Consider the following 241,652-nt stretch of genomic DNA (forward strand, 5'->3'; position numbering starts at 1 on the left):
TTTTAATTATTTAAAACTGCTCTCAAGAATATTTTTATTATTTAAAGCTGCTCTCAAGTATATTTTAATTATTTAAAGCTGCTCTCTCAAGAATATTTTTATTATTTAAAGCTGCTCTCTCAAGTATATTTTTATTATTTAAAGCTGCTCTCTCAAGTATATTTTAATTATTTAAAGCTGCTCTCAAGTATATTTTTATTATTTAAAGCTGCTCTCTCAAGTATATTTTTATTATTTAAAACTGCTTTCTCAAGTATATTTTAATTATTTAAAACTGCTCTCTCAAGTATATTTTAATTATTTAAAGCTGCTCTCAAGTATATTTTAATTATTTAAAGCTGCTTTCTCAAGTATATTTTTATTATTTAAAACTGCATTCTCGAGTATATTTTAATTATTTAAAGCTGCTCTCAAGTATATTTTAATTATTTAAAGCTGCTCTCTCAAGAATATTTTTATTATTTAAATCTGCTCTCTCAAGTATATTTTAATTATTTAAAACTGTTCTCTCAAGTATATTTTTATTATTTAAAGTTGCTCTCAAGTATATTTTTATTATTTAAAGCTGCTCTCTCAAGTATATTTTTATTATTTAAAGCTGCTCTCTCAAGAATATTTTAATTATTTAAAATTGCTCTATCAAGTATATTTTAATTATTTAAAACTGCTTTCTCAAGTATATTTTTATTATTTAAAGTTGCTCTCTCAAGTATATTTTAATTATTTAAAACTGCTCTCTCAAGTATATTTTTATTATTTAAAGCTGCTCTCTCAAGTATATTTTTATTATTTAAAGCTGCTCTCTCAAGTATATTTTTATTATTTAAAGCTGCTCTCAATTATATTTTAATTATTTAAAACTGCTGTCAATTATATTTTAATTATTTAAAACTGCTCTCTTCAAGTATATTATAATTATTTAAAGTTGCTCTCTCAAGTATATTTTAATTATTTAAAACTGCTCTCTCAAGTATATTTTAATTATTTAAAACTGCTCTCTCAAGAATATTTTAATTATTTAAAACTGCTCTGTCAAATATATTTTTATTATTTAAAGCTGCTCTCAAGTATATTTTAATTATTTAAAGCTGCTCTCTCAAGAATATTTTTATTATTTAAAGCTGCTCTCTCAAGTATATTTTAATTATTTAAAGCTGCTCTCTCAAGTATATTTTTATTATTTAAAGCTGCTCTCTCAAGAATATTTTTATTATTTAAAACTGCTCTGTCAAATATATTTTTATTATTTAAAACTGCTTTCTCAAGTATATTTTAATTATTTAAAGCTTCTGTCAAGTATATTTTTCATTATTTAAAAGTGCACTCTCAAAAGTCATTAGATCCTCAGATATGTGTGTGTGTGTGTGTGTGTGTGTGTGTGTGTGTGTGTGTGTGTGTGCACCCACATGTAAAACTACCGGGTTTATTGTTTTTAATTTAGTATCAAACTTCAGTAGTTTAAATCTTAATTATCAGTCTACAAACTCCCATTATGCATTGTATGTGAGTCGAAAATAGAAATACATTTGATATAGTCATTAATTTCTCAAATTCTTTTTTCCTACATTACAAAAAGAAACTAATGATCATCTTACTTTGACTAGAACTACCCAAACAATATTTATGAGTTCTTTGCATGTTTTATTCCAATTTCGATGAATAAAGGAAAAACTTCAATCTCAGGTGAACAAAGAAGAGAAAATGAAAATTGACTATTTTGAGTGAAGGTCATTTCTTGCCTGTGTGTTTCAAATAACAAGATATTGATGACTGTAAACAAATCTCAGATAGTCTAGTAGATGCACAGCTTAATTAGCTTTCTGCAGTCATTAGTAATAAGAGTTAGGATTGTGTGAAATGGAAGGTGGGTGATGGTGATGGGGGTGGGGGGAGTGGAGGTGCTAATGAAATGTCAGCCTTATAATTATGTTAATTAATAATTCATACCATTATAATGCCAGAAATACTGAATCAATTTTGTTTTTTATTAAAATAGGTGGGGTTTTTGTCTTCCCTCTGGTGATTTTCTTTATGTTTCATATGGTAATATAGTCTATAGTGAGAGGAAAACCTGATGTCAAATATAGCTATGGGTAATTTTTGGCATGCTTCCATCAGAAAACAGTACAAGCATGCCTGTCATGGACACCACCTCAGACCTCGTCAGAAAAGTATTCTCCTCTACGACTTGCCTACATCTCACCTCATTATGAAGTTAGGTTCCAGTAATAAAATCATTATTTTGATCAAAACACCCCACATACACTCATACTTCTAAAGTAAAAACAACACAAGTAATATCCAGCCGGACAACAATATTTTATGTAGGTCTACACCTACCAAGACAAACAATACATTATACATGTATAGATTTGTGAAACAGAATATTTGGATCATGATGGGGGTGGAGGTGCCTCTCTCCAAAACCTACCCCTGGATATATTCCTACCAAAATATTAGTTTATATATATATATATACATACATACATACATACATACACACATACACACACATACACACACACACACACACATATATATATATATATATACATACATACATACATACATACATACATACACACACACACACATATATATATATATATATATATATATATATATATAAATACATACATACATACATACACACACATACACACACACAGATATATATCAGGGCTCACGCGACCGGGCAAAGTGAGCCCAAACTTTGCTCTGACCAGCCTGACTTCGTTGTGCCAGTCACTGTAAGGGGACATCTGTGTCACCTTTTTAAAAATGGTCATCACTTGCAAGGTACACATCACGGATGAATGGTGAAGAACTTGAGGAACACCTATTCATAGATAATAATTAAGTGTGAAGTGTCTGAGTGTTTGAAGAGAAATTGGCGCCACAAAATTGGCGACAGGCTCACAGACAGACAGTCTAGCTTAGACAACACCCGTGTCTGGCACTAATAGTTGGCCCACACATACTACTAACTGTTGAAGCATATTGTCAGGCGAATGTGCAGGAAATTGTACAAGGGTTTGGGATCTAGACTATGTTGAGTGAATTTTTTAGGGAGTTTGGGTAATACATTGACAAAACATATTCGTTTGGAGCACCAGATCTCGACGTGAAAAAAATGTGGGGAGTAATTAACTAGTTTTACGTAGACTTTGTCATAATGAAAAATTTCAAACTACAAAACAAATGTCCTAGCAGATTTTTAATAATAATAAGCGGTGACCTGTCCTACATACCCAGCGGCCACTTAAACTGACCTGTCATACACACCCAGAGGCCACTTAAACTGACCTGTCCTACATACCCAGCGGCTACTTAAACTGACCTGTCATACACACCCAGCGGCCACTTAAACTGACCTGTCCTACATACACAGCGGCTACTTAAACTGACCTGTCATACACACCCAGCAGCTACTTAAACTGACCTGTCCTACACACCCAGCGGCCACTTAAACTGACCTGACCTACACACCCAGCGGCCACTTAAACTGGATCCAAAGTCGCTAAAGTGCCCGTGTTAAGTGGCCACTGTAAATTCTATATAAAATTTTTTTAAACAACAGTGACAAGGTGCAGCAGAGAAGTAATGTTCACATCTTCACTGATACTAGTACCTATTCAGTCTGACAACTACACAGTCACTGTGGAACGCATTTATAATTGCCTTTGGGTAATCTAAGCTTGACCATGGTAGATTAATCTACTAGGACAATACTCTGCATGGACTAGTTATTAAATGAAATGAGAAGACAAACCTGTGAGATAATGAATTCTAAACGGTTAAATTAGTGATTTTCAATTACATTTCATTATTTCTAAAGGACAGAAAGAAATGTTTTATTTAACAACGCACTCAACACATTTTATTTACGGTTATATGGTGTCAGACATATGGTTATGGACCACACAGATTTTGAGAGGAAACCCGCTGTCGCCACTACATGGGCTACTCTTTCTGATTAGCAGCAAGCGATCTTTTATTTGCGCTTCCTACAGGCAGGATAACACAAACCATGGCCTTTGTTGAACCAGTTATGGATCACTGGTCAGTGCAAGTGGTTTACACCTACCCATTGAGCCTTGCGGAGCACTCACTCGGGGTTTGGAGTCAGTATCTGGATTAAAAATCCATTGCCTTGACTGAGATCCGAACCCAGTACCAACCAGTCTGTAGACCGATGGCCTAACCACAATGTCACCGAGGCCAGTTTCTAAAGAAGGCGACATGTGGAAAGGTGATTTAAAAAAAAATTATAGAGCACAATCTCATATACATCAATTAGCAGTACAGACGGTAAATTTAAAAAATAATAATTAAAATACAGATTGTAAAAGTTAAGATAACTTCTTTTTTTAGTTTTTTTAAATTAAAAATTGAAGTCTCCCTGCTGTTAAAAACTTCACCCTCACTAAAGTCTGAGAGAGAAGTGACTTTGCTCTATGATTTGGACCTCGCGTGAGGCCTGATATATGTGTACTATTTTTCATGATTAACCAAATTAAGAATCTCAGTCAATAATGAAATATAAAAAATAACAAAAGAAAGCCTGTGTATTAATTAATATGCCGTGTTTATTGCTCACTCAGTACATTAGTGTTTGGTGACATAGCTGAGGCCACACCGATATCGTCAAATACAGGACATAATTGGTTACAATGAGTAACTGGTTACAGCAAATACCTGATACAGCAAATAGACTGGTTACAGAGACAGATGCAGTGGCGTAGCGTGGATTGCCAGCGCCCAGGGCAAGGCAAGTATTGCACCCCCTAACCAGTGGACCGTTAGCACTCTGCAAGTCCCTTCCACCAGTCCAGAATTTTCTGCCCACGGCAACCGCCCCGGTGGCCCCGCCCACGCTACGCCACTGGACAGATGTATGACAGTGGTAGAGTTAATAAAGCAATAACCATACACGTTATAATAAGCTCACAGAAGATGATTAATCTTTAAAAATCTAACTACTTCAGGTCCATAGCAAGCCAAGATAAAAAGGTGGGTTGCTTTTATCTTAAAGTGTGGACACTTTGTATTACATTTTTAGGTTGCTGAATTTTTAGGTATGATATTTAGCCCTATTAAAATATCAGTCGGGGAAATAAATTACTCAGTTATGTAACAGCACAAATAACTTTTTATCCGTTATTAAATGTAATCATCACAAATAAATTATATATATATTATTATTAATTTAACCCACATACATGGCACTGAGTTTACAGATTATTTTTTGTCATATTTGTCATACTGGCTATGGATCTGATTGTATTTACAATTGGCACTTAACATTTATAACATATTAACAAGTTAAATGGCACTAGTTTTCTTTCTAACAGAGAGTGGACAACAAATAAAGGGGTAATTAGGAGGGAGACAGGGATAAAAGATCAAAAAAAAAAAAAAAAAGGATGTGAATATTAAAAATTATGTTAATTTGACAATAATATATTTAAATGTTTTAAGCTTGTTTTTAATTTTTCATACATAAAAAAAGAAGAAAAAAAGGATGAGTAAATTTACTACTTATTCTTATATTCACATTTAACAATTCAAAATCACACATGTATGGTCAAAGTACTCGTTGAGAATCATACACAATGATTTTTTTTTTTTTAAAGCATAAAACAAATAAATTATTTGAATTTTCAAATAGCCACACCTGAGACTAAACAAATGCTTCCTAGCAATGCTGGCATCAAGAAACACATAGTTGGTATGTGGACAATTTCAAAATGACTCAAAGGAGTTTAATCATTATTGTCACATTAACTGGTAATACAATCCTGGCAATTAAAAAATGGAAAATTAGTCTCCATGGCATTTTCCTTGGCAGTTTTGTGATTAATGTATAAGACAAGTTTAATTTGTCAGTATTATGAAAAAGAAAAAGAAAAAAAAGAAAAGTGATTTAGAAAACTGAAAGTTCCATAACAAAATAAATGTCACAGAAATTTGAAAACATGGCAATCTACATGGAATTCCTGTGGTTAATTGCCAGGGTTGGTAATGTATTCTAAATAAATAATAATAATAATAATAATAAATTATTTATTTAATGAGGGTAATTCAGTTAGCAAAATGTAAGAATATGTTTTAACACTAATTGTTTGGTACTATTTTTTATATCTATAATTTGTTTTACAAATATTAAAAATTATCTAAAAAAAACAACTTATTGAGTGAACAGTTTTCTACTGTGAGATTGCTGTTCAAGACAGGGCACATAACCAACACTGTGAAGAAAATATGTTTAGTTAAAAATAAAACAACAGTAGCACCAAGATGAAAGTAAACAAAAAAGATCTAAAAACAGTTATATACTAATATATATAATACACACTACATAAGTATATACAAATGAATAACATATTTACAATATACATTAACCTAAATGCTTTGTAAGTGTTAGCAAAACGTGTTACTGACAAACAATATTTACATCAATCAAAAACATCATGAAGATTATGATGTGATTAAAAAATACAAGGGTATTAAAAGTAAATAAATAAATAATCATAAAGAATAATTGTTCGGTTTTGCTCAAATCCCTCTAAGGATTAATATTTCTTGAAAATAGATATGATTAAATGATTAAACAAAAAAAAATACAGGTCTTAAATTTAGTTTTGCTTCTTTGAATAATTTATGTCTTAAACATGGAAATAAAAATCTTATTTAAAATGTTTGACATTTTAGTAATTCAAATCCATTATATAATTTCTAAAAAAACCTAATAAGACATATTTCAAATAAGAAGGAAACAGGGTTTACTTTACCGATTACATTATTTACAAGTAAACCTGGATTTTCGTTGTCATTGATTGAAAAAAAAACAATTGAAGTAATAAATAGATTAAGATGGCATGATGAATTTAAAATACATATTAAAAGAAAACATGATCTACTAACAATAAAAAATGCATGTAAGCAGTTACAAACAGACAATCACCAAATTACATGTTAATAAATTACATGTTAATTAATACATATTTTATACATGATTTAACCCATTGGACCGAGCTACTATTCAACTACATAGACCCTGCTATTCCTAAACTACATTACTGTGTTATAAGTTAATAAAAAGCTAATCATAACGAACAGGTATCTGTGCTATATACTAAATGCAGTACAACACTATATATATATATATATATTTTACAAGCAGTAATCAATATAAAAAATCTCACAAATAGGAGTAAATTCAGGCATGTAGGCACTGGGAGACTAAAATGGCTCAGCCATATTTTGTTTCAATAACTCTTAGAAAAAGTGATCTTCTTTCAATTTAACAGAACATCCTTAATAATATTAAAAGAAGAAACAAAACAAAAAACAACTTCATATTACTATCTGGATAAGTTGTATTGAGTAAATGCAAAACACAAGATGGGTCAAAGAGTTGTTTGCAATAAGACTTTGGTTGATTGGATATAGAATATTTCAATATGAAAAACATTCCAAAGCATTTTAATTTTATTTTTTGAGACAGATAGGAAACTAATAAAATAATATATTATTACAAAAGACCACTGAGATTCAGACTCTTAAACACTTATCTATGATCTATCAATCAAAGTAGAAAACAACAGTAAACTTATCGTAACAAATCACAAAAAAGAGATTATTTTACAAACACAACCTACATGATTTAACACTACACACAAACTGTTAAATACCATTATAGCACTAACATAGAAACACAGGTAAAAAGCAACTATTCTGGATACTGAAATGGCTTCAAGGAATAATATAAACATGAAAAGCAAATAATATATATGTACTTCTTATTATATGTTTGATGTTCCCATGTTTACAAGACATATTGTATATGTTCAATACAGATTGTATATGTTCAATACAGATTGTATATGTTCAATACATATGTTTGTACATACATGTATAAGTCTATATTTACATCAGAATATACGCATAAAGCAGACTGAGTATTATGGTCTGATGTGGGCAACTCAAAAGATTGCCCAAACATAATTATGCACGTCATATAATTTAATGCCATTATAATATGCAGGTATATATATATATATATATATATATATATATATATATATATATATATATATATATATATATATATGGGTATGTACATAAACAAAAAACTAAATTTTGGTTTTGTAGTATTCTTTTAAGGTTTTTTCTTTTTTCTCCTGTTATTATGTAAAAATAAAATGATAAAACAACTAATTACCTTAAAAGGCATTGCAATTATGCTTCTTAATATAAATGCCAGTCTTGACTGTGTACTGATCTATGAAGTGGTATGGCAGAAATGTCATTGCACATATCCAACAATGTTTTTCATTGCACACATACAACCACATATATACAGATGTAGAGAGCAAAGGTTTTTTTATTGTTGTAATCACTGCATACAGAAATGTTTTATTTGAGCACCAATAATTTCACAGCTGTTGTAATCAATTTTGTATCTTTTTATTTTATGACTGCATAAATTTTAAAAAAACAATTGTCATTGGTTGAGAAGAAAAAGGTGCCATCTGCAATACTTCTTGTTCTCAACCTATGTAATACATCTCCAATTGTATTTAATTTTTAGTGTTGTCCACCTAAACACAGGATGAGATCTTTCATCAATAGAAACAAAAATCACAAAGCATATTCATAACTGTGAGTAAAACACTATATCACTGATAACACAATGTTATAATATATATATATATAATTATATGATCTGACAGAAGGAATACACAGACCCATAGGAATTATGTGGGGCTCTCCCTACCTGCACACTTCAGGATATATATCTTTGAAGGTTTTTATTAATACTAAATAAAAAAAACCAATAACCTTGTGAACAGCCAAAATGTGTCATCAAAACATTGCTAGGTGGTTGCAGATAGTTGAAACTGGAGTGTTTTCTCTTTTATAGATATATTACCTGTCCTCAACCACACAAGTGGTCTGGTCCAAATATCCCAACAGGTTGAGGACAGGTAATGTTGAAAAGAAATTGCATTTGAGACCATTTAGTGACACAAATTTCATAAATCTCAGGGACGGATCCAGGATTTTGTAAAAGGGGGCATCACAAAATGTTAAAAAGGGCAAGTATGAGTTTGCCGCACAGCATGCTGCTAGAACGCTTTGAAATAAAGATGCTCAGACACATTGTAATTTAGTGGTGTACCTTGTAGATATAAAAAGGGCACTTTCAACAGGTGTGGGAGGGGGGGGGGGGGTCCATAAGTCCCCTGTGAATGCCCTGAATCCGCCAATGACTCTAAAATTGGTCTCTTCACTCTCACATTAACATTTAATTCCTACGGGCCTGATACACAATTGTTAAAACCAACTCGGCAGATTCCTGCAAAAGACCACAGTGTTCAGTATTCCTGCAAGCAGTAGTGAGTAGTAAGTGTGCTAGGTGCTGGTCGTCTGTTACTAGGTTACGAGACTGCGATGATGATCACCATGATGAGGGTGATCACGGACGTCACGACAACGTGCAGGAACAGCATGAACCGCTTGAATCGCCGACCCTGCAGCAGAACAAACATTCAGTACATTAAAACAGCAGTCTCAAGCATATCTGTTATTATTTAATCATATCTGTCATTTAATCATATCTATCATTATTAAATCATATCTGTCATTATTAAATCATATCTATCACTATTAAATCATATCTGTTATTCAATCATATCTGTCATTATTAAATCATATCTGTCATTATTAAATCATATCTATCATTATTAAATCATATCTGTTGTTATTTAATCATATATGTCATTATTTAATCATATTTGTTGTTATTAAATCATATCTGTTGTTATTAAATCATATCTGTCATTATTAAATCATATCTATCACTATTAAATCATATCTGTTATTCAATCATATCTGTCATTATTAAATCATATCTGTCATTATTAAATCATATCTATCATTATTAAATCATATCTGTTGTTATTTAATCATATATGTCATTATTTAATCATATTTGTTGTTATTAAATCATATCTGTTGTTATTAAATCATATCTGTCATTATTAAATCATATCTATCATTATTAAATCATATCTGTTACTCAATCATATCTGTCATTATTAAATCATATCTGTCATTATTAAATCATATCTATCATTATTAAATCATATCTGTTGTTATTTAATCATATATGTCATTATTTAATCATATTTGTTGTTATTAAATCATATCTGTTGTTATTAAATCATATCTGTCATTATTAAATCATATCTATCACTATTAAATCATATCTGTTATTCAATCATATCTGTCATTATTAAATCATATCTGTCATTATTAAATCATATCTATCATTATTAAATCATATCTGTTGTTATTTAATCATATATGTCATTATTTAATCATATTTGTTGTTATTAAATCATATCTGTTATTAAATCATATCTGTCATTATTAAATCATATATATCACTATTAAATCATATCTGTTATTCAATCATATCTGTCATTATTAAATCATATCTGTCATTATTAAATCATATCTATCATTATTAAATCATATCTGTTGTTATTTAATCATATATGTCATTATTTAATAATATTTGTTGTTATTAAATCATATCTGTTGTTATTAAATCATACCTGTCACTATTAAATCATATCTGTTATTCAATCATATCTGTCATTATTAAATCATATCTGTCATTATTAAATCATATCTATCATTATTAAATCATATCTGTTGTTATTTAATCATATATGTCATTATTTAATCATATTTGTTGTTATTAAATCATATCTGTTGTTATTAAATCATATCTGTCATTATTAAATCATATCTATCACTATTAAATCATATCTGTTATTCAATCATATCTGTCATTATTAAATCATATCTGTCATTATTAAATCATATCTATCATTATTAAATCATATCTGTTGTTATTTAATCATATATGTCATTATTTAATCATATTTGTTGTTATTAAATCATATCTGTTGTTATTAAATCATATCTGTCATTATTAAATCATATCTATCACTATTAAATCATATCTGTTATTCAATCATATCTGTCATTATTAAATCATATCTGTCATTATTAAATCATATCTATCATTATTAAATCATATCTGTTGTTATTTAATCATATGTCATTATTTAATCATATTTGTTGTTATTAAATCATATCTGTTGTTATTAAATCATATCTGTCATTATTAAATCATATCTATCATTATTAAATCATATCTGTTGTTATTTAATCATATCTATCATTATTTAATCATATTTGTTGTTATTAAATCATATCTGTTGTTATTAAATCATATCTGTTGTTATTTAATCATATCTGTTGTTATTAAATCATATCTGTTGTTATTAAATCATATCTGTTGTTATTAAATCATATCTGTTGTTATTTAATCATTTATGTTGTTATTAAATCATATCTGTTGTTACTCAATCATGTTGTTATTTAATCATGTTATTCAATCATATATTTTGTTATATATCATATCTGTTGCTATAAATCATATATTTTGTTCTATATCATATCTGTTGCTATAAATCATATATGTTGTTATTCAATCATATCTGTTTTTGTTTTATCATATCTGTTGTCATTTAATCATATCTTTATTTAATTATAGCTTTTGTTATTAAATCATATATGTTGTTATTTAATCATAGCTTTTGTTAATTATTCATATCTACTGTATCAAATCATATTAGTTGTTATTGTATCATAGCTATTGTGTTCTAAGTACCTGTTGTTATTACATCATAGCTGTTATTATGTAGTCACTTAGAACAGATCATCCATATTAATTTTCTTTTACCATCACATGTCATTCTTTAATATCCTATTGCCATAGTTACTAATGTATACCACATAAAAATGGCTAATTATACACAACAATTCATAAATTACTTTTTAAGCAAATTTATTATGCAATATATTTCTTAACTTCAATCGTAATTTTAATTTGGTAACCAGCTATTTAAAATCTAATTAGCATATATATATACTACTCAAAAGAATTTAAGGGTCAGACGATATTTTCGACATTATTTTCTGAATGTCAATTATATTAGCTAGACCATAATGTCACGCATGGTATTGTTCCATTTTGACGAAAGTGGGTCTAAGCAACCCATAAATGAATTAAAATCCACTGTCATTGACACTGTCGACTAGTTCTAATGGCGAAAACATGCTTACATTTGCACGTAAATTAGGGCGAAAGCGAAAGGTCTAAGTGCCCATAACTTGCTTTTTCACAAAGCGCTTCATTTGCACGCTTTACTCGTGTATTCCATGTTCCCAATGCTGAATTTCCATATAATTGGAGCTTGCGTTCGTGTACGGTGCACACTCCAAATTCGACAATGGTACGACTTCAACTGACTATCGAAGATCGAGGAAGGGCTATTGCTTGGCTTCAGGATGGCAATACACAAAGAAATGTTGCTCTGAGACTTGGTGTCAGTCAGAGTGTCGTTGGCCGACTGTGGCAACGGTACCAAGCAACGAATTCTGTTCGAAATCGTCCACGTTCGGGAAGACCCCGAAGCACTACAAATAGAGAGGACCGCTACATCACCAATATGGCTCTACGTCAACGCACAACCACTGCACGCCGATTACGTGACAATCTGCGGACTGCGACTGGAACTCGAGTGTCTGATCAAACCATACGCAATCATCTGAGAGCCAATAATCTACGCTGCCGTTGCCAGGCTGTTCGACCACCACTCCTACCACGTCACAGAATGGCCAGACGTCACTGGTGCACGCTTCATCTGCGGTGGCAACGTGTTCAGTGGGGTCGAGTGATGTTCACTGATGAGTCCAGGTTTAGTCTCCAGTTCAACGACGGTCGGGTTCATGTCTACAGATGTCCTGGGGAGCGCTTCGCTGACGTTAACGTTAGACAACGTCACCGGTTCGGTGGTGGCAGCGTCATGGTGTGGGGCGGCATCTCTATCCACCACAGGACCCCCCTCTATGTGGTGGATGGCAATCTGAATGGAATCTGCTATCTGAATGAGATTATCCGGCCGTTGGTTCTCCCAGGCCTTTAGCAGATTGGCGGTGGGGCAGTTCTGCAGGATGATAATGCCAGACCCCACCGTGCCAGGGTGGTAACGGACTTTCTCAGACAACAAGGTATCGCCAGGATGGATTGGCCAGCATATTCACCTGACTTGGCCCCAATAGAGCACGCCTGGGACGAATTAGGCAGGAGAGTTCGGGATAACCATGCCCCTCCGGCCATCCTTCATGATCTGGGTCAACTTCTTATGGCAGAGTGGCAGGCCATTCCCCAACAGCATGAGGCAACGATGTGTCAAGTGTATTCGCGCCAGGGGTGGATTCACACACTATTAAACGAATGTTCTAATGTATAAAATCCATGTTTGACAACCTTCAACTTTGACAGCATGTCATGTGACTTTCTTGTATACAGTGACGTTTATTTGTGGTTTTTTGTAAATATGGAACAATAAATTAAATTTTTGGTGTAGTTTACATCATCAATCTAATACACTCTGAAACTTATTTGGTTATAAATTTTTGACCCTTAAATTCTTTTGAGTAGTATATATATTGAAATGTTATATTTTGAAGATTAATACTTTTAGTTGTCAAATATTCAACATACTATAGGGATGTGACACCCCTTGGAGAAAACCCCCAGAAATTATCTTTAAAAGCTGAAAAGCCTATACCAAATTTAAATAAGGTAATTTCACAGCACATCTGAAGCCTAATTCACAAAAATATTCTCAAGCTAAATCGCATTATCATTGCAATACTTTTTTCACTGTACTGTAAGATTGCAAAGTTGTCGAGTTTGGTGAATTAGACCCCAAATCAATTGAATCTTAGGGTTAAGCATCATACATTTACAAGTTGTTGGTATCTATTTCAGGCAACACATCATGCACAAAGATAACTCATTATTAACTGCTGAACTGTGTTGTACTAAACAACTTAAACGAAAGTGATTTCCTTACAGCTGGTTCCGGTTCTGGGATATGAAGCTTGGGGTTCTCTCGTCTCTGCATTTCGTACTTCTTCCTCCTCTCTGTAAAAACCAGTCAATACATTAGAGTCAAAGACTGTGATACTCAATGACACATCATCCACAGTATTTTATAGACCATAAACAAGATAACTGGAATTTGTTTAGTAATAAGCCAGACGTATGCAAAAAAACAAGCACACTGGGATAGTGTATATTGTAGATATTGTATATTTAAAAACTGGAGAAAACCGAAAAAGACTCCAAATAAATCAGAGCCAAATAAAAAGACGTCTGAACCAAACAGCGAAGGAAAAAAGAAGGAAGTTACAGTCACATGACCAGAACTAGAGAGAGCATACAGTAGAATAATTTAGGCCATCCCATTGGCTTTTGGTTTGTTTGGACCAGATTACTAGTCATAGGGGGTGAGGGAGTGTACTTGTTTGAGGACAGGTAATGTTGAAAAGAAAATATTATAGTGGGGATTTTTACTTTTATAGTACTGTTATGCTATAAAAACTGAACCCTCAGTGTTTATTTTATTTATTGTCGTATGAGAGAAATCAATCCCCAACTGTTTTCTTATCTCACACTGTGGTTCATTCATATATTATAGAAAGCAATTAACCCACCTAAAGCAATTAAAAACAAAGAAATCTGCCCTAAAACAATTCTGTGATTTATCCTGATAAATGGTTGGTTCTCTAGTCTCATATATGTGAACTGAACCCATAAATATGAATTGAAATAAAGTTAAAGTTTGTTTTGTTTTGTTTAATGACACCACTAGAGCACACTGATTAATTAATCATCAGTTACTGGATGTCAAACATTTGGTAATTTTAACACATAGTGTTCACAGAAAAACACAACATTTTTCCATTAGCAGCAAGGGATCTTTTATATGGACCATCCCACAGACAGCCATGGTGCACTGGTTGGGACTTGAAAAAACCCCAAATAGAGAATGAGTTCTCCAAGGTGAAGGGATTTTATCCTTCGACCCTTCTATACTAACTCTGCTAGATAATGTTAGTCAATTAAAAGGCTCCATTTGTTGGAAGCATGATACAATAGCAGCATTTTCACGGGCATAGGAAGGTGCCAAACAGTGTGGGGAGGGTCACACACACACATAAATATATGTAAAAATTGATTAAAACCATCGCTGCTGCTACAAAGAGGGGGGCCACATGCTCACTTCATACACCAGTGCACTTAGGACAAAGTCTTTAATACAAATGTCAGTAGATCCACCTACCCTTGTTCTTCTTGTGAGTGCAGCACTGGTGTACCTCCAGTGAGATCTCGATGACTAGATGGAAGATGAACCAGATCACCAAAATCCAAGTAGCCCACCATGGGACATTCGGTTTTCCAAAATCCATACCAATAAAAATTGTTGGAACTGAAAAAACAACAACATAAGAAATATTTGTAGTTCTGGTTAAAACATTATAAAGACAATTTTAAAACCATTTGATTAGACCGTGTTATTAACTGACTGTTTTATTGTAAACTAGGTGTCAAACAAAGTACTAAAAGTAGTAGGCATACCTTTTGTGTAAATGTGTATTTACTAAAGTTGAAAAAAAGGTTTGTTTTGATTAACAACACCATTAAAGCACACTGATTTTATTAATCATCAGCTATTGGATGTCAAACATTTGATAATTCTGACAAACAGTCTTAGAGAGGAAACCCATTACATTTTTCCTTTTAGTAACAAGTGAAATTTTATAAGCACCATCCCACAGACAAGATAATACATGACTGGAGCAGAAATAGCCCAATGGGCCACCAGTGGGGATTGATCCCAGATGTGTACTTTTTGCAAACACTTATTAGTATCTGCAGTGCATGTCTGCAATGAAAATAATGCATGCATATCAATTTTGCGACTTGAGGTTGGTTGCAAATGATGTGAAATTTATATGCACATGTTTGATTCTCAGTTTACAGTAATGAATGTTTTAATTCATTAAAATAAAACAAAGTCTGTTCATCTGTCCATAGACAAATGATTTGCACATATTACAGTCCCACATGTCTAATTTCAACCAATAACTGGCTAAATTGCTGTCTACTATTTCTCTGTGGTTTTCATTAGTAAATGCAATAGGGCAGGATGTAGCCCAGTGGTAAAGCACATACCTGATGTGCAGTCATTCAGGAACATGTACTATGGTACATATTTGCGAGAAAAAAAACCCTCATGTTACAATATTAAGCTGGATTAATCCATTAAAATCAAAATTTATGAATACATATTTGATGGCTGTCCCGATTGACTTACTGGCTAGAACGTTGGCAATGGTTCCAAACGCCCAGTGGAACCAGTTGAACACCGGCCTGCACTTGTGGTCTTCAGACGGCCGTATTAAAGCTATAATTGGCTGCAACGAAGAACGTACAATTTACTAACATATACATCAGTTATATAATACATTATGTAGAAGCTAAAACCCCTGAAAATATACATAAAAGTAGTTTTTGTTAAAAGTTTTTTTTTTTTTAATAAACAAGACTAAGCTGAACCAAACTGAATTTAAGATCTTAAACAGACTGGATTTTGAGTCTTTAATCATACGTTTTAATGTTTGATATCAGTTTTGTTAGGATTTTCTACTGATTAAAATTTTCTCCACACCTCCTGTCATAAACATTTTATGAATATGCTAATTATAGAAAAGCGAAAATATGTAATTAACACATTTATACAATCTGTAACATAGATGATACTCACATTAATTAGAATGCAGACAAAGATGATGATTCCCAGAATTGGATGAGCCTTTTGTGGAAGATCAGGAGCCTGGAAAATATACACAAGATTAGTTTTATAGAAAGTATTAGCAGATTTTTAGGATGTGATGGAACAACATCAGCGAAGTTTTTTCCCTTGAAATAAGATTAACAACCAAATGATCCAATGAAAATGATTTGAAATGTAAAGTCCAAAGCATGTTGTGATGCTGTCTTAAAGGAATGTTTCATTCTCAACCCCGCAGAGTTTTTAATTCTTTACTGCTCTTTTTTTGCCTTAAACTATATTCAATTTTTGTTTCAACGCCATGTTTTTTGCCGTGGACGTTTGCTTAATTGCAGGAGTTGCATTGGTGTTAGCTGCCTGCTAAAATGATAAAGCCACTGATGGCCCACCAGCAAAATCATGTATGTGTACTAGACATTTACATTAATAGTTTAAATTTTAGAAAATGGTTATAGAACAGTTAAGTGTACATACATTACTGTATCCTCCTGCCTCAATGAAGATGAGGATGAATGCAATAACAACCAGCAGGAAGCAGAACGCCATTAGGTTGAAATGACCCTGAAAATACACAATCACCAATACAATAAACACACCAAACAAACAAACAAACAAATAGATGATGTTTATTTTTTTATATAATGATGACAAAAATAAGAAGAGAATAGTTGAAAACTTTTTATTAAAAAATTTCAATGAGTATTAATGTCACCTTTTTATATACATAAATTAGCATTAAAAAGAATCTAAACAATAATATAGGGTTTACTCCAAATAATTAAAAAAAAAAATTAATTCTTAGACACAGAAAACATCAGGGCTGAGTTCAGATAGACTGAGCAGAAAAACGTCTACTAGACTGGTTTATGAGCTTCACGCTAAATAAAATGGCCACGTCGGGAACCAATCAAATAGTTTGTGAATGTTAGCGAAACGTATGCTGGCTGAACTTGGGGCTGATCTCCCTGCCAGGTGTGCCCCATCACAGTAAGGTGCCCTGTAAGACCACAAGCCAGATGTATGCAAGACCACAAGCCAGGTGTATGCAAGACCACAAGCTAGATGTATGCAAGACCACAAGCCAGATGTGCATAAGACCACAAGCTAGGTGTATGTAAGACCACAAGCCAGATGTATGTAAGACCACAAGCCAGGTGTATGTAAGACCACAAGCCAGATGTAGTAAGACCACAAGCCAGATGTGCATAAGACCACAAGCCAGGTGTATGTAAGACCACAAGCCAGGTGTATTAAGACCACAAGCCAGGTGTATGTAAGATAACAAGCCAGGTGTATGTAAGACCACAAGCCAGGTGTATGTAAGACCACAAGCCAGGTGTATTAAGACCACAAGCCAGGTGTATGTAAGACCACAAGCCAGGTGTATGTAAGACCACAAGCCAGGTGTATTAAGACCACAAGCCAGGTGTATTAAGACCACAAGCCAGGTGTACATAAGACCACAAGCCAGGTGTATTAAGACCACAAGCCAGGTGTACATAAGACCACAAGCCAGGTGTACATAAGACCACAAGCCAGGTGTACATAAGACCACAAGCCAGGTGTACGTAAGACCACAAGCTAGGTGTATGTAAAACCACAAGCCAGGTGTATGTAAGACCACAAGCCAGGTGTATGTAAGACCACAAGCCAGGCATATGTAAGACCACAAGCCAGGTGTATGTAAGACCACAAGCCAGGCATATGTAAGACCACAAGCCAGGCATATGTAAGACCACAAGCCAGGTGTATTAAGACCACAAGCCAGGTGTATGTAAGATAACAAGCCAGGTGTATGTAAGACCACAAGCCAGGTGTATGTAAGACCACAAGCCAGGTGTATTAAGACCACAAGCCAGGTGTATGTAAGACCACAAGCCAGGTGTATGTAAGACCACAAGCCAGGTGTATGTAAGACCACAAGCCAAGACAACAAGCCAGGTGTATGTGGTGAACTCACCAGGAACCAGTATCTGGTGTCGTAGAACCTCTTGTTGGGCCACATGGGTTTGTAGTACTTGGTCAGCAGCAGACCAATGGAGGCACAGAAGATCCACGCCATGATCATCAAGCAGGCTGAAAACATACACACACACACAGATTGTGTAGAATACAACATACAAAGTACAAAGAAAAAACTCAATGTTTGTACGTGTATACCCAAACACATTCTTCAGTTAGTAATTAGCACATGCTTCAGTTAGCATTACTAGATATCTAACACAGTATACACATGTAATGAATTTATTTATTTTTACTATGATAGTTGTAATTATTGTGGTCAGCTCTGTATTTCTGAGGAAGATGACCAATTATTGTGCATCTGCTGTTGGAGTACAGAGTATTTGAAAAGTAACCTGAAGGAATTGTTTTATATTCACTTTCCAAAATATAAATAAAGAGGACTTTAATAAGGCAGCTGTGGAGCACTGGACAGAACTGGAATAACACAGTAACATAACACTTGTAATGTGGTCCAGGTTACTGCTGACTCAATATATAATGCAGGTTGTGCATGTTTAAAAAAATATCAATTAGCTTTTTAAAACTAACTGTCTTACTTTGTCTAATCAGTTTTCAGAGTGACAGACAAAGTAATAAGGATGCACAATCCTCTTATGTTGAAGCACTCTAGAGTCTCTCATGGGAGCAGTCATGTCGTTGTAAAAACATCTTTTGACACTGTTTTGTGCAGAGATATGATTACAAAAATGTTAACTGTTTTGTCATTGAGATTTACTCACCATGTGCCTTGACGAGAGGGTATGACGCACGGCCACTGACGTCTGCATTCCGCTGGAGGCTGATTTTACCAGGAGACACTAGAGGGAAGTCTCGCACCTCCAGGCCATGACGATGGATTCTGCCTAAAAACACAAACTTTTTATTTTAATCTCATATCACATTTAACAAATGTGTGCATCTATATCAGTGTATAAAAGTACAATATGACTCAAAATGTAATGCAAAAGTAAAGAAATGTATTGTATGAATATTTTAAAATCAAAACTATTAAAGGCAATGGCTAAAGTTATTAGTGTAAAATATTTTCAGCTATTACAGCTTATTTTACTGTTATATTACATTTTATACTGAACTTCACTGAAAATGCACCACTCAGATTTGTAGCTGTAAAAAAGATATGAGAATAATATAAAAAAAACATTTATATTAACTGATTTTGTGTAAGTGGAAGTATTCTGGTAGGCAAAAAATAGCTAGAAAAAAATTGTATTCAAGGGTTTGGGTTATTGTATGTTTTATAGGAATTTAACATATGCAATCACAATTGAAAATTGGGAAGGAAGGAAATGTTTTATTTAATGACACACTCAACACATTTCATTTACGGTTTTATGGCATGAGACATATGGTTAAGCACCACACAGATATTGAGGGAAGAAACCCGCTGTCGCCACTTCATGGAATCTTTTATATGCATCATCCCATAGACAGAATAGCACATACCATGGTCTTTGATGTAGCAGTTGTGGTGCAGTGGCCGTAGCGAGAAAGAGCCCAATGCAGGGCTCGTGCTGTCAGTAGCCAAATTAGCCATTGGCTAATTTTTACAAACAAAATTATGAAATTGTTGTGGGTGGGGAATTGTTGGGTTACTTTAAAAAAAAAAAGAGTAAAAAAAAAAAAAACAAGCAATTCAAACTAACATAAAGATTGCTATTTAAAGAAATAATGAGATCTATATTAAAAAAAAGCTCTCAAATGTTTATTTGGGGAAAAAAGGAAGAAAGAAAAACACAACACCCTCTATAAACATCCACCCACCCCCATATTTCTGTATGTCTGTTAATTTAATGTCATAGGCCTTAGAAGTGGGGGTGGGTGTATGGGGTACTGGCTTCCAGCTCTGAAGATAATGCATTACCACCACCTCCCCTGCTGAAAAATCGAAGTCATATATTAACTGCCCCTACCTCCATTGCTGTCTTTGATTCTGATCAGATAATATGGTTTTGTTATTCAGATTTATTCCAGTTTGTACACAATTAGCTGAAAAAGATGCATTTTCATATTCATATATAAATACTCTATACATTACTGCGTAAAACAATTTTGGCTAAGGCATTTTCAATATGGCTAATAAAAATTCCATTTGGCTAATATTATGGCTACAGGTATTTTTGATCCAGGCTGAGCCCTGCAATGGGCTCACTGACGGGGATCGATCCCAAACCGACCGTGCATCAAGCGAGTGCTTTACCACTGGGCTACATCTCGCCCCTGAAAATTGGGTGTCACACTTCCAATGGAATTCAGTATACTGAAAATTGGGTGCCACACTTCCAATGGAATTCAGTATACTGAAAATTGGGTGCCACACTTCCAATGGAATTCAGTCTACTGATAACAGTTTGTCTGAATGATCAAACCTAGTGAGAGTTGTCTCACCTTGCTCAGCGTGTCCTCTAGCCATCAGCAGGTGCCAGACGTTGCCGGACAGCGTGGACAGTCTCCGGTATCGGTCCTTGGGGTACTTGTCCATCAGGAAGCGACACCGCAGCCGTCCACTGTAGTACGAACCCTCCTGGTCCACGATGGCCTTCTGGATCAGACTCTGAAAGACAACAATAAAATCACTTAACAGATTTTATTATCCATATGGTTCAACATAACCGAGTTAATAACAATCATACAAAGCACATGTGTAATAACAAGTGTAATGACGTAATTATGGGGAGTGACGTCATAACATGAAGTTGCTTCTCCAGTCCTAGATCAGACTGATCATTTGAAATATGACGTCATTTCGTCGTCTCCTTCTAGTTGTGGATGAAACATTTTGAGTTGGGTCTTGTTATTCATAAAGAAAACAACAATAATAATATGGATAATAAAGAAATTATTACATTCGTGTGCGAGTCGTACTGATTTTACAAAACTTGTGTCAGGATTCATGTATTATCCTCGCTCTCACTCGGGCAATATAAAAATCCTGACTCATTTCATAAAATCAGTACAACACACAAGCTTGTATAATAATATCTATATACTACATGCCAATCCTAGCTGGTCAAAACCTTTTAGTTAGTGGCATGGTATGATGAATTTTTAACGACACCCCAGCATGAAAAATGTATTGGCTATAGTTTTGCCAAGTTGTAGTCAAATATTAGATGACATGTATGTTTTTATTTCCCCAAAAGGCTAATTCAGTTTTCTAACAATTATTCAAAATCCTGTATTAAAATTTCTTTTTTGACTAAAAGGAAAAATTACCCTAGAAATAGTGACATAATTTGTGCGGATTTTTCCTGACTGCAGCTGTACTAAAAATATTCTCGAATGTGTTTGTATAAGAATTACGATGACATCTTTGTTTTCAAATAAAGTTTGGAACATTTAGTCAAGGTGTTTTGTAAGATGATTTGCAATGTTTTCATGAAAGCGACATTAAAAAAACACTTTTTACTTGTTATTAGGAACACAAAGTAAAAGAGATTTAAACCATGTAGCTCATAATTAATAATTTTATTATAAAGTTAATGTTTAACAGTTGGAGAACAATGAAAATTGGTCTTAAAGACTATATTACTTGTGTATTTTTACCTCATGCAGCCTGTGGTTAGACAAACCAATGTTTCGAGAGAGGTAGACTCTTGTCTGGTCAAACTCTGAGCTGTGTACACACTCCATAACCATGTCATCTCCCTGAAACAGAAATATACTTCTACAACATCGCGATACAAGTACATGTAACTATAACAATGATTAATCTCTTTGTACATCAGCCAGTAAATAATACAGAGTTATCTCCCTGCAATACCTCTATATAAAACATCATCCATTAAAGGCTTTTGTAGGAGATATTGTGATAATTTGCGATATCTCCGCGATATTCTCTTAGGAGATATCGCTTCTTCTACTCTTGATTGGTAAAAATGTAATCACAAGACATTATTTTGTTATGTCACTGTGTATGTTTCAGTGCTAAACCTATCATTAGTGATGTCACACACCACTACGAGTCTACCGCTACCAAATATAGTGACATTCAACCCTCATTACTGACATTGTTTACAATTGTTGCAAATGAAAAGAATGATAATGGATGATAAAAAGAATACCCCCCTCATGTCTTGTGATATCATAATTTATCAGCACTCGTTATGGCAAGCCTCAAATTTCATACTTTTATCAACTCGTGCTGATAAATTATGATATCACTTGACACTCGGAGAGTATATCCTCTATTTAACAAATATAGAAACTATAATGTTCTCTTTACATGAACATTGGCCTCACTGCTAAACTACTTAATGTCACAGACTCTTGTTTAACCCATGAAAATGGAAACTAAATATGGTTAATCTACAAACCTGTAACACATTTGAATAAAGAGGGTGAAACAAGACTGTGATGTTGAAACAGGGAAATGCCCTTAAAAAATAAACTAGAGCTCGTCTCCATAACAAAGATATTTAAGTTTTTAAAAATTAAAAAAAATGCATTTGGTGGTATCAAAAACACAAGGATGACCATAAACACTTTGGATACACAGATATGGATATTCTAAACAAATAAAATCTATGTAATTTCAATTATTAAAAATGTATCTAATAGTAAAAAATATGCCAGTGTGTTTAAAAACTAGCATCTGTCACTTTAAATGCTCTCACTGAGGTGGAAGATCCTTTCTTAGAATAAATGAATATGTCCAGTGTGTATGATAACTCCTGAAATTGCTTCACAGCAATGAGCAATGCCATGGAGGTTGCCATGGAGGTTTTAATTCTCCACAGCAATTACAGTCAATGTTTTTTCCACAGCATGTTTTTAGCCATAGACATTTTCTTAATTACAGGGGTTGTATGACCAATGCAAGCACAACAAAAGGCTATTTCATTCTTCCTGCACTGCCTACAGGAGGACTGCCACTTTCCTAGGACTTGGCTTGTCAAAATGAAGCTTGTTCGCAACTGCACCATTCCAATTATCTTGCTAAGTTGACAACATATATTGATTAATATTGGTAAAGCACACCAACCCTGAAAATGAGGCAAATCCTAAGTAGACTTGGCAGCAAAATCTTTTCGTTAGCAATGGAAGGAAATGAAAGGAAAATGTTTATTTAATAACACACTTAACACATTTTATTTATGGCTATATGGTATCGGACATATGGTTAAGCCCCACGCAGATATTGAGGGAGAAAACCCACTGTCGCCACTTCATGGCTACTCTTTTCGATTAGCAGCAAGGGATCTTTTATATGCACCATCCCATAGACAGGATAGCACATACCATAGCTCAATGGACCCACTGATGGGGATCGATCCCACACCGACCGCGCATCGAGCGAGCGCTGTACCATTGGGCTACATCCTGCCCCAACCCTGAACATGAGGCAAATGCAAAGCAGACTTGGCAGCAGAATCTCTTTGTTGGCAGTGGATAAAAAGACACACTTTCGTACCACCATCCCAGGTAAGGGATGTTCCAGCTGTTGATCTAGTGAGAAACGTACCATGTAGGTGTCATTGGAGAGGCCGACCGCGATGTATCTGTCGTCCGCTCCGTCGGTCATCCCGCCGATCTCCCAGCGGATCTGTGTGCCGAGGTCCTGCCATGTGACGATGTACTCGCAGTGTAACTCCCAGCAACCCTCCGGCTCACGGTAGCAGCCCTTCGTCTTACCACACGACGCCGTGTTGATGGGATCAATCACCTGAAAATGGTTTAGGTACAATAAAATATGATATATTTTATTGCATGTATACCTTCCATATTTGGAAGTCTGCACAAAATAATATCAAAGAGGTTTGTAACAATCAGTAAAAAAAAACCCAGTGTATGTGAACATTAAAGAGAATCACTGAAAATACACTTTTTGTAATGTATTTTACATATCTGTCATTATGCCCAAGTATATTAAAAAGTGTAAGAATCCATCTTATGCAGCCATGTGGGATAGAAAAAATACACCCGAGGTGGTGATTACGGTAATTAATTGTCAGCTATTGGATGTCAAATTCTTCAGAGAGGAAACATGCTACATTTTTCCAATCAGTCACAACAGATATTTTATATGCACTTTGCTACAGACTGGCCAACACATACCACAGCCTTTGATAAACCAGCAGTGGGGCTCTGGTTGGGATGGTAAAGTATAATTAAACAAACATTCTTTTCCTTTCACCCAGATAAGTGATGACTGGTGGTTATTTTTTCTCAATAGTAAATGTGTTTTTAATTAACAAAAAAAGTATTTTAAAAATGTCTGAACTGTATTTTAGAAAGGATGACAAAATGTTAACAAACCTTTGGCATGGGCATAGGAGTAACAAGTGGCTTTGCTTGAGGATCAATGATGTTGATGGATTTTTCTCGTGCCCAAAACGTGTCATCATCCACAATGAACGTAGCTCTGCAAAAAAAAAAAAGTTCACAGATTAATAAACAAGCAAATCTAAATTTATTTAAATGTAAATACTTTGTTTAGCAAAGTAATTTGACTGTGGCACAGAGAAATGGGATAGGGCAACTGGATTACAATATAACAAGAACAGATCAATGATACTAGATCCTATTCAGGCTGAAAGCTAAGCTCATAACTAACTATAGAGTTAATCCCTTTTAAATAAAGTTCTTTTTTTCTCTCTCTAATTCCTGCAAAAGGCCAAATCAAATGAACTCATGTGAGTGATCCCTGTGACAGATGTATGCCATGTGGTTAGGCTTCACAGAAGGGAGATAACTCTGTTGTTATGTTCATGAGCTCACTGTTTGGTATGAACAGAATTAAGCTGATAGCATTTTGCCACTCTCCAGTCATTGTTTTCTATAAGACTAGAAAATTTATACTATTATTTAATCCTTAGTTTTGATGTTACCATACAAACACTAACAAAGCCTGACATTGCTTCATGTTGATGCCAGCTCGGGCAGGGTCTGGGGCTGTGGTTGTCGCTTTGATCCGGTGATACGATCACAGCCGTTGTGAGACGTGCTGTGTGAATGGAACACTGCGTTGGCGTTAACTGGAACGATAATCTGATGTAGCCCTGTGCATTCAAGTTGCCCTGCACTGTGCCTGACACTACCCCCGCCGAATTGTCCACTTCCTAGTGCCGCATAATGTTCACCACGGTATAGCGACACATTAGTAGTGGCACCACTGCAGTTAGGTTAAACTGGACGTCTGGCACGAATTCCTACCTCACGTAGGCGGTTCCGTAGTATCCTCTGCTGTTGAGTAGTTTTAGGTGGCGTAATGTAGCGGTCCTTAGTTTAAAAGGTCACGGGCCCTAGAGGTGTCTTGGTTTTAATGCCCTCAACGGCCTATGCTGACATTCTGTATGCTGGCATGTCCTGGATTTATCACATGTATACCATAGTATGCTTAGTAATATAAATAAATTTCAAATAATTCTTGCAATAAACATTTTTAAAACAGCTAAATTTATTAAATAAATGAAAAACAAAATGAATGGTGTTGTACAACCTGTAGTGTACAGTAATAACTTCTTGACATCAGGTGTTTCAACTTGGTTTATAGAATTAACTACACACTAATGTCTTACCTGAACTGCACATGTCCCAGGAATCGTGGAGAAGTCCAGACCAGTTTTACTAGTCTCTTGGGTGACTGGTCGACACTACGTAAAGCATGCTACAAAAACAAACACACTTATTAAAACAAGGATCCTTGTGTTACAAATGGCAAAAACAGAATAAATTAACAAAAAAATATTCTGAATCTATTAAAGGTTTGGAAACTGTTGATACAGTCATCAAATATTAAAAACAATGGGAGAAATATGACCAGTGGTTCAAGCAGTGCAAAACTGATTCCAATAACATTATTACATATAAATCAATAGAACTCGGTCAAAAACGCAAATATGCTGAATATCACATTATTTAGGACTGTTGGAATAAAATTAGTTAATTCATTGATATACATTTTTAAAATTATGCTCATATTGTATATCTTTCTTTTTTTACTAGTTGAAGTAATACTGCCTGTTTTTCTATCAGAATAAACTTCAACATACACATCTGAAAATTGGTTGATGGTGTTCAGTACTATGGAAGATAAATTACAAAATGTTTACTTACATATTTTTCACATCAATAATTTTTAGACAAGAAAATTTTGGAAAATGTCATATGAACCAGGGGTTGATCTATGATTTGGTAAAGGGACGGCCCACAAAATTCTAAAACGAACAATTTACGTTTGTTGAAGGCAAATGAGGCAAGCTCCCAAATATCTGTGGATGAGTTTGGGGGCATGCTTCCTAGAAAATCTTAAAAAATTAGTTTTCTTTAACAACACCACTAGAGAACATTAATTTTTTAGATGCCCAGAGACATGTTTTCAGGACAGTTTAGTGTTGTATATTGTGCATGATGAATTTAATTAATTTTTTTAAAGTCATTGAAAACGACACTTCAAACAGGTGGGGGTGGGGTCACGTGACTCCCTATCTTTGGATCCACCAATGTGAACAGAATTTTAATGTTTCAGACATCAGTAAAAGAAAAAGAAGAAGACACAAGTAATAGATCTGCGCATCAACAATCCATTACAACAACAGAACCTGCTGAGATATTTTTAAAGCGTTTGCTCCTCGACACAAATGTTACTTACTCCATTTTCACTGAGACAGTCCTTAGCAACAGGAGTTCCATCGACAGCTGTGAAGTGGCCCACGGCAACCGGCTTGAGTTTCTGCGAGTTTGTGTCGTAGCTCCATGCTATGATCATGAACGAGCGGAAAGCCTGGTCATCGACAGTTGTCAAATTAACTGAAACGCAAAATAGTTACATTTGGAATGTCTTACATACAACAAGACAGGAATACAGTGTAACTTGTGTTAATCAGTGCGATTAATGGCAGCATCAAAATGTGGTCTGTTAAGACAGATGTCTGCTTAATAGAGGAGGCAGACTGAGCAGGTTCGACTGTAGTTGATTAGTGACATCTCAGTGGAATGTTTATGCAGCGTGTTAAATATGTACATGTGTATCTCCGGGGAAGGGATTTAGCTCAGTTGGTAAAACATTAGTTTGAGGTGTTTGAGTCATAGGATCAAACCTCCTCAGTGAACCCTTTCTCTGACTGGTTCCCCACCCATCCAACCAGTGTCCCACAACTGGTATATCAAAGGTTGTGGTATACATGTGCTTTTCTATCTGACAAATTGCAGGGTTTCTAGATTATGGTAGCCCCACTCCCATGACTACTGATATTCAATGTTAGGCTAATAAATAACTACTGTTGCCATGCCCGATGGCTAATGAATTTTTTTTTGTCAAATGTTGCAGTTAAAGTCTACTGGGGTAATATGTAAATATGAATATCCTGTCCCCCATCCCCATCCCCCCCAATGTGAGTGTTTTTAAGCTATATCTCTCTCTTTAGGTGGCATATCCGATTTTGACTATTATTTAGTAAAATTGTATTAACTTAAAGTAAAGTTAGGGTTAGTGAATTTTTAATCCTGGCTAGCTAATTTTAAAAATAACTGATCCCATGGCTAGTTGATTTTATAAATATTCTAGAAACCCTGCAAATTGCAAACAAAACATTCCTTGATCAATACTAATGGGGAAATGTAGCAAGTTTAGTCTGAAGACTGTGTTAGAGTTACCAAATGTTTGACATCCAGTAGCCATTGATTAACAAATCAATGTGCTCTAGTGGTGTCATTAAACAAAAGAAAACATCTCCAGTTGTGACACAAGGGGAAGGCTGTAGCTCAGTGATAGGACTGATCTCAGTGGACCGGGGGGGGGGGGGGGGGGGGGGGTGTCCCAGTGCCACACGCATGTACGTGATGCCATGTCTGAGATAATACCAGTTACAAATAAAACAAATGGAATTTGCTTGATGTTACAAATGATGATGCCATCTGATGTGAGTCTGATGATACCCACTGATAGCAAAAATGTTCTACTTTAACAGAAGTGTACTTATATTTGTACAATATATTTTATAATAATAAAATGTATTATAGTTACCTGATCACAACAGTGAAACCTGTTTAAACCAGATCACACTGGGGACATAACATTCATTTGATTTAGACAGGAGCCAGTGTTTAGAGCGTCTTGATTCAGAATATTAAAAATTCAGGATCATGATACTAATCCTGTTTTGACAGGATTCTGGTTTGTTCAGGGTCCAGTTTAGACAGGTTTTACTCTAATAATAATATGTACCTATTAAAAAACAAAACAGTTAACAGTTACATACTTTTAACCTCTTCATTGGGCACATAGTCCTGCCTGGAGACGACAATTTTGAATGGTGACGGGATGACCTGAGGCTTGACGTTGTCAGGGACGTTGTCGGGCAGGAGGTCGAGACACTTACAGCAGCTGGTTGTGTCCTCCACCGGGTTGTACGACACTGCCAGCTGCACCACAGACAGCAGCACAGACACCAAGATCTGTGCCGGGATCATCGTCGACGTCTACTGGTTTTCTAAACAAGTCTGTAAAGTAAAGAATATCCATGTTAGATATATAGAGGATCTGTGCCGGGATCATCGTCGGTGTCTACTGGCTTTCTAAACAATTCTGTAAAGTAAAGAAATATCCATGTTAGATATATAGAGGATCTGTGCCAGGATCATCGTCGACGTAACAAGTCTGTAAAGTAAAGAAATATCCATGTTAGATAGATAGAGGATCTGTGCCAGGATCATCGTCGATGTCTACTGGCTTTCTAAACAAGTCTGTAAAGTAAAGAAATATCCATGTTAGATATATAGAGGATCCGTGCCAGGATCATCGTCGACGTCTACTGGCTTTCTAAACAAGTCTGTAAAGTAAAGAAATATCCATGTTAGAGGGATAGAGGATTCATCACTAGTGTTTTTAATAAGGAAAATATCTTGTGTAAATTGGTATTTGTTGGGGTGGGATATAGCCCAGTGGTAAAGTGCTCGTCTGATGTGCCATCAGTTGGCCCATTGGGCTATTTCTTGTTTCAGCCAGTGCACCACGACTGGTATATCAAAGGACATGGGATCTGCTATCCTGTCTGTGGAATGGTGAATATAAAAGATCCCTTGCTACTAATGGCAAAATGTAGCGGCATTCCTCTCTAAGATTATGTTTGACACCATTAATAAATCAATGTGCTCTAGTGTTGTTAAACAAAAGAAAATTGACCTTTTGGGGGGGTATTTGTCGAGGCTCTGCCCAGACAAATACTGATTAACTAGACACTGTTGATAATTTACATATTATAAAACATGAGTCGCAAATTCTATTTATCCTACAACACTTCTAAATTAACATATACTCTTCAAAAGAAGAAACGCAAAACCACATTGTAGTAACATTTGGAGAATTGATTTAATTATTGAATGGTGAGTCCGATAATTACCAAATGTTGCAGGATTGTTCACAATTCACTCTAGTCCATTGTGAGTAAGTGATAGGACACACCACCAAGGTCAAGGTCATTTGGAGTCAATACCGGGTGTGGCCTCCGTGTGTGTTGACAACTGCCTGGCACCGCCTGCCCATTAAAGCAACCAGAGTACGGATGACGTCCCGGGGGATGGTGGCCCACTCGGCCTGCAAGGCTGCTGCCAGCTCGGGCAGGGTCTGGGGCTGTGGTTGTCGCTGTCGGAGGCGTCGGTCCAACTCGTCCCATAGATGCTCAATTGGGTTCAAATCCGGTGATATCGATGGCCAAGGAAGGACATTAATGTTGTTGTTCTGTAGGAAAGCCGTTGTGAGACGTGCTGTGTGAGGCCTGGCGTTGTCATGTTGGAACATTGCGTTGGCGTTGGCCATAACTGGAACGATGTGTGGCCGGAGGATCTGGTCAATGTAGCCCTGTGCATTCAGGTTGCCCTGCATGTGGACCAGGTCAGTTCAGTTAATCGGTAGTGTGTGAGATGGCTGCCCACACCATGACACTACCCCCGCCGAATCTGTCCACTTCCTGCACGCAGTTTGCCGCATAACGTTCACCACGACGCCTATACACGCGACATCTTCCATCATGACGTCGGAGCAGAAATCGGGACTCGTCACTGAACCACACCTGTCTCCATCGCAGTTGAGGCCATTGTCGATGAATCTGGCACCACTACAGTCGGAGTCGACAGTGTTGTGGTGTTAAGATGACACCTCGAACTGGACGTCTGGCACGAATTCCTACCTCACGTAGGCGGTTCCGTACGGTCTGGTCGGATATCCTGCGCAAACCTGGTATTGCTGCGGCTGTGGAGGTGGCAGTAGTCAATCGTTCCCGAAGGTGGCGTACCCGGATGTAGCGGTCCTGCCCGGGGGTAGTGACCCGTGGTCGACCGGATCTAGGGAGGTCACGTGTTGATCCATGTTGCTGGTAACGGTCCCACAGTCTGGAGATGGTGCTTGGGGACACATGGAATGCCGTTCTGGATTCGCCTGCGTCTAGTCGGCCGATGGCATTGTTTCTCTGCGGTTCACTGAGATGTGGCATGTCCTGGATTGTCAACTGTCGGCCAGATACAGAGTCCAGGCAAGCGAACACCCTGCACTTTTATACTGTTGGTGTTCATGTTGCACGTGCAGACAACGCACGTGCAGTGATGACATGGTTTGCACGTGGCTGCGTTTTTGCGAATATTCACATTTTGGAACTTTATTGTACAGTAGCTGCGTTTTATCGAATGTAACCGTGGGAATGTTGTTGGGACATGCAATGACCTTATATTCACAAAGCATGAACCGGTAGGAAACATAAAATCGGAGTTATAACCCATTTGTACCCTTTTGCGTTTCTTTTTTTGAAGAGTATATGTATCCTACAACACTACTAAAATAACATTTTATTGGTAATATGATGTTATCACTATTAGCACAAATGTAGTTTGATGCCATGCACTTTAACTAAATCACATCAAAACATTGTGCTCAGGTACGGTACATGTTTTGGCTTGTAAACAAATGACCCATTGACAGCAAAAAAAATATTAACCAGGTTAAAAATGCTAAATATCAATGGGTTTATGACACAAATATTATGGGTAAGTTATAGCACAAATACAAAGTACAAAACTGAAAAGAAAGTAACATTTGCACACTGTTGCTGATTTTTGTAAGGACATGGCTAATTCACTTATCTATTGTAATGTGTTTCTATTTATTTTATTAGTTCCTTTCTTGATTTCCGTGCTTCTATCAAAGACATTGACCTGGACACACACAACTCTCTGTTAGGGTTGGATGTCCAGGACAGTGGTTAGTGGTTAATTATTAGTTGTTAGTTGTTAGTGAAGTCAGTTTTATGGCCTTACACCTTTCCATTAATATACTTTTAGGTAATTTCCATATTTATCTCAGATTAAGATACAAAGCATGCTGTCCTGAGCACACCATATTGAACAGATTGTGCAATGTCTCAAAAAGCAGTTAATCGGTAAGTACTCGGTAAACTGGTTTGATCCCAAAATTAGCTTTCTGAGAGGCAACTACATCACAAGTAATACACTATGTCAGTATATATCTATAATCAATGTACATGTAACTACCTGTAGATAGGTAAATGTTAATTTACAAGGTGATTGTAATATAATCTTAATGTAATGATGTTATTTCTTGTATTTAGAAATATTTTAAAATATTTTCATCATGAATTGTTTGTTTAACCTCAGCTGGCTGACGTCTGACAAGAAACATGTGTCTGTTATTGTTAACCAGATGGCAAATGTACACATGCAGAAGTATCCCCTCTCTCCTTTCTTCCACAGATTGTTCTTTGAACCATATAAACAGGAAACAAGAATCTTTCCACTGGCAAACCTTCAAATAGGCATGGCAGTTAACCCTTTGTTACAACTAACATCTCTCCACTGGCACACAAATAGGCATGGCAGTTAACCCTTTGTTACAACTATACAATTTAAAATACCATGATTCATACGTTAACATTTTTTTTTTTTTTTTTTTTTTTTACTCAGTTACAACTTACTATCTTTTGCCTTAGTATGGCAGCAGTGTGCTTAATATGGGGTGGGTCCCACATAAATTAACATTAGAATACACATACATGTAGGTAAATACATATGCAGAGATAGGATAGTCAAATTTTTCCTGTTATATATGAAATGAGCAACATACACTCCCACTTTCTTTGATTTATTTTATCAATGAGGTGCTGTACTATTTAGATGTTTGATGTACACCTTGAACAAAAGGTTGCATATAGCCCCATATTACCATTGTTGTCTATGAGATCCAGTTTGCTGGTTCATGCTTATACTAAACAAAGATCTCATTTTTGCCATAGTACAAAACAAATATTGTCATTTTGTATATTATTTCACACCTCTATCACGTTAAAAATGTACAGAACAAAGGATTTCATTCTGCCATTAACAAATAAAGGAATCAAAATTGTTTCTGCCTTTGTCTAATAATAACATTCATATGTGAAAAGGGTCAAGTCTGCAACTGTCGTTATATTAAAGGTAGACTAAACTCCAACAAGAGCCTTATGTGTTGGAAAGATGCATACCCGGACCACCAAGACATACTGACACTTTAACAAATGAAAAACGCGTAATTTTAGAATTAATAAAAAACTGTGATTATTCCTGCTAACTGGGGGCAGCCATTTTGTTTTGTTTTTGTGACGTCCGGTGGTATAGCTTGGGGCGAAGTGACGTCAGCTCAGGTCCAACTTCTCTATTATGCACAGTGTAAACAAATGCTCTAATTTACGACAAGGCGCTTCACTTTCATCAACCTGACTTGTAAAACAACATAAATGACTTGATAGTATAATAAACTATTTAACTAAATATATTTCAATTTGCATCAATATAACGAAATGCAGTTATATATATATCTTCTTTTTTTTTAATCCATAAAAAAAGAGCATATTATTAGGCCTATTGGTAAAATACGTTCGAGCAAAAACGACCACTCACGATACCCAAGTGATACTTTTCTTTTCTCTGGGACTACGTAATTGGTCAGCTTTGTGATTTTAGATGGGAAAGTCTACTTAATCACGGGTTTTACAGAATTACTTACAGTAATAAAGCTGGTAATTAAAGTCCATTACGATTTGAGGTTATCACATAATACCCTGTGATCTTCATAAAAGAGGCACGTCTTTTTAGTTTGTCTAGACACAGTGTCTAGGGACCGTCTAAGTATACACCTGCCAATCAAGAACCACAGGTACAGGCCACGGAAAGAAAAACCAATTAAGCAAGAAAACACTCCGACTATTATTTCAGTACGTGGGTTAATTTATATACAAAATATAATAGTTATTTCAACACTTTGACAATGGTGTTTATTTTGTATTGAAAAATAAACCACATATTGTCATATACACGTTGCTGTGCTTCTGGGATGAATATTATTACAGAACATTGCGATGCATCTGCAAAAATCAGGTATGTTTTGTTTCTTCAGTTCGAAGACTAATTCCTGACGTGACACGTTATGTATTACGTAACCACCAGCTCGCCAGAGGGCGTATTCACTGGGATGGTACAAAATGGCTGCACCCGTTATATATAATAGCCATCACATTTAACCGTTTTATTAATTAACTATATGAGTATACTTGTTGATACTAAGCAATAATGTGCATTATGTATCGTTGAATATGCACACCAGTCCAAAAGCCTTGCTTTAGCATTCCTTTCATATTGGCGGGATGTAGCCCAGTGGTAAAATGACTGCGGTCGGTTTGAGATCGATCCCTATTGGTGAGCCCTTTAGGCTATTTTCCATTCCAACCAGTGCACCACAATTGGTATAGCAAAGGCTATGGTATGTGCTATCCTGTCTGTAGGCAAGTACATATAAAAGATCTCTTTTTAGTGGAAAAATGTTGCAGATTTCCTTTAAGACTACTTTTCAAAAATAACATCCAATAACCGATGATTAATAAATCAATGTGCTCCAGTGGTGTTGTTAAGCAACCCCCCACCCCTCAAAAGCTATGTAGCTGATCCTAGATGATACATGTAGGTTTGGCAGAAAAAGAAACATATGTCTGTACCTTGTTACAGATGCCACTTCCACAGAGCTAAAGAAGGATGCTATTTTGGGACTAGATACATACAGAACAGTTTTCTCTGGTTAATCATGTTAATAGGTGATGCACACCTACAGCTGACTCAGGTACAGGTAATTTACATACACTCACAATCAATAGACATGTAACATGTATGTGTTACAGTGTATATATATGTAGTGAGTACAAATGTACATTATCGGTACATAGAGATCGATCCCAAACTGATTGTGCACCAGGCGAGGGCTTTACCACTGGGCTACGACATGCCCAGATACAAGATTTAAATGAACTTGTAAACTTATGGTGAATATGATTTGTAATATGATTGGTTAATTACATTTTTTATCCTGATAAAATAGACAGTAACATCCACAAAGCTAATGATGATTAGACGTAATATCAAAGTGACATCATTACAAAGTGACGTAATTACAAAGTGACGTCATTACAAAGTGACGTAATTACAAATTACAAAGTGACGTCATTACAAAGTGACGTCATTACAAAGTGACGTCATGACAAATTTCTTTTTTAAAATATGAATCATTCAGCTGCTTGCATGAAAAAACAACATTTCAGTTTACAATGACGATAACCGTATGGAGTTTTAGATGAGTTATTGCCTATTTGATGTTTCATTTTCTACCTCAGGCTAACCATTTTGGTCAAAAATTACATTTGTGGGCATCAGATAGACAATATGACCCACAAATGTTAAAACTCTGTAGAGTTATTTCCTAATGCTACCGTAAGTCCTAAATAAAACCAGTTCTGATTTGAAAACGTGTATAATTTTATCATCTTTTAATACAATAACTTTATTCCAGGTATAAAATTGGAATTTAGAAATTTAAGGGGAAAATAAAAAGAAAGGAATTGTTTTTAATGATACTTCTGTTCGTTTTAAAACATGACTATTTGGTGTCAATATTTTGTTGTTTTTTGGGTGTGTTTTTTTACTGTAGCCAACTGTTTGAGTACATATTAATAATATTTGCTTAACATAGCCAATTGTAAGTTTCTTTCATACTTTGTCAAATTATTTTTATTTCAAGTTTCAGACCATTTAACAACAGAAATGATTAGCAGTTTGCACAATGAACAAACAGAATGACAGTTCACATCAAACATTTTACCCTGTGGCATGTTTAGAATGACGGAGGACTTGAAAACAATTTGACTGGTACTAGCTGGTGTCTTCTGTCATAACAAATTCCATCTAAAATTAGGTGTAAAAAACCCAGCCAGCCCTGCTAAACATGCCTAGAGAGTTTAGAACACAAGAAAACCTGCTACTCCTAATAAATAGCTGAAAGAGATCCTTCATAATATATACTCCATAGAACAGTGTACATAATATACAGTGAAAACTCTCAAAATCGGACACTGTAAACAGGAATTCCTTCAAAATAAGATGTTTTTCACAAACCCTTTTTAAATATTAGTATAGAGCAGAACCTATTTAAACTGGATACCTCTTAAAATCAGACTTTGTACTTCTTCCCGTGGGTGTCCAGTTTAGAAAGGTTTCACTGTATATACCAAAACTAGACAAAATGTCACGTCATGGCTCATACTGAAGTTTTTAAAACTAATTACAGGTATTACAAAGAACAATTTCTGAGTAAACTGATAATGTGTGATATGTGGCATTTTAAAATAGACTGGATATTCTACTAAACCTGCTACTCCTAACAAATAGTTGAAAGGGATCTTTCATAATATACTAGTACACTACACAAGACAGTATAATATACTATGGCCTTTGATGTACCAGTTGTCAGGCACTGGTTGGGATGGGAAGGAAGGAATGTTTTACTTAATGGTGCACACAACACGTTAATTACGGTTATATGGTGTCAGATATATGGTTAAAGGGGCAAACCTTAGTTTTTAAACACTAAGGCATTTTTCACATAGTCCCTAGTTTCAACCCGTAAAAATGGACACTAAGTTTATTTAATTTACAAACCTTAAACAAATTTGGATACAACAGAGTGAAACAAGAGTCTGTGACATTGAAATGCCCTTACAAATAGACAAAAACGCGACTCCATAATCATTACTTCTCAGACACATGTGCATTTTTAAAAAAATATGAAAACTGCATTTTGTGGTATTAGAAACACCAGGGTGAGCAGCAACACTTCCGTTGTACAGAAATGGACAATCTAAACAATAAAATACAAGTAATGTTTGATTTCAGTGATCATAAACGGCTCTAATAGTGAAAAATATGCCTTAGTGTTTAAACACTAGGGTCTGTCCCTTTAAGGACCACAAAAATAATGAGAGGAAGCCACACAATGAACTCTATCCAATTATCAGTAAGTGATCTTTTATAAGCTGCATCCCACAGACAGGATAGTACATACCACAGCCTTTGTTATACCAGTTGTGGAGCAGTGACTGGAACTAGAAATAGCTCAATGGGTCTATTGACAGGGATCAATCCTAGACCAACTGTGAATCAGGCAAGTGCTTTACTACTGAGCTACATCCTGCATCCACCCACCCACCCACCCCCAATCCCGGGTTTGGATGTGGAAAACCTGTATTACATTGAGTTAAGTCAATCCTACAACTCAACTCATCACACCTCAAGCAAGCCCATTATCATTGAATTCCATCCCATCCCATCTTAAATAGACCACTCATCATTCTTCTAAGTAAAAAACCCATCAACTTATATTAAACTGTTTGTTTTGTCAAGCTCTTTTCTCTCAAATAGACACTGGCAAGGATATTCGGCTAAAAGTTACATGTCTGGGAGCTTGTAACTTTTTTGTTGTTTAAGATACATAGCTCAAACTTTACAATATCAAACAGGCAGATTGATACACATAATGTCACCAGTTAACCAGTGGCGTAGCGTGGGCGGGGCCACCGGGGCAGTTGCCCTGGGAGCAAAATTCTGGACTGGTGGAAGGGACTTGGGAGTGCCAATGGTCCACTGGTTAGGGGGCGCAATACTTGCCTTGCCCCAGGCGCTGGCAAACCATGCTACGCCACCGATTAACAATTTAACATGCGAGATGAACATTGGCTGTTTTGTATTGTGGACAACAGGGTGTGACAAGAAGAAATTGGTTTTGTTTAACGACACATTGATTAATTCACCATGGGCTGTTGGATGTCAAACATTTGGTAATTCTAACATGTAGTCACCAGAGGAAACCCACTACATTTTACCTAATGTAGCAAAGGATCTTTTATATGCATTTTCCCACAGACAGAAAGCACATACCATAGCAATTTATTGTGCACTGAGTGGAACAGGAAAAAAAACAATCAGTTGAATGGATCTGCCAAGGTGGTTCGATCCTGCAACACAAGCACCTCTTGAGCTAAATATTGCCCCTTATATTAAAGATGCTATATCATAGAACGTATTACAAGTGCCATATTTTACTATTTTTATATTTTATTGTTATAAATAAGTACATATTAATTGGTCCCACAAATAATTTTTGCATACATAACTCAGGCATGTCAAACTTGTAATGTGCTTGGAATACAGTGTAAAAAGAGCTGTGTTCAGCATGACTAGATTCTTATGAAAATCAAGTCACAAAATCTGGCAAGTTGACTGTTGGAAACCAAATAGGATGATCAGAAACAGTTGTTTTCTACAAACATTTTGTTTTATTTAACAACACCACTAGAGCACATTGATTTATTATTCATCGGCTATTGGATGTCAAACATTTGGTAATTTTAACATATAGTCTTAGAGATGAAACCTGCCACATTTTTTCCATTCGCAGCAAGGTATCCTTTATATGTACCATCCCACAGACAGGATAGAACATACCACAGCCTTTGATATACCAGTCATAGTGCACTGGCTGGAACGCGAAATAGACCAATGGACCAATGACTTGTTTTCTACAAAGGCAGTGAACGTGCTGGCAACATTGCCTGCATAATGTTATGGAGTTTTCACCTCAAATGAACACACCCAATTCCATTTGTCATCAACTAAACATTTACTGATAAAAAAATGTGTTTTCTACTAGTAAATTAGTTTAATCGGTTGTAATTTTTATGGGCATGTAGTTGATGGTATAATGTTTACATTTCAAAGCATATAACGCCTTTAAGAATGAAGGAATATTTTATTTAAGTACACATTCAACACATTTTAATTACACTTATATTGCATTAGAAATATAGTTAAGGACCACACAGATAATGAGAGATGTAACCCGCTGCCACTACACAATGGGTCACTCTTTCGGATTAGCAGCAATGTGTCTTTTATATCCAACCTCCCACACAGACAGGACAGTACATACCACAACTTTTGTTACACCAGTTGTATAGTAGCACCTGTAAGTAGCCACTTGCCATAAGAGGCCAAGTACTTTTTAGTTAGCAGCTTAGTATACCATGTACAAGTTTGACTGCTCACACATTTTACAAGCTTATGCATGTACACATCTGGCTTTTCTTGAGGTTTAACAGATTTGACAACTTGGAAGCAGCTCTGTTTTTAATTACAAGTATTCACTTTGCACTAAGAATAGAGTTAATATATAGAGACGAGGTGAGATTGTACATGTGGTGGGAGGCGGCCAGAAACCTGCCAAGCACTGCAGATTGTATCTATTAGATGATTCATGCTTACAGAGTAAAACAGTAATGCAGGGGAAACGAGTATAATGTAATTAAAGCACTTAAATAAACACTTGTTCAGTGACAGCTCACAGTAGCAGGGCCTCACTCCACCACATAGTGATCATAATCGGGGTGGGTGTAGTTTCAAATAAAGGGGTTGTGTGTTAAAAAAGAAAAGAAAAAAAAAGATAATAATAAAAATGTTGGGAAGAGATATCAATGGTTATCTAATGACATTACAGGTATTTAATAAACTACTATTAGATCTGTGTGTATACATGTATGTATTTTACGAATACATACATGTTTATTTTTTAATACTATGTAAATGTTGAGAAGAGAAAAACGGCTGATATCAATGGTTATCTAATGACATTACAGGTATTTAATAAACTACTATTAGATCTGTGTGTATACATGTATGTATTTTACGAATACATACATGTTTATTTTTTAATACTATGTAAATGTTGAGAAGAGAAAAACGGCTGATATCAATGGTTATCTAATGACATTACAGGTATTTAATAAACTACTATTAGATCTGTGTGTATACATGTATGTATTTTACGAATACATACATGTTTATTTTTTAATACTATGTAAATGTTGAGAAGAGAAAAACGGCTGATATCAATGGTTATCTAATGACATTACAGGTATTTAATAAACTACTATTAGATCTGTGTGTATACATGTATGTATTTTACGAATACATACATGCATATTTTTTAATACTATGTAAATGGATGATTAAAAGATTTACATGTACTGGTTAGTTATAGAATGGATTTCAAGTAATATTTGTTTAATGACACTTCAGCACATTGTAAACTACAGTTATATGTTATCCATCATATTTCAATTCTTGGTTGAAAGAATTTTACAGAGGAAACCCCACTGCTGCCACAGACTAAGCAGCAAGGGATCTTTTATATGCACTTTGTCATAGATAGGACTGTACATACTTACATGTGTACTACAGCCTTTGTTGTACCAGTTGTGGGGTACTGGTTCATGAGTCATGGCTATACAAACATAATGGCGTATATAGAGATTAATTTACAAGTACTTGTAAGTGAATTGTATAAAATGTATAAACCATTAAAACTGTAAAATGATTATGGTGCAAGATCTTGAACAATAATACAAGTCTTCAATGCTTTTCTTAACTCCGTACAGCAAACATGTGAACATGTGAATGACTCTTCATGACTAGAAAATGGAATTGGTAGAATTTGAAATTCTATCAGCATATTAGAATTCCCATTTCTACCAGCAGAGAAATTAGAATTTGTAATTATTAAAAAACAACTTTTTGATACCACTTTTGATGGTTGCTTAAACCATCTTGCTCACACCATGTTCATTCTGAATACCACTTTAACATCCCTATTTGGCAGCAACTGTACCCTATCAACCATTCCTGTTGGTCATCACTTAAATATTTAGTATCAATATTCCAGTCAACACATCTTATCCTATACTTTCACAAAATCTGGTATCGCCCCTTCTGCTTACCTTGATACTGACTACGATAAATAAATTAATCAACATGAAAATCAGATTCACCAAACGTTAGTAATTTCCAAAGTAATTCCTGTAAAATTCCTCAAGCAGAATGTGAAACAACCACTGGTAGCACCTGCTACATCATGGTAACACAATATTGAATATTTAAACTTAGATCTATTTACTGTTAGAAAAATTCAATCACTTTACCGACAAACAAAAATGATTTCAGATGCCACACCAATTCAGTCCGACTTCTCGATACATGTATCCAGGTATAGCCAGTCCAACTCATAGACAAGTTTGAAAAGTAGACACTCACCAAACAAGTTCCCATCCCTGATTCATAGGAAATTCCTCTGTGATAAACAAGTACAGCGGCAAAATGTCAGAACCCCACTACCAACAAACAGCAAGGATTAGTCAAACAGAACACTAGAGAGTCTACACATGTCAGACTTGACCTACCTTGTGACAAGAGCATGTAACGGGAGAGAAAAGTAATCCACAGTTTAAACCAAACTTCATGCAACTCTCACCCCCCTTGTTCATCACACACTTTCAGCCTCCATGCTTATAGCAGTGGCCAGATAGGGTTTCACAGCCAAATATGGCCCAATGACCCCAAGCTGTGACCTTTCTGAATCAAGTTGGGAGAAGCAGTGAAGATATAAATAGTTTACCAACCGGCTTCTCCCATACACATGCTTGAGGCCTCCTAAAGGATGTATATGTACTAGTATGTAAAGTGGCAGCTGATAGTAAAAGAGAAATATTTACAAACAAAAGATATCAAGATATTGCTATACACTTACAAAGTGTGTACATTTAAAAACAAAGGAAACCCACATTAAATTATCAGAATGCTTTTTTGTAGATGTAATTTCTGTACATACATACATATGAATACAGTATGATGTACAAGTGAACATCTACATACATGCATATGAGTAGATATACAAATATACTTTGGCACCTGGCTAATCCATAAATCTGCTATAACCAGATTAACCCAATCTGATCCAACACCTTTCCAAAATGTATTACCTGGGGGTTTTGGGATGTGTGGAGGAGGCTGGAATGTTACTTCCAGTTTTGAATGAAACTGGGTCATTTGCAAACTGCGTCTGTTCAACTCAGTTTTGTTTTTAAAAAGTCTATGACAATGCACATTAGGCAAGTACATTAAAAACAAACAAAAAATTGCAATCCCTATATTATTTGTCTTAAAAAACATAAGTTAATTTTTTTTTAAAGAATTTAAGATATATACTTTTGTCTGGGCCACGACAACAGCATCAACCTATTATTTAGCTCAGTGTTAAGTTTTCATTTCTGGGGTGGGATCTATAGCTTAGTTTGTAGAGCATTTGCCTGAAGAAGGAAATGTTTTATTTAATGATGGATCTCAACACTTTTTATTTTACGGTTATATGGCATCAGACAAGTCTTCTACCACACTCTTCACTCTATCACCAAAGAAAAAAGCAGGAACAATCAAAATTGGGAACACTCCACTGAGACATGCAGATGAAGTAACATACCTTGGGGTCACCTTCGACAAGAAACAAACTTGGAAACCACATATTCAAAAGGCAGAGACAAAAGCCAGATGCAAATTAGCCATCATGCGGAAACTAGCAGGAACTAGCTGGGGAGCAAATGAGACAATTCTCAAGAGAGTATATCAAGGAACTGTACGGCCGCATCTTGAATACGGTTCATCAGCCTGGTCAACCACTGCAAAGACCAACCAGCAAGCTTTAGACAAGGTTCAAAACCAAGCTCTGCGAATCATAACGGGATCCATGAAGTCTACACCCATTAAAGACATGGAAAAAACTGCAGCAATACAACCCCTTGGTGAGAGGAGAGATGCCAAGATCATGATCCAGGCAGAGAAATTCAGGTACCTGCCCAATCATCCAATGAAACAAAGAATGGATGGTCTGACAAAGAATCGTCTCAAATGTAGCAGTTTCATCCACCAAAGCAGAAGACTTACTAGAGAACACCAAGCTAACCCGTTACCAAAGACACTTCCATTTTGCCCAACAGATCTTCCACAACCATGGAATGATGAACAAGCCAATCTACAGATCAGCATGTCTGTCCCACAATTAGCTTCAGCAGACTCCCAAAACGACCTGGTCAAACGGTCACTGGCAATGGCTATGATCAGTGACCGGTACCCAGAAGAATCTTGGATCCATGCATACACTGATGGATCGTCAACAAATGCTGTGGCCAATGGAGGGGCAGGCATATTTATCAAGCTCCCTTCAAGAAATACCCTAACTGCAAAAGTACCAACCGGCACCCACAGTTCCAACTACAATGCAGAAACCCATGCACTTATTCAGGCTGCTACAATGATCAAGGATGCAAAAGAAGACTGTCAACAAGTTGTCTTCCTCACAGATGCTCTCTCAGTCCTACAAGCCTTGCAAGGCCATTTCGTATCATGTTTATTTCACTCGGGACATAAACATGATACGAAATGGAAGCTCGTTTAATATCCTATAAATATCACAAGACACTCTGGGAGTATCCTCTATTTATTTAAGTGAAGTTGTATGTATCTGATATTAATGATAGTGGAAATAAAATAAAATAAAATAATAAATAAAATAAGATAAATAAATAAGTAAATAAATAAATAAATACAAAAATAAATAATTTGTGGATAGACATTTAACATTGATTAGTAGTTGTACGACTGTCTGTTTTTTAATGAAACGATAAGGGGAAAATAGAGCTGTGATAAAGGTCTATGTGAGTTAGGGGTTTTGTTTTTGTATGAGGAAGGGGAGGCATATTTTATTAAATTTTAAATACTGATACATCATTGGTAAATCTGCGTGAATATTTAACTATAATTCTAATTGTTAAAAGTAGCAAACACATTCCACTAAAGTTAATTTTATTGTATTAATCTTTTAATTTTGCATTCTTATAATACCCTTGACAGGTGACTCCAGAGACTTTGTCTAAGTTAAGGTTTCACTGCTTTTGGTCTTAAACCATTCCGATGTAAACTTTAGTAGACCATTTTTTGCAGCCATTTTAACATGTTATACGAAATATGTACGTTAGTCACTAGAGATTCACAGCTCCTACGAAGCTACTAATGATGCTCATGACAACTGTCAATCATGCCCCCAATTTGTATATAGCCTCGATACTGTCCAATTCAGCAAGGGACGGTACTCTTCGCGCACATGTGCAATGGGAATATGAAAGAGGTCTATTACCAAATGTTTGACATCCAGTACTGATGATAAATACATAAATGTGCTCTACAGGTGTCGTTAAACACAAACAACTTTTCAGACTGAGTCCTGATATGGCTGACTGAACAATGTCAAACCAGGTCATCTGCCTACACACATGGGATCACTCCTTGAAATTCAGTCTGTCACCAGGCAATGGAATGATCCAACAAAAGAATGACAGCCCCCAGTGTTCCTACTCTTAACAGTCTCTCCAGTGAAAATATTTCTAATGACAAACCCATCTGTGTTACACCGAACTTGAATAATGACCCAAATATACTCCAAACAGCAAGCACTCACAGCTCCCAGTGGGTGCAGCATGTTGTTAAAATGTAATATACAACAGAGAAGCAATTATAATAACTTGTAGCATTTTCAAATACACTCAGCAGGCCCTGTCACATTTTCCAGTTTGAACAAATTGAAATGTCCTAGATAAATGCATACTGAAAATGTATAGCAAAATTTACAAGTAAACTGCCTGTGTGCCATAACTATAATTCATAAAGGCAAAACACATTTATCATAAATAAGAATGACAATTCATGGGTGTCACAGTGTAAAAAATAGTGGTACTACTTGAAGTTGCCAGACTCTCATTTCAAATTCACCTGTGATGGAGATTTTCACACATACAACAAATATAACACACACCCCAAAAACAAAGTGGTACGGCCACCACTGCAGTTAATATGAATGAGCTAAAGAACAGAAAACCACACACACACCCATAGAGTGGGTGAAATTATCTGCTTTGATACTAATAATATTGACATATATTATCCACTCCCACCCACACCTCAAAACGGCAAGCAAGTCAGGGAAACAGGGAAACTCTTTTTACGTGCCCCTATCCACAAGGGTTCAGGCACGCCCACCCCGGATTCAGCCTCTGACTATGCCAGTGACCGACTCCGGGGCAAGCAAGTCACACAAAGTAACTGTGGATCTAACTTTAAGTAAGAGAAATGTGCCATTTTTATACCCTCTGTCCCCCTCCCCCCTTGTACTGTTATATGTGTCATTGTCATTGTGATGTCATTTGACCAATATTATTGGATTATTTTTGTCAGTATTTATGTCTGTTTGATTTTGTAATAACTACTAAATAATATTTTAGGTTTTGTTTTTGCAATAAATACTAGATAAAAATATAATTTGAACAGCAATGACTGACTGCACTTTACTTTATAAATACAAAAACGTTTTAAAATTTTCTTTTGGTTTAACGACATCACTAGATCAAACTGATTTATAAATACCAGAGAGACCATTCTTTTGAAAATGTTATGTAACCCCTGACAAACACCCTGATCCCTCTCCCACTGCATTTTGTAATTCATCCCATTATATCTCCTGCCAGATAGAGCATTACATAATTGTTAATGGAAGCGAATACAAACAGATATGTGATACCATTTCAAAGGGTGGGCTGGTGTTATGAATGCAGATGTGTGGGTGAGGGACAATTTAGTGTTGGTAAGTGGATGGAGCATGGATGTATGGACAGACGGACAGGCGAATGGAAGGAAGATGATGGATTAATGTAAAGATGGATAGATGGATTGATGGTTGGATGGATGGATGGATGGATGGATTGATGGTTGGTTGAATGGATGGATGGATGGATTGATTGATGGTTGGATGGTTGGTTGGTTGGTTGAATGGATGGATGGACGGATGGATGGATGGATGGATGGATATCTGACTTTGATGGGTTCGGATCCCAGTCGAGGCATGGGATTTTTAATCCAGATACAGACTCCAAACCCTGAGTGAGTGTTCCGCAAGGCTCAATGGGTAGGTGTAAACCACTTGCACCAACCAGTGATCCATAACTGGTTCAACAAAGGCCATGGTTTGTGCTATCCTGCCTGTTGGAAGAGCAAATAAAAGATCCCTTGCTGCTAATTGGAAAGAGTATCCCATGTAGTGGCGACAGCGGGTTTCCTTTCCAAATCTGTGTGGTCCTTAACCATGTCTGACGCCATATAACCGTAAATAAAATGTGCTGAGTGCATCGTTAAATAAAACATTTCTTTCTTTCCCCAGCTACAAATACTGATCCGTGTATTATTTTCAAAAATAACAAAATCGGTGTTGTACAAGATTGAATCTATATATAATGCATAAATAATGGTGTAATTCAATCCAGTCCTACAACATATTTACAAGACAAGTTTTAATAATACCTACCACACCACCAGTTATGATTATTTTTTTCAGTATGCACTTTCCACGTCAAAGCATTAGAAATAAACTTTTAATTGATGCTATATAGTACCATTAGCAGGCCTTACAAATGGCAGCTTGGGAACATCCCTTCATTTTGGATACAGATATTTCTAGTACCTGTTAGTGTTAAAGCACCAGGTACTTCAAGGCTTGTAAAGATAAACATGTTCAAAATTACTTTACATCTTATGACATTGTGATGGCCATTAATTGTTAGTGTATAATACTATAAGTGTCAAAATGTTGATTTTGCTACAAGCATTTTAATTATAAGCATTTTACTGCCAACTATATGTTTTGTTGATCACAACCTTCCATGTTGCATGTACATATTCTTTGATGATGTTGCCCAGCCTGAAATACAGGAAGTTCTACTTTCCACACAGGATATTGGATAAAACAACACTGTGATGTTTGTGCCATGCTTCAGATGACAATTTGGGACATTAACACCTGCTTGTTGTTAATACAGTATGTAAAGCGTAAATGTAATTCTAATATACATGTACATTATGTATGTGTACCTAATGTACAGAGATGTGATACCATTTTAAAACAAAAAGCTAATAAAATACTTTAAAAACAAAAAGAAAAAAAAAGAAAGAAATGTTTTATTTAAGGATGCACTCAAAACATTTTATTTACGGTTTACAGATATTGAGAGGAAACCCGCAGTCGTCACTTCATGGGCTACTCTTTTCGATTAGCAGCAAGGGATCTTTTATATGCACCATCCCACAGACAGGGTAGTACATACCACGGCTTTTGATATACCAGTCGTGGTGCACTGGCTGAAACGAGAAATAACCCAATGGGCCCACCGACGGGGATCGATCCCAGACCAACTGCGCATCGAGCGAGCGCTTTACCACTGGGTTACGTCCTGCCCCACAAAAAACCACTACACCATACAGTGTTTTAAACTTTGTTTTGTTTAACGACACCACAAGAGCAGATTGATTTATTAATCATTGGCTATTAGATGTCAAACATTTGGTAATTCTGACATGTAGCCTTAGAGATGAAACCATTATATGCACCATTCCATAGACAGGATAGCACATACCAGAATCTTTGACATTCCAAATCCTACCTACTTGTGAAAATATACTTTTTTTGTACCAAAAAAATTGTAAAAAGTCACAACCTTGTACATTCTAGCTTGCATCTCTTCCTAACAACTGTTAGTGATATTTTTGACATTTTAAGTTAAGTTTAAAAACAAAACTGTTCAGTCCTAAAAAAAAAGAGCCAAGTATGAATAATATATGAGCCTTGATAAAGAGCATTTTTAATTTTTACAGAATTTGAACTCTTTTTGCTTATGTCATATTACAACAATATATACATTTAGAGAAGACCAATTATAGGTATAAATTCGATAGCAAATGACAGCCTAATCGAAAAGACATTTGTAAACAACACATAGCCCTGTATGACCTGTTAGAAACTGCAAAGATGCAGTCAAGCAGAAACATACATGTATAGTTGTTTCCTCGACCCAGATACGTCACTCACAGCTGCAGACTAGACTCCCAAATAGCCTCTAAGACTAATGTTATGTCACACTGAACAAACAAAACCCACAAGCAGCCATTATAATGCCTAATTAATGAATAATCTGATTATGGAGCATTAACAAGTACATTGAAAACCATTTACCTTTGACTACTGGTTTGCTAGCTACATCATCACCAAAACACTGTGTAACTTATGTTGTTAAAAATCTTTGTTCGGTGGGAAGGGCAGACAACTCACCAGAGGTTCTGTTGAGGATCAATAATTAAAAGAAAAGGGCTCTGAAATACTGCTGATAAAAGCAAACAAGATCTATATAATTCCATATTGTATTGCAATAAGTTATGTATATTATTTATATATATTGTCAACTTAATTCTTACAGTGAAATGGTTTTGGATATAAATAACAATGCCGTAGCAGAGAGTACCTTTTAACATTCTGCCTTAGCAGAACACATTTTAAAGTTTATAATAGGCTAGCTTTACATGTAATGTATTATTATAATATAAAATTGTTTTAAAAATAAAAATATTTCAAATGGACATTTAAAAGATACTGTGTTAAAATAAATAAAATTAACAACACATTGCTAATTACTTGTTTTTTCATTAACTAACAATCCAAAAATATACAATAAAAACGTTTTGGAGATAAAAAGTGTTCTAGACAATCCATGTCAGACTGGTTTGTGTGATATCACTATTAGTACAAAATTTCCAGTGTTCTTTCCAATGGTTGTGTATAATAATAATATAAAAAAAAAATCTATGCACTTGCCCTCCTAAATACGTTTTTTATTTTTTATAAATGATCTTTACCTTGGTTAGTTTCTTTTGTTTGATGACACTACTAGAGCACATTGATTTATTGATCATTCACCGTAGACTTATTAAGACCCATTCCATGAATGTTCTTTGCATGAGACTTCTGTAATACATATTGGAGTTGAATAAAAGGAAGATTATTTTTTTCCTTAACTATGCACTCAACACATTTTAATTTCTAGTTATGGCTCCAGACATAAATGGTTAAGAAGCACACAAAGAGAGAGGAAACCTACTGCTGTCAATGCAAGGGCTATTCTTTTCAGTTAGCAGCAAGGAACCGTTTGTATGCACCATCCCAAATTTAATTCACTACTAGCATAGTAATTAATGTATGTATATAATACAGATGCATTGTGGGATTGGAAAAAAGTTTTTTTTAACGACAATACTAAAGGCTGTTTAAAGCACATGATTTATTAATCCTTGGTTATTGGATGTCAAACATTTGGTAATTTTAACATATCGTCTTAGAGGAAACCCACTTCATTTTTCCATTAGTAGCAAGGTATGTTTATATACATCATCCCACAGACAGGATAGTACATACCCAAGGCTTCTAGAATTTTTATAAAATCCACTAACCATGGGATCAGTGATTTAAAAAATTTACTAGCCACGATTACAAATTCACTAGCCCTACTTTACTTTAAGTTAATACAATTTTACTAAATGACAGTAATAATCACATAGGACTCCTAAAGAGGGAGATAGAGCTTAAAACCACTAACAATGGAGGGTTGGGGTGGGGTCAGGATATTCATATTTACAAATAGACGTAACTCTTAACATTTGTCAAACAAAAATCACTAGCTGTCGGGCATGGCAATAGTAGTTATTTATAGCCCAACACTGAATATCACTAGCCATGGGAGTGGAGCTACCATAATCTAGAAGCCCTGTCTGGCATGGCAATAGTAGTTATTTATAGCCCAACACTGAATATCACTAGCCATGGGAGTGGAGCTACCATAATCTAGAAGCCCTGTCTGGCATGGCAATAGTAGTTATTTATAGCCCAACACTGAATATCACTAGCCATGGGAGTGGAGCTACCATAATCTAGAAGCCCTGTCGGGCATGGCAATAGTAGTTATTTATAGCCCAACACTGAATATCACTAGCCATGGGAGTGGAGCTACCATAATCTAGAAGCCCTGTCGGGCATGGCAATAGTAGTTATTTATAGCCCAACACTGAATATCACTAGCCATGGGAGTGGAGCTACCATAATCTAGAAGCCCTGTCGGGCATGGCAATAGTAGTTATTTATAGCCCAACACTGAATATCACTAGCCATGGGAGTGGAGCTACCATAATCTAGAAGCCCTGACATACCACAGCTTTTGATATACCAGTCGTGTTGCACTAGCTAGAACGAGATATAGCTCAATGGGCCCACCGACTGGGATCAATCCCAAACCGACCACTCATCAAGAAAGTTCTTTATCACTGGGCTACATCCCACTCCTGTGGGAATGAATGCCATTAATTGTGAGCAACTTCCCGACCCCCATCTCTGCTGTCAGTGTTTTTGAGATCTTTTTTTGTTCATCAATATATTATTATAATGCAATATAATATATAATATAATGTAATAAAATTATATGATTGATTGTTACAGTAGATACTGAACATTTCTTCTAATATTAATTACACTATGGTTGAAGTTTAAGTTTGTTTTGTTGAATGACACCACTAGAGTATATTGATTTATTAATCATTGGCTATTACATGAGAAACATTTGGTAATTTTGACATAGTTTTACGGGAAATCACTACTTTTTCATTAGTAGCACTGTGTGATAACAATTGCCTGAAAAGATAAACACAGCAGAAGGAAGACAGTCAGAATGGGACTGAAACTACAAAATGCATATTTATGCACCTCTTTTTCCAGATTTTATATGGTTGCCGTTATGAATAAATTAACTCAAAATCAAGTATATTAATTAAACAACTAAACCAATAGTATAATAATTCAGCATTTTCATTTATAAACTAATTCTGCACAATGTGCACTAATCATAATGCAGAAAACGTTATTTCAAAATAAAATAAAATAATCAATTCCTGTTTCACTGGTAATGTAATACCTGCCACAAACTTGTAGTTAATGCAGCCTTCAAAATATTTGTGGTTTTTTTAAATCACAAGACAGTGACACCGATGCAGTGCCTGCCCATTTCACACAGCATATAGGCAATGAAAAAAACTTTTTTTTTAAACTTAGATTCTTTCAGTAAAAACAATTACAAAAAAAGTTACAACTAAGGTCATTGCTTAAAATGTTAATACATGTATGATGATTTATCAAAAAGAAAACAAATGTCAAAGAAGAAATATTTCAAACTTTATTTCAATGGTACCCTGAAACAGAAGTATTTTACTTGTTGACACAAGTCGTACCACGTGGCAATCATAATTATATTTACAATGTTACATCTCAGACAGATCTGTGTATGCACCATACTGCCTCAATTCATTACAATTCATAATTAAATACATGAAGGCTGGTTTTGATGTAGACTGGTTTTAATGTCTTTGAATGACCACCTTAGGTACAAGCATCTGATCACTTCCAATTAAATACAAATAGTAGCAAAACAGATTTAGGCCTAGGGTCATATCTTTTAATATTTTAAAAGCACTGCCTTCATTTACTATATGATATGTAAAGCTCACAATGAACTGAGATAATTTAGCATTATATCAAGAAAAGGAATGTCTGTCGAACTCCTCAGCACATTTTAAACCCTAGTTAGTTGGTGGTTAACATGGTTATTTTGAAATGCAATCAAGTGAGACGAAACCCTCTGCTACAAATAGCAGCAAAGGATTTTGGGTTAATCATATACTTCCCCATAAAGAGGAACACTTACGTAACAGGATGCATATGATGTTGTACGTGTAGGTTGTAAAGACCCATTTAAAAATAAAAGCTGAAATCATTGTTAAAAAGTTTAAAACTATGTTAAAAAATACCAATCAGTAAGCACTCTTTTTATATGAATGCTTGGACTGGTCCAAATGATATCGTGTGACTTAGAAAACCGAAGTTCATAGCTGCATAAACATCACTTTTGCATGACTTTCAGCAATGCTTAAAAAAGTAAATAGATTATTTCAGCAGTTTTCTTTATGTTTAAAATTAATGAAATGACGTAATGCTGAATGAGCAAATGTTAATGTTTATTGAAGAAAAAACCATGTAGACATAAACTGCTATAGTGGCAGCTTTTGGGTTATATCTCAGTCAGGATTTTATATGGGAGGGGGGAGGAGGGGGAGGGGTGGGGAGAGCTATATTGTCTATAAGCTATGTTACATGGCGACAAGAAAATATATAACATAGTGAAACAAAATGAGGCTATACCAAATATCTCAACTATTTTTGTATGTTAATATATTAATCTACTACTGTTGATCCCACAGTCATCTTAGCTGCAGACAAGTCAGCAGCACTGTAAACCCAGTAAAACTGTGGAGATCAATTGATCATTCACTAGCCATTTTTAATAGGCAAAACTGTATTTTTATTGCATTAGTGGACCAACCAAGAATGTGAAATAAAAAGTTGATTTACCATATCAATAGTGTAATTCTTACTACCATCTTTATTTTACATCGTTTTTTTTTTTTTTTAAAGTTTGTTTTGTTTAACGACACCTCCAGAGCACATTGATTTGTTAATCATCGGCTTTTGGATGTCAAACATTTGGTAATTTTTACATATAGTAGCAAGGGATCTTTTATATGCACCATCCCAGGGACAGGATAGCACATACCAGGTTTTTCAAACCAAACATTTTGTTCATGACTTTGTACCGGCCTCGGTGGCGTCGTGGTAGGCCATCGGTCTACAGGCTGGTAGGTACTGGGTTCTGATCCCAGTCGAGGCATGGCTCAATGGGTAGGTGTAAACCACTTGCACCGACCAATGATCCTAACTGGTTCAACAAAGGCCATGGTTTGTGCTATCCTACCTGTGGGAAGCGCAAATAAAAGATCCCTTGCTGCTAATCGGAAGAGTAGCCCATGTAGTGGCGACAGTGGGTTTCTCTCCAAATCTGTGTGGTCCTTAACCATATGTCTGATGCCATATAACCGTAAATAAAATGTGTTGAGTGCGTCGTTAAATAAAACATTTCTTTCTTTCTTTCTTTCATGACTTTGTTTGGATGGTATGGACTTCTATGTATCAATCCAGTGTTTTGGTTGTTATGACAACACAACAGCACCACCTCTGCTTTTGATGATAGACGTTTCATACTTCTTAATAAATTGAATGATGCTAGAAGACGGTTTCACTATTGTATTAGGAGTCTTTGCAAGGCATAAAGGAACATTTAAATTATTTTTTAACCTTTCAAAAACCCCAACAATGTCACTATGTAGCTTTTAGAGTACAAGTCGATACCCTCAAAAACAGACGAAGGTACACATTTTTACACATTCCACCATCTGCAAAACACCCATGTCAGACTACATTGTGAATTTTGTTTTGGAAGACTTCAAATGGATCAAGTTTTTACTCTTAGGGTGAACAAAACAGTTGTCAACATTTTATATGTGTTGATTTTTTTTTCCAAGCCAAATTCACCACTTAGGAATGATAACTTCACTTGCCTCAACTAAAATCCAGGTAAACATTCAAATACCCTCCTCCCTTCATATTATTCCACAAGTGCCCTGTTTATTAACAAAACAGTAAAACAAATTCAGTTAAAAAAATACATCTGTTTCTGGATGTTTTCTGAGTGAAGTGTATCAAGTTGGAACTATTTTTCAGATTTTGAAATGAAGATGTCTTGTTTCCAGAGAAACTCATCTTGATACCTGGTTCCAATATCACAACTCTGCCGACATGTGTAGACACAAAGAGTTCCCCAGTCAATACTATCACCGAGACTGTCCACTCCAAGGTGACAGAGAAGCTGTGGAAGAACCTGGAACACGAAAACACAAAATCAACAAAGAAAGAAAGACATGTTTTATTTATGGTTATATTGCGTCAGACATTGGTTAAGGACCACACAGATATTGAGAGAGGAAACCCGCTGTCGTCACTTTATGGGCTACTCTTTCCGATTAGCAGCAAGGGTGTAACCGGTCTTGGTGGCATCGTTGTGTATAAGGCCATCGGTCTACAGGCTGGTAGGTACTGGGTTCAGATCCCAGTCGAGGCATGGGATTTTTAATCCAGATACCGACTCCAAACCCTGAGCGAGTGCTCCGCAAGACTTAATGGGTAGGTGTAAACCACTTGCACCGACCAGTGATCCATAACTGGTTCAACAAAGGCCATGGTTTGTGCTATCCTGCCTGTGGCAAGCACAAATAAAAGATCCCTTGCTGCCTGTCGTAAAAGAGTAGCCTATGTAGTGACAGTGGGTTTGCTAAAAAAAAATAGTGTCAGAATGACCATATGTTTGACGTCCAATAGCCGATGATAAGATAAAAAATCAATGTGCTCTAGTGGCGTCGTTAAATAAAAACAAAGTTTACTTTTACTTTAGCAGCAAGGGATCTTTTATATGCACCATCCCACAGACAGGGTAGTAGATACCACGGCCTTTGATATACCAGTCGTGGTGCACTGGCTGGAACGAGAAATAGCCCAATGGGCCCACCGACGGGGATTAATCTCAGACCGACCGCTGTACCACTGGGCTACGTCCCGCCCCACAAAATTAGCAGGACACAGCAAATACCTAACTGAACATACAGGACTTTAGAATCCACCAAAGCTAAGGCGATAAAAAATGTTTTGTTTAACGACACCATTAGAATACATTAATTTATTAATCACCAACTATTGGATGTGAAACATTTGGTAATTTCGACAGTCTTAAAGAGGAAACCCACTACACTCATCCATTAGCAGCAAGGGATCCCACAGACAGGAAAGCACATACCACGCCCTTGGACAAGTTATTGTGCACTGGTTGTAATGACAGAAAAAAACCCAATTAGTTGAATGGATCCACTGAGGTGGTTTGATCCTGCGACACAAGCACCTCAGGCGAGTATTCAACAGATTGAGCTATATCCTGCCTAAATCACCATAAAAGAAACTTTTGGTCTGCTGTCTTGCTTTTAAAAAAACCCCAGAGGGCACAAAAAATAAATAAATCCATATTTCCTACGTTCAAGGGCCATACTGTCAAACATGGATAAATTGCCATGAAAGTCACTTGTTCTGTAACAATACATGATAAAGTTATACACAAAATGTTCAGCCTGGTTTCTTGAGGTATTGCAAAACAAATGTTTCATATCTCCTAAGTTAAAGGGCCATAACTCTGTAAAAATGGGTAAATAACCATGAAAATCAAACAAGGTCTGAACCAGAACATGATAAAACTATATACAAATTTCAGCTCAATATCGTGAGGCATTGTTAAAAAAATAAAAAAGCAGAGTCCAGAAAACTATATCTATGACAGATGGACAGATGGACCTAGACAAAACCTAGTCACCTGTCGTTTGACCGGTAGAGGACTAATAAACATGCCCAAATTAAGTACAAACATAAAGACCTCAAAACTACTAAAATGTTATACTACAATTAGATTAAAATAACTTGAAATGCATTTCTAAATATCTACTAATCTTTAGCAGTTGTTAATTACATTATTGTTGAAAAAGATATCTGTTATAACCGGGGGAAAAATCTGTGTTGACCAAATTAGTGAGATCTAAAACCCTGTTTTATATGCTTGTATAAACTAAATAAATGGTAAATATATCCATAATCCATGGTTCACATAAAGAAAAATATATGCTTAATCAGGATTTAGTCATACTGTGGGTATCATAGCTAAAAATGGAAGAACTCTTTGTTACTTTGCCTCACCTGGAATTCAAATTCTCTTTCAGCTCCACACTGACATTTGGGAATACTCGTTGGTTTGTTGTGTGCCGACACCCACAACGGCTCTCCTCCTCGGTCGTAGCGCAAAACCTAAAAACATTAAAACTAATTAAACATGTATAAAACTGTAAGTAAGTACAACTGAGTGGACGATCGTTTTGTTTGTGTGTTGTTCATGCATGTCTAGTTTTGTGAACTTTTCAAACTGCACATTAAATTTAGGAAAGAAAGAAATGTTTTATTTAACGACGCACTCAACACATTTTATTTACTGTTATATGGCATCAGACATATGGTTGCAGATATTGAGAGAGGAAAGCGGCTGTCGCCACTTCATGGGCTACTCTTTTCGATTAGCAGCAAGGGATCTTTTATATACACCATCCCACAGACAGGGTAGTACATACCATGGCATTTGATATAACAGTCGTGGTGCACTGGCCGGAACGAGAAATAGCCCAATGGGCCCACTGACGGAGATCGATCAGACACTGACCGCGCATCAAGCGAGCGCTGTACCACTGGGCTACGTTCTGCCCATTAAATTTAGGATAAAGCTAAGTACACATTAACCCATCAAATACATCAATTAAATGGATCCATGATATATACATCATACTTTTACGAGTGTCTGTCAAGTGCATGTCAAACCTAGTAGCTGGGGTTCAAGAATATGGTAGCCTGATGTCCGAGACCAGTGGTTCTAAGTTTGTTTGTCACTTTATTACCCTTCTGTAGGCGATTGTGTCTGAGTGAACTGTAATTATTAAAATAAAATCTAGAACAGGCCATGGGCTATATAGGGTCCTTGTGCACCCCCTCCCCAAACCCAACTCTATTACATTATGTTTTTGTTTTAAAAAAACCCAATGTCCTAAAAATGTAACAGACTGGTAACAGTAACAGTAAAAAAAAATGGGATCCACTACTCATTTGTCAATATCGATTGCCAAAATTCCCTTTCGACTCTACATTGTGCTGATCTACTCTTTGGACCTAACATCATGATACTGTCGTCCATATTGATAATAACAATTTTTGGCCTCACATTACTTATGTACACATAGTAAATATACCTGTTGGCTATCTGTAGATATTCTGGCTTTAAACTTGGTAAATTGCTTGGTGTCTTCCGAATCCGCAGCTGCCATCATGTCTAGATCAGTTTCATCTTTACCATCAAGCATTTTCTCTGCCTGGGAAGTTTTCAAAAAGTCTTTGTATTCTTTCAGTCTTTCTTCTTCACTCTTCTCGTCACCACCTTGTTCCCATTCTTCTGGCTCTGTGACAAGTTCAGCTTCGCAGAATAGAAATGTTGAATGTCGTACGTCTTTGTCTAGTCAAATACATAAAGAAAAAAAGAAATCTTTAAAACATCTACATTCTCATTCATAACTTCATTTTGCCAAATATTACAAACAAATATTTTTTAATGTTTAGAGGAACAAGATACTATATACATGTATGTAAATGAAACAAATACTGGCTATAAATAACATCAGGCTTCCACTAAATGTACAACCAATTGTTTCGCTCAAGAATCAATTATGTAATTTTATTTCTCATTTTAGGAATAAGGGGACACATCAAAATGTAGACCAAATTTAATTCACAACTAGCATAGTAATGTATGTATTTCATACCAAGTTGTAATGTGGGATTGAATGTCTGAAGTTTTGAATGTGCTGCCTATATGTTCCCAGTCAGCTTCTGACAATATGAATTGATTTTTGATGCAGGTGATTATTTCTTGTTGCTATCTCTGTCATCCTTTATTTCTTTCCATCAGTATCTATAGATATATTCATAACTAATTTACCGTTCATGATTGTAAAATCTACTCAATGATCAGTCACAGCAATGCATCTTTTATTTAAGTTGGGGGTTTTATGGGGGAGAGGGTACCTAGATAAAAAAATTATCATGCAAATTATCATGCAAAACACCTTTTCAGTTTAAGTAAACAAAATAATGTCGAGTCTTTCTGAACAGCACAGCAAAAATCTGCCTTGTACATGTGATGATCTTCATATGCAAATGAAGGGTCATTTCCAAAATTATGTGATATATCCATTTATGTCATTTTGTTAGGCATGATTTTTGTTCAACATGACATAGATCACATTTGTTGTGGACAGTAAATAATTATCAATTATTGCCGTCATTGAGGGCAATATCCATAAAACATGATATTGCCCGAAATGCGGTCAATAATTGTTTGATTACATGTCATCCATAAGACTCGTACATTCCGGCTTTGCTTATCAGAATCGAAATACGCCAACTCTTATAATATCCCGCAATGCCTTAAAACGATGGGATTTAGTGACGTCACGTAATCCTATGACGTTGTATGACACGAAGAGGAATGCGGAAATAAACAGTTGAAACATTACTAAGACAAAAATCAAATTCGAGACATTATAACCAGAGTGTCAAAATCATATTAAAAGCAAAATAAAACACAAAATGTGATCAATCTGAACATATATTTATACTGAACAGTTACCAATTACCTACAAATGCATTTTTTTTATTTGCAACATAAAATTCTGAGTGTTGAGTTGCACTAATATTAGTTCAATCATCAAAATAAACATTGGGTGCTTAATTTGACGAACTATAGTCCATCCCATCATTCTAGAAAAATGTTTTTTGGTAAATAATTTCAGTTTGGTTTGATGTTAAAGAAAACATAAAACAAAGTGTTTTGGAAATAAAAAATATATATATATATTTTTGTGTGCAATTTACAAATCAATCAGCTCAGATATAAATAACTTGTAAATTCCATAGCATGAAAAAAGGTGTTCCTTGTGGGACGGACTATCGGTTTGTTGTTAGTGCAGGGCGCACATTAAAGGGACATTCCTTAGTTTGCTACAATTTTTTCCAGATATTATCGACTAACAGAGACTTTTTAATGATTGTAATTACATATCATGTATTATTTTCTGCATAAAATATTAGTGGCTGTATATTAAACGTGTTTCTGATCATTCTAATATTTGTACTAGATTAAATTTCATTTTATTTCCTTTTCTTTCTTTTTTCGTACGTACAAAATTATTTGAAGACAAAATAGTTTGGGCTTCTTACAAATATTGAGACGACCAGCAAGACATTGAATCAGTTCATAAAAATAAACTCGAATGTAAATGCACATTACTGAGTTTATAGCGCCAATGAAATTTTCCATTAGCCATTCCGAGCAATTTTGCAAAAAACAAAAACCAGAAAAGTAAAAATTAATTAAAGTTAATAAAATAACTTAAAAATTAATTAAAGTTAATAAAATAACTTAAAAGTAAAAATAAATTAAAGTTAATAAATAAAATAAAAGAAATGAAATTTAAGTTAATAAAGTTTTATTCATTATGGAACAAGAAATGACTTCACCGATCCTTTTCCACATACAAGTTTGTTCCGAGTTTCATTTTCCTCCCATAATGCACTGCTCGTTTTAAACACAAGTCGGTAGTTTTTCCTTTAATTCAAAGTGAAGATCGTTTCAAAGTAAGTATTTCTTAGTCTGCATATGCTTGAAAAAGATCACACTACACGATTAGGGTGGGAAAAGGTGGCGGTAGTCGCTATTTCGACCGTAATTCCATTCCGAGCAAAATTGCTCAGAACATCTGTGCGTTTGCTAATGGAAAATTTCATTGACTCTATAAACTGAAGTAATGTGCATTTACATTCGAGTTTAATTTTTATGAACTACACATTGAATATACAGACACTGATATTCTAAACAAGAAAATATAGTTTATATGCTAGTTTAATCGTAGAAATATTTTATTAGTCGGAAACACTTTACAATGCAACAAACTCAGGCATGTCCCTTTAACTTTTAAGTCAATACTCTCTATGTCCCTTCAGACTAGATCGTTGTATATACCTTTCGTATTTTTTGAATGTGGCTGTTCATCAATACTGCACATTTTCTTGTGAATTTTCCAATCAAGAGTCTGGTGATCTTTACTGCAGTAGTCAGCTTTATGGCAACGAGCACATCTCTTTAGAGCCAGTACCCCACAGATTCGACAGAGAGGTGGCACCTGATACGAGGACAACTTCATCGCTTCGTCTTCCGGAACATTTTCATCAGGTGGCTCAGAACTATAAAATTCATTTACCCGTGGAAGCTGTGATCGATAAACTTTAAAGTTACGGTTAGAATTCTCTTGAGAACACGAAGGATTGCGACAGATAAAAATAAATATAGTCCTATGAAATGCATGCGATGATTTTCTCGCCGAATAGATTTGCAGAAGAAATGTTAATGATGCGCCACAAACTGAGCAGGACAAGTCCGACGGATCAGGCAATGGTGCCAATGAGAGCCAGGCTGGTTTTCCACCAACTTTGCTTGGAAAATATTTACTTTTTAATAATCTAGAATCGGTTTTCTCGATAAAACCGAGATCAACATTCGTGGTCAACACGTGGTCCGCCATAGCGATCTGTTGTTGTGTCAATTTCCTCCATGTTCAAAAGCGCACCATGAATTCTATCCAAAGATAAAAATAATTTTAAAGTTCAAAACAATGTGATTATAAAATCATTATTTATAAATAAATATAATGTAAATCAACTATTTTTGTATTAGGTGCAATTGCAGTGGGGTGGTTTAACTTTTGGTAGGTTGACCCCTTTTGCTCAAATTCTTCTCCAGATTACATAAAGTGTCAACAGTCTGAAATACAGCTTATGGATCAAATATAAAAGTAATCATTTTAACACAATCAGTTTGTGTATTGTTCTCAAACATTTCTTTTTACTGTGATCTCATCCTATATCAGTGGTCTAAACTCCCTAAATTAAAGCTGTCCTGTCCTTTGATTTAAATTAAAATCTGTAGGAAGGGAAGTCGAGTAGGTGGCAGCAAATTATCTGGACTGAAAGCGTTTCACCATGTATTTCCATTATTCTACTGGCACATTCACTTAATTTAGGCAATAATTAGCCTACACACTATGCTTAATCAAGTGACTGCCTATCAACAACTTAGAAATAGTAAAATGTAGCCCACAGCATAGTTCATGGGAGAAAGACAGATATATATCGTACTCATGATCACACAAAACAAAGACATTTTGAAATAGGAGATAATGTCAAGCGGATCTGGTTGCTTAACTTGAAAAAATATACTGTAGGTCTCATTAAAGAAAATATGAATCTCGAATAGAGATAAACAAGAATTCTGTGGAATTTAATGTCTCACCTACAACAAACGTATTCAATGGCACTTATACATGTAGCTACATGCTTTAACTGACCAGGAATTATGAATTGAAAGTAAACGTTTTAATACTGTTTTAAGTGCATGCACAGAGAACAGATTTGAAAGAGTTGATCCCCCATGCTCAGATTTTCCCTCTTCAGACCATGTAGTGTTGAAAGTGGGGGTGAATAAACAACAAAAGTTTCATGAGTATTAACAACAAGATTAAAACCAGTTTTATTTATTCCATTCACAATCAAATCCTTCAAAGCATAGTGACAATGTTTTCTGGGAAACTGTCTCTGAGTATGATTCCTTTAGCTTGGTGAACGTCCAGCTCCTCAATGAAGCCAAACCAGTAGATCACCATCCCCGGCCCAAACCGGTTCCAGTACGACCAGAACTGGTCCTTCAGATAGCCCTTATGGCTGTACTCATCCCCAAAAGATGCTTTACTCTCTATCCAGTTCACAACATGTCCATCCACAGCAATGGGCACCTCAAGTTTGCAGTCTGGAGTCTTATCGTACCCACGATCTCTCATCTGGTCCTCATCAATGTAGGTCAAGCCAAGGTCATCCAGCGTCTGCTTCAGCTTGCACTCATACTCGTGCCCTATCGAATGTTTAATGCAATCCACAAAGGAACCGTAATGATCATCACAAATGATGCACTCGTGGACTTCTTTGGCAAGAAGAGGATCCTCAATCAAGCATGGTTCCTTCATCAGTCTGGTGACCAGAGGTCGTCGAGGACTTTCAGAATCGTGCTCCGAACCCGACAGGTGTTTTTCCAGGATGATCCTCGCAAGCTGGGCTGGAGAGAGGTCCACCTCGCCTGCCAAACTCAAGATGATGTGATCCTTGCCTTGCTTGACTCCCTGCAAATACACCTGGTGGTAATAGTCTTGAACATGACCTTGGTAATGATGATAGTGACTTTTCCTCATTTTTTTCTGGTACTCCTGAGAGAAGATGCTACCTAATGTTTTCAAAGAAACTCCTGGAAAATGTTTTCCTATTTCAGGCAGTAGGTCTCTAGCACTACTAAACTGATCCTTTGCTGAACACTGTCCATCTGATTTTTGGGACTTATCATCACAGCTGTATTTTTGTATCATAGCAATAATTCCGTTGTACGTTTCCAGCTTCATGGCTACAACTGTTCAAAATCAACACATTACTTTTTTTTTTTTTTTACTATTATTGTCCAAGATAAAACTTATTTTTTGTTAAGTTTCACTCAGTACATACATACAAACACCAGGGCAAAAAGCAAGTATTCTGTTCTCTAAATGTTAGAATTATCAATACTGCCTGAGCAAAATCACTTATTTCTCATAAATGTTTCATCCATCAAAAAAAGAAGAAATTGGTGTCTTGTCCTATTAAGTGTTAGAATTACCAATAGCATCTTAGTTAAGTCTTTTATTCCTTAATGTTCCATCAATATATGTATTCCAGACAATACAACAAAAATTGGTATCTTGTTCTGTTGAAGTTAGAATATTCAGCACTTAATACTAGAACAGAAGATGTTATCAAACACACACACAGAGATTACAGATTTAAAATATATGACTATTTCTTCTTCCAGAGATGACTGTATCTGTCAACATCAAAGTCATCTTCAATGTCCTCCTCTATTACGATCTTTGTTTTCGGTTTACGCTTTCTGAGTCGATCTTCTCTTTCAGCGGCTGTCAATGTGGACAAGTCAAGTGGAAGCTGTTAGAATAAAACAAACTTCACTGTACAGTCAACAAACATACCAGTCACAGATGACTCATCAGAACTAAAATTAATATTCTACCTCGAGTAATTCTCTGCTCCTTTTGAATCATTTACTAAATATATTTGAAAATATTTGAACCCATACACACATAAAAATGTAATGAAAGCTTCTGAATTCTTCCAGTCTATTGTTTATCTTCCACCATCATACTCTGGAGGACACTTATATTAAGCAGCCATCAGTCTTATGAGGTTAGCAATAACTTCCAACCTCAAAATCCAGATCATCTTGTGATGACAATTTAGCATAAAAAATAACAAAGTGAAAAATGCTGTTGCTGATAAAATACAGTATGCTGATTGTTAATGTAAATTTCAAAGTTGAATGTCTCAATTCTAATACAGTATAAATCGACCTGCATTACATTCTCAATCTTAAGTACAGTGCATTTTTTATATTTATTAAAATTGATAAATATTTTCTTCCTGTGATATGCTATGCTTCAACATGCACTGTCTGTTATGTGTAACCTCGGTAAACATACCATTTGTCATATTATAGGGTTAAGAGCTGGAATATGAACCTAGTACCTATTACTACCAGCTATATGGTTGATTGCACTGTAATTGTAATCTTTTTATACAGTACTACCACATATTTAGCATATGTGTAACACCACATGGATGTATCTAAAATGTGTTTGAAATATTCATTTGACTTAAAATTAAATCTACACATATATTTTAAAGTTTGTTTTGTTTAACAACACTACCAGAGCACATTGATTAATTAATCATCAGCTACTGGATGTCAAACATTTGGTAATTCTGACTCTAGTCAAGGTTACATTTTACCATTAGCAGCAAGGAATCTTTTACATGCACTTTCCCACAGACAGAAATGCACATACCACGGCCTTTGACCAGTTGTGGTGTACTGGTTGGAATGAGAAAACATACAATCAGTTGAATCCTGCAACCAAGCTAAACCCTGCTCCCACCTGTATTTTAAATTAATATTGTCACCTTGATGATTTTTCTTGGTTCCCTGTACCGTACACTGATGGTTGACCCATTGGGCAGTACTACCGTGGTCGGATATACTCTGACATACGTTATTCGATTCACTCGACACACTGCAGCTTTATTAGAGTTGTATCGTACCGATGCAAAACCTTCCCAGTATCTACTATTTTGGAAAACTGCAGTCTGCAATACTCTGAAATAAATCAAAATTAAAATGAGCTGATGTATTGGTATCAGAAGATAGGTCACACACACACACACACACACACACACACACACACACACACACACACACACACACACACACACACACACACACACACACACACAGTAAAGTACTCTTACAATGAACTGCAAGGGACCAGACACATCAGTTTGCTATAGCAGTAGTTCGTAATATTTGTGGAAGTTAGCCGTTTTCGTTCAGGAAGTTGGTCATTTTGGATTTTTCACATTTAAACACAATACTTAGTGGGTTTTTGGTTTTAATATTTCATTTATTATCATCAATATCAGTGCAGTCATGTTTGATGCATTGCCGTTAATGTTACTGACTGATAAGATACAAATACAATGAAGAAATTATGATCATTTCACTGTGTATACACTAATTTACACTGACATTCATAATTTCGACAAACAAATTGGTTCATTTTAACAGTTAAAGGGACATTCCTGAGTTTGCTGCACTTTTTAAGATGTTATCGACTAAAAGAGACTTTTTAACGATTGTAATTACATATAAAACATATTTTTCTGCATATAATATTAGTGGCTATATATTAAACATGTTTCTGATCATTCTAATATTTGTACTAGGTTAACTTTCATTTTAGTTCCTAAAATAAAAATGTTTCATACATACACAATTATTTGAAGACGAAATCCAGTTTGAGCTTCTTACAAATATTAAGACGACCAAAAACACCTTGAATATACAGATACTGATATTCTAAACAAGAAAATATATTTAATATGTAAGTTTAATCATATAAATATTTTATTAGTGGAAAACATCCTACAATGCAGCAAAATCAGGAATGTCCCTTTAATTCGCTATACATAATTCATTCTATACATTAAAATTTATTAATACTATATAGGTGAAAACAAAACGGGCTTTTACAATCAGTTTATTCGAACCGGTAGTTTGTTGTAAGCGTGTTGGTTCTAAAATTACTTTACTGTATATATATTCTGGAAATGATGAACATGGCAATTATTTTTCAATCCAATTGATGATAAATCATAAATTAAAAAAATTGTCAACAGACAGAAAGTGAATCTGACTGGTCAATTGTAAAATAGAATTAAATAAATGTAAATTATAGTTAGATGCATTATATTTATTCTGTATGAAAAAAACAACTTCATGTATGGTGCAGTACTTTCCTGTCATTGACCTTCAGTAATAACAAAAGGCTCAAAGGCATGTGTCAAGAAGGCACAAAAATTAAATCTTGCCAATAGATAGAAACCTCTAAACTACACAAGTGTCAATGGATGAATAATTAAATCTCAAAATGTTTATATAGTGTAAATTGTACTCCTGAAAACAGGATGATCAGACCATTATGAATCATTGTGGCACAACAAATTGCTCCATATATATATAATCACTTTGCAGTCTTCAGACAGATTTTCTGACTACGAACTCAGCTAGTGCAATATATGCCCATTAGAAGTGTCATCACCATTACATGTGGGGCAGGACTTAGCCCCAGTGATAAAAGGCTCGCTTGATGCGCAGTCAGTCTAGGATTGATTCCTGTCGGTGGGCCCATTGGGCTATTTCTCATTCCAGCCAGTGCACCACGACTGGTATATCAAAGGCTGTGGTATGTGCCATTCTGTCTATGGGATGGTGCAAATAAAAGATCCCTTACTGCTAATTCAAAAAGAGTAGCCCATAGTGGAGACAGTGGGTTTCCTCTGTCAATATCTGTGTGGTCCTTAACCATATGTCCGATGCCACATAACCGTAAATGAAATCTGTTGAGTGTGTCGTTAAATAAAACATTTCCTTCCTTCCATTACATTTAACTGGATATGTAGCTGCTGACAAGTTTCTTCCTGTAGTGTGTGTATTAATGATTACCGGTAATATGTCATATATTTGTTATCAACGAACTCGAAAATGTTCAATGTAATGATATCTAATATCAAATATTGTATTATTGTTGTATTAGAGCATGTGTTAGGCAGGCATTAAGTTATCATAATTATCCAAATGTCCGTCTAACTCTCGAATGGTAGAATATTCGAGCTAGGGTTATTTAAAGTTAGTTTGCTTTGTTGAATGAGACCACTAGAGCACACTAATTTATTAATTATTAAACATTTGGTAATTTTGATATGATTCCGGGTTCTTTCACCCTGAAACCATTTCAAATCCTGTGTTATTTCTCCCTTAGTCCCATTCATCCAGGGTTGGTTCGCCCTAAATCTCATTCATACCAAATCATTTTGCCCTTCAAAATAAATATATTAAATAGTATGTTTTTTCTGTTTATTCATTATTAATCACCATATATTATTATTAGGTAATTTTCTGTCAATGAATAAATATTTGTTATTAACAAAATAAAAATTATGGCAAAACCAAACATGGGGTTAAACGAATCGACCCTGGTCAAAACGACTCGGGCAAAGTAGTAATAAGAGTGAAACGACCTGTTAATCTTAGAGAGGAAACCCGCTACATTTTTCCATTAGTAACTAGGGATCTTTTATATGCAGCACCCCATAGACAGGACAGCACATACCACAGCCATTGATATACCAGCTGGAATGAAAAATAGCCCAATGGACCCACCGACAGCGTTCGATCACAGTCAAATGTGGACGTCACATGTTATTCCCATGAACCCATCATATATTTGTGTGTGTATTAGGTGTCTCTCCACACACCCTCCGTGAAAAAAAAGAAGATATTCAACCTACTCAGTGTTCGAGATTAACGGTATTCCGATATCCCGGGGATACCAGAATTTAATTTTGGATACCAGACTTCAAGAACCCAGTATCCCACCGGGATACCATATAATGGGTTTGTTTTTGTGTTGTTGTTGTTGGTGTTGGGTTTTTTTTTTTTGGGGGGGGGGGGGGGGTTTGTTGTTTTTTTTGTGGTTTTTTAATCCTGCGTTTTTATTTTTCGCTGAAACAATGAAAGTCGTCATTTACTAGTGAAGTTAAGTAACAGTGTCGTCCACGTTTGTTACAATGTTATTTATGAATTTCATTTAAGTGGGATACTAAATTATCAGGTGGGATACCAGATTTTGAAATGTTAGTATCCAACTGGGATACTGCCCAAAATTTTTAATCTCGAACTCTGCTACTAATTTGGAATTTTTATCTCAAATGAATACAGTATGCCGAGTATTTGGTCCTGGTGGAAAATATTATTCTGGTGTAAATACTTTCCAAATTATTAATCACTGTAAAGTGGGATATAGTTTGTTTGTTTTGTTAGGGGGTTTTTTAATTTGGAAAGGATTCAAACGTGACAAAACTACAGTAACTGTGGTATGAGACTAAACTAAACTACAGTACAGCCATTGCCAAAGACGTTCGCGGGAAAAATCGTAATTAATCATTTTAAATGCAGATAGCATTAATGAATCGACCCAAATTATAGATTGAAAATAATGGGAAGAAATCACCATAAAAATTGCAATAGAATGTATATACATATCTAAATAAAAAAGTTAGTTTTAAAAAGTAACCTTCTCAAACAAGTCTGCATGATTTGAGAGTTGTCTGCCCCAAATCTCGTTAATCGCCATATCTCTTTCGGTTTCTAGACGTTTCGTACCCAAACCTGTTCGTACCATACCGTTTCGTAACCACTAGCATACCAGTTCATAACCAATTAAATAATGTCATACATTACACCTAACATTAATATTTTTTTTAAATACACAATTATAATGTTATATTACAAACATGTTGTAACATTTAGCAAAACATTTGTTGTAATAATCACTCAGTATCTTTTATAAGTATTAAATGAGCAATTATGTGCTGTGCATCACTGAAGCATGCCGTTTCGTAACCAAAAAGCATACCTTTTCGTAACCAAAAAACATACTTTTTCGTAGCCAAAGAGCAATTCTTTTGTCATGTAATTTGGTGTCGATTCCACAGTGCAGCGATGGTGTTTATTGTTATGCATAACCGTTCCGAGATATCGTGTAATAACGGTATGCAAATTTCATGTCATATGCAAATTTAAAAGTTCATAATGCTACTTTCACATGTCAATAATTGAAGGACTCGGTGCTAAATAGGGAATAAGTCACATTTTGAAAGTTTTGAGAAATATACCAATATAAGTTTTTATTAATTTCACATTTACCTTTACCATAAATACAATTGTATGAATGTACTGGGTTTCAATATCTCTATATATTACTATGTTTGTAAATATTATTATGTTTGTACATAAAATGTTTTTTGTCATGTAAAAAGAAAAATGTTATGTGTTTGAAATATATCAAAAAATAAGCTGACTTCGCTTGACATGATTCTTCGTGACAATTTCTCATCGCTAATTATTAAAATGCAGTTGGCTTGGATTTTTTGTTGTTTTGTTTTTCATTAAATAACATGTACAAATGTGGGTACGAACTCGTATGCCGATGTTCCTCTGGTTACGAACTGGTATGCCTTTGGGTACGAACTGATATGCTTTTGGGTACGAACCGGTATGGTACGAAACGGTATGGTTACGAAACGACCTGATACCATCTCTTTCGGCTATTTCCGTAATCACAAAAATTGTAATTACGGATTGCTGAAAGTTACCAAAACATATTATTATAGTCAGCTGCAGTAGATGGCACTAAAGAAAACTGAAGCATTTGTATTATTTTATATATGTATACGCATAAACACAATACTGTATATTATTTCATTGATATGAAATACAAATCCGAGAATCTGCGAATGCAACTAATACTCCCGAAGGTTTCCGAATAACAGTAAGTCATGTGACTGTATGCGATTGCATGTGACACACTGACGGTGTTGTTTTTGTGTCAGATGACTTACGATTTTTGTCAGATGAATTGTGATTTAAGTCACATTGTTTTGCTTAGTTCTGTAAACCAGAATGGCGTTATTTGTTGTAAAACATTTATTTATTCAAGGCATTTGCCAAATATTATTATTAGGATTTGTACTTGGTAAGTTACTAAGTAAAACTGATGATGACTAGCCTGTCTAGTGTCTGTATTAAATGTGCAGAATCAGTTACAAGTGACACTGTCATACTTCACTATTTTTACATTTATTTGTTATAAATACATTTTACAAATTAATTAATCGATTCCACAAATCAGATTTGCAAAATTTAAATAACTTGTGTAAAATCAACATTGTATTATGGTTGCACATGTATAGTTCATCAAAATTAACCTCAAATGAAAGTGCTTGCATTCAAGGTTAATCTTGATAAACTGGGTTGCACACAGTGTTTATAGGCACATCCATTATGACTAGAGTGCATGACCCATGTTTTTGAAGCAATCTTAGCATTTTAAAATCGTAAGTACATCGTAGACTTGTGATGTCACTACAAAACATACCATAGTGACATCATAGCTTATGATGGTTTTACAGTTTCGTACTCCATTGATAGCTTCAAAAATCTATGGTTTATAACTTGTCACATCGCAACAATTTTTTATGAAATCTGTGAATTTACACAATCTGTCAAGTTGACTGTAAATAGCAAGATAGGGCTGTCAGAGACAGAAAGAAAGAAAGAAATGTTTTATTTAACGACGCACTCAACACATTTTATTTACGGTTATATGGTTAAGGACCACACAGATTTTGAGAGGAAAGGCGCTGTCACCACTACATGGGCTACTCTTCCGATTAGCAGCAAGGGATCTTTTATTTGCTCTTCCCACAGGCAGGATAGCACAAACCATGGCCTTTGTTGAACCATTATGGATCACTGGTTGGTGCATGTGGTTTACACCTACCCATTGAGCCTTGCGGAGCACTCACTCAGGGTTTGGAGTCGGTATCTGGATTTAAAATCCCATGCCTCGACTGGGATCCGAACCCAGTACCTACCAGCCTGTAGACCGATGGCCTGCCACTGAGGCCGGTCTCTCGTCAGAGACAGATGAGTTGCACAAAGACAACAAACTTATTGGCAACAACCACCTGGCATAACCTTACAGAGTGTTCACCTCAAATGAATCGGTCATCAAAAGATTCTCCAATTACTATTATTATTTTTTTACTAGTAAATGCAGGGAACATTTTATTCAGTATCGCAATGCAATTTTCAGAGATCGCTAATCAATTTTACAATTGACTAGAAATATCGCTAATTAAGAGTTTGAAAACAAAATGTTCCCTGAAATTATATTTTTTCGTAGTAATATTTTATGTGCATATAGTTTAAGGTTAAGGTTTCTATTTCAAAGCTAATGTTAATAAATAATTTTGGTGGGAAGGTGCCATTATAAGTACAACTTTAAGAATGGGAATGGGAACTGTATTTATGTGCCCATATCCAACTTAGCTTCAGGCACGCCTACCCCGGACTTAGCCTCTGACTTCACCAGTGACCAATTCCGGGGCAGGAGGGGGAGGGTAAGTTTGAGGTGGGCGGAATTTGGAAAAAGTTAGCAGAGTTGAGATAAAACGATGTCCGGTTAAAATTAAGGCCAAACAAAAAATTTGACTGCTCATCCAAAGTTGAAAGTGATTGGAGCAATTTAGACTGACTACCAAAAATAAAGGGTGTCAGACTGTTTACCAAAAAAAATAAACAAAGTTTTTGAAATGGCGGTCAAAAAAAGTTTAAAGTCTAACTAAGTCCTACTCACGAAGTCAAAGGAGGTTGGTGGTGAGGATGTCGTCACAGAGACCCGATGAAGTTCGTGGCCTCCAGTTGCGGGATGAACTGCCGGTATGTGGAGGTTGCTAACAGCTTGGCTATTGGACGGTAATCCTTCCCGGTAATGGTCATGACACGATGGAGGGTCGGGTTGTCCAATTCGTGGATTAGCAGACCTTGATGGTATAGGCCCTTCCGGCAGATGGTGAGGCAGAGTCCATGTCCCTCCCGCAACGTGACCATGTGAATGGCGTAGTCTCCTTCCGCAGGGCTTGCTGGCAATGGTTGGTAGGCCTCGTGCTTTGGTTGCGTAATGAGTTGCCGAACATCCTCGAGGTTGACCTTCACTATCTGAGCGTATTGCTGATGTAGTTTCCCGGCCTGAAGTGACCACTGCTCCGATAATTCCATGTCTGGTTTCGGTGGCTGCGTGGACGGTTGGCTTGGCTTTATTGGTTGGCCGCTCGGGGGAGCGGTCGCCTTCCGTTTGGGAACAGCAGCTTTCCGGGCCTGTGTCTCGACGGGTGTCGCCTGTAAGATCGGTGACACAACCAGAAACGTTGAAGAGTGGAGTGGGTCGCTGATATGAGGTGTCACATATTGCAATGTTCAACTCGTTCGGTCCCATCGTGGTCGTTGAGGTGAGATCCGATGGGGCAAGGTGCCTACTCGTTCTTCAGCTTCTTCGGCCTTGAATGGGCGGCGAAGCAGAAGGGGCCGCTGCCGGCGGTTTAGCTGCCGGTTTTGGCTCCCCCTGGACCGCCCCTGGTGCACGTCTCCTCTTCCTCCACCTTCCTTTCTTCTGGATCCTGTCTCCGTACACCAAGGTCACAGTTGCCCGTAACCCGGTGTACAAGACTCGGTATTCAAGCAGCGAGCCGTATGTAGCAATTAGTCCCCCCAGGTGGGGAGGTAATTGAACAGAGCAGTCGACAATGTCTGTCTCGTTTGGCGTCATAGCTGAGAGTCGTTTATTGTAATGCAACTTAGAGACTGTACCTTTAAATAGTTGTCAAATATTTATATTGTTCTGCTTATGTGTAAGGACAGTGTCATTGTAATAGAAATTATTTTGTGTGTTCATTTATAATCTATAATATTACTATGTACTTTCATTATTTCTTTTAGATACACATGTGGATGCAGTCAGCATTAAGTTTTCATCATCATCCAAAGATATTGAACTTGGAGAGACATCTAAATTAGGTCTCATATTCAAGTAAGATTTATAAAACAGAGATTAATACATCACAGTGACAGAAATAAGCAGAATGTTTCACTAGTCCAACCGACAAGTACATCTACAGATCTTCTTGTCCATCAATATTTTTACTTGTCGAGATACGTTATTAGTTTTATTCAAGAGCAAGGACAATGTTTTTGATTGCTCAAAATGAAACAGCATTATAAATGTTTACTTAAGTCCTGTTGGGTGACATGTATTGGCGTCTGAACCTTGTTGGGCCCTGTTGGGTGACATGTATTGGCCCGTGAACCTTGTTGGGCCCTGTGGGGTGACATGTATTGGCCCGTGAACCTTGTTGGGCCCTGTGGGGTGACATGTATTGGCCCGTGAACCTTGTTGGGCCCTGTGGGGTGACATGTATTGGCCCGTGAACCTTGTTGGGCCCTGTTGGGTGACATGTATTGGCCCGTGAATCTTGTTGGGCCCTGTTGGGTGACATGTATTGGCCCATGAACCTTGTTGGGCCCTGTTGGGTGACATGTATTGCTTAAGTAGAACTCTCAGAATACTTGTTTATTGTAAATTCAGATTAAATAATTAAATACATAATATTTATTTACATAATTAACTTTAAAATATAAATATTTTATTGTGTAGGCACTCTAAGCAAGATTTCTTAGCAAAACCTAGAAAGCAGGGAACATTTTGTTCAGTATTGCATTGCGATTTGCTACGGAAGTTTCAGAGATCACTACACAATTTTAAAGCATTAAACAGTAGTTGCTAATCAATTTTCAAATGACTAGAAATATCTCCAATCAAGATTTTGAAAACAAAATGTTCCCTGGAAAGAGAAAACTACCATTTCTTTTCAGATCTGATTAAATCAGTGATTCTGGGAATGCTGAAAAGTGAACTGACATTTTGTTAAGACCACGAGAGACAGATATGTTGAATATTGTATATTCTCTTTTCACCTACAGGTATTTGCATTATGATTTGTAATAATTCTGATGTTTTTAACATTACAGTGGAACGCTATCCAAACCTGCTGTTTTGATCTTCACATATGAGATTGGTAATGACATAAAGTATACAGAGGATGCGAATCTCATCCATCCAGTTCACAATGTCACAGTTCCAGCCAATGACAATTCTGAGATCTTCGTCAACATTACTGGGACAGGACCGGGTCACCTAATTCTTGGAGTAAATTCCTCCTCACCAGAATTTGAGAAGTAAGTCAGCATGCATCTAGTAGCAGAGGTGGATCTAGGGAGGGCTTCAGGACTGTGGGACAAGGGATGTCAAGAAAAACAAATTTATATATATTATGGACCACACTATTTTATTTAATGAAGATGCTATATATGTAATTGCAATAATAATGGTGTTAATGGAAATAATATAGTGGACACTGTTTTGTTTCAGTCTTACCGACCAGTTTGTGCGGATAAAAATAGTGAGGAATTCTATTCTTGTAATCATCAATGCTGTGATTGGTTGGGTCTACTTTGTGGCATGGTCTGTGTCGTTTTACCCACAGGTTGTCACAAACTGGCAGAGGAAAAGGTAATTGATCTTTTATAGTTTGGCTCTAGATGTCAGTGATGGTTCAGTTATTAGTCCCCTACCGGTCCAACCAGGGGGGACTATATGTTTCATCTCCATCCGTCTGTCTGTCTGTCTGTCCATCTGTCTGTCCCACATATAGTGTTTCAGATGTTTTCCCCATAATGCCGTAAGATATTGAGGTGACATTTGTGTATAGCTTTAGCAAGTACCGTACTGTTTGAGAGCCACAGAGTTATGCCCTTGATCTAAGGAGATAAATTGTTTTGTTAGGCCCGGTAGGGGACATGTATTTGCTTTAGCAGTACTCCCCGAATGCTTGTGTCCTTTAATTAATATTAGCTACGCATACATAGTGGTGGGGGAAGAATGGACTCTGGTTGGGGGGGGGGGGGGGGGGGAGTTTCCATCTTTCCAAAATATGAAAAAGAATCCTTTTTAGTTTAAAAGTGCCTTTTTTGTCTTGTTGGAGAAGCTTCTATAATATTGTGCCATCATTTCTTTTGTTTAATGCCTGTCTACTAGTTATTTTAGACTGGATACAGCCTGACACAGGTGCACATGCATATATACACGCACTTACACTGTCACACATCCACTTACCCACATGCACATGTATACACTGTAATATAGACCCATTTAGAAGTTGGTATTAAATGCAAGTACCTAAAGTGAATTAATGAAAAGTTATGCTCAAAACAGGATTAAAAATTAATTTTTGTAAATACATTTTCAGCGTTACTGGATTAAATTTCGACTACTTGGGATACAACATCACAGGATTTCTGGCATATGGATTTTTTAATATAGGAATGTATTGGATACCATTAGTGAAAGTAAGTAACATTTAAAAAAAACCCAGTCTTTCTCTTACTTTGACTGTAGTGTTAGTGGGTTTATGAAGTTGAAGAATTTCTTAATTATCTTATCTTAGACTGTACAATTAAGAAATAAAATTCCATTATCTTACAACTTTAAAAACAATTATTGTGTGGTAAATGATGTGCAACCAAATTAAAAATTCATTAGTTTAAAAAAAAAAAAAGAGTGAACCAAAAAGGTTTTCCGGAACGTTTATATTGCAAATAAAATCCCTTCTTTCTGTTTTTTCTCTAAAGTTTTGGTGTATCTTAATAGTTTCTCATTTTTTCTTACAAAATAATTGTACTATTTGGTGGAATATTTGATTTGCAGAATGAATATGCAGCAGACCATCCTCGAGGCATCAACCCAGTTCAGTTGAATGACGTCATCTTCACTCTCCACGCAGTACTAGTAACAGCTGTTACCATTTTCCAGTGCATTATTTACGAGGTAAATCAGACAACATTTTAATCAGATCTTTTCTGAAGCACCAATATGTACATAAATTATTTTTAAAACTGTTTCGTGGAATTAACTTTATACTGCTGGTGAATATGCAGATAAAAATCAGAAAGGATTGACTTTGTGATGCTGAACATGTTAAACTATGGAATTAATTAAGCATGACTTAGTGCATTGCATAGTATCAGTTCCAGTTAATATATTAGTGTCATTAGCTAGAGAATTATATGTAAAGGTCATTTGATGGTTTATCAATTTGTGAATGTTATTAATGTTGAGTCCCCATTTGTCTCTGGAGAGGGGTGAAGTTTACTAGAGTTGTATAGAGAAATGCATTTAAACTGTTTATTTTTTTTTACAACTACATATACCAGACCATTTCAACTAAATTTGGTGGGAAGTGTCCTTGACTCATGGAGAAAATGTTTTTTTAATTCGATCATTACTGGCCCCCCTCCCCAAGGCCTGGGAGAACAAAAGGTGGAAATTAAACCAATGTTTTTTTAATTCGATCATTACAGGCCCCCCTCCCCAGGCCTGGGAGAACAAAAGGTGGAAATTAAACCAATGTTTTTAAAATCTTGTCTTATTCTAGAAATGCTATAATCAAATAGTCTAATGTGTAAAATCATAAGATGGTTAATCAAATTTCCAGCTAGCAGTCTTTCCTAAGGTGTGGGGCACTCACTTGATGATGCAGTTGGTCTGGGATCGATCCCCATCGGTGGGCCCATTGGGCTAATTCTTATTCCAGCCAGTGCACCATGACTGGTATATTAAAGGTTGTGATATGTGCTATCCTGTCTGTGGGATGGTGCATATAAACGATCCCTTGCTACTAATGAAAAAATGTACTGGGTTTCCTCTCTAAGACTATATGACAAAATTACCAAATGTTTGACATCCAATAGCTAATGATTAATAATCAATGTGCTCTAGTGGTGTCGCTAAACAAAAAAAACTCTTTCCAAAGGTCCACTAATCTATTTTATCTCAAAATGTGTGTCCTGCACTTCATGAGTCTGGTGGATGGGGTCAGGTGACCCTATAGGGTGTATACTACCAAATCAAATCCCATAGACGACAATAGTAACATATGTGGCTAAAACTCCTACCTGCAACGTATCAACCGACATAAACGCCACGGATATAAATACTACCACCCCTTACACTTAAAGTGAATCAGAAAAAAATGGGGGTCAAGCTGCTCGTTTCTGAGATAACGGGTAGCGTCTATGACTACCCTAGTTTCGCACAAAATTCGAGTACTTTTTTTTACAGGTACCCCATACATGTTTCAAGCACAAGGCTACTTGACACATTGGTACTAGATGAAATAAAATTGCACATTTTTTTTACCCAAATGAAACTATTATTTTTTACAACCAACACACTCACATTTATAACCAATCACAGGACTTGTGGTGTTCACTTCTCTATCAAAAGTTCGGTGCACCTCGAACTTTGACCCAGCCGGAAGTTATTTGGTTTAGTACTACCTATACTGATAACATACATTTTTCAAAAAGTGTCCAGCTATGTGTCTTTATTGGTACTAGATGAAATAAAATTGCACATTTTTTTTACCCAAATGAAACTATTATTTTTTACAACCAACACACTCACATTTATAACCAATCACAGGACTTGTGGTGTTCACTTCTCTATCAAAAGTTCGGTGCACCTCGAACTTTGACCCAGCCGGAAGTTATTTGGTTTAGTACTACCTATACTGATAACATACATTTTTCAAAAAGTGTCCAGCTATGTGTCTTTATGACAACCAGGATCTGGTGTATTCTGACATAAACTGACAACCTCACTGAAACCGTTGTTTCTACAGTGCAACCTAATATAATGTACAACTCAAAAAGCATATATATTGCATATAGTTTTATACAAATGCAATATGTCATATTAAACAACAAAATGTTTTAAAATAAAACTCCTGAAGATATTTACTTTCAGTTGGGTGTGTGTACTCAGGTATATATGTAGAGACAACAAAGATAGTCAAAGTACCTCTACCCCTTTAAAGAATTCCATTAAAACACATGCACTTGATTGACCCCTAGATTATGAAGACCGTAACAGGCACATCAAAGAAATATCAGTATTAAAAAAATACACTGTCTGAGGAAAGAAACACAAACATGACTGTACCTGTATGAAGTAATGACTTAATGTCCTGAACATTAGTGTTGGGAGGAAATCCTGTATGCTGGGTGTGGGTGTCTTCAAGTTACCAGGTGTGGGAATTTCAAATCCATCGGCCATGCTGATTTTCATAATGAACCATCAAAACTATTGGCAGCCACCAATATTCCTGACTGTATTTTATTTATAGCCTACTGTAGTTGGAGATTTTAATAGTTGTGATATCTGGAATAATCATGCAGCTTTAACACATTTATTTTTGATTAATTACTGAAAAAAACTATTTTTAAATGACAAAATTACCCGAACATCTATTTTCTTGCATTATTTTTTAATCCGGATGAATACAATATGCACATTAGATGTATTCCTACAATCTGTAATCCAGCATTTTATTTAGCTAGTAACATTAGGTAATACAGCTTTAACAATAAAATAAATTATCAACTTAATCCAAGGCAGATAATCAAATCTGAAAAAATTGGTTCTGAATCTAGTATAAACTCAAAATGCTTTTCACGAGAGCTAACTAAGTGATTATTAAGAAAGAAAAAAATGATCTGGAGATCTAAGTATATGTTTAACAACCTTATTGTTATGTACAAATAAGAACAGAAGGCACAATAGTGACAACAAATTTAATTATGTTTTTGGTAAAGTTTTTCTTCAAATTTACTTTAAATTTTGCATAAAACTACAAATTTGTCTAAAATATAACTTAGCACCCTGAATATGTGCTATAGGGTGTATACTACCAAATCAAATCCCATAGACGACAATAGTAACATATGTGGCTAAAACTCCTACCTGCAACGTATCAACCGACATAAACGCCACGAATATAAATACTACCATCCCTTACACTTAAAGTGAATCAGAAAAAAATGGGGGTCAAGCTGCTCATTTCTAGGATAACGGATAGCGTCTATGACTACCCTAGTTTCGCACAAAATTCGAGTACTTTTTTTTTACAGGTACCCCATACATGTTTCAAGCACAAGGCTACTTGACACATTGGTACTAGATGAAATAAAATTGCACATTTTTTTTACCCAGATGAAACTATTTTTTACAACCAACACACTCACATTTATAACCAATCACAGGACTTGTGGTGTTCACTTCTCTATCAAAAGTTCGGTGCACCTCGAACTTTGACCCAGCCGGAGGTTATTTGGTTTAGTACTACCTTTAGGCTCATGAGCATCTTCTTGTTTCAGTTTAATCCAGTACCTAATTACTGGTACAGCAAATATACTGTCCTGTCTATGGAAATTTGCATCTTAAAGATTTCTAACTGTCTTTTTGTCAGGAGTAGCCTACATGGCAGGAGTTGGTCGGTCGGTCTCTCTCTCTCTCTCTCTCACTCACTCTCACTCTCTCTCTCTCTCTCTCTCTCTCTCTCTCTCTCTCTCTCTCTCTCTCTCTCTCTCTCTCTCTCCCCCCCCCCTCAAAATAACCATATATTAATATATTAAACACAAACTTAGCCATAATTTTGAAATGTGCTGAAGTGTCATTGAAGAAATATTCCTTTTCATTCCATCTACATGAAAATATTAATATATATATATATATACATATTGATTGTTGTTTACAGCGAGGTGGTCAGAAGGTGTCGCGAGTCAGTCAGGTTATCCTCGTGTTGACATGGCTGTTTGCTGTAATCTCGCTGTTTGTAGCTGTGGGTCACAAGATAACGTGGCTCACCTACCTCTATTACTTCTCTTACATCAAGCTCGGAGTCACGCTCATCAAGTATGTTCCTCAGGTACGTTTAAATAGAAGCAAAAACGTCTAGTGATGGATGGATGGATGGATGGAAGTTTTTTGTTTAACAACTTCACTAGAGCACATTGATTAATTAATCATTGGCTATTGGATGTCAAACATTTGGTAATTCTGAATGTAGTTATCAGAGGAAACCCGCTACATTTTTCCTGAATACACTTTCCGAGACAGGAAACCACATACTACAGCCTTTGACCAGTTGTGGTGCACTGGTTGGAATGAGAAAAAAACAATCAGCTGAATGGATCCAACAAGGTGGTTCCATCCTGCAATGCAAGCAACTCGAGCGAGCACTGAACAGACTGAGCTAAATCCTGCCCCTGGATGGATGGATATGGCTGGCTGACTAACTTGGCTTGACCACTGGGCTAGATCCAGCTCCCTTTATCCAGTCAGTTACTATCACATAGTCATAAGCTGTTACTATACTATACTACTAATATAGTCAGTACATACTACACCAGTCTTCTTCCAGTACTCACAAAATATGTTGGTTTTTTTTGTTTTTTTTCTGGGGGGTTTTAATGACATCACTAGAGCACATTGATTTACTATCACACAGTAATTAAATTTTGTTTGTAGGCTTACATGAACTATACGCGGAAATCTACGTTAGGATGGAGTATTGGGAACGTTCTGCTGGACTTCACTGGAGGCAGTCTCAGTGTGTTGCAGATGGTTTTGTTGTCGTACAACAGTGGTAAGTGTTTTTAAAAATCCACATGGGATATCTCTAGCTAGTAGAGGGAAAACAGTTTTTTTAACAAGATTAGCCATTTCCAGAGCAGGGTTCATATGAACAATGTAGTTTTTGGTGTTATAATATATATATATATATATATATATATATATATATATTTAAACAAAAATAACCTTTTAAAATAGATGGAAATTGCTGTCCCAAACATTTCTATCTTGTTCTTAAGATTATAGGACATCAAAAGAAAGACATTTTGTGACACACAAACACACTACCCAACTACTGATATATCTGCCTGATGCTGGTAGGTTAACCGCAGTGAATAAGGTTTACAGTTTCAAAAACAAATGTAATGGGATGTGTATTCATATTACATTTCTGTTTTTGTAATGATTAAATAAGAAGAGAAATGTTAATTTAATCATTATCATTTAGGTGCCAAACACATCATAATTGTTATAATATTTTCTATATTCAAGTTTCTTTTCTTTTGTAGATGACTGGAACTCGATATTTGGTGATCCCACCAAGTTTGGTTTAGGCCTTTTTCTCGGTTTTGTTCGATATTCTTTTCATCACTCAGCATTACTGTTTATATCGCGGCAGAGACCCATATGAATCGATCCAGGACAAAGACATTGTTGTGAATAGTAAGCAAACCAAAAACACTGAAAAAGAACCTCTAGTTTACTAACCAATCGCAGGGGCCATGGAACCACAACAGACTCGGGCCCCGAGCCATTGGACTGTCAGTGCTCCCCTCCCCACCTTAAAATACACTCTGTGGGCCCTGCATCAGGGGCAGAAATGGGGCAATACAGTTACTTCATGACTCCAAATTTCAACTTTGTTTTGTAAACTGAGAAATCCATATAGCATTAGTTTTCATGGAATGAAAATCATGACATCTAGAATATGGCTCTTCCAATGACCATTAGCTGATGTACAAATATTAATAAATATCTCATGCAACAAAGGAATAATATATTTGCACCCATTTTGTGGAGAATATCTGTATAAAATGCTTTATGGCAAACGTTTGTTGTTCATGCATACCTTTAAAATATTCATTGTATATACATCATCATGTAATATAAATACTGAATATAATCAAAAATATGTGTATATAGGTCATTGTTTTACTTGCAAAAGTTTTTGGTGGGATTGTCATATAATATTGTTAAAGATGTTTCATGTTAGAATGACTCCTATTCTAAGTTAAATATTCAAACCAAAATATTTTTAGTCTTAGTTTGAAACTATATGAAAAGATGTACATGTATTGTTAAAGATTGTTTTCCAATGAATAATTTTGTATATGTGTATGTCGGTATTTATCCGTTTTATTCTGTATTAAGTCTACATGTATAGGCCTCACCACAATACTTTGGTTTTCAATTAACATTTTTACTACACTTACTACATCAGTATATTTAATTGTAAATGTTCGTCATTTAAATATAATTATCATATTATTTTTATTTTTAAATTATTATAATAATTTGTTTGTTTTTTTAATCCCACTGCCCCTTTTCCTATTGTCCGAACCAAATTGTTAACAACTACTAAAAATTACTCTCCTACCTTTAATTGCCGTTAGATTTCGTCCAAAGTTTGTCCAGACACAAATCGCAAAAAAACCACAACAAGATTCCACACACGAGACTGCAACGATGTCGCCAATATTGTCTTTGCTGAGATTGCATAGGGAAAAATACATGCAGTTTTCTGCCGTCTGCCATGTTGCTTGTTTATGGAATACTCTTCAAGAGGGGTGAAAGCCTCCAAAGTATGTGACACAATTAATATGAAATCGATGATCTCTAGTGGTATCATTAAAATAATAATAATAATAATAATAAAAAAAAATAAAAATATGACGTCATCATGTTTGCTTTTATATCATAACATGTTATGACGTTGTTAGATTAAGTCCTGTCCTTTCACCCCTCTTGAAGAATATTCCATAAAAAGTCAAAATGGCAGCCGATACAAAATTACATGCTTTTTTCCCTATGCGCTCTCAGCGAAGTTGATATAGGTGACATGGTTATCATCTGGTATGTGGAATCTGTGTCATTGTAATGGTTTTTTCAAGATTTGTGTCTGGACAAACTTTGGAGGAAATCTAACGGCAATTAAAGGCAGGAGAGTAATTTTTCATAGTTAACAATTTGGTTCGGACAATAGTGTTTCGGTCCATATTAAAGGTTTGTGGAAAATTTTATGATGAAATTTTCTATATTTTTTTTGTTTTCATATGCAATTAACCAATGTTTGTCTTTATAAAGCTTTTCAAATATGCAACATAATTTATATTGATTTAATGCTAAATGGTTCTATGCAGCTGAATAATATGCAAATAACCAATTTATGCTATAAACCGATATGCAATAAAGTGGATTAGACTGTATATATTTTGCTATTTTTACATAATTTTGTGACCAACAAATACAGATTAATGTTTTTGTTTGTCTGCTAATAAATTATATTATTTGCTTGTAATATATTGGGCATATCGTAAAGTATAATCTTTATATTTTAAATATACATAAGTAAATACTTTTGGTAGGAAATAATCATGTAATTTACACAGAGCACTTTTAATTGTGGTTTTGATTTTATTACATGGCCAGTATCAGTTGAATTTAGCCACCAAACTAGATTTCACGTCATTCCCCACTTAACAGCACATCTCACTATACTCTGCTGATAAAATCTATTAACCCATCTGAACCACTCTCATTAAAGCCATGGGTGCATTTTAAGCGATGGCTATTTGATGTTAGTAATATGTTTTTTCAAAACTTGGTCAAGTAAGAAAGTGACAGACATGAAACCTATAGACATCATGTAAACTACTAATGAATAGCAGTGGTATGTACCTTCCCATAAACAATACAGGACATACCACAACCTTTGATGCATATGGAAGAATAAACTACCTTTGAAAGTTCTTAACAGTATATGATGCTAATAAATAATATTTCAACTATTTTCCATGACTAGAGTGAATGCAATACATTGTCACTCTCCTGGAGTTGATCATGATGATGATCATCATCATAAAGCTTGGTGCATATACAGATATTTTCTTTTCGGTTTCCACGCTAATGCTGATGCATAGCTTCTGTACTCTGACTTCAGTGGACTTGGTTTGAGTTTGGAGTTTTCCTTCTACTAGGAGAGTTTCTTTACTAGGATTCAAAGAAAGAAAGAAAGAAGTGTTTTATTTAACGATGCACTCAACACATTATATTTACGGTTATATGGCATCAGACATGTGGTTAAGGACCACACAGATTTTGAGAGGAAACCCTGGCCTTTGTTGAACCAGTTATGGATCACTGGTCGGTGCAAGTGGTTTACACCTACCCATTGAGCCTTGCGGAGCACTCACTCAGGGTTTGGAGTGGGTATCTGGATTAAAAATCCCATTACTACTAGGATTCAAAGCCACTCCAGCCCAGTTTTGATTTTGGAGTTTGCTTCTAGACAGTTGTCTTTCTTGATTCACGTCCTCTGTCAGTCCGGTCCATATTAGTCTAGTCTCTAGCTTGGGTGACCCTACCAGGAGCATATGCTCCAGCTGGCATAGCTCTCCGAGTCATTGAGACATACAAGCTATCTCACCATGTCAAGGAATGGACCATGAGATAAGTCTTCTGGAGTTAACTTGTCAAACAAACCAGGGCCTATTTCTCTTGGGCAATATGGCATCATCTTTGCAAGTCTTTTTGCATTGCACTACGAGATCGCAAAATTGTGAGCGATTAGTGAATTAAAGACTAACACTAAAATATGATGTAACATTTATTGAAATAAAATGTGGATTAAAAAAAAAATGGCTGTCATCTCTTGTTTTTTCTCTTTTCTTTCTTTCCACTTTTCTCGTTTTGATCCACCACCTTACTAGCTACCTTGCTTGCTGGAAGCCTGGCTGCATGACCCTTTTCTTTAATGTGAGTGAACATCTTGTTCCTAGTTCCAAACTGCTGGCCGCACACCTGGCACAGGAAAATCTACAAATATCATGTGTGATGATAACAATAGGAAGAAGAGAAAGTTCTATCACAGTAATTTTCAATTATTTTCACCACAATCTAACATCTACACACGGAGAAGGCCTAGTAAGTTGTATAACTTTTGCCTAATCCATTTTTATATTTTTCAATCACTATGTTCAATAAAATATATTTCAATCACTTAATCTACACATGGTTAAAATGTTGCTGATGTCACCTTTTTTTTTTTTAAAGTTTGTTTTCTTTAGCACCACCAATAGAGCACATTGATTTGTTAATAATCGACTATTGGAAGTCGAAACATTTTGTGTCTGCTGAGAGAGGAAACCCACAACTTTTTCCGTTAGTAGCAATGGATCTTTTATATGCACCATCCCACAGACAGGATAGCACATACCATGACCTTTGATATACCAGTCGTGGTGCACTGACTGGAACAAGAAATAACCTAATGGGCCCACCAACGAGGATTGATCCCAGTCTGACTGTACATCAAGTGAGCACTTTACCCCTGGGCTACGTCCTGCCCCTGCTGCTGTCACATTAATAACTGCATTAATTGGCAAAGTTTTTAATCCTATTGTGTTTGCCACTGTACATTTTGGTGGTTGCATTGTCCAAGATTTAGTTTTATTAGAAACCTGTTAATGGTCAAACCACCCATTACATGTCAGGGAAGCTAGGTTATCCCATTTGTAATTGTAGTATTTTAAACAAATTATTTGGTTTTAGTAAAAATAAACATTGCCAACTGATAATGTTAACAACTGAAATAGGTGGATGGTCTAACTGCTAGTGACATGGTTTGTGTAACTGGCAGTGCTTTGTGTATAGATAAAGTCTATTTATAGAATATGTTTATTTCTGATTTTAAAATAAAACTTAAACTTTGTACTCACTAAGTATGTTTGTGAAAGTATCTTCATGATGTCATTACAAAACATCAATGGTTTTTTGCTTAGATTGTGATGTACTATGACTTTTTGCAATTTGCTACAGTGGCTTTACTATGCCCGAATTGGATTTGTTGATACAAATGTAGATTAAGACTTTCCCATTGAAGAACAGTGCTCATGAACCAGTTGGTAACATTTACTGCAGTACCCAGTGGAGGGGCCGGGGGATTTTATCCCCCCCCCCCCCAAAGTGACCTTTTCTTTTGCCCACCAACTAGGTTTAGCCGTAACATAAGAATGAGATAAAATAGGTAATTCCAGTAGCATAAGTCTAAGCATCATCCTTCTACACCATATTTTTATATCTAAAATAAATCTTTGTTTTTGTAACTCCACATTAAATGAAAATTAGAACAACAAATAACAGGAAGTAACGATTGATCAAAGGAAACTTTCTATTTTACTAACCTCATTTTTCTTCTGCCTAGCAGTTTGTGATGCACTGGGTTTCCCCGAACTTTGTGACACATCCTGTTCTGCGGTATCACCCATCTGATTAACCACATCATCCTGTAGGTTTGCTTCAAAATTCAATGTCTGAGATAACATAGACCCATCAGCAGCATCTGCATCTTCACACTGTTTTTGTGTATCCACAGCAATGTCTGCTTTTGTAACACATAATTCTTCAGGTAAATCACCACCATTCTGAAAGGCATCTTTTTCCTAAAACAAAGAAAAGTTTTGTTTTGGTGAGGTACATCATACACCCATCAGGAGTTTGATGGAAAACCATAGATATTATTGAATATGTCACAGGTATGATTCAATTCTAATTATGTGAAATTTATGCAGTGGGATGCAGTTTATTTTGGACCAATGATACTGTATCCATTGAGAAGGTGCTGTCTGATTAATTAAGTTATTGTTCTTTATTTGAAATGGAAATTTGTGTATGTAATGTTAACAATATACAACCGCCAAAAAATTAGCCGGACAAGGATTTACTGTTATGTTCAGTAGACCATGAAAAGTAGGTCATAGTGATCTAGTAATAGAATGGAACACACACCCCCATCCCAAGTTGTTCCTACATGTGAGATATGATGGTCCTGTATGCATCTGTATTCAAGATATGGTCCGGACAAGGATTTACTGTTATGTGCAGTAGACCATGAAAAATAGGTCATAGTGATCTAGTAATAGTACGCAACACACCCATCCCAAGTTGTTCCTACATGTGAGGTTTGATGGTCCTGTATGCATCTGTATGCAAGATATTGTCTGGACAAGGATTTACTGTTATGTGCAGTAGACCATGAAAAGTAGGTCACAGTGACCTAGTAATAGTATGCGACACACCGCCATCCCAAGTTATTCCTACATGTGAGGTCTGATGGTCCTGTATGCATCTGTATGCAAGATATGCAAGGATTTACTGTTATGTGCAGTAGACCGTGAAAAGTAGGTCACAGTGACCTAGTAATATTACATGACACACTGCCATCCCAAGTTGTTCCTACATGTGAGGTTTGATGGTTTTGTATGCAAGATATGGTCCGGACAAGAAAAGGTTAACAGACAGACGGATGGACGTACGATGCCATACCATAATACGACCCATCATAGACGGGCGTATAAAAAGAAACAAGTACCAGTAATATGCCTGTCATAAGTAGGTCATGATGACTGTGTGTGTAAGGTTTTAAATGATAAAAAAACTAAAGGACAGATGTATGGACGGACGGACAACACCATACCATAATACAACACGTCAAAGACTAGTGTATAAAAACTATTTGGAAATGGATAGCTGATATTTTGTAGTATGAATCATTGAAAAATCTATTATCTTGGATGTCATCCACTATAAATTTTTTGCCTACATGGGGAAAACTTTAAAAGCAAAAACAAGGAGTGTAGCCTGAAGATCAATCCCCTTTAGTAGAGCCAATTGTAAACATTTTTGAAAAATTCTGTTGCATCAAAGTTGTATATTGTCGGAGAAATGACAAAACCTTGTAACTACACTTTTCAAAATTTTACAGGAGAGCGAAAATTCGTTATTTTGTTATAGTCGTTATGCGAACATATTAACAGTTAATAGTGATAACTACTTAATAGTGGGTGTACCATATATGTCTACAAATGTACTTACGGCATTTTACACTTGAAATGTCGTTGAAAATGTCAGTTACGACATTTTGATCTAGAATTGAACACAGGTTGAAGGAATGAGGCAAGATCTATACATGGATTAAATACACATACAATCAGGTGTAATTAACTGGTTGTATTTACATGTAATCCATGTAATGTGTGAACATAATGCAATGCTGAGCATCATGTCCACACTCTAGCTTCCCGCTTTGTAGATACGACGTTTTGTCATTTTGTTTCTTGGACCAGTTTTAATACGACTATTTGTCATGTGACAGTCAACCACTATCAGTAAGAAGAGCTGTCACAGTTACCATGTTCGATGCCTAATAACTGTGCTTTAACAATGTGCTGGAATGTCGTCAAACAAACATTCCTTTTCTTTCAGGTAGTACTAAACCAAATAACTTATGGCTGGGTCAAAGTTTGAGGTGCACCCAACTTTTGATAGAGAAGTTAACACTGCAAGTCCTGTGATTGGTTATAAATGTGTGTTGGTTGTAAAAAAAAAAAAAAGATTCATCTGGGCAAAAAATGTATGCAATTTTATTTCACCTAGTACCACTGTGTCAAGTAACCTTGTCCTTGAAACATATATGAGGTACCTGTAAAAAAAAGTACTAAAATTTTGTGCGGAACTAGGGTAGTCATAGACACTACCCATTATCTCTGAAATGAGCAGCTTCACCCCCAATTTGTTTTTATTCACTTTAAAGATGAGGGGTGGTAGTATTTAATCTGTGGTGTTTATGTTGATTGCAGGTAGGAGTTTTAACCACATATGTTACTATTGTCGTCTATGGGATTTGATTTGGTAGTATACACCCTTCAATAGAACAAGAAATCTGACTCAGTCATGATAGACATTTTGACCAAGGGTGAGATTCAAACAGTCTAACCTGTTTTGCGAGGGAAATGACATATTACATCTTACATGTCTTTTTCCTTTAGTGGCCAACCCATATATGAAAATGTGACTTGTGCCTCACTAGAGGCTGGTCCCTCACTAGAGATCCCCCCACCCCCACCCCTCTCACTCCACACCTGATATCAGGCTGAAGTATTTTGTATTTTTGTACATGTCAACAAATTACCTCATTTTTATCCTTTGTTTTGTTAGCTTTTGCACTTTTCTTTGATTCTTCTCTTCTGAAATATTGAAGGAAAGAGATTATTATAAAATCAGTTTAATATTTGCAGGTATAAACAAACATAATTTTTTTTTAAATCAAGTGATGTAGTTTTTTAACAAGTGTCTGCAAATATGGCTAAGAAACATTTTTCAAGTGTACTTTTTAATGCTGTGCATACATACAAAAAATAATTTCTATGGTTATCAATAGTACTCATTTCATATGTGTCCATTATATCATGCCGCATAAAAACACTGCATACATGGTAAACAGCCTATAAGAAGTATTTAGTTACATACATGGTAAACAGCCTATAAGAAGTATTTAGTTACATACATTCTTTAAAATTAGGAGTGGGACGTAGCTCAGTAGTGGTAAAGCATTCACTTGATGCGCAGTCAGTCTAGGATTGATCCCCATCAATGGGCCCATTGGGCTATTTCTTGTTCCAGCCAGTGCACCCTGTCTGTGGGATGGTACATATAAAAATGTAGCAGGTTTCCTCTTAAACTTGGTCAAAATTACCAAATGTTTGACATCCAATAGCCAATGGTGGTGTTGTTAAACAAAACAAACTTTAAAATTATGCATAACCTATTATGACCATGTATATGATGTCGTAAATCCAATACAAAACTGACAAATGAAGAAGGCGATATGTGAAAATCTGTGAAAGCGATTGGCGAATGAAAATTATTTCATCATTCAGGGAAAACCTAGGATTTTTTTCATCAGACAGGACAGCACATACCAGTCGCGGGGCATTGGGTCCAACTGGAAAAATCCACTGGGTCCATGGAGGTGGTTCAATCCTACGACCTTAGCTTCTAGAAGAGCACTCTACCAACAGAGCTAGATCCTTTTTATTTTTTTAAAGCAGATTTTTTTATTTTTTTATTTTTTATTTAACCTTTTTTTTAAATTCATGATGATACAGTTAATACAATAACTTTACATAACAGAACCAATGTTTATAAATAAATAGAGCTGGATCCTGTCCCTGCCATCCTAGAGTTGAATGGATAGAAATTGCAATTCTGAATGACTTCTATGTGATCCCAACAGAAACTAACCTTTCCGACAATTCTTTCTCAGCAATATCAAGACCAGCTAAATTATTGACGATATCTTCACATTCATCACTATCTTCCTGAAAAAAATAAAAATAAATAAATATATAAATAATAAAATTGATACAAATTATAGAAAGACTACGGTAACTACAAAACACGATTTCTAAATTGATCCAACAATGCACACATGTACATGTACATGTGAGTATTATTCCCATTTAAGGCGATTATTAAAATGGAAGAGAAATATAATAACTCATCACAAAATGGTTTTTGTGAGTTTTTTTTTTTTAATAATGTAGACATGTTTACATGCATACTGTCCTACAAAAAGATGAAAACATTATTCACCTAAAAGTACCGTACTTACCTGCATCTGAAGCTTTTGTTTTCTTTTCTTCTTCTGTTTCTTAGATAATCTGAAAAATATGAAACAAACTAAATTGCAACAGTTGTCTTATACTACAGTGAAACCTGTGGTTTATAAAGCCAGCTTACTAGACCATCCATAGTTTGACACCCAATAGCCGATGTATTTTTTGTGCTGGGGTGTCGTTAAACATCTATTCTATTCTACATGGCACAATATTTCACATGAATCATTGTTGTGTTTGCATATCACTTAAATCACTTTATTATCCATATAGTTAGAAATATACAGAGAAATATAACCAGTATGACACATGTGTGTCATAACAAGTTCACATTACCAATGAATCATATAATTTTAGAAAACGACACCATAATACAAGGTAACTTCCCCAGTCTTAGCTCTGTGTAATCACTTACCAAAATTACATTATTTCTAAAAATGATGTCATTTTGTCGTCTCCTGAAATGTTTTGAAATGGTCCTTGTTATTCACATAATAATGGATAATGTGGATAATAAAGAAATTATTACACCCATGTGTGAATCACAGTGATTTTATGAAAGTCTTATTAGGATTCGTGTATTACCCTCGATCTCACTTGGGCAATACAAGAATTCTAACACTCGTTTTATAAAATCAATATGACACACAAGCTTGTTTAATAATCTCTATTTACATACCCATAAACTGCCAATCAGTTATGCGGTGAACTGTTCTGAAAGTCACATGTCCAAGTGTTTTCAATGATTTGTAATAAAATATTTTAATTTTATATTTTTAATTTTGCTTTAACTTATAATATCAGCTAAAAATACTCTCAGTACTGTTCCTTTTTTCCTCTATTACTTTCCAACATAGCTCAGTTATTTAGATATGTGTGTCAACATTCTTAGCACAAAATTATAATTTACCACACCCAGATATTTAAAACAAAAAACAAAAAATGGATGGACATACACTGTATGCACACAGATCAGTTTCATCTTTCTGTTGTGGTCAACAATATAATCTATGTCAGTCACAAGGAAGAAACAAGATCCCAACCATCAGAGTGACAGGAGTTCAAACACCAGAGTGACAGGAGTTCAAACAACAAGTCCACAATCACTGAAGACACCAACAAAACAAGGTAACTTGATACATCCACTGTTGGACAGGCTCACAAGTCATATCAGGTGTCCGTAATGAAGCTCAACACAAACAAGATAACTTGTACAGGACTCGGGGCTCGACCTGTATATTGCCAAATTAGCCAATTGATAATTTTTATACATAATGGCTACAAAATTGAGACTTTGGCTAATAAAATATTCCTCAAATTGACCACATCTACATTTTCGAAAATTGGCTAAACCACAAGTTGTTCCAACATGATCTCTGAGTACCACCATTTTTATGATACAATAATTAACTGTGTAACACTGTCGTACAAGGTTAGCATGCAAATAAGCATCATTTGTATTCTTAAACTTGTACTAAGCAGCTACCTTAAAAGTAATGACAAACACAGTTGTATATATAGGTGGTCTTTTAAAACAGGTGGTCTCTTAAAACAGGTGGTTTCTAAACAGAAGCCACTTGAGCTTGTATGAATGTATGTCTTGTTCATTAATCTAGTTTTTATCATATGTAAATACTGTTTTTTGCATGTAACTACTTTATTTGTTTTATTTAACGTAGTACTCAACACACTGTAATTAAAATGTTTTGAGTAACTATGTGTTATTAAATTAAAATATTTGTTCCTTCCTTCCTGTTTTTTCTACAATAAAACTGAATTGTAAAAAAAAAAAAAAATCATAATTAAAAATAATCAGTGTACCATAAATTAAATAATAGATAGAAGGAGTGGTAAATAAAAACAGGCTTATTAATTCAACTTTCAAAACTGAAAGCTGTACACCTAGCTACTGGAATAGGTATAACACACCAGCACATGTATCACTGTTGCCATATTACTAATAAGCATTAGCCCATGACATAAGAAATCTGCAACATTTCAGAGATAATCTTTCTTGCCCTTCTCCATATGTTTAAAACTGTTCAGACAGATGGATAATGGTTTCCACAATTACCGTAACAAGGGAAATGTAAAGGTTAGTCAAGCCAAACACAAGTCAAGTGGAGGACAGAAGATCTGAAACACTAATAATACGCTGCAGAGAATAGCCCAACAACATGGCAATAGACGGCGTCCATTGTCAAGTCCATCAGTAGAGATAATCCACGTCAAGTGGATACACGAATAATGCCAACATCAATACACTTCCTCAAACACCGCTTGACAACTTAACAACACCAACCCACACACAAATATTCTTTGATTCTGTCACCTGTCAAAACAACTGCCTACAAACTGCGCAGACAAAAAGAAAAAGTTTTTACTGCAACTCTCACACACAAGAAATTTTGTTCCCCAGATACACGTCGGTAAATTTTCTCAGAAAGCTATGGCTGGATTATACTTTGCTGTTCTGTTTGTGTGTGTTCACATCTTAACGTGTGCTCCTGTACATAACGGAGAAACTCAGAATGAAAAGCCAAATAAACTGCTTAACAATACACTCGCAGTAACTAATGAGACCGTGACGTCATGTCAGAGCAAGCTGAGGGAAGCCTTCATAGAGATGGCTAATTACAAGAGACAGAAAATGGATCTGCAGACCTGGATGTCTCGGATATCCCAGGCCATAGTCGATCAACAGCAGCTGATGACCAAACTACACATCGACATTGACAGTTTCTTGGGATGGGCCCACAGTGCAAACGGAACGTTACAGTTCTCTCTGATAAATGAATCGATTGTAAGCAACGAAACGGACGGGACTGAAGATATTGATCTGTGGGATGAAGATTTTTGGCCCCGCCGTAGAGCTGGGTGGTTAACACAGCAGAAGACAATGACTGAGGGTCAGATTATGCCGGAATCGCCATCAGAAGCGAAACCTGGTGTGGTCGAGCCCTTAGAAGTTGTAGATTATGAAGAAGAAGGAGGGCTGTCAGTACAAGAAAATGAGAATACTGCAAAAGAAGTCACGGACAATGAGCAGGATCCAGGCGAAACTGTAGTCAGCAAAGAAATAACAGAAGCTCCAAGAAAGACAGATGTTACTGAAACACCAAACACTGCAAAGGCACACACAGCGACAGAAACAATGCCAGGAACCCAACAGCCAAAACAAACTGTACCACACCATAAAACTGAGAAGGAGCCAAATGAATCCCCAGATCCTCTAGAACCACCAGAGCAAGAAGAGACGGAGCAGAAGAATCAAGCAGAAACTGAAAATGAACCACCTGAAACTGAAAATGAACAACTAGAAACTGAAAATGAACCTCAAGAGAAAGAAAATGAACCTCAAGAGAAAGAAAATGAACCACTAGAAACTGAAAATGAAGCACAAGAAAATGAAAAGAATCAACAGGAACAGGTGGAAAAGGAATCAGAAACTGAGCAACAGGGTGAAGAGCGACAGCAAGAAGCTCTTCACTTTGATGAAGGACCTCACAAAGACACAGGAAGGTACGCACACAGTAAACTGGGAAGAAAGTTGTTGGGACTAGAAACTGCAGAGACGAGTAACAGCAAGGCAGAAGGACATGATGCAGAAAGTAAATCTGAAAGCAGTCAGGTGGTGCATGATCTGAGGAAACGCGTGGATGCCTGTCTGAGTATTGTTACCCAGCAGGAAGGGTTTAACAAACTTCACGGAATGGAACGCTACACGGAACAAAACAGCGTCAGTCAGAGTCTCAAAGTGTTGGAGTGTGTTCTTGATGTTATCAAAGGGGTGCCCGTTGCTAGGCAGAATATTTTTATGTCACGATTGCAAAGATTCCTGGAAACAATGGAACACTGGGGACAATAAACATTACGTGTTCAGTAACAGACACGATTTAGGATGAAGTATATAAAGAACCCAAACATATCAGAGTAATAACTGTTTTCCTTTTAAAATTAACAATGCTAACCATAAACAGGTACTTGAAAATAGTGTTTAAACAAATTTCATGTACAAAAAGGTTTGACTGTTAATTACAACCTGTGAAAATTAAATTTTAAGCAAATATGAACCAGAATATCATTTATAATGCTTTAAATAAAATACAATGTTTATACAAAACATTTATGTAAAACAAAAGTTTCAGAATAGACATTCATGGCCAAATCATTTATGTAAGTTTTACTTTCTGTTGGATGAAAAAAACGTAAGTACACACCATTCCACATGGATTGTATGTCTTTAACAATTATATATGTACTGTATCTTATTATTAACCTGTATATTATATGTGCCCAGTGTATGAATAATTATAAAAACAGAAACTCGTCAAAGACTTGTTTCAACAACAAATTAGTAACAACGGATGTACATTGTATATCTTGCAAAATAAATATATCTTGCATATGCTGCATAATCCAAAGTTTATGTTTTGTTTGTAATTTACAGTTACAGAAAAACAATAAAAATAGCTAAGCTACAAGCATTTTACTACTTTATCCCTTCAAAAAAAGTGTTGTCCTGTAAAGATTAAAAAAGGGTACATTAGTATTTTTCAAAATGTCATGATATAACTTGTCACATCAACATATTTCCTTTCTGCATGTGAATCTACATTTAATCAGGGCTCGAATTTAATGACAGCACTGACCGCAATTGCCATTATTGAGATATAAATTGCTGTAGGTCAGTAAAGCTCCTCATTGATGGTAAAATGTTTACACCTGATGTACATCAGCTGCCAGTATATAACATTAGTACATTGAAATATGTCTACATACAGCAAAATAACCTTTCAGTCTGATTTATCTGCTGAAAAAGTCTTCTCTTTTTTTTCAATTGTTTTAATTGCTGTCGGTGGGCCGTTTCACCTACTGCACTTCTGTTTTAATGGTATATTGCTGTGAGAGACAAATTCTTAAGTTCAAGCACCTGTTTAATGATATGATGTGACTTCTGTGAATTCATAGTGGCGACATATAGCCAGTCATAATTATGCATTAATATATTGTTCAGAAGCAAAAACTAGCATGAAACATCAGCACATGTTAAACTATGGCTGTTTGGAGTTGAGAAAACCTGCTTCCACTATACTGACCACAATTACTGAACAATAATAAGGCATCTTTTGTAATGTCTTTTCCAAACATACACAAAAGACAATAATATACTGTAAATCATAAAGTTAATGTTTGTAGTAAAGTCAAAATGTAACAGATGCATCAGATCGATAATTACTTGCTGCTTTATCCATTTAACTGATAAAAACACTAAGTATAACTTTTTTTGTAATGGTACATGATAAAGCTATACACAAAACTTTAGCTCAAAATCTTGAGGCATTGTGAAAAAAGTATAGAAAACTAATTTTCTTATCTCCTAAGTTCAAGGGCGATATATATATCTCTGTCACAATTGGGTAAATCACCATGAAAGACGAACATGATCTGTAAAAGCTTGATATCTTGAGGCATTGTGAAAAAAAAAAACATTTGGAAAACTATATGTGGGACAGACAAATAGACAGATAAAAGGACGGAAACGAAACCTAAAGGGGACTAATAAAACTCTGTGAATGAATGGGATGAGTTTAAGGTCAGTCGGTACAGCACTTGCTTCATATGACTCGATCGAAGGATCCTATTTCCTCCATGGACCCTATAGATTTTTTCCTGTTCAAACCAATGCTGTCCTGTCTGTGGGAAAGTACATTCAATAAATCCTTTGCTTCCAGTGCAAAAAATTGGTTTTCTCTGAAGACTATGTATCAGATTACTACTAGTTGATCTTTAATTAATTAATGTGCTCTAATGGTGTCATTAAACAAATATTAACTTTTAAAATGAAAGCAATGTTTAATATTAATATAAATATATATAAACATGTAACAAGACAAAATTAATTTAAATGCATCACAACATTGTCAAAATATCCTGTCTCATGCAGACATATCAACCTAAAGGTCTTAATGGTTTTGTCATTCAGATTGAATTAAAGTTAATGATTTGGGAAGGACAACAAAACAAGTTAAAGTTTGGTTTGTTTAATGACACCACTAGAGCACACTGATTATTAATCATTGGTTATTGGACGTCAAATATTTTATTCTTCTGACATATAGACTTAGAGAGGAAACCCGCTACATTTTTCATTAGTTATATTCACCATCCCACAGACAGGATAGCACAGACCTGTGTTTAAACTCAATGAAAAGGGACACTAAATCTGGTTAATCTAAAATTATTTAACACATTTGGATAATTTTACAGTAGAGTAAAACAAGAGTCAGAGATGATGAATTGGGGAAATATTCGTAAAAAGTACACTACAACTCGTCTCCATAACCGTTACCTCTCAGAGGTACATGAATGTGTGTTTTAAAAATATAAAAAATGCATTCAGTGGTTTTAGAAACACTAGGATGACCAGAAACACTTCAAATGTAGGACATGGATAATCTAAACAATAATTGTTTTTATTTATTATCTCTAGATCAATGACAATGTCAGGGTTGAGGAGTCCTAAATCATTAAACAAATACCAATTTAGTTTACCCAGTCTATGAAACAAATAATCACAATCATTAAAAATTAAATTTTACTTTTGTTTGTTTTCTGTGAGATCAGTGGCAGATCCTACTGGTTCACCGAGTATATGATCAGGATCTATCCCACAATTCAGTTCCCCCAGTTCTTGTTCCTCTTCCTGGAGATGAGCCTTTAGCAAAGCAACATTTTCCTTGTGCTTTTTGGAGTTTCCGTGATTGGAGAACCTAAACACAAAAATATAAACAAGAAACATGATTCTCCATCCAATCTTCCAAAACAATTTCCTCCCTTCTATGCATTCCACCCCTACCCCAAAAAATTAAGAAGAAACTAACAAGAATTCAACAGAATTAAATTTCATAATTAATTTAGTTGTATTTATGTTTAGTTTTTTTTTAACCCATTAATCTAGGACTTACAGTTTGTGAGAAATGGAGCCAAACAAAACAGATGTCACTCGAAAAGTAACAGGAATTTTGTTTGTTTGTTTTGTTTAATGACACCTCTAGAGCACAATGATTTATTAATCATCGGCTATTGGATGTCAAACATACAGTCATTTTGACAGTCATTGAGAGGAAACTCGCTACATTTTTCCATTAGTAGCAATGGATCTTTTATATGCACCATCCCACAGACTGGATAGCACATACATGGCCTTTGAGCCATTCCAGTCGTGGTGCACTGACTGGAATGAGAAATAGTCCAATGGGCCCATCGACGGGGAGTAACAGGAAAGACAAAAATTAAATTAACATATTGGGTAACTGGAAATATATGTTCTTGTCAGTGGAAGAAAATTCATAGGCATGGTCTAAAATTTTAAAAATCTAGGATTGCAAATTTTATTACATTTTAAAGTCTAGAATCAACAACATGATGGAAATACATATCATACTGATAACAATTTTTCAATCTGTATGAGAGAAATAATATGAATAATCACTCACGCTTTTTCACTTTTAAAAGATTTGTTACATGCCACGCAGAACAGGTCATTGTAGTATTCCTCTTCCTCACACGCTTCTTCTTCTTCATCTAAGTGTCAGAATACACAAAACAGGCATTAGCATACCAAATAAAAAAAAACATTCTTAGATAATGAAAAATATATGCATACAACAAGTATCTATGCTAAGCTACCAGTACAACAGGATTAAAATTATCAGCTTCTTGACTCCATTGGCTAAAGGTGACTACAATATTTTTTAAAGACAGTCCATTAGGGGATCATCAATTTTAGAAAAATATGTATCTTTTCCTCATAACACATTAACACCAAAAAAGGCAGCTTGATCTGAAATTAATAATTTAAAGTTTTGTGAACAACAAAATAATGTTAGACAATAAAAAGATCAGTGACAGTTTTAAGTATCAATAGTAGATAACAGGTATTACAGCATACAAAACATGCAATAATTTCAGGGTTAGTTCAATCTGAACTGGGCCAGTAACAATTTATTATAACTCACCCAGCTGGCCACTCTGATTTTTAAGTTAAGTTTCAACCCCTGTATATTATTGAATAAGGATTTGTGATTTTGTTTAATGTATGTGGCAGTTCCGACAACCACTGTTCTGTTTAGGTTCAGGTCTGATTTACAAAAAACCATTCTGACATACAGGCCACTGTGTCAGTAACAAATACTATGATCTAAAAGGTACATTATGATCACCGTACTATTTCCGACACCTTCCTCTGCGCTGTCCTCACCGAACTGCTTGGCGAGATTTGCCTCCAACTGCTGTAGATCGTCCTCCAGACCAGACATGGCCGACCAGCTCGTTTCCTTGTAGTTCTCAAGTCGCCTGAAACAAACAAAATCAATAACCATTGAAAAAAACTTGAGGTGTTTTCTCTTTTAAGGATACTTCACCTGGCCCCTACTAAGGATAGTAATCTGGTCTGAACATGCCAACAGCCAATGGGATGGCCTACAAATCTTCCAGTGAGTCCTCCTCCTTCCTGTTTTGGTCACGTGACTGGGACTTCATTCTTTTCCCATTGGCTGTAGTGATGTTCGGACCAGACTACTATCCTTAGGAGTATATACATTTGTTTGAGGCCAGGTGAAGTAGAACAGAAATAACACTTATAACCTGATACATCAATCTTTCATACCATATTATTTATGCAGGTAAAGCAGACAGCACACTAAACAGATTTGCATGAGATAAGACCAACACTAATTCTTGATTATTTTGGGGTCATCTTTAGCCACCGAAAATTTGACGACAATGGTCCAAAACAAGTGCAGTCACACAGGAACACACAATAAACACTAGGATAGGATTAGTTAAAGATGATCAAGTCTCCTTGGTGTACAGTCTAAGAGAAAGAAAATGAACCTCAGGTTTTAAAAATCATCTTTCCCTAAAAATTATAATGTTTCATTCAGTTGATAACAAAGACAAAGTTAGTTAGTTTATATATTATAATAATATAATGTAATAAAGAACTTACTTCAGTTTCTCTTCTAATTCTTGTTTTCTTCTTTCATCAGTCTTTCTTGTGATTTCTGCAGCTCTCTCTTCTAGCCTTTTCTGAATGGATTAAAAGTATTACAACACCAACATTGTACTCAAATACTACAAATAGTATAGAGATCAAACACCATACCTATTTTTATCTTTAAAACATTGTTATTCAAAAATAATATTTGGAAAAAATGTCAAAAAGCTTGTTACAAAATTATTAGACCATAAAATATTATTTTAGTAATATATCAAAACCTCAAAATCTTTGTTGAAAAATATTTAGTAGTAGCAAGCCATGTATAATCACTCATCTGTTGCAACCTTCACTTACCCAACAAAAAAGGATGCATTTATTATTATGATGTACAAATACCTTTTTAAGCATATAAGTAAAAACCTGAATCTACATATACTGTACAGTTTGACTAAAGACAGATTCCAGAATAATATCTGTAAATAAGTAATAATTATTCCAGGTATAATATAAATGTTTGTACTTTACCCTTTGAGCCTGGACACGTTTGTCTCTCTTGCGAACAAATGCAACCAGTTCCTACAAATCCAATAACAAAACCAATCAACTTTACTGTCAACTAGGACTTCCTACATAATAACTATTACCTGCCTCATAATATCTAAGCAGAGGAATAAATAATTTCATTTTACTGTAATTATATAACCAAAATATTTTGAAGCTTTCAAATTTTATTCATATTTAATAAATGAAATTCATATATGAACTCCATATGTTTGGCAATGTAACGGTATTCCAAAGACTACAATAACTACTTTTCAGAAACTGTGACCCTTAGTTTATAAGTACATTAGAAATATTAGCAATACATTATTGTTAACAAAAATACCCATAACTGACTCTATCTGTTCATTATTTAATTTTTTTATCTATAACACTAAATTGAAAATTAAAAAAAAAGTCTTTATTACTCTGATTTGTTCATTGCGTTCTCTCTTTGCAGCGTCTCTTAGTTTTTTGTTTTCTGCCTCCATGAGACGGCGTGTCCTGCGATCAGGTGCTTCTCGGGTGTCATACTTTTCTACCCACACGTACGACTTGGTTGTACAGAATGCATGCCAGAAGTTGTAGAAGACCTGCACTACCTAATGGAGTCATTAAAGAAAGTTTCAAACATTAAACAGTAATGCTAGGACAACTTCAGGGCAAGCAACTTTAAAAACCTGTATGTGTCATTAAAGAAAGTATCAAACATTAAACAGTAATGCTAGGACAACTTCAGAACAAGCAACTTTAAAAACCTGTATGTGTCATTAAAGAAAGTTTGAAACATTAAACAGTAATGCCAGGACAACTTCAGAACAAGCAACTTTAAAAACCTGTATGTGTCATTAAAGAAAGTTTCAAACATTAAACAGTAATGCTAGGACAACTTCAGAACAAGCAACTTTAAAAACCTGTATGTGTCATTAAAGAAAGTTTCAAACATTAAACAGTAATGCTAGGACAACTTCAGGGCAAGCAACTTTAAAAACCTGTATGTGTCATTAAAGAAAGTTTGAAACATTAAACAGTAATGCCAGGACAACTTCAGAACAAGCAACTTTAAAAACCTGTATGTGTCATTAAAGAAAGTTTCAAACATTAAACAGTAATGCCAGGACAACTTCAGGGCAAGCAACTTTAAAAACCTGTATGTGTCATTAAAGAAAGTTTGAAACATTAAACAGTAATGCTAGGACAACTTCAGGGCAAGCAACTTTAAAAACCTGTATGTGTCATTAAAGAAAGTTTGAAACATTAAACAGTAATGCCAGGACAACTTCAGAACAAGCAACTTTAAAAACCTGTATGTGTCATTAAAGAAAGTTTGAAACATTAAACAGTAATGCTAGGACAACTTCAGAACAAGCAACTTTAAAAACCTGTATGTGTCATTAAAGAAAGTTTGAAACATTAAACAGTAATGCTAGGACAACTTCAGGGCAAGCAACTTTAAAAACCTGTATGTGTCATTAAAGAAAGTTTCAAACATTAAACAGTAATGCTAGGACAACTTCAGAACAAGCAACTTTAAAAACCTGTATGTGTCATTAAAGAAAGTTTGAAACATTAAACAGTAATGCCAGGACAACTTCAGAACAAGCAACTTTAAAAACCTGTATGTGTCATTAAACATTCATTCATATCCATGAGTCATTTAAATTAATTTCACTGTTGGTACTAGGATTTTAAAAACCAAATCAATAGTTTATTACATATCTGTCATTACATTAAAAATGAAAGAAATGTGTGCTTAACAACACCTCGGTACATTTTAACCCATGGTTATTAGGTACCTCGTGTTATTTAAACTGTGACATTTAGTCTAGAGCAGTGCTCGAACGTAAGAATTTGATATCTATGACAAGTTTGAAAGGTCTTTACCAGAGGCAGCTCACCTACATCAATTTTGAGTAACTTTTGCAACAAATGAAAATAAAATTAAAAACAAAAAAGGTTTCCCTTCAACCGCCAGCAATCATTTTAATCCAGTAGCAAAAACACACACACAGTTATCAGTAAAATCAGTGACCTTTGGCAATTCATGTCACAGCTATTGCAATTGCTGTCGGTGTCATCGTTAAGTTCGAGCCCTGCTACAGAGTGGGTAAAAATGTCCATTTCCATTAGACACAGATATTTTTTACTGATAAGTAGCAAAATATTGTCATATAATTTGTCAGACAGGATAACACATACTATAATTTTTTATTTACAAGTAATGGAACATCAGTAAAAAATATATATAAAGAATTAAAAACAAGTTGTGTTTCATCTCAGTTATAGTTGAGACTTAATATTTAATCTTATTACTTTGAAACATCAATACAAATAAAAAGGAGATGCTTTATATTACAAAGAAAATATCTATAGTAAATATTTCTTGCTCATATAACATTGTTACTAATCTTGATAAATGGCTGAACCTATAGGTTTTACACCAATACCACAGACTCTATCCAATTTCACCTAGAGAATCTACAAACCATTACTAATCTTGATAAATGGCTGAACCTATAGGTTTTACACCAATACTACTGACTGTATCCAATTTCACCTGGAGAATCTACAAACCATTACTAATCTTGATAAATGGCTGAACCTATAGGTTTTACACCAATACCACTGACTGTATCCAATTTCACCTGGAGAATCTATAAACCACTACTAATCTTGATAAATGGCTGAACCTATAGGTTTTACACCAATACCACTGACTGTATCCAATTTCACCTAGAGAATCTACAAACCATTACTAATCTTGATAAATGGCTGAACCTATAGGTTTTACACCAATACTACTGACTGTATCCAATTTCACCTGGAGAATCTACAAACCATTACTAATATTGATAAATGGCTGAACCTATAGGTTTTACACCAATACCACTGACTGTATCCAATTTCACCTGGAGAATCTACAAACCATTACTAATCTTGATAAATGGCTGAACCTATAGGTTTTACACCAATACCACTGACTGTATCCAATTTCACCTGGAGAATCTACAAACCATTACTAATCTTGATAAATGGCTGAACCTATAGGTTTTACACCAATACTACTGAGTGTATCCAATTTCACCTGGAGAATCTACAAACCATTACTAATCTTGATAAATGGCTGAACCTATAGGTTTTACACCAATACTACTGACTGTATCCAATTTCACCTGGAGAATCTACAAACCATTACTAATCTTGATAAATGGCTGAACCTATAGGTTTTACACCAATACTACTGACTGTATCCAATTTCACCTGGAGAATCTACAAACCATTACTAATCTTGATAAATGGCTGAACCTATAGGTTTTACACCAATACTACTGACTGTATCCAATTTCACCTGGAGAATCTACAAACCATTACTAATCTTGATAAATGGCTGAAGCTATAGGTTTTACACCAATACTACTGACTGTATCCAATTTCACCTGGAGAATCTACAAACCATTACTAATCTTGATAAATGGCTGAACCTATAGGTTTTACACCAATACTACTGACTGTATCCAATTTCACCTGGAGAATCTACAAACCATTACTAATCTTGATAAATGGCTGAACCTATAGGTTTTACACCAATACTACTGACTGTATCCAATTTCACCTGGAGAATCTACAAACCATTACTAATCTTGATAAATGGCTGAACCTATAGGTTTTACACCAATACCACTGACTGTATCCAATTTCACCTGGAAAATCTACAAACCATTACTAATCTTGATAAATGGCTGAACCTATAGGTTTTACACCAATACTACTGACTGTATCCAATTTCTCCTGGAGAATCTACAAACCATTACTAATCTTGATAAATGGCTGAACCTATAGGTTTTACACCAATACTACTGACTGTATCCAATTTCACCTGGAGAATCTACAAACCATTACTAATCTTGATAAATGGCTGAACCTATAGGTTTTACACCAATACCACTGACTGTATCCAATTTCACCTGGAAAATCTACAAACCATTACTAATCTTGATAAATGGCTGAACCTATAGGTTTTACACCAATACTACTGACTGTATCCAATTTCTCCTGGAGAATCTACAAACCATTACTAATCTTGATAAATGGCTGAACCTATAGGTTTTACACCAATACCACTGACTGTATCCAATTTCACCTGGAGAATCTACAAACCATTACTAATCTTGATAAATGGCTGAACCTATAGGTTTTACACCAATACCACTGACTGTATCCAATTTCACCTGGAGAATCTACAAACCATTACTATCTTGATAAATGGCTGAACCTATAGGTTTTACACCAATACTACTGACTGTATCCAATTTCACCTGGAGAATCTACAAACCATTTCAGTCTGCATCACTTACATCTTCATAAGAGCTCTGTGAATTTCCAAATTCTGGCATTTCATCATCAGTATCTTTGTCATCCATGAAGACATAATCCTCGTCGGCGAGAGTTTTGAACACTTTGCTGTACACAGCATAAAACCCCTGAAATATACACATCTTTGTTTAAACCATATCTAACATGGTTCATGTACTTTTTAAATAAAATTTCATGAGATTTGACTTTAAAAAACCCCAAATGTAATATTTTACAGATCTGCAACCTACACTTTATCTATCAGGGTTTTTACAGAGTATGTACTTATTCTGTTTACAAAGTACATAAAATTGTAAAATGACATCCCCAATCCTAACATTATGACATTTCGATTGCAATGTATTATTTGCTTTTCAAAGCATTCATGTCAAAAACAAAGTTTAATGCACCAAAGTACTTAAACTTTATCATGTATTTTCTATCCTGTTATGATTAATATAAATATTAATTATATTATTACTAATAGTGTATATTTCACGGTTTGAATTACTCACATTTTCATCATCCTCGTAACCAGAGTAGCAGGTCGATGTGAAATACTGGAACAAGTTCAGTGAATTGTCTTCATACTTGCCTCCTTGGCCTAAACCTAATAAACAATGAACAAATATTAAAACAAAATTTAGATGTAAATCATAAAAATTGCACTTAAAGCAGCCTTACATTTGATCCATTTACAATACCCAAGGTTATTACTGTGTTTATTTTATAGCTTTTGGTCAGAGAAGGCATCTATTAAAATGTAAAGTGACTGGACAGAAGCACTGTAGAGTACGACACTTTAATGTAGAGTGACACAAATTTAAGTATACACATTTCAATTACATGTAATCAGAATGACCACTGCACAACAATTTTAAAACACTTACTGATTCTGATAGCTTTATATGGTCAACTTTTGGCCACAAGAAGTGTTCATAATTATTAATTAAGACAGCATATTACAGTAATTGGTAATATTTTAAAATTAAAAGTATATTATTATCAGGCCTTTCCCTAGCCCGAGTACTCTGACTGTAAGAGAGCTAGACGGACATTTGGACATAAACACGCTCTCATTACAGTCAGAGACCAACCTATGTCTTTTTTTGGCAAGTCCTGACTACCAAACGGTAGGCAACGAGTCCCGCTCTAATACCACAACAATCCTATGTTTGACGTCAAATACCTTTACATCAATCATTTTCGAATTAAGTGATAAAAAAAAATCCACATATTAATCACTAATACACATACTACAGAAAGAAACCCAACAGCACCCACATTCAGCTAAGCTTCGTGACACTCCGTCGCAACAATTGCAAAGCTCGGCGATCTATTTCGAGACGTAGACCACGTGATCGCGCACTGGGCGATTCCGCCTTGTGCAGCAGTTACAGGGGCCGTCTCATATCAAGCGAAGTTACAACATGGAAGAGTTGGCTAATGCCGTTTTGGATGAATTTGGATTTCATTACATAATTAAACCAAAACAATTACACATTATTGATTCCATTTTGAATTTGAAGGATACATTTGGGGTGTTATCGACAGGATACGGCAAAAGTATGTGCTACGTACTGCCTCCTCTTATGAGACGACCCCTGTAACTGCAGCACAAGGCGGAATCGCCCAGTCTCGAAATAGATCGCCGAGCTTTGTAATTGTTGCGACGGAGTGTCACGAAGCGTAGCTGAATGTGGGTGCTGTCGGGTTTCTTTCTGTAGTATGTGTATTAGTGATTAATATGTGGATTTTTTTTTATCACTTAACTCGAAAATGATTGATGTAAAGGTATTTGATGTCAAACATAGGATTGTTGTGGTATTAGAGCGGGACTCGTTGCCTACCGTTTGGTAGTCAGGAATTGCCAAAAAAAGACATAGGTTGGTCTCTGACTGTAATGAGAGCGTGTTTATGTCCAAATGTCCGTCTAGCTCTCTTACAGTCAGAGTACTCGGGCTAGCCTTTCCCCAGGATTTTTTTAAGGCGCTTACATATTTAGCATCATTATAACACAAAAATCAAGCCAAAAGAAGTGGGGTAGTGAGTTGAAAACAGTTAAGTGTTTGCCTTCAATCCATCAAATCATGTTGGGGTTTGTTTTGTTGTTGGTTTTGTTTGGGGTTTATTTTTGGGGGGGGGGGACTGACTTCACAGTATATTCCATTTATAAAAAAAACTATCAAAAAAACCCCAAAACGTTAATAAAATTAAATTTTACTTTAAAAAAAAAATCCAGCTAACTTATTAAATGTCATCTCACAGTTTAACAAATATATATCTAGCATTATCTAACAAATATGATTATTGTAAACTAATTCAGTGTACGTTTAACTGCAATTTGTATAAATACTGCATGTACATTTCCCGCGATCGCGATCTCAGTGCGTGCTCTCGACCATAGGTACAAAATTAACAAAGACAAAGGATATAACGAAACTGCAGTTAGGTATTCATTGATGCAAACAACTATTGTTTTTCTACACATTTATATCAAGATTTACTCCTGTGTAATCGTATTGTTCATGTCCGCAACGATATCTCTTGACACGTGGGTGTCAGCTGACTGTGAAGCGTGACGTATATTACGCCGAGAGCTTTCCTCAGTTCAGCCAACGAACGTTCTTCCTAACGTTCGCGAACTACTTGACTGGTGTCTGTCGTGTCCATTTGGTTTAACGTGAAGCGCACAAAACAGTGTAGCGAACGTTTTGTTTCCGCTCGGTCTGGCTGAACTCAGCCCTTGGGATAGCCGACATATCATTTGGCCCTGAACTGGCATGTGTATTCAAATTGACATGCATTGTCGGTTTGTTTTTATTACTTTGGTTCAAAGACTTTACAAAATTAAAATAGCAAGTTACATATCTTCCAGACATTGAATCGCCGTCACATTGCTGTCATACATGTCGAATGCATGCCATTAAAATTAATAACCGTGATTATTAAAATTAGCAAACATCATAAGGCATACGCTGTATTCTGGATAACACCGTTTCTCGTTACCGGTCGCGAGATCGCTATTATGCTAATTGAATATTTGGTATTATTATGTTTGAGGTGTCGAATAGATTATGTAACCGTTTGTTCACATCAGAAGATAGAAAATGGTTCAGCCAAAATTTTAGCCACTTGCAAATTTTATTAGCCATTTTTTTGGTCGATCCGTGACCGTTCATTTTAGCAAATAACAACGTAGTTACGGTTTCGATATGGTAAATATATACCAGGATTAATGGTGACATGTTTTACTCAAGAATTTCACCTTCAAAGATGTTTATTCAATTAATAGGTATTTTCTTTGATTTGTCTTGATGCGTAATTCCCAAGCATACAGACATTATTACAACAAGCAGTTATCTGGCGGATTAGTAGCCCGAGTACTCTGACTGTAAGAGAGCTAGATGGACATTTGGACATAAACACGCTCTCATTACAGTCAGAGACCAACCTATGTCTTTTTTTGGCAATTCCTGACTACCAAACGGTAGGCAACGAGTCCCGCTCTAATACCACAACAATCCTATGTTTGACGTCAAATACCTTTACATCAATCATTTTCGAGTTAAGTGATAAAAAAAAATCCACATATTAATCACTAATACACATACTACAGAAAGAAACCCGACAGCACCCACATTCAGCTACGCTTCGTGACACTCCGTCGCAACAATTGCAAAGCTCGGCGATCTATTTCGAGACATAGACCACGTGATCGTGCACTGGGCGATTCCGCCTTGTGCAGCAGTTACAGGGGCCGTCTCATATCAAGCGAAGTTACAACATGGAAGAGTTGGCTAATGCCGTTTTGGATGAATTTGGATTTCATTACGTCATTAAACCAAAACAATTACACATTATTGATTCCATTTTGAATTTGAAGGATACATTTGAGGTGTTATCGACAGGATACGGCAAAAGTATGTGCTACGTACTGCCTCCTCTTATGAGATGACCCCCTGTAACTGCAGCACAAGGCGGAATCGCCCAGTCTCGAAATAGATCGCCGAGCTTTGCAATTGTTGCGACGGAGTGTCACGAAGCGTAGCTGAATGTGGGTGCTGTCGGGTTTCTTTCTGTAGTATGTGTATTAGTGATTAATATGTGGATTTTTTTGTATCACTTAACTCGAAAATGATTGATGTAAAGGTATTTGACGTCAAACATAGGATTGTTGTGGTATTAGAGCGGGACTCGTTGCCTACCGTTTGGTAGTCAGGAATTGCCAAAAAAAGACATAGGTTGGTCTCTGACTGTAATGAGAGTGTGTTTATGTCCAAATGTCCGTCTAGCTCTCTTACAGTCAGAGTACTCGGGCTAGCGGATTAGTAGTAGCTGATCACCTTACCACGTGACCAGCACAAGCCCGCCGACAATGAAAAACGGTGCGACCAATGGACCTCAAAGTGAACATCTAAAGAATTGCAGAGATACCAAATGGAAGTGTGATAATGTGTGGTGAATGACGTTACGGATCACAGCTCCATTGTTTTGTATACATGTTACAAATTAAGCCGACACGATCCTGCAGTTAAGGCGCTTACCAGACATGAAGGCGCTTACTTGGCTGGCTAAGGGAGCACGGGCCGTGTCGGCTTATCGCTCTAGGGAAACCCCTGATTATATAGCATGTGCCACTGAAAATCCCCCAATTAATTAGAAGACCATGTTATAAGGCCTGTTGAGGTGCAACTGGTGGATTAAAACTTGGCACAGTACTGGTAAATTAGGCATGATCAATAATTTTGATAATGGGAGAAGAGGGGCAGTTTGCTTTACATATTAATGATAAATCACAACAAAATATAATTTCATTTTTAAAAACCAACTGTGCATAGACAAAGTACAGCAGACCTACCAAGCATATTTTTAACAATAATTTCAGTTTTCGCCATGCCACTGTTCATGGTGGTATCGTGGTTAAGCCATCAGACTTAAAACTGGTACAGTGGTAGGTACAGGATTCGCATCCTGGAACTGTCTGTCCCGCTCCCATCGAAACAAAGTTTACAGAATTAGTGGGTAGATGTAAGGTCACTACTCTTAACATTTCTCCCACTAACCCACTGACTTGGACAGACAGACAGCTGAGGTGTGTGTCCAGGACAGCATGCTTCAATCTGAATTTGATAGAAGCCACAAATAATTATAAATGAAACTAAATTGCCCCTGCCTAACCTTCAAATGTGATCAATTCTGGGTCAGTCTTAAGTAATATGTTAAGCGCAGACTATGATAACAAACTTTAAGATATTTTGTACAGCCCAGTTGAATTACCTCCACGAAGGATAGCCTCTCGATGTTTGTCATACCAAGCTCTCTCCTGTGGGTCAGTCAGCACCTCATATGCCTGCTGTACTAGACGAAATTGTTGAGTCGCTTCTTCTGCTGTGTCAGGATTTTTGTCTGAAGTACAAAAATTAGGCATGTCCGATATAACAAATCAATCCTTAAAACGCTCAACAATTTTGTGCTGACACATTAGTTCCCTCATAGCCTAAAAATCTTTGTTGCAGATACCATAACCACATGTTAAGTGTTATCTCCCTTCAAACTATAATTTTATCTATTTAAAAAAATTTAAGTAAGGATTTTAGATGGTGTTTAAAGGTAATACACATTATTTTTGTAATAACTAATGTATTGATTCATTTTTTTAAATAATGGTCAAAATACAAAATACTAGTATATAATGCAACATTTAACAAATTCATTGGGACGAGTTTTGCTTGAAATTAAATAAATATTTGCTCCATTTAGAATTTTGTGTTAAAATAATAAAACTCAATTGTAAAGTTGAGATTTATTTTGAATCTTTGATCAACCAAATGTGGGGTTTTTATCAGTAAGGGGCGAGACGTAGTCCAGTGGTAAAGCGTTTGCTCGATGCGCGGTCGGTGTGGGATCAATCCCTGTCGGTGGGCCCATTGGGCTATTTCTCATTTCAGCCAGTGCACTACGACTGGTATATCAAAGGCCATGGTATGTACTAGCCTGTCTGTGGGATGGTGCATATAAAAGAACCCTTGCTGCTAATCGATACTAAACTGTAAAGTTAATGAGATTAGTATATTTAATACAGTGAACATTTGTATAGCACTGCGATCCACTCTGCAAGTTTCAAATATAGCTATACAATGCTAAAACATTAAATAGTAGTTGCTAATCAATTCTTAAATTGATAGCACTGTCACTAATCAAAATTTTAAAAACAAAATGTTCTCTGTAATAATTATTAAAAATTTGTTATAATTAATATTACAGTTGAGTATACTTCCACATCAGCTAAGGACTAACAGATGATCCCACAATGACACGTTCTGATCTAAGGAGTACACTTAATATTAGATTATGACAGTGTATGTTACTCTCACAGTTACCGTATCTAACATTAGCACCTTTACATTTATGTGCAAAATAGTTGTACACATTCCAATAAAATCCTCAATTGAAGTCTCAGTCTATTTATAAATAAGAAAAAAATTAATGTCTCACGATTTAATTCTATTAATGCTGGTAATCATTTTTTTTTTTAATGAAGAACTCTGCTGAACATTAAGTTTCTGCTTAAAATTGGCATATGTGAGGTGGCACTATTGGTAGCCTTTTGAACAGGTGAAAATAACTACAAATAAAAAAAACATTTGAAGGTGTTTCATCTAATGTAATGAATATTTCTATTTACAAATATTATGTCAACCTAATTACAATATTTGAAACAAAAAAATAAATAGTCATGGTCATAATGCTTATTTTTCTTTATTCCAGGAAATTTGTAGTCTCTGTGCGTCTATGGAAAAACCTGAAATGGAAACGGAGTGGGAGAGTACACTATGGTTATGAGACAACTTTCAGTAGATTTAATTATACTTCAAGCTTGATGCTGGTTATGTTTTCTGTTTCCAACTGTGACAGAACCTGGAACAGAAAGGAAGTGTGTGACAATAATTCATCGACAAATTTAGACTAATACTCTTTCATGGATGCTAAATTTGGTAGATCTATCTGGCCATAAAATGTTATTATAATTCAAAGTGGTATATAGTTATATTTATAATAATTCATTGTTTGAATTTGTCTTTATACAGCACTTTATTGAACTAAAATAATCATAGCTGCATTTAGTAAATTATTTAGCACACGTGTGACTGCTGTCTCATGCCGTCAGTGTTTCAGCTGCTAAAATATGTTTTGGGGATATTTTTCCTGGATAGAAATTTACCTTTTTGATATTTTATGAGTGTTTGGACATTCCTTTCAAAGGTGAAATATGGCTACTTACATTGCTTTGTTTCTAATAATGACATTGAAGGTGTAAAGTATGTAAATAGTTATGTAAGAAATTTATTAAACATATTGGCCAAGCATTGGCATTCGTCGTGTGATAGGTTTTTACTGGTTTGAGTTAAAAGACTAGTACAGATGATAAGTTCTATTGCATCTTTTATTGAAATCTTCAAGTATTCAATATTATTATGAGTCTAGGTAAATATATATCTTCTATTTTTTTTGAAACAAGAAGCTTATTTTTCATGTAACGTGTATCCACTTTCCATCTGTGATCTAAACCTTTAAGTTTTCCTTTTTATTACTGATCTGGATGTACATTATTGTATAAGCGTGAATAAATGTGAACTGAAAATGTTATTCTGATGTAACATTTGCATAAATTATTATGTCATTAAATTACGTATTCCAAGATGTCTGTGTTTTTTTGTAATTTTGGAGCAGTTTCGAACCTACCCCAAGAATACATATGTTATCAGAAATAATAGTAACCCTTTATATTTTGACTTGAAATTTTCAGAGATGCAACATTAATAACTGCTTGTAACATCTATAAGCTTACAATAGAAATTTCTCAGTTATTTTTTTATTTACAAAAATGGACGTAAACAACAATAAAAATCGTCATGTCGGGCATGTTTGGTCACAGAAGTACAAGGCTACTACGACCTTATTTTTCTTCATTTGGATAATATAGTCATGTTTTTTCAATAAGAGCAACAGTTTTAATGAAACTATGACCATAAAAGAAAAGAAATGTTTAAAATAGTTTTTTGGTCTGCGGTACCTAACTCTACAAATAGGTTTACTTGACGTTTGACAGCTGGAATATACTGTCATTGGAAGATAATTTGAAAAATCTGTGAAAAACCTAAATGTCTTGAAATGAATACCGTACAATTTCAATTATAAATATTAAAATTATTTTACCTGGATGCCATTTCAATGCAAGTTTTCGATATGCTTTCTTCAAATCATCATTATCGGCAGTACGAGAAACACCAAGTACTTCATAATAACATTTAATTGATGTAGACATGATGTACAGTTATTTTAATTTTAAAAAGTTCATAATAAGACACACTACATTAAAATAACAATAATAATAAAGAACTTGCACAACTCGTGTAATAAAATGGAAGTGGAATTCTTTTGTGTTAAGAGTGTAAAAAATACTGCCATTAAAGGGACATAACTCCAATAAGAGCGTTAGATTAGGTTACATACCACTATAATGATGTTGCAAGGCCATTATATAATGGAAAATGGAAAACTTCAAGAAAAAATAAAGCACATCTAGATTTAAAAAAAAAGAGTAATGTACTGAAAACATCCATAACTACTTACAATCTACACAAGGCTGGCAAAACAATAAATACTGTTACTATTAAAGGGACATACCATAATTTTTAAACACTAAGGCATATTTTTTACTCTTAGAGCCGTTTCTAATAACTGAAATCATACTTTACTTATATTTTATTGTTTAGATTATCTATTTCCGTACATTCGAGGTCTTTTTGGTCATCCTGGTGTTTTTAATGTCACAAAATGCATTTCTCATATTTGTAAAAACGCACGTGCGTCTGAGAGGTAAAAGTTATGGAGACGAGTTTTAGTCCATTTTAAGAGGGCATTTCACCATTTCAGAGTCACAGACTCATGTTTATCTCAATTGTAACTTTATCCAAATGTGATACAGGTTTGTAGATTAACTAAACTTAGTGTTAATTTTCATGGGCTGAAACTAGGGTTAGTCCCCTTAAAGGTGCATTATTATTATTATCAATGTTGCAAGTGTCACATATTTTAGATATGACATGTAATTGTGATATTTAACTATACTTTAATGATTAATCGATCCCACATATAATTTTTGCATAACTCTAGAATATCAAATTTGTTATGTGTTATTATTCGACGAGGACAGCAGTTTCCTCGAGAATCCTAGGTGAAAAAATAAATGTACATGTGTAGAAAATCTTCACTGGCTATCCTTTATTTTTTAAAACTTAAAATAGCAGTCAATCATTTATCGATTTGGTAATCCAATTCAAATTCAAACTGTGACGTCATATGTTTACTTGTACAAATAGTAGTGCCGGTAAAGGACATTATTTGGTTGTATATTTGTTGACTATATATTATTACCCATATAGTTAAAACATATCTTAGTACATATCAAAGTGATACGTCCCACTAGAACGCCAAGTGGGACGTAACACTTCGTGAAGTCACCGATCGGCGCACTACAACCTTACAAGAACGTCAACCACACGAGTTGAGTCATATATAAATTAAGATCGATTATGGGTAATAAATAGGATATTAAACTCGCTACCATTTTGTATCATGTTTATGTCACTCATGAAATAATTTTCATTGTCACTCGCTAAAGTTCGTGACAACTGAACATTATTTCCTTCGGGACATAAACTTGTTACGGAATGGAAGCTCGTGTAATATCCTATAAATCTTTCCCTTCAACAAGAGAAAAACTACATACATGTGTACATTGTTGGTCATTATGCAATTTTTAGACTGTCCCTTTACGGATCCAGCCTTGCAATCAGTTGATATAAAATAAGTTTTAGTTGAAAAAAACCCCATTTAAATTCATCTTACGTTAGATAAGTTTTAGAACAATGAGCTGTAAGATAAATGATATCTAACGACCTATCACGTAATGTTTTGTTTTTTAAATATAATATTGCTCACCGGATTCGGTGATATAGCCATCGGACTTGAGACTGGTAGGCTGTGTTCGTGTCCCACCTGAGGCAATGGGATATTTTTCATTCTAGTACCGGCTCCAACCCATAATGAGTGCACCGCTAGGCTCAGTGTGTGTGTGTGTGTGTGTGTGTGTGTGTGTGTGTGTGTGTGTACGTGTACGTGTATGTGTATGTGTGTGCGTGCGTGCGTGCGTGCGTGCGTATGTGCGTGTGTGTTTTTTGAGTGTATAACCCGAATCGGGGGGGGGGGGGGGGGGGGGCGGTAATTACCCCGCAGGTACTGCATGTTCCGTTTATCTCAGAATCGTTGACACCGTGCGCTTGTTCCCGCTCCTAATAGAGGACAAAAATGTATGGCGTTTGTTCTACTCTATATAAATAAAGGTAAAGATATGACCGCTCCTTCCCCCAACTAGAGATTATGCCTCACTCCAGACATCCTTCCTATGTGCCTGAATTGATTCATTGATGTTGAAACAGTAGGTTGAATACATACCAAGTATGGACAATACACAAACTAATTATATATGTATAGCTACTGAACATAGTCTAGATCTAGACGATTTGAAAGGGATAGCACATACATGTATATGGACAGTATACAAGCTAACTAACAGTTGCCGAGAATGTATATTTTAGAAATATGTCCTTGATGTTTATTCACTGAATGGTTGTAGGACACTATCTATCACGCCAAGCCCAATTAATGCATTACTGGCTGGTCGAAATACATTTAACGGGGAGCGGAATTTTATTGCTTCGCTCTTAGATTTTTAATTGAGGTTATTTTTATACTTTTAAAACTGAGGTGAGGAAAACGCATGGCATTGAGAAACCTTGTTAAATAATTGCATAATACGCACGGATGGATCTGTCTGACGGAGACGTAGATCAGGATATGGGTGCTGGAGATGCTAACTCCCCGAACATCGAATAGGTGCATCGAAATGTATACAATCTGAATGAGGTGTAATAAATGGGTTGGCTAGATGTTTGGGATTTTGTTTTAATTGTTCATCTATAATGCATGTTATTGTAGGCTACTTTAACCTCAGGCATGGATCTAACGGAGTGTGCTGGAGTAGCTAGGTTTTGCCCTCCCCGTTTTTAGGGGGCACCCAAACTGTCTATGAATCGTGTTAAGAGGTGAGATTTGTGGGGTATTTTGTGGCTATGCCAGTGTGCGGACCGCCCACCTTTAAGCTTCAAAGTGTCCAGTAAATCCAGTGTTTGACCTAGATATGCGATTACTTTCATAATTTTTTGTTATGGGGATTTATGTAATGAAAATGGTGTAATTTGAAATACTCTAGGTGCTCTTTTTTTTACGTTGCAGTCCGTCCTTAGAAAAAATCTGTGGAAATACTATAATAGGCCCAGTTGTTCATAACAGTTAAATTGACCCTGGGTTAGTCTAATATTATATTTTAAATTAACAAATAAACAATACATTTTAGATTTAATTATGTATGGATATTTTTGGTTGTTTTAAATCAAGTTTCAACATTATGTTTTCTTCAATTATTGTTTGTATTGGGTAACAGTAGGCCTAACTGGTTTTGGTAATTCTGTTAACCATTGGCTAAGCTAACTAACGTTTGAACAACCGACCGCTGAAGATATGTAAGTCCTATACGTAGGCTAGCTCACCAAGGTAAACATCTATGGTCCGTTTTTTTTTAACATTTTGACATTTATTGGACCTCCGACACAGCAATAAACATCACAATAATCACAATAATAAACATTGTGTCGGAGACGTTTATCTTGATGGACTAATACGTACGCCTACCTTTAGTTTTAATCCCCTTCCTAAAACATGCACCCGCCTTTGAAACGCAAGTCATATTAATTAATGGTTTAAACATTACTGTCTAAAGCTACCCTCGAAATCATTTTACACACTTTAGGCCTACCTAAAAGTCTATAGCGACTGCAGACAAAATGAATATCTGTAAGCTAAGGTTGTATGTGTGTGTGTGTGTATATATATATATACGTACGTACGTATGTATATGTATATGTATATGTATATGTATAATATGTATATGTGTATGCGTATACGTATGCGTATGCGTATGCGTATGTGTATGCGTATATAATATATATATATATATATATATATATATATATATATATATATATATATATATATATATATATATACATACATACATACATACATATACATATACATATACATATACATATACATATACATATACATATACATATACATATACATATACATATACATACACATACACATACACATACACATACACACACATATATATACAACCGTATATATATTATAGGACTGCAGCTTTTAAATATAAATTTGCTACCGCACAAGTGATTTCTCTTGTAACCAATCATCGTTCTCAAAACAAAACACTTTCGGTGTCATTTGCGAACTACTGACTAATGCGCACGAATACAGAATATGTATTATTAATTATTTATTAACATTTTACTTAAAACGGTTGTGCTAATAAAAGCTTTTGTTTCAAAGGACACATTTTATTTAGTTTGGTCATATAGAAAGTAAGTGTTAAAAGAGAAACGAATATATTTTCACATTTCCGAGGAACATATTTCTACGCGAATGTGGCAGAGACGTGTGTTGTTCGGCTATGTCTGAGATCATAATGAATTTTAATAATGTCGGTACAATTCTTTTCGGTTTTGACGTATTTACAAATATATTTGGTAATGTTTTCAGATGATCGACACCATATTCGATTTAGGAAAATGTCTGGATTTATATGAATGTCTGTACTTTACCGTTAAGATGGGAAATTGCTTCGGAAGCAATGGTAATCCATCCCCTACTCACAATGGTGGCGATTCCACACCCCTTCGAACGGTTAAAGCAGCCTCATCGGAGAATGGTGCGGTAAGCGTGTCCACACCTGGTAGTTCCACTGTCCTGAACGCCAATCAGTCTTCAGTCACACCCATTTCTCAGTCCCCTCAGCATCAATCCGAGCAGTCGCTACCTTTAGCAGGGGATACACAGTCGTCCAACTTAAAGATTTTTGTAGCTTTGTATGATTATGATGCCAGGACGGATGAGGATTTGAGTTTCAAGAAAGGACAGTATCTTGAAATTATAAATGACACTCAAGGTGATTGGTGGTATGCAAAATCACGAGCAACAAAAGCAGAAGGATATATACCATCGAATTACGTGGCAAAACTAAGAAGCCTAGAATCTGAACCGTAAGTAATTTCAGTACATCCCTGTTTACTTGAAAACTGTTCTGCTAACACTTAGTAACTGGAAAAGGCTGATGTCTCACTGTCGGGGCTCGAAATATGGTCTGGGCCGGAGTCTGTTACCACAGAAGTGTGCAATGTAGTCCGCTTGTAATGCATATAGTTGGTGAAATTGTTGGCCCAAGAATAGAACAAGTATGACTCAGTGGTTTTCCGTTGTTAAAAAAAAGCTATTTTCCATTTCATGTTTATGTAAATTCCGTTTCAGACTACAATATGTAATTAACAATTGAACTAACACAAGTTGTGACAAATTAAAGGGTCCGAAAATTTACTGGCATCGACATGCATCGCTATTTGTCATTAAATCAACCTAAGCCTACATATTAGTAGCGAAAAATCACATCGGGAGCAAAGGCTACAATTATAATAACTACATAAAGCATGATTGTTCAACAATTAAGTACACTGCTTTATTCAATGGGGCTTAGAGTTCACAAAACGTAAACATTTATTTTATCATCTCTTTGACAGTCTAAAGTCATCTGCAAATTGAAGTATGCGCATGACACAGCGGAAATAAAGTAACATTGCAACTTTCAGCCAGCTGTTTTTTGCTAAACGTTTGCAAACATATTTTGACTGGTGGTTCCCGAAATGGTCATTCGGTTTAATGTGTAGCGTAAACATTTGTCTTCCAAGACGTGCGTTAGCGACAAACCGCTGGCAAAACTTACTCCTGGAAAAAAATCTGTCCCAACTGCGCAGGCGCAACAGACTAAGCAGTAAACCAGCCCCAAGTTCAGCCAGCAAACGTTTTGCTAACGTTCGCGAAGTATTTGATTGGTTCCCAATGTGACCATTTGGTTTACCGTGAAGCGCATAATCCAGTCTAGCGTTTGTCAATAGTACTGCGCACGGGTCAATCGTCAGTTTTACAGCGTGTGCCAATAGTAAAATAGTATTAATTTTTTTTTAACTTTACAGAAAATCGTAATTCAGTTTCCAAATGTAAATTCCGTTTCACGATGGGAATTCCGGGAATTCCGTCCGTTTTTCGCGATCGCGGAAAATCACTGGGTCTAAGTGTGCTCATGAATCAAAATAAAATATATTTTAAAAACAAAGGCAATGAGCAGTAATGGACGCTGTATTCGTAGGAAATTCAAAGTTTTCCTGAAGATGTACCATCACAGGTTTTTTTTCGTCTTGAAACAAATTTTATATAAATTTTTATATTGCAATTAGTTTCTGGCATATTTCGTAATTCACCTGAATCATTTCGTATATCCTTGGCATAATCCCAAATGTTTTCAAATTCTTTTCAAATCACTGGCATAATTTTGCAAGTAAGGTTTTGATTGGTCAAATGAAAGGTCAACTGGACATGAGCTCCAACTGGCTGCTGTTAGATCCACATGTAATAGTGGAGCTAATTTTAATTAGATTGGTACAGTAGTTGAAGTGAATCACATGGTTTTAACTGAATTAATTGGACAAGACTGTTAGCAGCTTCGACTGGAATACATCATTAAAATCGTTTTGCAGTCATTTATTATATCGGTTACAAGTCTTATTTTTCACATATTGGGTTATGCATTGAAGTGGTATGCAGTAGGATTTGGATGCAGATGATTCGTCCTCTGGACGTTTTGTCCACAGACGATTTGTCCACTAAAAATTCATCCACTGTTGAACTCGAGACGATTCGTCCACAACCAAAAATTGTTCTTGGACAATTTGTCCACTGTAATTTTTATAGTTAATTTAGAACTTGGCTGGAACTTGGTAGCGAAATGGAGATAATATCGTTGTTTATTGGTTGGTTACTTCGAATGACATCACGTTATGGCATTTTTGACATAAATGACGAAATTTTAGTTTAGTTACTAGCTTTGTTTTCTAAGTAGTATGTCAAAATTTTAGGTGTAATTGAAGAGCAATTTGAATAACAACATATCAACAAAGTATTATAATGGACAATCATTAGTTGATAGTGCCACTAAAATTTAGTTTGTTTCATATACTATAGTAATTCACCACAAAACGAAAATAACTGACAATTTCAATGGCTAAGAAGTATCATTTTAGATTTATTGGTCTAAATGTTGTAATCGAGTGGACGAATTATCCGAGGTGGATGGAAGAATTGTACGTGGACGAATTGTACGGTGGATGAAACGTCCAGAGGACGAACTGTCTGGAAAGTGTAGGATTATAGAATGCAGCATAACTACCGTAATAATTCATTATAATGTACATAAATAATTCCTGTCATTCACACGTCATATCATGGTATGGTATTTTTTATTTGTCCATTTGTCTGTAAACGTTTACTTTCTGGAGCATTTATTTTCTATGAATTCATATATGATCATCGAACCATACATGGGCCATTCCGTGGTATTTGGTCCATGGGTGTGAAAATTTCTGAATTATCTGTTAAACTAAGTTTTTATTATAGCTTAAAGTTAACACCCTTAAGCTCATGACCTACTTTTCACACATTACTGCACATTAAAGGATATCCTTGTCCGGGCCATATCTTCCTTATCAATTCATATAATATCATCAGACCCTGCATGCAAGTACAACTTGGGATGGTGGTGTGTTGCATGCAGTAACTAGGTCACTGTGACCTACATTTCATACATTAGATACTGCACATTAAAGGAAACCCTTGTCTGGGCCATATCTTCCATATATACATGTTAATTCATATATATATATATATATATATTATCAATACTTGCCTGCAAGTACAACTTTGACTGGCAGTGTGTTGCATACCATAACTAGGTCACCATGACCTACTTTAAATGGGTGTATCATGTATCCTACCGGTACCAGTACCATCAGTGGTTTCATATTGAAAAAAGTATGGTTTTCGAATTGGGATGGTTTTCGAGAACTAGTGATATATGTCACAAATGTACATATTGAAAAGGCAAGACTTCCTTATTTCCCCCTCCTAGTCCTAACAAATTTACAAAATATATTTTTTTAAAGTTTAAACATGCACCTTAGATGTAATGCTTGATATAACATAGAGTTAATTATGTTGATTCAGTACCCTAATGGAGGGGAGAATATGGAATTATTTCCATTGAAAAAAAGTAAGGCTGAGTTAAAACTGCTTGTGAAACTAATTATGAAAAACCATATTGTGCATTTTGAATGGCATTTGCTGCCTACTAGTGATGTTCCATTGATCGAATACAGTAGAGCTGCAACGAATAAACCAAGTGGCGAATACGATACATATCACGAATATGGGGTCTCGAATACGAATAAATATTCACAAATACCAATAATTACAGTGAATCTACCAATACTGTAGTATTGACTTGCTGAATGAAGCACACCACCAGTGAACATAAGTCAAAAATAGTATTTAAATAGTAGAAGGCCAACGTTTCTGCCAGAAAGAATTTTTTGTGTATGGCGCATTGAAATTTAATATTTACAATGTGTGTGCTGACTGCAACTGCAATTTATTGGGTCTTCCACCAGAAAAAAAATGGGTTTGGTTTAGGGTTAGTGTTAAGAAAATTATACAGTAATGATAAGAGTCATTAATTTTGTCAAACGGTCAATTTAAACAAATAAAGTCTGCAAAACAAATTGGGCACGACACCATACCCATTTTATCCTCTGGTAGAAACTCTGGCAGAAAGTCTGGATGTGTTTAACATTAAACTTTGGAATGTCAATGTTATATATAAAAAAAACAAAAACTGAATAATGAATACATATTGCGGATAGCCTGTTTTTGGTGCATGCATCAAATATGTGAGTGAATCGTTGCAGATCTAGAATATAGCCCATGAGTCATGAGCATTAGGTCAGGCCAGGCCACGTATCCGTTATAAATCAAGGTTTCTGCCAGAGGGTAACATGGGTATGGCGCCATACGCAAATTTGTTTGCAGATTAAAATTTTTTTAAGTTAACCTTTTGACAAAATTAATTTATTCTTATCGCTAGTTATGTATGATTTTCTTAACCCTAACCCTAACCCTAACCCTAAACGTAACCCCCATTATCATTCTGGGGGAGGCCACCATATCCCGTTGACTGTAGTTGCATTCAGTTCCATAGCGCCATACCCCAAAAATTATTTCTGGCAGAAACACTGGTTATGACATCTAGTTTTCATGCAACCGATGCTTTATTCGGAACAAAATTGTAGTTCTCAATACTAGGTTTTCACTTGTTTCTCAAGTGGCAGTGTTCCTGTAATAAATGACTTTATAGTAACATGGGTGGGATTTAGCTTAGTTGGTTGAATGCTCGCCTGAGGTGCTTGCATCGCAGGATCAAACCACCTCAGTGGATCAGTTAAACTGATTGGGGTTTTTCTCGTTCCAACCAGTGTACCACAACTGGTCAACGGCCGTGGTATGTGCTTTCCTGTCTTGTAAAGTGCATATATATAAAAGATCCCTTGCTACTAATGGAAAAATGTAGTGGGTTTCGTCTCTAAGACATGTCAGAGTTACCAAATGTTTGACGTCCATTAGCCGATGATTAATTAATCAATGTGCACTAGCGATGTCGTTAAACAAAACAAACTTTCTAACTTTACAGTAACATCTAAGTGAAATAACAACTCTTTCTAATTACCGGGTACGTTTATTATACTGGTTATATGGTGCATGGAATGTTTTGTTTTTGAAATTGTATAGCGATCTCTGAAACTTGCGTAGCAAATCGTGATGCGATATTGCACAAAATGTTCCCTGTGGTGGTAAGAACATGTATTGAACGAAGCTATTTTAAAATGTCTCGCTGGAAATTAACATCACAGAATTGTATAGCGATCTTTGAAACTTGTGTAACAACTTGCGACGTGCCATTGAACAGTGTTTCCTGACATACATGTACATACATACATGTTCTAGTACTAGTAATGTGCAGCATTCTAGCACATCAATGCCTCATTCCAAATTCTGTGGGTCTAAATCTTTTGCAATAACCACCTTCTCTGGACCTATTTTGTTGCTTATGCCCTTTCAGGATAATCAAGCAATTCAGTGCTTGCTATATCCTTATGAACAGCAGTGTTCTCACTGGGTGAAAATTAAAGGAGGGCAGCCGCGCAGCACCACACCCTTCAAAAAAAAAAGCAAAAAGCAAAAAATTTATACGAAATACAAGCAGACTCGTCTTTACCGATCAAAGTTTTAATATTATTTTAATAAAGATTTCAAGATATACGAAAAACAAAAAAGACATTTGTGTGATCCCCTAATGTCGATTTTTTAATTTTTTATTCCCATCTTCATCGAATGAATCGATCGCTGTGATAAAATAATTATCGCCAGCTGATAAAAAGTAGTTTAGTTTTTGTAGTGGCGGTGTATATATTATTTGGTACCCAAGATGAATTATTCTAATGCCAAACACTACCACTTCCGTTGATTTTATAAGCGGTGATACCCCCCAAAATGAAACGTTTACAATATGTTACAAGAACTACAGAATAAACAGAATGACAGAAATGACAAAAAGTAAAAATTGTCAGTTACAATCAATTATATCTGTAACTGAGGACAAAATATCAGACGACAGTTAGTGGAAACAAAAGATAGAGTGACCGTTCTGATCACGTGACAAATGTGGCGCCAAATAAGTGGGTTTTTTTAGTCGGAGATTGCCGAATCAATAAAAAATAAAAATGTTTTCATTGCTCCAATAAAATATAACTTTTATTATTTGTATTAAACACACAAATGGATACAGGTATGGGACAAAATAGAGGCTGTTAAAAATACTATTAAATTATGTTACGATAACTGTCGTAAATGTTTCGTCAGGTGGTTTTTCGTACACAACACGGCTTGTTTCCTTTGATGTCCATTGTACAGACTGATCATTTTTGGGTTTTTACATGTGTGTAAGAAGAGTGTGCATTTGGAAATAGTGGAGATAGGTGCTGGAAAATATAGTAGGGTGCTGGAAAATAAAGAGGGGCACAGAAAAATAAAGGAGGGCGGAGAACGTGAAAGGAGGGCGGCCCGCTTAAATGGAGCAGCGAGAACACTGAACAGGAACTTGTGATCAGACACTAGTGTATCATGTACATGCTCATGTAAGACATTGATTTTGAAATCTCGAGTTTTCAACAACAGTGTTCGAGATTAAACATTTTGGCCAGTATCCCAGTTGGATACTAACATTTCAAAATCTGGTATCCCACCTGAGAATTTAGTATTATATGGTATCCAGGTGGGATACTAGGTACTTGAAGTCTGGCATCCAAAATTAAATTTTAGTATCCCCGGGATATCGGGATACCGTTAATCTCGAACACTGAACAAGTCTGTGCGACAGCTCAAACTGGTTTGTGAGTCATTCTGTCACTCACCTGTGGCATTGTCTGTAATGTACATTGATTTTTTTGTGTCTATTAATAGAAAGTGGAACTACAGAATAGATATATACTGTTGCATTACAATAGCTGAATACTTGTGTGTATGAAAGATGTGCAGAATGAGACATGCTTTGTATTATAATTTATATACATAGATTAGTATAAAATCTATAGGTAGGGCCTACCATTTGTACCTATTGAATAAAGAACACAGAGTTCAGTTAAAATTAGTGGATACCTGTACATATAAAAGTATAAATGAACTCTCATTCTTCAAAATTGTATATATACTAATCAACAAACCATGATTCATATATCTGTTATATGATGTACTTGTACATATATATATATATATATATATATATATATATATATATATATATATATATATATATATATATATAATAAATGCACCTGTAATGGTGTAATGTTACTGTTAGTGCATATGGCAGATGCAGTGTCTGACATAAATACATATCTTGGTCTGGTAACAGTAATACCTTAAATTGCTATTATATTTTCTTACAGTTATACATGTACACATTGACGTGGGTGGGACCACCGGGGCCAAATTCTGGACTGGTGGAAGTGACTCAGAAAGTGCTAATAGTCCACTGGTTAGGGGGCCCAATACTTGCCTTGCCCCGGGTGCTGGCAACCCATGCTGCACCACTGCATGTACATTAATTAAAACAGTATAATTTATTAGCTGGTATGTAGGTATATATATGTATATGAATATGAATAAATCCCTATAAATTCAAAATAGGCCATTTCCCCTTGTCAATTTCAGTTGACAAGTCAGTCTATTCAAAAGTAATTGCCATTGTTCATTGCTTCTGTTGTCCATGGTTTGAGCGTTTCTTTTCTTATTGTTAAGTGTCAAAATGATTCATTGTGGGTGTGCATAAACTGTATGTATATCAACATAAAAGCTAATAGACTGTGCAAACACAGATGTCCTAGTGATCTGGAAATGTGTTATTCCCCATGATAAATGTTTATAAACGTTTATATATATATTTATATAAAAAGTTTTTTATATATTTATATATATAAGAATTGTTTCTCATTTTTTAGGAATTTATCGATGTATAAAAGTCACAAATGGTATAAAATCGCGTAGCGTAGCGAAGCGATTTTATACTACATTTGTGACTTTTATACATCGATAAATTCCTAAAAAATGAGAAACAATTCTTATAATTACAAACAGTACAAGAAGTATACCTTAAAACACTCAAAAATAATTTCTTTCGTTCTTACCGTCAACCATGTTCTATAAATAAGCGTAGGAATACATGTATACATACTATTTGATGTTTTGGTTTTTTTTTTTTTAACAGAATAAAAACAAATAAAAAATATATTGTAATTTTATTTTATTTATAACATGAATATCTCATCCAGTTTCCCTTATTTTTTTAATCGAGAAAACAGGTCACTTCCTTGTTCTATTTTTAAAACGATCACCGAACTGGGTCATTGAGCTTCTCGCCCATCCAGCTAAAAATAGTTCCAATCGATCTTGGTCTTCCGTGAGTGCGAGTGCGAATAATTTTAACATGCTCATATACCACTAGAGTTTCGAGCATGTCCGTCCCGGGGCCTGTTTCTGGATAGCCAGTGACTTGCTCCGGGACAGAACAAAATTAAGGGGACAATTTTGAAATTTACATCCAAAAATTAAATAGTGGGCCTTTAAAATTTTGATGCACATCTATAATTAATATAATTAATAAAGAAAATACTACTCTTTAAATTTGGTTAAATCTGGGCCGCGTGACGGTCGGCGATGGAGGGTCGTCGGGGGGTGTCTTACACATTGCGGTGTTGAGTCGGTGGTCGACGGTTCCCGCAGGGCTGGGCTAGGGGCGGCGTCGCAGAAGGGACCACCGCTGGCGGTTCAGCCGCCAGCTTTGGTCCCCCCCCCCCCCCCCCCCCCGCCCCGTGCCGTTCCTGGCGAGCTTTTCCTCTTCCTCCATCTCCTCTTCTTCGTCGGTACGATCGCGTCACCGTACACCAAAGTCACGGAAGCCCGTGACCCAGTGTACGAGACGCGATACTCCAAAAGTTTTCCATAACTGCATAAGAGTCCCCCCAGGTGGGGGGGCAACTCGAGAGTACAAGGCGACACGTCTGTTCTCATCGTGAATCAGTTCGGAAGTCTTCCGTGATGACGTATTTTTATGAGGTTTATGGAAGGATAATGCTTGGTTTTTTAGTGACGTCAGCCAATCAGAATACAGTAAATCGTATAAATTCGGAAAGTTTGTAATATATATATATAACTATCTTAGCATAGCTAGCATAATAAATTAATAAGCATGAGTCCAATGCTGTGTACCTGTATGTTTTATATTTTAAAATATAATATTAATGAACAATATCCTTGGTTATACAGGTTGTACTATGCCAAATAAAATCCCATAGACAACCATGTTAATGTTTTGTATTTAAAAACACTATATGCAGTATATCAACCAAACTATGACCCATAAATATCAGTACTACAACCCCTACCTCAAAGTATTAACTGAAGAAAATGGTACCTTTCATGGCTCATTTTGGTTTTTACAACACTACTCGTTTTGCACAAAATTTGAGTACTTTTATTTTTACAGGTTTCAAGAAAAACCTTATTTGGCACAGTGGTACTAGATAAAATAACATTTTATACATTTTTTGCCAAGATGAAATATTTTTTTTTTACAACCAACACACACATTTATCATCAATCACAGGACTTGTGGTGTTAACTTCTCTATCAAAAGTTCGGTGTACCTCGAACTTTGACCCAGCCGGAAGTTATTTGGTTTAGTACTACCTACAGTAATACCTGTATAAACCGGATCATACCATGGAGTTAATATTTATCCGATTTAGACAGGATCTGGTGTTTGGAGGGTTTAGTTTTAGAATTTACAAAAATTTTGGACCATGAAAGTTGGCCATTTTAAAAATAGAATTCCAGTTTGTTCAGGGTTTGGTTTAGACAAGTTTCATTGTATTTAGTGAAAAATTGGTGTTGAAATCAGGAAATTGTTTAGGGTCCCGCCATAATCATTTAATGGTAAATAAATATCTTAGGATTCCATCTCATAATCGTACAGTTCCAACTCGACATTCGTGGAAGCATGGTATCCTGCTGAATTTCACAGCCTGATTGACTATTTTTTATCAGCACTGTTGTGCATAGTTTTTAGTATTGATATAATAGCTCTGTGTTACTTGTCACATCTCTTTGTTTAGTGGTCTCCCAGTGTAAATACTGAGCTTTACACCAGCAATATACTTGAGTATAATGTCTGCTATTTGGTCGTTTTCTGATAAATACTTAGTCCAAATTGGATGTAGACAGCTGATATTGACAAAAACAATGAACTTTTCTATTTATTATATACTTATAGCAATTTACCTTTATTTTTAAAATGCCAGCAGCAAAATAGTTCCGACTTTCTTACACTGAAGATAACACTTTATACAGTGACGATAAAACATTTTAGCATGAAATAGTGAAATTTTCACTCTAAAATGTGTTATCGTCACTGAGTGACTGATAACACTTTTATTTCACTGATATTTTAAGACATTTCACTAAATATTATATAATAAAGTAAGATTACCTCAGTGGACAACTTGGACTAGTAATTGCTTTCAGGGTTTTATTACCTACATGTAGATGTTTTGATCTAGACTCCAATAATTGGCACCATTCCCAAAGGCAGTGTTATTTTTTATTCCCAATTTTGGAGTAAATAGTTTCAATTTTGTATTATTATATAGATAGATTTTGAAAATAATATGAAACATTTGACAAACACTCTTTCTCGCCCCAATAACATTTCATAACGCAAAATAGATATTTTGAATAGATACGAGTATTTGTATGTATAATAAACTGACGATCAAAAGAAAGTATACAAATTATTTTTTCAAAGTATTAAAAACAACACAAAACACAAGTTGATGCAAATGTTATATTCTGAAAGTATAATAATTTGGCAATAAATAAACACGAGTATACTCAATAAAACCCATAAAATGATAATATCACAGTACACAACAGCACTAGGAGTGAAAACTGTGCGATTTCATAAAGGACCACTCATAACGAAGGTGAATAAATTTGACCACAAAGAACATGTTTCAATAGCGTGTATGTCCACCATGGGCAAGTATGCAAGCATGGACCCGGCATCGGACAGAATTTGTTAAGTGCTTAATGATGACATCAGGTATTGCCCTCCACTCCTGCCTCAGTGCCTGTACCAACTGATCCCTGTTCATTGGAGAGTTAGGATGACGTCGAATTCACTGGCCAAGATGATCCCACAGAATTCGCTGGCCAAGATGATCCCACAGAATTCGCTGGCCAAGATGATCCCACAAATGTTCTATCGGTGACAGGTCAGGTGAACGGGCTGGCCATGGCAAAACATTGACGTTGTTTGTGGTGAAGAACTGTTACACTACATGAGCTGTGTGAGGTCTGGCATTGTCCTGTTGAAACAAGAGTCTAGGATGGTGTTGCAAGAACGGTAACAGGACGGGACGTAAAATCTGGTTGATGTAACGGTGTGCGTTAAGATTTCCGTCATTGACAATCAGGTCTGTCCGCTGTTGGCCACAGATACCGCCCCAAACCATCACAGATCCACCACCAAATGGTTCAGTCTCCTGAACACAGCACGGAGCTGTTCTCTCTCCTGCACGTCGGTATATCCGAGTCCTGTCGTCAGCTCTGAATAACTGGAACCTGCTCTCATCAGAAAAGAGTACACATTGCTAGTTCGATGTTGCCAATGTTGAAACTAATGTGCCCAACGTAAAATTCGAAGTCGATGTTGCCTCGTCAATGTCATCCCTCTGAATGGTCGATAGGCCCTGATACCATGCTGTCGTAGTCGACGATGTACAATGTGACGACTGATGACATGTCCAAGGCCAGTCACTGCAGATGACATCACAGTGAGGAATCTGTTACGTAAGTGTAAGATGCGGAGATGGCGGTCCTCGTTGGCTGTTGTGACGCGGGGTCTTCCACTTCGTGGTCTGTCTGCAGTCCTGCCAGTCACCCTGTAATGCTGTATCAACCTGGTGATCGTCAGTTTTGTGCAATTCAGGATTCTTGCCACATGGGCATAACTCGCACCCACCTGCACCATACCAATAGCTGTCTCTCTCTTTCTTCAGCAGTTAGCCTTGCCATGTTCTCTGGTGTTTTACTGTTGACTGAGGCATGTTCTAAGCAATGGCACCCTTTTTTATACCCTTATGTGCACGAGTATCATGTTTCTCGTGCAGTATTTATTTGATGAATAAACTCATTTTGCACGTGCGGCATCACCCAAATGCAGCAATGTGCGACTATTTGTCATTGATTGCATTATAACAAACAATACTGGAACCTATCTAACCTTCCATGAATGTGTATTGTGTTTATTTATAATAAAAATAATTGGTATACTTTCTTTTGATCGTCAGTTTATTACCTTTTAAAATTTTAACTTGGCTTAACAAGATGTTTTTTAAATGAAACTAAAAATTCCTCTCTTTTTTTTTTTTGAAAGACCACAATACAGTTCCCAAAATCAAAGCCATGGGCATCAAGTCAAATTTTAGAAATAAAACCCTGGTTTTAAAGGAATGATGTTTTTAAAGTCACACTTTTATTAAACATTTGCATAATTATAATTTATAGACTTGTACATGTATATACAATTGTATATTACTATCACTGTATCACAGAGGTTAATTATTGCAGTGACTGTACAAAGCACTTTTATACATGTGCATAATTTTAAATGTAAGTGTTTGATCATGAATCTGTTTTTAAACCCTTCATGAATCTTCATGCAATTATATAAGTACATACATGTATATATATACACATAGATGTACAAATGTGTAGTTTGTATGTATATATTCAAGGTTAATGCAGGAGCCTCCTTTTACACAATATTTGTTCACCGAGTTCCTGTTAAACAAGTACAGGTCCATGTGTGTATTGTGTTGAGCTCTAAGTTTGGATTTGGCTTTGACATATTGATTAGCTGATGAGACCGAGTTTTAAATGGTTGTCCTTGTAAAATGGAAATAACATTTAATTGGGGTTTGGATTCTGAATCATATTCCTGAGTGCAAGCCTGTCATGCCTCAGCAATTTAAAACAAATATTTACAAGGAATGTCCATGCTTGTACATAAATGTTTTCCTTAAACAGACAACATTTAATGGGGCTACTACATTGTATGCAGATAATAAAGATAACATGAAGTCAGTACTGAAAAGTGTTCCTTTACTTTTTAAAATACATTACTTGATGTTTACAATTGTGTAATGCAAAGGTTTTGCTACATTATCTTTTTTTTTTTTTCAATATATATTTAGCAAGCATTGAATTTGATAATTTTGTTTTAACATTCTACTGGAGTTGTAAAATGATGTTATATCTATATTTTGTGATACTGTGACAGTTCTGACCCAAAATTTGGGATTCGTAAACCATGAGGAATCCTGCTAAATTCACAGCCTAGGTATTTATATATTATTTTTATTCATACATGATTGTGAATAAATTTCACCACAAAACATTTATAAATTCAAGTACCTTTGTCTAACACTCAATAACCAGTTTTCCTTTTTCATGAGGTCTCTTTTAAACTGTCATTCATTGTTCATACCCTGTCTTAACTACTAATATTTGTTTAAGAAACTTATTGGTTCCAGTACATGTTCTTGTAATTTGTTCTTACTGTGCATTTCATATCCACCTCATCATTTAACTGCATGATGCATTATGCCCATAATATGAGATTGCAGTATTAGATATATCATGGACTAATGAGCTGTCAATTTGTTTTCACTTTTCCTTCGTAATCGTCTTCACACCATGAAACCCAGTGTCAGGTTGCAGGAGATTGTTTTTTTTTTGTATGCGTTTCCTGTAACCCGACTGCATGTATTTTCTCAGTTTGTTTACAAGCGGTGTCCACACTGTCAGCTTCTTGTCTTCTGTTTGATTGAACTCCAGCTCTGTTGACCTTTCCTCCGTCAGCTTTTATTTTGGACTGATATCACTTTTACGCGGAAAGTTACAAATGTACAAGCAGTCCTGCTTGACTTATTAATGTGGTTCTTTACCTTGAAGGGTTTTCTGTTATGCCACGTAAATTAAGCTGTCTGCGACGACTTTCATTGCAATTCAAGAAAAGTGATTCACTGTGGTAATTATTAATCATTTGGTGTATGAAATTGATTTAAATTGTATAATTTATATTAAATGTGTAGGGTGTGAAACACATTTATTTATATTTTAAATTAATATATAAATGTAATTTTCTTGAAATAAGTTTAATATGCATTTATAAATATATGTACATACATGTATATATATAATAATATTTATGTGATAGACTTTACTGTTGAAAAATTGAGGGGAGTGATTAATTGTTCCCTAAACAGATTATGGGAAGTCATTTAAAATATTACTGTGCTTGATACTATATAAATTAATTTGCTAATGGGAGCTAAATATTACTCCCCTTGAACTAGTCTTGGTTGTGATGGGAAGTAATTGAGAGTGATAGCTCCCCCTTTAATGTTGAGGTTTTTGGTGATACATTTATAAGTACATGTAAGGGACCATCTCAAATTCATATGATGCCAAAAAAGACGAAATGGTTTCGTCTGGGGGGAGGGGGTTAATAATTTTGCACTTGCCATTTCGTCTTTGAAATTTAAGTTGGCATCAAGATTAAAAACCTTCAGAAATTATCGTTTTCCAAGAACAGCAGAAAAACTAAGCAGGCATTCCTCAGGAACAGGAACTCTGTTTTCTGTGTGTGTGTCAGGTACCATCCAGCCAATCAGACAATTACACCACCTCCCCTGACAGCCAATTAGAACTCGCGATTCATTCTTCATTGTACACAGCATTGTTATTTAAATTATAAATGCCGAGACAAGTGTCGCTTTTTGTGCGTAACATTTCTTCATCAAATTTTTGTTCGAATCTGCACGTCTTCATCCACCATTACAGCTATCTGTAGATACTAGTTTTGTAAAAACATGATAGAGGGTATGCCTGTTCCGTATCGAATATGACACATCAGGCCTTTGTGAATAATTTCATGCTAAATGAACAAACCTTGTTTTATATGTTACTTTTAATTAACCTAATTTATATATAGTTTTGCGTGTCATATTTGATACGGGCAGCGCTCTAGGGTTAAAATTGACAACTTTATGACAAATAAGGCAAACAAGAAACAAATACATGAAATAGAAACATTTTATTACTAGTATGCCCTACATGTATTCTGCATTTCTATATAAATACATAATGTACAAGTAGTGACGTTTTCATCTGAAATAAATGATGATGCCAAAACATAATCTTATTTAGTCTTTATTTTTTTTTGGGGGGGGGGGGGGGGGGTCTCAAGACAGACTAAACTGTTTCTTCTGTTTTGGCATCATATGAATTTTGAGATGGTCCCTAATCTGAAGGTATGATTATTTTTTCTCTTATGCAGCATACTACCATCGGAGGTTGTACTTGCATGTATATACTTTGTACATTATACAAAGGCAAGTTTTTGTTGTGTTTGTACTTGCAACCACCAAAAATATGTATCGGGTATCAGTACATAAAGTTTACATGTACATGTATGTAGTATATTTGTAACAGTTTATAATTTTTCAAATACATTTACAGTAAAGTACAGTTATAACGAACATGCTTAGAACGAACTACTACATAGAACAAACTCATTGTAAAGTCCCGTTTTATGTTCCTATACATTAATAACCAACTTGTGCAAATGTGTACAACAAACTACTGCTATAACAAATTAACTAGCATGGTCCCTTACGGTTCGTTATAAATACTTTACTGTAGTTGGTAAATAAATGGGGAGTTACAAAGTTACATGTAGTTAGTTAGTTAATTAGTTTTTTATTTGTTTATTTAGCGTGTTCTTTAGTTATACATATAGTTATGCTGTTACAAATAATATTTTCTTTATTTTTATATGTGTGTACTATAAAGATTTTTGTTTTTGTTTTCAGGTGGTATTTTGGGAAAATCAAGAGAGTAGAAGCTGAAAAGAAATTATTGTCTCCTGAAAATGAGCATGGAGCTTATCTAATACGTGACAGTGAAAGTCGAAGAAATGACTACTCACTATCAGGTACAGACTCATTAATATTCATAGAAATGACAACTCACTATCAGGTATAAACTCTCATTAATATTCATAGAAATGACAACTCACTATCAGGTATAAACTCTCATTAATATTCATAGAAATGACAACTCACTATCAGGTATAAACTCTCATTAATATTCATAGAAATGACTATTCACTATCAGGTACAAACTCTCATTAATATTCATAGAAATGACTACTCATTATCAGGTACAGACTCATTAATATTCATAGAAATGACTATTCACTATCAGGTACAAACTCTCATTAATATTCATAGAAATGACTACTCATTATCAGGTACAGACTCGTTAATATTCATAGAAATGACTACTCACTATCAGGTATAGACTCAGTATTATTCATATTGGTCAATAAAAAGAGAAGTTTTTAGAACTTGAACTTCGGGACTTATAGCTGAAATCCACATACAGGCAAAGATATATACGGTAACCATCTTTCATTCACCATAACAATAGAAATGTTGTCACTTAATGACCTATTTACAAATGTTTTAATTGTTTGTAATTACATACATGTACATTATTGTGAATTAAAAAAAAAAGTGCCCCTAAAATATCATACCCCCAAAATTGTTTTAAAATGTTTAATTGCTGCTGAGTTAATACAGTGCATATTTACAGTGTTTATTCCAAAATGAACAGAAATTATTGTTTAGTCATCTTGAACTTCATGATCTTGCTGTTGCCCCTGTTGAGCCACTGAGTGTAATCAGCTTTCCAGCTGGGATCTGTGTATAATGTGAGGCAAAAAACTGGTGAACAACCAGGCTGCACTCAACACATGTACCTGTACACTTTTAATTGGCTTTGGAAATCGTCTGTTTGTATTCACCTCCGTTTGTAGTGTGATGAATAGATTATGAAGAATGATGTCCATTGTTATACATCATTTTGTGTGGGTATATAATTTGTTCATTTTAATATACTGTGATCATATCGTAATATTACTATTAACTTTTTTACAAATTGCTATTTTAAAAATTCTGCCCATTTTCAACTCTATCCTCCTCCCACACCCATCCCGAGTCAGACCACCGATCTTATCGGAGGTCGGACTCTGGATGGGCTTGTTCGAAACCCTAGTGGTATATGGGCACGTTAAACCAGTTATCAATCAATCAATCAAAACGTGTATGCAAGATAAGGTTAAACAAAACCAAAACAAGTCTCGGACAAACCTAGAGCAATACTACATTGTCATATAAAGATAGTATGCATGCACAAAACCACTTGCATTTATGTTTTTAAAAGTACATTTACCTGTACGCAACTTTAGAAACATATTAATATTTGTATAACTGAATGTACCTTTATGCCTGGTATGTAGTTTACACATTTAAGAGAATTTCAGTCATGCAAGCTATTGCACACTTCTTGTTGACTGATTTATTATTATTAATAAGATATCAACATTGAGGTGTTATACATGTAGGCCACTTTTTAATTTTGGAGGTAGCCGTAAATGTATATTGATCTTAATACAACAGCAATACAGCAATACAGTAATAACTAGTGTTTCCATAAAAAATGTAATCTTTATCCATTAAACATAACCTTGAAATTGTGCTTCATGTGATATACATACATGCACACTATGTCATGTTGCAGCAAAATCAATTTTATCTCTCTTCAAAATGACGTAAATGGATATCTATTACACACCAGTGTAAGATATTGCTCATGTCATAACAATCACTCAATATCTAACTAGTGTAATATTGTCGTGACGTGAGCGTGATGTAGATCATTCACTGACCCAAATCATAGAAAAATAACATAGTAGGTCTCGACATCTGCTTACTTCTGCATTGCAGCTTGTTTGCAATAGGTTTATAATAAATAAAATACTAAACGAGCTTGCCTGTCGTACCATTTTTATGAAACCACTAACAGTGTTGGTATCTGACTCGTTTCGCTCATCATGAACATTTCAATTCTTCACTACCATATATTTATGAGTAGGTATTTACTTATGTACTTCTACTAAGCACATTTAAACATGGTTTTGATCCTGAAGCTCTTGCACGTGTACCTTTTATTGACTGGTGTGTAGCAACTTCAATATTTCACCTGGATCAATGAATGAACCTTTATCATGACAGCTGTTCACATCCTGGCCTTGATAATTATGTTGACAGCCTTCATTTATAGTAAACATGTATTAAAAGAGTTTGTATAGTAAAATTATAATTAAAAAACAAGTTATAGTAAGACTTTTTTTTGAAATTGAAAAGGTGTTTTTGTATTTATTATTATTATTATTATTTTTTTATAAATGTACATAAATTACATACATGTACATATATGTGTGTGTGTGTGTGTGTGTGTGTATAGCAGGTATAGTCAAAGCATACTAATAATTGCCATGTTATGGTGAGAAATGTTGGTGTCGCATTGTTACACAGTTTATAACAAATTGTCTTTGTCGAAAATATGCAATAAAGTATATATATCAATTATATAGAGATAGAAAATGGAAATGATAAAAATAGACACATCAGTCACTTGTGATTTGCATGCATGTGCCCATTTATGCAAGGATGGCATTGTGAACTTTGGCCCATGTTATGCAAGTTTATATGTAAATGTGTTTTGGTTTGAAAAAGTATTGGGTTACCGTCAAATGCATTTCAGTTTGTATGTTTAAAATTAGCTATACTATGACATACGGATTAATAGGAAAACAAACTTCCATTATGTTGCTTGGAGATTTAGATACATACATCTATCTAAAAGGTATGGTTATGTTTGGTGCCCTCTGATGGTACCAAATGGTCAGATGTGGGGTATCAGCTCACAGACTAATTATTTGAGTTATATCTATATGTGTGTGTGTGTGTGTGTGTGTGTGTATATATATATATATATATATATATATATATATAGACACACATATATGCATGTGTGTATGTACCGTATATATGTAATTATGGACCATTCATAGATATAATTATTTTTACAATCCTATAAAAAAATACATACAATGTAGTGGGTAAGGGACAGCCCATGAAATTCAGATGATCTTGCAACAGCAGTTTAGCATACATAATAACAAAGTACACGTAATAACCTGATAATTATAAAAATGCTGAACATTGCACATCAATTCTGCAACAGCTTGTTTGAGCAGGACAGCTGATTGCTGTCTGAAATTTCAAGGGGGCTGAGGGAGGTTTATGCCACACTACCAGTATCCTTTATAATAAATAAAAGGTGTTGATAAGAAAACAAAATTCTTACAAGAATTAATATTAAGAAAACAAAATTCTTACAAGAATTAATATTAATTAGTATCTTTTACAAGACTAAAATCTGAACCAAAATGTTAACAACTACGAAACATTGCTCTCCTACCTTTATTTTTCATTAGATTTTACCCACATTTTGTTCAGACAGAAATCTTCAAAAAACCATTACAGTGACACAGATTCCACATACTAGATGATAACCATGTCACCTATATTGACTTCGCTGAGATCGCATAGGGCAAAAAGAATGTAATTTTGTGCCGGCTGCCATTTTGACTTTTTATGAAATATTCTCCAAGAGGGGTGAAAGGATATGACTTACCGTAATCTGACAACGTCATAACATGTTATGATATAAAAGCAAATGTGATGACGTCATATTAATTTTATTATTATTATTATTTTAATGATACCACTAGAGATCATTGATTTTATATTAATTATGTCACATACAATATACTTTGTAGGCTTTCACCCCTCTTGAAGAGTATTGCATAAAAAAACAAAATGGCAGACGGAAGAAAACTGCATGTATTTTGCCCTATGCTATCTCAGCGAAGTTGATACAGGCGATATTGTTATAGTCTCATATGTGGAATCTGTGTCACTGTAATAGTTTTTTCACAACTTGTGTGTGGACAAAATTTGGGAGAAAAGTAACAGTAATTAAAGGTAGGAGAGTAATTTATTGTAGTTGTTAACAATTTGGTTCTGACTTTAGTTCTGGGTGAGCAAAAGATTTTGCCAAATTATCGAAAAACATGCAAAACCCACAGTTATTTTCCAACAAAGTACCAATTATTATTTGATTTTTGTTTGCTATATAAAAATAAAATTCGCCAATTTTCCCTGAAATTTGGTGAGTGACAGAGCTAGCCCTGCTTTTAGGAGGGTTGAAGGTATACAAAAAGAGTAGTGTTGTGAAAATATAGATAATTGAAAAGGCCCCCTAATACATCCATGTAGGTTCATACACTGCCAAAACTGTGCACTCGAGTGATGGCTAACTTGATGCTTGTTTCACAGTCAGGGATGGAGACACTGTCAAGCACTACAGAATTCGTCAGCTCGATGAAGGAGGATTCTTCATCGCTCGGCGAGTTACGTTCAGGACGCTGTCTGATCTGGTTGACCATTACGGTGGAGACGCTGATGGTCTGTGTGTGAACCTGAGGAAACCATGTTCACAGGTAGGTCGGCTTTTACTTGCATTTCATGGACATCCATATACTGATCAAGCACGCTGTCCTGGGCACACACTTCATCTGTCTGAACTGTTTGTCAAGGACGAGGGTTAATGGTTTGTTGTTAGTGAGAAAAAAGGTTGGTGTAATGGCTTATACCTCCCCAAAGAGTCATTAAAACTCCCTATGAGTGTACTACACTGAGGTACATGTAGATGGCACAAATTGCTCATAGAAATTATAAAAAAGAAAAATGTCTCAAATTCATCTTGATTAAATCATTTTTATATTACTTGGACTACTACAAGTTGAGGGTGTAATTCATCTGTTCATTCAGTCTCAGTTTACTAACTGTTTGTTTGTTATCTATTCATTTATTAATTTGTTTCTTCTTCTTCTTTTTTTTATGAACAAATCCTTTACTAACTGTAAAACCATATAGTGGAATATTTATTTTCATTATGCAAAGTATTCCTTTGCTTTATTTATAGATTATATTGAAGTTAAAACATATAAACATTAAGGTTTTAATACATCTGACAGACATGCAATGTATTAAGCGACAGTTAACAACTTAATTTAGTTACTGACAGTGGGCAGCATTATTTGTTTTTACATGCACATGGATGGAGTGATAAAATTATATGACTATGTCATGTTTACATGTAAAAGCACATTTCATTTAGTTGCATTTTGCAAGGTCATTGAATGAAACATCATGTACCTGCTATCTTTCACTGATTGATACACGTATACATATCAATCATCACTAAATGTCAGCCATCATAGCCTCTTGACTGTGCATATATTACTTTAATTACGCATATTACAGGTAGAGCTATATTTGAGAATATGTCCTTCATGTTAGAAAACCACACCTGTACATCTATTACATTGTATTTGTGTATAAACAACTGGGTTTTACTCATTGCTGCACTGTATAACCCATCACTGAGAATATTTTGTTTTCAAAATTTTGATTAGCGAAAGTTTTAAATAAATTAGCAAATAATATTTAACATTTAAGAATTGTGTAGCGATCTCTGAAATGTGTTTAACAAATTGCAATATGATACTGAACATATACGCTGTAGTCATTACACTTAATTATGCCTGCAGCTTTGTAATCAATATGTACGTTGTTTACTTTCTGTAGGCTGGGTATTTTCTGTACCAAGTGTAAGGTGTGGTATATGACTCATCTGTCTACATACTGAAAACTGAACACATTCTGCATATTGACACCACAGTTCAATGTAACATGCCTAAGGGTTGTGGGATTACTCAACCTTGCTTTGCTGTAGGGTTGATCAGCTGTGGTGGCTTGTAGGGTTCATCAACTTTAGTAGGTTGTACTTCACAAATTGAAAGGAATTGTGGGGAGTTTTGGAGGAATCAGGCTTATTTGGTTGATCAACTTAGTGGGTTGTACTTTACAGATTCAGAGAAATTGTGGGTGGGCTTGGAGGAATCATGGTTGTTGAGGTTTTCTGTTACTCTTATTTAGTGTATGGATTTACGGACTAGAGGTATGATGTTCATTGTGCAGTATAGCGCTACTCCTACAAAAACATGAACAAACCAATAAAATGTAATATATTAGAGGCCCATGCATTAGACATGAATAACATCATGAAATATAATGTGTACTGATAAATTTAATATACTAATACACATATTTATTTTAAAAAACAAACACAAAACCTTTATAAAACCAACTGTATCACATAGCATGATATATAAACAGTCCGGTGGCCACATGTTATAAGATGTCAGTGTTTCTGCCAGAAAGAAATTTTTGGGTATGGCGCTATGGAATTGAATGCAACCACAGTTAATGGGGGTATGGTGGGCATCCCCCAGAAAAAATGGTTTAAAATTAAGATTAGGGTTAAGAAAATCATACAATAATGATAAAAATAATTAATTTTGTCAAAAGGTTAACTTTTAAAAACAAATCTGCAAATTTTTTGTGGTATGGCACCATACCCGTTTTACCCTGTGGCAGAAATCCTGGATGTATATATGTAATGATAATGACCACATAAATTACAGAGTGAAATCACTGTTAATATTTTGAATTAGAATAAACCCTGCTTCTTCAATTTTGACCAGTAGTCTATAAACTGTTTCTAATATTGTGTACTATGTGTGTTGCAGGTTGAGAAACCACAGACAGCTGGCTTGTCGTACAACACCAACGACCAATGGGAGATTCCCAAAAGCTCACTGAAACTCATTCGTAAGATCGGCCATGGTCAGTTTGGAGAGGTGTGGGAGGGTCTGTGGAACAACACCACCCCAGTGGCCATAAAGACTCTCAAACCAGGTTTGTTTTTTTGTAGTAGTTTAATTCAGGATATTTCTGAATTCTGTTAAGTGTCGACCAGGTTACCATCAGTGAAATGCCTTGAACGTGATTCAGGATCCTTGATTCAAATTATGGTCGTGTATTTTGTTGGATGTTTTTGGGGTGGGGTTTTTTCAGATTGATTTTGTTTGTGGTACAAGCATTAAATAAGAGGTAGACTGCTAATTGCAACTCCTCCCTACAAGGGACAAAACCACATATATTGATGCTTGGATCAATTCACAATTCTATATGACTATAATAGCTTTTGGTGTCTTCTCTGAAAGCTGTTACTAATGTCATACACAATACACAGTCAATATAGCTTGCATAATTACGCTATCGAGAAAGATGGGGGTCTTCTTTCATGCATTTAAATACAGAAAGGTTTAATTTTTGATAGGTTATGAATACAAATTATGAAGCATCTTTTAATATGAAACCACAGAAAAGATGCTCAATATAATGACTAAGAAATGTTATTATAAACAGAAGCTTTAGATTGATTGCAAATGTACATGTACCTTTTTGCAAATACTTGACATAACCTGATTGATCAATGGAAATTGACCACACTCATACAACCCCCACCCCTCAGCCTATCACCTTTTTAAAAAAATTTCATGAATGTGATAATGTGAAATAATGCAAGTCTTAATACAAAAAGAAAAAAAAGAAGAAGAAGAAGAAAAAAAAGACTAGCTTAACAGGATAATTAAGTGGGTTTAACTATGTTGCAGGATGTACTGCCGGCTTTGTTCATTCATAAATTATCGTTACTGTAAGTCTACACATAATAGCAGGAAGTTGACACTACAAAAGGCAGTGTCAAATGACAAGTTTCCATCTCCTGTTTTACTCTAATTCAATTTAGCTGAAGTAGCCTGCCTACCGTACTGTACTTGATTACATTGGATTTCTTGATAGCGACTAGATCTACATGTGTTTTATAAGTAGTGATACAAAATTACCTTTTATTTTGTTGTATTTTATAATATTAATACGGTTCCATTCTGTTACTATCCATGCTATATATATATATATATATATATATATATATATATATATATATATATATATATATGTAAGAGCACCTATATCTCATACCAGCACAAATGTCGGGTTTTTTATGTCAATAATTCCTTTTTAGAAATTTAAAAATTTTAAAAGAAAAGGAAAAATATTTTGGAAACCAGGAAAAAAAATCTATTTTTAATGTGGAATTTGTAAAAGTATTGTCCAGTATATTGATAAAACTGCAATTATTGACCATAGTTTGATTATTCTTTTACTTTGTCTATTAACTGAAGAACCATTTTGTATATATGTATGATTAAAAAAACAACAAGAAGAGAACATATTATTTCTTGCTCACTATGCTGTTTTGTTTATATCTTTACCAATATTTTTACTTCCAAAATAGTGTTCCTTTTATTTTTAAGTCAAACAAAACTGAAATTATTAACAGCACCTTAAATTGCTGCTGATACAGGATACATGAAGTTAAATTCAGGATCTCTCCATATAAAATAAAATTTAGAGAGGTTTAGGCTGTCATTATCCATATTCAAATTAAAAGTTTTTCATGAATAGTAATAGTATGCTGTATTTTTGTTTACTAAGAAAACATGATTACACATTTTGGGGCAAAATCTGTTAAATTGTCAAAACAAAAACAAAAACAAAAACAAACAAAAAAACCCAAGACCCAGCTTTCAGAAAAAAACACTGTTGATCAGATATGTTACCAAATGTTATCAGATTGAAATGCAGTGGAAAAAATTAAACCTAATTTGTACATGTATATAATTGAATAATTTAACTACATTAATTAAATATAATTGATTTTGCAATATTTTTTATTTCTTCATTGTTACTAAGTAGTATGTACTTTGATATTCAATACACATTTCATTCCATTACTTTCTTGCCATTCCAGGCACTAATTACACTGAACATTCATACTTATTTACACATTTCATCTCACATCTTTCTTGCCACTCCAGGCACCATGGATCCAAAGGATTTCCTGGCTGAGGCTCAGATCATGAAGAAGCTTCGACACGCCAAACTGATCCAGCTGTATGCCGTGTGTACACAGGACGAACCCATCTACATCGTCACAGAGCTAATGAAACATGGCAGTCTTCTCGAATACTTACAAGGTGAGGCACAGTCACAATCTTCTTCTTCGTTGTTTTATTTTAAAAGCTGTCCCCCCCGCCCTTTGATAAAACTCTGGAACAACCCTAAAGTCTTAAATATATTATTGTTTACTATTATCAAAAGATTACACATAGATAGTAATGTGGGGTTTCTTTTTTATGGATGATGATGAACTTGGTTAAATAGTGGTAATTCTGTGCCAGAAGATCACAAAGATCTTTGTTTTCCATAATGCACATCCCCTCATGTTTGTTTATATATGTTTAAAAAAAAAAAATTATGTTATTTATGTTTTCTTCATTCTTCAAGCTAAAGACATGCAGCCAAATTTCAGTTTTCTTTTAGTTTTTTTTGTTTAACAACACCACTAGAGCACATTGATTTATTAATTATTAGCTATTGGATGTCAAACATTTGGTAATTTGACATATAGTCTTAAAGAGGAAACCTTCCCACTAGTAGCAAGGGATCTTTTATATGTACTATCCCACAGACAGGATAGCACATACCATGGCCTTTGATATACCAGTCGTGGTGCACTGATTGGAGCAAGAAATAGCCCATTGGGCCTACCGACAGGGATCAATCCCAAACCAACTGCGCATCAAGTGAACGCTTTACCACAGGGCTACATTGAACTCCTACAAATAAACCAATTTATTTTCTTAATATTTAACCATACATTTGTTGATAATATAAATTACTAAAATAATTTTTTTTTTTTTTAAATGCTGCCTCATCAAAGTAACCTTGAAAATGGAATAAAATTGTAACTTAAAATACCCAATTTGTGTTGGATTTCAGGTCATATATAGTGTAATCATGATATTTTTATACGCCCGTCTTTGACAGTTCGTATTATTGTATGATGTTGTCGGTCTGTAAACTTTTCATTTCTGTATATATTTGTTATCAGTTCATAAAAGATCACCAAACCTTGCATGCAAGGACTACTTGGGATGGCAGTGTAATTAAGTCTTCGCAACCTACTTTTGACATTTATATCATGTACCTCACCGATACTCTTTGTTTGTTCTAGGAAAGGGTCGAGTAATGAAGCTGCCCCAGCTGATTGACATCGCTGCCCAGATTGCTTGTGGAATGGCTTACTTGGAGTCTCAGAATTACATCCATCGAGATCTGGCTGCCAGAAATATCCTCGTTGGAGAAAACAACAGTGTTAAGATTGCTGACTTTGGATTAGCACGTGTCATTAAGGTAGGTGACTGGGTGTGTACTTAGGGCCCATCCATAAAGTATGTTCGCCCAGAGAAGGGGAGGGTCGGTTTGGGATTACTTACAAGGAGTACAGGGAGGGGTAATCAGTGATAAGAGTACATACGTCAGTATATTTAGTTGAAAAATGCGACAGTGTTACAAAGTATTGATTTACTGAATGTCAAACAACCTAAATATTTTTATTAAACAAATTTACTCCATTAAACGGCTGTTGTCACATGAATTTCTCAAAATTATTGGTGTAAAATGTGTTCAATCCATGCTCCTAATTGTATCAGATGTACTTTTCTGCAAGGAAGATCGATGTCCACCCATACTTTTTGGGAGGTGGAATAATGATGGGGGGAGGGGGGGGGGGCTAAAACAAAATCCAGACTGTGCATACTTATGGATGGCTGCTTAACACAAGAATATAATTAATGTTATAGGGATCCATAGCAGTTCAACTGGCTGTGGTTCACACCTCCTTGTGTAGCTTCATTTGAGTGGGGAGTATGTAGTAATGTTAGTATGAGATATTCCTACTTGAAATAGCTAGTAGGAATTTCCTAGTTAAAATTGATATTGGAGGTGAATAGAATAGTATTTTTTTAAATGAATTTATTATTGTTCAGTCTTTCAGTGTTTTCTGGTTAACACACTTTCTACAAAATGCAGAGGATCTTTCTCTAGTTTCTGAATGAACTGTCAATGAATTCTGTCCATTGTTTTTAAAAATCTATTTACCAGTGTATCATACATTTTGATGTGTGTGTTATGAGAAATGTCCTTGAGCAACAATGTTAAGTCATTGCTCTTTATCAGGCAGTAATCCATTCCCTCCATTCTCTATTCTGTTTGGACTTTAGAAACGTACATTAATTTATTTATCAACAAACTAACATCTACATACACCAAGTTCATGAAGCAGTTATTTTAGCAGACTGTACCATTATAGAAAAAGGGGTGTTAAAGCTTTTTGTTCAGCAGAATTTTGCAAACTATAAATCTAATGTATTAATCTTTTAAAGTGTTTTATAACTATAATATACCAATAATAATGCAGGCATATTCTTTCCAAATAATCACATACGTATGTTTGTATAACTTAAATAAAAATTCACTTTGGCATATAAGTGATATAGTGGGAGTCGTTAATACAAGCGGCACAATCTCAGCGGTGCAATGTAGATTGCCTCTCAACAGCTTGGCTCCTCTAATCCAATCAGCCAACCTGGTCGCATAAAAGTTGGAGAACACTGAAAGTTATTTGTGTATGTCATCATGGGTCAGTTTTATTATGTTGTAGAAAAGGGAGAGAGTTCAAACTTCATATTAATTTTATGCACGTCTTTTACACATGTTTCCCTAGCTGCACTCTGTGAGTTTTATGTAGTAATGACATGTTAAATAATTGAATTACGTTTGTATTCGTTGTTGACCATTCTCTGATCCATGCAGGCCTTGGATTTCACAAAAATAATATATATATGTAATTATTTAAAAAAAACAGTTTCTGATGTGTTTCCATGATCACAAGGCATGGAACTGAAAAAGTGTTTCCCATGAAATTTGAAATCCAATGTCCTGCCTTGGTGTATTGAGATGTTAGTTTGTTGATAAACTTCCTGTAACTTAAGCCTTCTGGATGTGACCTTTTACATCAGACTATGGCCTGTTAGTTACATGCTTTGGTTACCTTCCTACTTACTACCTGTATTGTAATTTGTATAGACTTTCTTACAGTGTATTTGGATTATGTTTTGTTTTATAATGTCTGATTTTTTATTTTTTTTATATTATTATGATTATTTTTTTTTGCCATTGACAACGAAATAGTTGACTTTTCTGTGTTTTTAATGTTTTGTGTCTATTTCTTTTAAAAGTTGATACTTTAATGTTAGTTGTTTGATTTTTAGGTTTTTGGGGTTTTCATGGCCTAGAATCTAATTCAGTATTTCTGTCTGGGTCATTTTAACTGTTGTCATTCCTGCAACTGCTTATTTGTTTTTAGAATATGTTTTTAATCATGATGGACTAATTTTGTGTCTTGTAGGAGGACGAGTATGAAGCCAGAGTTGGTGCACGGTTCCCCATCAAGTGGACCGCTCCCGAGGCAGCCAACTTCAACAGATTTACAATCAAGTCGGATATCTGGTCATTTGGAATCCTACTCACAGAAATAGTCACATACGGCAGAGTCCCCTATCCAGGTTTGTTGTGCACCCAGTGTAGCTCTTTATTTTACCTGATAATAACAAGTATTTGAGGTGTCCATTTATTGGTTTATACATTCCTTTTTATTTCCTCTCCTCACACACAAACCCCCAAACCCCCCCCCCCCCCCCCCCTCATCCCCCATCCCAGCCAGTGTTCCATGTATATCAAAGGCCGTGATATATGATGTCCTGCCAGTGGGAAAGTACATATAAAAGATCCCTAGCTGCTATTATAAAAAAGTAGCAGGTTTCCTTTTAGACTTTATGTAAAAAAACATTCAGCTATTTGAAATCCAATAAATGATTATTAATAAATTATGCTTTAGGGGTGTTGCTAAACAAAACCAACTAACTTTTTTAAACTAATGAATCTGTGTTGTACGTAAAAACATTTTTTTTAAAAATAAACATATGTACCACTAACTATTATTAATTTTGCAGGAATGACGAATGCTGAAGTACTGCATCAAGTTGAGCACGGTTACCGCATGCCCATACCACCTGGATGTCCGAAAACACTGTACGACATCATGCTTGAATGCTGGCGGAAAGACGAAATGGAAAGGCCGACCTTCGAGACTCTACAGTGGAAACTGGAGGAGTTCTATCCCTTGTCTGAGCAGCCATCGGAGTACAAGGAAGCCTCGTTTGTACGATGAGAGAGACTCTAGTGAAATGTTTTTATTGTCACCTCATTTCCAGACACCATCTTACAAAATACAAGATTCTTTTAGTATTAATGCTTGTTTTTGTGAATGTGCAACCTGTCTATGTTGTTAAAGAAAGATGACATTTTGTAATATGATGCTTCTTTCGTTGAAAGACTAAATAGTTTGTAGATTGTATTGTATTGTACAATACACTTTCTTGGCATGACGTTTTGCAGATTGGCATCAGGTTTGTACTATAAAATTTACTATTTTTCCACTAACGTTTTCTTAGTAGGTTGCTTTTTTAAAAGTCTGTAGTTCACATTTTAGTACAAAAGTGAAGAACGTCAATGGGGTTCTTTAGTATTGTAGAAGTTCATCACATATTTCCAGTGATAATATACTAAACAAAAGAAACACAAATATTTTAATGTATTATTTTTTCATGATACAAATTAATCGGTAAATAAACTTAAAATGGTTTAAAATGTTCTCTAGACATTCATCATTTTAATAGACACAAAAACGGGGATTTCAAAATGAATAATTTAAAGAAAAAATTAAATTAATATTTGCATTTCTTTTGTTGTCCAGTATATCTATCATGTTTACCAAATGGAAGAAATGGAATATTTGGCAGAAATCATGTTTTATCACGATTTGATGGTTCTGTGGAAATAGATAACTATTATTTTGTATCACTGCCAGCATTTCCTCATACAGTTCAGGACAAGTTAGGAGACATAAGTGATCAACAGTATTTTTCCTAGGCACCTTCTCAAAAATGTGAATGGCAACCATGTGACCGATTATTTCAACCTGAGGTTATAGTCTGATATTCCATTTCTGCATTAAAGTACTAAATACATCACTTGCAAGCCATTCTTTTTGGATATGCTGAAAATTTAACAAATAACCCAATTTATTGCTTTGTTAGGAAGCAAGAGAAATTACAAACATTTATTCAGCAGTCTGGATTCAAAACCTGCTTCTGTAGGAACATGAGTAGGCAAACTGTCCTGTAACTTGAAAGTGCTTCATACATTTTATATTATATATATGTACATACCATTGTAAGTTAAAGCACCATCAGTAGTAGTTTTCACCAGGCTTCTAGTTGTCCGTGTCGGCATCATGCACATTTAGATTGGATGTTTTATTGTTGTATGTATAGAAAGCTACGTACATATCTTTTAAAATGCATAAAAACAAGTCAATTATGTATCATATAAACTTTATATGACATTTGTTTTTTAGCATGCATGTATTAAAATGATGAGCTCTTTTGATAACGTTTTGTGAAATTACCGGTACTTCATATATGTGAATTGAGGAATCTTGTGTCTGATGTGTGTAAGGTAATTTCCTTGAGGTAATAATTTCTAACAAAGTGATTATTTGAAACTGTCTAGTGTATATTTCTACAATAAACCTTTCAAATAGAAATCAAAGTACAGTCTGGATTCAAACTTGTTTGAGTGTTGGTGGTTTTAAACTTGGTCAGTGAGAAAAGAAGAGAAAAAGCTGAACAATCAACTACATGCAATCTGTAAGACTGACCATTGAAAAGAATCCAGTTTTATTTAATATTAAGTATGTTAGTTACTTATTCAGACCAAGATTCAGCCACAACATTTTATGCATCATTACTTTTAAAATATAAATACATTTTAATTCTTCTTTGTGCAGTTCTGTACAAATTATTTGACATTGGATGCAGAAATAATATTTTGAGTGGGTATTTCATATGCTAGCAAGACGAGGTGATTTATTTGTCATTCACAGGGTTTCTGGCAGAATTTTTTTTTTTGGTATGGTACTATGAAATTGAATATTTACAAGGTGTGTGCTGAATTCTACTTCAGTCATAGGGCATGTGGGAGGCCTCCCCCAGAAAGAATATTGGGTTAGGGGTAAAGAAAATCATACATTAATGATGAGTCATTAATTTTGTCAAAAGGTCAACTTAAAAAAAAAAATTACCCTCTGGCAGAAACCCCCCAATTCATTTATAACTGGAGAGGTAGTTTCTTTGTCATTCGTTTGCCACTTTGGAGAGGTGATTTTTTGGCAAGCATACAATTGGAAGCAAACTTTAATGTGTATTTATGGCCATTGTACTTTCACTACTCGCAGTTAAATTTCATTTATGTTATGTATTATATGACCTATGGTTAAGTCAGTTTAATCATGCATGCCCATCCATGGCGACTATTCTTGTTATAAACAACTGTGTGCCATGATGATTATGTTGTCCTTCATTAGATGTAGTTGCATGTATTATCATTAGCAGTCTAGTGACACAGAGTGACTGATTGATTGTGCCATCATTGAGGTTGTGTTGTTAAAAACATGTATGGTGTATTAATGCATGTATGGACTTTTTTGTAACAAAAACAAATGCCAACAGAAATCAGCACCAGTTCTTTATTTCCCCCCCCACCCCCAACATATATGTGATGGAGAAATGAACGATGCTGTTGAACGATTTCATTTATATGCATGTGAAGATATCTTGTGCATCTTTTGAAATATTTGCTTCAAATTAAATCACCTATTACTATTACAAATCACATTCATTGCATTTTAAAAATATATTTTGTCTCATCTCCCCCCCCCCCCCCCCCCAATCTCCTATTCCAAATATTATTAGCTAGTCTGAAATTACACGTCCCCCACCATTGTTATTTATAACTAACCAGGGCTCACAAGGGGATGAATTTGGTTTTTAACAATTTTCAGACATGTAGAGCATTTCCTAAATGTGGCTACTTTAAATACATTTAGGTTAGCCAAATACTAAATGTAGCCACTTTGTATAAAAATTAGCAGTTAGCTAATTTGACTAAGAGCAGGGCGAGCCCTGACTAACGATAGATTACTACAGATGTGATCCACATTTCACAGTTCGGGCAAGTCGAGGTTATATACATAATTGGTGCTCATTAATTCAATAGATTGTATGTTTTGTAACATATGGATTGGAATTGTTAAATGAATGAAGGAATTGTATTTGTGGGAGGCTGAGTAATAGGGTTGCACTGGCGATTCAGTATTATATATGCCTGTTTGACAATCCCATTTCCAATAAAATAAAATTATTAAAAATATATTAAAGTAAATGTATTGGCGGACTTAACAGGAAGGATTCTATTGCCAAATTGAAGAATTTTAAGAGAAGAGATTGTTTTAGGGTGTAAAAGTGTTGGAATTGTATTGGCAAGAAGTTGGTTTCAAATGAAATCCAAATGCTTTATTGTCTCAGTGGTTATTGGGAACTTGAACCTGAAACTTGTTTTACATGCCTATATCCACTAGGGTTCAGGCATGTCTACCTTGAGTCTGGCCCCTGGCATGGTCAGCGGTTTGCCCCAAGGGAGAAGGTTATTGGTAAGACAATGATCACTTATATATAGTGTAATTCTAATTAATCTTTTCACAACAAGTGGTGTCTACGTTAGACCAAGTCTTGCTGTTGTGAGTTGGAAGTAAGACAATCTTGAAAACAATTGGTGAATTATTAAGTATTGGGCCATTAATGCTATATTAGCAAGGCATACAAAGAGGTCGTGATATTAATAGCATATTTGGTGCACCAGTCAAGATTAGAACTGAACATTGGGGTCATATTCAGAATTCTTCTTGGAAAAATATTTTGAAGGACAAACTAGTTGGTAATTTGTAAAAAAATAATTAAAAATTACTCGATAATGGTAAACAGTACACACACAAAAAGCAAGTTACTTACACAAATCTGCTTGTGTACATAAGCATGCTACATTTATACTCTGTATGGCACTTTATATATTGCATCCATCAGACCGCCATGTAAAAACAATTAAGTGAGTGATTGCTCACCTAACTTTATGGTGAGCCATTTTAGATATTACCATTTTGATACGATATCACTCCTAAATGGTGAGGTCTGTTGCATGGAAAAACATTATTGACATTATTGAAAGGTAAACACTTGCAGCCAAATGTCAAAACTTTTTTTCAAAAACTGAATACAAGCAAATATTTTCAGTGGTACACCCGGTTAAATTTATCCAACAGTTATACCGATGATATGCAGTATTTAATTTAACAAATTATAGAGTACCTGTGTGTAGTATTTAAGAAATTGTAACTAGGTGAGTGAAAGCACTTTATCGAAATACATTTATGGTGCTAAGCATGTAGCAGCTGAAAATGTAGTGGAATTAACAAATTATTTACAGGAAACTAGCTCAGATTCACGTGCCAACCCGAATGAATATTTTCATGTTTATATATTTATAGATGGTAGCTGCCTGCACCTAGCTATTTTATGTTTATTAATGTGAATCTCCTCATACCATTGTGTATTGTAAAATATACCGTCTCGGTGGAAATATGTTAACATTATTGGTGTAGTGCTTAAATGTTTACTCGTTGCTAATAAACAGAATCATGTGTGTTTGTTGTGGCAGAATGTGCAATCCCATATGTCATGCAAATCTTATTTGTACAGCTTGCAGCACTTGCAAGTTTTCTTATGTAATAAATTTCTTACAACTCTTTATCAGTTTTTGTTTTAAAGAAACAGAAGCCAAAAAGTAGAACTCTGTACAAGTTTATTTGGAAATGACATCATTGATGCATTGTAATTACATGAACTGATGTTGTCTCTATTTCAACTTGATGCTGCGTTTGATTCCGGCTCGAATACCAGACAATTCACCACCATAAGGTTTAATTTCTGTTCTTGCCTCTCGTACCTGAAATAAATGGTGATATACAATGGATAAGCTTAGTATTGAAGTGTTACATATGTAAATGTTAAAAATGTTCTAGCCATCAACACCTGAAGAGTGTTTTTACTAAATTTGTGAAGTCCACAAGATAATGGTTTGAAAAAAACCTGCTTTATTTCAAACCTTTGAACGTGTATATGTTACAGTCAATCTGTGAAACCTATCATTACTCGTAATGCCTAAACAATTCAGTAATTTCGCGAAGTGCCTGTGACCACCAGGCAATACGCGAAATTCCAGGCATTTCACGAAATGTCTGAAAATCATGGCCAGCCATTACGCAAAATGACTAAAGTGCTATCTATAATACCACACCACTCAAGTCCTAATGTAACGCTTTATTTAAACTCAAATCAAATCATTTCAGAAGTTGTACATTAAGTAGTCGGTGCCAAACATATTGGTATAGAAAGGTCACTTTGATAGCAGATAGTGGAACAAAGAGCAGACATGGATACTATCAGCTGCTGCTGTTTTAATATCTTCTAGCATTGTCAAATATTCATTTTTTGGAATTAACACTTTTCTAAAAACTTCATACTTTTTGTAAGGCTCAGTTTTAAATGTATCTTTATAGGACTCTGCCATCATGTACTGGTTGCAGCAGAAGAACTTATGAGTAAACACCATATATGTATGTATGTATGTATGCCCACAAATGACTGTCAGGTCAGATGTCGGGGAATTAACGTGCTTATATCAATTTAATGTTCAAGCACGCTCCTTTCGAGCACGATTTCTGACTAGAGCCAGAAACTGTACTCTGAAAAGTAGAATATTGACAATAACGTATGTCTGGTTAATGTGGTATGTATGTCGGAGGAGAGTAGAAGGGAAGGTCTGCCCCATTTTTAATTCATTTCCATAGGCCCTCCCAACCACCACCATAATGTAAATGTTAGAAATTGGAGATTGATTAATGATATAATTTCCATATTAACCATATCATTAGCCCGCGTAAAACCATGTGATTGGGGCTCTGACTAAACTTAAGTCAAAAGTAAACCCCAGAAACACGTTTAGTTTTATAGAGATGAAAGTCAGATGGTGCTGTAATCACAGATTTGTACTAAAGGATTAGAAGAAGCCACTGAAAGTAGCCATATCTTAATCCATTTGCTTATATAAACACAAAGCAATGATAGGTTTGAGAATAAACCAGCGAACCATTACAACTAATCTGGGATGAAAAGAAGCTCCTAGATAACAAGACATCAATAATATAGCAGATTCTGAGTTGTTTGTTTAAGAATAAACAAGATAAACATTAATTACCAGAACCGTTTGTTTGTAATATTCAAGTGGTATTAAGCATATTTTGTATACGATTCTTTAATCTGAAACTATAGCAAAAGTTGAATAAGAATTAATATTAAGTAGTATTTTAAATCGTATTTAATCAATATACTTATCCTTGTTCGTTCTTGAAATGTGATTTTATCAATATTTAAGACCAAAAGCCTCTATACAAGTGTCAACAATAAGACTTGAATCACATTAGTCATTTTGCGTAATGGCTGGCCATGATTTTCAGTCATTTCGTGAAATGCCTGGAATTTTCAGTCATTTCGCGTACTGCCTGGTGGTCACAGGCACTTCTCAAAATGACTGATTTGTTTAGGCATTACGCGTAATGACTGGTTTCACAGATTGACTGTAACATATATATCACTGGCATTTCAACCATATTGGGGATTAAATTCATTTTGGAATGACCATTTACCCAATATATCAAATAAAGGGGGATTCTCATTATGTGATTAATCACACTGACTTGTCACATGCAATCGAATCGTACTGTGAGGACACCTAAATAGAAATAACTTGTCTTATATGTTCCGATTTTTGAAGGGTCGACAAATCTCATGCGACAAGTCTGACTAATTTCATAGTGAGAACACCACTTAAGCAAGTTATGTTATCTCCATTTCCCAGGTTTAGTTTTTTTTATTTTGAAAAAAAAAGTTTTAAAAGCTTTTTTCATCTGTATAACTATATGACCGATAAATTGACCCCTACTGAGGGTATTCAAACAATAGACTCTCTGTGCGAGTCCAACTGAGCTGATAAGGAAATTCCCACTAGTTACTTTACTTAGAAAATATTCCAGATAGCAGTCGTTTGACCTCGGATACATGTGAAATGAAATTCCTCCGGTTGTAGCTTAGCAATGATTGTGCATGCTTAACATTATTAATAAATCTACTTGCACAAAGTTTGTTTTGTTTAACGACATCACCAGAGCACATTGATTAATTAATCATCGGCTATTGGATGTCAATCAGTTGCACAAGTACAACCATTTAAGTTAAAACAAGACGTGTAACAAAGCTGTCCATTACCTGTCCCTTTCTGCGGATCTTTGCCTTCCTAAACTTCATTCTATGCTTGACACGGGGATTTCGCAGTTCCTTCTTTCTGTGTGCCCTCAAGCCTTTGTTCTTCTCCATCTGAAATAGTAACATTAGAATACTCTTCGTTTTTCTGTTCTAGCTTACTGTCCTGGGCCCCGTTCCATGAAGTGATCTTAACGCTAAGATCACTTGGTGGAACGGGGCCCAGGTTTAAGAGGTATAAGCCCCACCTGGAGGGAGCATTTGTATGAAATAACATTCTACAACTGCAATTTCAAGGTAACAAAATATATATGTACAAGTTAAATTTGCTGTCAAAGTTAGCAAACACCTACTAAAAATACTAGATCACCTTTGTTACAAACTTTGATTTGATGGGATTTGTTGAAATGTATTTTTTTTTTACTGTAATTGTAAACAAGCTCCTACAATACCTGGTATGTGATTGCTCTTTTTCCATCTGTATCCAATTCCTCCTCCCCAACAGTCCCTTCTGTAGTTTCCAAACCATCCGCTTCAATGGCTTCATCATCATCTTCACTAAAATAAGCAGGAATATTTTATTTAACGACAAACTCAACACGTTAATTACGGTTATATGGCATCAGACATGGTAAAGGATGACAGAGATAATAGAAGAGAAAACCCACTGCCGTAATGCAATGAACTATTTCCGATTAGAAGCATGGGATCTTTTATATGCAGACAAGACAGTACATACCACAGCCTTTGTTACACCAGTTTTGGAGCACCATCTGGAGCGAAGAATGGCCCCACCAATGTGGATTGATCACCGACTGACCACACATTAGAAATCCACTGCTTCCCCTTTCTATAAATAACTGTAGTGAAGTATGATTGTTATGTCATAATAAACAATTAAAAGACTGACAAGGACAAGACAACTTCTCTGACCATGATTGTACCTGTGACCCATCGCACTATTGAGTTACATCCTGTACCTGTCTATCAGGAAGCACCCGACTTTCCCACTGATAAAACTGAAACCAAACAGATTAATTACTTTGACTCCACATCATCAGTAGTCTCTTTCATCATCTTGTAGTATTCTAAAGCCTGTTTCTCATCATTTGTTTCATATCTATCATCCTTCGACTTTTTCTGAAAAAAAAATAAGAAGAGAATTAAACCAATCTAGCAGAAACTAATACATTTTTATCCAACATACGCAGTTATACAATAATAAATCCAACCTACACAAACATAATCAGGCACTGCATCAATCAACAAGAGTTGAGTTATCCACCTTTAATAGTATGATTAGCACATCAATGTAAGATGTCATCTAAATAAACAAGCATTTTGAGAGTACTGCTAAAGCAATACATGTCCCCTACTAGGACCAACAAATTTATGTATCTCCTAACTACAACGCTGTGAAAGATGGATAATTCACCATAACAGTCGACCTTGATCTGTAACAGTACATGATAAAGTTATACATAGAATATCAGCTCAATATCTCAAGGTTTCGAAAATAAATTTGTGTACCTCCTATGTTCAAGCACCATAACTCTGTGAAGCACATGAAAGTCAAAACTGATCTGTAATAGTACTTAATGAAAGAAATGTTTTATTTAACGACACACTCAACAAATTTTATTGACGGTTATATGGTGTCAGACATATGGTTAAGGACCACACAGATATTGAGAGAGGAAACCCGCTGTCGCAGTACTTGATGAAGCTATACACAAGTCAGCTCAACATACTAATACATTGCTGAAACAATTCCAGGGACAGATGGACAGAAGACAGACAAACTGAGACAAAACTCAAAACTCCCTCCTGCTAGACCGAAAGGCAACAAATAATGATCACAACACATGACTTATAATAGACCTCCAGCTTAAATATGAATGTCAATGAAAATAACATCAGGGATGTTTAACTTTTTAAGCCACAACATAATTTAATTAGTTTTAAACATGCATTTACCTTTTTTTGACTAGTTACACACAATACAATTTAATCTGTTTCAAATACCTTGGGTACGTTGTTTGTTTCTGGATCAAACCTATCACTTTCAGAATAGTCTGCTGGATGTTTCTTTCTTTATACATATTACCTGAAATATACTTCACTAATTTATACAGATTACTTGAAACGTGCAGAATGGTATTGACAAGGTTGTTATTTGACTGAATGAATAACTATAAACAATAATATGCTGGCAATCTTTATTGGCTCAAAACACATACCATTTGCAACACACAACACACACACTACTGCAGAACAAACAACAAGATATTTTGATCAATGTAGTCCAAGTTTTCAGTTAAAAACAAGTCTATTGATCAATGTAGTCAAAGTTCTCAGTTCAAAACAAGTCTATTGATCAATGTAGTCAAAGTTCTCAGTTCAAAACAAGTCTATTGATCAATGTAGTCAAAGTTCTCATCAACAACAGTTCTTGTTTATGCATGGCAGGCTGGAATGGCAGCAGGAATTGCACACTAATCTGGCTTTGAAGCATTTACATCGATTTGTCCGACACCTCTTACTTCCAACACAGTTACATCTTGTGAAACCTTGTCCACCGCATCGTGACTCCAGTTGCACAGCTTGACGCAGGGAAATGTCCTTATCTGTACAGACATCATCGGGTGAATACAAGGTCGTAGCACACACATCGAATTGGTTTCTAGAGTACTTTCGATCCAATATTCCTCCTTTTACAGCAATTGTGTACAACTCGTTGTCACTGTACTCTGTCACAACTCCGATGATGTTCCTAGGATCTGCACGTCCTTTGTCAACTGAAGGAATGGGCACTGACACACTGCTTACGATTTGCACACTAGAAAACAAAATGCGACTTCGTTTGACCATTCTCTCTGCCTGCTGGAACTGGGCATCTCTGGCACTCTCTCTCTCTCTCTCTCTCTCTCTCTCTCTCTCTCTCTCTCTCTCTCTCTCTCTCTCTCTCTCTCTCTCTCTCTCTCTCTCTCTCTGCAGCCTAATTTCCTCCTGACGTACAGAGATGGGTGAGACTGGTACAGGTTCTGCTTCCTCCCTGGATTGCTCGACTGGGTTTTGGATGGGATACTGCAGACAGGAGGTTGTCTTCAGTTTGCAACCTTGCAATGACATCTTGGGGGAGGCTGGATGATATCAATCCTACCTTCGCATCGGCGCCAAACGTTTTCTCTGGCACTCGATGCACATGGACTTGAACAAGGTAATAGCATCCTGGGTGATGTTGGCGTACTTCTTATTTATTACCCTCCTGGTGAAGATATAGCGGTGTCGTACAAATTTCGTACGCACCACCAGGTGCGTATTACAAACTGTATTTTAATTTGTCAACAGGGAACAGAGTCAATTTCGATTGGTTGGACAGCGACCTTATTAGCATAACGGGACTATTTTTTTCATTCATAATTAATGTCAAGGTCAGTAACATCCACAACTTTTACTACAAATGTCATTCATTAAAAGTCGATGTAAACTGGACCGCGCGAGAAATATTTTTAAATAAAAAATAAAAATAAAAGAATGAATAGAACAATAATTAAACATATTCATTTTATTTATTATGTGGTCTACAAATTATTATTGTCAGTTGTGATTTGTGAATTCATCATTATTAAGATCTACGACAGTCACTTTTTGGACCCTTGTTTTGGCTTCGTACACAATAAATGAAACATATCCAACGTTAATTTTTTCATATGATATATTTGACAAAAGGTAGTTTTGGGTTTTTAAAACTTAAACTTAATATTTTTTGTAGAATTGTGAAAAAGTAAAATATACCGACCTGTAAACAGCGTTGTTTGCTTGTTCTAGAAATTTAACAGGGGTCAAGGTTAGTAGACCAGTTTTTATTTTAATGTGGCGATGCATTGTAATAATATAGCTAATTTTGAATTTGAATGACGTCAGAATTCCAATGACGTCACTTTGCACCTCCTTACAATAACCACAAACTGGGTACATGACGTTTCCGTTTTAAGAATGCTGGAAAAAATCCAATGCAAAATTCCTATTGATTTTTTTTGTTTTTCGAACATTACTGAAGCACCTGAATGTGTTTGAAGAAAATTCTGTGATTGAAAAATTGTACCTTGTACGAAATATGGATTTCAAGTGAATTTACGGTAAGATATGCTATATTTATTGTGTACAAAGAAAGCCAAAACAAGGGCGCGAAAAGTGACTGTCGTGGACCTTAAAGTGCTGTGCCAGACTATACACTAAAATTTCAAATTCCACAATTAAATGCTTTCTTAATTCATTGCAATAATATTTTACACCGATATGTAAATCAATAATTACGAAAATGCCCCATAAAAGTATTAAAACATCACTCCCGTAGAACACTGCCGGAAACGACCGAGTATTATTCTCGGTAAAAACATTTTGCCTGTAAATAGCCGTGACGTCACGAAGGGAACGCGCTTCACAGAAACCTACCACGAGATGACTTCCAGCGCAAGCGAAAGTGGGATCGACAACGATTGCCAAGCTCAGTGATCATGCGATTCTTCTTTCGATGATGAATAGTGTAGTAGTGACGACTGGACTAATATTTGTGCAACACAACAAAAATAATGCCTTATCAGTTTGAACCTGGAACATCTTCCGACGAACCACCGGCCTGACAAATGACGATGAAAATGGTCGTGGAGACAGCTTACCACTAATTTACAACTTTTATTATTGTTTTGTTCTTTAGCTTTTCGTGCGAATTATTTTGCTACACTGTATGTTCTAATACTTGTGATGTAGTAGAAAAGACGATAAATAACTCTTGAATTCTACGAGTCAAGTGGACCCGATATCGGTAATTTTAAGAAATAAACAAAAACGACTTTTAGTCCGTCCCATCCCTCTATGAAGATGGTTTTTTGTGTGAATAATTTCAGTTTAGTTTGACGTAAAAAAAAGAGTAAAAGTGTTTTGGAAATAACAAAACAATACTATTTTTTGTGTGCAGTTGTGAAAACAGTCTGCTCAGAAATACATAACTTATTTTAATTTTAAGAAATAAACAAAAACGACTTTTAGTCCGTCCCATCCATCTATGAAGATGTTTTTTTTGTGTGAATAATTTCGGTTTAGTTTGACGTAAAAACAAAAGAAAAGTGAAAACAGTCTGTGTTTTGGAAATAACAAAAAACAATACTATGAAGATGTGTTTTTTGTGTGAATAATTTGAGTTGCAGTTGTGAAATAACAAAAAAACAGTGAACACTGCTCAGAAATAAATAACTTATAGCACATTCCATAGTATGAAAAAAGGTTTTCTCTGTGGGAAGGTATAGTAAAATTAATTTAATGTATTTATAGTCTGTTTTACAGGGAATGCCTTTTTTCATACTATGGAATTTACAAGTCATTTATTTCTGATCCGATTGTTTTCTAAGATGCATACAAAATTAGCTTCTTTTTTTTTCTTCTTTTTTTTACACAAAAAACCCTACATTTTTGTAGGATGGGACGGACTAGGCTATAGATACTTACTTGTCTGTACTTTATTGTTTTAATGTTCTCGAACTGTAAAGAAAAATCTCACAAATGAACGAGATGCAAACGACAACAAATCGGATCTCGATGATTGCACGAACCGTACATGAAAAAAAAACTGACCGGAGTTGAAAGCATAACGCAATTTGGGACATTGACGATATGCACCCCAAGGTCGTTTTGGTGTGGATGGCGTCGGCTTGTTGTCATTTGTTTTGTGTCGCAGAAAAATTGTTGGTACGGCATCTTTTTTTAAAAGCCATAACACATGGTATTCCCATATCTCGCTTAAGCCGAGCCAACGAATCGAAACTAAAGTGTCTACTGTCGCAACGGTCTCCGGCATTTCCTTCCCGTCCAGTATTTCCACGTTGTTTTAATCAAATTCACACACAGCTTTCTCACAGCAACATTATTAGGAAATGCGTGAAGACTAAATTTATTGGCTTTTGTATTGCTACAGCCGCCAACAACACGCCGTTTAACCATAATAAACACAAAAGAAGCAATGAACAATGGCGCTGATTATCGAAAGGAGTTCCCTTCGTGACGTCACGGATCAAATCTTACGGAAATTCCCGAAACGAATTCAGCTGGTTCTGTTTTTCAGGGGAATATTTTTAAATGGAAAATATACCGGTATATAATATTTTTAATTTTTTTTTTTTTTAAATTTTAATCATATTAAATAATATCTTGATTGATATAGCTCAGTACATCATACATCTGGAACAGCACTTTAACTTTTGAGATGCAAATGTTCTACAATCAAAGTAAGCTAGTATTTGACAGTACATGTATGATGTCATTTCAAGATTCATGACTTCATCACATGATTCATGACTTCATCACATGATTCACCACATGATTCACGACTTCATCACATAACTCATGACTTCATAACATGATTCACGACTTCATCACATGATTCACGACTTCATCACATGATTCACGACTTCATCACATGATTCATCACGACTTCATTTTATGATCAATGACTTCATTATATGACACATGACTTCATCACATGATTAATGACTTCATCACATGATTCATGACTTCATCACATGATTCATGACTTCATTATATGATTCATGACTTCATCACATGACTTCATTTTATGATCAATGACTTCATTATATGACTCATGACTTCATTATATGATTCATAACTTCATTTTATGACTAATGACTTCATTTATATTAAATTTGTGAACAAAAAAAGCATCCATTTATGCCGTTACAGCTGTACCAAAACAAAAAGCTAATTCCCCTGAAATTATCAGTTTTATTGATTGTGATTACTATTGCAATTAAAATCAATAGCATACAATATCTCAGATCTTTCCTGTTGGCTATAACTGATGTACATCTAAAAAAAAAATGCATATAATAAAATAAATTACAGATTTTCATCCATGCCCACCCCAAGAATAAATATCCCCAAGGCACCCCAACCTTGACTTTGCCAAAATGATCTGGGGAAATAAATTTTCAAAAAAGAAGACCCCCCCCCTCATTTTTGGTTTTTTAATATTGGCATGACCCTCACCCCCCACAATTATCCCTTAAAGCCGCACACCCTAGTTCCATCCAGCGAAAATAAATTATAATTTGGTTAATCTACAAACCTGTAACACACTTAGATCACGTTTTTATCAAATGGAGTGAAAAAGCAGGTTTTATATCGATAAATACCATGGGAATCCCCATGTCCCAATTGCTTGAAATAATTTTGAAAGTTAGTATTCTGATGTCACCGGTATATGTCGCTCGAAGCACAACAATGCCTACATCACGACAAATTTCACAGACTTGGGGTGCGTTCGTTTCACCTCTCCAGGACATGTTCCAACTGTTCTGTCCTGGTTGTATCCCCTCTCCATATGTCGTAAGACTTAGCAAAATTATTGGTTTTAAGGGTTTGTAACGTTTTGTATTGAGACACTTACTTGTCTGAACTTTATTGTTACTGAAAATGTTCACGAACTGTGAAGGAAAATCTCACAAATGAACAACAACAAATCGGATGTTGATTGCGCGAACCGTGCACGAGAAAACAAACCGAACCAAAATGATAACGGTCACGTGATATACCAATGTCTGTGACATTGAAATGGAAATATGCCCTCTAAAAATAGATTGGACCTCGCTTGCTTAACAGTTTTTTCTCGACAACACGTCTTGTGAAAAAATGCAAAAAAATGCATTTCGTGGTTTTACAAACATCAGGATTACCAAAAAGCACTTCAGGTGAATGGAAATGTGTATTCTAAATAATAAAATGTAAGTAAAGTGCAATTTTATTTGTTGAAAAATGGGGTTTCATAGCGAAAAACAACGCCGTAATGGTTAACAAATAAACGTAACTAGGGTGTGTCCCTTTAAACATATGCTCAATATGTGGTATTTTCAAATGCCTAAAAATATATAATAAAATATAAAATTTCAGCCTCCACCTTTTTAAAAAATAATTGGATGAAAATGTAGTATTTAATTAATTATAGATCAATGGTAAAGAATTACTTGAGATGTAACTGGAACTTGACTTGGATGTACTTGGCCTCCTTCCCTTGGATCTTCCCATCATTCACCAGAGTCATCAGGGGTTGTAAGACGTCTCGCAGTTCAGTCATCTAGTTCACACACAAAGGAGTTTTGTAACGCTAACAGGAAATTAATACAGCTTTTTAATTACGACAGATAAATAGCATATTATATAAATTATAAAAAACAAAACTTTCTCCAAAAACAAAAAACCCATTTATAATCCAATTGATAAATTCCATTACTTTTAATCTGCTGCTGTTCTTCAGTTTGGATACTATCAATTGTGCTTATAAAGTATCAATCAAAGACATCTTTTATTTTTAATGCATTAAGGGAGGGTGATCTAAAGGTAGCACTATACCAATTAATTTCCAGCTGGGACGAAGTTCGAGGTGCACCGAACTTTTGATAGAGAAGTTAACACCACAAGTCCTGTGATTGGTTATAAATGTGAGTGTGTTGGTGGTAAAAAAAATTAGTTTCATCTGGGCTAAAAATGTATACAATTTTAATTCATTTAGTACCACTGTGTCAAGTAGCCTTGTGCTTGGAACATGTATGGGGTACATGTGAAAAAAAGTACTAAAATTTTGCGCGAAACTAGGGGTGTTGTAAAAACATCTGGTTATACCGAAAATGAGCCATGAAAGGTCCCATTTTCTGCAGTTAATACTTTGAGGTAGGGGTTGTAGTACTGATATTTATGGGTCATAGTTTGGTTGATATATTGCATATAGTGTTTTTAAACACAAACGTTAACATGGTCGCCTATGGGATTTGAATTAGTATAGTCCAACCGATAGGAAATAAACCAGACTCAGTCTTTTAATACATTTTATTTTGGCTAAAACAATGTTCATATGTAATTTTAAAATGTATCTTTTTCTGTAAAAATCGAAAACAGTGTGAACAGAAAAACTGTATTAGCTCCGTTTATTTTAACCATATCCGTAAAATCAAAAACATTTTGTGTTTTAACACTAAATAGCTCCATTTAAATGACTTCACCTTATCTGTAAAATCTTGAATCAACGTCAGTAGTTCTGGAGATTCTTTCTTAAGAAGCTGAATTTAAAAACACACAAAGTAGCATTAGAATAATCATTTTAAAATAATTCAACAAATGTCAAAAAAGTTATTAGGATGTTTTGAGACTGAAATGTTTGATGATATTACATTTTGTTCCTAGAATTCCACAAAGGTAACATTATAATATAGCCACCTTTATGGGCTACTAGTCCCCCACACTAGTGGAAAGTATTTCTTAAATTTTACTCCTAATACTGAGAAAATCATTATGATGTAATTATCTGTGTAAAGATTACTTACCAATAAAAATAAACCATTTAGCCTAAGACACTAGTATAAAAGTGACTTTTACAGCACATACCTCTAGTTTTTCTCTCCTGGGTAATTTTGAAAGATCTTTTACAATCTTTTCTTTATCTCCAGGCTTTTCCTCCATCATTCTTGTAGGCTAAAAAAATATTTGAAAAAATAAACAAAACATAAATGCAACAATACAGATCTTAAGCAAAACAAAAATGAATAAAATCGTAAATAATTAAATACTAGAATAATTATAGGTTTAACAATGAAAATATAATTATGTCAGCAAGGTTACCAGAATTACATTTATTATTATTATTATTATTAAAGGGTTATAAGAATGGAAGGACAAAAATGTTGTATACAGTAATGAAGAGAACTCTTCTCATAAATACTTAACCTGACCTATCACCACATGCATTCCACCCCTCCCAATACCCATGGACTAGTCCAAACATCTCAACAACCAATCTAATGGTTAATGTATGAAAAGCAAATATTATTTCCAATTTAAAAAAAACAAAAACATTATAACTTTGAAAGAAAAGGGATATAAATTACTCATTAGCACATTTTAAAATTATGGCTATCTGGTGTCTCACATATGGTTACTGGTTGAAAATAAGAGAAAGGAAATCTGCTGCTGCCACATAAGCTACTCTTTCCAATAAAGCAGCAAGGGATTATATATATGCATTTGACAACTGACAGTTCAATTCATAATACACCTGTAAAGTACCAGTCATGGCAACTGGCTGGGACAGAGAAATCCCCCCCCCCCCCCCCCCACACTAACCGTGAAGAATCTTACACTAACCTTGAAGAATCTCACACTAACCTTGAAGAATCTCACACTAACCGTGAAGAATCTTACACTAATCTCACACTAACCTTGAAGAATCTCACACTAACCGTGAAGAATCTCACACTAACCGTGAAGAATTTTACACTAACCGTGAAGAATCTCACACTAACCTTGAAGAATCTCACACTAACCGTGAAGAATTTTACACTAACCATGAAGAATCTTACACTAACCTTGAAGAATCTCACACTAACCTTGAAGAATCTCACACTAACCGTGAAGAATCTCACACTAACCTTGAAGAATCTCACACTAACCTTGAAGAATCTCACTAACCTTGAAGAATCTCACACTAACCGTGAAGAATCTCACACTAACCTTGAAGAATCTCACACTAACCGTGAAGAATTTTACACTAACCTTGAAGAATCTCACTAACCGTGAAGAATCTCACACTAACCGTGAAGAATTTTACACTAACCGTGAAGAATCTCACACTAACCTTGAAGAATCTCACACTAACCGTGAAGAATTTTACACTAACCTTGAAGAATTTTACACTAACCGTAAAGAATCTCACACTAACAGTGAAGAATCTCACACTAACCGTGAAGAATATCACACTAACCTTGAAGAATCTCACACTAACCTTGAAGAATCTTACACTAATCTCACACTAACTGTGAAGAATCTCACAATAACCTTGAAGAATCGCACAGTAACCTTGAAGAATCTCACACTAACCTTGAAGAATCTCACACTAACCTTGAAGAATCTTACACTAACCTTAAAGAATCTCTCACTAACCTTGAAGACATCCAGCGCAAAGTCTTGGTCGTCAAGTTCGTCAGCCATTCTCTTCTGTATGGCGAGAGCTTCCTTCTCTTCTAGAGCCGCTACGCCTTCCTCATCCTCCGACCCAGCTAGATCTATACACAACAGTCAATAATTATAATGTGACAATCTGGATATAGCAACCGATAAACCATTAGATACATATGTACATAACACCAGAAAAAACTAAATAGTTGTTTTACGCACCATGAAAAGATTGCTACAGAACCATACACTATTCTTGAGAATTGTGTTACATACTTTAATTTGTTTGTTTAAAGTGCAAGTATATCAAAAGAAGGCCAATCTCCGAGTTTTTCTAAAATATTTTGCAATATATTGTCATAAAAAGGAATACAGAGAAAACCCTCCAAACCAGATGTCCCTTTAAAATATCAGTATAGAACAGAACCTCTTTATACCAGATACCCCCAAAACCAGACTTTACACTTGGTTCCGTGGGTGTCCAGTTTAGATGTGTTTAACTGTACTACCACACTTACCAATTCTGTTGTCCATAACATCTGTTCCATAGAACTTTGATCGTCTGCTTCCCCATGCTTTACTATCAGGAAGACCTGAAATTAATAACAAAGAAATAAATAAACAATTATTATGCCAATATATTGATCACACATATAAAAAACCCACATGAATGACACCCATAAAATTTTGCCTATGCAATGACTATGGTCAAATTTACAAAGCTTGTTTACATTTATGTTTTATATGTGTGTAATTACATACATTTACAATGCTTAAACACCTAAGAAAAACAGGCTTCGTAAATTCGGCCCAATATCTTTTAAAGACTATATCTTCTAAATACTTATGACAAAAGACCATACTGTTGGTAGTACATTCTAAAACATATATAAAAAAACTTGTGTTTACCATCATCACTATCCTCCAGATCACTGCCCATCTTGTCTCGGATGTGGGCTTGTTTGATTCGCCGCATCTGATTCCGGTATTTATTAATCTCATCATCACTCAGTTCGTCGTCATCATCTGATACAACTGGCAACACTTCTTCCTAGAAACAACAACAATAACAAATTAATGAGTTTAGCACCCAACTTCAAAATGTATACACCAAAAAGAAAAATTAATGGCATTATGTTGGGAGATTTCACACAAACAAAATAGACAGTCATTTCGAAAATCTTTTTTAAAATTCTTCTTATTATATATGAAAGATCCATGAGAATAACATGTGAAGTCCATATAGACAGTCTATATTATAAAAGTTGGGTATGTCAACTTCACAAAATAAAGACGTACACTTATGGTAGGCCATTAAGGCTTGTTAGTAAATCATGCATGCTTAAGTATAAATATTTTAAAATTCAATTATATTAAAATGTGTGTGACATCACAGGTTATTCCCTTGGACCCTTTATGTATTAAATGCACTTTAACTGAAGAATGTACTTGATATAAAGTTATTTTCCATTTAAAAATTATTTAAAATGTTGTCTCTATTCATTCATTATTTCTCTCTCACCACTTTTCTGTTTACAACATTTACAAGTAACTATCATAAGTATTTACAAAAATAAATAGCAATTAATAACAAAAACAGACTACTGTTTTAAATAGTTAAAAAATACCCCCACAATAATAAAGTCGTACCTCACTGTCGGTATCCTCCATGTCATCTTTTCTGACACCTTTATCCAATAAAACCTGTAATATTAAAAGATTCTCAGTTAAAATTGAAAATATGGAATTACACAACGAGTGCTCACATACAATGTCTATGTAACGTAACTTGATATAAACACTGGTGCAAGTTCAGATAAACTCTTTAAGTTAATAATCATCTAACTGAGTAGAAGAAAGCAGTCTCTTAAGACATGTGGTTGCACTTTGGAGGTTGGAACTGTAGTAGATAATTTGATAGTTCAACAAAAATGGCCTTAAATTAGGTACAAATGTATGTCTGTAGTTTACATGTACCACTGTACATGTGATAAGTGTGTGAAACATTAGGACCTCTGAGATATATTTTAGGGCATTATGGAACTAAAATGCTACAGAATTATTAGCTACATAGCACACGTCTATATATTCTAAATACCAATAACAAAATATAATACTGCTGAGAGATCAATGTTTTATTTATTCACTATCATCACCAACTTCAAAATGACTGCCCATCTTGTCTCAGATATGGGCCTTTAATTCTGATATGTTTAATTTCATAATCACTCATTCATAGACACATACGATAAATCTGTCTCTTGAAAAATTACTGCCCATCTTGTCTCAGATATGGGCCTTTAATTCTGATATGTTTAATTTCATCATCACTCATTCATAGACACATACGATACATCTGTCTCTTGAAAAATTACTGCCCATCTTGTCTCAGATATGGGCCTTTAATTCTGATATGTTTAATTTCATCATCACTCATTCATAGACACATACGATACATCTGTCTCTTGAAAAATTACTGCCCATCTTGTCTCAGATATGGGCCTTTAATTCTGATATGTTTAATTTCATCATCACTCATTCATAGACACATACGATACATCTGTCTCTTGAAAAATTACTGCCCATCTTGTCTCAGATATGGGCCTTTAATTCTGATATGTTTAATTTCATCATCACTCATTCATAGACACATACGATACATCTGTCTCTTGAAAAATTACTGCCCATCTTGTCTCAGATATGGGCCTTTAATTCTGATATGTTTAATTTCATCATCACTCATTCATAGACACATACGATACATCTGTCTCTTGAAAAATTACTGCCCATCTTGTCTCAGATATGGGCCTTTAATTTTTGTTTTATTAAAGTAAAGTTGGGGGAAATATTAGGGAATGGTGTTATGGTAAATTTCTACTTCACCTGAAAGGTCTAAAACTTGGACTGATTTTCTCAGGCTGTTATTTTGAGACCTGAAACATACATTTCACTTGGCTTTAAAGTTTAAATTCAGTATGCTAATCAACCAGTCAGCTACAGTGTATGTGCAGACACGGATGGCTGGGTTGGAGGTCTGCAGTCTGTTTCACCAACTGACTGTGTATAATGTCAATGTAGATGCATGAATCAACAAGTGATGATCTTAGAAATTTACCCACTGCACTGCTGTGTTCAGCTGAGGAAATTACCAATTTTAAGAAACAAACCATGAACTGCTAATCAGTGTTCATGTACCTTCTCCCTCTGTGCATGGAATTCATCAATATCATCATGGAAGTAGTCGGACGAACTTGGATCAGGAACGGTTTCATTCTTGTCCTCATTTAGTCTGAAGTTTGGAGTACTTCGGGATGTTCTCGATGATTTTCTACCTCTAGATATGAAAAAGTAAACAAAATTCATGGGAAAATGTTTCTGTGTATCATTAAACCTTGTATTTGATATACATGTATTACTTATCAGTTAAAAATACAGTGGTCCAGTCCTCTAAATTCTGAGTCTAAAGTGTAGTCTACACCATGCTTGGTGCAGTTCACTGTTGGTGATATTGTATAGATTGTAACAGGACTACGTACATCACTACATGGTTTGCTAGATGGTTGTGGTTATATTTTATGATCATGTAACTAGTTCTTTACAGGTCTTATACTAATTGGCCTTAACTGAGGGATACTTCGGGATGTCAGACATGTCATTTTCAAATTATTCTGCAGACCGTACTAGCCTGATATAGATGTTTTTCTAACATGACATCACAAGTGGGCTCCCTAAACTTTATTGTTAATCAAAATGTATCTGAATTGTGAAAAACACCCTCACAAATGAATGACAACAAATTGGATTTTGACTGCACAAAATGATTGAAAACGTGCATGAGAAATTTTTTTTAAGAGAATAAAGCCTAACACAATTTGGGAGGTTAACAATATGTTACTAACTAAAGTGCACATGTGGCAATTATGGCTTATATTGGTATTCCTTATATTTACATACACAAACATAACTTCGTTTTGCCTTAGGGACCGATACTTCTCAGGCACTGAGGCAGAGGATGAATCTATGGTTTGGGGCCGAAACATCCTGTTTATGTTACCCCTGTAATTCGTCAGTTAACTTTCTAACAAATTTATTTAAGAATTGACTGCAATTATTTGGTAGGACTTTCCTTTGGCATTGCCACGTATAAAGAACATTATACCATCAACGTCCCAAACATTTACAGAAATACTATTCAACATCTTTCAGTTATGATTCAGTTATAATTGAAAACTCATTTTAACAATAGGGGACTTAAAAATCATCAAAATTAAATGATTTGGCTTTGTTGATCTAGCATGTGTGAGGTCATGTGATACACACCAAATGTTAATTTATATCTTCCTCCATTTTAAATAAATTTCTATGAGTCAAGTGATATTGGTCATTTTAAGGAATAAACAAAATCCACGTAGCAAAATTAATGGAAATAATCAAATAAACGGTATTAAACCTAGGGTTTGTAACGTTTTGTACTGAGATACTTACTTGTCTGATGTTTATTCAATTATTGTTAATGAAAATGTTCACTAACTGTGAAGAAAAACCTCACAAATGAATGACAAGCAGACGATAACAAATCGGATGTTCATTGCGCGAACCGTGCACGAAAAAACAAACCGAACGGATTTGGAAGCATAACGCAGTTACCGTGACGATAAATACTTATAATAAATAGAGTTAGAGTTATGGTTAGTGACATTGCCAAAGAAAAGTCCTTCCGATTTTATTTTTTTTATTCATGCAAGTATCGTCAATACTCACCTTTTCGACATATTGTATAAAAATGCAACTTGCAGTCTGTCAAATAATTTTCTCAACTCAACCACATGCTCATATTTTGTACCAGATTTTTGCTGTGATACGCTAAATAAGCAAACCTTAAACATTGATATGCTACAAAAACCAGTCTTGCAAGGGAACTAAATCTGTTGGATTACGGGTTATACACCAATATTCGTTTTGTTAAAATTGTTTATAATACATTCAAATGTCTCTAACGCGCTCGCCTGATGCGTAGAATCGATCCCCGTCGATGGCCCATTAGATTATTTCTCGCATCGCAACTGATATATCAAAGGTCGTGGTAGTCACCGTAGTGGTATATCATATGCTATCCTGCCTAAAGGATGATGCATGTAAATGATCCATTGCTACTAATGGAAAATTAAAGCAGATTTCCTCTCTAAGACTTAGTAAGAGTAAGACTATAATAATGTCAAAATTATCAAAACAACTTTTTGAGGGGACGGGACGTAGTCCAGTGGTAAAACGCTAGGCGGATGCGCGATCGGTCTAAGATCGATTTCCGTCGAACTGCAACTAAGCCCTTTTTGAATGTGAAATGTGGGTGTTTAACAGCTCATTTACCATAATTATAATGTTGTATATCGGTCATGGGACAAATGTTCGAACAACCGCTGCACATAGCAGCAACCTTGCTCAATGTTACGGGGAGGATGAAAGTGAAGAGGCTGAATACATGACATGTAGGCCTATGTCATTAAAATATACTGTGCGTTTTCAAAGTAAAGTACTTTTTTTATTGGATAGCATTCCTTTTGTCGTTATTGGAATCCTGTGAATATATGGCTACTAAGTTCATTTGGTGATGGTTGACCATTTGCAGGTATAGTCGAAGCATACTAATAATTGCCATGTTATGGTGAGAACTGTTGGCGTCGCATTGTTACACAGTTTGTGACAAATTGTCTTTGTCGAAAATATGCAATAAAGTATATATCAATTATATAGAGATAGAAAATGTAAATGATAAAACTAGAAACATCAGTCACTTGTGATTTGCGCGCATATGCCCATTTATGCAAGGATGGCATTGTGAACTTTGGCCCATGTTATGCAAGTTTATATTTAAATGGGTTTTGGTTTGAAAAAGTATTTGGTTACCATCAAGTGCATTTCAGTTTGTATGATTAAAATTAGCTATACTATGACATACGGATTATTACAAAACAAACTTCCATCATGTTGGTTTGAGATTCAGATACATACATCTATCAAAAAGGTATGGTTAAGTTTGGTGCCCCCTGATGGTACCAAATGGTCAGTTGTGGGGTCTTAGCTCACAGACTAATTATTTGAGTTATATTTATACATGTGTGTGTGTGTGTGTGTGTGTGTGTGTGTGTGTGTGTGTGTGTTTATATATATATATATATATATATATATATATATATATATATATATATATATATATATATATATATATATATACTACTCGAAAGAAGTTAAGGGTCAAAAATATTTGTGCAAATAAAAATAAGCTAATATGCTAAAATTGTGACGACTAATGAAAAATTATTTATTTGATGTCTCAAGAACAGAAAACACAAAACAAAAAACCTTTGCTTGTTTACTACCCAGATGGAGAAAGTCATGCACCCCCAAAAATGATGTTCACACATGTAGTAGAAGCGTCAGTAACTGGTGTAGCCACCATTAGCATTCACACATTCTTGACAACGTTGGCGCATGCTGTTAACCAGGCGTTGGAAATAACGTTGAGGAATCGCTTGCCATTCTGCAACTAATTGCTGAGCCAGTTGCTGGAGGTTGACGGCAGGGACGTGATGTAATCGAACTCGCCGCCCTAGTTCATCCCACCCCTCTCAATGGGTAACAAGTCTGGTGAATATGCAGGCCAATCCATGTGCTGAACGTTCTGCTGCTGCAGGAAGTCGATCACCACCCTGACACGATGAGGTCTTGCGTTATCGTCCTGGAACCAAGCTCCTGGTCCAATCCGCTGCAGAAGTGGAATTACAAAAGGTTGAACAATCTCGTTGAGATAACGCTAACCAGTCAAATTTCCATTAATGATGTACAGAGGGGTTCTGTGATTCATGGATATGCCCGCCCACACCATTACACTTCCACCTCCAAATAGTAGATGTTGAACAACGTTAACATCAGCAAATCTTTCTCCTTGACGACGGTAAACACGAGCCCGGCCATCATTGAACTGAAGCAAGTACCGTGACTCATCTGTGAATAATGTCTCTGCCCATTGCCCACGGTTCCACCGGATATGACGTCTGCACCAATCAAGGCGAGCCCTTCTGTGACGGGCAAGTAGCTGTGGTCGGACTACAGGACGCCGACATCGCAAACCTTGGTCTGGTCAAACACATTGTTGCCTGTAGCAGCTCTGACTTGATCACGAAGACGCTGTCGCAACGCCGTTATCATCAGGAAACGGTCTTCTCGTGCTGTTGTTGATCGTGGTCTTACAGAACGAGAGCGATTCTGAATAGAATTAGTCGTCCTGAACCTCTGCCAGAGTCTACCGATAACACTTTGGCTTACATTTAGACGGTGAGCCACATATCTTTGAGTGTGTCCATCTTGTAGCCAGCCAATGGCCCTTCCCCTGTCTTGCAAACTGAGTTGTCGTCGAACCATCTTCAAATTTAAAGTGATGATGAAATTGGCATGCATTGAATTACACTCATGCTAAGCACGTGCAAATGGTGCACGAGGTGTCACAGTGGGTGTATCGAGGCAGGTTGTCAGTTGAGTCTGACTATGTTTTTGCTTCAAATCCATGATAAGGAAATCTGGGTTAACTTAAAAAGTTTCTAAAGATAAGGGCAATAATTGCATGCCCCTTAATAATGTGATGTCTTTAGTCCAAATGACAACACAAAGGTTAATATTCTAACCATATCTGGCGTAAAAAAACATACTTCCAAAAATGATCAAAAAGTTCCTTTGACCCTTAACCTCTTTTGAGTAGTATCTGTGTGTGTGTGTGTGTGTGTGTGTGTGTATATATATATATATATATATATATATATATATATATATATATATATACACACACACATGTATATACACACAGGGTACCCTCGATTTATTGGCCCCAGTTTTATATTTAATAATTTCTAACCTGGTTATTATTTTTATTTTAGTTTAGTTTAGTTACTGCCTGTTAGTTTTATTTAAAATATGTCATTCTGTTGACATTTAGCAACTTCAAACAAAATTTTTTTGATAGTAAACCCAAGGAACCTTACCTTACGTATACCGCCAACTCGAAATAACTCCAAAATCGCATTGGTACATTAGTTGGTGGTAAATCGAGGTTATACTGTATATATATATTAAATTATTATATTTATTATTAATACCGACGATGTAACCAAACCATGGCTCCTGATTTTATGATACACAGTATCCCACAGCTGGACAAAAAGCCCCTTACATACTAAGAAATCGGAATGATATTTCTTTATAGTAGTGGTAGTACAAAACAACACCCCCCCCCCCCCCCACACACACACCTAAACCATTGATAATAAAGTAGTAAGTGTGACTACTGTTACTACTGCTACTGTAGTAGTAGTAGTAGTAGAAGTAGAAGTAGAAGTAGAAGTAGCAGTAGCAGTAGCAGTAGCAGTAGCAGTAGTAGTAGTAGTAGCAACAGCAGCAGTAGCAGTAGCAGTAGTAGTAGTAGTAGTAGGCCTAGTAGTAGTAGCAGTAGCAGTAGCAGTAGCAGCAGTAGCAGTAGCAGTAGCAGTAGCAGTAGCAGTAGTAGTAGCAGCAGCAGCAGCAGCAGTAGCAGTAGCAGTAGTAGCAGTAGCAGTAGCAATAGCAGTAGTAGTAGTAGTAGTAGTAGTAATTGAATAGTAGCATATGGTAATGGTAGTAATAGTGGTAGTAGTAGTAGTACTAGTAGCTAGTGGTAATATTATAGTAGTAGTAGTAGCTATTGGTAATGTTATAGTAGTAGTAGTAGTAGTAATTGAATAGTAGCATATAGTAGTGGTAGTAATAGTGATAGGACAGTAGTAGTACTAGTAGCTAGTGGTAATATTATAGTAGTAGCTAGTGGTAATATTATAATAGTAATAGTAGTAGTAGTATCAGCAGCAGCAAAAATAATGATGATAATAATAATAATATAATTTTAAGGTGCTTTACAAATAAACAATGAAGTCGAAAACAAAATACAGTCGTTTTGAAATGTAAGGATTGCAACTTCATCATTTAAATAAATAAATTTAATTTTTAAAATTATTATTTAAAAAAGGTTACTACATTCACCCCATGAGTCCAGATAAAATGTTATGTACGTACTCTTTTCACCTATATAACTACGTATTTTAATATATAAAATAATAATACAGTCATTAATTTTTTAGGGTCGACTCTTTATTTTTACTATGTAGGGTCGTGTTCCCTGTAACGGACCGTTTTTAAGGCCTTATAGACACACGCACACACATATATATATATATATATATATATATATATATATATATATATATATATATATATATATGTTTTGAATATGACATTGTATTTAAGCTAGTTGGCTGCTCTGTCGTCAAGGTTGAACTATAAACATAAATAATAGCAGTGACACGCTGCAGGGGGGATATTTAAAATACATCATATTATTGTAATGATACCCCTCACAAACGATTGGAGTTGCCGAGCACCGCGTCCGCGTGACTAATGTTCTTAAGTATACAAGTCCCGAGACCCGCAGGTTAATAATCCCTGTTTACCTTTTCAGTGTTAGCCAACATTGGGCGATAGCTTACATAAGTACACCGAATACTTAATCGTTTTCTGGTATTAACTGCCAATAAACAAATGCAAACGTCTTCCCATGCGATATTCAAAGAGGCATTGGAAGTTAATAAATACTTATAAAGGCCTATTCTCAGTTCATTATATTATAACACAAGGCAGTAGGCTAAGGCACGGAAGGTTGAGACAAATATACCAATAAAACAGTAATTACAGCTATGTCCTATGTTGATGTTACAAATGGCAAAATACAAAATCAAGACAAATAACAAAAACAGCGATGCAGTTGTAAACGTAAGTAAATATTTGAATATTCGGGTAATATCCAAAGATATATATACCAAAACTGATAGAAATATTTACTTTTTTTTAAAGAAAGGAGATGTAACTTTAAAAATGTCATGTATAATATTCCAATGTAAACATAGACATAAATGAATTCGTTAAACAGTGTATTTTTTAAGTAAGCTGCTTTGAATTCGGGAAGTGGGAATGTCCACTCTTGCATCTCTTTGTATCATCCAGCCATTATATCAAAGGCCATGGTATGTGCTATCCTGTCTGTAGGATGGTGCATATAAAAGATCCATTGCTACTAATGAACAGATATATCGGGTTTCATCTCTAAGACTGTTTGTAAAAATTACCAAATGTTTGACATCCAATTGCCGATGATTAATAAATCAATGTGCTCTAGTAGTGTTGTTAAACAAAACAAACTTTTAACTCTTTGTATCAGTGTCTAAGCTGTGCTTATCGCATTTCTACAAATTACATGTAACACTACCTATGTTAACCAGACAGGGGACCTAAAATGTGTAACAGTCTCACAAACAAACAACAATAACACAGTCTCCTATTTTTAAACCGGCCTCGGTGGCGTCGTGGTTAGGCCATCGGTCTACAGGCAGGCAGATAGGTACTGGGTTCGGATCCCAGTCGAGGCATGGGATTTTTAATCCAGATACCGACTCCAAACCCTGAGTGAGTGCTCCGCAAGGCTCAATGAAGGGTGTAAACCACTTGCACCGACCAGTGATCCATAACTGGTTCAACAAAGGCAATGGTTTGTGCTATCCTGCCTGTGGGAAATGCAAATAAAAGATCCCTTGCTGCTAATCGGAAAGAGTAGCCCATGTAGTGGCGACAGTGGGTTTCCTCTCAAAGTCTGTATGGTCCTTAACCATATGTCTGACGCCATATAACCGTAAATAAAATGTGTTGAGTGCGTCGTTAAATAAAACATTTCTTTCTTTTTTTTCTTTCCTATTTTTAAAAACTGATTTGTTGTACGGTAGACATGAACTAAACAGGAGTCAAGTCATTTCTCTTTTCATTAAGTAATTTATTTATTTATGCATTAATTAATTAATTAATTAATTAATTAATTAATTAGTTCGTTAGTTAGTTCGTTCGTTCGTACGTTCGTTCGTTCGTTCGGGGTTTCCTATTTTTTCCCGACCAAGTGTGAAACCAAACAGCCGTACTTTAAAAATATGCTGAGATATTGTTAAACAAACATTATTCATTCATTCATTCATTCATTCATTCATTCATTCTTCGTTTTTTCTCTCGTTTTCTTCCTTCATTTTGTTCTGTTCTTTATTTGTTCTTCTCTTGTTCTTGAATCTTCCACCCTTCATTATTTCCTTTTTTATTATTAATTTTTTCTTTTCATTCATTGTCTTTTTTCTTTTCTTCTTTCTATTTTTTTCTCTCTCTTCTTAAAACGTTTTTGCTTTTTCGGTTATTCGGTTAATCTATTAGGACGAAGTTGCATGAAAATCAGATATTAAAATAATAGTTTCTAGATATAGATTTCTCACCGGAGTCGTTCCTTTGGATACTTCCATTTCTAGGACTTCTTAATTGTTCCATAAATATGTGCCAATACACGTATTGACATACCCCGTCGTTAATTTGTCATTAGCGTCCGTTCATTCAATACCTGGTGCATGTTGAACAAATGACTGGCATGAATGTCCGCATCAACAAAGGATTATAGAATCAATCATGGTAATGTCGTCTTGAATGTCAACGAATGTCGCAAGTCAGGGTCAGTCTTTCTTCCAGCATACGTATGCAGGAGTTTGAATGCTGAACACGCATTGAAAGTCGTACTTTCGGTTATAATGGTCAGCGACTCGGCAATAATCGGTTTTAGGTTAATGCGAGTATAATTCGAAAACGCCTGACTACTGGCACAAATCCACGGTTCGCTGCTATTGCGGGCATAAATCCGTGTTCATTAAACATTTATACTTACATAATACCGTCTTTTAAACACGAATGGAGTCTTTTTAACCATTCTATTGTTGGCGCCGTAAAGCGCACACACAGCTCTATATATTGGAGTATAAATGATTATGTTATTCTATATGGGGGATATTCGAAGAAGTAAACCAGGGTAACGCGAACAAACTTACAATTAGGTATAGTGATGGGACTAAAATGACTCTTGAGCTGGTAAGTTATCTTTAAAAACAAGAACATTTTAATTACTAGAATTAGACGTTTAATAAAGCAAAACTATCTTTTATTTTTATAAAATACTTTAGAGATTTGTGCTGTCGTTTTATTTGTGCTATATTAATAGTACATTCTTTTTGTACTCTCTTCAGCTCTCTCTCTCTCTCTCTCTCTCTCTCTCTCTCTCTCTCTCTCTCTCTCTCTCTCTCTCTCTCTCTCTCTCTCTCTCTCTCTCTCCTACACTTCACTTCTCTCTCTGTGATTTTGGTACTGTTTCTTGCTTTCTTGCTTTCTGTCTCTATTTCTGTCCGTCTCTCTTTCTGTCCGGCCTTTTTTCTTTGTCTTTGTCCGCGCTCGTACGTGTGTGTATGTGTATGTGTATGTGTATGTGTATGTGTATGTGTATGTGTATGTGTGCACCGTCTCTATTTTACTCCCCTCCCCCCTCTTATTTTTAAAGGAGTTTTGGAGGTGGGGGGGGGGGGGCAGATTGATTCTTGGAACGAACGAGCATGGAAGGCACAAGACACTAGGGGATCCTGGGTGCCCCCCAGGAAATTATGAAATCTAAAGTTTCTGATATACCATTTTGAAGCCATTTCAGGGAGGTTACATACTTAAAACGTCAATATCAGTAAACTGTACATAAATACATACATACGCATGCACGCATACAAGAACGCCTTAAAGCATATACATCACAACACTGTATTGTATATTGATTTAACTACTAGTGTGCTGATTGAAGCCTCTACTTTTATTGCAGCCAACTGTCACGTGGGACGACTACATCTACGACGTCCTCATCAGCAGCGGTAACGGCGGGTATGTCTCAAAGGCGGGAATATACAACACGGACGGACAGAAATGGGCGGCCTCCGAGGATCTCGACATTCACTCGTCCGAAATAAGAGACATCGTTGCCGCTTTCGACGACTGTTCGAAAATTCGAAAGACCGGAATCCGCCTGGGCTGTCGAGTATTCACACTAACGAGGATAACTGATCGCAGAGTGCTGGTAGGGCGCGAATCCAAATCCGGGGCTGGGGTAGTGGCATTCCGCTGTGAGTCCTGCGTGGTGCTGGGAGTTTGCGAGGAGGGGGCGTCTCAAGCAGGCTGCTACACGATGGTCATGAAACTTGGAGATTATTTAACTGACATGGGATACTGAGACTGTTGTCATATTGCCTGTTCATAAACATGTATTTTGCTAGTCTCAGACTATCAGCTGTCACGACGGAGTTGGCTAACTCGACGGTTGCGTTGTAATTTTGTTTTCAACTCCCAAATTACGACGTGTGCGCTCAGATTAACAACTAATCGGTCGTAGGTGTGGTATTCGACCAGAATCGAGTTTAAGAGTGCTAACACAGGCAACTGGACAGTCGTAGATGTTGAAAGATCGGTGAGTTGGCCAACTTCGTCGTGACAGTTAAATTAAATTACTTTCATTGGGAAGTGAGAAACTGAATATAATATAAGCCTGCTTCTCACGGACAAAGTATGTTATTAACAAATGAAGTCTCCTCCGACCAACAACAACAATGGATTATCTTGAGAAATCTATGCGATGTCACGTCTGGAAAGTAACTATTGTGTGCAAAGTATTTTTTCCCAGATAAATAATAAGAAAACATGGATATTTGAAACAGGAATACTCCATTATATTTGATACTAGACATCTTATATAGCGATTTCTGATTGTAAAAAAACAAACCCAAATGTGTTTGGGTTTTACTAATGCAATATCGCCGTACAAACAGAACAGAATATAGTTGTACTGTATAGTCGGAGACAGAACAATCTTTATTAAATTCAGGGACAGAAGACAACAGAACAGAACGGAATTACACCGTTTTTTTTACAACAATTCCTATTCTTATACATTATCGCCCACGCTGTATGGATCTCAGGGCCGTAGGTAGGATATTTATTTTTTAGGGGGGGGGGGGGGAGGACCAACTGAATGGTTAATAGTCTAAAACTCTTTAAACGGTTAAGAAGATAATTTTCTTTAAGTTTCTATATTTTGTCCCGGTAGCTACGGCCCTGGAATTTATGAAACATGTTTGTGAAGTGTATTGTTCAGTAAAACAATTCACAAGTTAGTGTCATCATCTGCATTAACTAATGTTTTCATCGTTTCACCGTTGTCATATTTCGTTTGGTAAATACCTTTTTAACAGCATCCCATGATACAACCACTCATAGATATTCGTTACTGGTATCTGTATTTACTATCTAATATGTGTATTAATATCATGATTAATAAACTCATATTATCATTATTGATAACGGCTTTATAATTGATTTGATACACATACATAGTCCTTGCTTTTCCTTTATGATAACACATTAGTAGTAGTAGTACTAATCTTAGTTTAGGTTGTCGGATGGATTATGTAACCGTTCGTTCACATCGGAAGATAGAAAATGGTTTTTCCAAAATTTTAGGCACTTTCAAATTTTATTAGCAATTTTTTGTAAAAACTAGCCAACGACTAATTTGGCTACCGACAGCACGAGTCCTGACACTACAAGTTAAATGGGTGGTGTTGTGGTTCGGTATCCGCCATATGGTTGGTAGGTGCTTTCTTGTTCGCATTCCAATACTGGCTTCCGCCTGGAGTCCAGTGCCACAAGACTGATATCAAAGGCCATGACCCCCCTCCCTCAGTCACACCCCCCCCGTACTACATTTTATATTTGCCAGCCGCCCCATAGCACATGTAAAAGACCGTGTTCCCCGCACCCTCCAATGTATACTCCCCAGTATAAAACCTTAGTTACGCCAATGGCCATCATTAGGCAGTCCAGATTCTGGCAACATTTGAACCTGAAAAAAATCGGAGTATAAAACCATCTGGAATCACATGTGCACTGATTATGTACAGACTACGGTTAGTGCAGTATTCATAGGAACAATTCTTACGCGATATGTCGACGGTAAAACGCTCCCACGATGCGCGGTCGGTTTAGGATCGATAGCCGACTGGTATATGTATATCAAAGCCCATGGTATGTGCTGTCCTATCTGTGGGATGGTGCATATAAAAGATCCCATGCTACTAATGGAAAATATAGCGGGTTTCCTCTCTAAGACTATATGTCAAAATTCAGGCCCGTAAGACGGATTTTCAAAGGGGGGGGGGGGGGGGGGCTCAGTTTTATGGTTGTTCTATCGTCAGGTTTCCGTAATGGCATTATAAAGACATTTTAAAGTCCCGAAATAAAAAATGGGCCTGAAATTACCAAATGGTCGACACCCAATAGCCAATGATTAATAAATCAATATACTTTAGTGGTGTCGTTAAACAAAATCAAACTTTCATCTTTACACAATATACCGGCCTCGGTGGCGTCGTGGCAGGCCATCGGTCTACAGGCTGGTAGGTACTGGGTTCGGATCCCAGTCGAGGCATGGGATTTTTAATCCAGATACCGACTCCAAACCCTGAGTGAGTGCTCCGCAAGGCTCAATGGGTAGGTGTAAACCACTTGCACCGACCAGTGATCCCTAACTGGTTCAACAAAGGCCATGGTTTGTGCTATCTTGCCTGTGGGAAGCGCAAATAAAAGATCCCTTGCTGCTAATCGGAAGAGTAGCCCATGTAGTGGCGACAGCGGGTTTCCTCTCAAAATCTGTGTGGTCCTTAACCATATGTCTGACGCCATATAACCGTAAATAAAATGTGTTGAGTGCGTCGTTAAATAAAACATTTCTTTCTTTCTTTACACAATAAGCACATTATGTTCATAATACTTGAATTATTATAAAATGTGATGTTCTCATTAAACACGTGAGGCCTATATCTCATGTTTATATCATGTAATAGTCGCTCACAGAATATGCTAAATGTTAGCAGTGGTGTTGATAGTGGGGGTATCATGAACTTAGATAACGTATTCTCGTGACCCCTCCGTGTAAGAACAACAATGAACGAAGATGTACATGTTACACTGCATTACATTATTCTGTAAAGTAACTAAGAAAACAGGTCCAAAGGGCACACACGGAATATTCATTCGCAGTTATTAAATTTGCGTAATCGAGGCCTAAATAAGGATACTGTAGGCCACGATATATTGTAATTTGGTAATTTTAAGCACTAGCCTATTTTGATTATACCATTTTCTGTTAATTTGTATTATTTGCACAAGCGCGGGACGTAGCCCAGTGGTAAAGCGCTCGCTTGATGCGCGGTCGATTTAGGATTGATCCCTGTCGGTGACCCCATTGGGCTATATCTCGTTCCAGCCAGTGCTCCACAACTGGTGTAACAAAGGCCGTGGTTTGTACTATCCTGTCTGTGGGATGGTGCATATAAAATATTTCTTGCTGTTACTAAAAAAGAGTAGCCCTTGAAGTGTCGACAGCGGGTTTCCTCTCTATATATCTGTGTGGTCTTTAATCATATGTCTGACGCCATATAACCGTAAATAAAATGTGTTGAGTGCGTCGTTAAATTACTTTTATTTACTTTTCAGTGCATCTTACAATATTTGTGCAAATAGGAAGGAAGGAAGGAAGGAAATATTAATATTAATATTTCCTTTCTTCCTTCCTATTTGCACAAATATTGTAAGATGCACTGAAAAGTAAATAAAAGTAAAGTGGAACTAACCTTCTGACGATCAACACGAACACTTGACTACGATATGTAATACTAGTAACACTGAAATAGTAGTTTGACTTAATATTTACATACCCATATCTAAACAGAGTACAATCTATCGCTAGCTGGGGGGCACAAGTAAATGTTTTAATCTTAAAGGATTTCAAACGCGATTCACTGATATTTGGAGAACAAACCATCAATGTTTTGGATAGCATTTTAAAGGTTTGTTTTCATAGGTGTACGGACTCCCATTTTTTTGTAGAGGGTCAAGCTGGCTTTTGCCCGAATTATTACCAAACAATATAACGAATCACTAAGCATTTTCACATGGATTACAACTAATTTTGAGGGTAGAATGATGGAAATACATTGTAAAAGGGTATGAGATTAGCACATTTCGCCCGAATATCGATCTGTATTATTTTTGCCCGAATTTGAGGTTTTGCTCCAGCACTAGGGGGCAGTTGCACCCCCGCCCCTATCTCGTACGCTTATGTTTGTTTTGTTTATACCTATAGAAGCCTCCACCCAAACCCTACCCCCAATACCCCCCAACCTCCCCCCAAAAAAACCCAACAACAAGAAACATCAACAACAACAGCAGCATCATCAACAGCAAACCCATTTGGTCCATACGTGGAGAAGGGAGCAGTCACCCTCGACCCCTGTTCTTGTCTACGGGCCTGATAGGTAGGTGTTAATGACCACCGCTACATTACCCCCTGTGCCACCTTTCGTTCCCATTAACCCCACAACCCCCACCTGAATGTCCATTCAAGATTTGTAATCAGAGTCGGAGATAAGATTTGTCCGTGCTCTCTTGACCCGTGTCCACCCGAAGATGGTGACCCTTATATAAATATAGTGGACGATATGACAAGATACAAACACCAAATGTTAGAGTGGAGTGATGTGGACAAAGTGTGTTGTGCTTTTAGCACTTGTGGCTAGAACAGATGCTGGTAAGTACACATCTGTTAAAACTGTGTGAATAAAACTATAAAATTATAACGTTCTCTACATACCAGCATATTACATGCATTTGTTTGGAAGCTATATATTTAAATTCATTAAAACTCCTAGTTTATTACCATGATCATGCATGAGAAGAAGTTTGTTTGTTTTGTTTAACGACACAACTAGAGCACATTGATTAATCAATTATCGGCTATTGGATGTCAAACATTTGGTAATTCTGACTCGTAGTCCTTAGAGAAAACCCTTACATCTTTCCTAATGCAGCACAGGATCTTTTATATGCACTTTCCCTCAGACAGGATAGCACATACCACGGCCTTTGATATACTGGTCGTGGTGCACTGGCTGGAACGTGAAAACCCCCAATGGGCCCACCGACGGGGATTGATCCCAAACCGAGCGAGCGCTTTACCATTGGGCTACGTTGTGCATGAGCATCACCAGGGTTTTGAAAGGTGTTCGTTTTTGTAATTAACATTTAAATAATAAGAAGTCCAGGGAAAAAGGAAAACATTGTCGAAAAAGAGGTTCGTTCGCACTACCAAACCCTCCAATGATGACGCTTCAAATGTGTTGATATAATAATCAGTTACGTATGTTTATTAACCCATATTTAAAAGGTACTTGTAAGTAAATGCGTTAAAAAATAACAGAGTATATGGCTTTAAATTGATACACACTACATTTTTTCTTCCACAAAATTAATGCTACCATTGTTGCAACGTTATAAATATAACTTGTTGAAATACAATTTGATCACCTATTTTAAAACTCCATAAATAAAAGAACAGCAGAGACTTGAATCAGAATTGTTTCATGATACATAGCTAAATGTCACAAACATACACAAATAGCACTGTAAGATTTGTCAAACATCATGGCTACTAATATACACGCATTGTCTGTAAAATTCTACAAATATAACGTTATATACACATATACATATATTACTATGGTATGTATACTTATTTTATTTTCAGGTCCCATTAACATTCAACATGACGGGTTTGATAACGACATGTCCTGTGCGATATACTGTCCAGGTTGGTAATGACTAATTACTGCATTATCACATCTTTGTATTTTAGACTCTACATATGTTGTTTTGCCTGTATAAATTTTATCACTGCAGTACTATAATAAAACAAAATACCCCCCCCCCCCCCCCCCCCCCCCCCCCACACACACACAAAACCTGTCTACAGTATGCATGTAGTATGCTATTTAAGCCATATAAATGAACAAAAGTAAATCCCTTTAGATGGCTAAAACGTATTCGTCCCCATGAAGAAATTGTGGCGCAGTGCATTATTTATCCGAGCCAGTAGGATCTATGTCTGAGCATTCGATAAATAGAGAATAATACATGAGTGGCCGTTAGATACCATGTATCTCACAACGAGTCGTTTTAAAATGTATCTAACGAGCGAAAGCGAGTTTGACATGTTTTTAAATAACGAGTAGTGAGATAAATGGTATCTAACAGCCACTCATATATTATTCTCTATTTATAAAAAAGTGTTCTAATAGATGCACGCCAAACATTTCGCAAACCTGTACTCATGTTTAACTTGTTTCTCCAGAGAACGTCAAGTTCCAGTACACGCCGGGCACGACGTACCAGCACGACTACTCCGTGCAGGTGGAGACGACGATGGAAAACGCCTACGAAGATTCGGCGACGCTCGAGATAGCGGCCGTCGTCAACATCGAGGTCTTGTCCAAGTGTGACTTAGCCATGACGGTGAGACACAGCCGCCAACACAGTGGGTGGAATGTGTGAAGGCGGCTCCCGCCTCCCCCTCCCTATCGCTAATCTCTAGAAGTGTGTCTGACGCTCTCTCTCTCTCTGTCTGTCTCTCTGTCTGTCTGTCTCTGTCTGTCTGTCTGTCTGTCTCTCTCTCTCTCTCTCTCTCTCTCTCTCTCTCTCTCTCTCTCTCTCTCTCTCTCCAGCCAGTGCACCACAACTGGTACACCAAAGGCCGTGGTATGTGCTATCCTGTCTATGGGATGGTGCATATAAAAGATCCCTTGCTGCCAATCGAAAAGAGTAGCCCAGGAAGTGGCGACAGCGGGTTTCCTCCAATATCTGTGTGGTCCATAACCATATGTCTGACGCCATATAACCGTAAATAAAATGTGTTGAGTGCGTCGTTAAATAAAACATTTCCTCCCCCCCTCTCTCTCTCTCTCTCTCTCTCTCTCTCTCTCTCTCTCTCTCTCTCTCTCTCTCTCTCTCTCTCTCTGTGCGTGCACCTCTTCGCGTGCGCGCGTGCAATCTTTCCAAGCCACTGAAAATGTCCAACTATCCTTATCATTGAAGGCATTTATTAAAAATGTATAGAAAATTTACATTCTGGCAAATTCACACTTTTTTAATTGCACCTCACATTAATAACTCCTGTATTAAAAGGTATTAAAAGGCATTAAAGGTAACACTGATGCAATCTGAGCTAGATGTCCTATATATATTTACAGTATGACTTATATTTGTGCACACTACACATGTTCATGGCAACACTGCAATTACTGGGTCAAAAACGCTAATCAGTAGACCTGAACGAATTTAGTTTCATTCAAAAGATCGGGTGCCCAATTTTAATTTAATTTTATTGGCATTAGAATTGATTTCAGATTGTTAGATTATGCAGTGTTGACATGAGGGATGTGGGTAGAGTTACTCCCGTGATAGTGGTGTAAAACGAGGGTTTATTCCAGTATCATGAATTGAATACCATATGATGTAGTGTGTTACCTCTGTATACTGAAATTTAATGAGAGTTACTTCCCTTCTCGGACCCCTTGAAGTAAAGAGTGGCAATATTTCAAACTCGTATGCTTTTCTTCTTATTATTTAAAAAAATAAAAAATAAAAAAAATAAATACAGCTGACATACAATCCTGGTTTTTTATTGGTTATTTTTCGAATTAAATCTGGTGATTTATGTACGCCGTCATCGGTAGCCATAATTTAAAACAATAATTATTTCGAGGACTCATTCTGCTGTCGCTTAGCCTCATGCGTGGTGTTTTCGATTGTGTCTTAATTCCGCGTTTTACATTATGTTTATGGTCAACATTGATGTGTATAATTTGCATAATTTTTTTTTTTTTTTTGGAATGTACCATTTTAATTTTTGACATTTTGTTACCAGCAGGTACCAAATTTTTTTCTAGAACATAACTTTTGGGACTACAAATTGTACAATTATATTAAAGTTTATTTTGTTTAACGACAACACTAGAGCACATTGATTTATTAATCATCGGCTAAATTTTGACATATAGTCTTTGAGAGAAAACCCGCTACATTTTTCCAATAGTAGCAAGGGATCTTTTATATGCACCATCTCACACAGGATAGCACAAACCACGGCCTTTGTTATACCAATGTGCACAATGTGAATATGGAATGATGGAAATGGTCTTAAGTTACAATTTGTAAAAGCATTTCCATCGTGGTTTAAGAGTTGTGGCCCTAGTCCAAGTAACACACATTTGCTACTACTGAGGCCCTACATATTATTATGATTCAAACAAGACAGCTAACCTGAACACTGCTGTTCGAGAGCTAAATGAATATCGCTCTCTCAGTTGGAGATGTAGGTTTATAATGAAAACGGGATTTTTGCTTACCACTGAGTTGACCCGACAACACCCTCAGTAATGTTCTGCCTGGTTAAATAAATATTTGCTGATGGGTTTCTTCCTGTAGTGTGTGCATTAGTGATTAATATGTGATTTGTTTTTTATCAGGGAGCTAAAAAATTATCAGTGTAAAGGTATTTGACGTCAAACAAAGGATTGTTGTTGTATTAGAGCGTGAATCTTTGACTACCGTTTGGTAGGCAGTGATAGGGCAGAATTTATATACATTGGTCTCTGATGGTATGAGCGTTGATAACTGTCCAAATGTCTGTCCAGCTCTTTTACCATCAGAGTACTCGGGCTACCACAGTAATCTTATGTTTGACGTTAAATACCATTACATTGATAATTTCACATATTAACCACTATTACACATGGTACAAGAAGAAACCTGACAGCACCCCCTTTCAACAATGTTTCAGTTAAATATGTAGGGGTGGGGAGTGAATGTCTGTAGATAAAAATACATGTATTTGTGGGTCTGAACCTGTTGGGAGAGGGGTTCAGGACATGCTTTGAATGTTGCATCGGATCAGTAGCCTAATGTAATAATGGAAAGTGAAGCAAAACTATTTGATATTTAATTTTAGTTTTTTCTTTTGAAAAAAATTATTATTTTATTTTTACAGATTTATATTATAACTATTACTAATGTTAGTGAATGTGTTATGTGGGCTGGGCATAACTTTCTTCAGCCATTCAGTAATGCCAAAATGTTGGTTATACATGGGTAAGATCAAAAGAATTGGTCACCAATGTGTGGTACAAGTGTAGTATTAGAATAGAGATAATAACAATGTATTTTATTGTTAAATATAATGATTTTAACACAAAATATGTTGTATTTTGTATTAAATTGTTATAGTTAACAATGAAACACAGTAATAATATTCTTTATGTAGAATAAGATGCAGGACCTATTCTGTTCTTAGGTAGAAAATTAAACATTGTTTTTTTCAGATTTCATTTCTATATATAAGATAATGTTTGTTAATAATTCAAAGTACTACAAAAAATTAGACAAAGCTATTTGGCCTGAGAATTGTAAAAAGTTCAATGCAATTATTCAATGTCTAAAAGATCAGGGACATACTAATAAAAAACAAGTAAAATATTTAGAAGCCAGGTCACAATCACAAACCCGGAAATTTTATCTACTTCCAAAAATCCACAAGCCAGTCGATACATGGACCGATATTAACACACCACCCGGTCGTCCAATCATTTCAGACTGTGGATCAGAATCGTACAATATTTCAATATACATAGACTTTCACTTAAAACCAATTGCAAATAGACATGAAAGTTTTGTGAAAAACACTGAAGATCTTCTATCAAAATTATCAAAAACCAAAATCCCAAAAGATTCATTCTTGGTTACCCTTGATATTGACTCCATGTACACCAACATAGGTATTGATGCGGGCATTGATTCAGTTAAGAGAGCATTTGATAACTACCCAGATCCAAACAGACCAGATAACAACATTATTGAGCTGTTAGAATTAAGCCTAAAAGGAAATGATTTTGAGTTTGATGGAGAAATGTATCAGCAAGTGTGTGGTTGTGCTATGGGCAAACGTTTTAGTCCAAACTTTGCATCTATCTATGTCGCCGAATGGGAAGAGGCTGCTTTAAAGAAATCGAGTAAAACACCTCTTTTGTACCTCAGATATCTCGACGATATACTTATCATTTGGCCACATTCTAAACAAGAATTTTGGAACTTTTTTGAGCTATTAAATCAAGAGGATGACAATATCAAATTTAAGGCCACCATATCAGATAAATCAGTTGACTTTTTGGATGTAACAATTTATAAAGGTACACAGTTTGAAACATCAGGTTACCTAGACTACAAAGTGTTTTTCAAACCCACAGACACACACCAACTTCTCCACTGCAAGTCTTTTCACCCATGCCACACCTTTAAAGGCATTGTTAAATCTCAGATTATTAGATTTCACAGAAATTCGAGTAACAAACAGAATTTCAATGAGGCTTGTTCACTTTTATTTAGTGCTTTAAAACCTAGGGGATATTCAAAACAGTTTTTAAGAAAAATTAAATCTGAAACTGTTCGAGAATTAGAAAATCCCTTTAGGGCAACTGAAGACTATAAACCATACAAACTTCAGCATAACCAATTGCCTCAAATAAGCACTGGCTCGTCTACTACTTGTGCCAAAACCAGGTGTAGACTTCACAACTTACTTAAAACGCAGTCGACTTTTAAAAGTCAACAGACCAAAATTGAATATCAAATTCGAATAGACATGAACTGTGATTCGAAAAATGTAGTATATCTAATCACCTGTAATTTATGTAAAAAACAGTACATAGGACAAATGCAAAACCAACTGAGAATTAGAGCAGTTTGTCACAAGTATGATATTCGGCATGAAGTTGACACCCCTGTCGCCAATCACTTCAATCTACCTGACCATTCGTTAGATGAAAACTTTGAAACAATTCCAATTGAACAACCCCTGATACTTGGTTCAAAAGACGAAACAGACCTCTTGAGACTTGAACGAGAGGCCTTCTGGATTCGTACATTACAGACAAAACAGCCGTTTGGAATCAACGTTGAATCTGGTAAAGCTGTAAAAAGAGATAAAATAATTTTTCCAATAATTTACAGTCGACGTAACGTTGATATTGGTAAACTTATGAAGGAGGAGTTTTTAAATCTGCAAACTGTTATGAAAAACCCTATTACAGCACGTCCGGTTATTGCATATAGAAAAAATCCAAGTCTCAAGGATATCTTAGTCTCCACCCGACTACACGCCGCCTAAGCCTGCGTCTAAGCCTCTAAGCCGGTCCATTTTTCAGTGGTTGGTTTGTTGTCCCTTTCCTAACAATTTTTTTTAAAAACAAATACATCGTATCCGGCTGTAAACAAAACATAGTACTAGCCAAATAAATTTAAAACAAGACTGACCGAAAAACAGTTATATTTTGTATATCACAACGGTCAATTTAAAATCAATTTCGAATCCTTGGGGCAAAATTAGAAAATATTTTTTTTTTAGTTTTTAAAAAATTCCTGAATACATACATACATACATACATACATACATACATACATACATACATACATATATATATATATATGGCCAAATTTACAAAGCCTGTTTTAGACTACATACATTAACAATGCTTAAACACCTGCATTTAAGAAAAACAGACTTCGTAAATTTGGCCCATATTGTTTGATCAAATATATGGAGGCACAGGCCCCTTGGGGCCCCCACCTGAATCCGCGCCTGGCATGTAAATGTATTTACATATTTTATTTCTACAGCTCCACCATGTGAAGATCGTTCACTCGTCAGAAACAAAGATTCAGCTGTCACCTCACTTCAAGATGTCTTTAGAGAGAAATCCGCTTCGCTTCTCTTTCCATGACGGCGAAATTCCTAATCTGTGTCCAGTGAACGATGAAGAAAAGTGGGTTCTTAACTTTAAGAGAGGTGTGCTGTCTACCATACAGAACACAATGGACAACTTGGAACATGACCAGAAGACAAAAGAGGTATGTGAAGCAAGACTTCGTGTATTGAGTAGGGTCTACACAAATTCCAGACACAAATTCAGGATGTTTTGTACGATGGTTCAGAAAGTATACATATCTTAAAGAGTTAAATAAACCATATTAAATATTGATGACTTCCCTTTCAGCATTTTAGTTTTGCATTACCATAGTTTGACACCCAATAGCCGATGCATTTTTTGTGCTGGGGTGTTGTTAAACATTCATTCATGTATTCATTCCCTTTCGGTAGTAATTGTTCTTATGCTGTGCACAATTTTGAAGTGAATAAAAGTACTGTAATAACCGTGAAGGAAGAGATAGCAAGTCCAGCAAGCCATACCATATACCACCAAATAAAATGCCATAATAAGAAAATTAATTCTGTACATTGCATTTTGTTTTGTTGAGTTAACAGTGCATCATTTCAACATATTTAAACACATTTGTACAGTGAGAAACCAAAGGTACAATTCAGTGAAAACCTTTGAGCTTATTCTATAAGTCAAACACCAAAATGACACAACCTGGAAAAACAATAACTTTTACTGCCATTGCTTTTATATCTGTTTATTCATTGTCATTTATGAAAGTACAGGACTCTTGTTAACTTTATTAAAATAACATTTTACCATCAGACATATTAAAGACCATCAGTGTCGAATGTCATAAAAGTAAGAGCTTTGCGAGTCCAACATGATTTCCCCCAAGTACTGGATTTCTGATTTGACTAAAAATTGTGCATTGTTAAAGGTATTGTATGTTTACAAGAAAGATATACATCTTTGGATGATAAAAGAAATCACATCCATTTTTTTTTAGAATAATAAAAAGTGTTTTGCCCAAGAAGGTCCATTTTTTCCTTCCCCATCCTTTCATAAAATAAACTGACTTAAAAAAAATGAAATGAAACAAACATACATAGACAATGTACATATATATAAATATAATTAATAAATAAATATATGACTAACACCTTACAACGTTTACTCCAAACAATAATAATGAGCAATGACTGGACTAGAAATGACTGTCTATGTTGATATTTCTTAATGCATTAATACATGTATTGATTAGTTTTGAAATATCATTTCAGAGTGATGTCACTGGAGAATGCTTCACTGAATACAAGGTTACCAATCGTGGTTGGTATTCAACTACAGTAAAGAAGTCCAAAGATCTTATTGGCTGTAATGATCGTCATGGTTACCAGAGCAGCATCCATGCTATGCCTTACAGTGCTTCTTCGGTACGTCTGACAACTTCTTTTTTTTCATTGCGATATATAGGAGTACAGGTAGGAAGGAATGAATGTTTTTATTTAATGACACACTCAACACAATTTAATTATGGTGTCGGTCATATGGTTAAAGACCACACAGAAAATGAGAGAGGAAACCCTCTTCTGCCAAGCAGTTGGCTACTCTATTCAATTAGCAGTAAGGGATCTGTTATATGCAGCATCCCACAGACAGAAGAATACACACCATGGCCTTTATTATATCAGTTGTGGACATTAACATCAGACCTACATACACTGTCAGGCATGTATAATTTAAGGTATGCGTGCAAGGCATGAGGTTCTTGGTATGCCTTGTGTATGTGTGTATTGAGACTGTCTTCCAGTGGTTCACCTCATGTAATAACAAATTCAATTATTCAGTGCTGTGAATGCAACTAATCTCCTACTCCATCCCCACCCGAAATATTGGAGGAAGTTACTTAATTTATGATATAGTCTTTTACCAACTAACAAAGAGAGGAAAAAAAGATACAGATGATGAAATGTTACATGTATTTAGAACCTGATCAGAGTAGTTAAAATAGGGGACATTTTTATTAATATATGAGATGCCCTATATAAACAGGTGGTTATTACTGAAGGTGTGCTTCATACCAAATTTGATTTCAAGTATATTGGTAAAGATATGTAGCACTTAGGTTATAAATAATAATTTACATCTTCTGATCTTTTTAAGAAAATCCAGTCTCTTCCTCTGATGAAGAGCACCCATGAGTGCGAACAGGAACTGGATAAAAGTGGTTTCTTGAAGAGCGCCACCTGTAGGGAGGTTCATGTCTTTCGACCATTTTCTAAGGAGAACAGCGGGGCTGTCACCAAAGTTTCTCAGAAAATAACCAACACAGGACAGTTTGATGGCATTTCAGTAGCTCAAGGTAATGTATAATGTTTGGACTTTAGCTCTGTATATACAAATGAAGAGTTTAGGTGCAAAAACTGATAAATGCCATTTTATCCAAAAAACTACTTCTACTGTTATTACTTAGTTCAAGGCGTTCTGATTTTCATACTAGTTTTTTTTAATTCTGTCTTTTATTTATTTTACTTATTTCAAATGAAGATCGCCCATTGCGGACTTGATGTTTTACATATAAAGCATAAAAAACACACAATCTTTTGCCGAAAATTACTAAAATGGATTTATTGATTTTTGCATTTGAACTCTTCAGATGTTTACTAATATTCTAAATGTAGTAACATGAAGAAAAATATTACTGAAGTGTGAGCTTCCTATCAGCTAAATAAGCTATGAAAACTGTTGATTTTTGAATATAGTGGAAATAAATATACAAACCCCTCACAGTTACCTTTTCTCTTGGCTCTGACTAGTTGCCATACCTGGTAACAATATGTTATAAAAAAAGTTTTTTTATTTTGTTTAAAGACATTAGTAGAGCACATTGATAATATGTTATAAAACATATTTTTATATTTTGTATCATCATTTCAGACGTTGTCCTGAAGAGAGTGAACCTGCTGTTTGAGCACGAGCGTCTTATGACGAGTGATGACCACAGACACAGCCTCATCTCCAAACTGGACGAGATCTGTACCGCGACGGCGGAGGACATCCGTCCAGAGGTTCCCGGGATCTTCGCCCAGCTCGTCTCCATCATGAAGAACCTGGACAGTGAGACAATCCGAGACGTCTACTCACAGATCTTGGACAAATCCATCTGCAAGGAAAACAACAGACGGACAAAGTATGTGAAAGAGTTTACACATTTTATTCATAATTGTGTCTTGTTTGTTTTTTTAACAACATCCTATCATTTAGATAATCAGGTATAACAAATGATAGTTTGATATAAAGTATGAAAACTTGCCACAGCTGGTTACATCTTTTCCGTTAGGAATAAAAGATGTTTTATATGTACTTGCACAGCCACCACTCACAGAGCACCAAGGAAAATTGAATAAACCAAAAACATTTACCATTAAATCAACAGTCCAAGACAGCATTCTTGAACTGTAGTTGAATATAAGCATGAAAATAAGTTGCATGAATGAATGACTATTAAATACTGAGAATAATACGTCAGGCAGTTAAATACAGGAATGAAATACTTTCAAAATAGGATGTAACAAGTCTAGTCTCAGTTTTAGGATTATTTGAAAAACAATTTATTGTGTTCACAAAACCCTATCAAATTTAAAAACTATAAAAATAAGAAGGAAGGAAGGAAATGGTTTATTTAACGAAGCACTCAACACATTTTATTTACAGTTATATGGCATCAGACATATGGTTAAGGACCACACAGATATTGAGAGAGGAAACCATAAAAATAAGAGTGCAAACTTTTTCACAACTTTAATTTCCAAACAGTAACATAGACCTTCTCACTGTAAGCATTTTAGAAATGTGCATACATCTTCGTTTTGCTTGTGTTAAATTAATTTGATGAAATCTGTTTATCTTTGCCAGGCAGTTTTTTCTGGACGCGATTCCAATGGCTGGTACGGCGTCTGCTACTCGAGTCCTGAAGGAAATGATCATTGGTAAAGAGGTCTCTGACCACGTCACAAAGATGTGGCTCATGTCCCTCGCCTTTGTGCAGGATCCTTGCTACAAAGTATTGATGGAAGCTAAGGTAAATGGTTAGCAGTCTCATGTTATTGTGATATGCTTAATATGTAAAGCTTCAATTAACAAATCATCATATATGTATCTGTTGCTGATTTGTTTGAATTGCGGCAGAAAATATGTCCAGGCAGATTTAATCTATTATGACATTAAATATTAGCGATCTTAAAATTTAGCAAAATCCAGTTAAGTGACATATTGGCAATATCAAACTTTACCAATGATGGTGCATATAAAAGATCCCTTGCTATTATGGAAAAATGTTGCAGATTTCCTATCTAAGACTATATGTCAGAAACTACCAAATGTTTAAAATCCAATTACTGATGATTATTAAATCAGTATGCTCAGTTTTGTCGTTACACAAAACAAACTTCAACTTCAGACTTTACCAAGGTCTGCATATCAGACATTAAACAAAATTAAGCTCAAGTTGTAGGATCAGCTAAAAGAATACTTTTGATACATTGTGATGTTATGCAGCTTACAGACAATTAAATTTAGTAGAAAACTGCTAACTACCTATAGTGATTTGCTATACATACAGTTTAATCAATAGCATATAACCGTTGTTGTGTGTTAAATTAATCACCAACAAAACAATCTTACAAAAGTTTTTCAAAACATTCTGTTGATTATGTCTTTAAATGAAATATTAGCATTTTGTATGACCTCACTAAATTTGCTAATATTTTATGCTCACTAACATTTTGTGATTTACAGTAATTCTTGTTTCAGTGTTGTATTACTTCTTTTAGGTTTTACTTGACAATCCAGCAACCAGCCTACAGTTGATGCTGTTGGCATCTACACTGTAAACAACATCCAATGTGTCAGTTTTCATTACTTGTTTTAGAATTTACTTGACAACCCAGCAACCAGCCTACAGTCAGTAGTGCCAACTACTGTAAACAACATCCAATGTGTCAGTGTTTGTGACTTGTTTTAGAATTTACTCGACAACCCAGCAACCAGCCTACAGTCCATGGTGCCAACTACTGTAAACAACATCCAATGTGTCAGTGTTTGTTACTTGTTTTAGAATTTACTCGACAACCCAGCAACCAGCCTACAGTCAATGGTGCCAACTACTGTAAACAGCATCCAATGTTTCTGTATTTGTGACTTGTTTTAGATTTTACTCGACAAACCCAGCAACCAGCCTATAGTCCATGCTACCGGCATCCACACTGGTCAACAACTACTGTAAACAACATCCAATGTTTCTGTATTTGTGACTTGTTTTAGATTTTACTCGACAAACCCAGCAACCAGCCTATAGTCCATGCTACCGGCATCCACACTGGTCAACAACTACTGTAATTACATCCAATGTTTCAGTGTTTGTGACTTGTTTTAGGTTTTACTTGACAACCCAGCAACCAGCCTATAGTCCATGCTACCAGTATCCACACTGGTCAACAACTACTGTAATTACATCCAATGTTTCAGTGTTTGTGACTTGTTTTAGGTTTTACTTGACAACCCGGCAACCAGCCTACAGTCCATGCTACCAGTATCTACACTGGTCAACAACTATTGTAAACAACATGCATCGTGTGAGAATGACCAGCCTGTGATCGACATCGTCAACACTCTTCTCAAACACATCGAGCCAGGCTGCTTCATTCACAGCACCAATGTAGCCAGCGTTCTTCAGGCGCTGCGAGCTCTCGGCAACGTGGGCCACGTTGTTACGGTAACCAGGAGCATCAGCCAGTGTTTTCTGATGATGGTGAACCCGGATGAGGTGAAGATTTCTGCAGTACAAGCCTACCGCAGATTACCCTGCTCAGCAGATGTGAGTACTGAGTGGAGTTAATGTTAAATCATTGGGTTTAAAGACTGGTTTCCATAAAAGCCGTAACAAAGTAGCAGATCTCCAGACTGCTATAGATCATCATGGACCAACAGCATTTTTTATGAGTACATAGCCACATATGATTTGCAGTGAATTAGGGATGTTGATATAAATGGGAATACTCTTACCTGCATCTGGTCTGTATGCAAAGTGTTACAGATTTTATAGGAACAAATCTTAAGGATGATATGTATTGGCTTCATATCCCAACACTGGCTCCCAGTCAGAGTGGAGGTGTAATGCCACTATACCAACTTTTCGTAATCTAACATTTTTATTGCCATGTACATTAAAATCTGTAACAAGTCACCGATGACTGCCGATCACCACAGATCATCATGGACCAACAACACTTTTTATGGGAACATAGTTGCAGACAGTCTGCAATGAATCGGGAACTGTATGTGAACACTGTATCTATATCGGGTCTGCAGCTACATGTAGTGTGTTACATATCTTATAGGAACCATCGTTAAGGCTGATAGGTAGTGGGTTCAAATCCCAATATAGGCTCCCATCTAGAGTAGTTTTCAAAGGCCACTAAACCAACTTCTTTCTCACTAACATTTTCATTCAAGACATTGCGGCATGTAAAATAGTAGAAATGCTATTTACTGATTTGATGCATGACAGTAATTCATGTAAGCATAGTATCTCACCATTTAAAAATATTGTCTTGTATAAAATAATGTTTAAGGTAAGATATCACTTATTTAACCATGCTGTATATTATTTTTTTGCAGAGATCGGATGTCTTGAATGTATTCACAGATTTGACTCTGGATTCAGAACTGAGAATCGAGGCTTACTTGGCCACCATGCAGTGTCCTGACGATGACGTTATAGAAATTGTCAGACAGACCTTGACCCGAGAGACAGACAAACAAGTGGGGTCGTTTGTCTGGTCTCACATTACAAACCTGATGGAATCATCCAGTCCTCACAAGCAAAACCTGAAAACCATCCTCAAAGACGAAAACCTCCTCAAAGAGTTTGACCTTGAGAAAATGAAGTATTCACGCAACTACGAAGGATCGGTCTTCATAGATAAATTCAACATTGGTGCCCTCGCAGACAGTAATCTCATCTGGTCTGGAAAGTCCCTAGTTCCTCGCTCGGCAGTGGTGAACATAACGGTGGATCTTTTTGGCAATTCCATCAATCTGTTTGAAATTGGTGGTCGTTTGGAAGGTTTGGAATATCTGCTGGAAACCTACCTAGGACCGTATGGCTATTTTAGTGAAAAGAAAACAAAGAAAAGTGCTGCCAAGGTTTGTTGATATAAATATTGCAAATATGAATAGGGAATGAACTCTTTATTTATGCTGTACCCATGGCCACAAATATGTTTTTATTGATATTTAGGTCATATCTAATACTAAGTTATTGTATTTACAACTGTTTAAAACTAATTGGAAGTTTTCTTACACCATAGATCATTACCTCTGTCATTTTATTCCAGCAGCCATAATAAATATTTTTATTTGTCTTGCTTGAGCATTCTTTGCCCGCTTGTCCATTTCTCTATTACTGTAAGTTTCCCAGCCATTATCGTTCCTACAGCACTCATTTTATCTTTATGAAATCCAGCTCCATTTGATGGCTATTCACAGTTGAAATCATGTTCACAGGTACACTGAGAATACTATCTTTTGGGTTTTTAAATGTTTTTTGCTACCTCCTAAAAGTGCAAATAAAAATGTACATTAAGTTTATTTCACTGTCTTTTCAGTCAAAACTGAATTTGGATCAGCTGAAAGCATCGGGATACATGCGAATGTTTGGAAACGAGTTATCTTTCCTACGCATGCACGGAGTTGATAAAATTAAAGGCTTCAACTTTCTGAAGTTCCTTATCGACCTGTCAGCCAACCACGACTATTCCTTCACACAGAGCGTTCTGTTCCTAGACAGCAGTCTCATCGTCCCCACCGGGTGCGGCCTCCCCCTCAACCTGACTGTCAATGGAGCAGCGACGATTGACCTCAAAGCCAGTGGGAAAATTGACCTGCGTAAAATACACACGAGTCCTCGGAGTCTCCTTGTTGATGGGGTCTTCCAGCCCAGGTTCGTTTCAGATGATGCAAGTTGTATCTCATTTAAAAAATATTATTCTGAAGCATGACTAAATACAATAGAATCGAAATTTTGGTTGATGCGTGGTGAGTCTAGGATCGATTATCTGTCAGTGGGCCCATAGGGCTATTTCACATTCCAGCCAGTGCACCACGACTGGTATATCAAATGCTGTGGTATATACTATCCTGTCTGGGATGGTGCAAATAAAAGATCCCTTGTATGTTATTATATACTGAACTCCATTAAAAATGCATAACCTAAATTTCAGTTCTTATTGCTATCGCATGTGTGAGATTTATGTAACCCTAACCCTTGTATGCAAGTTTTGGATTATTTATTGTCTACCAGAATACATCCAGTTACACAAAATCAATTAATAAGTTTCTTCTTTACAACAACAAATCTGACTGGTACATTTTCAATGGCATTCAGTATAGTCTAGACTGTACTTCTGATCTTAAAATATTTATATGCAAAGTTGGTATATAATCACATTTGCATCATTCATGATTAACTGCTATTTAGAATATTCACAAGTGAAAGTTTGGACTTTGTTATATACGTTTCAGCTACAATGTTTTCTGTGTTATATACGTTTCAGCTACAATGTTTTCTGTGTTATATACGTTTCAGCTACAATGTTTTCTGTGTTATATACGTTTCAACTACGATGTTTTCTTTGTTATATACGTTTCAGCTACAATGTTTTCTGTGTTATATACGTTTCAGCTACAATGTTTTCTGTGTTATATACGTTTCAACTACAATGTTTTCTGTGTTATATACGTTTCAGCTACAATGTTTTCTGTGTTATATACGTTTCAGCTACAATGTTTTCTGTGTTATATACGTTTCAGCTACAATGTTTTCTGTGTTATATACGTTTCAGCTACAATGTTTTCTGTGTTATTTTGAAGGGGTGGGACGTAGCCCAGTGGTAAAGCGCCAGTGCTCCACAACTGGTGTAACAAAGGCTGTGGTATGTAGTACTATCCTCTCTGTGGGATGGTGCATATAAAAGATCCCTTGCTGCTAATTGAAAAGAGTAGTCCATGAAGTGGCGACAGTCGGTTTTCTCTCTCAATATCTGTGTGGTCCTTAACCATATGTCCGACGCCATATAACTGTAAATAAAATGTGAGTGTGTCGTTAAATAAAACACTTCCTCCTTCTTCTTTTTATAATTTTGAACTTATAACTACTCTCTTTGAAACAAAATTAAAACAACCAAAGTTAATTTAGTTTTTGTTTTAAATTTCCCAGTGGCTCTATCCAGATGAAGGGTATCATGAGTGTGGACGCGATTGTCACCAAGATTGGGATGAAGGTTGTCAACACCTGGCACTCCAGTACTGCTATACAAGGACGAATCGAACTCAACCGCGGCAGAGTACTCCGTGTGAAACTTAACATGCCTCAGGACAAGATAGAAATACTCGATGTCAAGTAGGTGTCTTTTTCTGTAATCAGGATCGTAGCCAACTTTCTATTGGTTATATACATAATACTACATGTATTTCAACATCTGTTGAGCTATTTCTCATTCCAGCCAGTGCACCACTTACATCTATGGTGTAACAAAGGCCATGTAATGTACTAAATTCTATCTGTGGGATGGTGCATATAAAAGATCCCTTTCTGTTAATTGAAAAGAGTAGCCCATGAAGTTGTAGTAGCAGATTTCCTCTCTCATTATTGGTGTGGTCCGTAACAATAATAATTTATATCCATAGATAAAATGTGTTTGACTGTGTTGTTAAATTAAAAATGTCTTTCTTTTCTTGTGTATCATCATAAACTCATGTGAACTGTCGTAATTGGGAGTGGGTGTAGTGGTAGGATAATGTGTTTCTTTTCTTGTGTATCATCTTAAACTCATGTGAACTGTCGTAATTGGGAGTGGGTGTAGTGGTAGGATAATGTGTTTCTTTTCTTGTGTATCATCTTAAACTCATGTGAACTGTCGTAATTGGGAGTGGGTGTAGTGGTAGGATAATGTGTTTCTTTTCTTGTGTATCATCTTAAACTCATGTGAACTGTCGTAGGATAATGTGTTTCTTTTCTTGTGTATCATCTTAAACTCATGTGAACTGTCGTAATTGGGAGTGGGTGTAGTGGTAGGATAATGTGTTTCTTTTCTTGTGTATCATCATAAACTCATGTGAACTGTCGTAATTGGGAGTGGGTGTAGTGGTAGGATAATGTGTTTCTTTTCTTGTGTATCATCATAAACTCATGTGAACTGTCGTAATTGGGAGTGGGTGTAGTGGTAGGATAATGTGTTTCTTTTCTTGTGTATCATCTTAAACTCATGTGAACTGTCGTAGGATAATGTGTTTCTTTTCTTGTGTATCATCATAAACTCATGTGAACTGTCGTATTTGGGAGTGGGTGTAGTGGTAGGATAATGTGTTTCTTTTCTTGTGTATCATCATAAACTCATGTGAACTGTCGTAATTGGGAGTGGGTGTAGTGGTAGGATAATGTGTTTCTTTTCTTGTGTATCATCTTAAACTCATGTGAACTGTCGTAGGATAATGTGTTTCTTTTCTTGTGTATCATCTTAAACTCATGTGAACTGTCATAATTGGGAGTGGGTGTAGTGGTAGGATAATGTGTTTCTTTTCTTGTGTATCATCTTAAACTCATGTGAACTGTCGTAGGATAATGTGTTTCTTTTCTTGTGTATCATCTTAAACTCATGTGAACTGTCGTAGGATAATGTGTTTCTTTTCTTGTGTATCACCTTAAACTCATGTGAACTGTCGTAGGATAATGTGTTTCTTTTCTTGTGTATCATCTTAAACTCATGTGAACTGTCGTAGGATAATGTGTTTCTTTTCTTGTGTATCATCTTAAACTCATGTGAATTGTCGTAATTGGGAGTGGGTGTGGGGTTAGGATGAAGAACAAAGCAAAGTGATAATAAGGCAGATTTTAACTGGTGTCATATTATGATATGGTGAACAAAAGTTCTCTAATGATGTAAATATTAGCACTGTCTATGAAATAATATGTTTGGTAAAGGTTGTTAGTAATGTGATAAATGTAACAATACTGTAACACTGTATATACACCACTGTATATGGCTAATCCGAAGACGATTGTGGCATTTATTGATATCCATTTCTTTGCTTAGGACGTCGTTCTTTAGACTCCACGGATTCTCAGAAAACATCCAGAGGATGCTAGACAAAGAAGAGAAAACTATAAACGTGTGCTCGGGGTCAAGGCTGGCCAAGGTCACAGGGCTGGAGCTGTGTGTGGACGTGAGCTATGTCAACGCGTCACTGGTGGAACATGCCCCCTACTTTCCCTTCACAGGGCCATTTGACATGGAGGTATCTCTCAACAAGAGAGACAAACATTCTGGCTACAACATGCTGGCCAAGAGAAGTGAGGTGAGCTGTTATTATTTGAAACAGCTAAATAAAATGTAGTCTTCAGATACCCAATTAATGTATTTATGAAAGAACCATATATTCAACCCCTGCAATTGCCCATGGCAATCAGCAGTGGCCTGGAGATTGCCATAAGGTTTTTAATTCTCCACAGCACTTTTTTTGCCTTGTACTATATTCATTTTTTGGTATGTTTTTTTTTGTCATAGACCTTTTCTTAATTGCAAAGGTTGTAGCTACAGCAACAATTGAGATGTAATTTTCTTGGTGCTCAAGTGCATGCCAACCTGTTGTTTTTCAAAGTATTCCCCCAGTGGTAAAGCACTTGCCTAATACATGGTCGGTTGAGGGTCGATCCCAGTCAGTTGACTCATTGGGCTATTTCTCATCCCTACCAGTGCACCACAACTGGAATTATCGAATATCAAAAGCTGTGGTATGTGCTATCCTGTCTATGGGATGGTGCATATAAAAGATCTCTTGCTACTAATGGATAAATGTAGCGGGCTTCGTCTTAAAGACTGTATGTCAAAATAACAAATGTTTGACATCCAATAGCCGATGATAAATAAATCAATGTGCTCTAGTGGTGTCGTTAAATAAAATAAACTTTTCAAGACACCAAAACTCCCTTTGTCCTGATGGAACAGCACACCTTTCGTAAAACTTTGAGGACGTTCTGAATTCTGTCTTACAAGATGCGTACTTCACTGGTTATGTACTGGATGGTTAACCATCAGTCTTTTATAATCATATCATGCACACTGTCCCTTCCTAGTTAGTCCTGTTTAAAATTACTGTAATAAAAAAATATCAATCGAAGTTATCCTTCTTTAAATATGTACAAAATAATGATTAATACTGAAAATAAAAGGCTGCAATCTATATTGAGTGATGGAGCGTGCTGTCTTAATATTCTTTTGAACCATGGGTGTTCAGAACAACATTCAGACTACCAACTGTGATAACTTCTAGGACCATCCAATCACCAATCTGAGCACTCTTACAACTCGATTCTCATCGTATACAACTGTTAATACTGATTAGTTGTTAATCTGAGCACACCCATAAGTTGTGAGTGAGGAAAATTACAATGCAGCCATCGAATTGGCCAACTTCGTCATGACAGTTGACAGTCTGAACCTAACAAAAGTAATACTAAAGGCCATTTTGTACTCTTAATTTTGATGTACAGTAAATTTGTTTTATCATTATTTCTAGTCCAAAACAGCCAGCACGATTCAGTTTGCATTTGACACTCCTGGCTCCAGTATTGACCGGACCCTGGCCTTTGATTTATCTGTCAACTATAAGAAGAAACAGGTTGATATGTCGTTTGTGTCACCATGGAAAAACATAGCTGTTAAAGGCAAGCAGATTTACTTTTTATCAAATTAGGGTATTTGAGTTTGGTCTAAATGTATGTTAAACCACATTATGTAACATTAAAAATATGTCATTAATTCTGCTAAATTTGCAATAGGTGTCCAATCATATAATATGTGTTTACTCCCTGAACAGTATGTAAGTTTATTAGTCCCATACCAGTCCAACCAGAGGGGACTACATTTGTATATAGCTTAAGGTTTTGTCTCGGTCTTTCATTCCATCTGTCTGTTTATGCAAGGGCCATAACTGTCAGAACTGTCTAGACCTCCCCATGCACAATTTCCTGCTACCCAGTAATGACATGTCTTGTGAGCAGGTACCCTGATGAACAACAAGACTAGGCTGGGTCTGTCTGGCAGCGTGTTGGTAGACGACTCTAAGGAGCTGGCCTTCAGTGCCCAGGTGTCAACCACCAAGAAGAAGTCACTTCTCACATACATGCCCAGTCTAGAGATACGTCAACCTGACAAGGAAGACATCGTGTTTACTGGCCTCGTCGTGGTCAATGGAAGAAAAACAGGAGACCTCGATCTGTCCTTGGCTGGAATTAGCAAAGACACTATCACTTTGAAAAGTATGACATTTTAGTGTGTTTATTGGTATGGTATTTTCTGTATGATATTTGATATTTACAACATATAAGGTATAGCATAAACCTGAAATATTTTACCATTGTTTTATTCTTATGTATTTTTCATGTTTTATCGAATATAGACTGATGAAGAGGTGGGTTACCGCCCATTGGTAAACAATTCAAGTATAGGTTAGAAGGCATTAAGACGTTTCTTGAGAAATAACAAGGGGTGAAGCGGAGCCCGTTCTTATTTCTGAAGAAACGTCTTAAGCCTTCTAACTGATTTAGACAGCATTTCATAGGTTCATTACATGATATGGGTTGGGTTGGGCAAGCGTCATTGCATGTTCGCGCCAGTTGTTTTGACGTCATTTGTACAGCTCTTGGCGATGTCTGGCCAATTGGGTTGAGGTAATTTTGGTCACTTTGACTTGTTATTAAGACAGCTTTTTGGTGTGTCTTGACGAGTAAGACGATCGAAATGCTGATATCTGATTGGTTGAATTGGAGAGAAACTGAGGAAATGCCATCTAATTAATGGTTTATTGATCTGGTATCAATCTTCGGCAATGTTTCCACTACTCTATTTTTCTTTCCAGCCAGTGCTCCACAACTGGTATGTACTATCCTGTGTTTTGGATGGTGCATAAAAGATCCCTTGTTTCTAATTAAAAAGATTAGCCCATGATGTGGAGGATTTCCTCTCTCATTATCTGTGTGGTCTTCCTCACCCAATAAGTCGCACTCCATACGACTAAAAAATTAAATGTGTTGTTCTTTATTGACTGATGAATTACATAAGACATTTATAAGTATTGTTCAATGATTTTTTGACTTAATACTGGATAAAAATTAAAACATATATTTTACATATTAGTGAGCATTACATGTTTTTCCTAACAACACAGTAATTTGCAATTCATAGGTAATTAGATAAAATCTGTAAATTAGCTTTTAATTAAAGACACTTCTTGACTAGATATAATACAATATTCTAATCTTATTTGAATTTGAATAATATCTTCACACGCTAAACAAACTGAATACAACTGCTTACACAACTATTGCACAATACTATCTTCTGTTTATATGTATTTTGTATCTTTTATTACAGCCACACTGACAAACACTAAAACCGAAAAGAGTTTCAAGGGAGTGTTCGGCTTGTGTCCGAAGCGGAGATACTCAGCAGATATTGGACTTATTCTGCAGGATAACAGCAACAAAAGAACCATGTTGAAGATCATTCCAACCCTTGTAATTCGAGATCCAACCAAAAATCTGATTTCACTGACGGGATCTGCGGACTTCAAACAGGACAAGTCCCTAAGAAGCAGCTTGTCACTGTCTGTAGCCAAGTATATGAACAAACCAACAACCATAAAATGTAAGTATATGTTAGAGCAGTGCTTGGACTAAATGACGCCATTGACAGTAATTGCTGTGGGTCAGAGACTTCACCGATGGCAGTTGTTTTGCAGAAGACGCTGGTTACTGAGGGGAGACAAACGTGGGTGGAGGTGGGAAGGAGATATGTGAGGTTATACACACACTCACACACACACATGCAAACACACATGCAAACACACACACACACACGCATGCACGCACACACACATGCACATACACAAACACACATAGACATATAGAAAGACATGCACACAGACACACACACACATGCTTGCACACTCTCTCGCGAGCACACACTCATACACAGACATGTGCATGCACGCACACACACACACACACACACACATGCTTGCGCACTCTTGCATGCACATACACACATATACAGACACATACACAGACATACACAAAGACACATGCACACAGACATGTTCATGCACACACACACACACACAGACACATACACAGACATACACAAAGAAATATGTACACAGACACGTGCATGCACACACACACACACACATGCTGGCGCACTCTTGCATGCACATGCACACATATACAGACACATACACATGTATGTTATTAAAAAATTGAAAAGGTTTGTATTAAAACAATATTGTAATAACACGGACAGTTATGAACTACATTTTTGTGAGCTGTTGGAGTAAACAAAACATCATTTTAATATTAATTCAAATCTATATTTAGATCACATTTTAACTGTGGGGGGTGAAATGCATACTGTGTCTGCTTCAGCTTAAGAGTTGTGGGGAGGTGTGTGCAGTGCTGTCAAGACTCACAGTACATGATTTTCTCATGCATTTTAAACATTATAAAAAAATTAAAATTATACATATATATTTTTCTTGTTCATTCGATCTCGACGACCGACAAACAAGCCTGCGACTGCCAGCCGGCCCGGTTAAGCATCATAAGGCATTAAAATTATATAATAGGTGCCCACGTTGTTTATTGGTCAGAATCCCGCACCTTGACCAATTGTCAGCACGCTTATTTCCCGGACCAGTTTATTTGGATTCACGATGTCGGACAAAATCTCACTCCTTGCGAAAGTTCCAACTTGAGAGCTCTGTGTGTGGTATCCAGGTCCCTCACTTCTGCCGCTTGGGATATTTAATTAAAAATTTAACATTATAACTGTTTTAAAATTCAAATGCGATAACATACAAGTGATCTAATAGTTACACTGCATGGATATTGAATGAATAATCATTTTAATTATATGTTTGGCAAATGTTATTTGATATGGAGAATATTTTTCTAATATTTATTTTCAGGTAACTGGCGTAAAATGAGTGGAAAACGACTTCGACACAATGCTGTGTTGATCTTCACGTCTAAGTACGCGTCTGTGAAAATGACAGGACTGTTGGATAAGAAAGGAAAGGGAAGTGCATCTCGCCTAACGATTGACTACAGTCTTCCACTGCTAAAACGTGACAACAAAAACAGAATTGCCTTTGGCACAAAATTCACAGAGCGATCGACCAAAACGCTGTTCAAGCAAAAATACAATGTGTATGTATAGTGTGTTAGTACATAGATTCTAAATATAATGAACAGAAATACAATGTGTATGTATAGTGTGTTAGTACATAGATTCTAAATATAATGAACAGAAATACAATGTGTATGTATAGTGTGTTAGTACATAGATTCTAAATATAATGAACAGAAATACAATGTGTATGTAGATAGAGGATAAGAAACGAGTTACCACTTATTATAAAATTTATGTTCCGAGTGAAATAATTGTTCACTTGTTACGAGCTTTAGCGAGTGACAAGTGAAAATTATTTCACAAGGGACATAAATTTTATAATAACTGGTACCGAGTTTGTTATTCTACTTATTACCCCAGCTATTTGTGTGTTTTTTAAAAAGCCTTTATTTTTGATATAGCCTCCATATATACACGTCCATGTATCTAGAAATGACGTAAACTACAGGAACTTTACTGTTCTGGGTATTGCTTTAACTTTGTATTCTATTCACGATTCACAGATAATTTTCAAAACCCAAAGTTCTATATATTCCATAAAAAAATATCTAAAATGAATTGCATTAAACTACCATTTTATTAGAAGTTTAACATTGAAACCAGAAAGACGTAAACGCAAACACTTTAAACTACGTGACGTCATTGTATGTGCTTTGCCAAATCATGATGACATCATATTTAGTACCGACAAGATGATTAGTATGTTGGCATCAAATTGTCCAATAGTAGTGTACGTTAAACCAATGCATGATAATTTCTCAGTGAGAAATTATGATTTTGCCTGCTGGAGTAATAAATGTGTTAATACATAGGTTCTAAGTCCACATAATGAGTGTAAACTATTTTGTTATTTCATTTCACAATTGGATCCAGCAGAGATGCTGTGGTGTACATGCCCCATAAACTGAAAATCAAGTATTAATGAATATATGATCAATTTATTATTTTTATTAAGTATGAGGAGTGGGATAGAGACAGCGGTGTGAATGGGAGGTGTATTATCTTAGTGAACTATTTGTTTCTGGCAGAGACTATCGTATATTAGAGTACTTGGAGTAATGTTGGTTTTCACTCCTTAGGAGACTATGCACCTGCCCCAGCATTTTTATGTTTATTTTTATTGAACGATGTTTGAAATTGCAAACTCAATGTAACACAAATTGTACAAAGTTAAAGTTTGTTTTGTTTAATGACAAGACTAGAGCACATTGATTTTGACATATAGTCTTAGAGAGAAAACCCGCTACATTTTTTTCCATTTTGTAGCAAGTGATCTTTTATATGCACCATCCTACAGACAGGATATCACCTTTGATATACCAGTCATGGTGCACTGGCTGGAATGAGAAATATCATAATAGGCCCACTAACAGGGATCAATCCCAAACAGACTATGCATCAGGCGAATGCTTTACCACTTGGTTACATCCCGCCCCCAAAATTGTACAAAACATTCGCTAAAATACATTTCAGTACATAATATCTAATCACTTGGTTAGAAATATATGGACATATACAATCTGTATCTTATTCCAAAATTATCTGGTATTGACATATAGTGCTATATTTAAAGGAATCTTGACGTGAAACGCAACCCAGAACTGAACTTTGACACCAGCGTTGATCTAGCACACAACAGCCGTGTCACAGATGTGTCGTTCAAGATGCAGTATGGGAAAAACTATAAAGACATCAGCAAGAAGATTACAGCACTGGCGGTGATCCGACACAAGTTGATCAAGTCATCAGCTACAATCAGCTATCTGCTGAAGACCCAGTGGCCTGCACAGGTACAGCAAATAGACATATCTCTTTGGTTATTAGTCTCCTACCGGTCCAACCGGAGGGGACAATAGGTTTCATCACAGTACTTCTGGTTGTCTGTCCATCTGTCTGTTGGTCCGCCTGTTCCACATAGTTTTCCAGATTTATTTTTAGAATGCCTTGAGATATTGAGCTGAAATATTGAGTATAGCTTATCAAATACTGTTACAGATCAAGTTTGATTTACCAATTTGTGACAAGAGTTATGGCCCTTGAACTTAGTAAATATGAAAATTGGTTTCCATGGTTTGTTTTGCAATGCCTCAAGATATTGAGCTGAAATTGTGTGTATAGCTTTATCATGTACTGTTACAGCTAAGTTCAACTTTTATAGAGGTTTACCCATTTTCCTCACAGTTATGGGCCTTCAGTTTAGGAGATTGTTGGGCCCAGTAGGGGAAATGTATTGCTCTAGCAGTGCTCTCAGAGTTCTTGTTTAAATTAATTTATCTTCTAAAATTTCTGAGAAATTACTTCTTTTTTTTACATGTAGAGCATTTTATCATTATTCACAAAACGTATCTTACTGGATAGAACTACCTACATCCCTGTTTAGAAATAGTTGAATGCCAGTCTAAAAGAATTAATGTACAGTCTAAATTTAATAGTTTAAAAGTTTTAGTGACACATTTTAGAAACTGTTATGCATATTTCCCCATAAATCCAACTTTTGAATTTTTGACACCTATTGAAATACAGGGTCAGAAGTCAGAAATAGGGTCCAGACTGGGCTAGCCTGAAGCTTTAGCTGGTATGGTCATGCTAAAGAGTTTAAAGAATATGTATGTTTGTTTCTAAAACAGAGAATCAAAAGTGCATTATTGCTGTTTATTAGCCCAGCAGGCACCCATAACGGGGAAAATAAAAATCATAATTTCTCATTGAAAAATTATCATGCATTGGTTTAACGTACACTACTGTTGGACGATTTGATGCCAACAAATCAATCACTAAATATGACGTCATCACGATTTGGTAAAGCATACACAATGAGGTCACGTAGTTTGAAGCGTTTGTGTCTTTCTGGTTTCAGTGTTAAACTTATAATAAAATGGTAGTTTAATGCAATTCATTGTAGATTTTTTTTCTACAGAATATATAGAACTTTGGGTTTTAAAAATTATATGTGAACCGTGAATAAAATACAAAGTTAAAGCAATACCCAGAACAGTAAAGTAGTTTACTTTGTTTCTATATAGATGGACGTGTAGCCGATGTAGACTATATCAAAAATAAAGGGTTTTAAAAAAAAACCCAAATAGCTGGAGTAATAAATAGAATAACAAACTCGGTAAGCTTGTGACAAGTGAAAATTATTTTAGTCGGGACATAAATTTGATAATAACTGGTAACTTGTTTATTATCCTATATATACTAGTACATGAATCTGTTATATAAGTAATTTAGATGATAATAATGTGTTTGAATTATGTATAAATCAGAATCCAAGAAGAAGTTCATCAAAATTAAGAATAGGCATAAAACTTTATGTAGGCATGATCATTTCACGTCATGTAACATAAAATAATACAAAGATCCTTGTTATAAAAGTATGAAATTTTTGTTTTAGAATCTGAATACACAAGTGAAAGGAAACCATAAACACGATCGTAAATACTTAAAATCATCAGTCACAGCGAAATGTGGGAAAGGCAAGACATTTGATGCTACCTTTGATCTGAAAGATCTCAGTAGAAAACTCGTGAAGAAAACCGTCGCATTCACCTGCAGGTATCCTGGAAATGACATCAACTTCCAGTCCAGTCTTACGCAGATGAATCCGAAACATTACCAGCATAGTGCCAATCTGAAGGTTGGCAAATCCAAGTCCAGCATTATGACCGTGCTCCGACATCAGACACCCACAGAGTACGAACTGTCGTCTGATATCACCGTCCACAACACAAAGCCGGTTCATTTGAGTGGAATGGTCAATCTCAGCAGAGATGACTTCAAAGCGTCGGGACAAGTTGCAACCAGAGGCAAGATCTACAGCTTCAAATCTTTACACAAATACTCCAAGGGATCAGCAGCTAAATGCATGCTAGATGTGGCATACCCAGACAGGCATATCATTGTTGGTTTTGAAGGAAAGAAAGATGGAAATCATTTGTACAAAACAAAACTTGATGCCAAGTGGGATGCTGATAATAATCCCATGCAGAATTTACAGTTCACTAGTAAAATGAATCTGACGTCTTTGTATGACATGGACACTGCTTTGACTCTAAAGTATCCAGAACAAACTCTAATGTTAAATTTTAAAACTGGCGGATATTCAGATTATATAACTCACCTTGATTGCTCATGGCATCCAGATAAAATGGTTTCAGTTGATACCACGTGGAAGTATAAAAAAACATACCCAGATCTATTGTTAGGTACCAGCCTCAAACTTAAGACACCGTTCACAGTTATTAATGATCTTGATATGAATGTGGATATTATAAACAATAAACAAAAGTTAACATCTAGTGTGGAATCTACAATGAACAACCAAAGCCATCATTTCAGTATGGACTTGACTGTTCAAAAACCAGTTTCCCTTAAAAAAGCTGCTGTTATAATTAATACAGTTTCATCTGTTAAAGGAATAAGAAATGCAGCCCTATCCATTGCTTATGACCTTAGTGACACTTTAAATTGCAATATTCAAGGTTCGCTAGAGAAAACTGAAACTGAATTGTCTATTGTTGGAAAGGCCAATTGCAACAAAGCGGCAAGAGATATTGAAGGGATAATCATATTTAATTCAAATATTCCTTTTTATGAAAAGTGTAAGTTTACGTTGAAACACAATGATGACAGTAACATGTTTACCACTAATGTAGCTTTACAGATTAATACAGAGCAGTGGACATCTGATTTAAATGTGAACCACTCTCTGGAGGACTGGAATATGAGGAATTCTGGCAACTTACTGATGTCATCCCCTCATGGGCGCGTTGTAAGTAACTGGAATCATGCAAATACACACAAAAATGTGCAAACTAAAATTACCTCTGACTGGGGCAACAACAAACGATTTTATCTGGAACTCACTGGAGATCATTCCTCAGACACCAGGATCAAAACTATTGGCAGGCTGCAGGTTCAGACACCATGGACGAAGATGAACCATCTTGAAGTGGATGTTCACAATGAATTTGGTGCCGGCTTTTACCATGCTATTTCTCATGTTAAGAAAGAAGGGGAAAACAAACTGGTAACAGATGTCTACTATTTTAGATCAGATGGGAATGTTGATTTTAACATTGATATGAAGACCCCGTTTTACGACAACATCGCACTTAAGCTCAACACCATGTACAATGTATATCCAGTTACTGGACATATGGAACTGGAGTGGTCTTCCAAGAAGCATGTCACTGCAGATGGTTCTCTAGTCACTCGGTCACTATCAGACTTTGCTGCCAATGTTCGGGTTACAACTCCACTAAGAGGCTACAAAACCATTATTATAAAAGCTACAAACAGGAAGGAAGGAAAAGAATGGATATCAACTTCTAGTATTGAATATGGCATAAGGAAAACCTTGAAAATGGAGGCAAGGATGCAGTTTGAAAAACGTAAGAAGTTTTGGGTGAAGGTAGAAACACCTTTTAAAAACTACAAGAAGATGCATACTGGAATACAGTTTGAATTGAATCCTCATCAGTTTACTGGTAAAGCTGAGCTGGTGGGCAACCCAGTGATTGGTAAATATGGTGGAGTTCTTTTCTGGGACACTGAAAAGGATTTTAGCTGTAAGTGTAGATTAGATACAGGTTTGAAAGTATTTCCATATTTGGAAATAGTAGCCAAGAGTACAAAAGGAAGAAAAGGACAAAACTCACGAATACAAATAGAGTATTCACGGAAGAAATCTTTTATTTTCACATCCACATATCAATTTACAGGACCATTATTGTTAGACATAACTGTCAACACACCATATCAGAAATATAAACGGATGACATTATATTTTAAGCATTCATTGGGAAGACAGAGATTTACCACTCATGTGGCAGCAAGTAGATCCACTGATAAACTGAGTGGTAATATTAAATTCCGATGGAACAAGGACATTGATGGAACAATACTGATTAAAACACCATTTGAAGGTTATAAGTCAAGCAAGATGAGCATGCGTCATAGTGGAAAACGTCTTAATTTTAAAAACCAATGCAATTTAGAAATCCATGGAGAAAAACTCATCCAGACAGCTATTGAATTTGTGCACAACAAAAAAACATTAGGAAGTATCAGCCTAAAAAGCAGCAGGTTTGATGATGTTAAGTTGTCGTTGGACCATCAAGGTGGTCTTGCTAACTGTATAGGAAGTGTATCGTTCTTGCAAGGTGGAGTTCCAGTACTCGACATCACTCTTCAAAATCAGTACAAAACAAACACGCTAGATACTGAACTAAACGTGAGAAGCTCGCATTTTGAAGATGTCAAATTAACACTCGACCATCTTGGTAACCTGAAACGTTTCTCAACGAAAATCACAGGGTCCATGGGGAATAAAAACAACTTTCTGTTGGACACCAAATTCCATCACACTAAACCAGTGACTGACTTCAATACCTTGTTCACTTACACAGTTGGTGGACAGATTAACAATGCTGGAGCTCATCTTTACAAAGATGGCACCCTGAGCAATCTTATGACCAAATTGTCTGGAAACATTAACAAACATTTTGTAAATGTCAAGACCGCATTAATGACAGAGGGCAGTGTTGATGCATCTGTAACTATTCAGACATCATTTGAAGATTTTCAGAACCTAGGCATGTCTTTACAGCACTCTGGACAAGTGGATAATTTTGTTGTTGAAAATAGCATTCAGTATATGGATGGCAAATACATTCAAAGTAAGATTTCATTTAAGACCACTGGTCCAAAAGAACTGGATGTTAAGGTTGAAATTGAAACACCATTTGAAGCCTACAGACATGTTGTTGTTAACCACAACCATCTTATTAAGAAACAAACATTCACTTCAGAAAGTGGTTTTAATGATAAACAAATAAAAACAAAAGCCAGTATTAAACACACAAGCTTGAAACACACACATGTTGAGGTGAAAATTGAAACACCTTTCAAAGGATACACAAAAACTGTTCTGAAGCATTATCATATTCTGACTGCTGAATCATTCACATCTAGTTGTGGATATAATCAACATATTATTGGGACTAAGGTAAAGTTTCCACAATTTGAATTGAAGAATGTTGATGTGACAATCGAACTGACAACGCCTTTCACTGGGTATGAGTACTCTGTGGTGGAACACAAACATCAGCTCCAAGATACGCTGTTCACGTCAAATACTCAGTATAATGACCAGTCTCTGAGCTGTGTCATCAGCTGTGAACATTACAGCGCTAAGTATATGGAAACTAAAATTGAAATACATGCACCTATTGCTGGATACAAGAACATCATGTTCCTTCACAAGCATCAGCTTTTAGGCAAGTCTCTGGTCATCAATACAGAAGTAAATTACGGTGATAGTCAAAGAGGAGTTGTAGATGTATCTGTTTATCTTGAGCCCAATGTAAAGATAAATGCAGCAATCCAGACACCATTTACTTATCTCCAGAACGCCAACCTATTGGTTGAACAGAAAGATGACAGGATTAGCTGTACGGGCAGTGTTCAGTACGGAGGTGATAAATCAATAGATGGAGCTGCAACGTTCTTTAGATCTGAATCCAACATGATTGAAGGTCATGTAACATTACACACACCCTTCACAGGGTACGAGGAAAGCAAAGCAACTTGTACATATCATCTTACAAGGAATGCTCTGTCCATGAAAGGAAAAGTTATTTATGGAAATGGAAGAACCATTTTAGCTGAACTAAATGCATTGAATGTTGAAGCCATGAAGTTAAATATTATCATAAAAACACCATTTGTTGGTTTTGAAAACAGCAAATTTGTGTTTAGTCATGAAGGTGCATTGAATGATTTTAAATGTCACCATGAAGCAGAACTAGCTGGTAAAGAAATACATGCTGACTTCTCTCTACTGCATGGAGTCTCCACCATTGTGAGCTTCAATATGACTACAAACAACCCCACACTGAAACAAGCTAAACTGTCTATCGTAAAGCTTGGTGGTTATAGAAATATGGAATTCAATGCTGATGCGACACTGAATGATGCGTCGATGAAGGGCCATCTGTCAACAAGGGTGGAAAAGGAGGTGTGTTCTACCAGCATGTCCTTCAGCAGTCCATTTACAGAAAACATTGTCGCAAGTGTCGAACACAACTGGAGGCCTACTGGATTTACTACAAAACTATCTTCTGGTCTTGGACATGACAAACATGTTACAACGTTTGTTAATTTTATAAATCATGGAACCATGGTTGACTTAAACAGTGAGGTAACTTATGTCTGGTTGAGATTGGCAAATCATGCTAGCATAGGATTTCACAAAGAAGGCCAGTTGAATAATATTGTCGTCAATATGAATGGTAAATACGATTCTAAAGTAGTTGAGATGAGTGCTGAGCTGAAAACAATTTCAGGAGTTCATGGTAAGCTGTACCTCAAGACACCGTTTGAAAAGTATCATAGTATTGGGATGTCTGTTGATCATTCGGGAAATGTAAACAACTTTGCTTCAGAAGGCAGGATAAAATACATGGATGAAAAAGAAATATTTGTCAAAATAAACCATTATCGCAATGCGTGGAAGAGAATAGAAAGCACTGCAGAAGTTCACATGCCAATACCGAAATTTAAATATACAAAGATTGCATACAGACACAGTAGTACTGATAACACTGTCAGCTGCAATACGGAACTAAGTTATGGACTTGGTCAGAGGCTTTCCACTGATTTTCAGCTTTCATGGTCTCCCAAGTTTGATATGTCATTCATTGTAGAGTCGACAATACATGAATATGAACTAATGGAGTTTCTGACATCTTATGAAAAAACATGGAAAAGATACATGCTGGATACTTCATTAAATGCAGGCAAAGGTAGAAAGTATGCAATGATTTCCATACTAGACTATACTGAAGCACCCATTTCGACATCATTTCGAATTTCGACCCCTATAACAGGCTTTGAAACAGTTGAATTCACAGCAACACACATGGGCGAGTTGGCCAATTTTAGATCGACTGCAGCATTCCAGTCACCATACACAGATTCCATTGTTTGTGAAGCAATGCTGAAATACCAGTCTATCTTGAAATTTGATTATATGATGGCTCTCACCAGTAATATTAAGAACATGAAGAACCTAAGGTTTGTGGCAAGACACATGAACGATTCTGGGCAACAGCAATCTCATATTGAGATCACATGGGACCCTACAAAGAGCATCATATTTGATGAAGTCTTCAAACGTGAAAATACCTGGGATGGGGAGCACCTAATTACTGATGTTTCCATAACAACTCCATTTAAAACTATGCAACAATCGGCACTGAAGATAGAACATGTGAGGAGTACCGACAAGTACAGTGATAAGTTTGAAGCCAAATATAACGACAGACCTGCATTTGACATGGAAGTGGAATATTCAACAGGTCCGAGACACGATGCTTCAGTTTCAACAAAACACCCCAGACCCATGTCGCTGACAGTTCTCGGATACAGAACTGACAGTAACATCGACAGTGAGGTGATTCTGAACTGGGACAAGACCAACTCCAACAGTAACCTCCATGCTCAGGTGATGTACATGTGGGGAAAGAATAAAGACATCAAATTTAAACTGATACGACCATCACGAACAATCGGTTTCACTGGATCCCTGAAACACCAAGAGAAACAAACCGAATGCCAAGGTGAAATAATATGGAATGAAGACAAAGGCCAAAAACTGACATATGGCTTCAATCTAAACGACCACAGCAGAAGACACAACACGATGTATGATGGCAGCTTGGAGGTGGGTCTGCCCATCAGGACGGTCAAGGTGACTGGAGCGTACAGCGACAACAGACAAATACAGACGGTAGATGGGTCTCTGTACTGGGATGTTGACGACCCCAGCAAAGAGGTCAGCATCAGAACGGTCCTGTATCTCCGTGAAGCTACCAAGAGAGCTGATGTCACGTTCCATCTACCAAGCATTGAAAAGGTATTTCTTATATGTGCACATTTTTTCTTTTAAACATTTAATATGCATTAATTATGAAACTTTATACATATGTACGGGTGTAATTTCAAACCAGAAATGTATTTGTTTTTGCTAAAAGATGGATATTAACCAATGCTAATATTAATATTTTTGAATAAATGAATGGATGTTTAGTAAAAACCCAGCATGAAAAAATACATCAGTTACTGGGTGTCAAACAAAGGTAAGTATATGAATGAACTGATGATTAACATCAATATAAAAATTCTAAAGTTCATTATCAAAACACAGTATAATGAGCTGTGAGAAATATAAATATCATATGTATATTTCCAACTTAGAATAAAATATTTCTCATTACCCAGCATTATTTACTTCAGATTACTCAATTGGTGTTGCTATTAAAGACATCATAGTAACTTAGAATATGAACATATAATACAGTGCCATATGATTTATAGCATTATCATCTACATTTCGGATATATAATTCCTTTCCAGGATATCAGAATTGGAACTGAAATGACACTGAATGAGGGCAGAACGATTTTCATGGGTAAAACTGAAATTTCCTACTCTGAGGACATCAGGAAGTTATTGACTGTAATGACCAGTCTAGAAGACATGTCGGACTCACAGCCAAGTAGGAACTACAGTTTTGTGTTTGGCATCACACATCCGTTCACAGATGTCGATGCTACCTTCAAATCGCAGGCTGGCTTCTCTGCTAGCATGTGTTCTTCATCGCTTGATCTCAACTATCTGACGGCTAAGAAAGAAATACAAAACTTTGCTCTTATGATGGAGATCAACAAACTTAGAAACCAAATGGACTTGCAAGTTAGTATTTATATTATTTAGTATTTGTCACATAGTGAAATGAGTGTGTTCATTGCTTTATTTTATTATTTTTAGAGGTGGATCTAGATTTAGAGCTCTCACTTCAGGTGCTTTGGTCAGAGGGTTGATGTAGCCCAGTGACAAAGTGCTCGCTCGATGCACGGTTAGTCTGGGATCAATCCCTGTCAGTGGGCCCATTGGGCTATTTCTCGTTCCAGCCAGTGCACCACGACTGGTATACCAAAGGCCGTGGTATGTAATGCCCTGTCTGTGGGGTGGTGCATATAAAAGATCCCTTGCAGCTAATCGAAATAGTAGCTCATGAAGTGGTGACAGCGGGTTTCCTCTCAATATCTGTGTGGTCCTTAACCATATGTCTGATGCCATATAACTGTAAATAAAATGTGTTGAGTGCATCGTTAAATAAAACATTTCCTTCCTTTCTTCCTTATAACCATAAATAAAATGTGTTGAGTGCATTGTTAAATAAAACATTTACTTCCTTCCTTCCATATAACTGTAAATAAAATGTGTTGAGTGCATCGTTAAATAAAACATTTACTTCCTTCCATATAACTGTAAATAAAATGTGTTGAGTGCGTCGTTAAATAAAACATTTCCTTCCTTCCTTCCATATAACCATAAATAAAATGTGTTGAGTGCGTCGTTAAATAAAACATTTCCTTCCTTCCTTCCATATAACTAAGTAAAATGTGTTGAGTTTGTCGTTAAATAAAACATTTCCTTCCTTCCTTCCTTCCATATAACCGTAAATAAAATGTGTTGAGTGCGTCGTTAAATAAAACATTTCCTTCCTTCCTTCCATATAACCGTAAATAAAATGTGTTGAGTGTGTCGTTAAATAAAACATTTCCTTCCTTCCTTCCATATAACCGTAAATAAAATGTGTTGAGTGTGTCGTTAAATAAAACATTTCTTTCTTTTATAGGGTGGACCTATTCTCTAATGTTTTCCCCATCCCATACAGTACCCCATATCCAGTATATCAAAGGCAGTGGTATATGCTGTCCTATATGTGGAAAAGTGTACATAAGAAATGCCATGCTGCTTATGGAATAATGTAGCGATTTCCTCTAAGACTATATGTCAGAATTATCAAATGTTTGACATCCAGTAGCCGATGATTAATGTTGTCCAACAAAACAAAGTTGAACTTTTTGTTGCATTATACACTTAAAATATACATTTGGTATAAATACCACTAGATGAAGACATGTTAAATCTTAATATTTTTCTTCATCTGTCTAAGGTATTTGATGAAAAGGATCAGCTATATATATAGGATCGTTTTATACATACCTAGACATTTCTAGATGTTTTGTTGATGGATTATTTTAGACTAAGATCTTGTGAAAATTAAAATACATTTATAATTCAGTAATATTATCAAAAACAAGAACAGTTGATTGATTTGGTGATCTTCAGTTATTGATATATACTACATAGCAGCATAGCTTTATGTCCATTAATTTTGATGCTTTATTCCTATATAAATAATTGCTGTATCGGTACCGATGGTTTTATTATTAAATGTCACAATTACTTAAATGGGATTGATTTCAATACAAATATGTCTTAATAATTGTCATGTGTTTTTCTAGCTTGTAACGCCCATCAAAAAGATAAACATCACTGCTGAGGTTGACACCACCAATCCGTATCACCTGCGTATAATGAACAGATATGATGACACCAAAGCTGTTACTACCAATGTCATGTTAGACACTGCCAGACGAATGGTTGATCTGAAGATATCTTACGACTTAGGTGAGACCAAGGAATATGACTAGACACATTGTTACTTAACAAATCTCTTTTGTCAAGTATTTATCTGTGTATTTCAATGAGAGATTTAAGTTAAAACTAGCAATTTAACCCCCATTTGTTTCTGATTTCTTGAAAGATGTATTGATTTTCTAAATTACATTACGTTGTTAAAACACAAGCATCCATCAAAGAAGCCACTATATCATATCCCACTGGAGCACTCCTAACAAACACATGGTCACTAATTATGTTTAAATAATTCTTATTTAAATATCATTACATATTTTTAAACATTTTGTATCAAGATATATACTGGTAGATCTGAAGATTGTCTAATAATTTAACAGTCTGAACAAATATATAGTTGTTTACAAATGTGTTTGGGACAGGATTTAGCTCAGTCGATTGAGTGCTCACTTGAGGTACTTGTGTCATCGGATCAAACCACCTCAGTGGATCCATTCAACTGATTGGGTTTTTTCTCATTCCAACCAGTGCACCACAACTGGTCAAAAGCCATGGTATGTGCTTTCCTGTCTGTGGGAAAGTACATATAAAAGATCCCTTGCTGCTAATCAAAAAAAGTAGCCCATGAAGTGGTGACAGCTGGTTTCCTCTCTCAATATCTGTGTGGTCCTTAACCCTGTCTGATGCCATATAACTGTAAATAAAATGTGCTGAGTGTGTCGTTAAATAAAACATTTCCTTCCTTCTTCCTTTGAATAGCTGATGATTAAGTAATCAATGTGTTCTAGTGGTGTCATTAAACAAAAACATTTTTAACTCCTATTTTTTAACAAATGTGTTTAACTATGATTGAAGAAAACCCGAGCAAGCTGGTACAGTTAACTGCCAAGTACGTGAACAGTAGTGCAATCCAGGTCGGGCTGTACCACAAGGATGGCCCTGCCTCGGTGCTTGACAGCGTCCTGGCCTTGAGACTGAACACATCACAACTGCTGCACGCAAGGCTGCACTGGAGGCCGTCACTGGTGTCTGAGATAAAGGTTAGACTCATCAAGGACATGGCAGCACTTGCAATAGCATAATTTTTTTTATTTACATTAATAATTTAAACACTTGTGCTACAATTCGGCCGACTAAGTCAAAATTACTCAAATAGCTCCATTTCTTTTCAATGAACCATTCAAAATTATGTGCCAAATTATCTCATGAAAACTGCACAATGTTTTTATATTTTGGACTTAATCCTAGTGTGTTTTAGCATGGTGGATGACCATGACTCAATAATCTGAGGCCATCATAGGTCATATATACACCGCTTAAATAGAAGAATTTGAACGTAATATCTGATGATTTGTATGTTTCATTTAATCCATGGTATAACTAGTAATATTGCCTAACATCCAGATCCTATGAAATGAGTAGTATGTGAAATCTGCACACAGTGCTATTGCTGAAAAACATATTACCCCGTATATTTGAGCCCATAAGTTGATATATTCTCTAGCAAAAACAAATTTGACAATGTATGTGGATTTTTCTTTTGTAGACATTATTAGCCACAAAGTCTTTAATGTATGGCGAAAGGATGTCCATGTCCCAGGCTGAAATGTCCGACTCTGTTGGCGCTGAGCTGTCAAGTAAATACCGCCGGATAACGATGTCGATCAGTGAGGAGGCGAAGCCGTTCATCGCACTGTTGGAGAGCGAGTTGATCAGCGTGGACCGAGCGCTGGATGACTTGAGGCAGGATCTCGGCGCCATGTACCAGACCAATGAGTTCTTCATACAGGACGTTGGGCAAGCATACAAGACATTCATGTAAGCCGATTAGTAATTTTACACATGGAGTATTAAACCAGGAGCTCATCCTAAAGTGGTGGTCGTTCTTCTCTGATTGTGAGAAAATGCTTAGAAATATTAAAATATCCTTTGTTGTGGCAGTTTTTAATTTATACTCTAGAGTAATTACTGTGTTTCAAAACTGTCAACCTGGTTCAAAAGTGGTGTTTGTATTGCTTTGTACTTGTTAGCGAAAGGCATGTAAATATACCTTGCTGCTGATAGAAAACTTGAAAATGCATTAAGAGAAATATATATGTATACTCCATTGCAATTATTAGGGCAGGACGTAGCCCAGTGGTAAAGCATTTGCTTGATACGCGATCAGTCTGGGATCGATCCCCGCCGGTGGACCCATTGGACTATTTCTCGTTCCAGCCAGTGCTCCACATCTGGTATAACAAAGGCTGTGGTATGTACTGTCTTGTCTGGGGGATGGTGCATATAAAAGATCCCTTGCTGCTAATCGAAAAGAGTATCCCATGAAGTGGCGGTAGTGGGTTTCCTCTCTCAATATCTGTGTGGTCCTTAATCATGTGACCGTAAATAAAATTTGTTGAGTGCATCGTCAAATAAAACATTTCCTTCCTTCCTTCCATTGCAATTACTAAGTTTCAAATCCAATGACTAAACAACTGGATATTTATTTCCCATTCTCGTTTTAGATATAATTATATCATTTTATTTCAATACAGCAGTGTCTCTTAAGCTTATCAGTATTCATTATTTCATAGCTAATATGTCACGATTGTCTAATGTATAATATTAAAAATATACTGATGGAAAGAACTAAGTGAACATGTAAATAGTAACAACAAAACAAAAAAAGAAAAAAAAGTTTTTTTTGATGACACTCAGCACATTTTATTTATGGTTATATGGCTTCAGACCACACAGATATTGAGAGTGGAAACCTGCTGTAACCACTTCATGAGCTACTCTTTTCGATTAGCAGCAACAGATCTTTTATATGCACCATGCCACAGACAGGATAACACATACCATAGCTTTTGATATACCAGTCGTGGTGCACTGGCTGGAGTGAGAAATAGCCTAGTAACAGCAAATAATGATTGCAGATTTACCCATGATACTGTCAGTCAGCTCCACAGTATTGAGATTCAGTCCCACATTACATCTCTGTATTTACCCATGATACTGTCAGTCAGCCCCACAGTATTGAGATTCAGTCCCACATTACATCTCTGTATTTACCCATGATACTGTCAGTCAGCTCCACAGTATTGAGATTCAGTCCCACATTACATCTCTGTATTTACCCATGATACTGTCAGTCAGCTCCACAGTATTGAGATTCAGTCCCACATTACATCTCTGTATTTACCCATGATACTGTCAGTCAGCTCCACAGTATTGAGATTCAGTCACACATTACATCTCTGTATTTACCCATGATACTGTCAGTCAGCTCCACAGTATTGAGATTTAGTCCCACATTACATCTCTGTATTTACCCATGATACTGTCAGTCAGCTCCACAGTATTGAGATTCAGTCCCACATTACATCTCTGTATTTACCCATGATACAGTCAGCCCCACAGTATTGAGATTCAGTCCCACATTACATCTCTGTATTTACCCATGATACAGTCAGCTCCACAGTATTGAGATTCAGTCCCGCATTACATCTCTGTATTTACCCATGATACTGTCAGTCAGCCTCACAGTATTGAGATTCAGTCCCACATTACATCTCTGTATTTACCCATGATACTGTCAGTCAGCCCCACTGTATTGAGATTCAGTCCCACATTACATCTCTGTATTTACCCATGATACAGTCAGCCCCACAGTATTGAGATTCAGTCCCACATTATATCTCTGTATTTACCCATGATACTGTCAGTCAGCCCCACAGTATTGAGATTCAGTCCCACATTACATCTCTGTATTTACCCATGATACAGTCAGCTCCACAGTATTGAGATTCAGTCCCACATTACATCTCTGTATTTACCCATGATACTGTCAGTCAGCTCCACAGTATTGAGATTCAGTCCCACATTACATCTCTGTATTTACCCATGATACTGTCAGTCAGCCCCACAGTATTGAGATTCAGTCCCACATTACATCTCTGTATTTACCCATGATACAGTCAGCTCCACAGTATTGAGATTCAGTCCCACATTACATCTCTGTATTTACCCATGATACTGTCAGTCAGCTCCACAGTATTGAGATTCAGTCCCACATTACATCTCTGTATTTACCCATGATACTGTCAGTCAGCTCCACAGTATTGAGATTCAGTCCCACATTACATCTCTGTATTTTATACAGCCATAACTACTCTAGTAGTGATTTAAATTTGGTCTCAAATTCCATGCGTTCCCTTTTTTTTATTTATCAGTATATATTGTAAATACTGTTTCAGAAAATACTACACGCGCATGGTGGGCTACTATCGTGAAAACTACGGTCTGATCACGCACAGCATGTCCAAATTCCTCAATGGCATGGCGACGTTCCCAATGAATGATGAATATGAAATGTTCGTCAACAATTTGATGACAAACTCCCAGGTAAAATGGCTGCTATTTCTCTTTCTGCTATAGTAAATGCTGAGTTTGGAAATGTATCTTTTAATTACCTGGTACATCTTCCAGGTATGTGCTGTCTAGTCTAGTCTATGGGAAAATGCATATAAAATATGTCTTGTTGCTAATGTAAAAACGTAGTGGTTTTCTCTGAAGACTATATGTCAGAATTACTAAATTGTTTGACATCCACAAAACATGGGAAGTCCATCATATCCACTTTTAATAATATTGCTTACATTTTATCTAATCTGCCAAAACAAAATCATGAGATCTGCCAATAGCAACAGACTGGAATTAACTTAAAGTTAGCCGTTGAATTTGTTTTCAAAATGTTTTATATTCTTCAGAATTATTACTTTATTTTCTTTTATTCACATGAAAAATAGCAATTTTCACCTGAAAGGGATGATACATAAAATATTTGGTATTACCATATTAAACACAATTTGAAACATTATTTTGAACAATTCAAACTGAATACTTAATAATCTATAATTGATCCTGTTTCCATTAGATGTTCACTATATACACAAAATAGGCCTACATGTTAATATTATAGTCATAGAAGAGTGATGATTTTCTTTACCGTTGCAGACTTCCCTGGATGAACTTCTAGCTATCTTGGCAGATGCTGTCAAGAGCATTGATGTTGCCATGAAAGATCTACAGACGAAGGCTACAGATAAATATACAGCTGTTCAGAATAGAGTTTCAAGTATGGTGTTATTTTAATAAATAATATCTACTTGCTACAGTATTCATAAGAACATGTTCATTACAGAAATTAATTATTAATAAATGTAGCTTTGATTAAAAAAAACCCCACAGACCTGTGTGTGCTATTAAAATTAAGATCAAAAGATGATTGCATATTAATATCAACATTTGTTTTCCGATTAGCAAAGTTAATTTAAACTACATACAAATACCTTGATAATCAGTCTGCTTTGTTTCAGAGCTCATAGATCAAGCCAAGAGTCACCCCAAGATAAAAGAGTTCCACGCCATGTTTGATACGACCAGCTACAGAACATTCTTGATGTCCGTGGCCAGGAGAACGGCTGATGGAATCCGATCGTCAGGTGTTGCCGACAAGTATGCATCGGCCGCGACTCGCATACAAGATATTGTCAGCACTGGTCTAAACATGGCCCTAGAGCATGAAGACCTAAAACAGCTCAATGTGTACAGAAACAATGTATACCAAGAGGTGAAACCAAACAATCTTTGTTTATTAAATATTGTTGATTGTTCCCAGAAATCAAATATTCTTTGTTTTTTAAATAACATTGATTGTCCCCAGAAATCAAATATTTATTGTTTCTTAAATAACATTGATTGTCCCCAGAAATCACATATTTATTGTTTCTTAAATAACATTGATTGTCCCCAGAAATCAGATGTTCTTTGTTTCTTAAATAACATTTATTGTCCCCAGAAATCACATATTTATTGTTTCTTAAATAACATAAATTGTCCCCAGAAATCACATATTTATTGTTTCTTAAATAACATTGATTGTCCCCAGAAATCAGATGTTCTTTGTTTCTTAAATAACATTTATTGTCCCCAGAAATCACATATTTATTGTTTCTTAAATAACATAAATTGTCCCCAGAAATCACATATTTATTGTTTCTTAAATAACATTGATTGTCCCCAGAAATCAGATGTTCTTCGTTTCTTAAATAACATTTATTGTCCCCAGAAATCACATATTTATTGTTTCTTAAATAACATTGATTGTCCCCAGAAATCAAATGTTGTTTGTTTCTTAAATAACATTGATTGTCCCCAGAAATCAAATGTTCTTTGTTTCTTAAATAACATTGATTGTCCCCAGAAATCACATATTTATTGTTTCTTAAATAACATTGATTGTCCCCCAGAAATCAAATGTTGTTTGTTTCTTAAATAACATTGATTGTCCCCAGAAATCACATATTTATTGTTTCTTAAATAACGTTTATTGTTCCCAGAATCAAATGTTCTTTGTTTTTTAAATAACATTGATTGTCCCCAGAAATCAAATGTTCTTTGTTTCTTAAATAGCATTGATTGTCCCCAGAAATCAAATGTTCTTTTTCTCTTAAATAACAATTAATCACTCCCCTCATTTTTTTTGTCATGGCAAGGAATGATTTTGCATACTGAAAGTGAGATGGAAAAGAACAATAAATTTTGGGAACCAGCAGCATCAGGCATATTCTTAATTATCGGAATAACAAAATCATATACACATGATCATAATAAGACTACAAAATCAGCGCAAATAGCTATTTATGCATGTTGACTTGCAGTGTCAGGTTTTTACATTTATATGCTTATGTATTGGCCAGTTAATAGTTTAATAATGCAAATTATTATTCATATGGTTCAACATAACCAAGTTAATAATAATCATATAAGCACACAAGTGTAATAACAAGTGTAATGACGTCATTATGATGTTGCTTCCCCAGTCCCATCTCAAACTGTGCATATCCCCTTCTAATTGTGATTGAAACATTTTGAGATGGTCCTTGTTATTCATAAAAAAAAATACAAACAATAATATGGATAATATATAAATTATTACACTCGTGTGTGAATCGTACTGATTTTATGAAGCTCTAGTCAGGATTCATGTACATGTATTACCTTCACTCTTGCTCAGGCAATAAAAAAATCCTTACACTCGTTTCGTAATATCAGTGCAACACACACTCTTGTATAATAATCTCTATTTAATATTGTCTAGAATAACTTTATTCCAAACCATATAATGTAGGCAATTCAAATATGAAAAATACAAAGTAGGAATGTTGCTAGCACGAAACCTTTTGTTCTGCAAATGAGTTAGCCTAACAGTTAAAGTGAATGTTTTGTTGTAGATGTTGTGGGCATACAGATACTGGGATGTGGAAACCAACATGGCCAAACACTTGACCAGTATTCTGGACACGCTAGAGAAGGTGCTGCAGAAAGAAATGGAGGAATACACCACTCATGTTTACTGGCTCCAGAAGTCGAACATAACGGTTTACGATCCGAAGCACGGAGAGATCCAAGCTGAAGTTTATCTTCCATTTCCTGTAAACTCTCTCGATACTTTGCCTGGATTCCAGGCCTACTTTAGGAGCATCAGAAGTTATGCTGATTACTATGCAGATAAAATTAATATACTGCAAAAACTGGTAAAAATTATATTGGTCTTATTCTTTAGATTCATAATTGTTTGTGCTGATTGGCTAACATACTATTGGAGTAAAACTATTGACAAAAACCCCACTATAATTTGTATTACAACTGCAAAAACAAAATGGTTGAATTATATTTCAAATTTCTTTTTTGGACTCTAAAATAAAGAATCGAACCTTTGGCTGTAATCGTTCTTACCTAATTGTAAAACAATGTTAATTTTTGCTTAGAATTCTTCATTTCCAAGTACATTGTCTCACATTTGACTACAAATAGTGTTTTGTAATCTTTTAAAAATGACTTGAAATGCTTTCTATTATATTAATTTTAATGTGATGAAATTTTATCTGTTTACTTTTGTTTTAGTATTTGTCTTATTTCTGGGGATCAAGGAATAAGACCACTGAACCGACAGCCGATTTCAATGAAGAATTAAAGGTCTGTTTTTGTTCCTTCTTCTGTAGCAATACCAGCAACAGTCTAGCACCTTAGCCTCATGTATACTTTAACTCTTGCAGTTCACAGTGACGTAAACAGGAAAATAATACCATGAAACCTCTCAAAACCAGCCACTCAATAAAATGGAATTCCCTCAAAGCAAAATATATTTCATGGTCCCGTGTTTTATGCAGCTTTAATCCCGGAAAACTGAAAACCTCTCTACTCTGAATACCAAACCAATTATCTGGGCCTGCCTGTTGTGATTATTTAATACAAATTTCACTTCTGAAGACAAAACGCTCAAAACCTTTCAAGCAGCATTACATGTCTTGATCATGCCAATCAGCTGTCAAAGTCGCAACCTTACTGGCAATATAGGATTGTATGAAGGGTGTTCGGTTTACTGAGGTTTTAAGAAACAGCCTTGATAACCATTTTTTAATTTTTACTATTAATATTACCAAGATACAAACATGTGTTAAATTACATTTATAAACCAACAATAACCAAATTAAAGTGGAAACTCTTTATGTAGATTGTTGAGCTTTTGTGATCAAATAACACGAATACATTTGGAACATGTAACAGATTGAAACGTCAAGAAATGTTCTGAGTTATTAAACCTTCGTTTACTTCCATTTACATTATTCTCGTACTGCGATTTATAGGTGTCACTTTTCTTGATTATGTCAGATACAGTCGATTTCCCAATGCCAAATTAATCACTTAGTGACTGTAATGTTGGTTTGGGTAAACTTTTGTATTTGTTAATAATTTTAACTTTATTGTCCAGTGACAACTCTACACGACGCCGTTTTGCTGGACGTTCGGACATGTTGACAATCGATATGGAAATGAAATGCTATTGACGTACCTACGAAACATATCGGAAACAGAAGCCGACTTATTTGTCTAAATAAACAGTGGAACAGAGACAATGAGAATGCAATTAATTAAATTTATGGTTGCTTTGTCGGGTCCTCGTGTAAAATAATCAGATATAACCAGAGATAAATTTGTTCGGAAGAGGTAATAATCTCATTCCCAAAAAACACAGTGCACATGATTATTCCCGTTACAAACTTAAAGGTGTTAATTGAATGACAAGGCTTAACGGAAATCTAGGTAACAGAGACTAATTAGAGCATTGTTCGACTAATGCTCAAACATGTCCCGGACACGCTACACCGAGCATGCGCATACCATCTGGTATAGTTAGTAACACCGCAACTTTGACAACTAATTGGTATGGTCAAGACAGGCGACGCTCCTTCAGAGTTTTTAATTGTTCGGTCTTCAGAGGTAAAATTTGTATTGAATAAACAAAACGGGACCCGGAAATTCGTTCGGTATTCAGAGTAGAGGGGTTTCCGGTTTTCAGGGGTTTATTTCAGTGGTTAAAGCTGCGTAAAATGCGGGACCGTGAAAAAAGTTCTGTGTTGAGGGAATTCCGGTTTACTGAGGGTCCGGTTTACAGAAGTTTCACTGTAGATGTAAATATTTGTATTTGGGGTTTCTGTTTGGGGGTATCTTTGGGTTGGAGAGGCTCACTGACTGAAATCAAGGGCACAAAACATGCACGTTTCTAAAGGGGTTTGCGTGCTTCCCAGAAAAATGTTTAAAACTAAATGTCCTGGGCCCGTTTTAAAAGGCGATCACAGCATTATGATCACCGTACGTGCATAGCTACCTAATGCACTTAATGCGATGTTAGCAATAAGATCACTTTGTAAAGTGGGGCCCTGAAATGTAATTTCCTGTGTTCTATAAGTAAAATATAATATGACATGCCTCTGTACCACTAAGGTTTCGGGCACAAATGCCGAAAAATGCAACACTTTTTAAATGCATTTTTCACGATATATATTTTTTGTAGAGGCCACCATGTGTATATGCTGAATATTTAAACATCACAGTCATGTACAAAACTGTTGGACCCAGTCAAATAATAACATACAATCAACTGCTGTATGTATGATCCGGTCAAATAATTTGTTACAATTGGTAAAAACAAAATCACAAATATTAACAAAACAGTCATTTTGCAGTTTTCAAGTTACTTTGTTTATAGGACACTATTATTAAAAATTTAGTTGAATTGATTGGACTCTTTTCGGTAGTGTTTATGTCAGTTTTAGTAGAGCTGGTGGCATGCACTCCTGAACTGTTTTGAAAATTAGATAACTATAAGTAAATTCATCATGACAAATGCTTATAAATGCTAATAATTGTTTTAATGTAGGATTGTTAGGGGCAGGGCTAAAGCCCCCCCCCCCCATGCCTCCCTGCTCAAAGGTACCTGCTTATCAAGTGGTGTAGTCTACACATTAGTAGGCAAGTCGATTTCAGAAGACCTAATTGATCACCAGTTATCTCCCTTTAACTAAGAAACGTGGATCAAACAGTATCACGAAAACATATGCATGAAAAATTTATAAATTAACCCAGGTCAACTTAACAGATTAAAACTTCATAAAAAAATAATAATCCACAACTTTTCTAAATGAATATATTGTATGCAGAATTGACCCTGTAACACATTTTTTTTACCACACTTTAAAAAATGTTAAATAACCTTGAAATAATGAGATTGCCCATAACACCTATAGTATGTTAATCATTAATAAAAAATATGATTTCTTTTTATTTCAGACCTATTTGAATGCACCTCAGATAAGGAGGAAATTAAAAAAGTACAAAGCTCGAAGGATGTAGAGCTGTGAAAACCAATGATCAATTGACCTCATTTTCCAACATGGTCGTGTGAAGACCATTTATATTAACATTAATTTACATCTAATTTATTTATCAGAAATTGTTTGAATTAACTTATCCATTGTAATTTTTTACATAATAAAAATATAGTGAAGCATTATTTTTGGTTGTAAATCATTTATTAAATTGGGACAGAAATATGTTAATTGACTCCTGGCGGTGTGACTTTTAAACTTATTTTTGTGCTTAAATCCAGTTAAGATTCAAGGACACACTTCATCTACCTAGTCTGTGCATCCAGGAGAGTGGGTTAGTGGTTAGCTGTTGGTGGTTACTTAGAAAAGTTGGTGTAGTAGCTCTGCCATATCCAGAATTGTATATTGTGTTGAGGTCACCCACACTGTTTATGAGCCGAGTTGTGGGGAAATGTGCATTTATAAAAGGTGATGAGAGAAAAACAAAAAAGGTGGGAGAAAAAACAGACGTGTGAATGAGTTTGGGGTTCATGGCTACACCATTGCGCCTTGCACCTTCTCACCGATCCATTGTAAACTGTCTTTGGGTTGGAGGCGGTACTGAGATGTGAACCCAGTACCTACTAGCCTTAAGTTAGATGGTTTAACCACTACATCGAGACTGGTAGCATGATCTGATTTCAATCCGAATGAGAAATAAATACCTGGTACACTGTGCTGTAGTGACACATGATCAAATGGACGGATTCATCAGGCAACTTTCAAAGAAAAGGAAAGTTGGTTTAGTAATTCTTCAGCACATTTTTTAACCTAGTTTTTTTGTATGTAACATAATTATTATTATTTCCACATAAGTGTACAAGACGTGTGTGTCTGTGTGTGTGTGTGTGTGTATGTCTGTGTGTGTGTATGTGAGTGTGTACGTCTGTATGTGTGTGTGTGTGTGTGTGTTTGTGTGTGTGAGTTAATGGGCAAATCCTCAAACTGACAAAAACGATAGCAATATTCAGGCAAAATCAGCAGGTCTGAAACATTTTCACCATGTATTTGCATCAATCTATCCACAATATTAGTTGTAATCCAGGTAAAAATCTGCAATGATTCATTTGCAACCATATATAGCTGTTTGGCAGAAATGCTAATATGAATTAATGTTATCCAGGTTCAGGCATTTTTGGGCAAACATCAGCCTGCCCCCTCCCCTACAAAAATGGGAGCTTGTACACCTATGGTTATTTTAATACCAGTACATTATATGAAAATACCAAAAGTTGTTGAAATGTGTGGGTTTTTTTACATTTGTGTGTTTAGCACGTTTTGCCACACTAATTGCTACTAATGAAAAAGCAACAAGAGGTCATAGACACTTTGTTTCAGTAGACAGGACAGTACATGCCATGACCTCTGACATACCAATCTTGTTGAATGGTTGGGATGGGCAGAACAAATATTGAAATTCATTGAAGGACGTGGTGGCGGGATGTAGCCCAGTTGTGGAGATCTCGTCTGATGTGCGGTCAATTTAGGTTCGATCCACCCATTGCACCATGACTGGTATATCATGGTATGTGCTATCCTGACTGGGTTAAAGTTTGTTTTGTTTATCGACACCAGTAGAGCACATTGATTTATTAACGATCAACTATTGGATGGCAAACATTTGGTAATTCTGACATGTAGTCCTGGAGAGAAAACCTACTAAATTTTTTTCCATTAATAACAAGGGATCTTTTATGCACCATCCCACAGACAGGATAGCACATACAACGTTCTTTGATATACCAGTCATGGTGCACTGGCTGAACCGAGAAATAAGCTAATGGACCACCGGTAGGGATCGATCCTAGACTGACTATGTATCAGGCGAGTGCTTTATCACTGGGCTTTGTCCCACGCCCCTGCGCGTGCTGTAACCTCACCGTGGTGCAGGGGTGTAACATTCTCTTTGAGAATGGCCAATACAGCACAAATTGAAGTTTAGAGTAAAATTCGGTGTCCGTAAAATTCTGTGATATTTGTATTTGTATTTTTGCACAGTTCTTTACACTGTTTTTGTTTAAAGCTTGAATTTTTATATTGATGTTGATCATCACTTTATTTATTTGCATTACCATAGTTTGACACCCAATAGCCGATGTATTTTTCGTGCTGGGGTGTCGTTAAACATTCATTCATTCATTCATTGTCCCACGCTTTAATAATAATTATAATTATTTCAATACACTGTATGAAAATCCCAAATCGAGAAAAGTGACTAAAATGCAGGTGCTGCTGAAATGGTTTTGTTCTTACACTTGTTTGTAAGATAGAAAAAAAGGAAACTAGGTACAAGAGGTTGTATATGTAATATTCAATAGGCAGGACAGAACGTGTCCATGGCCTTTGATATACCAGTCACGTGGGACTGGTTGGTAGAGGTAGAACAAAACCCCAAATTGACATTTATTGAAGGAAGGATTGAGGTCAGGAATAATGTGCTTATCTGATGCATGGTCCGTTTAGGATCGATCCCCATCGGTACGCCCATTGCACTATTGAAGGAAGGATTGGGGTCAGGAATAAATGTGCTTATCTGATGCACGGTCCGTTTAGGATCGATCCCCATCTGTACGCCCATTGCACTATTGAAGGAAGGATTGGGGTCAGGAATAAATGTGCTTATCTCATGCACGGTCCGTTTAGGATCGATCCCCATCCGTACGCCCATTGCACTATTTCTCGTTCCATTCATCATACCAGGACTGGTATATCAAATGTCATAGTATGTGCTATCCTGTCTGTGGAATGGTGCACATAAAAAATTCCTTGCTACTAAAGGAAAAATGTAGCAGGTTTTTTTGTTGACCACATCTCACCCTTTATGCAACGACCAATAACAAAAATATCCAGCACTTTCACCTGTCGTTCATGTACTTACTTTTTTTTACACCCATAAATGTATGAGATGGTGGCGGGTGTCACAGGGCTGGAACAAATCCTCATATTTGGCCAAAAAAGGATAGAGATATTCGGGAAAAATTAGCTTGCCTGAAGTTTAATCACTATGTATTTCCATCAGTCTACCCACAATATTAGTTGTAATCCATGTAAAAATGCCTAGTGATTCGTTTGCAATCCTGTATAGCTGTTTGGCAGTATATGTAATGCTGTTATGAATAAATATTCGAGCACTTTTGTTTAATGTGGGCAAAAATCAGTCTGCCCAAACCACCTCCTACAAACATGGGAGCCTGTACGCCTATGCGTAGAGTAGAGAATGAAAGTCGAGAGGGCAGTCTGAGCTGGGGGCTGCTGGAGAAGCTGGCAAAAGACGGGCAACAGTGGCAATCTCTAGTTACAGCCTTATGTGTTTGTTAGCGCGAATGGGATTAAGTAAGTACGCCTATGTTGACACCCATAGCTGATGTATTGTTTTGGTGCTGGGGTGTCATTGAACATTTGTTCATAAACTTAATTTTGTCGGTGAGTCTCTTGATTACTCAGGAGAAATTATGAACCTCTGTGGAATATGGAACTTGAGAAGTTGGAGGGAATTACAAATCACAATGTAAGAAAGATGCACACAATGTCTAACAACTCAGAACATTTTAAACTGCAATTGTTTGGTGTTGAACGTGGCTATTTCGACAGACATGGAAACTTGAGGGCAATCGATCCTAAATTCCATCGCATCTGAAGCAAATTATCTATCACCGAGACAGGTGCTTGGGTCGTAGGATGAAACCATCTCAGTGGACCCATTCTCTGATCGGGATTTCCCCCGTCCTAACCAGAGCCCCACGACTGATATATCAAAGACTGATATGTGCTGTCTTTTCTAAGAAAGTGCATATAAAAGATACCTTGCAGCTAATAGAAAAATGTAGCGGGTTTCATTAAGATAATACAAAAATTACCAAATGTTTAACATCCAATAGTCGATGATTAATAAATCAATGTGTTCTAATTGTGTCGTTAAACAAAACGAACTTTAACTGTAACTTTAACTTTTGGTATTAAACCAGTCTAAAACTGCGTCTGAGTTGATAATATTTGAAAGATTTTATATGTCAAATATATACTCAAACGAGCTTCATTAAACATAATATATAGGATTTCATAAACATATCAACAGGTTATGCTAAGCTCGTGATAAGTAAACTTTTGATAATATGATAATTTCACAAGAGAAGGGCGGGATTTAGCTCAGTAGGTTGCGTGCTCGCTTGAGGTGCTTGCGTCTCAAGATCGAACCACCTCAGTGGATCCATTCAGCTGATTGGGTTTTTTCTCATTCCAACCACTGCACCACATCTGGACAAAGGCCGTGGCATGTGCTTTCCTGTCTGTGGGAAAGTGTATATAAAAGATCCCTTGTTGCAAATGTAGCGGGTTTCAAAATTCAGAATTACCAAATGTTTGACATCCAATAGCTGATGATTAATTAATCAATGTGGTCCAGTGGTGTCGTTAAACAAAACAAACTTCTTCTTCACGAGAAACATAAATTTGATAATAACTGGCACTGAGTTTGTTATTCTGGAAAATAATAAGGAAGTTATTATATTCATTGGTCAATCGCTAAAGCTGTTGATAATTGAACATTTAATAATATAGTAACTCAGAGCTGAAATTCAGGGTAGTCCCTTTAAGTTTCAAGAACGCTATCTTGGGCTTATGCATCAGTTATCTGGTTTGAACAAACTATCTGTCCAAAACGGGTTGGTAGTTAGTTGCTAGTGGTTAGTGAGAGCGAAATCGGTGTAGTTGCCTTTCATATACACAATGAATCTTTAAAACTCGCTCAAAGTGGGAGCCGGTACTGGGGTTCGAACATAGTATCTCCCAGCTTGAAAGCTAATGGCTTAGCTAATAGTCAACGAAGCGATAGCAAACGATCACATTTATGCACTTTCTTATTTTCTTTAAAATGACAGACCCTAGTTTTTAAACACTATGGCGTTTTTTTATAAACTGAAATCAGACATTACCTAGATTTTATTGTTTAAATTATTATTGTTTAAATTATTATTAAGTCATCCTGGTGTTTCTAATACCACGAAATACATTTTTTATATTTTTAAAAAGGCACGTACCTCTGAGAAGTAACAATTCTGGAGACGAGCTCTAGTCTACTTTTTATATAAAGGATAATTCACCTTTTCAACGTCGCAGACTTGTTTTACTCTATTGTAACTTTATCCAAATGATATATAATTTGTCGTAAAAACATTTCTAAATTATGTGGTTATGTTGATGGTAGTTCTATGTCACTATAAAATGTGTTTAGGTTTGTGAATTAACCAAACTAAGTGTCCATTTTTTTCTGGCTGAATCTAAGGTATGCGACTTTAATATACCAGTAGTGGAGTTATGATGGTAATATTACCCCCCCCCCCCCCCCCCCCAAGAAAAAACAATACAAAAACAACAACAAAAAATAACCCTCAGGTGAGATAAGAAGAAAACTTAATGTTTTAGTTAAGTACGCATATTTGTATTTACATATTCATTGTATAGTGGTCATATGGCCAAGGACCACACTAAAGACGACACAGGACAACACGTACAGAATGAGATAATGAGAAAAGGAAACTCGATTCCGCGATTACATTATACTAGTAATCTTATTCGAGTAGCAGCAAGGGGTAGTACGTATCACGACCTATTACATCCGTTGTGGAGCACTGCCTGAAACGAGAAACTTCTGAGCCCACCGGCGCGGATTAATACTAGATCGATAGCGCACCACTGGGCTACGTCCCGCTCCTAGTCCCAATGGAAGGAAGGAAGGAAGGAAGGAAATGTTTTATTTAACAACACACTCAACACATTGTATTTACGGTTAAATAGCGTCGGACATATGGTTATGGACCACATAGATATTAAGAGGAAGGAAGGAAATGTTTTATTTAACAACACACTCAACACATTGTATTTACGGTTAAATAGCGTCGGACATATGGTTATGGACCACATAATATTAAGAGGAAGGAAGGAAATGTTTTATTTAACAACACACTCAACACATTGTATTTACGGTTAAATAGCGTCGGACATATGGTTATGGACCACATAATATTAAGAGGAAGGAAGGAAATGTTTTATTTAACAACACACGCAACACATTGTATTTACGGTTAAATAGCGTCGGACATATGGTTATGGACCACATAATATTAAGAGGAAGGAAGGAAATGTTTTATTTAACAACACACTCAACACATTGTATTTACGGTTAAATAGCGTCGGACATATGGTTATGGACCACATAGATATTAAGAGGAAGGAAGGAAATGTTTTATTTAACAACACACTCAACACATTGTATTTACGGTTAAATAGCGTCGGACATATGGTTATGGACCACATAATATTAAGAGGAAGGAAGGAAATGTTTTATTTAACAACACACTCAACACATTGTATTTACGGTTAAATAGCGTCGGACATATGGTTATGGACCACATAATATTAAGAGGAAGGAAGGAAATGTTTTATTTAACAACACACTCACACATTGTATTTACGGTTAAATAGCGTCGGACATATGGTTATGGACCACATAGATATTAAGAGGAAGGAAGAAAATATTTTATTTAACGACGCACTTAACACATTTATGGTTAAGGACCAAACAACTAAACAGATATTAAAAGAGGAAACCCGTTGTCGCCACGTCATGGGCTACTCTTTTCGATTAGCAGCAAGGGATCTTTTATATGCATCATCCCGCAGACAGGATAGTACATACCACTACCTTTGTTACATCAGTTGTGGAGCACTGGCTGGAACGACAAATAGTGCAATGGGTCCACCGACGGAAATCGATCGTAGATCGATCGCAAATCTGGCGATCGTTGTACCACTGAGCTACGTCCCGCTCCTAGTCCCCATGGACTTATTGTTATATTAATGAATGCTAATATAGTGGGGTTTACGGTTTTGTAAAATGAAAAATGATGAAAAAAAATTGTACTAGAAATGAAATCAGTACGTGTAAAAAGACTTACGTAAACACTACACCACCCTTGAAACAGAGTAAATATGTGACCATGATAAATTAATTGTTTACAAAAACGTACGAGAGGGGAGATCGGGCGGTGGTGGCGGTGTGTGTGTGTGTGTGTGTGTGTTTGTTGGGTGGGGTGGGGGTGGGGGGTCACCAGCCAGTGCACCACGACTGGCAAATCTGGTACACGTGTGAGATGGTGCATATAAAAGATCCCTTGTTACTAATGGGAACCATGAGGGTTTCCTCACCAAGACTATATATCAAAATTAACAAATGTTTGACATCCCGTAGCCGATAATTAATCAATGATTGTGCTCTAGCGGTATTGTTAAACAAAACAAACTTTAACCTTTTTTTTCGTATTCAAGCAGAAACGATGGAGACGTTCAAAGAAAATGGGTTGACCCGAAACGTTGTTATTCTGATTCGGGAATTTTCGTTTAATTCGGGCATAAATCAACCTGCTCCACCCCCAGGGACGTAGGATGGGGGGTGGTGGTGGTGGTGGTTTCGGGCGAACACCCCCCCCCCCCCCACACACACACACTGAAACAAATGGTCCGCTTTCAGAACTAAAACATTCAGGTTTATACATATGGAATTTCCGGTCGTGCAAAAACAAAATAGAAATGGTCCACTTGGTTCATATTCGAACCTCCCCAAGTCCAACTCACGCTACGCACCTGCCCCCGAACAAATATATGTTTATTTTAAAGTTGAAACATGAAACACGCTTAATATAGCACAGACGCAAGCGGACTGTTATTTCACTGCGTCTGGTTGCTAGCGTTTTCAAAACGCACACATATCGTAAAGGCATCAAGAGTGAATGAATCCTTATACTTTCTGAAAATGGTCAACTCCAAGACAGCCATGAGAATCTATCGATTCTAAGGGCAGGATCTACCTCAGTCGGTCGAGCGCTCATTTAATGTGCGTCGGTTGGAGGATCAAATCTCCTCTGTGGACCCATTCGTTGATTGGGTTTGTTCCCGTTCCAACCGCGACTGGTATATCAACGGGCGTGGTATGTCAGTGGGAAAATTTATATAAGAAGATCCCTTGCTGCTAATGGAAAAACATATAGTAGGTTTCTTATGACGACGTCGTGTCAGAAATACCAAATGTTTGACATTGAATAGCCGATGATTAATTAATCGATGTGCTCTAGTGGTGTTGTTAAACAAAATAAACTCTAGGTTGCAGCGTAAATGGTCTCACTGAAAACAGGGGCGGGACGTAGCTCAGTGGTAAAGCACTCGCCTGATGAGCGGTCGGTCTAGGATCGTTTCCTGTCGATGGGCCCATTGCGCTATTTCTCGTTCCAACCAGTGCTTAACAACTGGTGTAACAAAGGACGTGGTACGTACTGTCTCGTGTATGGGATACTACATACAAAGGACCCCATGCTAGCAGTTGTTAATCGAAAGGACTAGCCCGTAATTAAAAATATATTGAGTACGTCGTTAAATAAAACATTTTGTCCTTCCTTACTTCATTAGAAACAGCTAGTATGTTGAGTGTAAAATGACCGTTTAGAATGGCCTATGGTATAATGAATCTAACTGAGGAAAACAATAATTTTCAAGGACTTCTAGTATGCGAGAAACTAGTGAACTTAGCTTAACCTTCTGCTCTGAGCGAGTTAGATAGGCCATAATTGGGTGATAACAACATTTTGATACAAAGTTTTGTGTGTTACACTGCAATTCGGTTGTTATATGATCCTAGGTGCATAGTGTGTACAAGATAACATTGCTGTCCTCATCAGGTCACTGTTGTCAATCTGTTGGTGGACTTTACCTCCTGGCATCAACTGCATAAACGCCAAACGCAGCTTTCAATAATATGTTATGGTTTTGGTTTGACATTTGAACTTGAATCATATGCCTTTGTGTTCTATTCTCAGTCTGTCGTTTCTATATCACCAGTAACCCTATCTCTCTCTCTCTCTCTCTCTGTCTTTCTGTTTTGTTTGTTACTTCCCGAGGTGCTTTGGTCGAAGGATCGAATCTTCTCGGTGGGCCAATTTGTTTTTTGATTTGTTCCCGTCCCAACCAGTGCCCCACAATTTGTATGTGCTATCCTGTCTATTGGAAAGTGCAGAATAAAAGATATCTTGTTGCAAAATGGAAAACTGTGGCGGGTTTCCTCTAAGACGGTGTGTCATAAAATTACCAACTCTTTGACATCTAATAACCAATGATTAATAAATCAATTTGCTTTAGTGGTGTTGTCAAACAAAACAAACTTTAACTTTGTAAAAATCAAAACTCATTAGAGAATGTCACGAACATTAGTATCGTTGAACCATAGATGTAAGCACAATGGAAACTAACTTGACATTTTTCATCTTTTATTAAAGAGTTATGTGCAATATAACTAAATCTAAATATTTACATATACCTAAAAATAACAAATTTAACACTCACTGTTCGAATCGAACACATGTAGGTATTAGGGGAGTATTGGAAATAAAACCTAACATCCTTTTTTATCTTTTATGAAATACATGCATTTACATGCAACATAACTAAATTAAAATACCAATATATTTATTTTAAAAATAACAAAAACATTTGACGCTCTTGCTATAAGTTATAACAATCACTGTTTGGATGTACACATTAGGCGGTTAATCTTTTATTAAATACTTATATGAACATAATTAAATCTAAATATTTATATTATGGGCTACATAGATAAATTATTATCGCTGTATCGAGTAAATAGGTCAATCTAAAAGAATGATTATCTCTGACACTTTGCACTTACGTCAGCCACGAAAAACGTGTAGTAGTCGCAAGTACGTTGTTAACACCTCACTTCAGATACTTAGCGTAAAAGATAAACGTATCCAGCCCGAGAAACCAATACTAAATACAGGCGCGGATCAAAGGGAGGGTGCTGGTGGTGCGCACCTCACCAGAATTCTGAAGTTGTCAGAAAATTCATGTGTTTGGCAATACAAATAAAAAGAATAAATATATATTTTTAAATACATGTAATATCTTTATTTGCTTCGTATTTTAGAGGGAAATTGATATATATATATATATATATATATATATATATATATATATATATATATATATATATATATATAATGTAAGTTAATGTGATTTTAAATGCTACACGACATTACACCCCTTCCTAAATACTGTGGGTGTCATAGAAAAAATCTACATAAGCCTCTTCAAACTACATCAAATTGAAAGTATCGTAATGCCAAGGTCTCTGTTAACAGATGGATTTTGAATAGATCTTAGGTAAAAACAAACCTCAGGATTTAAAAAAAACCCAGGATATTCAATACATGTCTGTTTATTGGTATATATGAAAGCCCATCCAAACCCTAATTGCACATTAATATACATGACAGTTGTTATTTTTATTACCCGAGCATGTCTCAAATAACAGAAGCCGGGTCTTGGGTAGTACCCATGTGAAAGATGGATCTGAACAAAACAGAGGCCCCTGGTCTGTAATAAAGTATTTACGGTTTATGTATGTAATAAAGTAGAACCATGCACAAGGCAATAGATGCCAGTCTAAACCAAATATATATAAATTTTATAAATTATTCAACTCTAAAAAAGCTGGTGTCCTTAGAAAACTTTCTATATTTTGTAATCTAATTATGAATCCTTTCAAATCCTCTGGCTGATATTCTGTGTATTTTTTTTGGTATTTATTAGTATGTATTTATTGTATTTATGTACATTTATGTATGTATATATATCCTCATATGCCGTAGACTACGGCCTGAATGTAAAGTTCAGTTCAGTTCAGTGGGGGTAAGTACGGTTATACACCAACCCAAACCAAATACGGCCGGGATCTAGCTACAGCAGTTACAATTGAAGAGATTGGGTCAAAGGTTCTAAACGCCACTGTGGACTCATTCTCTGATTGTTTTTTTTTCATCAAGTGCTCCACGACTGGTATATCAAAGATCATGTGGGGAAAGTGCATAATAATATATTGTAACAGATGCCTTGCTGCTAATGGGAAAAAAAGTCGTGAGTTTCCTCTGAAGACTACGTGTCACAATTAGCAAATGTTTGACATCCAGTAGCCGATGATGAATTAATCAATCAAGCAATGTGCTGTTAACTTATTAAAATAAAATATAGATTTGAGTTGGAAAGGCCCATTTGAATGGAAAATGGAATTAAAAAAACAAATCTCTATAACAATGTGTTACTTTTGGGAAGATTAATATTTTAATGAAATGAAAATGAAAGGAATGTTAATTTTAATAACTATATTAACTTTAAAACGTTTACAATAAAAGTTACACACACACACACACAGAGAGAGAAAGAGAGAGAGAGAGAGAGAGAGAGAGAGAGAGAGAGAGAGAGAGAGAGAGAGAGAGAGAGAGAAAAAGAGAGATATTAAATCATGTAACAATGTAACACAATTTTAAATACATATATTAATTTAAATTTAAAATGTTCTTTTTGTATATACATGTACATTGAGAAATAGTTCAAAATCTTTATTCGTAACAATAAGCATTTTACTAAAAAATATCATAACACTTATCAAGTGTAACTACAAAAATAAAATAATGATACTGAAATACTAACTAGAAAAAGTATTAAATTAATTTACGCATTTACACATATGCATTGCACGATCGCAAGCATTCATGCAGATACAATACAAAATTAATATTCTTAAACCATATAATGAATCTCATTTGTTTACACAACTACAAATGATAGATGCACGTTTATGCCGTTAAAAACGTAAATATCTACATAATCAAATACACGGCGCTAATTGTGAAACTAGGTTGATAACAATTCGAGCAAAGTGCAGATAGAAACCAAAGTTGAAATGCGACATTTCGGTACTATCTGACTGCAATTTCCCACGTGCCCTTGTCAGCAAGACCAAAAGTCAAATGATAAACATTTCATTTCGGTGAGCCAGATTGGACTTTAACATCACTGCGTAGTGATCCCGTCCTATAAAAATAATGCCGTGTGGGTACCCCGGCAGAACCGTGAAGAAAGCCGGCATATCACATTATTACTGTGCAACACGCGAAACACGAGAACCAGAGATAGAGACACGACTACGACAACACGATGACGACGATGCAGCTGTGGCTGGTGGCAGTCCTCGTGGCTGGGGCACTGGCCGGTGAGTACTTTAATTATTAGAAAATCATTAACTTCACTTACTGCAATTAACAAAGCGTAATTAACGAATTTATCTACATAATTAACGTAAAGATCAATCATAATTAACTTAATTAACAATTCGTCGTTAGTGTAATTAACAAATCATCTTTGACTTATTTAACTACATAATTAACCACTCATACTTAACAGTTATTAATTGATGTAACTGACAAATTAGAATTAACGTATTTAACTGCATAATTAACGACACATAATCAAGGTAATTAACACATCATGATTAACGTAATTAACAAATCGTAATTAACGTATTTTTCTTATTTTATAATTAACGTAATTCACAACACCCACCTAACGTAATTAACAAATCACAATTATTTATAGATTTGGTTGGTTTAAACTCGGCTTGTTGACTCTTCTCTTCTTTTAATTTTGTTGTTGTTGTTAAACTTAGCTTATGGTCATGTCTGAAACATAAGCGCGCTTGTCATACACTTTGGAGATTTATAGTTTAATATGACACATTAAGAAACAATTTGCAGTCATAATAGGCATGTATATAAACATGAAATGAAGACAATTATAATGTCTGTGTTCCGCAAAAACAAAAACTAGGTATTAATTTAAGTTTTGAATATTTGAAATAGTAATTATTAATATATATATATATATATATATATATATATATATAATTTTTTTTAGAAATCTAGTATAGTATTAAGGCTTGTGTCCCCCGCCCCCTCCACTAGACATTGTACTCCCCACTTCATATACCATATCGTTTCTAAGGGTCTGATCAGTATTAATGTTTTATTTTACAGGTCCTATTCTGGTACGCGATTTATCAGATGCTACAATGTGTGCACGAAGATGCACCGGTTAGTATATGTTACATAATTATTATCACATCCATTCTGGCTTTCCTCACATCATAAAATGTATCCACATTTATAAAGAAGATAACATTCGTTTTGCTAAACAACAAACTATTGACAAAGTTTTAACTATAATAAATTGAGCTATAACTTTGTCAACAAACTATTGACAAAGTTAAAATTCTGGTAAAACCAATCAATAAAGAATATTTTGTGTGTTTTATTTAAATAAAATGTTGTAAATATCGCAAAACATAAACCACAAATCTTTATAAACTGAATTGTTTGGTAGCACAATGGTGCTACTATAATTGAACATGGAGTTTAACTAATACCGAATTGTGTTATTACACAATACATGTTCTCTTATTAAAAATATATTTTAACTATTACTGAAGTGTGATTACAAACTGCAGGTTCGAACAAGTTCAAATTCACGCCTGGAATGACCTACGAATTCGACTACAACGTGATGTCCGAAACGACCATGGAAGGGGCCGATACTGAGCGAGCCTCCATAGAGATACGAGCTGTCGCGGACATCGAGGTCTTGTCACAGTGTGACTTTGCTCTCAGGGTGAGCTACGTGTTGCACTTGATTATTCACATGGTTTGCAGTGGGCGAACATAAACGGGCTATTTGAAGCTAGTTTTTTCACATACACTGTTGTTATGTGACTACTTTATAAGGACGTGTTTTCGGTTTATAAGCAATAAGTCATCAACGTGACTCTTAATGTAGCATTCATTGTCTCAAATGCATATACATAAGACCGAATTTGCAAAGCCTTTTTCATCTTATACTCGTGTAACTACATACATTTACAAAGACTTCGTAAATTCGGATATTTGAGTTCAGATTGTAATCTGAACCGAATTTCAGAATCTTATTAAAGAGTAATAAACACATGCCTTAAAAGTTACTAATTGTTTTGACATTACTTAGGTAAAAAAAAGAAGAACCCCCCCCCCCCCCCCCCCCCCCCCCCCCAATGTACCTGCTATATTCTAACAGCACGATTACTATTACAGTTCAGTTAATAACTGAAAACAACTTTGTATACCTTCTTGACTTTGTATCTCAGATGCGAGATGTGAGTGTTTTCGATACATCATCACCAGAAAGGCGGAACATGGACCTGGTGGGAGAATTCAGAGCAGCACTGGAGAGAAACATCCTCCGCTTCTCCTTCCAAGATGGCGTCGTCGAAGACGTCTGTCCAGCAGACAACGAGGTCACGTGGGCCCTGAACTTTAAGAGAGGAGTGTTGTCCTCCATCCAGAACTCCATGGACAACCTGGAGAAGGACCAAGTAGTTCACGAGGTATCTAGACATACACAGTTTAATATTGATGGAGAATTGTTTTGTTACTGTACTGGTAAATCGTTTCCAGCGGTCTACCAGAGTAGTGAATATGATAGATGTATATTACAGCATGAAACATCTGTAGTTAGATACAAATACAACATTTTCAATAACAGAAGCCTACCGATATTGAAAGAGCTGTGAAAACGAAGTAGAAAAACAAAATAGCACAATTATATTTAATGTCTACCACAGCAAACATTTATATGGATTAACAACACATTTATTTAAGGACATAATTTATAATTGTTAACTGCTACGTGGTGAGGCC

At 35.7% G+C, this 241,652-nt stretch overlaps 14 protein-coding genes across 18 annotated transcripts; 8 read left to right on the forward strand and 6 right to left on the reverse strand.

Annotated features, from left to right (window-relative positions):
- Nucleotides 1-8,113: 8,113 nt before the first annotated feature.
- LOC121376311 (putative ferric-chelate reductase 1) lies at nucleotides 8,114-48,198 on the reverse strand. 4 transcript variants are annotated; one of them, XM_041504152.1, is made up of 16 exons: nucleotides 48,112-48,198; nucleotides 29,018-29,258; nucleotides 27,409-27,566; nucleotides 26,336-26,424; nucleotides 25,074-25,179; nucleotides 24,280-24,480; nucleotides 22,362-22,463; nucleotides 21,204-21,369; nucleotides 19,538-19,660; nucleotides 18,754-18,869; nucleotides 17,268-17,354; nucleotides 16,767-16,835; nucleotides 16,317-16,416; nucleotides 15,282-15,428; nucleotides 14,010-14,080; nucleotides 8,114-9,539 (listed from the first exon to the last, which is right to left on the reverse strand). In XM_041504152.1, the coding sequence occupies exons 2-16, from the start codon at nucleotides 29,226-29,228 to the stop codon at nucleotides 9,447-9,449; spliced, it is 1,839 nt and encodes a 612-aa protein (XP_041360086.1). In that variant the 5' UTR covers nucleotides 29,229-29,258; nucleotides 48,112-48,198; the 3' UTR covers nucleotides 8,114-9,446. The 4 variants fall into 4 exon arrangements, with proteins under 4 accessions (XP_041360086.1, XP_041360085.1, XP_041360088.1 ...); XM_041504151.1 differs by lacking the exon at nucleotides 48,112-48,198 and adding an exon at nucleotides 41,408-41,543; XM_041504154.1 differs by lacking the exon at nucleotides 48,112-48,198 and adding an exon at nucleotides 41,262-41,388.
- On the forward strand, nucleotides 42,373-44,417 carry LOC121374802. Its single transcript, XM_041501914.1, has 2 exons — nucleotides 42,373-43,398; nucleotides 44,313-44,417. The coding sequence occupies exons 1-2, from the start codon at nucleotides 42,373-42,375 to the stop codon at nucleotides 44,415-44,417; spliced, it is 1,131 nt and encodes a 376-aa protein (XP_041357848.1).
- A 4,649-nt stretch (nucleotides 48,199-52,847) lies between the features above and the next one.
- Nucleotides 52,848-60,357, reverse strand: LOC121375814 (programmed cell death protein 2-like). Its single transcript, XM_041503469.1, has 4 exons — nucleotides 59,573-60,357; nucleotides 56,748-57,007; nucleotides 55,654-55,761; nucleotides 52,848-53,743 (listed from the first exon to the last, which is right to left on the reverse strand). The coding sequence occupies exons 1-4, from the start codon at nucleotides 60,129-60,131 to the stop codon at nucleotides 53,576-53,578; spliced, it is 1,095 nt and encodes a 364-aa protein (XP_041359403.1). The 5' UTR covers nucleotides 60,132-60,357; the 3' UTR covers nucleotides 52,848-53,575.
- Nucleotides 60,358-61,107: 750 nt separating this feature from the next.
- LOC121374282 (CDAN1-interacting nuclease 1-like) lies at nucleotides 61,108-62,051 on the reverse strand. The gene has a single exon (XM_041501320.1). The coding sequence runs from the start codon at nucleotides 62,049-62,051 to the stop codon at nucleotides 61,164-61,166; it is 888 nt and encodes a 295-aa protein (XP_041357254.1). The 3' UTR covers nucleotides 61,108-61,163.
- A 427-nt stretch (nucleotides 62,052-62,478) lies between these two features.
- Nucleotides 62,479-67,461, reverse strand: LOC121374283 (39S ribosomal protein L55, mitochondrial-like). Its single transcript, XM_041501321.1, has 3 exons — nucleotides 67,386-67,461; nucleotides 63,658-63,850; nucleotides 62,479-62,625 (listed from the first exon to the last, which is right to left on the reverse strand). The coding sequence occupies exons 1-3, from the start codon at nucleotides 67,403-67,405 to the stop codon at nucleotides 62,479-62,481; spliced, it is 360 nt and encodes a 119-aa protein (XP_041357255.1). The 5' UTR covers nucleotides 67,406-67,461.
- A 1,218-nt stretch (nucleotides 67,462-68,679) lies between these two features.
- LOC121375320 (cystinosin-like) lies at nucleotides 68,680-80,807 on the forward strand. The gene is given in 10 exon segments (XM_041502716.1): nucleotides 68,680-68,846; nucleotides 71,651-71,741; nucleotides 72,740-72,946; nucleotides 73,140-73,280; nucleotides 74,017-74,116; nucleotides 74,475-74,594; nucleotides 78,364-78,534; nucleotides 79,137-79,254; nucleotides 79,751-79,800; nucleotides 79,802-80,807. Coding segments are annotated over 10 exon segments (1,218 nt in total). The 5' UTR covers nucleotides 68,680-68,773; the 3' UTR covers nucleotides 79,949-80,807.
- Nucleotides 80,808-83,054: 2,247 nt separating this feature from the next.
- Nucleotides 83,055-111,249, reverse strand: LOC121375398 (dnaJ homolog subfamily C member 21-like). Its single transcript, XM_041502828.1, has 15 exons — nucleotides 111,033-111,249; nucleotides 108,093-108,221; nucleotides 103,328-103,422; nucleotides 102,815-102,940; nucleotides 98,888-99,061; nucleotides 98,445-98,495; nucleotides 97,929-98,008; nucleotides 97,146-97,273; nucleotides 96,415-96,502; nucleotides 95,518-95,688; nucleotides 88,912-88,960; nucleotides 88,542-88,618; nucleotides 87,430-87,484; nucleotides 84,644-84,901; nucleotides 83,055-83,276 (listed from the first exon to the last, which is right to left on the reverse strand). The coding sequence occupies exons 1-15, from the start codon at nucleotides 111,139-111,141 to the stop codon at nucleotides 83,106-83,108; spliced, it is 1,761 nt and encodes a 586-aa protein (XP_041358762.1). The 5' UTR covers nucleotides 111,142-111,249; the 3' UTR covers nucleotides 83,055-83,105.
- Nucleotides 111,250-115,447: 4,198 nt separating this feature from the next.
- Nucleotides 115,448-149,248, forward strand: LOC121376327 (tyrosine-protein kinase Src42A-like). The gene is made up of 8 exons (XM_041504171.1): nucleotides 115,448-116,062; nucleotides 131,510-131,631; nucleotides 135,947-136,110; nucleotides 138,265-138,433; nucleotides 140,461-140,619; nucleotides 141,660-141,838; nucleotides 143,895-144,051; nucleotides 144,499-149,248. Exons 1-8 carry the CDS (start codon nucleotides 115,563-115,565, stop codon nucleotides 144,714-144,716), a joined length of 1,668 nt encoding a protein of 555 aa, XP_041360105.1. The 5' UTR covers nucleotides 115,448-115,562; the 3' UTR covers nucleotides 144,717-149,248.
- A 40-nt stretch (nucleotides 149,249-149,288) lies between these two features.
- On the reverse strand, nucleotides 149,289-167,723 carry LOC121374803 (something about silencing protein 10-like). The gene is made up of 15 exons (XM_041501915.1): nucleotides 167,593-167,723; nucleotides 166,027-166,165; nucleotides 164,482-164,535; nucleotides 163,741-163,882; nucleotides 163,350-163,424; nucleotides 162,820-162,941; nucleotides 161,269-161,355; nucleotides 160,887-160,943; nucleotides 159,855-159,964; nucleotides 154,982-155,086; nucleotides 153,844-153,910; nucleotides 152,861-152,958; nucleotides 152,271-152,376; nucleotides 151,825-151,932; nucleotides 149,289-149,446 (listed from the first exon to the last, which is right to left on the reverse strand). Exons 1-15 carry the CDS (start codon nucleotides 167,715-167,717, stop codon nucleotides 149,357-149,359), a joined length of 1,485 nt encoding a protein of 494 aa, XP_041357849.1. The 5' UTR covers nucleotides 167,718-167,723; the 3' UTR covers nucleotides 149,289-149,356.
- A 4,827-nt stretch (nucleotides 167,724-172,550) lies between these two features.
- Nucleotides 172,551-177,143, forward strand: LOC121376328 (profilin-2-like). Of its 2 annotated transcripts, none has more exons than XM_041504172.1 (2): nucleotides 172,551-172,680; nucleotides 175,622-177,143. In XM_041504172.1, exons 1-2 carry the CDS (start codon nucleotides 172,612-172,614, stop codon nucleotides 176,024-176,026), a joined length of 474 nt encoding a protein of 157 aa, XP_041360106.1. In that variant the 5' UTR covers nucleotides 172,551-172,611; the 3' UTR covers nucleotides 176,027-177,143. The 2 variants fall into 2 exon arrangements, with proteins under 2 accessions (XP_041360106.1, XP_041360107.1); XM_041504173.1 differs by lacking the exon at nucleotides 172,551-172,680 and adding an exon at nucleotides 174,722-174,852.
- A 3,241-nt stretch (nucleotides 177,144-180,384) lies between these two features.
- LOC121374804 (apolipophorins-like) lies at nucleotides 180,385-195,514 on the forward strand. Its single transcript, XM_041501916.1, has 11 exons — nucleotides 180,385-180,436; nucleotides 181,433-181,495; nucleotides 182,036-182,196; nucleotides 187,411-187,641; nucleotides 188,735-188,887; nucleotides 189,618-189,816; nucleotides 190,392-190,644; nucleotides 191,370-191,535; nucleotides 193,000-193,329; nucleotides 194,133-194,660; nucleotides 195,122-195,514. Exons 1-11 carry the CDS (start codon nucleotides 180,385-180,387, stop codon nucleotides 195,512-195,514), a joined length of 2,529 nt encoding a protein of 842 aa, XP_041357850.1.
- Nucleotides 195,515-196,783: 1,269 nt separating this feature from the next.
- On the forward strand, nucleotides 196,784-200,315 carry LOC121375156 (apolipophorins-like). Its single transcript, XM_041502427.1, has 3 exons — nucleotides 196,784-196,914; nucleotides 198,608-198,869; nucleotides 200,091-200,315. Exons 1-3 carry the CDS (start codon nucleotides 196,790-196,792, stop codon nucleotides 200,265-200,267), a joined length of 564 nt encoding a protein of 187 aa, XP_041358361.1. The 5' UTR covers nucleotides 196,784-196,789; the 3' UTR covers nucleotides 200,268-200,315.
- Nucleotides 200,316-200,582: 267 nt separating this feature from the next.
- LOC121374806 lies at nucleotides 200,583-227,166 on the forward strand. Its single transcript, XM_041501917.1, has 15 exons — nucleotides 200,583-200,832; nucleotides 201,947-202,219; nucleotides 203,538-203,778; nucleotides 205,335-205,551; nucleotides 207,156-213,680; nucleotides 214,181-214,519; nucleotides 216,142-216,307; nucleotides 217,130-217,314; nucleotides 217,821-218,092; nucleotides 220,513-220,660; nucleotides 221,273-221,393; nucleotides 221,635-221,888; nucleotides 223,552-223,854; nucleotides 224,225-224,296; nucleotides 226,952-227,166. Exons 1-15 carry the CDS (start codon nucleotides 200,583-200,585, stop codon nucleotides 227,012-227,014), a joined length of 9,429 nt encoding a protein of 3,142 aa, XP_041357851.1. The 3' UTR covers nucleotides 227,015-227,166.
- Nucleotides 227,167-239,011: 11,845 nt separating this feature from the next.
- LOC121374807 (apolipoprotein B-100-like) lies at nucleotides 239,012-241,536 on the forward strand. Its single transcript, XM_041501918.1, has 5 exons — nucleotides 239,012-239,140; nucleotides 239,961-240,017; nucleotides 240,431-240,591; nucleotides 241,100-241,339; nucleotides 241,498-241,536. Exons 1-5 carry the CDS (start codon nucleotides 239,086-239,088, stop codon nucleotides 241,534-241,536), a joined length of 552 nt encoding a protein of 183 aa, XP_041357852.1. The 5' UTR covers nucleotides 239,012-239,085.
- Nucleotides 241,537-241,652: the final 116 nt, after the last annotated feature.

This window comes from Gigantopelta aegis, chromosome 6 (assembly GCF_016097555.1).
Source record: "Gigantopelta aegis isolate Gae_Host chromosome 6, Gae_host_genome, whole genome shotgun sequence".
NCBI classification, from domain to species: Eukaryota; Metazoa; Mollusca; class Gastropoda; order Neomphalida; family Peltospiridae; genus Gigantopelta; species Gigantopelta aegis.

Coding starts and splice junctions, on each gene's coding strand:
- LOC121376311 (XM_041504152.1), bottom strand. CDS start 29,228: ATGATCCCGGCACAGATCTTGGTGTCTGTGCTGCTGTCTGTGGTGCAG. Junction 16,836..17,267: donor AGGCAGGAGGATACAGTAAT/GTATGTACACTT, acceptor TATATTTTCCAG/GCTCCTGATCTTCCACAAAA. Junction 16,417..16,766: donor TTGTCTGCATTCTAATTAAT/GTGAGTATCATC, acceptor TCTTCGTTGCAG/CCAATTATAGCTTTAATACG.
- LOC121374802 (XM_041501914.1), top strand. CDS start 42,373: ATGGCATCAGACAAGTCTTCTACCACACTCTTCACTCTATCACCAAAG. Junction 43,399..44,312: donor AAGCCTTGCAAGGCCATTTC/GTATCATGTTTA, acceptor ATGTCAAACCAG/GTCATCTGCCTACACACATG.
- LOC121375814 (XM_041503469.1), bottom strand. CDS start 60,131: ATGGCGGACCACGTGTTGACCACGAATGTTGATCTCGGTTTTATCGAG. Junction 57,008..59,572: donor ACATTCAAAAAATACGAAAG/GTATATACAACG, acceptor GTATTTGACTAG/ACAAAGACGTACGACATTCA. Junction 53,744..55,653: donor AAAGAGAATTTGAATTCCAG/GTGAGGCAAAGT, acceptor TTCGTGTTCCAG/GTTCTTCCACAGCTTCTCTG.
- LOC121374282 (XM_041501320.1), bottom strand. CDS start 62,051: ATGAAGCTGGAAACGTACAACGGAATTATTGCTATGATACAAAAATAC.
- LOC121374283 (XM_041501321.1), bottom strand. CDS start 67,405: ATGCAGACTTGTTTGAGAAG. Junction 63,851..67,385: donor ATGCAGACTTGTTTGAGAAG/GTTACTTTTTAA, acceptor GATTTATTTCAG/AGTATTGCAGACTGCAGTTT. Junction 62,626..63,657: donor AACCAAGAAAAATCATCAAG/GTGACAATATTA, acceptor TTATTCTAACAG/CTTCCACTTGACTTGTCCAC.
- LOC121375398 (XM_041502828.1), bottom strand. CDS start 111,141: ATGTCTACATCAATTAAATGTTATTATGAAGTACTTGGTGTTTCTCGT. Junction 95,689..96,414: donor TCTTTTAAAAGTGAAAAAGC/GTGAGTGATTAT, acceptor TTTTGTGTTTAG/GTTCTCCAATCACGGAAACT. Junction 88,961..95,517: donor CTCACAGAAAACAAACAAAA/GTAAAATTTAAT, acceptor CATATTTTTCAG/ATTATCTAAGAAACAGAAGA.
- LOC121376327 (XM_041504171.1), top strand. CDS start 115,563: ATGATCGACACCATATTCGATTTAGGAAAATGTCTGGATTTATATGAA. Junction 136,111..138,264: donor TGAGGAAACCATGTTCACAG/GTAGGTCGGCTT, acceptor TGTGTGTTGCAG/GTTGAGAAACCACAGACAGC. Junction 138,434..140,460: donor CATAAAGACTCTCAAACCAG/GTTTGTTTTTTT, acceptor TTGCCACTCCAG/GCACCATGGATCCAAAGGAT.
- LOC121374803 (XM_041501915.1), bottom strand. CDS start 167,717: ATGTTTAAGGTTTGCTTATTTAGCGTATCACAGCAAAAATCTGGTACA. Junction 163,883..164,481: donor TGGAGGATACCGACAGTGAG/GTACGACTTTAT, acceptor TGTTGTTTCTAG/GAAGAAGTGTTGCCAGTTGT. Junction 151,933..152,270: donor AAAGAGCAATCACATACCAG/GTATTGTAGGAG, acceptor TTACTATTTCAG/ATGGAGAAGAACAAAGGCTT.
- LOC121376328 (XM_041504172.1), top strand. CDS start 172,612: ATGTTGATGTTACAAATGGCAAAATACAAAATCAAGACAAATAACAAA. Junction 172,681..175,621: donor ACAGCGATGCAGTTGTAAAC/GTAAGTAAATAT, acceptor CTTTTATTGCAG/CCAACTGTCACGTGGGACGA.
- LOC121374804 (XM_041501916.1), top strand. CDS start 180,385: ATGTGGACAAAGTGTGTTGTGCTTTTAGCACTTGTGGCTAGAACAGAT. Junction 182,197..187,410: donor AGTGTGACTTAGCCATGACG/GTGAGACACAGC, acceptor TTATTTCTACAG/CTCCACCATGTGAAGATCGT. Junction 189,817..190,391: donor TGGCATTTCAGTAGCTCAAG/GTAATGTATAAT, acceptor TCATCATTTCAG/ACGTTGTCCTGAAGAGAGTG.
- LOC121375156 (XM_041502427.1), top strand. CDS start 196,790: ATGAAGGTTGTCAACACCTGGCACTCCAGTACTGCTATACAAGGACGA. Junction 196,915..198,607: donor ATAGAAATACTCGATGTCAA/GTAGGTGTCTTT, acceptor TTCTTTGCTTAG/GACGTCGTTCTTTAGACTCC. Junction 198,870..200,090: donor TGCTGGCCAAGAGAAGTGAG/GTGAGCTGTTAT, acceptor CATTATTTCTAG/TCCAAAACAGCCAGCACGAT.
- LOC121374806 (XM_041501917.1), top strand. CDS start 200,583: ATGAACAACAAGACTAGGCTGGGTCTGTCTGGCAGCGTGTTGGTAGAC. Junction 218,093..220,512: donor CAAGCATACAAGACATTCAT/GTAAGCCGATTA, acceptor ATACTGTTTCAG/AAAATACTACACGCGCATGG. Junction 223,855..224,224: donor TTAATATACTGCAAAAACTG/GTAAAAATTATA, acceptor CTTTTGTTTTAG/TATTTGTCTTATTTCTGGGG.
- LOC121374807 (XM_041501918.1), top strand. CDS start 239,086: ATGACGACGATGCAGCTGTGGCTGGTGGCAGTCCTCGTGGCTGGGGCA. Junction 240,018..240,430: donor GTGTGCACGAAGATGCACCG/GTTAGTATATGT, acceptor TACAAACTGCAG/GTTCGAACAAGTTCAAATTC. Junction 240,592..241,099: donor AGTGTGACTTTGCTCTCAGG/GTGAGCTACGTG, acceptor TTTGTATCTCAG/ATGCGAGATGTGAGTGTTTT.